Here is a 288,358-nt window from a genome sequence, read left to right as displayed (position 1 = left end):
AAAGAAGCCGAAGGATAAGCAGGCCGAGCCAAGCAAAAGGAGCAAGCCGCAAACACAACACTTCACCACTGGATAATAGGAAACCTTTTAAAATTACCTGTGTTCACTTACTCTTCTATATCTTTACATGAATAACGAAGAGCGCGTAGAGCCAGAAGAGCGACACCTCAGCACAACGCTCTTGGGCACATACTTTTTTTTATTTCCATTATAAATTACGATCTGTTAATATTAACAATAAGTAATTGGTGTTAGGGTTTGGAATTAAAATGTCCCCTCCCTCTAAAAGAGAACATTATTGTCTTTGGTGGTATTTAGTTACAATTTTACTAATACTTAGTTTTCTATTGTATAATTTTATATTATTATATTTTATTTTATATTACAGTACGAGCAAGATCTGTGGGTGTTTTGCGCTTTAGTCTTCTTGGTTTAAGTGCCATTTCCGGTATCAGTCTCATCTCATGGTTTTTGTGCTCTAATAGTCGCAAGATGTGCTTACTGCTGCTTCTTTTTACTGCTTCAGTGACAGTGGCTATGCCGAGGTCGCGGTGAATGTCGTCATTTTTTATGTACCAATTTGCGTTTGTGATTGTCTTTAGCATCTTAGATTGACTTCTCTGAATGATTTGTAGGTTTGATTTACTGGCAGTCCCCCAAATTTCTAGTCCGTAGGTCCATGTCGGTCTAATTATTGATTTGTATATCATTTGTTTATTAAGTAAGCTTAGGGTTGATTGTTTTCCTAGTAGCCAGTAGAGTTGTCGGAATTTGTTTTTCATCTCGTTTCTCTTGTTTAGTATGTGTTTTTTCCATGTGAGTTTTGAGTCAATCGTTATGCCTAAGTATTTTGCACTTGAGTGTATTTTTATGTCCCCGTTAATTTAGATTGGATATCTAGCAGATTTTCTCTTCGCGTATATTACATGTTGTGTTTTGTCTTTATTGACCTCAATGCCCCATTTTTCAAACCACTTTGTTGTAGCTGATAGCGTATCTTGCAGTGTTTTTGTTGCTGTTTCTTCATTGTGGTTAGCTGACATTAAAACTGTGTCGTCTGCAAATATATTGTAGCTATCATTGATCTTCGAGTAGTTGGCGTTGGTATATCTGCTGTGTATACTAAGTATAGTATGGGGCCCAGTATGCTTCCTTGAGGTACTCCAGCAGACGCCGTCAAGATAACAGAGCACTCACAAAAAAATAAAATTATCATTTGTGTAGCCACATTGCCTCTATTGAGATTAATAACTAATAACAGCCGTGTGCACTAGTGGCCACTCATATAAAGGCCAGCTAAAAATTAATATAAATTAATTGTATGATAGTTAAATTTTTAATGGTGCTTTCAAAGTTTTAATGGTGCTTTCTCCGGCATATTGTCCCCGCTCTGTGAACATTTTTTTCAAATAAATAGTCTATAGTAGCACACTTTTTGCCTGACATAGCGGCAGCTAAACGGAAACGGACTAAGAGAAAAGTTGGTGTATGCAACACCTGCGAGTGACGACGATTGTGTCGCTGGGGATGAGTACACAAATATATTTTCATTTTAAGTGCTTATACAATATTTTGTTCGTTTTTTTATTTTTGAAAATGTCATGCGATATTTGCACTCCTACCAAACATTTTCTCCACATATTGGACGGCTACGAACATACTCGTGTACAAAACAGGCAACGACAGACAATTCAGTATAAAACAATAAAATTTATCATCCAACCACAAGTCGCAAAATACTAAACAGAAACGTGACATTTGATATTTGGCTTGACAATGCTTCGGCGGCAGCGACGGCAGTGGCGTTAGCGGCAGCATCACACGTGCATCTGCATAAGTATTTCTCAGCAAGGTGGCATATATCAAGCCAATCAGACGTACAGCAAATTCCTATATTTTGTGCATATATGAGTGTGTGTGCATGTGTGTGGCTTATGTTTGGATGCATATATGAGATTTTCATATCTCCACACGCATGCACATCGGCACACAAACAGAGACAAACAATTTTTTTCTATTTATTTATGTTAAACATTTCGGAGTTGCAACTGTCATGATGTTACTAATATATGCACAGCACATTTACATATATGTTACAAATATACATTAGGGTGTTAAAAAAAATTATTTAAGCCATGACCCGAATTGTACAAAAATGAAATACAAAAAACCAAGGGAAGAAAAATGTTACTTTTTGTTAATAAATTTTTACTGCGAATCATAAACAGTACGGAATGTTGCAAAATAGAAAAAAATACAAATTCGTAGGCTTTTCTTTTTAAATGACAAATAGCAGTAATAATTACTTTCTTAAACATGCATAAGCGTTTTCATTAGTCTTTCATTTCTTGAAATTTATACAACATTTTGAAATAATCGGTGGGCAAAACGTAAGGTGAATTTGGTTGTAAAATGAGAAATCTTTATTTATTCTTGTAAATCAATTTCATCCCCTTCAAAATAATCTCCTCTCGATGAAATACACTTATGCCAACGATTTTTCCAATCCCCGAAACATGCCAAATAGTCCATTTCCGGTATAGCCATCAGCACCTTCTTCGATTCAGCTTTTATCTCCTCAATCGACTCGAAACGCGTTCCCCGGAGTGGTCTCTTGAGTTTTGGGAATAGCCAGAAGTAACACGGAGCCAAATCAGGCGAATACGGTGGTTGCGGAACGATATGCGTGGAGTTTTTGGCGAAATGGTCACGAAGAACGAGTGCAGAGTGGGACGGTGCATTATCGTGATGCAAAAACCAAGAGTTTTTGGCCCATAATTCTGGTCTTTTTAGGCGAATTGCTTCACGTAAACGACGCATAACGCTCAAATAATATTCCTTATTAACAGTTTGGCCAGGTGGAAAGAATTCATAGTGCACCACACCACGAAAATCGAAAAGAACTGTCATCATGACCTTTATTTTTGAACGACTTTGACGTGCTCTTTTCGGTCTGGCCTCGCCTTTAGCACGATATTCGCTTGATTGGTCGGTTGTTTCAGGGTCGTAAGCATAAATCCAAGTCTCATCTCCCGTAATGATGCATTTGAGCTTGTCCTGATAGTCTGAAAGCATTGTTTCACACACATCAATGCGACGACATTTTTCCAAGAAATTGAGAGTTTTCGGTACCAAACGAAATTTGACTTTTCGTCTGCCCAAATGGTCTTTCAAAATGGTTTTCACAGATCCTTCTGTTATTCCGATCATATCAGTAAGGTCTTTAACAGTCAACCGACGATTTTTGAGCACTAACTCCTTCACTTTATTGACGTGTTGGTCATCTGTTGACGTCGATGGTCGTCCGGAACGCTCCAAGTCATCAACACTTTCGCGACCGTCTTTGAAGTCTTTGTACCACTTATAAACATTTTTCTGCGACATAGTCGAATCACCAAATGCCGTCTGCAACATGCTAAACGTTTCCGCAGCCGAAATTTCATTCCGCAAACAAAATTTGATGGCACTTCTCTGCTCAATCAAATCAGACATTGTAAAATTCGAAAAATGCACTCTTGGTCGTTTGCTAAACACAAGCGTAAATATATTACTGATAATGACATTCACATGAAAGTTGGCCCAGATGTTATTAAGAGTGCTGCCAACTCATGAAAAATATAACTAGAGCGAAATTTTAATCCCGCGAAGTTTGACAAATAAATTCACCTTACTTTTTGCCCACAGTACTACGCATATTTTTCCATATGGGGTTATTTATTTCTTACTATTATTATTTTCTATGGTTCTTATGAGGACAAAATCGCTACGATATTTCCTCCGCGCAAGATTTTAATGCCTAGGATTGGAAGTCAGAGCTTCGTTCACTTTTAACTTTAGGTACCACGTGAAGCTGAGCTTGACTTTTGGGAGGATAGACTAGGTATTCACATTACTAACCACATTTTAAGTTATTAGTTAATGACCTGGAATGAATAAAACTAAGAGTTTATAAGCCTCTCGCAGAAGCTTGGACAATGGCAACATCTGATGAGGTGTCCCTTGGAGTGTTTGAGAGAAGGATTCGATACGGTACCAGCTGGTGGTAGCAGAGAAAGAGGAAGGTCTCCTATGCACTAGAAATATCAGGTGGAGAACACTTTGGTTTCACTTAGTGTATCCAACTGGCGCCGGTGAGCACAAAAACGATATGGCTAGCGGGCAAAATCACGTAAGCGGTTATCGCGCCACTGAAGATGAAGAAGAAGAGTCAATAAAAGAGCTGAAACTAACTAGAATGAAACTCCAAAGCCTTAGCTGTGCCACTAACCTTTAATTTGCAGTATGGTACTAAATTTTACACTCACTCCTTTTTCTTCAACTCTACGGTTTGCTTGTCTAAGAAAGCCTTGAAATAAAATACCAGTTTTTCAAAGAAAACCAAAAATCGGATATTTTCTTTGCGAAAAATTTAATTGTAATTTGAGCCAATTTGCAATGCTTTCGTAAGAAGCGAACCGCTCCCCAATGAGGGCTGACTGCATTGATCGAAGCAGATGGTAATCGAAAGGTGCAATGTCTGGAAAATACGGCGGGTAGGGCAAGATTTCCCAATTCAGTCCCTATGAATATTTCTGGACTGATTTAGCAACGTGTGGCCTGTCGTTCTCATGTAGCAAAATCAATTTGTCATGTCTAACGTCTCATTCCGACCGCTTTTCTTTGGGAACTCGATTCAAACGCATTAGCTGCAGTCGGTCACGATCGCCAATCATGGTTTCAGATGGTTTAAGGAGTTCATAACAGATGACACCCTTCTAATTCCACCAGATGCACAACATAACCTTTGAAGCGTGAATATTTTTTTTCGCTGTCGATGGACCAGGTTCACCGGGCAGGCTCCAACATTTTTGACGCTTAGGTTTATCATAACAGATCCATTTATATCGCCAGTGACGATGCGATGCAGAAAGCCTTTTCTTTTCTGCCGTTCAAGAAGCATCTCACACGTCACCAAACGTATATAGATATCAATCTCCTTCAATTGATGTGGCACCCAGTTACCTGCTTTCGGGACCCTTCCCATCGCATGAAAACATTTACCAACGGTTGATCTGACAACATCCAACTCTTTAAACATATCATCAAGGGTTCGAAAAGCGTCTTCATCCAATAATTTTTGTAGTTGAGTATCGAAGTTCGAATTTTTTCGGTGCTTCACGCTTCAAACAAATGCCAACTACTGCGATCGATACTTCGTGTATACACCTTCAAATCACCAGTATATTACTAGAGCGAACACAAAAATAGTATCTACAGCGACCGCTCTTTACGACGGCGGAAACTTATTCCCATACCCAATATGCAGTTTTGGACCACCCTAATATATGTATATGCATATCCTCGTCCAGTTTATGGGCGCATGTACATATAAAAATATATTGTTGTTATTCGTATAGTTGTTGTGCGTGTTGTTGTGTCGGTTTGCCTCATTTCAGATAACCGGTAACTTGTCTCTATTTATTTCATGCCACCTACCACAAAATTTAATAAATCCAGTTATGTCTTTCATAACTGAGACACGTACACTAAACTCACACACACACACACGCATATGCAGTCTTACAGATAACGAGCTCTAACGAGTAACAAACGTTTATACATTTGTAATTGCTAACACAAAATAGCCAACTCTGAACTGTCGGACACTCTGAACAGTTGGGACACAGCAGCGTTGAGCAGTTGGACAGCCGTAGAGCGTTGACTATTTGTTGTCAGTTGTATGCGTGCCGGTGTGGCATTTAAGTCCTCACACACACACATACGCACACACACATTTGAACATCTAACTGTATAGTGGTGTTGCATATCCTTTACATCACTCGTACGTTTGGTTGTCAAGCAATCCGGCCAATGTTGTCGCATATCCTATTCACTTACGTGTTGTATCCATTCATTGACCTGGAAAACTCAAAGTGAATACTTTTCTTTATTGTAAATGTTGGATAATTTGTGCGAGTGTGTTGATTTGTTGAGAGCCGCATGTCGTGATCGCTTCCAGATTGTTTTGCGGTGTTTGTGGTGTTTGCTTTAAAGGGCAACGGATCAAATATAATAATTGATGGAAATGGCTGTTTCTATTTTCTTTAATTAATTTTATCAAAGCAAACGATAATTTAGAGAAATGTGGGATGCACGGATTATTTTTGGTAAACATTTTCTCATTTTTTAAAAATTTCTCAGCTTGCCAACAGATTACCTGTACGCTTGGCTAACATCACTTTAACGTATTTTTGGACTCTTTTCGTTTGCTCAGCATTTTGTCAAACAAAAATTTGTTTGTCAAATGAAAATATTATTACAAAACTGTGGCGAACAATTTATTTTAAACTACCAATTCGAACTCAAAAACTTAAAGTGGCCTGTCAAGTTAGAGGTTAGTCGGGAAAACGGTCTTTGGATTATTTCTCTCTTGAATAAACTCGTCCAATTTTTAAAAACCATATCTGCAATTAAAATTCTTTAACCCGGCTTTGGTGGTGTGGAAAATAGTTAATTGGACGAGGTGATACTTTACGATGCAGTAACTAAAAGCATGACTAATTCTGTAAATTTATATGAATTCATTCACAAAATTTTCTTCTTTGTATTTTCGACTATAAAAGTCCCAGGCGTTACAACTGCAACGTTCGTAATTGGAGGAATGAGGCAAGAGAAAGACTTAATTGGAGCAGGATTGTTGATGAAGCTATAGTCCACCACAGACTGTAAAGCTAAGAGAGAGGGCGAGTTACAACTGCAAACGAAAAGCATAGTTTTATTCCGAGTTTTTTATAACACCTGCCATACTCGTATTTTCTTACAGTGCAGGCAAAGAAACCCATTTCTTACAATTGACATATTTGTGTAATGTTAACCTTTGCTGTATGCAGTTTTTTTTTTTTGGTTTCAGCATAGCACATCGACATTGGCGTAAAGACAATAGATGATATAAGTAAGATGAATTGATGAATAGCTGAATTTGCTAGCCAGGCATTGTATAAACGGCTGCTGTATAATCTTTGGTTTCCAAGTTTCCTCTAAGCAATAGTTATAAAGCCTTCATATATACCTAAATACAGTATGAGATTTGCTGCCATATATCGTAAATGCTTAGTTTCAGATATTTCAAAACTACTCTTTACGTTCCCTAGAAAATATATCTAGATTTGTTTTGATACTTCAAGCAGCAAAAAAAAGTGTTAAAGAGACTTTCTAATTGAATATTTCCTAAAGTCAAATCCTAAAGTCAGAATGTGTAACTTAGGAATCAGTAGTTATAAGTTGGGCAACATAGTGAAGGCAAAGTCGATGTTTTTAAATCAATGAAACATAAACATTTGATAAAAGAGTTAAACATTGTTTCCATGCAACACCGTCAAAAAAGAAATTATAAAAAATCAACGCGATTTTTTAGCTTCTTCTTACTTGCACCTTAATATACCAGAACTCAATGGGCCACACTACTGCGAACTAAAAATTTCTCTGAAGATGCCGATCAAAAAATTTAAAATTTTTATGGTAGTGTATTTTATTTTGTTTTTGTTTTTTTTTTTTTAAATATGACATTGGGTTTATGTATATGACTTTTGTAGTAAAATGAACTATATTTTCATAATTAAAATGAACTAGAAAAATCAAAGCAACTATCCTGGCTTAGTAATATAAGGCAATGGACCGGAATTGGCAATATAGGAATTTATTGAAGACTTCGAGAAATCGAGATATATAGCATAGAATTGTGATTAATATGAATTTAAGGCAGATCGACTCGCCGAGACCTGAAACATGGTAATCTGCAGCACCAGATTCCAGCATAAGAAAACACATCAAGCAACGTGGCTGTCTCCTTATGGAAAAATGCGAAACCAGATCTATTGTGTTGCGATGAAGGGAATACACGCTTCTAGTGTATTAGAGGCACGTACGATCCAAGTCGATGTTGGGTACCTTATTGCAGCCAAACTGCGCACACGCCTCTGTGCAGACATCAACGTACATCTGCCTATGCAAAGAATGTTCAACATCGAAAAGCTGCAATCACAACAGACAACCAGAAGATTCGCCACTCGACTCTCACTCCTGCTCTAAGAGAGTACTGCCCAACAAACCGTCATGCACGAGCAATGGAGCAACATTTCTCGTTCTCTACGTACCGCCGCCGAAGAAGAAATCGGATTTCGGCGAGCCCGAAAAAGCAATTGGTACGACGAGGAATGTCATGCTGCCGCAGAAAGAAAAGATGCCGCCTATAGAGCCACGCTGCGATCGGGCGCAACGCGAGCCATGTGGTATCGCTACAGACAGCTGAAAAAGGAAGAGAGACGTAATATCCGAAAGAAGAAACGAGAGGTCGAAATACGTGAGGGCGAGGAGCTTGAGATGCTGGCCAATAAGACCAACGCCCGAAAATTCTACCACAAAGTTCGGCGGCTTACATAAGGTTTTAAGACCGGGGCGCTTTCCTGTAAGAACAAAGACGGCGATCTGGTGACTGACGTACAGAACAATCTTAAATTATGGAGGGAACACTTCTCGAACCTGTTAAACAGTGACAGCTGTGCATGTCACAGAGAATGTGAAGATATCCCAATCTTTGACGACGGAATTGTCGTTCCGCTAGCCGATTGAAAAGCTTGAATAAAATATATTATTATTGAAAATAAAAGAGAGAATATTTTGTTTTTAATCTTAGACCCCAGAACGAATGTAATGCCACTACTTAACTCAGTGTTTCTAAAGTCAAAAATAATCAGTATTAAATAACTTTGTATCAATAAACAGAGAAACGCACTAGCCTTATTTTACAATAAAAAAAATTTTGAATTTATGGGGTCCAAAAAGTCAAACTCAAGGTGAAATTAAAACTCATTTCCAATTTTCATCAGATTCCATATTCACGTCTTCTTCACAACCAGCCATTCACATATATCGCCGCGCAAACATACTTTTACCAATAGCGCCAAACATCTATATATATAGGACCTATATTTTCAGGCACCGCCCATGCCATTATCAGTGCTATTAAGGCTACTATTAGAAATATGTAAGTTTTCATAAATTAAACGCTTCATTATTATGCGCATTAAATTTCACTTAAAATCATTTTTTACGGCACTACCTTTTCGTGGCTCCTGCAATCGCAATAACTTGCCGCCTAACCGCACGATGACCACTACCAGAGATGGGCACTAAAATATGCGAGTATTTACGTATGTATATGTGTATGTGTGAAACAAAAATGCGGCCGTACCTCCCTCCTCAAAAGCACGCAGCCGAAATTAAATTGACGGCAACTGCCATGGAAGCTGCGAATATCAGCGCCACTAAATAGGCGCCACGCGTTAGCTTGTAATGAGGTAAATGAGGCAGGTGGTGGTGGGTACGTAAGCAAAGCGTGGATGGAGCAGAACGCGTGCACTGGTGAGAGAATGATCGCTGTTGATTTATGTGCTGCCATAGCTGGTGCTGCATTACACCTTCCAGTCAGATACATAATTATAATATTTTTTATTAGCTTATCTGATCCTTGAACAACAAAATAACATAAATTTCAAGCGGTCCTTCGTTTTCCACTTTCTTCTACCAACTTTTTTATGGCCGCTTTTGCTATTTCATTCTTGGTGTCTAGTCTGTAATGTTAAGGAAAATAAATATGTAGTACCAATGCAAAAGATGGCAATACAACAACAAAGAAAGTAAGGTGTAATGCGCAGCTAATAGCCCTCAGTACTATAGAAGGCATTCTTTTTTTTGGAATGGAGGGTTGCCTTTTTGTTGCGAGCATATTTGTTGTTGCAGTAGCCTTATATTGTACTCATTATTATAATAAACAGTTATGTACAGGTGGGTCTGGCACGTGGACGCAATACATATAAATAGACTCACTTGTACATCTGTGCGTTATAGTAAAAATTCTTCTTCGCTTTGATAGTGAATGTACTAAATTTGACCGGGGAACCGCACAAACGACAGTTGCAGACAACTGTGGTTGGCCGTTTAAAAGGTTCTGCGAGACTCCCACAAACAGGTACTTTTAACATACAAATTTTTGCTTTCTTGTAATATGTTCATACATACACACAGTAATAGCAAAGGGCAGTTCCATTTTGAATGGATTTCCATGAGGTATCATTGTGCTGATTACCTAAAAGGCTTTCCTCTGAGAATTTCAAAGGAGTAGAATTTGAATTGTTTTAGATGTAATTATAAAAAAACAAATTCATTAGTTTGGAATTTTATCTTGAAAAATTTTCACATCTATTCATTCCAAAATTAATATGCTGAAGTAAAAATCCAATTAATGATTAAAAATCAATTGAAACAAACTTTATTTGTATTCGCGCTTGGATTTGCGTTCGTATTTTTGTTCATATTCAATATTAAAACGCCTTTGCCCAAATTCGAATTTGTATTTTTTTTTTATAAATATAGAGCACTCGCGGAAAGATGAACACCTCATATCATGACCACCGCTTAAGATGAACAAATTTCCTTTTACACTGACTACTCTAGAATATGAACAAAGTCAGAAAGCTCTAAAACGTGAACATCAAATAATTCAACACGAAGCGATTTTCTGGATAAAAGATAAACGTTGAGGGCCTCAGAGCTGCCCAAAATGGAGGAGACTTTCTACCGTTGGCTTACTCGAAAGCGAAATAAGAACAATCCAGCAAGTGGATTAATGCAATGCAGGAGAAGGCTTAAAAAATTTAACTTAAAAATCAAAGAAAACGAAAGTGGATTTAATGCCAGTAATGGGTGGCTGCTGCGCTTTAAAAAAAGATAGGGTGTTCGCTTACTTACAATAATTGGAGAAAAACTGTCTTCGCAGCTTCAGTTGACGGACTCATTAAGTGATCGATTTTTTTTTACTGATTATTACTCTTTATAGTTTTAGGTGTATTTCTGTGGAAGCCAATTGTAAAAATTTCCCATAGATACGAAGTTATGGTAGAAAATGTAACTGCCCGACGAGAGTTTGAGGTAGCTGTCCATCGTTTGAGGCACTTGAAAGTTTAAACTCCTTTTTATGAAACTACTTTTTCCGGCACGATCTGCATGATACAGCAACATACAATTTTTAATATTTTTTGATGCGGTTTTTTTTAAATATTCGAAAGTGAATACTCTGTAGTCTGTCGAGCCGGATTTTAGATATTTTTATTGAAAATTTTTATAAACATAATTTACATTTATGACGTAAAACGCATACTTTTTTAAACGCCGTAAATTCCAAAATTTTTCGAAATTCAAAAATCCGGCTAGATAGACTATAACCACAACTTTATGTTACAAGAATTTTTTTTTTACTTTTTACAGATCCATCGACATTTCAAGGAGAAATTATGCAGACCATGGAGCAACTGTTTTTTCATTGTACTTTGGGTCATGTAATTTTTTATATACTAACTTTTGTAAAGAAAATTTAAAATACATTTTTTTACAAAGTCTAAGTAGTAATAAACAATGTACAATTTTTTGTATATTTATTTCTATTGTCATCCCTTCTAAAAACAGTTTTTCTTTTAGCGCATTTTTGGCGCTGCTGGACGTATGTTAAAGCTTAAAGAAAACATTGACGAATTGAGATTGTGCAGTGATTAGTTGTATAATGCCGACTAGTCTGGTATGTTCTGGAAACGTTTGCCAGAAAGAACCTGTACGTTATCGTTTGAAAAAACTACTTCCTTCGTGAAAACAGAAAAGCAACGAATCACTTTCTTATTTTGCGCAAGCGAATCGGGAATGTATAAGCCGAGGCTGCCGGTAATAGGAAAGGCTAAAAAGCTACTTTGCTATAGCAATTTTAATTTTTTGACTGATTATAAAAGCTCCAAAACAGCCTGGAAGACTTCAAACATTAAGGATTGATTCGGTTCCATCATGCATTTGTTCCACAAGTAATAATGCATTTAAATTATTTACAATTGTTTCTAATGTTTAGATTGAAGTGTTCCTCGCAAATAAAAAGCTGCCGTTAAAATCGCTTATTTTAATAGAAAACGCCCCATCTCATCCAAGTGAATTGGAGTTGCAAACAAAAGATGGCAACTTCATGATCAGCAAATGTCACTCCCCTCATACATCCAATGGATCAAAATTACAAAAATGTATTACAGATATAATCTTTTAGTTTTGATAGCGTCACAAAAATCTGATTTACTTGTGACCATGAAAAATTTAACTCTGAACAACGCAATTTGTATATTGGATGCTGCCTGGAATGGAGTGAGCCTGGAGACTCTTAGGAAATTTATTGATTGTGGTTGCAGATCAAGAGATCCCGAAGATAATATTCCATTAAATATCCTAAAAGAAAATTGGAAAGGAGAAATTAATTCTTTGTTTTAGCGCTCAGGCGATCCAAGATGCAAAGGATCCTTAGGTTTTTTTTCAATCATGCATAGCTAACATATTTTTTGTTAATATCGAAAGAAATCAATATATTTTTGTTTGTAGACTGATTTTACACTATTAACTGTTCAAGATTGGAATGAAGATCGCTATTTAGATGACTTAACAGAGAGCACTGAAATTGAACCAGATGCAGCCACCGCTGGCGATGACGCTATCATTGAGTTTCCTGCAAATAGAATAAGTCCCAGCGATAAGATCGAAATTTTTAAGAAAATAAAGCGATTGAATGTGTTGGAAATGAAGATGTTGAACAGGTTGACGTAAATGTACTTCGGCGCTTAAGGGAGAAAGCTGTTTTCCAGTTAATGGGAAAGAAAAAGCAGCATAACAAAGATGCTGTAATTTGTGTTCACGAAAATATTTTTTGTTTTTCAACTTAATCTTCGGTCATTTGTTTCCTTCTAAAAGTCTGTTTTTATTGTAAAGCCGGGAAATAAAAAATAATAAAAATATGCAACAGTGGTTTCCATTAAATATCAATATTCGGAAATTTGAGCAGTTCGGAAACGTGAACACTTTTGGCTTCAATTAGTTCACCTTTTCGCGAGTGCACTATAGAAATATTAATATCCATACTCATACTCTTATTCATACTCATACTTATACTCATACTAATACTCATACTTATACTCATAATCATGCTCTAACCCATATTCATATTCATACTCATACCTATATTGATATTCATATTCATACTCACTCTCTTTTTCATGCTCGTACTCATACTCATAGCCACACTCTTACCCATATTCATATTCATACTCATACTCATAGTCATACTCTTACCCATATTCATATTCATACTCATACTTATAGTCATACTCATACCTAAATTCATATTTATACTCATACTCATTGTCATTCTCTTACCCATTTTCATATTCATACTCATACTCATGCTCATACTCCTACCCATATTGATATTCATATTCATACTCACACTCTTTCTCATGCTAATACTCTTTCTCATGCTCATACTCATTCTAATACTCATACTAATACTCATACTCATACTCATACCCATATTGATATTCATATTCGTACTCACTCTCTTTCTCATGCTCGTACTCATACTCATAGTCATACTCTTACCCATATTCATATTCATACTCATACTCATAGTCATACTCATACCTCAATTCATATTTATACTCATACTCATATCTATATCTTCGTCCAGCTTTTTCTTTCTTTAATACTGTAACGTTACCGCGATATTCCCAGCAAGCAATTATTGTCAACTCTTCCACTCTTTACCCACTTGTTAACAGCGCTTCAGCTTCATAGAAGGCGTTTAATAAGAAGATCCTCTCTGGGCATAAGCGTCTCTTCTCATTGTCTCTAATATATGGCATAGTTACATCGAGGTTTTAAGCATAAAGCTCTGTGGAATTGGAAAACATGGGATATATGGCCACCAGTCCAGAGCTGTAAGAAAGCTCAACTGATAGTAGTCTTGGATAGGAAGTTTGGCCGGAGACTTAAATCTGGTACCACGGCGAACAGGGGTCTTCGGAGACCTCCGACCTATTCTTGAGGTTGGCCCTTCGGGGAGTATCGTGGTGGTTGTGGTTTAACACCCAAATGCGAGTAGAGCCTTTTTGGCTCGATGTAGAGTTGCATTGCAACCGGGTGCCGGTCCCATAGTACGGCAGAAGTTTAGATAGTCCTCGAACCCCACCAAGGTAGTTAGTGTGTCCATTTCCCACTGCCAATGGGTACCGGTAAATGCATTTTACATTTTTGGGGCCCTGATCAGCGCATTGATTTGATCCGCTGTGCTTTCGAGCACCGTGATGTCGGACCGTCGTCGGTAGGTACCCTCGTTTAAGCCATCGGACGCTGTACAGATGGATATAACTCCGAAAGTATTCAATGTGATACCCACCGGTGAAGAAAAGGAAGACTTGCACTAGGTGAAAATTACTTAGTAGAAAAAGACTTGTATATCGTTGATGTTTCTAATAGCTCTTCGCCTACTTCTCATTGCTGCACCTACAACAGAAGTCATTAGAGATACACCTCATAAGTTTACCATGTCTTTCCATTGGGCAGTGTCCGGTGTTGATGCCAAATACTGTAGTAATGGAAGGCCGATCTAGAGTCATGTTGGACCTTGATCTGTGTTAATTTCTGCTAAATACCAGGCCTTCTGCTTGTTGTCTTACAAAAGGGCACTGCTCAAAGCTCTACTAGGACTATTCCTCCAAACTCCAATCAATCAGCAATCAGATCGGTGCGAAACAAATGAGTACTTTTTAAAGCTGTGACATGAACTTAAAATAGATCAGCTTTTCAGCAAACAATCACAAATCCCAGCCACTTGATTATATTGGAAGAAACTATTGCCAGCTTACTTTTAAATAAGTCGCACAATTTCATCGAAATCTGCGCCTACGAAAATGTCAAAGGTGTTATAATTCCGATGGTTTTACTATAAAAATAATCAATATTTTGTTTATGTAAACTTAAGTGAAATCTCTTCAAAAGAATTTTGTTCTAAGACAAGTAAAATTGTTTTGTATATTAAATTTTTCTTCCAACCATTAAAGCTACTAAAAGTTATAACCGCCGCAATTTACAAGTGGAACGCCCCAATGTATGCTTTAAAGTATTTGGCTTCATGTCTCTTATATGTATTTGTGTAGTTTCAAGTGTTTGGCTCTGTACTCACCGCTATGTTTGTTTATGATAATAGAATAAATGGAAAAACGAAAGGTCGACATTTATTATAACGCTTATCAGCAAAGGACATTTGTCCTCTACCATGAGCGCTATGTATGTATAAGTAAATAATGGTGCGTGTGTGAGTAAATGAGGAGGCTTAAAAGCCGCGCTCCCTCATATATTTCATAATTCAAGATTTTTATTATTGCTCGTTGGGGTGGCTTGCTGTTGTTTGCTGTGGTTTTTTACTGACACACAAATTCCTATGATACCACATAATTCCATTGTTGCTTTTGATGCTGTTGCTGCCGCATTCGTAAATTGTTTATGTTCATTTATGCGTGTTTCCGAGTCGTAAGAGGATACATAGATACAATTCGCTGTATTTATTCATGCATTCACTTGCTTTGTATGCCTTACCTGTGCCGCGGCTGCTTGACAAGAGATTTCGATTGGAAGGGCACAAAAGAACTAAGATGCTTATTACCAACAGCTTCTGCAGTTTAGTTACACTCTATTATGTAGATCTATGAGTGTGTGTGTGTGTGTGCAATTGTATACGTATGTACAAGGTGTGTTCTAAAAATTAGATGAAATTTTTAGTTTTTCTCAAAAAATATTCATTTGTTCATAAATTGCTATTTTATTTCCTTCAAACTAGTCCCCCTCAGATATATTACACTTCTGCTCAAAGCAGTTCTGATATGCACTTTTTGGTATGTCCTTGAGTTCTCTCAGCGACTTGTTTTTATCTGCTCAATCGTCGCAAAACTCCGACCTTCAAACGTCTCTTCAATCTTGGGAACAGGAAAAAGTCGAAGCGGGCTAAATCTGGTGAATACGGTGGCTGAGGCATGATAACACTGTAACACCAATAATCTCTCAATAGCAAAGATGAGTGAGCAGTTGCATTACCATGATGCAAAAGTTATGAATGTTTTCCACAAAATTCCGAGTAGTTTTTTGGTATTCGTTCACGCAAACGGCGTATAACTTCAAGATAATACTCTTTATTTACAGTATGACCTTGTGGTAAGAACTTCTGATGCACTACGCCATGGTAATCGAAGAAAACAGTGAGCCGAACCTTGACAATTTTTTGAAATTGGCGTACTTTTTTTGATCTTGGCTCTCCTGGACTCTTTCATTGGGACGAAAGGGCTTTGGTTTTGATGTCATAACCATATACGCGTGATTCCTCACCAGTTATGACCCTTTTAAGCAAATCTAGATCATCGCTGACGTCATTCAACAATTTCTGGGCGGCGCTCACCCGACGTTGTTTTTGGTAAAAATTCAGCAATTTTGGAATGAACTTCGTTACCCCACGCCACATGCTTCATGCCCAAAATTTTCGAAAAGATTGCCTGGCCAACCGATATGCCGAGATCCTCAGCAACTTCTCTAATTGTGATTCGACGATTCTCCATAATTATTTTCTTCACTTTCTCAACATTTTCATCGGTTGTTGATGTGCTATACCGTCCAGAGCGAGCGTCGTCATTCACATCTTCTCGACCTTCTGTGAAAATCTTATACCTGACATTTTTTGACTCAGAAATTTAAAAATTCACCTTAATTTTTGAACACACCTCGTATATTTGGCACTCTATTGCTTAAAAACTAAGCAGCAGTACATAAATGAAACTGAAAGTTGTCAAGATACTTAAAGCCATAACCAATTGAGTAATTTCAAAGATAAATTAAAAATTGAAGGACCAATTTTATACCTTCAGCAATCAAGCGATGTTCGGTTTTCGGATAGTACATACATAAACTGGATCAATTTGGTTTCGCTTTTTCCGAACAGGAGACAGCCGCGTACCTTGATGAATCTAATTGTGCAGGAATCTTAAGCTGTACACTACTATGTGAGACCCAGTGAACTCTTCAGGAGAATGGAAGAGCCTCAGCTCATTAGCGAATATTTCGTTGTATAGGATAAGTTTTCTGATAGAGTGAACAAAAACCACTTTTATTGCCCAACCTGGCACTAATTTTATATATCGGCAGGCACAACGCTCATAAGTGCTCATCGAAGAGTATTTGGTCACATTGTCCTTCTATTCCGTTAGAAGGTGGGCGAAAATGAGGGAGATGTTGAAGGATCGAGATATTGATTTGGACTATGGCAAGAAGCTCGTAGTAGAAGTGAGCAAAAGCAATTACTGGCGGAGCCTGACATCCACTACAAATCCGACACCGAAATTGCGCTGCTCGACGTCACAGCAACAATTAATAGAGACGTTTGCTCTTCAAATAAAAGGTTATAAGTTTAGAGGTATCGGTTAGGTTAAATTAAAATAAAACATCGAAAATGCAAATTGCTTTTATTTGTTTATTAATTTTAATTTATTTTTTAAATACCATAAATTAATTTTTTTAAAGATAATCCCTTTCCAATATTTGAACGCAACTGCGCCGTAAGTGGGCTATCTGTAAACATCAATTTTGAATGCCTCGCTGGAGGACTTCGGTCAGTAACTCGTTAATAACATTAGTAATGTTGGCTTCCAGTACCTCCATCTCAGCTGGTTTATCGACAAAGTTTTTAGGCTTTACATGAATGTCCTCCAAATAAAAATCAAAAGGTTGCGATACCACGCGATCTTGGTGGCTAGTCCACTGGTCCAAGACGAGAGATAAATTGCTCACCGAAACAAATCCATTCACGGGCTGTATAGTAAGTAGATGAGGTGGTATCTTATTGGAACCAAATGTTGTGGAGATCTTCTTCTTCTTGATTGGCACGATAATCGCTTACGCGATTTTGATCGAGTTTAACAAAGCGCGCTGGTCGTTTCCTTTTCGTGCTTACCGGCGCCAGTTGGAAACACCAAGTGAAATCAAGTCCTTCTCCACCTGATCATTGCAACGCAAAGGAGACCTTCTTCTTTCTCTGCTAGCATCAGCTGGCACCGTATTGAATACTTTCAGAACCGGAGCCTTTGTTCCATCACCTACAATACTCGCCGTCGCTAACGTGCAAAGGTGCAAAAATCTTCCGCAGAATCTCAAACCCTCCAAGCGACGCCGCATCGGATGTTGTCATCGTCCAAGCTTCTGCACCTTACGTTAGGACGGGCATGATGAGAGTCTTGTAGAGTGTTAGTTTTGTTCGTCCAGAGAGGACTTTACTGCTCAGTTGCCTACTTAGTCCAAAGTAGCACTTGTTGGCAAGAGAGATTCTACGTTGGATTTCCAGGCTGACATTATTATCCGTGTTAATGCTGATTCGTAAGTAAACGAAGTCTCTTACAACTTCAAAATCGGAGCTGTGAATAGTGACGTACTTGCGCCGACTATTAGCTTAATGATAGAAGGTACTTCGTTTTGTCCTCGTTCACCACGAGACCCAATAGGTGTGCTTCTTTATCCAGTTTGGAAAGGCAGAAATAATAGCGCGGTTGTTAATGCCGATGATATTGATATAAGCCAAATATGGTAATCTCTTCTCGTGTGGAGGTTTCGAGCTTCATCAGAAAGTCATTTATGATGACGCGAAGGCTTTCACCATTCATTATCATATGGCGCCAGCCTCGTCATTGAAGGGATATGAGCCGATGATTCCTCTAGCCTATAGGCTGTACAAAAAGGTATTTTCAATGCATCACTGTTTCTGCAAGGCCTTAAGACCGGACATACCAGGTGCATGCTCGCAAATTATAGATCTTATATGGGTTTCAGAGGGGTCATCAGAAGGAGATGTAAAGAGTTTCAGCCGAGGCTTTGTTGGTGTTTTCATTGGAATGTGGTTTTACGCGCCGAATCTCAAATCCAACGTACAATGTCAATCAGTGGGATATAAATTTTACAGCTACTCCCGGTGGGCGGACGCTGCTTACTTGACATAGGTATATATATACAACTGGCGCGTACACCCTTTTTGGTCCGAACTTTTCCTCCTATTTGTGGTGTCCGTCTTGATGTTGTTCTACAAATGGAGGGACCACCAGTTATAAGCCGACTCCGAACGGCAGATATTTTTATGAGGAGCTTTTTCATGGCAGAAATACACTCGGAGGTTTGCCATTGCCTGCCGAGGGGCGACCGCTATTAGAAAAATGTTTTTCTTTAATTTTGGTGTTTCACCGAGATTTGAACCTACGTTCTCTCTGTGAATTTCGAATGGTAGTCACGCACCATCTCATTCGGCTATGGCGGCCGCGGGGCCTTAAACAGAATACACCGGATTAGTGTGCCCCGTCTTTTTTATTGTAACAGATTTGTTACGCATTTCGCACATCATAGGCTCAAAATGTTGCTCAGGGTACCCGAATGGGGTCCGAAGCCCCCCAGTGCACCCCGCGCTTTCATTTTGCATTCAGTAAATTTCCTATCAAATCAACTTTTCATATAATAAAAGACTAATTCCTAACAGCCACACAATTCCATATGTATCAGGTCAGTCCATAAGTTCGTGCGTTGTTTCAAGGTGGTTTTAGAATTAATAAAAAATATGTTTAAAGTATTTATTAATCAATAATATATTTTCTTTCCTTATTTACAATGTCTTCTCAAACTTTAGGCAAATTTTTAATCCCCTGCCCAAAAAATTTGTTGTCCTTCGAGCCAAAATACGCTTCGAGATCCCTTTTTATAGCTTCTTTTGAGGAGTAGTTCTTGTTACTCATATGGGATTGAAGTCCACGGAAAAGGTTATAGTCACAAGGTGCAATATCCGGAGAGTATTGTGGATGCGGCATTAGCTCCCATCCGAGCTCGTTCAGCTTGCCTTATGTTTGCCTTGCGGTATGAGGTCTTGCGTTGTCGTGGTGAAACAAAACTTTGCGTCTATTCACTAAAGACGGTCGATACGGTCGCTTTTTTTTAAGTGCCTCATTCAGGTTTGTTAGCTGATGGGAATAATAATCAGCAGTTATCGTCTGGTTTGGCTCGAAAAGTTCATAATAAACAATGCCGGCCATATCCCACCAAATAGACAGGAGAATCTTCTTGTGGTGAAGGACATCTCTAGGGGTCCGTTCTGGTGTTTCATCTTTATCTAACCATTGGCGTTTGCGAATAGGATTATTGTAAAGGACCCATTTTTCATCACCAGTAACGATACGGTTCAAAAAACTTTCATTATCAAGCCGTTGCAGCAGCTGAGAACTCACATTCACTCTCTGCTGAAGATTGGTAACGAAAAGTCTATGCGTAACCCATTTTCCCAGCTTTGAAACCTTTCCCAACTGAACCAGGTGCCTGTGAACTGTTCCATGCGATGAATTTTACCTCTGAGCTATCATATCGACTGTGAAATTTGGCTTAGCTTCCGCGAGTTCGAGCAAGGCGTGGCGGTTAAAGACTTCAGGACGACCAGCGCGCGGGGCATCCTCCACGTCGCAGTTACCACTTCGGAATTTTGAAAACCACTTTTGCGCAGTCCATACACTCACGGTATCCTCTGCGTGAACAGTGTTTATTTCTGCAGCAGCAGTTGTTGCATTTTTACCACTTTTATAAAAAAATACAAAATAAGCCTCTTATGCGCGTTCGAGGATTCCATTTTATTTTTAACAACCCGCGCTTCTATCCGCGATTAAAATCACTTGTTGAATGCAAAATATATCAAAGGAAATATAAGTAGTTCCGTTATCGAACAAAAGCGAAATTATGGGTAAAATACTCACGAACTTATGGACTGACCTACATATGAACATATTTAAATGTAAGTTGTAGTTTCATTGTATTGTAAAACAAATATCTAAATGCGAGCGAGTGATTTACTTATATAAATTAATTTATAACCCAACTGAAACTTCTTGCTTTTACTCAACTCCTTGCTCAGCAGCAAATGTGTAGACAAAAACACCAAAAAACAAAAACTCACGAGTTACGACTTACGAGTATTTCCAACGCAAAACAACAACAAAACATATACCAAAGTAGTCACAGTTCCTGTGCCGCACGTCATACAATATGCAGCATAAGAAAGTTGCATGTTGCAGCATATAAGAGAAGCAGAGAAGAAGAAGAAGAACAGAAGAGCAGAAGCATAGAAGCAGAGAAGAGGACGAGTGGAGGCAATGTAATTATTTTTACAGGCTTCTTAACGCTGATTTAGAGTTTGGCTTTTTGTGCTACATGTACGCACGGCCAAGTTGATTCGGCTTTGGTTAGATTGTTGCTTTGTCTCTGTGTTGTAGTACAACACCTCGTAGCTTGCAATGCACACATACGAACACACATACATCTATATGTATGTAATTGGATGTACATTCGTTTATATGTATTTTACACGTAGATCCTTATTTATGGCGATATAAACAGAATGCAGTGTAAACTTTGTAATCCAAATTGTCTTCCGAGTTTGAGTTACGCCAAAGTTTTATATGAAGTACAAGCACTAACATTCACCCATACATACACATATGCATGCATACATACACACATGCATGCATACATGCACAGATACATATATGCATACATACATACAAACGCACATATATTGTGAGATTTGTGTATTAATGCATGCCAGCATGTGTGCGTGTATGTGTGAGTATGTGCAAGTAATGAAAAGTTTTCATAGCCACTTCGTAGTTGCGCTTTAAAGCGTGCCAAGAAAAACACTCACAAGCGCACATAGCAAGCAAATTGTAGTACAAAAGGTACCTGTGTAGATTTGTATGCAATTCGTAGCTTTAAATGAAGTTCAATGTTTACATTTTTACGATTTGTTCTCTATTTGTATGAATGTTTGTGTATTTGGTTAATTGCGGATACAGTTTGCGGGGTTAGCATATCAATTACGTATGAAATATGCTTGTACATACGAATATAGATGTGTATACATATGTATGCGTGTATGTATGTGTTTTTATCAAATAAATTACTACCAACTATTGGCTCCCATTTCGCATCGCTCAATGTTTGGGAGAATATTTACTAGAATATTGAGAAAATGTGGAAGGAGGCTTGCCACTGGAAGAATATTAGAAAAAATAAAAGTAAAACTAAAATAAAAAATAAAAACAAAAAACCACAAAAAAAAATTATTCTATACATTGTACATAAACAGTGAATCAAAGAAATTTTCCGTTTTTTTACTCCATTATTTACTGCTTCTGTTAGCAAGCTAATGAGCTGCAAACATTTCGTTGGGAAATTAATCTTGGAATTTTCATTTTCAATACATTTTTTTCAATAAATAAAACAAAAACTTATTTTGGGTGATAGAAATCTTTATTTTGATCTCTACGCGCTCCACTGCTTGTATGCGTGCACGCTGCAGCTGTTAAGTTGACAACTCTTAAATATGTCCCTATGATCAGAAAGTACCAGGAATTTTAAATAAAACAAAACAGAGTTAAATTTCAGGCAAATTTGTCTTATCTCCATATGACCCCTCTTTGTTTTTTTTTTTTTTTTTTTTTTTTTTGTGGTGGCAAAAAGCATTGAAAGCCAAAAAGTGTGAGACTTGTCTTTCGACTCACCCACTAAAACCCCAACCCAGTTCCGTTTCCCTCCCGCGGGACGACCGTTAGGTAATACTTCACTGGAGGGGGAGCGGCCTATATCTCTTCATGAAAATCTGCGCTGCTGTTTAGCGTGACGTATTTTGGTAATTACTATTCTTGCCATGTTACTGACAGCGGACCAATGTTCTTCTGAGTCAAGCATGGTATCTACTAGATTACTAACCGTTATTGGCTTCCCGACCCTATCACTCAAATCTACTCTTTCCAGCTCGAAACGAGGGCAGACAAAGAAAACATGCTTTGCATCTTCAACTAGACTGTCGCAAAAGGTGCAGTACGGGTCATCTTCGTGCTTAAATCTATGCAGATAAGCCTTAAAGCATACATGCCCACTAAGTACTTGGATCAGCTAGAAATCTATTTGTCATGCTTTCGATTTATCCATCTGGTGATATTCAGAATCGATCGATATGTCCATCGTCCGTTCATGGAGTTCCTCCATTCCTCATGCAAGTACGGATGCTTCGCTCCCGTTCAGTCCATCGGTTAGTCAGCTGTGCTGGATCCGCTCGATGTTTTTGATTTCGGCGAATTCGAGTGCAGTCAGCTTAACTGGTAGCATACCCGCGAGGACTAATACTGCATCCGCGGATACTGTGCGGAGGGCGCAGCATATCCTGAGGGCATATAACCGGTATACCGATTTAATGCCTTTCATGTATGTGCTGCAGCTTGTTTCTTCGACCCAGCCTAGAAGCCTGCTTAGGTCCTCTCGTATTCATCATAATACGTGTCAATGCAGTTACAGCCTTCGCTGCTTTATTGCAGGCGTATGTTAGGTGCTGCTGCAAGCTCAACCTGTGGTTAATCAATACCCCAAGATATTTGATGTACAGATAAGACTTCAGTGCGTGGTCACCTACTCTGAGATTTGCTGTTTCAACTATTTTCCTGCTACTGATCAGAACTGCCTCTGTTTTATGGTTTGTAAGGCTTAATCCACTATTGGGCAGCCAATCTTTTGTGATTTCGACCGCTTGGTTGCAAATCGCTTCAGCCTGGTTAAGGAATTTAGCAACGACTACGATTGCAATGTCATCAGCAAGCCCTATGATTTGGGATCCTGGCGTACTTTTCGATCATGGGGTATGATGTATGACGCTATTTGCAAAAATTAGAAATCTTTCGTTAGAGTGATTAATTTTGCGCCACCTAGTAATTCGTCTTTTGATTCATTTCTGTGATTAACTGCCCTTCGGTTTTTTTTTTTTTTGCCATGTTCACTCCACTCGGGAGCATAGGGCCTCAACAAGACTTCCATCGTACACGGTTATGAGCTGTAGTTTTTGCACCGTCCCATGAGATGTCGACATCTGCTAGTTCGCGCAACATCGACCTTCTCCAAGTGATTTTTGGTCAACCGCGACCTTTGTTCCCTTGCGGGTTCCAGTCAAGTGCCATCCTCGTGATGCTAACTGGTGGAATTCTCAGTGTGCGACCTACCCATCGCCACTTTCTGCGTTCGATTTGCCTAAAAATGGGTTCCTCGTCCGCTAATATTCACAGTTCTTCGTTACTGATGGTGTTTGGACATGGCGATGGTGTTTGACTGCAGATGATGCGAAGGCATTTGTTGATGAAGGAGTTTAGCCTCTGTCTGATGGTGTTAGAGACAAGCCATGTTTCGCATTCGTACAACAATACTGCCTTTACACATGAGGCAAATATTCGTAGTTTATTGCGCCTGGAGACTTGCGAACTCCCCCATACCGTATGCATTCGCCCGAATGCCTCTGCTTTGTTTAGCCTGCAGTCGACAACTTCATCTGCTCCACCATCTGCCGTAATGATGCCTTGCGTTATTGTAGTTAACTCTCATGGCCTTGTGGTCTTAGCGATGTTGACCTTCAGTCCGACAGTATGTGCCAGCGCGACTAGTTTGTCCGCCTTCGCTTGCATGTCGGATAGCTTGTGAGAGAGGAGGCAGATGTTATCGGCGAAGTCCAGATGTCTGGTGAAACTCTATACGATGCCTTTTTTGTAACAAGGACAATGGCGAAGAGAAGGGGCAACAGGGGCAACCTTACCTTACGCCTGCGTTGGTAGTGAATGGATCGCTGATATCGCCTTTGTGGAGCTCTGCCAGTTTGGAGCTCTTGTAGAGAGCTTTGATAAGGCGGATTATCTTGGCGGGAACTCCCTTTCTACTCAGTGCCAGCCATATTTCGTATCGTTTGATAGTATCGAACGCCTTCTTAAAGTCAATGGACAGCATGTAGAGTGGGGAGCGGTACTCAACTGATTGCTCTGCTATAATCCGAAGTGTGTTGGCTTGGTCAATACAGCTTCGGTGAGGGCGAAAACCAGCATGCTCGGCTCTTAAGGAGTGTTCGATATCTTCGAGCCTGCTTTGTATGATTACGGCTACAATTAACTGCCCTACCCTTTTAGAAATATTTTGGATTCTCCTCTTCTCATGGATTTCTTCCTCAGCCCCGGGACTGCTTACGCATTGATTCGAGTTAGAGATCCAAGACGGCTTGAGAACACATTCTCTTACTTAGGCCTGCGTCCAGGGCATTCCATTTTTTTTTCACCCATCATCATTTCCTCGATTATTCCTTTATGTACACCAATAGTTCGTTTCAGAGCTGTTTTATATCTCGCATTTGAGGAAGGTGTGCTCTGCATAATCGTATTCAGTATCTCCATAAATGCAATTTGGTAGGTTCAGCTTTCCCATTCGCCTCAAATACTTGCGAAAGAACCCATGTCCGGACAAAAAACTGTGTGAGTTAATAGTTAACCTCACTGGGCTTTCTTTCTACCCACTTTTTTAGATCTGGTATTAGTCTCACTGTCCATCTACCGCGCCGTTCAGAGTTCCATCTTGTCTACCAAAATGTAAGAGTTTGAATTCTGATGTCGGAGAAGCATAGTTCACTGCTTCTGATATTATTCTCTATGAAGAAATAACTCTGAGTGCGCAAGTGCGTTGCACACATTGCAAATTTTTTCACTGGCATTTCACCTTAGCGAATATGCCCATATTTCGCATCCGTATAAAGGAATCGAGCTCGTCGTATCTATTAAAAGTATTTTCGTTTTATCGCAGTTATTTCACAATTCATGATGCAATAAAATTTAATCTTTGAAAATGAAAAATAATGAAATGTCAAACTCAAACTAAGAGCATAATTGCTCAGCACAACGATAGTGATGAGAGTCGTTTTCTTCAAGTCCAGAAAGCATTCAAAAATGGTCAAAAGTTAATTTTAGAATATTAATATTTCATATGGGCAGTTACACATTGCATCAGTGGCGCCAGCAAGAGGAAGCAGGCGACCGCGGTAATAGCGTAGACATACGAAATTTAGCGAAGCCCTCAACCTTCTGTGCGATTCTTCAGCCAGAAAAAGGTGAGACACAGGTGGCGCCCAAGCAGTAAGAAGGCGTTGTTCCTAAGCAACGACAGGTGGGCATTCCAATTACTTAGGACTAGTGGCGGCAGGCTAATCACCTTCTTCTTCTTAATTTGCGCGATAACCGCTTATGCGATTTGTGCCGAGTTTAACAAAGCGCTCCAGTCGTTTCTTTCTCGTGCCAACCGGCGCCAGTTGGACACACCAAGTGAAACCAAGTCCTTCTCCACCTGATCTTTCTAACGCAGAGGAGGCCTTCCTTTATATATACTTTCAGAGCCGGAGCGTTTGTATCTATTCGGACAACATGACCTAGCCAGCGTAGCCCTTGTAGAGTGTTAGTTTTGCTCGTCGAGAGAGGACTTTACTGCTCAGTTGCTTATTTAGGATGGATGGTTCCATATGTAGAAGTCCACGCAAGTGGGGAAAGTTACTGATCGCCATTCACTTGGAAGTGGCCAGGACGATTCTTCTGCATATGGTTCAAGCAGCTCAAAACGTCCGGGATTAGTCCACGTATCCTTTGGGTAGCTTCCAAACACCCGTTCGGGAGTGAGCTAACGGATAGCTGGTTGTGCGCTGGGCTTGGGACTCGCCACGTACTAACTGATAAATGCATTGAAGCGAGTCTACTTTCTTCAGATCACAAAAACCGAAATTTGGCCATATCTCAGAATTAATTATATTTTTTTTATTTCATGACTTCATATTTGGATGCAGCATAAAATTTTCAATTAAATTGGTGCTGCTGATTCTGTGATTATTTTCTTATCGATAAGTGTGCATTAAGGATTCTATGTATTGTATAAACACCAGAGAGGTTCCATAAAATCAAATTTAGGAACTTCGAAATGCATTTTAGACTTATACCAAGACGATTTATTTGTTTGTAATAATAAGAAAAATCATACAAACGGTGGCGTTGGAAAAAAAAAAACAATGTCCCCAATATTTTTACCAAAGGCTTCTGCAGCAGCAGCAGCGGCAGTTATTTGCGCATTTCCTGCTTCCGTTACTTGATTTACGAAATGAAACTGACAGGCGTGTGGATTTTAAGCTCATACACATATGTGCATATAAATAAGTGTGTGCGTGTCAATGTATATGTGCGTTTGAATGTTTACCTCCTCACTTGAATTTTGCCATCATTTTATATGCACTGCCTGTCATGTCTAATACACACATTTTGCAAGTGTGCATACAGGCGCGCAACGAGTTTTTTTTTTGGTTGAGACAAACGGAAAATTAAAAAAAAATTCACTCAATGTTTGAAAACACAAAAAAATCACCAACAAGACAAAAAAAACATATTTTAACGAAAAGAAATTAAGTTCATATCATAATGGAATAAAAACAGAAAATTAGTCGCGTGAAAATAATAAAAAAACTATAATTTGATTTTGATATAGTCGTCTCTCTCTCTGCCGGTAGGTCAGTAGACACAACGCAAGGCGGTGTTCTCTCATCAATTCTCTTGATAACAATACAATGGCTTACTGGGAGAGCTGACTAGGATGGGCTGTAGGGTGATTGCCTACGCGGACGACGAGGCACTGATTGTTAAAGAAAAGTTTGTAGATACCCTGTACGATTTGATGCAGTGATATCTGAACGTAGTTGTTCTATGGGCAGTGGACTGTGGTTTGTCGGTGAATCCTCTTCAGGCCGAGCTCATCCTATTCACGAGGAAATATAAAATATCCTGAGCTCAACTCCCCTTCAATAGGGAGCGTTCCGTTGGTGCTTTCTGACAAGGTGAAGCAGCTAGGCATAATCCTTAACAGTAAGCTAAAGTGGAAGACTACCATTGAGGAGAGAGTAAGGAAGGCAACAATATCCATGTATGGATGCAAGGACGCAAAAAATTGGCATTGTCAAAAGATTGGGCCTCTCGCCTAGAGTTGTATTTTTTGTATATAATCCAATTTTGTTTATGGAGTCATTGCCTGGTGGAATTCACTGGAGAGGATGGCATCGGCTAAGCAGTTGGGGAGAGCTCAAAGGTCTGCACTCATTGGAATTAGTGGAGTGCTCCGAAGTACTCCTACTCTAGCATTTGATGCAACGTTAAATGTGGAAACATTGCGAGCAAAACTGCCGCTGCACCTACTGCGATCAGGCTAAGAGGTTCGGGCTTCAGGCTCGACCTCACTTACGGGCACACAAGTATCCTTAGAAACTTTGGGTTCATCCAAAGATAACGGGATTAGTCCAAGCGGAACTTTCTCCACCCATATTCCCTCAAGGAAGGAGTCGACCGGGTGCAACACTTGGGGGCAGGGCTTGGTTAACTCTTTCACGAATGGCTCAAAGTTTGACGGTAGGGCTGGAGGAGGATTATTCTGCAAAGAGCTCCCATGAAACTCAAATTCAGGTTACCGGATCACTACTGTGTGTTCCAGGCAGAGGTAGAGGCAATCAAAGAAGCAGCTGATTGGCTACTTAGTTGAGTAATAACTGTTACTCCGATAACTAAGCGACAATGAGGGCGCTGGGATCTGTTATGGTGCACTGAAAACTGGTCGGGGAATACCTGACTTCACTTTCGATTGCATCCGAATTCTTTGACATAAGACTGATCTAGGTTTCTGGTCACAGCGACATTCCGAGAAACTGTGAGGGGGTTGAGCTAGCCAGACTAGGGATATGTGATGAATTTCTTCAACAGAATAAAGGGGATAACACAGCCGCAAATTAGTCACCGTTCGTAATCCACAATAATAAAAAACGTTTTAGGCTAGTAGCAACGCGCACTCTTTTCGAACCGCAAAACTTATTGAACAACCTTATGTTTAGCGGCTGTAGGAAGTCAATAAAGTTTTCGCTGCTGGGCATATGCAGAAATATTCATAAATATGCATAGATGTGCATTAAAGCAGGAGGCGTAAACTACATTTTACGCTTTTAATTTAACTCTACCAACACCACTCGGTGTGTGGCATAAAGGGCACAACCAGAACAAAGACAATTTATGTAGAAGATTATGCAGTAAAATGGCTACGAGTGACAGATTTTGCCATAGCAGACGTTTTTGGCACGCATATTTGACCAGGCATCCGACAAGCGGCGTGACGCTTGAATGAACTTAGCCTGCTAAAAAACAAAAACACGCCTTAAGAATAAAAAAAAATGATAATGATAAAAAATAAAAAAAGGAAATACCTAAAAATATTTTGAAAATGTTCACAAAATTTTAAGCAGTCACGCTCCTTTTAAGCTGCAGCAAAGGTCTTAATCAATTTGTGAGCATTCAGCAGCTGTTTATGTCGTCAGCTAAAACGCAAACATATACACACACGCACAAATATACAGCATTGCGTGAAATATACGTTAAAGCGCCCAATTAAGCTATAAAATATCGAATATACTGCAAAGCATAAACCAGCAACGCACACAAGCACAATTACCCGGGCACACACACACACACACTTACGTATGTATACCAACTGCAACTGCTCATAAGTAGTAAAGTAGATTTCCCTATTTGCTCATATTTCTCGGTTGCAAACAAACACCTACGAAAACATATCTACACTATTGCCTACGTATTATTCCTGCTTATTCTTTTTGCTGTTGTTACTTCTTACACGCCTCGCCGCCCGTTCCAATCAACGTGATTTTCATTTGTACGCTGCCTTGCAGCTGCAGCATCAAAACGGTTGACGACACCCTGAATGCTCGTATTTTTTATATTTTAATTCAACACTCTTTGCTAGTGGCATGCAGCGCCTCTGTGTGCTAAATATGAGCATACTTACACACACACACACACACACACACGCGCATATAGAATAAACATCGCAAGTACTGAAGTTGGTTTGTTGTTGCACAAATGTTGGATGCTTGCAATACAAAACTTATTTGAAAATATATTTATGAAAATTGAAAAGAAAGGCAAAATCGAGCAAGCGATCATAAAATTTCGAATAAGAGTATTTACAATCCCCTTACTTGGTGTCACCCGATGTCATTGAAGTAAAGAGTTGCAACCATTTTCCGCTGGATGCCTTTGGTGAGTCATAGTTCAGAATGCAACGGCTCGAACTAAATATAAGGCGATTCAACCTTTAATACGCATCAGTCCTTGGTAAAAATGTGATTTAACTCGATATCAAAAAATCAAATCTAAGGTTGCAGACAGAGTGGGAGCGAGGCCGAAGGCAAATTGCTTGGTGGTGTTCATAGTGGAAAACGAACGAGTTGTAGGTTAAGTTAGGTTATACTGGCTGATTGAAGCAATGCAAAAACCGTCATGGTCCATAGCGATACCAGATCAGAGTCCTTTTTTAGCGAAAATATGCATCATTCAAGCTGCGCGTACAGTTCGCGAATTTCAGGAGTCGCTCTAGCTCCAGTTCGGGATACATTCAGGTCTTTCGAAACTGGGGGCACCCAGATAGCATAGTCTAGTTTTCAAGAGAGTGGGACAGTAGCATAGAATATGCTCAAGGGTTTCTCTTCTACACGGCTGCTCATTACATTTTCTGCAAGCATCGGTACGAGTTAGATTTAGCTTGCAAGCATGAGCTGCGACTAGGCAGTAGTGTGTTAGTACAGCAACTACACTTCCTTCTATCGAACGATATAACCGATTTAGTATACCTGTTCTCATATCCGCCTTAACACATGATCCGGGTAACCCTTTAATAGGCTGAACTAAGCCATCTGCATTTTACCTTTCTTAACCTTTGCTCCTATAGTTCTTTTTAAATATGCGCACAGGTTTGAGTACCTGACTTAGTCCATCCTCTACAAGTCGCGCACCTCCTTTAATTATTTATCCCTCTATGCCTTTATGCTCCGGAACCCAAGCACGCGATTACGAGCGAGGTTTTAGATTGCTTCCTTGCATTCATGGACAATTTTGGATGATTGTCAGTATTACTTGATCGCTTTTGTAGCCACTGATGCACGGGCATCGCCTGTCTGTTAGTTGGCTAAATGACAGTCTAGAGTATTGTTTACATGCACGCGGAAGCATTTTGCTGAGTAAACGCAAAAAAAGAAAATCAGTAATTGATTTGAAAAGTAAACGTATGATTGCATTATATTTGGCTGGAAAATAAATATTGTTCGTGAATTCGAGCACCTTAAAGTAAATAAAGTTTTTGTTTATCGCACTATGACTCGCTGCAATTTTTTGTTCGTTGCGAGAGAACTTCACTATTCAACTGTCTAACTCAAAGTAAGCAGTTGCTGGTTAAATTCTAGAGAAAACCCACGGACGACAAATCGGCACACACTACCTCTTTGTCCATTTCAAAATTGATTTCGATAGCACAAACAGGAACGGCCGCTAAGTCTGACTTTGGTGTCCCCGCCCCCCCCTGTAAAAAACGACATTAAGTGCTACGGTAAGCTTCGTCAGGATCGGAAAAGACCTTTCGAGAGTAAAACAAAGTGCCAGCTGTCAACGAACTAAGAGTATTCGCGTCATGGACAACACGTCACTGTTGCCAACCGCGAATTTAAAGTGGTGCAGGGCTTTGTTTATCTAAGTACCAGTGGTAACAGCCAGAATGATGTCAGCGCACAGTGCGGCCGATTCTCGAAAAGCTGGCCAAAACTCAAAAAATTAAGTAATTGATTCAAAATTTCTCACTCGGGGGTTGTCGGGGTCGCTGATTACGAATTTGATCTTAAAATTTTGAAAATCCACCCCCTTCCACCCCTATTGGCCACCCCCTCACGTGAAATAGCGTATATTCTAGAACATAATCAAGATGCATGTAAATGTATATGTTTTCGGGGTCGCTGATTAGCAAGTGGTAGCAGCTGAATCTTGTTTTATTCAGTAACCATTACTTTTTTGAGTAACCCTTAATAGGTTTCAAAGCAGCATATGACGGCGTTGTATTACTATACAGTTTGAAAACTCAAATTTTATAAAAAAAATTGCAAAAAATGTATCTACGTATTGCTGCAGCTAAAAATTTTGTGTCGAGGTATTGATATGTACTAAAGATTTCTCGTATTTTACTTACCTTCCGAAGATGATTCCATTTGGTTTTGTCCAATTTACTCCATTACAAAATCTTTCAAATGTGTACAACTTTCACTATTCATCGACAGTAATACGATGCTCAAACGAAGGCCACGTTGCGACTGAAAATACAGAGGATACTTAGGGTACAGGACGTTGCTATGAACGGTTTTCACTATTCAAGGCATTACTGTAGCCAACCCAAAGACAAAACAACTCTATCTAGAAACTTTTTTTTCGACTTTTGGCCAGCTTTTTGGGAATCGGCCGCACTGTGCAGCGTAGAGATTAAACGAAGGATAACACTTGCCCAAAGGTTTTACTTTGGGCTCACAGCGTTGTTCTCATTCATCTCCAAACCCAATCGCTATGCTTCTTTTTCTAGGTTAAAAAATGCAGAATTAACACTGCGATTGTTAAGGCCGGTGATATCAATATGGACGTATATATTTAGGAATACTCGATTTATTAATAAAATACTCGATTTAAAACAAAGCACATTTCAAGTGCAATAAATATAATAAAATAAGAAAATATTTATATAAATTGTTAAAAAAACGTGACCAGCTCAGGTCCACAAGCCTCTCCTGTGGCCAGTTTTGTCTTATCAAAAAATTGGTGCAAATGCTTGGAAAGGTGCAAATGCAGATTCGATTAAACTTGCCGTTCAAGCTCTCGGAGTTTCTGACGGTCTGGTGTTACGGCATACAACACTCTTCATATTCGCCAATTCTGGCCATATCCGGCAGATCGCCTGCTTCAAGCTGGTTTCACAGTGGGTGATATACTGGGTATCTCTTTTAACACACAGCAAAACATTCGTGGCCCTTACTTTGTGCTTCATGACCGCCAGTATCTTTGGACCATTACTGTTTTTCAGCTTTGTCAACAAAGTCAACTTTGTCAACTAAATTTCATCAGAAGGTTTTAGACGTCGATTTAGTTCAACCTTATGCAAATAGTTCTAAGTGGTTTTCTGGCTGATTCTCAGTGCCGGGTAGTAAAATAAGGGCACACATTTCAGTCCCACGCCTGTATTTCCTTGTTGTATTTATGTATTTTTTTTATCAAATTTTCGTTGATTAGTAGACCAGAGCGTGCCTCATCTGTGTACCCCATATTAGCAGAACGGAGTTATTGGGACCACTGTTTTGCGTATGTTTTCTATACTAAAGTGGGTAATTTTTTCCTGGCTGCTTCGATCTTTCACCTTCGTTGTTGTTTTATGGGAAATTCAACAAATTTTAATTGAAGTTTGCAACTATTTAATTAGAATAAACAAAATCGATTATGCGGCATTATGGCACTTTGAATTTCGGTATGAGAAAGTGCAAATTTGAAGTGGTTAAGAACCCGCGTTGATTTAAAAAAACGTTTCTGCTATCGGTGTTCTGTGGTTTCTTTCATATGAAAAATGTTGAGCATTCGCGATATGGAGGAAATGCATCAGGCGGCCATCAATAAAACAATGGCAAAAATCAGCGCAACCTTAGAGCCACTGGAAACTTGCACTTTATTGTCTCAAAATTGAATGGGCTATAAAACTGCATACTTGAGTTTTTTTTAAGTATAATTCAAAAGCGTGAAATTTTGACGAAAGTTTGTTAAGTTTGAAGCTTGGATTTATAAGGTTTTTGTAGTAGAAGAAACCATATTTTTATAAAAATTTATTAGAATGAAATAAGTGAGAAATAAGTCGTCAAAACTCGTCAATAAGTTTCTGTGTTGTAAAGGGTGGTTAAACTTTAAGGGCCGATGTTGAATGTAAACCACATCTAAACGTCAAGTTTTTTTCTGCATTTTATTTCACACTTTTTAATTTCAGACTAACTCAATTTGAATCATAGAAAGACACATAATCGAGCAACGCGTTACAGTTATTCAGACTTATTATGAAAACGGGCGTTCAAATCAAAATGCATATCGCGCCACTTCGTGAAGAAAATCATCTTCAGTGATGAAAAACATTTTCACCTCAGTGGATTCGTCAATAAGCAGAACAGCCGCATTTGGGCGAATGATAATCCAAGAGTGATTGCCGAAAAACCAATGCACCCACAAAAAGTGACTGTTTGGTGCGGTTTATGGGCCGGCGGCATCATTGGGCCGTATTTTTTCTATTTTTTCCAAAATGAGGTCGGTCAGGCAGTTATTGTAAATAGTGTTATGGCCTGAATTGGAAGATATGGATGTGGACGTTATGTGGTTTCAACATGACGGTGCCACTAGGCACACAGCTAACGAAACAATGCCTCTTTTGCGCGAAAAATTTAATGGCCGAATAATCTCACGTCACGGCGATGTCAATTGGCCGTCAAGATCATGTGATTTGACACCGCTGGACTTCTTTCTTTGGATTTATTTGAAATATAAGGTGTACGTCGATAAGCCACTAACAATTCCAGAGCTAAACGATGAGATAATTCGGCACATTAACGGCATAGAACCTCAATTATGCCTCAACGTCATCGAAAATTTGTACCATCGGATGGAGGTGTGCCGCCGAGGCCACGGTGGCCATTTGGGCGATATTTTGTTTTATGCGTAATTGAGCTATACCAATATTATCATAATAGAGAGAAATGACAATCATTTCCTAAGAAAAATTTTATTTTATTCAAAATCAACACCGGCCCTGGGTATACGAGTATTTTTAAATACATCAGCTATTCATTCTTATATGTAAAAATTAACAAAAAAAAAGTGCAATACGCTACGTTTATGCAATACGCAGCCGGTCTTGATGCGGCCGCTATTACAAGTGAAGAGCCAACAGGGGAGGTTTGCTGAAGTGGATAGGTGCATAAATTATTAATTTCCAAAAATCAGTTTGCAGTCTTTTTTCAATTTTATTTTTGTTTTTAGCTTTTTCTTCTTTTACGCCTCATTCTCCTAACTACAAACACAATCATAAATACACGAAATTTCCGCTACTTCTCCCAAACTCAACCACCAAATTAGGATTCGCATACACAGCATCAGCATTGGCAATTGCGTTCGTGTCCTTGTCATCGCCATAGTTACCGTATTTTCATTACGCTGCTAAAATGATCGAATTTCCTCACAGATAAGTCAAATTAATTAGCATTTCATGCGCTGCATTTGCATAAGGGTTCTTGAATCGAAAAAGCAGCGGTTTTGAAGCGCGATTTTATCACACAACAAAACACACACAAAAAAAACCTAAGCATCCTCTACTGCTTTTCTATTTCACAATCCAGTAGCATTTGCTTAATAAATAACTCAATGGTGAAAAAAGAAATGCTGCAGCTCGACTGGTGATAGGGTGATGCCACTACCGCAATTGGCAGCACGACGGACCGGTCGGTGTTGACCTGCTTTGCGCCCATTAAACTGGCTCTTGCATTAAATATTTGTAGAGATGTACGAGTTTTAGCAGCGGTGTAGTAGGGAAATGTGTACCTACTAATGTGTTTGTGTGCATGTGTAATAACGTAAATTTTATTCAACTTTTAACTTGTATTTCCTTTTGCGTTGCTTTGCCTCAGTTTTGCTCGAGCGCATTGGCTTTTACTTCGGTTGTGCCGCCCTTTGCTACGGTTAGCCAATTGCGAAATCATACGCCAGTTACCATGCACATTTACTTTTACTCATGTTGTTGTTGTTGTTGTATCCGTTGTTGTTGTTGGTGGTTCTCACAGGCACGGTTGTTGCCGCCACGTTTGGTAATTAACATAGCCGCGGCTAAAGCACTTTTTGCCTGTTCGGGTGAGGCTTCGAAACGTTTTTCCAACTCGCTGCTGCTAAACATTCATATCCGTTGCCCCAATTTACGCTGTGATGGTATAAAATGTGGAATGCTTGGTCATACCACCCATCTGCAGCAGCAATAATGAAGCGTTTTCTATTTGTGCTCTTCGCTTATAACATTTTTATTATATTCTCTTTTGTCTCAGCTTCTTCGCAGAAAGTGATACTGCCTAATTTAGGCTAACTATGTAATATGCCGCAGCTGCAAAGGGTACCTGTGCTGCTTACTGGCAGACAAGAATTGAATTTTATTTGATTTTGCCAGCGCTTGGTGATTCCGGAAATCTATTTCTTCTCAACAGAAACCATTTTCTTATAAGAACTTAAGTGAACTTGGTGCGCTTTTTTCAATTCTTGCTTTCATTGTAATGGTTTGGCTTTGATGTGGACATAGTAATCGTACTGGGCAAATATAGATAGTCGGTGACGTTATATGAAATGCTGAAAAAATTTGATGGCGTTGATTGTCTATCTCGTGCCTCGGTTCATGATTGGTTTACACGTTTCAGAGATGGTTGCGAGGACATAAATTACAATGAACATGCGGGCCGCCCAAAATCGGTAATCATCGAAAACTCCATCGAAATTGTTTGTAAATTTATAAAAAAAACCGAAATCATCGTTGAAATTCATGGAATCGGAGTTGAATATCTCCAAAACATCGATTTATCGCATTTTAACTGATCATTTGGGCTTACGAAAGGTCTGTGCACGTTTCATTCCGAGGACCAAAAATTGCTCAGAGTTCAATATACGAAAAACCTCATTAACAACAAAATGGTGCGGAAGCGCTAGTTGGTCTCTGGATGAATTGTAACATTGTAACTGAAAGTAGGCGCAAAAGTGCCCAATGGAAGGCATAAGACGAGCACCTACCCACCCAGAGGAGAGTATTTTGCATAAATAAACTACTCTCGTTTCACTTTGTATATACCTATGTCAAGGCGAATTGAATACCAAAGATGGCGTCTTCTCAAACCAGTTATACATTCCAATACAAAACATACAAATAAAACAAAAAAAAAGACAGAGAAGTTAAATATTGGGTATGGGAATAAGTTTCCGTTCTTTCTTAGCTGAAGTTACGAATTATTTGAAACAACTAAATAATACATGATATTAAGTGAGGTATGAGGACCGCTCTCCAATAAGGCCTAACTGGATTGATCGGAACAGATGGTAATCCGTTGGTGCAATGTCTGGCGAATACGGCGAAAGGAGCAAAATTTCCCAATGCAGTCCCTTTGAATATTTCTGGACCGATTTAGCAACGTGTGGCGTGGCGTTGTCATGTAGCAAAATTAGTTTGCCATGTCTACCGTCCCATTCCGGCCGCTTTTGTTTGAGAGCTCGACTCAAACGCATTAGCTGCAGTCGGTAATGATCTCCAGTGATATTTTCAGATGGTTTAAGTAGTTCATAATAGAAGACATCCTTCTCATCACACCAGATGCAAAACATAACTTTTGGAGCATGAATATTTTTTTTCGTTGTCGATGGACCAGGTTCACCGGGCAGGCTCCAACATTTTTGACGCTTAGGGCTATCATGATAGATCCATTTTTCTTCGCTAGTGACGATGCGATGCAGAAAACCTTTTCTTTTCTGCCGTTCAAGATGCATCTCACTCGTCCTCAAGAGTGTCTCGATTTCCCTCTCCTTAAATTGATGTGGGTCCCTGTTACCTGCGTTATGGACCGTTCCCATCGCGAGCGAACGTTTACCGACGGTTGATCTGTCAACATCCAACTCTTTAAACATATCGTCAAAGGCTCGACATGCGTCTTCATCCAAAAATTGTTGTAGCTGAATATCTTCGAATTTTTTCGGTGCCCCTGCGCGTTCTTTATTACTCACCTCGAAATTGCCAATTTGGATGCCTTGACACCATTCTTTACAAGTTGATCTTGTTTTTAACTGTGATCACATATACAAATTCAAATCACCAGTATATTACTAGATCGAACATAAAAATAGTATCAGCCGGGTTTGATTGAAAAGTAATGAGCCTTATTTTTTTTAAGCAGTTTTATTAAACCTTTTGGCTTATGCAACTAATATTCTTCAAAATAGGACCCTTGAGCGTCAATACACCGCTGGTAGCGGTCCTTCAACTGCAGGAAACATTTTTTAAACTCATCCGGCGGAATCGCGTTCAATTTGGCTGTCACAGTTTTTTGGATCGGCTCGATGGAGTCGAAACGCCTCCCCTTCAGCTCTCTTTTCAGGCGCAGGAACCAGAAGAAGTCCGGAGGGGGCAGGTCTGGGTTGTAGGTAGGGTGGGGAAGCACCGGAACCTCCATCTTGGCCAATGCAGAGGTGCAAAGGAAGGCGGTGTGCGTCGGCGCATTGTCGTGATGAAGGGTCGAATTGTTGACGAGGTCGGGCCGAAGCCGGACTTGAACGACCTGTGCCACCGTTTTACCTGGGCACTGGCCAGAGATTGATCACCGTAAGCCTCCTTGAGTAGCTCAATGGTTTCGGTACTCGTTTTGTTTAGCTCTACGCAAATTTTGATCGAGTAACGTTGCTCCAACGACCGCTGCATTTTCGCCACTGCAAAATCCTAACACACTTTTAAAACAGCTTTCACGCGCGGAGCGATGTTGACTGCACCGCTGTTGCCAGCGAACTGAGACCGGTTTCTAGTGGAAGGGGAAGGTCCAACGATCATTTTCCCCCACCAGCCGATTCGGTTGATCGCTTGGCAGACGCTCCGCGCGGGAAGGCTCATTACTTTTCAATCAAACCCTGTATATATAAATTCAGTGAACAGCTTGGGAATATTGTGATTTGTGACATTAAAACTAAACGGCTTTTCGGCGTTTCAATTATGGAAGAACAAATTAATATCAAGCCTTCAAATGCATTTTTTTTTTTGCGTTTTTATGCTGTCGCCTACTTTTCCTCTTCACAAAAAAGTAATTCCCTTTTATTTTGTTTGTCTATTTGTAGAGTCTGATGAAACAATGACTTCGGAAGGCAGAACTTTGTATTCTATGATCCTTGTCTATGTGTATGTATACATATGTACAAGTACAGGGTGTCCGGCAGAATTAGGTTTTGAATTTAAAGTTTCTTAATCACTAAGCGTATGAGCAGGGAGGGGATCGCGTTAGTTTCGCTACTCGTGTCAATTATTTAGTCACAACGTCGCAGTGGATGGGCGAACATTGCGCGTCTGCAATTTTAAGGCCAATGATTCATGTGCAACTGCTCGTTGTAGATTTTTTTCACGTCACAATATTCCACGTCTGCTTGATGTCCTAAGTGCACGTTTAAATCGTTCATGGGTGCGAAAGTCCCAGACAACAAAATCTGTGGCAAACAGCCCACGGTCGAGGTTTAGCCAAATATCGAGAACAAATTAAAATATTGAACTCGTCGCTACAAGTTTACATGATAATCTGAGTCGGTCCGTAAGCAAAAGTGGTTGCCCAGGGACTTCTAAAAGCTATTATGCATGAAATATTAAAGAAGGATCTTGGACTTAGCCTAATAATTGCAATTATCGTAATGAAAAAATCATTCAATGTCCGAAATGAATTTCTTGCATTTTCTTTTTCTCATAAAACGTATGACCTAAACTCGATTTTACCCGATGTTCAACTGAGCATCGTCTGAAAAAATTAACATATGAATAGACCTTCCAAAATGTCACGATATAAATCTATAGTCCGACCAGTTCTGTGCTACGTATCGGAGTCATAGACAGACTATAAGTGAAAAACACGAACTCTAAGTATTCGAGAGAAAAGTTTTGAGTCTAATCTTCGGTGCAGTCAAAGACAACAGCGAGTGGCATATAAGATGAAAGTCTAAGATGGCTAAGCTATACCATGAGAAGGGACCCCACGTGAGCTAGACAAAAAATAATTTAATAATAAGCGCTAAAACGCTTGCAACGAAAGAAAGGGACAGACCAAGATCAGAATGGATTGACGAATTAGAAGACGACATAGGGAAACTTAAGGTCAACAACTGGAAGGAATCAGCTAAGGTTCTGGTCAAATAGAGACATTTTATGCAGCAGGCCAAAGCTCACAGAGAGATGTAGCGCCAAATGATAATACTGATGATAATTTCTAGCAAAGCTTTTCCTAATTAAGTACACAAGCTTTTTTCTTAAAGGCATTTCGCCTTTATTGTTCGAAATTCTTATTGCGAAATATTGAAAATTTAGCGAGTGATAGTGGAATCTCCGGAGGCGAGTCGAAAAAAGTTGTCTTGTTGTGAAAATCATTACTCGCATCAGAATCATTGATACCTTGGTTAGGAGGTTTATTTCGATTTTTAAATTTTTTAGAATACAACTTGTAAGCTGAAAAACATTTCATTAAGTAAAAAAAATTAAAAATAAAAAAAACATTAGTGGTATCTGGTGAGTTATGTGAAGAAGTACTGCGCAAAATTTCAAAACGATTGGTTCAGTAGAGTCAAACAAATATAGAAACTCAGTCTGGAGCAATGGACACGTATATACCCATACGAGGGTCGTTTGAAAAGGCTGTACAAAAATGAAAAAATAATTAAGTTTTTGCTTTTATTTTTCGATATAATCTCCTTCCAGGCTTATACATTTCGTCCTACGCTATTCTAGTTTGTTGATAACTTCCGAATAAAAGGATATGATCTGATTATCCCAGCCCGAAAACTAGCCATTCGTTTCTGCAAACACCTACTCATTTGAATGAAATCTCTTTCAAGTCGGTCATTTCTTCAAATTGGAGAGCAAATAAGAGACCGAGGGATCTGAGGAAGCCAAGTCTGGGGAATAGTGGGGAATGTGAAATGAGTTCAAACCATATTCCCATTAATTTTTGCGACGACAACTGCTGAGGCGTGAGCTGGTGCGTTGTCGTGATAGAAAAGGAAAATCACTCGACTTCCTCGATTCAAACTGATGACAAACACAAACAAATAGACCGATCTGGATGGAACTTGGTGAGTGTTTTTCCAAAGATGCTACTGACTAAACATAACCTCGATACGTGCAAATCTCTCCACTCGCATTCCATCTAGGGAAGAATGGTCGACGGGCTACACTTGGAGCCAAGGCCTGCTGAACTTGCTCACAGATGGATCGGAGTTGAAAGGAAAGATTGGTGGAGGAGTATTTTCCGAAGAGCTCCCCATCAGATTCAAATTCAGGTTACTGCACCGCGGCAGTGTATTCCAAGCAGAGGTGGCCGCAGTCAAAGAAGCTGATGATTGGCTACTTAGTTGCGTAAAAACAGTTAAGAAAGTAAATATTTACTCCGACAGCCAAGCGGCAATTAGGGGCCTCTGGTCAGGGGATGCCTGGCTTCACTTTCGGTTGCATCCGAATTCTTTGACGTAAGGCTGATCTGGGCTCATGGTCACAGCGACATTGCGCGAAACTATGAGGCGGATGATGATTTGGATCTGGCCAGACTAAGGACATGTGAGATAATTTCCCTGCGAAGGTAAAGAATGAAATCCACTTGACTACCTGCAGTCTGTTCAGAGAGCTCTGTACAAGCGCATAAGCTTGAAAGGACGCGAAATACTTCTGGCGCTCGGGCGAGCTTCTGAGGTTGAAAAAATGTCAGCTTTCGAACTTCGTGCGTTTTTTCACAGGCCACTATACGGGAAGTATGCAGGCTGTGAGACTTGGAATTATCCCGAGTCCTTTTTTGCGTCGGATGTATGAAGGATTAGGTGGAATCATCTCAGTACCATCTCAGTTGCACTGCTCTCGCGGAGCTAAGATTTAGGCATCTGGGTTCCTATTTCTTTGCTACGTCTGCTGATATAGTAAGCCTTGTCATTAAAAATCTGATGAACTTCATCAGCAACATAAAGCGGTAGACGCAACCGCAGCACAGCCATCGTTCATAATCCATATACTCGTACTATAAACCTATACTTCTAACCACCACACCCCCATCTCTTTCCGTTCCATCGATCTTCTTTTACTTTACTTCCTTCAAAATACATCACATTACATGAGCAACCATTCTAACCTAACCTAACCTAACGGTGGAATCTCTAGGTACAGCTGGTATATTGATAGTCGGATAGTGACAAGGGAATTGATATGGTTTTCCTTGTCTTCCTTTGGGAACTTTTAGTCCCATGGACCTGACGGAATATATCCAGCAATGCTTAAAGAAGGAGGAGACAGGTTGATTGAGGTCCTGAAAAGGATCTTCACAGCATGTCTTGCATTTGGCTATATACCATCCCAATGGCGACGCGTAAGAGTAGTATTTATACCGAAACCAGGAAAATATGACTTTTGCCTAGCGAAAAGTTTTAGACCAATCAGTTTGACATCGTTTATGTTGAAAAGTCTGGAACGAGTGGTGGAGAAACATATTCGAGTGGGGGTATTGCCGAGAAGTCCACTTAGTAGAATTCAACACGCTTACCAGAGTGGAAAATCATGTGAAACAGCCTTACACGATTTTGTTAGCAAGATTGAAGCCGGGCTGGAAGCTGACGAATACAGAATGGGCGTGTTCGTGGATATTGATATTGGGCTTTTGATAATACCACTTTCGGCTCAATATGTTCTTCTGCCGAACAACAAGGAGTTAATCAAGTCATTATAAAATGGATATATTCAATGCTCCCTGAGAGTCTGCTAACAGCTGGTGGCAGCAGTGACGAACAAATCACAGTCAGGGCCACGCAAGGATGTCCCCAAGGGGGGGTTCTTTCTCCGCTGTTGTGGTGCTTCGTCGTAGACTCTCTTCTTGACAAAATCGATGACTGGTTCATGAGACTGGGTCTTTCCGTTAATCCGAACAAAACAACCATAGTCTTGTTTACGAGAAAACGGAAATTGGATGCACTCAGTCTTCCAACACTGAAAGGTGTGACACTAGGTCTTTCCAACGAAGTAAAATATCTAGGAGTAATCTTGGATAAGAAGCTGACTTGGAGACACACGTTTCACTGAAGGCGAATCGTGCATTGAAGATTTTTCAGCAATGCCGTAGAGTTTTTGGCAAAACCTGGGGTCTGAAACCTGCTGTGGTCCTATGGATATACACAGCACTTATCAGACCAATCATCACCTACGCTTCTGTAGTCTGGTGGCGACGGAGCATGGTTAAGTCCACAATCCGGGAACTATACAGGCTGCAAAGAAGTGTATGTTTATGCATCACGGGTGCCAGGAGTACAACCTCTGGTGATGCCCTAATTGCTATGCTTGATTTGCTGCCCATGGATCTTAAGATACAACAGGAAGCAATAAAAGTAATGTGTAGACTCCATAAATATGGTTTCTGGCACGAAGACGGAACTTCGGCACACAGAGAAATCCTTAAGTTGATATCTGCTAACCACTGTTTTTGGCACCTAAAGATAACCTGATACCCACAGTTTCATTTGGAAGGAAATTTGATGTCAGATTTCAAGCAATCCAGAATGGATGCAGGGAGGTTTGACGGATATTTCCTTTACCGATGGGTCCAAGAATGAAATAAAGTCTGGAGCCGGATGGTATTTAAACGATAGTAATAAGTATCACTATGCGATGGGGGGAATGGCAACTGTTTTCCAAACAGAAGTTTCCAACAGAAGTTTCCAGAGCCAATAATCGGAATCAGTTCGGCAGGAATCATAAAGTGGATCACCGATAATGCAGGCAATCTACATAAAGAGCGATGGTCCGGTCTGGAACGCTGCAGAACTGCAAAGTGTTTTGTGACAAGTCCGAACAGAAAACTGTCAAACTTTCTATTAAAACTTAGAAGGAAAGACATTCGTTTGATGGTCGGCATCATTACAGGACACAACCCATGGGGTCAGCATATGACCACCATTGGAATCATCGAGGACCCGGTATGCCTGTCATGCTTGGAGGAGGCGGATAGCTTGGAGGAGGCGGATATGAGTGTCCTGCCTTTGCTAGAGCACGGCTGCGAGTATTGGGTTCCGATGTCATGAGAATGAGTAATATTCGTTCTCTAAAACTGGCGCTCCTTGGCTCGACCTTTTCAAATTTCAACATAACCTACGTGCCATTTCTTTGACCTTGCACGGACTTTTCAAATGAGCCTTGTAATTTCGTCAATTTTGACCGATCGATTCACATAAAATTACTGAGATCCACTAAAAAAATAAAGAGTGTAAAAAAAGTTTGAGTACCATGAACTGCATTTTTTTATTATAAATATCAGAAACCTATCGCCTTCGATCAGCAATTACTTTTTGCAATGGCATTCAATATTCAACATACGCACCACAAATCTACAAATTAATTGGTGGGCAGAAAATTCAATGCATAATAGCAATTATTTACTTTTTTAATCATACAGGCAAATAACCTAAGATTGGATTGCACAAAAAAAAAAATGCAAAAATAAAAAAAAATAAATAAAAGTGGAAAAATAGTGAATGAAAGCGAATGGAAAACGAAATAAATTAAAGGAATAAAAAAGTGCAGGAATTAGGTTATACTGCACATTTACACCTGCAGCACAATCAACTGCAACAACACCAACGGCATCGATGCTTTTATGCATAGTTCACCTGCTGGACAATTCATGCATATATATGCATACACGCACACACACACACACACGTATTTACTTTACATACTTATACAATTCACGATGGACTTTGGTTAATCGCAATGAAATACAGTTCAAAGGATGGGCGCTCATTTTTCCGAAGACAAGTGTGTGCGCGTGTGTTTGGACATGAATGCCGCCTGGTCATGCACGAAAGTGTTTGCAAGTGTGGGCGAGCGTATTCAACTGTACTCGCATACATGCAAGCGAATCGCTTCAAACACTGGGGTGAACCGCATTGGTTGAGTCAGCTGCAAATAGTAGGAGCGCTAAAGGCACGGCATGGGCAGGCAGGCGATCGGTGGGTGACTGGGTATGTGGGTGGGGATCTAGTGATGGTGACTGAATGTCGATAATGATGTTGCTGCTGTTGTTGTCGTTACCAATGCAGCAGCCACTTGCCACGCTGATGATTGCGGTCTTATTACCATGCTGCAGCAAAGCAGCAGTAAAGAATAACAAAAAACAAAAATTACCACTAAATGTGGTGTGGATGATTGTACGCCGTATGTTTGTATGTTGTTGCGGGTTTTCGTGCATCAACTTATATGATATGATGGGTTTTGCGCAGTTTCCAAATGCTAATTTAATAAAAATTAGATTTTCTCATCCGACAAAGATGCGGCTGACCCCATTTGAGTGGAAAAGTGAACAGCAATCAGCGGGAAAAATTAATAAATAAAAGGATGCAGCGAATGGAATAAAGGGTTAATTGGTTGAGTCGAAATTGAATGGGGCAAAGTGAAAGCAAAAGCAAGGTAAACACTGAGATTTCCTTTCATCAGATATTGGCTGTATTTTATTTTGAATACCTTTAGCTGTTTATGAATTCAAATGAACGAAAAATTTATTGAGCGAGCATGTGAGTGGAAAATAAAAATAAACATACATATGTATGTTTGTGCCCAGCTGCGAGGGTGGCACATTTGCAAGCGCGCAAGGCTACCAATTTTTGTTTTCAGGGTAGAATTTGTGCGAAATGAAACCCAATTGAAACCAAACCAATGAAATGATTCAACTAACAAATAATGGTTCACAATGGCCTCTGAACAAAGCCTAAAGCCTAAACAGGCGACTAACGGCGGAGGAGCGTAAGGAGAAAAGACAGGAGGGAATAAATGAATTGCAAAATCGCTGAGACCTAGCGACAAAGGGGAGGTGGACGCAGAAACTCATCAGAAGCGCGCAGTCATGGGTTGAGAGAGGTTATGGTGACACGGATTACTTTCCCAACAGTTCCTGACGGGATATGGACGCTACAGAGAGTATCTTCAAATACTCGGCCACGAGGACGCAACAGACTGCTCGTTCTGCGGCAACGGCAGGGAGAACGCTGAATATATCTTCTTCTCCTGCCCGAGATACGCATCTGAAAAAACGTCCATTGAAGAAATGATAAGAGAAAGAATAACCCCAGGCAACATTTTAAATCACATGCTGCAATCGAAGTTGGTGTGGGCCAAGATGAAAGAATGGTCCGCATAGGTGTTACAGAAACTGCGGAAAAAAGAATGGGAACGCAGTAAACAAAGAAGATGAACATGTAATGAAGGGCAGACAGAGACAGAAACATATATGAAGAGCTATACTGGTCAGATTGGCCCTACGATGCAATGCTTAAACGGCGGTAACGCAGGGCAAACTAAAGCTACAGAGGTCGGAGTTAGGATTTAGTACGTAGGTGTACTGTTTCGCAAATCCAGTTTAGTAGGTAATACTAACTGTGCGTGGTCCCGCATGAGATGTACCTCTAGCGGTCAGTATGAATCGTGCATGCCGTCTATGTTGACGGTATCTATGTAAGATTCCCCCTTTGGAAAAAAAAGAAATGGAGCAAATAAAGACCTTCAGTCGCACGAAAACAAAAAAAAAATATATATAAGGCGGGTCATGTAAAATTTTCTTTTTGAATCGGCTTTAAAAAAAACTAATCAATATTTTTTCAAACTTTTTTTTTTTATTTTGAAGATTGAACATTGTCATTTATGAATGAAAAATAATATCGTTGAAATGATTACCACGACTGGCTTTACAGTAGGCCATTCGATCAACCCAATTTGTAAGCCTATTTTCGATTGTTTGGGCTGCAATTTCATGAAAGGCAACTTCGATTTCGTGTTTTAAAGCATCAATCGTCTCTGGATGGTTTGCATAGGATTTGTCCTTAACGGCTCCCTAGAAAAAATTGCCCAACGGGCTTAAATCACAGCTCCGAGGCGGCCAACTGATATCGAAATTTCGGCTGATTATTCGGTTTTCAAAAACGGTAGCCGAAAGTTCGAGTGTAACTTTGGCAGTGTGACAAGTTGCACCGTCCTGTTGAAACCAAATGTCGTCCATGTCATCCTCTTCAATTTTTGGAAACAACTCGTTGAGCATGTCACGGTAACGCTCGCCATTTACTGTAACCGCGGCTCCTCGCTCATTTTCGAAAAAAAATGGTCCGATGATGCCGCCAGACCAAAAACCGCTCCAAACAGTGACTCGTTGTGGATGCATTTGCTTCTCTACAGTAACGTGTGGATTTTCTGAACCCCAAATCCGAAAATTTTGCTTATTGACGTAGCCACCGATGTGAAAATCAGAAAAGAAGAAGAAGACTCACCACTTTGGAAATAGGTTTTCAATATTTCCCAATTTTGTTCAAGCGTAGGGCGTCCCATTTCGTAAATGTCAAATCTTTAAGTAAATTATGAACACATTGCACATGTCATTTGTGTTACCATTCTCAAAAAAATAGGTGGTTCAAAAAGCAGACACTATATGAATGATACTAAATGATTTTGACTCGACACTTTTGTACGATGCATTTTTCAAAAATTATATCCACCGTGAGAATTTGATGCGCACAATTAATTAGACATTTTTTTTAATAACTTTTTAACTAATTAGAGAAAAAAAAATTTTAAATGAAGGAAATCTTTAGTTTGACCTTTAGGGGCCCACTGCTTATATGTTTGTCTACTGCAGCAATCTAGTTCTCAAGTGTTAAATATAACTGACGTACGGCGACATTTGCAAATATTATAAATCTTTCGATGATTGATTTTGTGCCACCTTGTATGAGCTACCCCATTCAACCTCTCATCTGATGGACATTTCGGTCATAGTCATCAACAAAAAAAAAACACATTGTCCTTACCAATAATTAATTTAAAATATTAAAGGCGCCAGCGGATTGAGCGCATGCGCATGTGGTATCTACATATGTATGTATGTGTGTATATTAGGTGCACAACTTTGCTTCTCCGTTTTTCGATAAATAGCTGTACTGGCAAAAACAATGGTCAGAAAAGACATATCTACATAGCTTGGACATCTGTGAACATAGGTTATGTTAGGTTAGTCAGGTTGCTTGTTTAAGACAAGACACTCGGTGGCCCTAAGGCCCCGCGGCAGAAGCAGGACGCTTAAAGTACTACAGATCGACCGTCATTTAATTTACAAACTCATTGAGGAAATCACCGGTCTTTGAGTCTTCGGAGCACGTGCCGCGAAGCTTGAACTTCCATGCAACCCGCATTGCGGAAGATGTGGGGATCCTACAGAGACTTTAGAAAACTTTCTTTGCAAATGTCCGGGTCTGACAGCTAGGAGCTCGAGACTCCTTAGTGTGCCTTTCCGGGATAGACTGACACAGTTCTCCAGCCTAGATCCCCTTTCTCTCCTCCACTACATCAACAGCACTGATTGGCTTTCCTTCCTTTAGATTTTGTAAATTTCCGCCACCTGTAGTGTTCCCGTTTTACTATTGCCATCTAACCTACCTACTTATCTACCTAGAAATATGCGCTCACTTCAACATTGAACACAACTATAACAAGAGCAGTCTAGCTTTCCTACTAATACTCAAACAGCAATTAAGGTTCTCAACTCTGTTCAGCTGCTTACATCAAAAGTGGTTCTGTAATGTCTTGTTGAGTTGAATATTTTAGGCCAGAGCAAGCACGTACGTATCCGATGGGTTCCAGTGTACATAGGAATTATTGTACTTAGAACGAAATGACAGATAAATTAACTAGGAAAAGGGTGGACTTCCTATTTATGGACCTAAAGCCATTTTGTGGTCTAGCAAAAAGTAGCTTCTCAGCTCATATTCCGAAAATAGAGGAAAGAAAAGAAAATCATACTAAAGAAGAAGAAGAATATTGCCATAGAAAATCAACTGGGCTTATCGGAATCAAAATCAGTAATAGACAGCTTTAACGCAAACGATTTAAGAGCTGTATACTAGAATTAAATACAAATACTTTTGGAATCACCCCAGTGACTCTAAAACCAAGTATTGTAGATGGACTGTCATCTAGGTACATAAGTAGGGGAAATGATAGAAGTACTACTCGGAAAATTCCCAAGTAGCACGAAAGCGTCGTTTTGATACCATCATGAGACCTCCAACGGGCAGATATCCCCAGCCAGTCAGAGCTGTGGATATAATGGAGAAGATTGGTCCATGTTAGGTCGGCACACTACTCCAGGCTGTCGAAGAAAGGATCACCCAGTGACCTTAAACGTCTAGCTGCCAAACTCGGACATTTACAAGGAAAATGCTTCAACAATCTACTTCTCTCAAAGGTCCCCACAGCACCTGCATTGGGAATTAAATGGTAAACACAGCTTTTCCGCATGTGTGCCGATCGTCCAATGACCTGTAAACATAACTACAAGATTGGGAATTGATTGGCGTGGATTCCCCAGGACTTTCTGAGTCCTACGTCCATTGAACTGGGTCACAGGGTTTTCGGAATACCACATGAAGAAATAGAGCTTCATCTCTGCTGTGCTTTCATGAGAAGTACTATAAGTTGTGCAATTCTTTTTAACAACTGTCAGGGGGATGCCGATGACCGGTTAGAAGGTATCTGAGACCAATACAGTGCCCTTCCTCGCAAGCTCGTCAGAAATTTCATTTCCCTCCGCGTTTCTATGTCCTGAAACCCAGATCAAAGAAGTTTTACCTGCATGCCCAAGAGATTGGAACTTCTCTTAATAAAAGTTGACTAGTTTGGATTTGCACCATGCCGCCATGGGAGCCTTGATCACGGCTTCACTATGGGAACAAATTTTAATACTTTCGCTCCCATTTTGCATGTCTGGATCGAAAAATTATCATCTTGATTGGTTGTTCGGTAGAGGTGCTGATGGATGACACATCCCAGACTCAGTTAGCAAAAAAGGTGCTATTCGGGTATACCATTAGTAGAAACACTGCCACTTTTCAGTCAGAAACATAATTTGACTATGAATTTGCCTATGGCGTCTATTTTCTTTCCTGCGATTCCTTTCAAGTTAACTATAGAGAATTCTCCCAGTATTCCATGTCGTAGAGCACTCAGACTTGGGGGCTCACACTGATAGTGGAAGACTGTCTCCTTCGAATCTTCTTGATTGCAGCTTCTACATCTGTCCTTTTACGGCCACCTCGGCCTCCGATAGGTCAATTGTTCTTGGCTTTCTTAACAGCTCGCCAGTTCTGTGTTTGTTGTAATCCGGCCACGTTTTGTTCGCTATTTTGCGGGAATCAGTTTTGGTCCAACTGTCAACAGTCTGCTTCTGAAATTGCAAGAAAATTTTCTTTCTGTGGACCCTTCGGGAGTAGCCCCTTGCTACCACTTCGAACACTCTAGAGGAAGCCCCCGTCTTGCCAGCTCATCAGCTTTCTCATTTCCTTCTACGTTCCTAGGGACACGACCCAAATACGAATGATGTTTGCCGTGCGTGCCAAGGCATTTAATTCTTCTTTGCATTTTCTGACAATTTTTGAATTGGTTATTGGTGACTTTATGACTAAGATGGCCGCTTGACTATCTGAACAAATACATAGTTCCGATAGTCGTAGTGAATGATTTCTCATTATCCCGCAAGCTTCCCTCATCCCGAGAACTTCTGCTTAAAAGCTGCAATTCCAATTCCCCAGGCGAAAGAGCTTGGACGTTTTGAGGTCCTTCGACTATACACCCGCGCCGGCGCCGCAACCCATTTTGGATCCATAGGTATAAAGTGCGGTGGTATCTTCTTTGACTACTTAATCTAACTCCCTTTGCTTTCGCGTGAGAAGGTTAGGTTAGGTTGAAGCGGTTGTCCTGTGGGACACACTCAGGCTCATAGCCCATTATGATGCCGCGTGGGGAGCTTGTCCCTATCTCTCCTAAAATCAGTGTGTGTTTTTAAAAAATTTTAAAATATCTCTGATTTCTATAGTACTGAGGTCTTCTAGCTCATTAAAAAATTGTCTGCCCATAATAGTAAACCTGCCTGGATACAGCAGGGCAGTGGCACAGTAGGTGCGAGATTGTCTCTTCCTCGTCCTCATCTAGACAACTTCTACAGAAGTCATGTGTTTGCACACCCATCCTTTGGGCGTGTCTGCCTATTAGGCAGTGCCCCGTTATGACTGAGATCAATGTGCTAAGACTGTGTTTATTTTGGCTTAGCAGAGATTCTGTGCGTTTAGCATTTAGAGTCGGCCAAAGTTGATGGGCGATTTTGCAGGTTGCTTCATTTCGCCATCTTTCGTTTGCTTTCTTTACAATTTCTTCAAGGATGTTTAGCTTACATGTTTGTAAGGGTATCCCTATGTCATTATCTATGTGCTCGTCAGACAATTTAGTGCCGAGTCTTGCTAATTCATCGGCTCTACAGTTACCCTCAATGTCGCAATGGCCAGGAACCCATGTTACCTTTTGGTGAAATGACTCAGCCATCTCGTTAAGAGATGTGTGGCATTTCATGCCTACCTTGGAGGTTGTCGACTGTTTTGTGAGGGATTTTATCGCCGCTTGGCTATCAGAGAAAATGTAGATATCATTTCCGGATATCGCATCACACTGTATCAGTGTCGCGGCTTTTATTATTGCCATCAGTTCAGCCTGAAACGCACTACAGTAGTCGGGGAGCCGAAAACTGAAGGAGATCCCCAGATGTTCAGAATATACACCTCCGCCCACCCTGCCCTCGAGCTTTGAGCCATCTATGTAAACATGGATGGACTCGCCCTGTCTCACGTCGTCCCGTTCCCACTCTTCCCTTGAGGGTAGGAGGGTCGTAAACGATGTAATGGCAAGTATAGGCGGGAGTGCATAGTTCACCAGTCCGGGAAGCCCCAAAGTGCCAGCCAGGATTTTACCGTGGCCATAATCCGTGTTTGACCCCTTGTTTAGAGTGTTCAGCCTTATTGCCGCACTGCGTGCGTTATATATTGCCTGCAGATCTACCGGAAGGAGGTTTAGTGTCGCATATAATGCTTTCGATGGTGTGGTTGACATGGCGCCGGTTATCAGAACAGATGCTAGTCTTTGCACCTTGTCAAGTTTCTTGATGTTCACACCCTTCTGAAGGGCATCCCACCATATTACTATACCGTAGTAGAGAATTGGCCTAACCACTGCTGTGTAGATCCAATATATCATTCTGGGTTCCAATCCCCATTTCTTCCCAATGAGCCTTCCGCAGGAGTACATTGCGGTCATAGCTTTTCGTGCTCTGTCTGCGACTGTGAGCCCCCAATTTAGCTTCCTATCTAGTATAAGTCCTAGATACTTTGCCCTTTCTATTACTCTAAGTGGTTTCCCTCCTAGGAATATTTGTTGAAGAGTAGGTGTTTTGTGTTTCCTACTAAAAAGTATCAGATCCGTTTTTTCCGGATTTACCTATAGTCCTCGACTTTTACACCAAAGTGATAGTCTGTTGAGAGATCTTTGTTGGAGGTCACATATTGTTGGAAGGTGTTTCCCCGAGATTGCTATTACAATATCATCGGCATATGATATTATTTTACCTCCAATTTTTTCCAGTTCTTGTAGAAGATTGTTGAGAGTTAGGTTCCACAGAAGTGGAGAAATTACCCCACCTTGGGGTGTACCCTTGATCGGAAATTTTTTAACAAATGTGTCACCCAAATTTGCGTTTATCGTTCGCCCAGTTAGCATTCGTTCTATAAACGAGACTATTGCATTGCTTACTCCTATTTCCGTTAGCGAAGTGGTAATTGCTTCCGGATATATGTTATTGAAAGCACTCTCGATGTCTAGAAAGGCAGCGAGGGTAAATTCTTTGTAGTGAAGTGATTTCTCGACTGTGTGTACTAGCTCATGGAGCGCTGTTTCCACTGATTTGCCTTTGCTGTATGCATGTTGGGAAGGTGATAGTTTGTCGCTAATCCTTCTTTTGATATGCACATCTAGTAACCGCTCTAAAGATTTTAACAAAAAGGATGATAGGCTAATTGGCCTGAAGTCCTTCGGTTTCGTATGTGTGGTCTTCCCTCCTTTGGGAATGAATACCACTTTTACTTCTGCCCATTTCTTAGGGATATAGTTAAGACGTATCGCTACCTCAAAAATTAAGGCGAGTGTAGGTGCAATCATATCTTTTGTGTGTTGCAAATCAGCGGGAATGATTCCATCAGGTCCCGGTGATTTGTAAGGTTTGAAGCTGCCAATGGCAAATTTTATGTTGTCCTCCGTTATGAAATCTATTGGGGGATTCTCGTAGTGAACTATAGGGTGGGTTCTTCTGTCTTCGTTGCAGAGACAACCTGGAAAGTGCGTCTGCATTAGTAATTCTAGTGTTTCTTCACTGCTGGTTGTCCAGTTGCCATTCTCTTTTATGAGGTAGCTAGGGTTACTGGGACTTGTTGATACTACTTTCCGAAGTCTACTGGTCTCCGAAACGCTTTCTATCTTTTGACAGAAGTCTCTCCAAGACGCCGTTTTTGTTGCCCTTATGGCATACTTAAATCTACGCTGGCATTCTTTGTATCTGTCCCACGAGTTGGTTTTCCTCGCTTCGTTATACATAGTTCTGCATTCCCTTCTGAGTTTTGCTATATCAGTGGACCACCATGGAGGTTTCGGTTTTCCTCTTCTTGTTCTCTGAGGACATGCTGCTTTCGCAGCTTGTTGAAATGCTGAAGTCAGCTCATCAACCACTGAGTGGAGCTGTGGCTCGGAGTTAATTGTGTATGACGCTGCTGGGAGATTGCTGGATAACGTGGTTTCAACCATCCCCCAGTTTGTGCGTCTGCGGGTTATAACCGGCTTGAACTGTTTAGTTGGCAATGAAATGGTGTACGTTAAGTACCTATGATCTGAGAAGGAGTTGTCTGTAGACACTCTCCAATCCTTTAAAATTTGAGACCCTCGTTCATTGACACACGTGGTGTCTAGAACTTCACTTCTCGTAGTTGTTACAAAAGTAGGGGTATCACCTATGTTACTAATATAAAGATTGTTACACATAATGAATTCAAAGATGTACTCACCACGTGCGTTTGTGTCTGAACTGCCCCAGACATGATGATGTGCATTAGCATCTGCTCCCAATATGAATGCGGTGCCACGTCTCGTCGCGTGACACCAATGTCTGAGAAGGTCGACCCCTTCCTGGTAAGCTTATCGGCAACATCATTTCCCTCTATATTCCTGTGCCCGAGAACCCAGATAAGGGAAATGTTTACTGCACGTTTGAGACGTTTGAGTTCTTCCATACAGAAGTTCACTAGAAGAGAGCTGCAATACGGCGACGACAGGGCCTGCGATCAAGGCTTAACTATCGGAAAAAGTATTAATGTCTCCCTCCCAACAGCGATCCCTAAGCATTTTGCATATTTGCCGGATCGCGAAGAGCCCTGCGTGAAAAACGCTGCTCGTTTCCGGCAGTTTAAAGGAGACCGAAATGCTGGTAGATTTAGAGAAAACCCCCGCCCCCACTACAGATTCCATCTTGGATACGTCAGTGAAAACAGAGGTACCCATCAGAGAACTGCACCGGCTGAGTGTAAAACATTCATACGCTTCGCTTGAACAAAAAAACAGGCCTTTGCGTTCAAACGATCGAACTTGTTCAAATAAGTTATTGTCATTGTTTATTTCAGCTCAATCAAATCATGTGCTGCGTTTTAGCTCTCCGATGTTGTCACCAATCGTCTTCATAGCAGCCGTTTCGGGTATTTGCTCGTTCGGCTGTACATTCATTTTTTTGAGCAAGAATAAAAGGGCTATAGAGCCAAATGAGCCGGTTTGAACACGTATGATCCCGCATGAGTTTTTGCTTGAAACTAACGATAGGAAAGTAAAAGCAAAATTTTAAAGCAAAAACACTATATTTTCATATTTGTTTTTTTTCTTAAAACTTATAATAAAACATATAAAATCGTTTGACATTATTTTACAACGGCTGAAACCAACTAATCCTTTCAAATACGAAACGCAATTTACAGCGTACATTGTACGCCAACGCTCGTTTGCTCGAACATGTGCTTTTTACAATAATGACAATTACTTCTTTGAACAAGTTTGATCGTTTGAACGCAAAGGCCGATGCTAATTTCATTCAATGCTTCTTTTTGTTCAATGATTAGATTTGAGACGAAGACATTAGATCATACGTGTTGACTGAGCTGAACTACGCGTTCGCCTGCATGAGCTGACTGCATTTGACCAAATATTTTGGTTCAATTGACTGAATGTGAGCAAGAAATTTAGCGTATGAACAACTCAAGAAAACAGTGAGCCATGCAGGTCTCTGGTACCCATATCCGTGCCAACTCTCCCATCTTTCCATTCTTGCCTGCTCGGAAAGACAGCTCTAACGCAACCCTCAAAACCCAGTTTACGGATGCAGATATCAGTGCGAAGTACAGGAGTCCTACAGTCACCTTGTAGGACTAATACTAAAATTTCTTGAGGAAGTTGAACTCAGAGAAATTCTCTACATAACTGAAGGTGGCACAATAGATTTTTCAGGTCGCAGTGCTAAATCCTCTCATAATTGCAATCATAATTTGGAGCTCTACAGTCTGTTACATAACAGCGTGGTCACTGCTACACGTAGATAAAAAATCAAAGCGCCCTGTTTCTTTGTCTATGACACAGAGGGCACCTCAGACCTTCATGCTTTTTTTAAAAAGTCAGCTGTCTGTCAAATTTAGTCTTCAATTGAGTGGTTTTACAAATGAGTGCTGTTTATGCCTCTCGCTTTGAGGCAATTTTTCTATGTTTGCATGAAAAAGGACCCTGCTGCTTTGAAATATATGGGAAAGTCAAAGCAGTTCGTTAGCAAGTGGATACATCTCTATAAAAAGGTCGATAACGTTGATGATTTTCCTGATCACGGAAGTGCAAGCAAAGTCTCAAAAAAAGCCGAAAAAAAGATTATCGCATTGTTCTCGAAAGGTCCAACTTTCACTTTACGTGGGGCTGCTTTGAAATTGATAGCAAAAGGTGTTGACATATCTTATGGAACGATTCGCAGGCACTTGCTTGCCAATCAACTGAAATATCGCAGTACTTTGGAAAAACCGAGAATTTAAATGCCGAAAAAATGAATCAAATATATCAAAAGACTTTGTTACCATCTGCTAAGCAACGGTATATCAAGAAAAATGAAAGCTGGATCCTACAAGAGGACAACGATCCGAAACATCGGAGTCGAGCGTGTAACGAGTGGAAAGCGCAAAACGGAGTTGTCACTTCAGATTGGCCATCTCAGTCAACGGATGCAAATCCCATAGAAAATGTGTGGAGATTATACTTGCTACTGAGATATTTGCATTGAGTATTGATGACCAAATTATCAATAAGTCACTTATGCATCCTTAGCATGGTGGCCCAAGGTCAAGCAAAGAAAGGCAGCAAACGAATTAAACAAACTGCATCGCCTATGGCCGGGCTATGAAAACATATCCCACGGATGCATTGGGTGTGCTCCTGAACATACCACTGCTTCCAATCTTGATTGAAAGGGAAGCTCGTTCGAGTGCCTTAAAATTAAAAGGTATATCTGAACTTAAAAGTGGGGATATGAAAAGACATTTAAAGATCTTGGAAGACTTCCTACATAGTCCCATTCTTCATAGGGATGATATACTGTCACCCAAACCAATACTCTTCAGGAACTTCCAAGTTATAATTAATGAACGAACAGACTGGAGAACTAATTCTATCACTTTCAAACCTCTCTCTCAGCTATGGTTTACTGATGTGTCCAAATTGGAAAATGGTAGAACAGGGGCAGGAATCAATGGGCCTAAATTCAAAAAATCAATTCCGATGGGATTCTACCCAACAATATTCCAGGCAGAAATACATGCCGTTGAAATATGTGTGAGAGAATGCCTTAGCAGGAAAATGAGAGGTACTCACATCTACATACTTTCAGATAGCCAAGAGGCTCTAAAAGCCCTTCTATCAACCACTATCACCTCCAAATTGGTAAATGATTGCCTAAACCTTCTCAACACGTTAGGGAACCTCAACATAGTAACACTATGCTGGATTCCGCGACATGAAGGACATGAGGGAAATGAAATGGCTGATGACCTTGCAAAACAAAAAGCAAATATGCAACTTGCTGGTCCTGAGCTTTTCGGTGGACTCACAAAAGGCCACATTAATGAATTCCTCAGGAAATTGGAAGAAAGAAACTTTGCTGCACACTGGCTAAACTGTGCCGGTCAGCGTCAAGCCAAACTATTCCTAAGTCCCAACAAAGGAATATCTGACAAACTTCTCTCACTAAACAGAGTAGATCTGCGTCTTTCAACCGGATACCTTACAAGTCACTGCAGCCTGAGGTACCATCTAAACAATATTGGTCTATCTGAGACCTATGTCTGCCGCTTTTGCAAAATGGACATAGAAAGCTCAGAACTTGTGCTTTGTGAATGTCCTGCGTTGGGCAGATAGAGACTTCATCTCCTTGGTGGTATCGTAGTATCTCCACGCAATCTCTGGAACAACAAACACAAAATTGTGCTAAATTTTTTAATAAGCCTAAAACTCTAGGGTTACAAAATAGGCCTTTCACAATAGATCAGCTCTGGTCGCAGTGCGTAATGGTCTTCTGATAATAATAATAATCAATAAACTTGTGAGTTTTCGAAAAATGAATTGTTGTTATTATTTAGCAGTGACCACGCTCTTAAATAAGTAACAGACTGTATTTTATAATGCATTATTTTCAAAAGGCAAAATGGAGAGCAGCGCTTCAGCTCCATTTTTGACTTACCTGGTTTTTGCGCTTAACAAAATAAGAAACACCGAAAGCCACAGTTATTTTACAAAATTTTTTTGGTTTGCTTTTTATTTTCTTCATGTCAATATTTGATTTATATGTATATATATAATATATATATATTTATTTTGTTGGTCAATTGTTTGTTTGACTTACTTTAGTTTATTATATTTATTTATTTCATAATTTTTTGTTTTTGTATTTGTTGCATGTTTGTGTTTTATATGGGTTTGCTTATGGTAATACATTTTAATTTCTGTTTTGACTGCGTCGTACTTGTTGTTGTTTGCATTTTTGGTTTGTTTGCTTTACTAATTTTGTTTTCGGAGTATTTATTTACGAGCGCGCCGCAACTGTACGCAGCAAAAACATTCGTAACATGGAATTTTTCAATCCAATATATTTGCGAGCAGCGCATTTTGGTTTTGTTTTCTGTTGTTTGTTTCCTTTTTTACTCAGTATTTGGTATTCATAACTTTCTTATAACGCTGGTATGTCTATGTATAAGTGTGCTGGTGTATATGCTTGTATATATTTGTATATATATATGGGTATGTGTGGGTGTGTGATTTTGCTAACAGTTAATTTGCAGCAACTGCCTGCCAAGAGTTCTAGCTTTTTCGTTACAAACATATTTGGTTTTTTTCTTGTTTACAGTTATTTTTTTTTATTACTAAAATTTTATGTTAATTTATTTATCTTTTTCGAATTTAGTTGTATAACTCAGGGCGCGCGTGTGTGTGTGTGTGTGTGGTTTAGAGCGCACCAAAAATGGTTTTAACAAAATGTTTCAAAGGTTTCCCGTAATTTCATTATAATTATTATAATTTATTATTTATGTATATATTTTTTTTTTATTATTAATTCTTCACACACACTTGGCCAACAGATTTGGAATTTCATTTAGTAAATTTTCGCCAATTGTATAAATAATTTTGAGTTACTTGGATGTTTGTATATACTTTTTTTTTTGTTTTTGTTCTCATTTCTGTTTTACTTTTGCGAGTATTTCTACTTTTTAATTGCTATAAATATTTGATCAGTATTTTGCCTTACTTTCTTGTAAGCTTCCATTTGCTTGGTTATTTTTTTGCTTTTTGTTGATTTTTAATATTTTTCATTCGCTTTTAATTTTCATTTGCTATACATTCTTGCTGCGGTTAAAGGCTCAACCATTGCTTAAATACCTACAAAATATTTGCAATGCTGCAGTCAATAGGCTACCACTTCATTTATTGCATTGCTTACTCCTCCTTACCCCTTACCCTTCTTATCCTTTTTTGCTATAGTTGCTACTCAAACACATTCTACTATGTTTTCGTTATACTTCGCAGTTACATATTTTTTTGCTTTATGCTTTCCTGTTACATTTATGGATACTAAGTTGTTGGTTTTGTTGCTTCAGTTATTAACTTAATTCGTTTTTCTCTGTCTAGTTTTACATTTTATGCTATTTTCTTTATTTGGTTTTACGTATTGCTGTGTGCATTTTAGGCTGGGCCAATTTACTTTTTTGGATTGCATTCTGCAGGTGAGCTTGGGCAAAAGTGCAACAGACTTTAAGGCGAGCATATCCAATTCTGTGGCAAACAAGAAGCTAATATTAATAGACTAATAATGTAGAGTATTTGCCGCTAGAAAAGACAGAAGCTGAATGGCATAAAGAAATCATTTTTAATTAATTTAATTTATTTCATGAAAAACTTCGCTAAGCTCAAAGTGATTTGGAAGTAAAATCGGTTGCCTCCAGCAATCACTGCGCGGCCTTTCAAAATTGTCAAATTTCATTTTTCAAAAGTAAACTGAAGAAACAGAATTTGAATTTATTTGTATCCAGCAATCACAGCTCAACCTTTGAAAATTGTGAATTGCATGACAAACTTCGCTAAGCTCAAATTGATTTGGAAGTGAAATCGCTTCTCACCAGCAATCACAGCTCGGCCTTTGAAAATTGTGAAATTTCATGTCTCAAAAGTGAACTGAAGAACCAGAGTTTGAATTTATTTGTCACCATTTTCATTTTTCATTTTTCAAAAGTGAACTCGAGAGCCAGAGTTTGAGTGTCATTCCAAAAGTTGCTAAGTTCCCTGGCACTTGGACATTGAAAAATTTCTCATATCTGATGTCATACGACTACGTCATTTTCATTCAAAATTAATGAGCAGTTTTTATATTAAATTAAAAAGTTTTTGCGTTTCTTAAACAAATTTTTATACAAAATTAGTGCCAAATATTTTTTTATTAATATTTTTTGTTTTTCTTAATCAAACCTTTCATGCAAAATTTCTGGCAAATTTTTTTATTAATATACCTATGAAATGAGACTTTCAGCTATTAGTCCATAGATGTCGCTAGGAGTATTTTTAAACCTTCCCAAATGCCTTTTTCTTTTCGTCTGTCATCTGTCAACAATATTCAGTCGATTGTTTGTTACGTTTCATGCAACAATGCAGTTTTGCCGCTCTTAAAAATGTCGAATTTTGTGCCTTCAAACAACGATTTGCGGACATCGTTGATTTTCTCTAATCAATTGAAGAGAAACGCTTCTCAAGCTCATCAAATGCTTATAAAAGCTTATGGTGGACATGTTCTAAGTAGAGCGCAGTACTTCAGGTGGTTTGAAAAATTCCGAAGTGGTGATTTTAGCGTGGAGAACGAGGACCATGGCCGGCCACCGAAAAAGTTTGAGGACGCCGAATTGCAAGCATTGTTGGATGAAGATGATGGTCAAACGGTGGAAATGATGGCAGAGTAGTTGGGAGTGACCCTAAAAACCATTTACAAACGTTTGAAAGACATGGGCATGACTTTAAAGGTTGGAAGATGGGTGTGGCGCATGAACGGCCAATGTGACAATGCACCGCCACATCGAACAAGAGCGACCCGGGAATTGGTGGAGACGTACGATTGGGAACCGCTGGTGCATGCGGCTTAAACACCAGACTTGGCGCCTTCCGCTTATCATTTGTTTGCATCGATGGGCCACGCAGCGCTTCAATTCTCACGAAAAAGCCCAAAAATGGCTCGATGATTGGTTTGCGGCCAAAGAAGGCCAATTTTTTTTGGCGCGACATTCACAAACTGCCTGAGAGATGGCAAAAATGTGTCGCTAGCGATGGCTATTATTTTGAAGATTAAATTTCTAACCATTTTTTGTTAATAAACGTTTGAAATTGAAAAAAAAGTCTCATTTCATAGGTAAATTAATATTTTTTGGTGTTTCTTAAAAAAATTTTTGATGCCAAATTAGTGACATATTTTTTATATTAATACTTTTTGTTTTTTCTTAAACAAATTTTTTATGCCAAATTAGTGACAGATTCTTTATATTAATATTTTTTTGTTTTTCTTAATCAAATCTTTTATGCAAAATTAGTGACAGGTTTTTTTTTTAAATTAATATTTTTCTGTTTCGCAATCAAACTGATAATGGCAAATTCTACAAAAATTGCATAAATGCGAAGTAATCCAAACAATAGAATACCGTTATTAAAATTCATATTTCCCAAATCTCATTCATGAAGCAGTTACGAGAAATTGTATTGTTTTTCAGTTTAGCCTGAGCAAATTTAATTAAAGAATTTTCGTAATTACTTCAATTACAACTTTTAAACGAAAATCTTATCTCGAAATTCGAAATATTTTCAAAACTTAATGGCATGAATTAAAAATTATTAAATTTGATGACAACTGCCTTTTACTCTGGGCCAATAGCCCCAGCTGCCAGACTTCGATGCTACCTTTTTGCGTTGGATGCACTGAGAATGTGCGATTTGCATTCTCTTTTCAGCGAAAAACTGTTGAGATGCATACAAACTCTGTGAAGTTTGCAGAAAAGTTATGCCTTTCTCTATGCTTAAAAAGCTCTCTCTTGGTATTAAGTACAGTGGCCAATGTTGACTGAGTGCCTGCACACATTTTCAGTCATCCAAAATTCCATTTTCAAAGAAAATCTGATATTTTTCTTTGTTGAAAATAACAAATTATGTTTTTTGCAGCTTTTTGGCCTTTCTCATGTATGCAATTATTTTTAATTAAATTTCACCTACGAATTTTCATTTTCCATTTCCAAAGTACATTTAGTATTAAAAAAAAGTATGCTCAGTATACTTAAATTTTCATATGGCGCCTTGTTTTCCCTGCACTTTTGCTTAGCATTTCTGTATGACTTATTTTTGTTATACGACTTCGGAAATATGGCGTTCCCTTTGCGATCAGCCCGCCGTATTGCACATTTATTTTCATATACTTGTATTTTATTTTATATATAGTATGTGGTATAATGTGTGAAAGGCTGAAGCCCACCGTCAACCAACTGATTGGACCTTATCAGTGTGGCTTCAGACCTGGAAAGTCCACCATTGACCAAATATTCTCAATACGCCAAATCCTGGAAAAGACCCATGAAAGGAGAATCGACACACACCATCTTTTCGTCGACTTCAAAGCTGCATTCGACAGTACGGAAAGGAGTTACCTGTATGCCGCGATGTCTGAATTTGGTATCCCCGCAAAACTAATACGGCTATGTAAGATGACGTTGCTCAACACCAGCAGCGCCGTCAGAATTGGGAAGGACCTCTCCGAGCCGTTTGATACCAAACGAGGTTTCAGACAGGGTGACTCGCTGTCGTGTGACTTCTTTAACCTGATGTTGGAGAGCATCGTACGAGCCGCAGAACTTAATCGCTCAGGCACAATTTTTTATAAGAGCGTACAATTGCTGGCGTATGCCGATGATATTGACATCATCGGCCTTAACAACCGCGCTGTTAGTTCTGCCTTCTCCAAACTGGATAAAGAGGCAAAGCGAATGGGTTTGGTGGTGAACGAGGACAAAACGAAGTACCTCCTGTCTTCAAACAAACAGTCGGCGCACTCGCGTATCGGCACCCACGTCACTGTTGACAGTTATAATTTTGAGGTTGTAAAAGACTTCGTGTATTTAGGAACCAGCATTAACACCGATAACAATGTCAGCCTTGAAATCCAACGTAGAATCTCTCTTGCCAACAAGTGCTACTTTGGACTAAGTAGGCAATTGAGCAGTAAAGTCCTCTCTCGACGAACAAAACTAACACTCTACAAGACTCTCATCATGCCCGTCCTAACGTATGGCGCAGAAGCTTGGACGATGACAACATCCGATGAAGCGACGCTTGGAGTGTTCGAGAGAAAGATTCTGCGTAAGATTTTTGGACCTTTGCACGTTGGCAACGGCGAATATCGTAGACGATGGAACGATGAGCTGTATGAGCTTTACGACGACATAGACATAGCGCAGCGAATAAAGATCCAGCGGCTTCGTTGGCTGGGTCATGTCGTCCGAATGGATACAAACGCTCCGGCTTTGAAAGTATTCGATGCGGTACCAGCTGGTGGTAGCAGAGGAAGAGGAAGACCTCCTCTGCGTTGGAAAGATCAGGTGGAGAAGGACTTGGCTTCACTTGGTGTGTCCAATTGGCGCCGGTTAGCACGAGAGAGAAACGACTGGCGCGCTTTGTTAATCTCAGCCAAAATCGCGTAAGCGGTTATCGCGCCAATTAAGAAGATAGTATGTGGTATATACATATATTTGTATATTTATAGCTGCTTGATTTTGGTTTACTGCTCATCATTTTGATTTCAATATTTGCAATGCATACAATTTTTTTGATTCTTAAAATGTTGAACTTAATTTTCTTGTTTGGCTGCTTCTGAAAATTTAAATATTTATACATTTCGTCGAGCCTTGATTTTTAATTAAACTGGATACTTTTTTTGTAATGATGCCGTTACACTCGTCATGTCAATAAAATGTGCGAGTGACAAGTCTCGCCTTGAGCTTTCACTTTTCACAAATTTCGTGGCATTGTTTTTTAATGTTATTTGCTAAGCTTCCTGTAGTCACTAACAAAAAGCTTTCATTTAGTTTCGAAACTTTCTGTTGGATGAAAGCATCACTAGCACGCAGCTTTCACTTACTTTCGAAGCTTTTTGTATCTTGAAAGCATCACTAGCAAGCAGCTTTCACTTACTTTCGAGGCTTTTTGTATCTTGAAAGCATCATTAGCAAGCAGCTTTTATAAGCTTCAAAGAAACGCTGCGTTTTCAAGCAACAACTGCAGAATGTTCTGAAGAGCAAAAGCTGAACTTTTCTCGTAAGAAAAGCTTAGTGAAAGCTTTCATAGCAGAATTTTATATTATGTAGAACATTTTGTGTTGCTACCATTTGCTAGAATAATTCAAAAAATCGTTTTAATTGCTGTCATAGGTTCAATTCACAGTTCATACAACCTTAGCTGGCTTGTTTTCTCGTAGATGTTTTATACAAATTTTTAAAAACTTTTTCACGTCAAAAGCTCAATGTTTTCTCTAAAAACTAACTTGGCGCTTACACCCTCGTGTTTAGCCGAGCTCCTCCTCCTCTTTGGAGGGACCTACACTTTCAAACCGACTCCGATTGGGAGATATTTTTTATGAGTAGCTTTTTCATAGCAGAAATAAACTCGGAGGAAGAAAAAACTTTTTCTTCCTTTTGGTTTTTCACCGATATTCGAACCTAAGTTCTCTCTGAATTCCGAATGGTAGTCACGCACATATATTTTTTTCAGGCAAAGCTCGAATGGCTCTTAGTAAAAGTCTTTTTTTTTTTAATAATTGACAAAACCGCGCGCACCTCTTCAAAAATAGTGCTGAAATATATACATAAGTAAGTTGAGGCTAAACTCCGTTTGCAAGGTGAGTTGTAAAGAGCTTTATCTTAAGTGGGTGACGGAACATTTCGGTGTTCAAAGCAACGAATTCACTGATAAATTCCCGAATTCTTTGAAGCGTCCAATTTGACTGGAGTCAATTTTAAGCCCAGGCATAGCGGAACAGTCGGTTACATCAAGGCTTTCAAGGTTAAACCTATTGTTGTAGTAACATAAATATTCCACACACACATACGGGAAAAGGAGTGACAGTCCTTGGCCGAAGATAACTCCGAGTCGTTCCGGAAACATAGAACCGTCTATCGTGGGAACGGTAGTAGAGCTCGTGAGAGCCGCCGATGCAGAACCAACCACTGCAAAGCAACCAAGTGTTTCTTGAAAATGGCTGACAAAGTGGTAGCAAAATTTCTTCTCAGACAGAGAATTAGTGAGCAGGGAGGACAAAGAGTTTCTTCTCAAACAGAGCAAGAGTGACCTACTATATGAGCCCTGATAGGACTAACTATGGAGCACAGTATATGCTGAAGATGTACAGCGCTGTAGAACTGCAAAGTGTTTTGTGAGAAGCCCGAACACGAAATTGTTGAACTTTTTTTTAAAACTTGGTTGATGGCCGGCGGCCGCCGTAGCCGAATGGGTTGGTGCGTGATTTCCATTCGAAATTCACAGAGAGAACGTCGGTTCAAATCTCGGGGAAACACCAAAATTAATAAAAACATTTTTCTAATAGCGATCGCCCCTCGGCAGGCAATGGCAAACCTCCGAGTGTATTTCTGCCATGAAAAAGCTCCTCGTAAAAATATCTGCCGTTCGGAATCGGCTTGAAACTGTAGGTCCCTCCATTTGTGGAACAACATCAAGGCGCGCACCACAAATAGGAGGAGGAGCTCGGAAAAACACCCAAAAAGGGTGTACACGCCAATTATATATGTATATATGATGGCCGGCATTATTACAAGACACAATCCGTGAAGTCGGCGTATGACCACCACTGGAATCATTGAGCATCCGATTTGCCTGCCTTGCTTAGAGGTGGCCGATAGCACTGAGAATTTTATCTATGAGTGTCCTGCATTTGCTAGAGCAAGACTAATGGAATTTTAGGTTCCATTGTCATAAGAGCGAGTAAAATTCGTTCTTTCAAACTGGAGAATATTTTCAGATTTACCAAAGAATCTGGTGAGTTCTAAATGGACTAGCAAGACTAGCTATCTCTATGTCTCTATTCGATACTATCTTTTTCCTTCTGTTACTTTTCTCCTTTTCTCCTTTCCTCCTTGACTATCTGCCATTTCACTTTCCACAGCTTTAAATGCAATGCGCTTTTTAGCCTGAGTGTTTTGAGAATTACCAAATTTGTAGGTGCTTCTTGGCCCGACTTTTATAAATTTCAATTTCAAGGTTGATATTTCGCTGTGAATCTGTTTTTATTTTCATACTACTGTGTTTTTTTCTTTGCAGTTGTTGTTTACATCGATCTTGACTTTTTGGCGCAAAGCTGTTTTCATTGACATCTCAATTCAACTTTTCGTTGCCTTTTTGGTTTTTCTTTTCAAGCTTTTCTTGCAACATAGTTTCCGATGAGCGATTTTTCTAACTTTCTAATTACAATGCAGCTTTTCTTTCCCATTTTCTCGCACATTTTATTGTATGTACATCACCAGATTCTGTCTGCTCTGGTTGGTTTTGTGTTTGTTTCTTATACTCGTATCCATTAATATTTTTGATTGCTATTTTGATTTATTTTTGCTTGATTCTTTATAAACAAATATCCTTTTGGCTATTGCTTAGCATGGTTACTTAAATATTTTGCTTGCATCTTTTATTTAAATTATTTTCATTTTCATAAATTTCTCAGTAAACAAATACAGATACAAATACACATACATGTAGCTGGAATTTATATTTGATAATATTGGTTAGTTCATAACTTGTGGCTGTTTTGTGCTCTCCTCATAGTAAAATATGCATGTATGTATGTAATCTTTCTCAACCTACATATACATATGTACGTAAGTATGTAGTTGCTTAAATCGTAATACGTATCAAATATTGCTAATATATCTTTTGTGTTTTTTTGCTTTTTATATTTTTTGTTTTTTTGTTTTTGGTTGTTTGTAATGCGCCTCTCTCGGCACCCAGTTTTCACTACATTCATTACTCTACTTATGTATACACTTAGTGGTATATATATGTATGTATGTATGTATATATAATTGTGTTTATTTATATGTATATATGTATGTAATTATATTTGTTGCACTTGTTGTTTTTAGTATTTGTTGCTGTTGTGGTTGTGGTTGTTGTTGCTGCTGCTATTGCATTTAATACTCTTATATGATTGGTTTGGTTTTCATATTTGTTTTTCTTGCATTAATTTGCCCTCAACTTTTCTCCATTCTCCATTCTCCTTTCTGTAATGCTTACTCTCCACTATTCCTTGAAGGATTATCTGGGATTTTAGGGATTTGTTCTGCCATCAACCTACATACCTGTTACTGCTCTAGCACATTTCAGCTACTCGGCTATTCAATTAGACTAGCATTTCTATCAAACCTTAGTAAATTGACTAATGTATCTACATATGTATGTATGTAAATCAATATTTGTTTTTGTTTTTTTTAACACTATTTATTTATTTTACTTACATGCTATACTATGCATGTATACCTATATATGTATGTGTGTAAATGTGGAGTTATGCATATGCGGTTATGCTTATTTTGTGTCTGTATGTAAGTGTACCTGCACAAATATTTATTTTTGATGTAACTAAAACTAATCACTATGAACTTATATAAAATTGACTATATATGTATGTATGTATGTATGTATATAGCACTCAGCACATAATTAACTAATTGATTAAATAACAGCTTACAGCGTATGCAAGTACTTTGGAGTAATATATAATATAATATGTATGTATGTATGTAGTAGTTAGTATTTTAGTTGATTATGGAACACTTTCAGTTAACATGTGTATTCTCTGTAAAAGGAACGTCTGTTAGAGAGCCAATAGCTGGGAATTTTGGGGGGAAATTCTGTAAAAATATAATTAAACATAGGAAAAGAAACAGAGAAAAAAATATATGCGCTATAATTCAAGATATTCATAATAAGATAGAAATCGGCTTATTAACAGCGCTGTTAACTAACATTTTGCGAACTTAGCAGCGTGAATTCATGCAGGTTGCACGCTGAAATCAATCAGCGCTGTTAACTAACATTTTGAGTACTTAGCAGCGTGAATTAATGCAGGTTGCACGCTGAAATCAATCAGCGCTGTTAACTAACATTTTGCGAACTTAGCAGCGTGAATTAATGCAAGTTGCACTGAGAAATCAATCAACAGAGGGTGAAAGCTCAATTCTGTGTGTAAAATTATTATTTTTTTTTTTGCGTAGAATGTTATATGTACATCGGGCATGTGATAATAAAAATTACAATTTGAATGAAAGGGCGTTTATGATATTCAAGAAAGCTTGAAACTTCAAACAAAAATGTACAAAAAACTTGAAAATTAATTATTCATAAAAGCTTGAATTTTCACATATAGGGTCAACCACTCCTTACTTCAAACAGACACGATTTTTTACTAGCGTGAATTCTCTGCATGTTTTGCATTTTTTTTTGCATTACAATGAAATGAGTGGGCGCTTTTTTGCGGAGTTATCGTGCGAGTGGCTTATTATGATCACCATAAAGGTTAATTGGCAAACCAAATGGCTGAAATGTTTTCTATTAACGTACGGGTGCGGGATGCGCAACATTATAAATAGCGCAGAAAGCGAAAATCGGTTAGAGTTAAAACACCCCATGGAAAGGTCAATAGTAAATAGTAAATAGTAGAATTGACTAAAAACCGTAGCGCATTCTTACAATGTTAGGCGCAGAAGTCGAAGACCGCATGATGTGAAAGTAGGTCACGAAATAGTCCAAGTCAAGTACCAAAAAAAAATTCACTACTACCGCAAGCTTACGTTGACAAAGTACTTTCCTTTGCTCTAGCTCTCAGTTTCGCACTCAGTGGAATATTAGGATAATACTTGTTTTGCGATGCACAGTGCGGCCGATTCCCAAAAAGCTGACCAAAAGTCGAAAAAAAAAAGTTTCTAGATAGAGTTTTTTTGTCTTTGGGTTGGCTACAGTAATGCCTTGAGTAGTGAAAACCGTTCATAGCAACGTCCTGTACCCTAAGTATCCTCTGTATTTTCAGTCGCAACGTGGCCTTCGTTTGAGCATCGTATTACTGTCGATGAATAGTGAAAGTTGTACACATTTGAAAGATTTTGTAATGGAGTAAATTGAACAAAACCAAATGGAATCATCTTCGGAAGGTTAGTAAAATACGAGAAATCTTTAGTACACATCAATACCTCGACACAAAATTTTTAGCTGCAGCAATACGTAGATACATTTTTTGCAATTTTTTTTATAAAATTTGAGTTTTCTAACTGTATAGTATACAACGCCATCATATGCTGCTTTGAAACCTATTAAAGGTTACTCAAAAAAGTAATGGTTACTGAATAAAACAAGATTCAGCTGCTACCACTTGCTAATCAACGACCCCGAAAACATATAAATTTACATGCATCTTGATTATGTTCTAGAATATACGCTATTTCACGTGAGGGGGTGGCCAATAGGGGTGGAAGGGGGTGGATTTTCAAAATTTTAAGATCAAATTCGTAATCAGCGACCCCGACAACCCCCGAGTAAGAAATTTTGAATCAATTACTTAATTTTTTGAGTTTTGGCCAGCTTTTCGGGAATCGGCCGCACTGTGCGATGAGACAAAAATAGTGCCATAAAGCCGGTAACAGCCCCCCAAAACAGAAACATTATTCTCACAGTGAAATTTGGTAAGCTAAGTGTAATGGTGCGAAAGTGGGTTTCAAAAGACTTAGTGAAATGAAAATTATTGAAGGCAACGTGACAAAAAGTATCTATTTAGACATTTAACGTAACAATTTGTTACGAAGTGTGCAAAAAGTTGGGCTCACTGATCCAGAAAAAACCAAATAAATTTTTATTCTGATTATGCCCATATAATCATTCGAAGCTGACAAAAGATTCCGCAAGAATATGACGTAATTTAAACAAACTTCATGAATGTCCAGTAGGTCATGGGATGGAACGATGACCTGTATGAGCTTTACGATGACATAGACATAGGGCAGCGAATTAAAATGCTGCGGCTACGTTGACTGGGCCATGTCGGTCGAATAGATACAAACACTCCGACTCTGAAAGAATTGGATGCGGTACCAGCTGGTGGTAGCAGAGGAAGAGGAAGGCGTCCTCTGCGTTGGAATGATTTGGTTGGGAAGATTTCGCTTCACTTGGTGTTTCTAAGTGGCGCCAGTTAGCACGGGATGGAAACAACTGGCGCGCTTTGTTAAACTCGGCGAAAATCACTTAAGCGGTTATCGCGCCAATCAAGAAGAAGATGTCATGTACATTTATTTGAGATTTTATTTGGTGAAATGTGAAACGAATTTTGAGAGAGTGCCGAATATAACATTTTTCCCCTAATTGTTTTTTTTTTCTAAATCACTTTAAATAAAAAATTTTCTTTTTTTTATAAGTTTGTTTTGTTACAAAAATAAATATATAAATACTTTACCAAATTTTGAAAAAAATTTCTAGTTAAAAAAAATTTTCATGTTAAAAAAATTTTATATTTAGCTAAACGAAAGGAATAATCGAAATTTTTTTGGTGTATTTTTATTTTATTTTTATTCTAGTTTATTTATTTTTCCCCTGCTTTTGCATACATACGAGTGGAATATGTATAATTATTTGCTAAAATGCATACGGATACGTACGTACCTTCGCCGTTTCGTGTATGAGAACATCTGCATCGAGTAGGTTTGTGTGTAGATGAATGTAAATACGGATGTATGTATCTATATATGAATGCATGTATGGATATATATGTACATATACTTATGCACATGTACATTGCATATGCAAGAATATGTAGAATATGTAAGTCATCTAACATGCGTGGAGCACATTTGTGTGTCTGTTACTGTTGCTGTTAAGTACCAATGTTATACGCGTATGCTGTTAATTCAAGTGTATACACTAATACTTTTTATGTATATAATTACTATGTTTGTCTAATATTTATTTGTATGTTTATTTTATATAATTTTTAATATAATTAATATTTGCCATTTTTGTCATTTTAGTTTTTTTTTTTTAATATTTTTGTATTATTAATTTTTTTATTATTGTATTATTAATTTTATTATTATTAATTTTTTTTATATTTTTTTTTATTATTAAATTTTTTTTACTATTATTTTTTATATTTTTAATACATTTTTACGCCCATTTCACGCATTCTCCATAAATAATTGCAGCGTTTCTAGCGCATATTGTGTTCACATATGCCGCAAATATTTCATATTTAGCAAATTTTGCTTCATTTCACTGTGTTTCTGCAGCAAGTACTTAATATCCTGGCTGCATGCTTGCTCACTTATGTATATTTGAAATATATAATATATATTTTTTTCCATTATTTAATTTCTGTATTTCATTTGATTCACTGATATGTAGCGCAAACTTTAACAAACTTTTTTTTTATGCATTTTTGTAAACTAGAATGTACTTTTCTTCTGCTTAAAATTAGTCCTTTTTGCATTTCCTCAATATTTATAACTTTTTGTGTGTCAAACTTCCTTGTGTTTTTGCTTAATTTACGTTGTTTTGCTGCTTGGCTAATTCTACTACACTTTGTTTTTTTTCATCATATATATTATAATATAATTTTAATATACATATATATGAATGTATATATGTACATATATATATTTGCTGTTAAATAGTATATAGAATCTCCCTTTGGTTTTTTAACTTTTCATTGCAAAGTTTTTGCTTGCAATCAAAATTTTCTGCTAGCATTTTGCAGAAAAGCAAAGTTTCTATTGAATATTTTCATTGAGTTTGCTTATAACTCATATTTCTTGCACCTTTTCGCTCCGCTCATATCCAAAACATGCTATTTTTTGTTTTTGTGCTTTTGCTTTTGTTTTGGGAAAACTAATACATTTTCATATTATATATGTATGTGTGTATGTATGTATGTATTAAACAATACTTAACTAATTTCTTGCCTTGCTTGTCGCATAATGAAATTCTTATAAATCATTTAACAAAATTTCTTCAAGTCCTATTGAAGTCTTCTAGCAATTCGAGGACCTCAGTTTTTAGTTAATTTTCTGCCAGCATGCAAAATCACAAGATTCAGATTTTATGCCTACGCAATATAGACCGATCGCCAAATATAGTCTAACTTTCCGTTATTACATAATTATATATGTAATCTCCCTTTTCCTATTTTTTGGTAACGAAACAATTTTAATAACTTTTACATTTTTCTCTTTTGGCTGACTTGCACGCATTGGCTAATAGCACGTGTACGCGTATATATGGGTATATCTGTATGTGTGCGTGTCCTTTTCTCTAATATGTTTGCATGTGCATATATATGTGTGTATGTGTATATGTTATAGCACATACATATGTGAACATAGGCATGCTTGCTCTCGTATTTGTAGATAGCAGCATCTATTAGCCTCCTGTGGTTCTCTGCCTTGAATTGCCGCAAGTGCTCACTTAGCTTAGTGCTGCTTGTTGTTTGTACATATATACATATGTACGTTTGTAAGTGAGAGTGAACTTTTTTCCACTCACTACTATATTTTTGCTTAATTCGACTTGTGCTATACATATTTAAACTTACTACACTTTTTTTCTAATAATAATTTCTACTTCTTTTTAGCTACACACATACATTAATGTTTTTTGTTTTTGTTTTTGTATGTGTTTGTATGTAAGCATATAAACGTTTTCATAAGAACATTTATGTGTTATGTTTTTATTTTCTCACATACTACCATATATGTACATACAATGACACTACATACATAGACTCACATACAAACATTGTTCGTTTGATATTCTAACTTGCTCTCTGGTTTTCTTTATACTAATTAAACATAGTTATGATTTCTGTTTGTATGTATATATGTAGGTATTTATGTATGCAACTGTCTAGCATCTGCTATAAAACTTGAATGTGAACACAAGTTCTCTTAGTGAAATGATAATGTAAATCTGTAAATCATAATGCACATATGTTTGTATGCAGATAAAAGTAAGTGGTAGAAAGAAACAACAGTATTCGAGCATAAACAAAATTTTAAAATATTTTAAACCAATAAAAAAAAAAACAAAACATTGTAACTACTCTCCATTAAATCGAACTGTTTAATTAGGGAGCAGTGGCGTTAGCTCCCTGCTGGTTCCACTCATACTACTCCATTTTGCATGCGGTGTAGTGCAGAGGGAGAACCTGCAGTGAGACGTCGAACTACTCAGCAAGCATTCCACTCACAGTTCATGAACCGGTATTTGAAGTAAGAAGACATACTAGTACGAGAGTGACTACAATTGTACCAGTTGCAAATGAGCGGTTAGAGATGTATGCAAAACAAATATGCCTATATTATATTTTGCCTGTAATTTTTTCGTAACATTTTTAAATAATAAATATTAATATTCAATAATTTTAATTCAATATTCAATAACAGTATATTTAATATAATATTTTTTTCACAAATTTGCTTTCATATAATTTCGGAAAAAATAAAATTTTTAATTAAGTTATTTTTAAAAATAAGATCATAATAACAAATTTAAAGGTAACACATTTGAGGCAAGAAATTTAAATTTAACAAATTTAAAAGTAACAAATTTAAAGGTAACAAATTTAAAGGTAACAAATTTATGGTAACAAATTTAAATTTAACAAATTTAAGGTAACAAATTTTAATTTAACAAATTTTAAGTTAACAAATTTAAGGTAACAAATTTAAATTTAACAAACTTAAAGGTAACAAATTTAAGGTAACAAATTTAAAATTAACAAATTTAAAAGTAAGAAACAATTTTCTAATTCATAACCAAATACTTTTGAAACGTTCCTTTATCAATTTAAATTTTTCCCTATTCTTTCATATTCTCATATTTTCGCATATTTTCATGTATTTTCAATAAATGCCAATTTTTGCCAAAATTGGACACAGCATTTTTTTGTAACGCCATCTTAAAAATACCCGTTACTTGCATTGGAAAAGAAGAGAAGGTGAATAACTCAGTAGGCAAGGCGAGTTGAGTACTATAGGTGGCATCTTCCCAAAACAGTTACTTTATTTTCGCGATATTGACAAATCTGACGTCAGGTCCCTTATAGATATAAAACAAACAGAAGGAAGAGAAACTACTTGTTTGTGATTTGTGAGATTTAACTAAGCAAACTAATGAAAAGGAAGTGCCGCTTTCAAGCTGTGAAAGCACAAATCAATATAAAACCTCGAAATGCAGTTTTTTCTGCGTTTTTATGCGGAAAACGAGGTGACAAAAAAGTGTGTGTGTGTGTGTGTGTGTGTGCGTATAATTTCTTGTGTTTAGTAGTTTCCATTGCCTTGGCCTACTCATCCTCTTCATAAACAAGTAATTCCACTTTCTTTTGTTTATTTATTCATGCGCTCTGACGACACAGCGAATTCGGAAGGCATCTATCATTCTTGCTAAACAGCAAAACTAACTTCTAATTAGTTTAAGTCGATAGAATACAAGATTGCGCCTTCCGAATTCGCTGTGACGCCATGCCTCGAGCATAAACAAACAAAGGGCAGGAAAATTACTTGCTTGTGAAGGAGAAGAGTAGGCGTAAGCAATGTAAATTATATATTTAGCACAAGAAATTATACACAAGCACAAACAGTTTTCTGGCATGGCGTCATCGACATAAAAACTGCTTTTGGAAGTATTTTTTAAAATTCGTGCTTTCGTAATTTAGCATTAATTTGTTTAGTTTGAATGTCATAATTTCGGAAGGCGCCACCTTCTGTATTCCACATTGTTTGTTTTGTTTATTTGTTTTGTATTTTTAGGGTGGATGTCGCCAGTCTCAGCAAAATTGCGAAAAATATAGCAATGCTTTTCGGAAGGCACCACCTTTTGAATTATGTTCGCCTTGACATTTAGTAGGTTTGATTGCAGAGGAATTGCGCGAAGTAAACTTTTGCTCGCTTGAGTTCCCTCGCTACCCCCCTCTCCCTATCTTTCTCTCTTTCTCTCTCTGTTATATATTACATTTACTACAAATTTTAGAATAGTATTTAAAATTTACCATCACTTTCCCGGAGCGCTCCAAAGAACTTTCGGAATATTTGAGATGCGAAAATGTTTAGGCATTGCTCATCTGCATGGTAAAGTGGGCACTACGTTATTTTAATCAATCAAAATATCTCATTACCCCAATTGCTCTTATTGCACTCGAACTATTTATGGCAGACCGCACCGCATTGTTTTGTTTTTTTATACATATACATATATTTTATTATATTTTTAGTTTAGAGGATTATAATGCTAATTTCAAGCTAGCATTCCTTCACTGTACCAATAAATAAATAAATTAATTAATTTTTGAATAACTCTAAAGAAGAACTCTGAGCAAAATATATGTATAAATATATAGCAAAAATAAATTTTCAAATAATAATAAATAAACCCAATGACTTGTTTTTATGATTGAGAAATGTTCTTTGTTACAACAGAGCTTTATATGCACTGCTTTCTATTCTGTTATATTATGCTTTAGCAGCGCTTTTAGTTAACACTATGTAAGCAAGAATGATGGATTACAAGACTGCGACACACGCGAGATTATACTGTCAGGCTGTGACGTGAAAAGTGGCAAACAAGAAAGAGTACAATAACTTCGCTCCTTAAGAATAAAATAAATATGCAAAACAATACAACAATAAAAATAACACAAATGTCCGCTTATTCATCTGCTCAATAGCTGATTCTGTTAACTGAGATTCTGTTCGCTGAGAGCGGAATAGCGGTTCGCGCATGTCACCTCCTCCTGTCGCGTTTATTTCTGACTGTAACGTAACAAGTGGCAAACAAGAAAAATTACAATATATCCGCTCGTTAAAAGCAATAAATATGCAAAACAATACAACAATAAAAAGAAAACAAATATCCACTTCTTACGTCTGCTCAATAGCTGACTCTGTGCAATTCACTGAGAGCGGGATAGCGGTTCGCGCATGTCGCCTCCTTCTGCTTTCTCTCCACCATGGCATGTAAATATTTTTTCTTTTGTCCCTATCTGCCTGCCTGCATCTGTTATCTCTTTGTGCTTTCTATTATACAATACAAACTTTTGCTCTAAATATTACAATTTTACACATACTAATAACATATACATGTGTATGTATGTATGTATGTATAAAAGTACTTTGGTATATGTGATGTAGCGATACTCTGCCCGCTTACATTATTTATAACTAACATATTAAATTTGCTGCTAACCATTCATCTTCTGGCAACTGAAAAAAATAGAAAAATTAAAAACATAAATATTTAATAATATGCGCTTGATAATATTTTATAAAAATTTAAATATTTACGACATGTATTAAGCTTAACTCACGCAAGGACATTGTGTTATTAAAACAAAAAAAAAAATTTTGCAATTTATCTAAGAAGTAACATTTGATTTGCAATTTTGATGCTGAAGAGAATGTGAAGGTTTATAATTAATTTAATTATTTTCATTAATATTAATTTCAGTAAATATTTGCGCGGTTGGGTTGTAACTTCTCAAATATAGCATTTCGCCTTGAAGCTAAAGGTTAGCGCTTAAATTGCGCACACCCTGTGAAAATTAAATGCGCATTGTTTTATTAACTTTATTAACTTTTATGTAACGCAGAATTCCCCTATTTTTTTTTTGCACACTAAAACTTTTTTACTTTTCACAGATTCCAAAGCAGGTATAAAACAAATTTTTAAAACTATTGTAATTTCAAATAATTATAGCAAATTTTAAGAACTTTGATTTATCTCTCACAGAATTTTCCGTTGATTTGTGCTTACGGTGCATAAAAACTATATATGTACATATAGGGTATCCGTAAAGGGTCGGTCAAATTTACATACTCGGGCATCGCTTAGAGTGCATACATACACACATATATGGCGTCAAGCGCAAATACAGGGTTGCCCATATTCAACGGACCCATATGGCAACTCTGTATCTTTTGACAGAGACGTGAGATCGCTTAATGACATACCGCGTTGAAAGCGCCAGTCTAAGCAGATTTTTACCATAGAACAGTACACGTCACGCGAGCGCTCCCAAATTGTTGAAATTTACATTCAACAAAAGAAGTCAAAAGACGTTTTTCTTCGAAAATGAAGATGGTATTTATATAATCTGATAGACAAGTACGGTACTCCAATGCCTAATAAAAAAGTAATACAAATATTGCAAATCCTTCGGAGGAGCCGTCGAGCTACAGACCGATATGTCTAACCGACTCTGCGGGTAAGGTGCTCGAACGAATTTTATCCGATCGACTAGACGCGGAAGTCAGATCAAAGGGAGGCCTGTCCGAAAATCAATTCGGATTTAGAAAGGGGAAGTCAACGATAGATGCAGTATCTTCAGCAATCCAGCCAAAGAGTACTGCCTGATTATCACCCTAGACGTCTGAAATGCATTCAACTCTGCAAACTGGGCGAAAACCTTAGACGCCCTAGAGCAAATTGGGCTCTCCATGTACCTGAGGAGAATATTGCGCAGTTACTTCGATGGCCGAATTCTGTGGTACAGTACATCGAAGGCACGAAAAAAAGTTAAAATAACAAGTGGCATTCCACAGGGATCGGCTCTCGGGCCATTGCTGTGGAATATAATGTACGACGGGGTTTTCCGTGTCAGGATTCCAGAAAGAACCAATTGGCTTTGCCGACGACATTGCCGTTGTGGTACCGGCTAAAAATCTAGACGATATCCGCAATAATGCGATCCATGCGGTTTTCAGCGTGCAATCTTGGCTAGCCCAAAATAAGCTAGACCTAGCGCAGCAAAAGACCGAAGCAATCCTTATATCCAGCAGAAAAAAGCCAGAAGAGATCTCTTTTAAAATCGGAGACTTCAACATTACGACCACTCCCGCAATCAAATACTTGGGAATAATGATAGACTAAGGGCTGTCTTTCAAAGCTCACTTCGAGTACGCCAACAAAAAGCATCCACCACGTACGACGACCAAAGCAAAATCGCCGTCAGCTTCTGGCTAATGTCGTGAAAAGCCAAATGTTGTATGGTGCTCTAATCTGGGCGAATAAAACGGATCATGTATCATACGTTCGAGGTCTACAGTCTACCTACAGGTTGTGCGCACGACGCGTATGTAGCGCATTTAAAACGGTGTCCGACGATGCAGCCTTAGTTATATCTCGCATGTAACCGCTAGGCATATTAGCAATTGAAACTGCCCAAATAGCGAGAGCACAGCGACCTCTAAGTCCGTCTACTCGGGCCGCGTTACGAGATAATTGCACCGATGAGGGGCAAACTAGGTGGGACAACTCGGCCAAAGGACGCAAAGGGCGTTGGACGCACGGATGTATTCCCAACCTAAAGCTTTGGTTAAAGAGGCCACATAGAGAAGTGGACTTCTACCTGACCCAGTTTTTGATTGGACATGGATGCTTCGAAGCATATTTATATAGGTAGCTTTAACCACGACGACAATCCTTATTGCGACTACTGCGATGGAAACATTTTAGAGGACGTTCACCCCATATTCTTCACATCCTCGTGCTTCCATTCTGCAAAAAAAAGACTCTATAGAATTTTTGGAGAACCTCCTTCGCCGGAACTATTCGCACATCACATGCTCCGCTCGAAGGAACAGCGGAATGCGGCATGCGACTTAGTGGCCGAAATTATGAAACAGATGAGGCGACATAGCAACGGCAACTAATCGTCTTCCCTCCCTGCGAAGTAATGATTGACGGTTGTCCCGCGGCGAGAGGTGATGGGGAGAAACAGGCTCAGTCTGGTTTCAGAAGTCCACTTGAGGGTAGCGCGCTAACACAACGCTCTCGCTCTCTCTCTCTCTTAGCTTCACAGTGTGCGGTGGACAATAGCTTCATCAACAATCCTCCTCCAATTCAGTCTATCTCTTGCCTTATTTCTCCAATTACGAACGATCATCGTTTTTAAGTCTGCTTCTACGTCATCAAGCCATCTCTTTCTTGGTCGGCCTCTCTTTCTTAAAGACAGAGACAGAGACGTTTTTGGCTTCTTTCGTTGGGCATTCTTGTATTTATATAATGCCGGCCTTATTAGCAAACACAATTGCTACACCACTAGCAGATCAGTGAACTGCCGTTAGTGGTGGAAAATGTGCTCGCAACTGGCCAAAAGCTTACCACCTACAATACTTACATGTGAAATTTTATCAGTTTAGAAAAAAAAAATATTTTAGGTAAAATTTTTCTTAACACACTTCTAAGTGCGTTTTTTATGTATGCATAAAAAATATATGTTTTACAAACCTCCGCGCCGCTTCACAAAAATTCTCCAAACTTCCTGCTAGGCGTGTTTGAGCCTTAGTAAAAGGCTGTGCTTCAATAGCCAATTTCATTAGCCACTTGTCTTGTGTGAGTGAAGCTTAATACTTAATTTTACTCTTGACGCCGTCTCATATTTTTTTGCACTTCCGCAATGTTAAGTGTACGAAAATATATACAAATTGACGCAGCAATAATTTTGCGCTAATGGCCACTCACTCATTTTACCTTAAAGCTGCAATTACCATACAGAGGCGGACAAAATTCGAGTTAGCTAAAAAAATTAGTATACCAAAATTTTGTAAAATAGTTGAAAAGCAAAAGTAAAGTACAAATTGTGTCAGAAAGAAAATCTATTATTATTTCCGGGGTGCTAGTATTAGTATTATAAAAAAAACTATGCGAGCGCAGTGGAAGCTATTTAGTTAGTCAGAAGGTAAGGGAATTTATTTTACAAGGTAATGAATGTTACAGGGCATTGTTTTGGGCAGGGCTTAAATGGAAAATAAGCAAGTTTTTGTGCAGTGTAGATGAAATGAGATTATTTGCTGAAATTTTCATGTTTGTATTTTTTGAAAAAAAAAAAAAAATTTAAATCCAAAGAGCTTTTATGAAGTAATTATTGAAAATGGAATATTCTGCTCCATAGCTTGGACATTTTAATGACTGTAAGCGAAATTTTTTATTGAAAATATTTCTTGTTCAATATTTTGCTCCTCACTTTTACAGTTTTGATGAATGCGAGTGACATTATTTATTGTAGCACTTTTTATTACAAAATATTTTATTGAATACTCTGCACCTCACTTTTTAACTTTCCTCTCCTTCTCCTAACTTTTGAACTTTTATATTTTTTATTGAGGTTTGGAAGTTTTAATAACTTTTTTGGAGGTTTTAATAACAGCAAGCAAAAATGCGTATTGAAATTTTTTTTCAAAGAAAATGTTTTTATTGAAAATATTATTGAATATTCTGCTCCTCACTTTTGAAGTTTTAATGAATGCAAGCGCCATTTTTTATTCAAATATTTATATTTATAAGTCGATATTCGAAAATTCATTAATTGGATTTTTTTTTTTTTTTAATTTCCTTCATCACAAAAACTCCGCTACAAAAGAAAAAAAATTGCGCCTTTTACAGGTTCACGAAGATCTAACAACACCATTGACCATCTTTCGCCATGCACTTAGAATCACTTGTTGAAGACAAAGCTGCTCAAGCACAGTTGCCATAAAGTGGAGAAAGTTTAAAGCATCCAAAACTATATTTGCCCCTGCACGGATTCTTGCCTCATTTTTATACTAAAAATATTAGTCTTCAGATGGCGCTGACGGTGCAATATTTATAAAAATCCTATTTATGGTCCATTTCGGTTGTTTTAAAAAACTTTGGCTTGATAGGAAAGTTCGTTCCCATGTCAAGGGGCCCAATTATTTTGGCCATTGCCCTCATTTATTCTAAGAATAGGTTTATTTGTGAGCAAAATACCGCTTTGGCGAAGCGTTAGGAAAGTAGCAGTTTGCCAGTTTGAAAATCGATCGCAGGGTGCACTAATAAGCAGACTCATGGCATTTATGAGGATACGTTATGAGCATCCCCTTTTACAACTTGCAAAGACTGTTGAGTATAGTCGCAGCTATTATTTGAAAAATTAGGAGAAACAAATCTGAGGAAGATGTTTTTCAAAATAACAAACAAATTTTCTTTCCCGAAAGTATTGAAGAAAAATATAATTTTTTTTCCAAAAAAATATAATTTTTTTCCAATAAAAATATAATGTTGTATTTTTCCAAAAAAATATAATATTCTTCAAAAAAAAAGTCATTTGCTTGAAAACAGATTTGTTGAAAAAAAATTTGCTTGCCAAACGATATGCACTGAAAAAAAAATTTCGAAGAATTCTTTACAAAAAACTTTAACTTATTTCATTTTTAATTTATTTTTTATTTTTATTTTTATTTATTTAAAAAACCTTTTGCTTTCCAAATGAATGATTTTAAATGAAAGTATACAATTTTTTTCGAAAACTGTTGAACACAAAATATAATTTAAAAAAATTCCAAGAATTGTGAACAAAAAAATAAAACTTTTTTCGCAAATTTTGAACAGAAAATGTATTTTTTTCAAAGAAAATTTGTTTTCCAAAGATTTTCGGTATATATAGGACTATGAATAAGTTCGTGCGGTTTTACAACAGATGGCGTAACTTGATTATTATTCCATCGATCCACATTTCCAAACATTCATTGGAGAGCTACTGTCGTAAGGCACAAACGTCAGTATAAGTTTTTTATTTGAAGCGTAAACAACAATATTTTTACCACACTTGAAAATGTCGAATTTCGTGCCAAATAATGTGTTTTTGCGGGGAATTCTTCTTCATTATTTTAATATGAAGAAAAAAGCAGCCGAAAGTCATCGTATCTTGGTGGAAGTTTATGGTGAGCATGCTCTATCTGAGCGAACGTGCCAGAAGTGGTTTGCACGCTTTAAAAGTGGTGATTTTGGCTTGGAAGACGAAGAACGCGAGGGTGCGCCGCCAAAGTTCATGGATACCGAATTGGAGGAATTGCTCGATCAAGATCCGGCTCAAACGCAAGAAGAGGTTGCAAAAACTTTGGGAGTTGATCAATCAACCATTTCCAAACGTTTAAAAGCCATGGGAATGATCCGAAAGGTAGGCCATTGGGTGCCGTATGAATTGAAGCCAAGAGACGTTGAACGCCGTTTTATGGCATGCGAACAACTGCTTCAACGGCACAAAAGAAAGGGTTTTTTGCATCGAATTGTGACTGGCGATGAAAAGTGGGTCCATTACGACAATCCAAAACGTCGGGCAACGTATGGATACCCTGGCCATGCTTCAACATCGACGTCGGCGCAGAATATTCATGGCCTGAAGGTTATGCTGTGTATCTGGTGGGACCAGCTGGGTGTTGTGTATTATGAGCTACTGAAACCGAATGAAACGATTACGGGGGATGTCTACCGACGACAATTGATGCGTTTGAGCCGAGCACTGCGAGAAAAACGGCCGCAATACGCCGATAGACACGACAAAGTTATTTTGCAACATGACAATGCTCGGCCACATGTTGCACAAGTGGTCAAAACATACTTAGAAACGCTCAAATGGGATGTCCTACCCCACCCGCCGTATAGTCCAGACCTTGCGCCATCCGATTACTATCTCTTCCGATCGATGCAACATGGCCTGGCTGACCAGCACTTCCGTAATTACGATGAAGTCAAAAAATGGATCGATTCGTGGATTGCGGCAAAACCGACCGAATTTTTCACAAAGGGAATCCGTGAATTGCCAGAAAGATGGGAAAAAGTAGTAGTAAGCGATGGACAATATTTTGAATATTAAATTTGTAACCATTTTACGTCAATAAAGTTTCAAATTTCGAAAAAAAACCGCACGAACTTATTCATAGTCATATAATTTTTTCCAAAAATATTTTTTTCCCAAAATTCCAAGAGTTTTGAACAAAAAAATAAACTTTTTTCGCAAATTTTGAAGAGAAAATGTATTTTTTTTTCAAAGAAAATTTGTTTTCCAAAGATTTTCAGAATATGTAATTTTTTCCAAAAATATTTTTTTCCCAAAATTCCAAGAATTTTGAACAAAAATATATAACTTTTTTCGCAAATTTTGAACAGAATATGTATTTTTTCAAAGAAAATTTGAAGAATACATAATTTTTTCCATAAATATTTTTTTCCCATAAATGTTGAACACAAAATATTATTAAAAACATTTTTTTTTCAACAAAAATTTACAATTTTTTTTCTCATAAAAACTTGTTTTCCAAAAATTTTCAACACAAAATATAATCGTTTTCAAATAAAAATGTTTCCCCAAGAATTTTCAAAAAAAATAAATAATTTTTGTTCCAAAAAAATTTGTTTTCCAAAAATGTTAACACAAAATATAATTTAAAAAAATTTGTTTTGCAAGAATTTTGCACTAAAAGCTAATTTTTGTTGCAGACTAAAAGAATTGTTAAAAAAAATGTGTTTTGCAAAAATATTGAATACAAAATATAATTAAAAAATTCTTATACCAAAAACTTTGTGAAACAATATATATTTTTTTTAATTATTTTTTTTGCTTTTCTTTCTTTAAATTAAAAGTTGTTTACCAAAAATGTTAAACACAAATTATAATTTTTTTTTTTTTTAATTTTTTCCATGTATTTTGAGAAATTAATACAAATTATTTCAAATAAAAATCTTTTTGCAAAGATTTTGTACAAAAATATAATATTTTTCCAAAAAACAAATTTGAATAAAAAAAAGTGCGTGTAGCGTAGTACACGTAACAGAAACTTTCAAGGCAGACAAAGAAAGAGGGAGAGACCCGAGAGAGAATGAGAGATAGAGAGAGAGACCCGAGAGAGAATGAGAGAGAGAGAGAGAAAAAGAAAATATATCTAAATAAATTCACAACATTTGCAGCGAATACAAATAGAAGAAATTTACAAAAAACGGAGAAGGGTCGACCGGTGTAAGTAAACGCCGGACACAAACCGTGACAACAACGTGCACTACTCCGAGCGTTTATCACCCGCACAAACGCAGCGATTCCAGGACCGCAAGGCAATACTAATAAATTCGACACCGGAATGGATAGCACTTTATAGTACGCCCAAGCACTAGTCAGGAAACGGAAATAAGCGCCAAAGAGTAGGGACAAAAAAAACCCCAAAAAATTGGGACAAAAAAATGCCCCAAACAGTAGGCACCAAAAATTTATTTCCTACAAGTTTGCACCAACAAACAAGCGCCAAAAAGTAGGCAGTGTTATTTCTCACTAGAAATTAGCAACTACAAGAAAAAACTCAGGAAAAATAGTGTTAAGTGTATCTAAGATATATATATGGTATAGCTCTATTTCTCTCCTTTGGCTCTACATTACATCTTTTTTCTCTTTCGTGGAACGAAAATGCCCAAAACGTTGCATGGCCTTGAAATTTTACTCTCCATTCTCGCTCGTCCATCGACTTCTAAGAAGTTTCACTTCAAAAATTAGTTTTCCAAACGAGAAACAAAATACAATTTTTCCAAAAAAAAAATTCCAAAAATTTTAGTCTAAATATATAACTTTTTCAAAAGAAATATATTTTTTTTTAAATTTTCGTTCTTAAAAAATTAAAACAAAAATCTATAAAAATTTTAAAAATTACCTAAGAAAAAATCTTGAAATTATTAAATTTTTTCAAAATTTTCCCAGTCTACTTCTCATTATAATCAAGCCATAAATAAACCAATTTTTATCAGAATTAGCCGCAATGACCAAAATACTGGTATTAACCCTTGCCTCATAAAGGCAAGAGCTATAATTGTATGGGCCACTTGCGATTAAAGCTTTTCTCGTGCGTAAAACAATCTCGCTTTGATACGAGCTCTTCACTTTTGGCCAGAAAAAGTCAACACGTCTGATACGAGGTTCGAATTTTTGGCCAGAAAAAGTCATCACGTCTGATACGAAGTAGGATCAAGTCTCCCACTCGTTGTTTAGGGTTAACAAACATGTATTCGCTCTTTATAGATATGCTCGAGGGGGTACTGATTGGGATTTCCACAGACACAATTTTGTAACTGATCATCTTCCTGCATATTTTCTCAACGATACCCTTCCGGTGATCGTTTTATTCCCTTTTTTTGCTACAGTAAACACACGAAGCTGCATCGATAATTCTGTATACTAAACCACGCTGCAACACAGCTCTCAGCTTAGCTGTTGGAAGGGTCACATTCAAAATATCACTAAATATAATTGATGCTTCTCAATGCAGCTTTTAATCCCAGTATCAACATACTTAGTCATATTGAATTTCCTCGCATATTTGCCATTATTCTAAGCACTCTTGGGGCATCCTTGAATAGAGCCAAATACTCGATAATCATTTGTTTTTCCAAGTAATACACTCATACAGCTTCACATCTGCACATACATAGACAACGGTAAGTAGTTGGATTTATCATACTTGAGCTTAGGTTGCAAAATAAAGCGAAGCGGGTGTGCGTTGTTTAGATAATTTCGTGCTGCTGGTACTGAAATACCAACATGCAGCGATTGTGTGTCTTTGTATGTATGTGTGAACAAGTATGAGCGCTACTACGTGAATGGGCAGCAATTAATTAGGAAATGCGTTATTGTTGGTTTATTGATTTCCTTGAACACTAATTTCGCTATTTACACTTTCAATCCCTTTAAGTGGCTATTGCCGCAATTCGTTCATGGCCAAATTATAAACAAAATAGCTTTATTTTAATGTTAGCAGTGACACACAAATACCAACGTAAGAATTATGTAAGTGGGCACGGTATATGTATGTGTGGGGTATATACGTACAACAACAACAAATACTCACATATTTATGTACGAGGGTGGGGTAAAAAGTTTTCGGTGCGAGCAAAAAGTGTCACCGGAAGGACAGATTTTTACTTGTATGCGATAGAAATTTAGCTTGGTAACCAAGTTTCTGGTCGATTGCCGTATTAGTGTACGCTACTGAAAAAGAGGTCTGGGTTGCTTACGTAGAAAATGGAAAATCCAAGAAACGTGCGGCCATAAAATAGTTTTATTTGAAAGCTCTCATAATACTTCAAATCGGCACATAAATTAAATACTGAAAAGACGCTCTTCTACGCCATATTTGGCGGCCAAATATTGGGTTCTCGAATTTCAAAAAGGTCGTATACGCGCTGATGATGTCCCACATACAGAATGCTCCGTTGAAATCAAAACAGCCGGGACGATCGGAAAAAAATCATATAAAAAACTAAAAGACTGATAACTAAAATTCACTCAGAGAGCTGAGACTACTGGAATGTACCCAAATGAAATATGCTGCATTTCGCTTTACGCAAGGAGAAGCTCAGTGATAGGTGACTCCGCATTTGTTAATACTTGATCAAAAAACTTAATCAAAAATCTCGATCAATCGTCGGTCGTTCAACAAACTCTTCAAATTTAGACCTAAGTGAATGCTGTTTGTTTCTTAAGCTGAAAACTCAATACAATTTGACGACATGCCACCAATGCTGTATGAGCGCATTTTCAGTAATTTCACACGACGCATATCAACAATAAATAATATACAATTTTTTAAAATAAAAACACCAAAATGTATTCTTCGAGAGTTACCCTTCAGTATGATGTATGCCTCATTTGAATAAAAGTTCTGAAACATATTTAAAAAAAAAAATATGACAATCGTCCATTTTTTCGGGCTCACAACCCCTCAACCGGAATGAACTTCCGTGGCGGAATGAAAATTTCGTCCACCTAAGGAAGTAAAATGTAAATAAATCCGATGAAAGAGTTCAGGAAGTAGGTTTTTGGGGACCGCATTAGCCGGTTTGTGAGGACGGGTACCAGTCATGGTAAAAATTGCCCAGTTTACCCAAAGAACTTGTTAGCGTGGCAGTAAATTTCAACCACGATTTAATTGCTAAAGATAAATTTTTACTTTTATGGCGGAAACTCCGACTTAGGACGCTGTACTCGTCGTCTAAGTTTCTTAGAAAACCCATCCGGATCTTTAAAATGATTTGTGCATTTTTAATTCACATTTCTGTTGGTCAAATAACTTTAAGGGGGGAGCTTGCTTTATATGATTCAAAAAATCAGTTTTTTTTTGCATATCCACAAACGTGTCCTTAAAATTTCAGAAGCAAATTCAAAATATTTTCGGAGTTACAGAAGAAATTGTGAGCAAGTATCCAGCAGGTATACGAGCGACCGGATCGCTCGAAGTCCGATTTCTCGGTTTTTTATTTTTACGATTTTTCCTAATTGACGGGAAACATAGGGAAAAAGTTAAACGTCCTATCGAAAAGAGATAACATTGATTGTATTTGGAATTAAATTATCTTCTAGTTGAACCTAAAAAACCTTAAACAAGTTATGCTTAAGGGGTCAGTCTACTTTGGAGACTCGAAAAAAAGGCTATATTCGTGATTTTTTTTTTTAAAAAACTATAAATGATAGTAATATAAAATTTGTTTGATTTATTAAATAAAGTCTTAAAATTCAGAAATAAATTTTTTTTTATTCAATTTTATAGTATTTTTAGTAAAAAAATAGCAGTGAAGCGTAACGTCTCAAACATGGGTTGGTGAGGCAGCTCCATCAGAACTCAAGAACGGCTTGTCTGAAACAAAAAAATCAAAATGTTTCAGATTCAGTAAGATACTGGCTACAAAATGACTCTCGGATATTAGGTTTTAATGAAGACAAAAAAAATGGCTGATAAAAATGGAAAATTTTTGATAGAACGGTTTTTTTTTCGCATATTTAAAAAAAATATATAGTAAAAATTTAAAATTTCAAAACCCCCGAGCGTCAATTTGGTGCAAATTATGTCTAGAATAGGTGATCCAAATTTTATGAAAATCGGTTGATTAGTTTTTGAGATACAGTGGAGCTAGATTTTGAAAACGTTGTTTTCAGAAAAACGCGTTTAAAGTTCATCGATGCACGCTATACGCGCAGGTAGACGAAATAAGGTACTGATGTTCAGGTAAAAAAAAAATAGTTAGAGTGCTCGGATTTTCTTAAAATTTTTACACAATATTTCTGGATATATATACTTTCAAATTATGCAAAAAAAAAAAAAATGAAAAATTTTAAAGTGACAAAGTAGACTAACCCCTTAACCCATTTTTTAAACAATCTAAAGTGAATTTGTTTTTCCAAAAAAATGAATTTTTTTTAATATAATTAGCGAAAAATTGTTGAATTTCTCACTTTTTGTTTAATTTTCTTGGTTTAAATAGAAGCTATACTATACTAAAATAAAAATTTTTTTGCGTTTTTGGTTTCAGATGAAAATTACGACCTGCATCATTCCCGCCGCACGACACATACACACTCGAGGCGGCTCGGCAAAATGCTTGCACCAGGCATAACATGGCATATACTTTAATGAAAAAATTTCAGAAGACTGCTGAAATATATAGCAACAAAACCTGAAAGTTTCGCTTTAATCGAATATTTCTTTCCTTCCCAAAAAAATCCACGAAAAAATCGATTTTGTGAACCCTCTAAAGCAGGCTCCCACTTAAACGCAAAAAATTCAACAGAAAGGTGTTAAAAATGCTTTAAGCGCGTTGTAAGAAACAAACAAAAAAAACACGAATGATATTAGGTATGTAAATTTTAATTTGGTTAAAACATTAATGTAGTAGTAATCATGCTTTTCGACGTTTTCTCACTTTTGTTTAACATCAGCCCCTTGCCATACAACTAAAAAAACTTTTAAAAATTTTCTTAAATTTTTCTTAACTTCATGAAATAAATAAACCAATTAAATAATATTGTAAAAAATCTACTACTCCTTAATTTCTCGTGAATTTCATGAAAATGTTTCCTTAACATGATTGCGCTTTATATTTTTAATTTCTTAATTTGTGCTTTTGCAGAAAGTAAGTAACTTTTTCTCAGTTTTAGGCAAGTTAGTATTCAAGTATTTACTATTATTAAATTTAGTGTTTTTTTGTTTTTTTGTTTTTTTTTTTTTGCTTTTAGTCATACAGGCACTAGTGCAATATTAGTTTTAGATTACAAAAGGTTGTACGTGTGTGTGTGTGGTCGTATGTAGTTTAATATTGGCATACGTATTTACGTACATACATAGGAATGTACCATACATGTTTTGGAATGTAGCGAAATAATAAAAAAAAAATTATAATTATTAAGCAAAGAAAAATTGCATCAATGTAAGAATTTAGTTTTTTATTTCAGCTTTCTTGCGACTTTTATAATTTCTCTTGTGCAACTCATTTTTAAACAAATCTCAGTAGATCTGCTTGTATGTGTACCCAACTAACTACCACGTTCATATTTATAAGAAGAGAATTCTCTTCTGTTTTTTTTTTTATTTCAATTCCTGCGCCCAATAGCCGATTACATTCACTACATTTATGCGCCTACTATATTAGTAATTGTTGTACATATGCATATGGTGTGTTTGCGTGTGTGTGTGTGTGCATGTAGTTGTGTTTAGGTGAGTATTATTTTTAATATTTATCTTTCATGTACATATATTTCTCAATTTCTCAACAAAACTTTGCATTAGATCCATTACAAATACACTACATTAGGCGCTCTCACTCGCTTCGATGTGCTGTTATGCAATAATCTGCTTACATTTCGTCTCATGGTTTGCTGTCTGCCTTGTCGCACACCCATACTTTGCTCGCTGCATTCTCTGCTCTGCAGCTGCATTGCATTGTGCTTAGTGCTTGTTTTTTTTTTGTTGTGTCGCCAATCGGTATTGGTTCCTCTGTTTGTTCGTCAAGTTTCTACCATGTGCTGCTAATATTAATTACGTACACAAATCTAATGTTTTATTGCAACTATTCTACTTTTTTTGTTTTTGTTTTTTTTTTTGTTGTTTGCTGTTTTTGCTTTTTAACATAGTGCTGTTTTCGAACTACCAACTCGTCGTCCTTCATACGTTTTTTGTTATGTTTTGTTTTTTTGTTTTTGGCATTTTCACATAAGTACATACATATTTACATATGTATGTGTGCACTCCTATGTTAGTAATACCGTATATTTTTTCTTACTTTTTCAGCTAAATTTCATTGCCACTTGTCTTTATTTTAACGCAGCAAAATAATCGATATTTTTATAATTTCTACAGTACAATATCGTTTGGATTGTTTGTGTGTAAATTTTTCGTGTTCTATTTTTTTCTGTGTACACTAAGTGGCTAATTTTTACTGTGCTTTTTTTCTAATATATTTACACATTTATTTTAAATTTTTATTTTTTAGCATTTTCCCCAAACTACCACTATTTTTTACTGCAAATTTCATTTATATTAATTTTTTCTTCTTCGTTTTTTGTTTTTGATATTTTCATTTGACTTATTTCATAATGGATTTTATGCTATCTTATATGTGGGTTTACTGTGCCTGCAAAAGTAAAGGATAAACCTTAAAAAATAATATGAGGTGTTAGTAAAAATTGGAAAAAAGTAGTAGGAAAAAAGTTGTAGTAAAATAGTAATGAATAAAATTTTTGCAAAAAGGTGGCATAAAAAATGTAAGAGGTTCTCATACCCAAATGCATATTTACTAATATAAAATACAGCGTAAAAAATATGCAAAACTAGTATTATAAACATTTTCAAAAAGAGCAAAAAACACGTTTAAATTGAAAATAAGTAAATTTGATTTTTAAATAGTCTATTTGATGCAGATAACGCTGAAGAATTTTTCGAAATATTTTTCTTACAAAAATGATTGTTAAGACCCCAACTGTAAGGTTGAAATAGTAAACTTGCAAGGCATTGTCCTTTTTTTTTTTGTAATTTAATTAACACTACAATATGTATTTATAAGCATGCAATTTACATAAAAAAAAGTTCAACACTACTTAACAGACACTCAAAAACCATTGAAGTACAATAATATTGCTCGGCCGCTTTAAAAGAAGCAACAAACAGGTCACTCTGAAGGGCGAATTGAATTAGCTGTACTGTTGTCCTTACTCTATACAGAGTAAATTAAATTTTCGTTTTCTTTGAATTTCTTTTGCTAAATATTTCCATCCCAAACTTACTTACTTACTTACTTAGGTGGCCATAACAACCCGTTACCGAGTTACGGCCGACCTCACTAGCTCTCTCCAGGCGCCTTTGCACAGCGCGCGCCTTCTCCAATTCTATACACCAAGCGTGCATAGGGTTTCCTCCACCTGGTCTTTCCACCGGAGCTATGGACTTCCTCGGCGTCGGCTCCCTTGGACTTCGCCCTCGAACACCTTCTTTGCTGGAGCTTCTTCATCCATACGCACGACATGCCCTAGCCAACGTAGGCGTTGGATGGCGACGCGTTGAACTACGTCAATGTTGGCGTAGAGCTCATACAGCTCGTGGTTCATTCTTGAACGGTAGTCTTCCCCAACGCGTACAGGACCGAAGATCTTACGAAGAACTTTTCTCTCGAACACCACAAGAGCAGCTGCATCGCTTTGTGACACTACCCATGCCTCTGCGCCAGAAAGCAACATGGGTATGATGAGCGTCTTGTAAAGTGTTAGTTTGGTCATGCGAGAGAGGTCATCACGAAGTTCAAAAGGTTGCATGACAGTGGATCGCCTTGTCTGAAACCTCGAACGGTACTGAATGGCTCGGAGAGGTTATTTCCTACCTTGACGGAGCTGGTTGTGTTGCTCAACGTCATTCTGCAAAGCCGTATGAGCTTCGGTGGTATACGGAACTCAGACATGGTGGCGTACAGGCAATCCCTTATCGGGCTATCGAACGCAGCTTTATAGTCGACAAAGAAATTATGGGTGTCGTCTTGCTTTTCATGGGTCGTTTCCAGGATTTGACGTAATGTGAAAATCTGGTCGATGGTGGGCTTACCACTTCTGATAAGGCCCGCACTGATAAGGCCCGATCAGTGTGTTGGCAAACGGCTTAAGTCTTCCACACAGGACGCTAGACAGGACCTTGTAAGCGATGGTTAGAAAACTGATGCCCCGGTAGTTGCTGCAGATCGTCGGGTCACCCTTCTTCAGTACAGGACAAAGAACACTGAGATTCCAATCGTCAGACATGCTTTCTGTTAGCCATATTTTGCAGATGAGCTGATGCATGCTCCCTATTAGCACATCGCCGCCAGTCTTGAACAATTCAGCGGGCAAGCCGTCAGCGCCGGCCGCTTTGTTATTCTTGAGCCGCTGAATGGCAACTCTGACTTCGGGTAGACTAGGTGCAGAAGTGTTCCCTCCATATGCCCAGTGTGGACTGTGTATCCTTAACCAGATTTCCGTTTTTATCTCCGCAGGCTGATGCTCCGGTCTTGAAACATTGTGTCAGACGCTTGACTTGTTGATAGAATTTTCGAGCATCATTCCATCCCAAATTTCGTGACTTTCATTTTTTTTCCAACTCCTATAATTTTATTTTTCATTTTCTCGTCTGAATAAAAGTACGGAATAAATATAAAAAAGCTAATAATTCTATATTTCTGACCTAATTACGTAGGTAGGTAGGTATAGTGGTTGCGGATTGACACACCTAGGCCTGCTGTAGGTACATTGTGATACCATCAGGACTGTCTCCCCTTCTCACTATACACTATCCATCAACCAACCTGTGACCACACCTGTGGCTTTAATGAATATAACAATTCTCGTTAATTTAAAAAAAATCAACGATTTCAGAAATTTTAAATCAAGCCAGCTCTGTTCGCGCAAACACAACCGAAAAAAGCATAGGCACTCGCTCTCGCTCTAAGCAAGAGACTTCATTTCTTTTTGTTTTCTCTTGAGCGCATTGAGTTCAGCCATTCGTGTGGCGCTCTTTTAAGAGCATCGTGCAAGGAGCGATACGATTAACATTCGCAAAATGAGGCTCAGTAAGTGAGCAAATGACTGAAAAAGTCAATGCAAACGGTCTTCACATTAATTTGCCTCCCATATTAAAGGAAAGAATAATTTAAATTTATTTCCAATTATTTTGCTATTTTTTTATGTATCATTATTTACATATATTGTATATTTATTATTTGTCACGAGTTGAGCTTAATATCTAATAATGCGTTAAGCGTTATTGGGTTCATGCCAAGTGTTTCATAAATTGGATCCATTACTTCTCTAAACCCTTCACTGTCCAGGAACAGAAATGGTGTTCCATCGGTGGTGACAATTTTTAATATTTAAGAAACAATTGAGTTTTCACTCGGGTGATGCGTCACTTTTCTTTTTTTCACATTGTTGCACTTGGGTGTCCTCGTTACTGTCCCATTCTTTATAAATTTCCGCATGGTGTGTAGTTAAACGGTGTTTTAAATTTGTAGCATGAGTGCCTGACAATTTCAAACCGCATGCATCAGAAATTCATTTATTTTCTTGCGAATTAAATTTAAAAAATTGATGCACATTTTTATTCATATCTTTTCCCATTTTGCACCAAATATAATATTTAACCGCACGCACTCAACTCACGAACGCAAATACATAACATGTTCAGCCAAAGCAACACTCGCATACATACCAATGCATACGCAAAATACCTTCTTCTTCATTGCACTCAACCAAACGGTTGGGGAACAACCAGAACAAAGCAAAGCAAAACAAGAAACTAAAAACGGTAGCTCGCCTAGCGCGAGCGAGCTCGTTAAAGATCCATTGTAATCGGTTGCTCTCTGAGTCTTTTCTCAAAGTTTGAGTAAAAGGCACTTATTTGCCGACAACGAGAAACGGTCAACAGTTATTTGCGACCTCTGGTTTCAACTAATCCTGTCCATGTGTTGGATTGTCTACCGCGACTGCGACGGTAAAGTTGCTTTTGCAATAGCTCCATGAGGCTTCCTATGGTAAATTAATAAATAATAAATAATTTGTATTTCCTCGCTCGCATTCAAAAACTTCACTTTTGCCGATATTCCGAAAGAACAGTGAAATAGAAGCTTCAAAAACATAGAAATAGAAACAGAAGCTTCAAACAAACAAACCAGTTTAAAAGTGTTTTTCTACGAAGTTAAAAATGCTTAACTCAGGTAGGCCGGTTTTCTGCTTTGAATGAATGAATCATAATTAAAATAGCGCAGGAAGTCTAAAATAATGAAAGCGCCCAAAATCAATGGCCATCATTACAACTTCATTACCCTTGAACAACTACTTCATATCAATAAGTACTTCGTTAATAAAAATTTATGAAATATAATTAAAAAATAAATTATTAAAGTGTTGCAAACAGGCATTTTAAGGTAAAGTAACTGCAGTGCAAATGCTAAAAAGTGCTAATATTTTAATTTATGCAAAACGCCATGCAAAGTTAATAGCAAAGGTAAAATACAATATATAAAAATATTTTCAATCTCACAACTCCATCTTTTAATTGCATTAATTACGAGCACTAGCACAACACCAACAACAACAGCACGCTTTGTGATTGCTACTGCTATTGTTATTGTAATCATAAAATAGAACATCAATAGAAACCTACCTGTGGGCTCACTTGAAATTGCTGAATCGGATAGGCGACCACGCCGGCAGCTTGCGGTATGGCAGCACCAGGCACGCCCGTCGCCAACTGTTGAGCGGGAGATATTTGCGCTTGGGTAGCAACGCCTTGCCAAGTGGCGGGTATTTGTACGCCCATGCTGTAGAAATAAAAAAGGAGTAAACAGGCAAAGAAGTATGTTAATAAAAAACAGCAAATCATCACATTTTCATTACACTTAATAAGCATTTTATGCTCTGCTTTAATTTAAAAAATAGTTGCTATTCGCTGCTTCGCCCACCAAGCACCCCACGATAATAGTTATCGATCGAGAAGTTGGCACAAATGGGTGCTGTGCGCTTCCAGATTTGTGTGCTGGTGCGCAAATATACCAAAGAACGGGAGATGAGTGAACGGGACCTCGGATCTGTCACCAAACTTTTTCGCGTAGTGGGCAATGGCCGCGATGCTTTATCTCATTTCATTAAATTTTTTAAGTCTATGGCTGCAAAAGCTTGCAGACTATAAGAATAAAATGGCTTAAAGATAATATAAACTTAAAAGTAAATTATATTTGATCCTTGCTTAGATAGAAATAGAGTTACAGGAAGGCTGAAATCGCAAATGAAACTACTAAAAATTCTATTGATTTCATTTAGAGTCCTAGTAATGCCTAGTAATGGGGAATATTGAAATCCTTTGGGGAATATTAAAGCCTATCTACTTCGGTAAACCCGGACAGTCAATGATACCACAGCCACTGTCAGACTCATAGATCTCATAGCTAGCAAGAAAAACTGCCGTATTGATAAAATTCAACAAGATGAACGGAATACAAATGTAGCTGACTATTGAGCTTATTGCTCACGACGGCCTCCAGACGTAGTATTTCTAGGTTACGGACGATAACTGAGCTACGGTTGTGTTAACCGATTTATAATGCCGACAAAGTCAGATCAGTCAATCAGTCATCAGATCTTTAATATCAAGGCCTGCTATATCAGCGGTGAAAGCAAAATTAATAAAAACATTTTTCTAATAGCGGTCGCTCCTCGGCAGGCAATGGCAAACCTCCGAGTGTATTTCTGCCATGAAAAAGGTCCTCATAAAAATATCTGCCGTACGGAGTCGGCTTGAAACTGTAGGCCCCTCCATTTGTGGAACAACATCAAGACGCACACCACAAATAGGAGGAGGTGCTCGACCAAGCACCTAACAGAAGTGTACGCGCCAATTATTTATTTATTTTTTTTTTAGATGCTGGGATGAGTCCAACTCTTCCTTCATACATTCGACGCAAAAACGACTCAAAGTAATTCCAAGTCTCATGGCATGCATACCTCGCGGTTGGTGTCCTGCGAGGACACCCACGAAGAGCTGAGATTTCGACAACCTCAAAGCCTCCTCGAACACCGATATATGTAAGTACTGGGCAGTAAAGGAGGTCTCAGAGAAGCACAGCTTTATGATTAAGCGTCCATTAATGTTGCTGACTACCACCACTTCATATAGCAATCCAAGAGGAAGCAGCTACGCAAGCACTCATGCTACACATGAAAGCAAATCTCAAATGAGGCAACCTCACCAGTCACCTAAGTATCCTAAATAAGGTCAAAAACACCATAACCATGACTCAGGTTTCAGACCACATTGACCCAACCCTCTGTTTCACAAAAGGATACACAGTTACCTTTCCTGAGAGGAACGAGTGGAAAACAAACCCAAAATGGATGAATGATGATTCACAAAAATGGTACACTGATGGATCAAAACACTTTATGGTGTAGGAGCAGGAGTAGTGGGACCCAGAATCCACAAATCATTCACTCTCACCAGGGACACCACCATCTTCCGAGCGGAATTATACGCAATAATGGAAGCAGCAAACATCATGCAACATAGAAACCACAAGATAGTAAAGATTAGAATACTCTCGGACAGCCAATCAGTTCTAAAAGCCTTAGATAGCTATGTCTACAACTCAAAAACTCTCTTAGAATGCCACAAGGCACTCAATAACCTGGCATCCAAAAACAATGTTTCATTAATTTGGCCACCAGGACATGAGAGATATGACGGCAACGAAAAGGCAGACTTTCAAGCCAAAAAAAGGGCAGATGTAATATAAGTTTCATCGGACCAAGTCCCATGTTTGGATTTAACAAAAACAGCCTAAAACAAAAAGTAAAATAATGGGCCTCTATTAAATCAGCATTGGAACAACGTAGAGGGTCTTAGACACTCCAAAAAGTTCCTAAGTTTCAATGCTAAAAGAGCTGACATGGCCCTCACGTTAAACAAAAAGAGCATTCGCTCTCTCACAGGCGCCCTCACGGGTCACTTCACCTGCAACAAACACTTACATAAATTAGGCATAACTAACACTAGCACCTGCAGATTGTGCTTCGAAGATGAGGAGTCTATAGAACATCTCATCATCGAATGTCCGGGGATGACGCATAGAAGGAAAAAGTTTTTAAACAAGTTCATGCTTATAGATAAAGACCTACAATCACTCCCTCAGATAGAGCTGGTACAATTCATAAGCATACTTAACAGTCAATAGAGTGCACAATAGATCAATATGGTCGCAGTGCTAAAGGCCCATACCTTAACCCTTTACTACCATTAACCATTGATGTTGCTGAATAGTTACGTAACTGGTCACAAGCGTTTTTTTTTCACATATGCGGCTTGGTACCTCTACTGAAACCAATTGCAGGCTTTGTTTGAGGTTGAAAAGGCTTGCGGGCAAATTTTAGGTAATTAACCCGTCTCGACCAGTTGGAAACTGCAACACGAACGCCAAAGTATTAGTAATTACTCTTTCGAAAATATCTTTCTTGCAATATTAGTTATTCTGAATCTGCTTTGGGCAACGCAAGAGACATGAAAGGAATTACAAGCACAAAAAAATATTTTGGATCGCCCCATAAGCCCGTAAATACGATTTTGTGATATATTTCGATCGCAGCACTACCACGCAATCAGATGAATGATTAAATTTTTTTTATAAATTTGCTAAAATATTCCATATTTGTTTGCGAATTCCATTTCAATTTGTCGCACAAATTTACCACCACCTTTACTGCTTTTGTTGTAGAGTTTTAATTCCACTAGCCACTATTACATCCATCAACAAATTTTGGTGCATAAAAACTTCGGCGAACTTATTTTACTCATATTTTTATTAGTGTTGTTTTAGTTTGTTTTTGCTGTCCGCTGTACCGTCACCGTCGGCTGCGTATATGCAAAGTCTGATGTTGATGTTGTGAACGCAAACTGATGCAATCAACCAAAGTGTCAGAAAGAGTTACAACCACAATAACAGCGCCAAAAGCTGCTTACAAATATAGCAAAAACCAAAACTCAAAAATAAAAATCGTTTGTTTTCACAACAACAAATATTCACACAGTTTTCATCTTGCTATGAATGGGCGCGCCGTTGCACAGTGAAATAATTTCACAAAAGCGGAACGTAAAAAAATCTAATTGTTGCAGTCGCAAATGCTAATTTGCGCAGTTTTTGTAATTCCACAGTATTTCCAACTAATTATGAAATTATAGCAAAAAATTCCTCATAAATTAGGTGATGTGACCTAAAATATATGGTACTATAATTAATTTTCAAGCAACTATAATTTAATGCTGCCGTTTTTATTTCCATTATGCGAGTTTTCTAGTGCGTCCGTGCAAGGAAAACAATGAAAGTTTCACACATTGTTGGTGTTTCTTTGGCAAAGGTTTCTGTCGATTATTATGAAATTTGGTACATATATATATATTTTTCCACGGTGAAGGTTAGTATAATATGCTTATTGATTCCACTCGCCACCAGGTGGCGCTGCCGAAGGCCAAAACGAGGACCCGGGTAACCCTAGGATGTGTTTTTACATTGTGGGTATCAAATCAAAGCTACTGATGAGTGCTTTAATACAGAGTATTTTTTAGATCTCTGAGTTACCAGGGTCTCGAGATATAGCCGAAAAGGTGGACCAAGGTACCCTTGGATGTGTTTGTACAATATGGGTATCAGATGGAAGCTGTTGATGAAAGCTTTTAAGTGAAGTAATTTTTACTGCCCGTTTCCGGGATAAAGAAAGGAGGTGGAGCTGGAGATGGAAGAGGAAAAGGAATAGCTACAGGAAAAGGAAGAGGAAGACCACTTATTATTAAAAATTAAAAAAAATTCTAAAAAAATTTTAAAACGTTACATATACGCTTATTATATAAACGTTAATCTGAAGTCAGTTATAGTGAAAAATTCATTGTATCATTGCCGGGGTGATTGGTGATCGTTTCCTTAATTTTTTGCAGAAAGGTTATGCTAATATGAGATATTACCTATATCATTCATATATTTACGTATTACCTGTGTACTCACAAATATACGGTTGAAGCAAATACATGTCAGTTTTCTTACTTCGCCTGGAAAAGTTTATATAAATTTAAGAAGAGTAAATAGAACTTATTTTATATCAGACTTCACGCAAAAAAGTCATTGGCACCTGAACACATAGCTGGGTTAAAGCTGGGGGGAATATAACAGTTCTCTCTCCTTCTCCGCTTTTTCGCACACATAATTGTATGGGATGAGTGCACGATGGCACGTAAAAAGTCACTGGAAGCGCTTGATAGGACATTACGAGATTTACGTAGTAAAAATGAAATGTTTGGTCGTGCCTTAGTGCTGCTGGCAGGCGATTTTAGACAAACACTGCCTGTTATTCCCCGAGCAACTGTAGCAGATGAATTGGCTGCATGTTTGAAATCATCATATTTGTGGAGACATGTTCAAACACTCAAACTAACTACAAATGTACGTGTTCTAATGCAAAATGATCCATCAGCTGCTGAATTTTCACAGCAATTATTGGATATTGGAAATGGCAAAGTTCCTGCCGATAATTTAACTGGCTTAATAACTTTACAACCAAACTTTTGTCAAATAAGTCAAACGAAAGAACAGTTAGTTCAAAGTATTTTCCCAAATTTGCCTCAAAATTACAAAAATCTCGATTGGCTTAGTGAACGAGCCATCATGGCTGGCAAAAATAAAGATGTGAATGAAATGAATGCGGCTATTTTGGCTAACATACCAAGTCCAAAACAAACATATCGATCCGTTGACACTGTTACAAATCAAGATGATATTGTAAATTATCCCACTGAATTTTTGAATTCCCTTGATTTACCTGGATTACCGCCACACATGCTAAACTTGAAAATAGGAGCACCGATTATTATGTTGAGAAACATAAATCAACCACGACTATGTAATGGCACTCGATTAACAGTTAAAAGATTGATGAATAACGTCATTGAAGCAACAATTTTGAACGGAAAATACTCTGGGGAAGACGTTTTAATACCGCTAATACCAATGATACCATCCGATATGCCGTTTGAATTCAAACGTCTTCAATTTCCTGTTCGCCTTGCATTCGCTGTTACTATTAATAAGTCACAAGGCCAAACTTTATCAATTTCTGGTATTGATTTAGAATACCCATGTTTTTCTCATGGCCAACTTTATGTTTCATGCTCAAGAGTTGGTAAGCCATCGGTATTGTTCATTTATTCAACAACGCATGGAAAAACGAAGAGTATTGTATGTATACCAAAAAGCATTACAATAAAAAAAGTAATAAAGTAAATCACATCAAACGTTTTTTAATTGCTACTACTATTTAAAACTTCTTTCATTACTATTTACGCGCGAGAATTTTTATAAAAAACACACAGTATTTTTTGGCTTAATTTAATTAATTAATCTAGATTTTTTTAAAGACGACCAGCGGAACGGCGGGTTTTCGCTAGTTTTTTGATAAAAAGAACTTCAATTTTTTTAAAATTAATACTGTTTTTTATTTCAAATATATTTATATATAATTGGCGCGTACAAACTTTTTGGGTGTTTAGCCGAGCTCCACCTCCTATTTGTGATGTGCGTCTTGATGTTGTTCCACAAATGGAGGGACCTACAGTTTCGAGAATACTCCGAACGGCAGATATTTTTATGAGGAGCTTTTTCATGGCAGAAATACACTCGGAGGTTTGCCATTGCCTGCCGAGGAGCGACCGCTATTAGAAAAATGTTTTTCGTAATTTTGGTGTTTCACCGAGACTCGAACCTACGTTCTCTCTGTGAATTCCGAATGGTAGTCGCGCACCAACCCATTCGGCTACGGCGGCCGAGTTCCAGTTAGCCTAAAATATATACAATATGTGCCCAAAATTATGAAAGTGCTCTTGATAAAAATTAAAAAAAAATATATAAACACTAGCCGTTGCTACGCCAACAACTAAAATAAATTTGAGGGAAATAACTTTAAGGAAAAATCAGTACGCAAATATTCAAGTCATCCTAAACCATTTTATTCATTCTGTGTATTTTGAAAAAATTGTGACATTACGAAGTTTCGATACTTGTTGAAGTGCTGTGGGATACGCAATATTTCCTGGTTTTCCATCTGGTGCGTAGACGAATAAATCAGAAGGTTTTCCGACAGGTGACAAGCCACATAGAGCTATCCATATGAGAAGCATGGATTATCCAAATTTCATCCACGCACTTGTAACGTTTGTCCTTGTGCTTTGTTAATAGTCAGTGTGAAAGCGAGTCGCACCGGGAACTGTAAACGTTTGATTTCGAATGGCATATCTATCGGCACCGTTGGGATACGTGGCAACAGAACGTCTTCACCTTTGAATTTTCCAGTCAAAATTGTTGCCTCGATAACATTGTTCATCATTTTCTTGACTGAGAGTCTGGTTCCGTTGCAAAGTCGTGTGGAATTTATGTTTCGAAGAAGAATGATGGGTACGCCAATTTTCAATGTAAGAACGTGCCGCGGCATGCCTGGTAAATCAAGCGAATTCAAGAATTCAGTTGGATCTATGAACATGTCATATTCGTTTCCTCTGTGTAAAAATACATGGTCATACTAATTTTTACTACAATCGGTTGAACGGGGCAGAAGTTACTACTCTGCAACGCCACCTGGTGGCGAGTGATCTCATTGAGCATATTCCAAAAACCTTCTCCTTGGAAAAATACATACATATACCAATTTATATAATAATCGGTCTAGTAGTTTTTGAGTTCATCGATGACATACAGACAAACATTAATTTTTATATATAAGAAGATAAATTGAAAATGACATTAGAACCTCCTTAACGCCTTTCTGAACTATGAAATAAGGAAAATAACCAATATTTTGTTAAAAAATGGACCTACAAGAAAGTATTTAATACTGAATTGACCTTAAATTGCCATGCCCGCAAGAAGACGAATGCCAAAAATACGACTTACTGAAGGGGAAAACCGGGGCTTGAAATAATGAAGAAGATAAATTACGACTTACAGAAAGTCATGATGTTCTTTTACAAAACGCTGAATGAGCTAGGAATGGTCTTGCTAGGGCTAGAAAAAAAAAAAAAAATAAATCAAGAAAATATGGATTCTCATTTGATTTGCAAAAATCACTTTCGTATCCAAAACTTTCTGTTTCGTTAGCCGATTATAAGCTGCCCAAGAAAGGCGATTTGCGTGACTGCGGCAACTGGCGAGGAATAACCCACTTATAAAATTCTAGCCACGATCATACAAGACAGACTCCAATGTACGAGGTGTGTTCAAAAAGTATCGCGAATTTCGTGTATTTTCAAAAATTATTTATTTATTCATTAATATCTATTTAGTCCACTTCAAAGTAGTCCCCATGAGATATTATGCCAATGTTTTTTCCAATCTTCGAAGCACTTCAAAAAATCATCTAATCTTGTTCAGCTCCTCCTTCGATGCCGTCTTTATCTCGTCAGTCGTAGCGTAGCGTCCTCCTTTCATGGGTGTCTTGAGTTTCGGGAACAAGAAAAAGTCACAGCGGCCCAATCTGGGAAATACGGTGGCTGTGGTATAATCAGTGCGTTACTTTTGGTCAAAAAGTCGCGTACGAGCAACAATGTGTGAGCAGAGGCGTTATCGTGACACAAGAGCCAATTTTTGTTCTTCCACAAATCCGGGGTTTCTGGTGGATTGCTTCGCGCAAATTGCGCATAACTTGCAGGTAATATTCCTTATTGACCGTTTTACTCTGTGGCAAGAATTCATGATGCACAACGCCCCTGCAGTCGAAGAAAACGGTAAGCAAAATTTTTACATACGACCGAACTTGGCGCACTTTTTTCGGTCGCCAAGTTTCGTGCGGCAGCTTCCATTGAGATGATTGAGCTTTGGTTTCCACTTCATAACCACAAACCCACGATTCTTCACCAGTTATGACCGCCTGGAGCAAATTTGGGTTGTCGCGGACAGAGTTCAACATCTCATTAGCCATGTTCATGCAATGCTGCTTTTGGTCGTAATTGAGCAGTTTTGGTACGGATTTTGCCGCGACCGGTCTCATGGCCAAATCACTGAAAAAAATCGAATTGCACGAGCCAATCGATATGTCTAGGTCCTCAGCAACTTCTCTAATGGTGATTCGACGATTGGCCAATACCATTTTCTTCACTTCATCAATTTTTTCGTCTGTTGTTGAAGTGTTCGGGCGTCCGGCACGCTTTTCGTCGTTCACATCTTCTCGGCCTTCTGAGAACACAGTCGACATTCGGAATGCATTCGCGCACTTAATTTCGTTTTTTTACACAAAATTTGATACAGGTTCTTTGATCCATCTTTTTGAATAGGTAAAAATCGAAGACGAGCCGAAACACGTGCAAGCAAAGTAGCTGTCAACAATTGACTTAATATTCAAAATGGCCGAACTCGTCGGCATGAGTGAGAGACATGAGTACCAACATATCGCCCCAAAAAAAATCGATATGCGAATATACGAGTACGTAACCTGCGAAAATTCAAAGTTCGCCATAATTTTTTAATATACTTCGTATTGAACGACTACTCGTCCATTGTGAATTGCTTCCATCCAGCCAAGCATTTAACTCAAACTTCTACTGTCATCAACAAATTAGATTAAAACATGCGACTAACCAGATGCGGCTAGAATTGGCGAAGAGCAAATATGTTGTGTTGCATCAAGGCAAGGATAGAGCGCACACATTGCTTGCTATGCACCAGAAGCAATTAGATCTTAAATGACAAATGAAGTCGTTCCCGCCATACAGTCCATACTTGGTGCCAATCGAATATCATCTAACTTTCCAAGCATTTTAAAAATTTTTATGAAATCGTGAAAATTACCTGAACGAGTTTTTTTACCAGTGGAGACGAATACTTCTTCAATTTCGAAATTATCAAAAGTTAGCGGGCAGAAAGGCGCATAATTCATTTAAATTTCACAGCTCTAACCTTTTTGATATCAACTTCAGAATAAAATGAAAAATGATCAGAACTTTTTTCCAGATCTAATATCTCAATGCGACCAAAGTGGCCGAACTGGCTGGCTCCCATTCGGGAGTACGCGGGTTCGAGCCTCCGTGCGTGAGACGCAAATGATAGAACAAGTCTTTTATAATAGCGGTCGCCCGCCGGCAGGCAATAACACACCTTCGAGTGTATTTTTTCCATGAAAAAGCTCATCATAAAAAATATCTGGTCTTCGGAGTCGGCTTAAAACTGTATGTAGGTCCCTCCATTTGTGGAACAACATCAAGACGCACGTCACAAATTGGAGAAGGAATTGGGCCAGGAAGGCGCGTGATTCATTTAAATCTGATAATTCTGCAGTATTTTAATTTCAACGTAGAACTGTTCAGAACTTTTTACTATGGTTCATCTAATATTTCAATGGCACAGCTGGCAATCTTTAGGTGTTGGTAGTTTAATTGTGTTTTGTTGTTGTTATTGCAAGAGAAAATATTCGCCCGAAATTTCTTGGCGATACTGTTTCCGTGAATGCTGCATCCCATAATTCTGCAACATTACATATGCCCGTCCAATGCTTTATATTTCGTAACCACGAGAACTGCTTCCGGCCAACACTTCGTCTCCTTACAATTTTCATTCCAGTATTATTGCTTGCTGTACTTTACGATCTCGATAAACTCGTCGCAGAACCTCTAAGTTAGAAACCAGATCGGTCCGAGGAATATTCGAAATTCGCCTAAAAATCCACACTTCGAAGGCCTCGAGTCTGTTCATGTCAGGGACTTTGAGTGTCCATAGTTCCATGTCATATAAGAGCACAAAGCACACATAACACTTCGCAAAACGAATTTTAAGATTCATGTCGAAGTCAGGGCAACTTAAAATCTTTCTAAATTTGCAAAATGTTGATCTAGCCCTTTCTATTCTGATTTTATTTCGGCTGATGTGTCCCAATTTTCATTCAATTAATTAAAAAAAAAAAATTAATGAGTGATTAACGAGACTTATAAGCCTATACTCCTCGAACTTCTTTCCGTTGAATGTTTTCGGCAATGTAATGAAAGATTTTATTTATTTGTCGATATTTTCAGATCACATCTCTTCAGAATAAGTTTCCGATAACCTAGAGTCGACTGCGGTGGGAAAGTGAAAGTATTGTTCTTAAGCCATCGCTATTATCAACTTTTGTCTCTGGGGTGTATCATATCAAATTGTATACCATTTCTATGAATTGCTCTAGAGTACATACTTGAGACTTGTATTTTAGTTTGGTCAACGTTGCGTGCTTTAAATTTTTGGCTTGGCTTTGAAAGCTTTTAAAAGTCGTCAACTTTATCTTCGGCCGTTTTTACTATGAGCTGTAGATCGTAAATGCGCGCCTAAGTATTTCGGGTTCGAAAAGTTATCATTGCATAGTCTTTTTATCATCACAATTCGCTCGAGAGAGGTACTGGCGTTGTGTATATTTTGGTGCTCTAAAGCAAAGTAAGTTAAAGTGGCTTAAGTAGAGCTCGCTCTAAATTTTTATTTATTTATTTACATAAGAACTAATATAATTATAAATGATGAATCCTCTTAAGATAAGCGCTGGCTGCTAGGGCCCACGGCAATCTATCTCAATTAATCTTGACCTAAGGAAGTCAGAGGGTATGCGGTCATGTCCTGTCCAAATGTTGTTGACAATACCCGGGGTAAATTAAGATTGAAATGGATTTTCTTGGTACTCTTATGGAGATCCGTTCCTGAGGGTAGTCGCTATAGTGTCTGCTGATGATGCCAAAGTAAAGGAACCCTTAGTATTAGAAAGCGCAGGTGGCGAAGTATTTGGGTTTACTTATTGTTTTTAGCTGGCACTAGTCACAATACGGGAAAGAAACGACTGATCCGCTTTCTTCAATTCAGCGATAATCGCTCGAGTCAGTACTATTCCTATCAAGAAGAATAATAACATCAGGTTGACTATATTTCAACCGATGCATTGAGTGCAGATTTTCGCAGAAAGAAGTGATTGGAAAACTGAAGTCATTCTAAGAGAAACGCAGAAATAGATATTGGCATAAGATCTGAGGTCTGATTACAACTACTCTCAGCAAGAAAAGCTTAAGAACTTTAAGATCTATTTAGTGTTCTGCTGCCGATATTTTTGCAATTGAAATTGTGGGCATTACGGACGTCTGCTTCTCAAAAAAGCCTTATTTAAATAGTAGAGTGCGCTCAAAGTGGCTTGATATCCACAATAGGGACAAAACCATCGTAAAAGTCGAGTGTGCGAAGCTCTAAAACAGAATATACCATGAGAAGTCGGAATACTAATGTAACACTGAGCCATTGCTTTTCTGGCCGACGGCTTTAGCAGTCTAGATTACAACTTCTGCTGGAGCTGTAGTGATGAAGACGAAGAGATGGGATTTCAAAATTTCGAATGATCTGCATTTCCAGCAAGAAAATGTTCATACCGGGCTTTTGGAGCCGACGAGAGATAACCTAGATAAAGCGATCTTTTAACCATCAAAGAGCTCCTGATGCTTCGGTTTTATATTTGTAATTTCTCGTAATTTTAGATTTACACTTTCGAAGGCAAACTTGACCTTATAACGAAAATTTAAATTAAACAAATTTACTGCAATTTATGAATTTTTGGAACCCTCCAAAGCAAGTCGCGATTAATGAATCAAACCTTGCTAATTTATTACTTTCACAGTTACACTGTGCAAAGTTTCGTGGTACCATTAACTACATTTTCGAACATTTCATTGTTCTATGCTCATAAAAAAAAAAACGGAAGAATCTGGCCACCCAGTCACATAGGCGTATGAATACTGAGAAGCCGAAGTACAAATATTTATGATAAACTAGCATACGAACGGGTGTGTGAGAGTGCAGAGCAGCCGATGGACAGCGCGCAGAGTGAATGTCGGATGACCGTTGGCGGCAAGCGGAAGACGGAAGACGGAAAGCGCTGGCTGCGCAACTTTTGCAATTAGCAAATGAATTCAGTCAACCGTCATTCCGTCATAATTCAACGCTATCCACCTCTGCACCGCGAACCTATTCAATATTACCATAATCCTCATGCCAACGAGTATAGAATTTACCATAGCGACAGAAAGCTGCAGCAGTGCTGATGTGCATTATGGGCGCGTCGTTCGGCGGTTGTTTTTCCAATTGTATTCGTTGTTGGCATTTGGCGATTGGCAATTGGCGAGAATTTGAATTTTGTGATTTCGCATTAATTGGCTATACATTACAGTCAAATTCGTGCAATTTGAAGCAATCGAACTGGTGCTCTGGTGCTCATACAACATTGGAGAATCGCATTCATTCAGACATGCGAAAATTTCTAATCGATTGATGCGAGCCTCAATTGAAGGCTGCTCTTGTATGGCGTAGTATTTTTAAATGCAAAATTAACCAAATTGCAAATAAAGCGCTGCAGCACAACGAGCAGTTCACAAGCGATTTTGAGTTAATTGCAAATTTTTGTCTTGCATACATTACGGCGCTTTGCCCACCATATGCGGCTTATCGCAAAAGCAATGCACACAGCAATGAGTTCACCTACTGCAGCCACCTATTCAGTGAAAATAGACTATCGATTGAATAAAATCCACCTGTCAGGCGTTACGTGCTCGTATGCTGTCGCCCTCTACAACCCCATCCGCCCATTATTCTTACGCCGCAACGCACTCAACGATTATCGCCTTCAATTATGTTAATAGCTGCTGTGTCGCGCGACGCTCACTTGCACGATTATATGCGCTTTGAATTGGCTTATATGCATACAAATGCATGGATGTGTATATGTATGCGATTGCATGTATATGCCACTATGCATGTATTTGTGTGTATGGACATATGTACGTAGGTATGTATAATAAATGCACTTACCCCATATATCCTTGCTGATAGCCACCATACTGTCCGAAGTGATATCCCTGAATGCCTTGCAAGAATTGATTCTGCACCGCGGCTGCGGAGGCGGCAGCAGCCGGTGTTACGGCCGCTGTGGTCGACGAAGCGGAATACGTTGGCGTTGGTGAATACCAGCAACCGGTGGCGGCCAGCTGTTGCCCATAGGCGGCTGCAGCAGCTGCGGCTGCCCCAACACTGTACGGGAAACCGGCTGCAGCAGCTGCTGCGGGATTAAGCGCCTGACTGGCGATTGTCTGTGCATTATTCGGATCACCGCTCTCCTTGCCCCACGAACACTTAACAGGTTGCGCATTGATTTCCGTATTGTGTACGCCGACAATGGCATGTGTGGCGGCTTCCTTGGTTGAAAAGCTGTGTGGGTGGCATAGCAGAGAACGTAGCAAAATGTTCGATGACGGGAATAGCAGCAGCGGCAGCAACCAACAGCCAATAGGTAACAGCAATAACAACGCGCAGCAGCATGAAAGGGTAAAGTACAAAAACAAATTAATGAATTAATGTGTTCGCTAGCAAGAAGGAGCGAAAATTATAGAAGTCATATTGTGCGGACAAGACACAATTTGCAAACTTGGTGTGGATGAGCACGGCATATGGGATTGGAAATGTGTGGCCGTACGATGCTTGCCCAGCAGTGAAACCTACTGTCTCTGAACCACCTTACGACCGATTGGATTGGGAGCGGAGGCAGTTCGTGGTTCAACTTTTTTTAATACTAACAGCTGATGTTTTTAATATAACAGTGCCCTACGATATTAATAAATAAATTACGGCCTCCACATTTGGCTTACAGCAGTTAATAAATTAATGCGTAGTGGAAAAAAAATTCTAGTCCAATTTGTGACGACAATCAATGGTTGTAAGCGACTCATCAAATAAAATTAAAGAATAAAAAACTAACGTGAAAAAGGTAAAAAATAAGAGTTCAAATTTAAAAAATAACGTAAAAAATAAGAATAAAAGATTTAAAAATGTAAAAATACATATTCAAAAATTAACGTAAAAAATAATAAATAATAATAATAAATTACATATAAAAAATTAAAGCAAAAATTAAAAAATTAGCGTAAGAAAATAAGAATTAAAAGTGGAAAATTTAGTTAGAAAAAAAATATTAAAAATTGAAATATTTACGTGAAAAAAATAGAAAATAAAAATTAAAAAAAATTTACGTAAAATATAAAAATTCATATTAAAAAATTAATGTATAAAAATAAGAACTAAAAAATTAACGTAAAAAACAAGAATTTAAATTTAAGAAATTAAAGCAAAAATTAAAAAATTAACGTAGCAGAATAAGAACTAAAAACGTAAAAAATAACATAATAATAATTAAATTTTAATTACAATTTAAATTAAAAAATTTACGTAAGCAAATTAAAACTAAAATTAAGATTAAAATTAAAATTAAAATTAAAATTAAAATTAAAATTAAAATTAGAATTTAATAAAAGCGGTCTTTCTCGTTTTAAGTCTTCTTGAGCAATGACAATTCGCTTTATTCATAGAATTCATATTAACGTACGCTTTATGTTACTAAAGCAGGTATGTTGTTATTACATGTTTCCTTATTCTAGTATTTTCCAACATATGCTACTAAGCAGGTATGTTATTATTACATGGTTGCTTATTCAAGTATATTTCAACAGAATTAAAATTAAAATTAAAATTAAAATAAAAATAAAAATTAATATTAAAATTAAAATTAAAATGAAGATTAGAATTAAAATTAAAACTAAAATTAAAACTAAGATTTAAATAAAAATAAAAATTAAAAATTTGATGTAAAAAAAAATTAAAATTAAATTACGAAAAAAAGAACTAAATTAAAAAATAGATATTAAAAAGTTAAGGTAAAAGAATAAGAATTAAAAAATTTACGTAAACAAGTAAGAATTAAAAGTAAAAACTTAAAGTAAAAAAACTAGACTTAAAAGTAAAAAAAGATTAGGTAAAAATTAAGAATTAAAATAAAAAAATAATATAAAGTAAATATAAAAAATAAGAATACAAAAAATTCTCGTTTCAAAAATATTTTATTACAAATTAAAATAAAACTCATTAAAATAAAACATCAAATCATTTAAAGTCGAAGGCTACAAGGTCAAACTTGAAGTAGCCTTCGACTTTAAATGATTTGATTTGTTAAAGTTGTTATTTAAAGTTTTTCCTCTGAAACTAGTTTCAAATTTAAAACAAATTTAAATCCAAATTACTAAACTTTTCAAAATTTTACCTGCGTCATACATCTTAACTTGTCTTCATCACTCATAACAAAATTAGCTCCATTTGTAACAGAGATAACACAATTTTTTTTTATTGTTTTCGCCCTTTTTCATTACTAATGAACATTAAACCAAGGGTAGTATCATTGAAATATATAAATTTTTGCGCGAGTATCAGCCGTACGGACGGACCATGGCTAAATCGACTCCTCTCATCATTCTGAACATTTTGGTATATATATAAGTAGTATACATATGTCTATATCCTTCTCGATTCTTTTATACTTTTACAAAAACCATTTTCTTAACAAAATTATAATGCGCTTGAGCCCCAGTAAGCGGCTAGAAAAACAAACAGAATAGCAAAATGTGCATATGCTTAATATATAACTCAAAGTGGTAATTTTGCAACTAGTCTAATTCTAGTTCCTCACGGACCAGTGTAATTTCTTCCGTTAAACATTTATGAGTTCATGAGCTGGAATGTTTGCTAAGTAGTCTGGTTTTTCACTGCAGAGTGTTTGCTGCAAATGTATGTATGTGTGTAGATGTGCATGTATGTGTGTTATGTTTGCCATTTATCTTAGTGTTGTTTGGGGGAGGGGGTACTGCAGCGTAGCGTTACTAATACTAACCGCACAAATGCGTAGCCCTTATCCTTAAAGACGCGTATCTCTTGTATCGAACCGTATGGCGAAAAGGTCTTCTGTAGGATTTCCTCGCTGAGCGCAGTTAAGGCGCTGTTGACACCACCCACATAAACGGTGCAATTTGAGGGGCTGCTTTGAATGTAGACCTCGTCGAATGTCAATGGTTTGATGTTCTCTGTAAAAAATAAAAGATAAATTATGTGGTGAATATGGGTTATAGTTATTAGAAAAAGCAGAAAGTTGTATGTTTTTTAAATGATTTACACATCAAATAAACTACATATATTTTCTTTAAAGCGAAAATAGTAGAATAGGATACTATTTGCATTTTGAAAGGATTCTTTGCCACTGAAAGTTCAGGTCACTTCTTAGATGCTTTTCAAAAAATACAGTTCACTTAACTTAGGACCACAACAAATAAGTAACTTACAGAGAACAACATAATTTCATGGAAAAAAATTAATATAAAATATTAAAACAAAAATTGAAAGGCTACATATTAAATATAATAAAATACTTTAATTTTTTTGTAACAATTTATATGTTTGCTAAATTATGAGTAAAATCAACTAAACAACGCTCCCCGTCATGTTTCGTCGCGAGATGAATATTATTATGCATTTTTGATTGGGCAAATCCTGGAGTCTGAAGCCTGCCGTGGTGTGATGGATATACACAGCACTTACCAGACCAATCATCGCTTATGTCTCTTTAGTTTGGTGGCGACCGACTATGGTTTAGTTCACACTTCGGGAACCATACAGGGTGGAGAGAAGTGTATGTTTATGCATTACGGGTACAATGAGTACAACCTCCGGCGATGCCCTAAATGCTATGCTTGATTTGCTCCCCCTGGATCTTAAGAGACAACAGGAAGCAATAAAAGCAATGTGTAGACTCCATAAATATGGTTTCTGGCACGAAGACAGAACTTCGGGGCACAAAGAAATCTCTAAGATATTATTTGAACAATAACCACTGTTTTTGGGGCATAAGTACGACCTTATCCCCATGTTTTAATTTGGAAGAAATTTTGATGTTACGCAATGGAGTAATCCAGAGTGCATTCAAAGAAGTTTGATGATGGGTCCAAGAATGAAATAGGTTCTGAAGCCGGATGGTACTTAAACGATAGTAATAAGTATCATTACGCTATGGAAGGAATGGCAATTGTTTCCCAAACGGATGTTTTTGCCATTCTGAAAGTAGCAGACTGGGTAATTGAGAGAAAATGGAACAGGAAACAGATTAGAGTCTTTAGTGACAGTCAGGCTGCACTGAAGGTGCTGGAAAACGCAAAGTGCTAAACCTCAAAGATTGTTCAAGAATGTAAGAAGAAGCTTAATTCTGTTGCAAGATAGAATAAGCTGGTACTTATGTATAGGGGTTCCACGACACTGCGGTGTTCAAGGGAATGAAATTGCCGATGAATTGGCCATAGCCAATAAACGGAATCCTTTCGGCAGGAGTCATAAACTGGATCACCGATTATGCAGGCAATATACATAAAGAGCGATGATCCGGTCTAGAACGCTGCAGAAGTGCAAAGTATTTTATGACAAGCCCAAACACAAAATTGTCGAACTTTCTTCTAAAACCTCGAAGAAAAGACGTTTGGTTGACAGTTGGTATTATTACAGGACGCAATCCATGGAGTCAACATGTTACCACCATTGAAATCATTGAGCACACATTTTGCCTGTCTTGCTTAAAAATGACCGATAGTACTGAGAATTTTATCTATGAGTGTCCTGTATTTGCTAGAGCAAGGTTGCGAATTTTAGGTTCTGATGTCATGAGGATGACTGAAATTCGTTCTCTCAAACTGGAGGATATTTTCAGATTTGCCAAAGAATCTGGAAAATTCTCACAGCACTAGCAGTCTCTGTCTCTGTCTCTGTCTCTGTCTCTGTCTCTGTCTCTGTCTCTGTCTCTGTCTCTGTCTCTGTCTCTGTCTCTGTCTCTGTCTCTGTCTCTGTCTCTGTCTCTGTCTCTGTCTCTGTCTCTGTCTCTGTCTCTGTCTCTGTCTCTGTCTCTGTCTCTGTCTCTGTCTCTGTCTCTGTCTCTGTCTCTGTCTCTGTCTCTGTCTCTGTCTCTGTCTCTGTCTCTGGCTCTGTCTCTGTCTCTGTCTCCGTCTCTGTCTCTGTCTCTGTCTCTGTCTCTGTCTCTGTCTCTGTCTTTGTCTTTGTCTCTGTCTCTGTCTCTGTCTCTGTCTCTGTCTCTGTCTCTGTCTCTGTCTCTGTCTCTGTCTCTGTCTCTGTCTCTGTCTCTGTCTCTGTCTCTGTCTCTGTCTCTGTCTCTGTCTCTGTCTCTGTCTCTGTCTCTGTCTCTGTCTCTGTCTCTGTCTCTGTCTCTGTCTCTGTCTCTGTCTCTGTCTCTGTCTCTGTCTCTGTCTCTGTCTCTGTCTCTGTCTCTGTCTCTGTCTCTGTCTCTGTCTCTGTCTCCGTCTCTGTCTCTGTCTCCGTCTCTGTCTCCGTCTCCGTCTCTGTCTCTGTCTCTGTCTCTGTCTCTCTCTCTGTCTCTGTCTCTGTCGCTGTCTCTGTCTCTGCCTGTGTCTCTGTCTCAGTCTCAGTCTCTACTATTTTATTTCCCAGAGCTTTAAATACAATGGGCTTCTTGGCCTGAGTATTTTAGGAGTTACCAAATCCCTCGGTGCTTTTTGGCACGGCTTTTCAAATAAAAAAAATAATATAATAATAATAAATAATATAACGAATCCGATGGAGAATATCTAAAGGCAAAATACGGAAATTGTTCTTGAATCGGTTCAAGCTTATCTTAGTATCATACTTATAAATTTGGTGAGACGTGTTTTAGACGATCTAGTCATATTCAATAAATGCTGCAGGATTTTGGTTTTCTGAAAGATTTTGGTTTTATACTCATTTCGTCTCAGGCTACAGGGTTTTGTCGTCATTTCGTCGCAAACAACAGGATTTTGATTCAACAGCAGGATTGTGGCTTCCTTATCGCAGAATCGCCGCTTCTCTGGACAACATTGGTGTAACGAGGCAAGATTTAAATTATTTTTAGTACCCATTGTAGCACCCAAGCTCACAAAATTATATGTGCTTACACTTATTCCAGACTATAATCGCATATTTTATAAGAATGTGAATCTGATTAAGGAATCGAAAGGAGCGCCATAAGTAAAGCCGAATGTGGATAGCTCGCACACAGCACGCCCCAGAGGATTGCTGTTGTTATCAGAGCAATTGGTAGACAGACCTCCTAAATATTAATGTTTTTAGCAGTAATTCCTTTCACTTGTACTGATTTATTTGTAAAAGATGTTTACTTCACCTTTAAAATGAAAAATTCTGTACTTAAGAGGGTGCCTAATACTTTTGGCCAAGGCTGTATGGTATATATAAAATACTTAACTCGCTCCACCCGGAGTGAGTAGGGCTCGAAATAAAGGGAAAGGAAGTTTAATCAATGGGAGTATATTTAGGCTTGGGACCATAATAATGGCATTGGATGAATGAATAAATATTAATTGTTCGAAAAGTATATTAAAAATTAAAATATCTGCTTAGCAAATGCAAAACTAAAATCTGCTCAATTATGCATTGAGACGCTGGAGATTTGAAAAACAACTGTTTATTAAAAGTTCAGCAATTTTCTCCCAGCATAATTATATGCATCGCTTTTTGCTGCCGTTCATTCAAAGCTTACCAGCGTACCGGCACCAGTATTAATGCAATTTCGATTACCACATCATCAAATATGCTGAAAGCAGTACACAGCTACTTACATACAAGCAAAAATATATAAATATTGTACTTAGAACAGATATATGGAAATAGATACCCTCGTTTGGAACTTTTATAAAACTTCAATTTACATTAAAAATTCATTGCTATGGAAGCAGGTACGTATGCACACATGCGCACATACATACATACATACATACAGACACATGGATATGTACACATTTGTATGCATGTTAATGTGCTAGCCGTTGCTTGTACGGAAACGGACTAATTAGCCTTTTTCAGGTTAAAATAAAATTTGCACTATTTAAAAAAATAATGTCAACATCGCGTGTTTATGACTCAATGTGCATTTTTGTTGTACTTTATAAATATTCTATTACACGTATTCATAAGTGCCGAATGTGAATGTGTTCGTATGCACTGGCATGTTTGTGTGTGTTAGTGTTCAGTTTTGTATTTATAATGCAGTAGCGGTTCAGCAGCTAGGCGGGTTGGGGAGTTTCAGGATTATAAAAGCGTGAAATAATGGGTGATATATAGTTATTAGCCGAAAAAAGCGAATTTTCCAGAATTTTTTCAAAGAAAACATTTAAATTTATTGATCTAAAAATTTTTAGAAATATTATGTTACCTTTTAACTGTATTTTATGACTTAGTATTAGTAAAAATATTTATTTTGAAAGGAGCTACAGCTAATCTCCGGGAGCTCCTCTCAAAAAAGAGGTTTTGCGGTAATAGTTTGAAAAGCACTTTCAAGCACTCTGGAACGCCATTTTAAATTTGCGTGTATCTTCGAAAATGTCTACTAAAACTTGGAAGGAAAGACTTTCGAATGATGGTCGGTATCATTACAGGACACAACCCGGGGGGTCAGCATATGACCACTATAGGAATCATTGGGGACCCAATGTGCCTTTCGTGCTTGGAGAAGGCGGATAGCACTGAGCACTTTCTCTGTGAGTGTCCCGCCTTTGCTAGAGCACGGCTACGAGTTTTGGGTTCTGATGTCATGAGAATGAGTAATATTCGTTCTCTAAAACTAGAAGATATCTACAAATTTGCCAAAGAATCTGGAAAATTCTCAAAGGACTAACGATCTCTATCTCTGCCTCTATTCTTTCCTATCACTTTCTCTGAAACCTTTCCCCTTCCCTCCTTGACTATCTACCCTCTTTCCAGAGCTTTAAATAAAATCAAAAAATAAATAATTGGCGCGTACAGTTCTGTTAGGTGTTTGGCCGAGCTCCTCCTCCTATTGGTGGTGTGCGTCTTGATGTTGTTCCACAAATGGAGGGACCTACAATTTCAAGCCGACTCCGAACGGCAGATATTTTTATGAGGAGCCTTTTCATGGCAGAAATACACTCGGAGGTTGGCCATTGACCACTATTAGAAAAATGTTTTTCTTCATTTTGGTGTTTCACCGAGATTCGAACCGCCTTTAGTAAATACAGAAGGAAATTATTCAGCATTTTTCCAGCACATTCCTTAACCGATCCTAGAAGCCAACTTTTTTAATAAAAAATTCATATTTTTATAAAAATATTCCATAAATGCTGTAAATTCACTGAACCGCACCTGTATTTTTGGTGAAAACTTTCTTCTCGCACACACAACCAATCGGCGAAACACTGCCTTGCTTTGACTTTCGCCTCATTGTAATGGCAAATGCTAGTTGTAGGTACAATAATTACATTGCAACAACAACAAAACATAACATGCATAAACAAAAGCAAAAACCACAACAATTGCCAGCAACAATAACGACGGCGCTTAAGAATGGAATTACTTCAAAGCATGCAACAGGAATTTTTTCGTGAAACTCATTTCCTCGCCCCAGCCAAGCTGAGCTAGCCAATTCAACTCGTGGGCGATGTGGCAATGTGGCCACCACCACACGCTGCAGAAATCTCATGACAAGCGCTCGTAGACGCTGCAGCGTGCCAATGTACTCGTGCATAGCAAATGAATACAAAAAAATATACGAAAAGAAACAACAACAACAACAAAAACGGTTATATAGTAAGTATGTATGTACGTGTGTATGTCTTCATAAAAATACCTTCATAACAAGGCTAAAATTTATTTGACGCTATTGTCGTGGCGCAAAGGTAAACATCATAAAAGGTAATAACACACACACACGCACACACATACATACAAATAGTGGATACTTTTGCACGAAGCGCAGGCATTGTGTGCAATGTAATGCTTGAATTGTTATTGTTGGTTTTGTTAATTCTGATGCAGTTGCCACCTTTATAAGCAATAATTTGCACCGCTACGCCCGCTCTGCAGCGCCCCACTCATTTCACCTCATCTCACCTCACTTCGCCGTCAACCACAAACAACAATTAAACTAAAACATTGCACGGCACAACAACAATTAAAACATTTGCCACACTTTTAGTGAGTTAATGGCTGTAGTGTTGTTGTTTTTTGTTACACGCCGCTGGCAACAACATAATGCCCTAATTTATACATAATTTTTTGTACGCCTCACTTTGACGGCCCAACTTCTAGCTGAGTAGCTATCACAAACGCTATTCTAGGGGAGAAGTCTGCTCGTTTTTTCTCGCTCCGTCCACCTCCGTAACTCCGGCCGCCTACCCTTTGCCGTGACAACCGTTGCACCTCAGGCAATTTTAAATACTTGTAATTAATTTTTCAAAATATAATTACAATAATGACAACCAACTCAAACCCGCAGACTAGCAACAAATACATGGATACTATCACAGCAAGACCCGCTACGAAGTAAGTAATTCTAATTGGCAGGGGTTTTCGTAGCGTTCGATGGTACTGCTAGGCATGTATGGGTGAGTGCTTGGCTGAATTTTTTCTGCGGTCATGGCAGTCGCCATCTGCTACACTCAACTACCACTCACCTGCGGCGATATTACATTATTGTGCCATATGTCTCGTGCCAGCCGCAAAAGGGGTCACGTATGGTGACAATAGGCAGCGCATGTCAGTGCTACCTGTATAGTCACACAAGCAAGGGCCGCCTAATAAAACTACGATCGAAAGTGCTCAGCAATCGATGAGGACCCTTACTACGAGGGGTGCCTTTTATATTACGGGATTTGGCAACCCTGGTTTTGCAATCTGGCAACTGACAGCTGTATCGCAAAGTTTGACATTTTTTGGCTTTTACGTACTCAGAACGTTTTGAAATACCAGCTCTATTTGTGTTGTTTACAGTAACTTAAAAGATTCATCTTAGGCATTAGTGGGACCAGCATACATTCAATATTGCATAAACATTTGACTGTCAAAAAAATTTGTTCGCGTTGGATCCCACACAATTTGTGAATCGCTCAAACAAAGGCTCGTGTCGATTGGTCGAAGGAAATGCTCAAAAAATACGATCGCGGGCCTTCGAAACACGTCTATGAGCCCGAAAGTAAACAGCAGTCGACTGTAAGGGTGTTTCAAGATGAGCCAAATCCAACAAAAGTTTGCCTGTTTTTTCGGAAAAACTGGGCATGTCGCAACCGTACCACTAGAACAACGCAGAACAGTAAATTCTGAGTGGTACACAACCATTTCTTTGCCAGTTGTCTTCCAAGAAATTAGGAAAACCAATCGCCAAAGACGGATCACTCTTCACCAGGACAATGCGAGCTCTCACACATCGGCTCAAAAAACTGCATTTTTGAGCACCCAAAACATCGAATTAATGGGTCATCCGCCGTATAGTCCGCGATTGCAGTTGTTGTTGGTGTTCTTCTGCTTTCGGCAGTCAAATCCCTCTCTCGCTACTGTAGTGTTGCCTAGCTTTGGATATAAAAATGCACTAAAATTCCCATTTAAGGAAAATAAAATACCAAATTTTTATTGAATCACTTAAAGAACTTTGTATGCATGACAAATTGTTTTTAAAATGTGCGCTTTTTAAATAAACGTGTTATGATTATGTACAATTTAATTCGTGAGTTTTTTTGTTAAGCGAAACTCTTTTGTTAAGTGAACGACTTTTTTGCTATATTTGAGGTTATGTAACTAGATAAACTACTCTTTTTGTAAAAATGTCCTTATGGTTTCTTTAGTATTTTCTGGTATTTTTTGCTTACTTTTATTATGAATACACCTCTTAATGCCCAATGTTCCACTAAGGATTCATGACCGGGAGAAACGATTACACCTCTATGGTTGTAATTCGCATTCAGTAAATTCAAACGCCTTTTAAAATGTGTAAAAAGGTTTTTAATGGTCAGAGGAGTTTGATGGATATTTGATATAAGAAGATTTAATATTCTTGCGAAACCTTAAAAGGAACAAAAAATTTAATTTGCACTTTCAAAATATCAATTTTTTTAAGAATCAATAAATTTTCATTAGGACTAAAATCTTCTCAGAGTGACCTTTTTTAACCTCCTTTTGTTTAATAATACAGTTTTTTTTAACTTACAGTTTCGGTAGCTTTGAATTAAGAAAACAAAACAATCACGAAACTTAAAAATTTTCACATTTTGGGTATAAAAAAGCACTAAATTTATTGCGAAGAGCAAATGGTTGGTAACACTGCACAACTCGGCAAACGTGACGTCACTATCATTCTTGAGTCCATATTTCCGCACCATACAAATGAATGGATATGATGAGAGCTTTAGAGAGCGCGCTTTGCTTTTCAACTGCAACGGGAATTGTCAGCAGTTTATTCTTCGTGCTGCTTTCGTTCAAATACAGGGTGGCTGATGAATTTTGCTGCATTAAGAAACTCAAATAACTTTTTTTTTAGTGTATGGAATTCATTTATTTTTTTTTTTCAAGTTGAAGGTCATTAAATTTTATTAAATGTAGCTTAACTAGTTTTAAAAATAATTGAATTTAAATGCCCCCCATGCTCGTTGACACAAGTGCGGCATCTTAGTAAAAAGTTGTTCATTGCTGCTTTGAGAGTTGCGACAGGAATAGCCGCAATTGTTGCCCGAATGGATTGTTTTAGTTCATCCAAATTTGTTGGCTTTGTTTTATAAACTTCTTGTTTACATAAACCCCGCAAGAAAAAGTCAGGTGCAGTAAGGTCAGGCGACCTGGAGGGTCAACGAAATTCGGAGTTTCTTGAAATCAGTTTATTGGGAAATTTTCGTCGCAACTCTGTCATAACAGTCTGGGCTATGTGAGACGTTGCCCCATCTTGTTGAAACCACACAGAGTTGAAAGGAATTCTCTTTCGGCGTAGTTCTGGATAGAAAAATTCTTTCAGCATTTTCAAATAACGGTCTCCAGTAACCGTAACGGTGTGACCATTTTCTTCAAAAAAATAAGGCCCGACAATACAGCGTGAAGAAACCGCACACCACACTGTCACGCGAAGAGGATACAATTCCGTCTCGTGGAGTATCTGTGGGTTAGAAGTACTCCATATTCGACAATTTTGTTTGCTCACATTGCCGTTTAAATCGAAATGGGCCTCATCAGACATGAAAAGGCAGTTTAACATGTTTTGGTCTTCTTCCACCATTTGCAGGATCTTCTGGCAAAATTCCAAGCGAATCGGCAAGTCTGCTGCATTCAGTTTGTTAACCATTTGAATTTTGTAGGGAAATAAGTCTAAATCTTTGTGCATTATTGTTTGCAAAGACTGTCGGCTGACACCAAGTTGAGCAGATAAGCTTCTTGTTGAAACCCTTGGATTGCTTTGTATAGCTGCAGCTACAGCAGCGATCGTTTCCTCCGTCCGAACTGGTGGGTTTCGATGATAAGGCCTTCTTGCGACTGTTGCTTGCTCAGCAAAGTTATTCACCAGTCTCATTATGGTCCATCTGCTTGGGGGATCGCCGCCAAACATCCGCCTGTACTCTCTCTGTACCAAAACTACGGACTCCAGTGCGTGATAGCGGCGGACTATCCAAATTCTTGTTTGCGTGTCCCAGTTATCCATTTTAATAAATTTTAAAGATCAATCTGCAAATTAAAACAAAAATGGAACAGATAACTTAAAAAGAAAAAAAGTTATTCAATGTTTTTTTGGTAGCGGCTTTCATCAGCCACTCTGTATAAATATTATTTTGTGTATGTGGATGGTTTGTGAAGTGAAAACGAAGTTCTCGCTCCTACGGCTCAGTGTCGAAAGAACCTGACCGGAAATTATTTCGTTATTAGTTCGCCTCTTGGCAGGCAATGGCAAGTCTTCGAGTGAATTTTTGCCATGGAAAAGCTCCTCATAAAAATATCTGCCGTTCGGAGTCGGCTTGAAACTGTAGGTCCCTCCATTTGTGAAACAACATCAAGACGCACGCCAAAAATAGGAGGAGAAACTCGGCCAAACACCCAAAAAGGCTGTAAGCGCCAATTATATATATAAATATAAATGGTGAATGTGAACTACACCTAAACGTCAACGACACCGTTGGACTTCTTTCTTTGGAGTTATTTGAAAGAAAAGGTGCACGTCGATAAGCCAGCAACAATTCAAGAGCTAAAGGATGAGATAATTCGGCACATTAATGGCATAGAACCTCAATTATGCCTCAGCGTCATCGAAACTTTAGGCCCTTGGGTTTAGGTGTGCCCCCGAGGTTGCTGCGGCCATTTGGCCGATATTTTATTCCATGCGTAATTGAGCTATATCAATATTATCATAATAAAGAGAAATGACAATAATTTCTTAAAAAAATTGTACTATATTCAAAAACAACACCGGCCCTTAAAAATTAACCTCCCTTTATATACACATTTATATTCATTCGTATAACTTTTTTCATTAATATTTTTATTAAATTTTTTTTATTTATCCAAATGCATGCTGTGCCTCAATTCCTACCGTAATCTCGAAAAGAACATTAGCCAACTACAAACTCAAATAATATTTAGAATATTAAGGGAATAATATAAAATATGCAATATTATGAATGTACGCTTATGCACGCTAACGTCGGTCCATCTTTATATCAGTTTTAGCGCGTTGATAATTTATATGCAACCCCCATCAAGCAAACACTCATCGCTCTAATACTCATCGCATATTCACAACTTGGGTATTGCACCCCCACTGGTTTTAGCTTCAATTGTCGTTGAACAGCATGTGGCAAGTGGCGTGTGGCACTAACGAAGAGTAAGGAGGACACACGTAAATATTTAATGGTGACTTTTAGAGTTAGTTCCGGTAAGATACTTACTTACGATGCTATGAAGCAAAATGGTTTTGTTTTTGTACTTAGCAATTGTTGTTGCGCATATTACGAGTGCTGTTTCATAAATTTCAAACTTATCCATTTTGTTGAATAGCGCAAGCTTTATCGTCAGCGCCATTATTTTTATCATCATGATAGCCAACTGGGGCACCAGCAGCAGCAGTAGCAGCAAAAATAGTGAAAGCAGCAAATCATCAATACCAATAATATTCCATGAATGCACGAGTAAGCTCCACTACATCCAATAGCAAACAGAGTGAAGCAGTAGTACGAGTATCATCACTTCTACTGTGAATTCAATTTTCATTTTACTCCCCAGTTAAAGCAGAGGATTTTTTTTTTTAATTTTTCACAATTCATACATTGTAGATTTTTCGTATTTTTATTATTTTCTATTTAGGTGCTTTTTACTTTGCTGTTGCCTGCTGCTAGCTACAGGCTGCCTGCTGCTGCAATAGTTTCCGGTATAAACTCGAACGGAAATTCAATTTAACTTCCTTTCAATAATAGCATTTTAATGCTTACAACTATGTTGCAGCATGCAGCTCTTGTGCTCATAACAGGTATTGAGAAAGGTCAACCTCTCTTCTAGTGTCGCTCATGGTGCTATATACAACCATTCTGTATTATTATTATTGTTGTTGGTACTATGTATGTAAGAGCTTAGAGTTGGTGACGGTGCTGTTGTTGAGTACATTCACTCGGCACTTTACGATTGATAATGCATTGTTCTTGTAGTGTATTTGGTTTTTATCCATTACTGTTGTATTGTGCTGCCGGACACTGCTCGTAAATCGGAATCGTTGACGTTTTTCGTCGACTTCACTTCCCAGGTGCGCTCAGATCAGCTCAGCTGCATTAGCTTCGCTTACATTTACTACTTTTTTTACGACCAATGAGCGATGAGCTAATTAAATATGAATATCTGTAAATGTGTTCGTATAAATATGTGAGCAGTATGCTCAGCAGGTTTAAGAATGATATAAAGTGCTTTGAGAGGAAATATTTATAAAGCAATGATGAAGGATGAAATAAAAGTGATATGTGCGTGGGAGGAGTAGGTATTTATGTGTGTTATTATGTATGCATTTGGTGGTCTTTGGAGGTGTACAGCCGAGGCCGCGACGGCCATTTGGCCGATATTTTGTTCCATAGGTAATTGAGCCATACCAATATTATCATAATAAAGAGAAATGACCCAAAAAATTTCCCAAAAAAATTGTATTTTTTGCAAAATCAACACAGACCCTGGAAACTTAACCACGCTTTATATATAATATTTGGAAATGCAATATATTTAATTAGTACAAAATCTGGTTGATGGCTTTGAAATGCCAAACATTATTTGCGTAAAAATATGGAAATAACTTATACATGAAGCAACCCTGCCAATATCTTTTAAGGTAGAGAGTCAAAACCTCTCTCATTGCTTTTATGTAATAAACCCTCACTAGATCTACCGTTATCGAGTCTCGACATTTAACTATTGATAGGCCAAGCAATGCTATAGCAAAGGCATGAGCTTTCTTCTCAGATGACACGTCAAAGGGCTCACGCGCATTTGCGGTATTAATTATTAGGTATTAGATTAATTAGATGAATTAAATAAAGTTAATTTGTTCTTTAACGTAAGCGATTCTCTGATTCGGTTTAAAGGGTTTTCCAATAACAGGTGTTATTTTGAATAGCCCGCTATTTCGATAGATGTCACTTTTGAAGCTGTCATTTATTGACATTCGACAAGTGGAAACTACGCTATTAATAAAAGTGGAACAATATATGCTCAAAACAACGCATTGAAATTATTAAAATTTACTAAAAAAAAGGTGAAAATTTGGCATAGACGGTTCGTAGAACGCGAAGATTTTTGGGTCATCGTGAAGCACCTTGTCGGACCGCAATACAGAAATTGGTGAACAAATTCGAGCTGTTGGGAGAAGTTAGTGATGTGAAGCATAAAACCCGTTCACGTCGCTCAAGAACAGCCGAAAATATTGTTGTTGTAGCCGAAAGTGTTGAAGAATACCTAGATTTGTCCATTTCTCGTCGTTCTTTGGAATTACGCATTCCACACACGTCATTACACCGTATTTTGCATAAAGATTTGGGTTTTAAAGCTTACAAAGTCCACTTAACACAAGAACTCAAGACGACCAACGTCGTGTCTTTGCTGATTGGGTCGTTCAAATGCATGAAAATGATCCGGAATTCCATCGAAAAATCATCTTGAGTGATGAGGCCCATTTCCACCTCGGTGGCTTCTCCAACAAGCAAACTTGTCAGATCTAGGGCTCAGAAAATCCAAGAGTTATTGTTGAAAAGCCTCTCTATCCTCAACGTTTGACTGTTTGGTGCGGTTTATGGGCCGGCGGAGACATTGGACCTTACTTTATCGAAAATGAAGCTGTAGCAACAGTTACGGTGAATGGATTGCGCTTTCGGGGTGATTAAAGATTTTTTTTAGCCAGAATTGGATGGTATTGATCTGGGCAAGGTGTTTTTTAACAAGATGCCACACAAGCAACGAGACCATTCCAGTTAAAACTGCAGTAACACCTCTTGTTGGAAAACCCTTTAATTAGTCATGCTACATATATGTCATGTGCTCACGACGGCATAATACGGTATAATATTACCGCAACATCTTCTTTGCTCAGATGCAAAAGAAACCTCGATAGCGTATAACATACATATATACATACGCCCATGTGAGAAGAACCCGAAACATGCCACACATACCATTCGTATGATGGCACTGAGACATTGGAAGACGAGCCTATAGCATGAAGCTGGCTACAAATATGGTGGACCCACACGTGGGTGAATAGTATTGGTCTATTTAATGGACACCGTTCTGGACCTTCCCGAAGTAATGCAAGGTAGTTCCGGGAAAGGAGTCTCCCCAGAAGAGGAGGAGGGATTGTTTTAGTGGGCTACACCATTCGACGCAGTTGACAACGGTCGCTGTAAGTGCGAAGGCATTTTAAACCCTCCTCACCCACCACAAAAAAAAAATATATATTTATATACATATATGTCATGTCTATTGATCTAGTTGCTCATTTCTATTATTCAAATGTAAATATAAAAATAAATATTTGTAACGAAATTGGATGTTTTCACCAAAAATATGCCGTCCATTCTATTAAAATAAATAAATCATTGGCGCGTACACTTCTGTTAGGTTTTTGATCGAGCTCCTTCTCCTATTTGCGGTGTGCACCTTCCTGTTGTTCAGGAAATATTTCCTTCCTCTCAAGTAAAGGTCATAGATTTCGCGTCGAGTAGTTTCTTCCAGTTCTCACAGTTTTTCAATCGATATTGTTTATGGTTTGTGCTTTAGGAGTATTTTTCGAAAGTAACTTTTTCGGAGAGTTGGTAAAAATACGTATCTCAGTTTTTAAGCAACATTAGGTGATAGATTGTTTAGTAAAATCTGGTGAAAAGCCATTGGAAAACCTGCGAAAAATTCAGGTGGTGATGAAACCTAGATTTTGAAGATTCGCGAGATACATAAGTATCAGTAGTGGCTGGAAAAAATCAGGTTGTCTAAGAAGAAAATGTGAATCGTTTCTGTACATTTCTACTTTGGTGGGCATGCATCTTCTATGTGTGGCCGGAAGTCAGCCGAGAACGCCTGAGTCTTGCGCCACGGCAGCGCGCTGGTCTATCTCTCTCGTTTATTGCGCAAGAGTTTCTTTTTGCGAAAAAGGCGTTCCAATATATTTCCCCCATAGCCGCGACATACCGCTATGACTTTTTCTTATTGAAGATGCAGCTCAAGCGAACTCACAATGGCGGTGGTTAAAGTACTGTTGCTAAGTCGGTTTACTACGGAATATTACCGGAGGTGCTTCTGGTCAAGAGAACAATGTTCAAAACCTTGTATGCAGGTTGGGGGAGACTATTGTGTGGGTTGATAATAAAAATTTGCTTGTGATTAGATTGCCAGTTTTTTACTGGCTTAGTTCACTGAACTTAGTACCCACACCTCGCATATCTCCGAAGCTTCCATAAACTTATTTGTCTGTTTTGATTATTCCGCAATGTTAACCACTTTGAAAGAACTTAAGAAAACCAATTTTATAACCGCATTGAGAAGAGATTTATTAAAATCCCAAGCGCCGAATTATACGCCTAAGTATTTCAATGGCATAAAATATCACAAAAAAAAAGTTATAAAATCAAAACAAAACGGAAAAGTTTTCGCACGCGCAACTTAAATATAATAAAAGAACAACATTGCAAACACGAAAACAAATAAACAGCCTAAACACGCATACACGCATACAACATCCTGTGTGTGTGTGTGTGTGCGTTTGAGGAAAGTTAGCAGCCACTTTGAGTCCCATTTAATTAGGCGCACTTGTGTAATGAAGTTGCCATGACCAGCGACTTACGAGAAGTGGTGGCTTTTTTGGCTTTTGTTTCTCCACAACAGCTGCCTTCTCATTTACTTCATCGGCTTGTTGTTGCGCCTAATATAATGCCATGCACTCAAAAATTGTGAACCTAATTGTGCGCAACCTTGCGAAAAGTTTGATTTATTATACTGAATGGCAGAAAATTTTCGTGTGCCACCAAGCAAACTGAACTGCCGCCCGCCAACTCAACTCAACTCAACTCAACTGGTAAGTAACAAGCAGATAACATTGAAACAAAAATAAGAACATGCACACACACACATATATACATGCGTACATACATACATACAAGGAATAAGAGAAAACGCCACAGCTCCATTCAAGTGCGTCGTTGGTGTTGGCAATGACGACGCTGGCGTCAAAAGAAGTCGGAAGTCAAATAGTTGTCGGAGCAAATTTGTCATTGAAATATTTCGCAGGTTAATTAAGTTATTATAAAAGCAGGTAAGTGCTGGCGATTGCCGAGTTGCAGGAGGAGCATAGGTAATGAGGTTGCTTGCTTATTGGAATTTCTTAGGCGCTTACACGCTCGTTTGATTGTTTGAGTGAGGGCTTTGTGAGCGCTTTGTGAGTGTTGTGCATGGTTGGTGGGTGTGCAAGTGTGCGTGTCAGAGGTTATCTCTGGGCTGGCAATTTACGAAGCATAATAAAGCGTTGAAAAAGCTGCCTTTATATAGTAATGCGACTGTTGTAGTAGTAGTTGTAGTAGTTGTTGTTGTTGTTGTTTTGACATGAAAGACATTCATGAAAATTTACGAGTACACTTGACGTTTGGCGACTTTGCAGTGCGGCAGAGAAGCATAAAATTCAACAACAACAACAACAACACCAACAACAAAAATGAGATCGCGGCACTCAATATAAATTCAAAGGATGGAATTTTTATGAGTAAGTCGGTGTAAAAACGGAAAGGGGTATGAGAAAAAAGCATAATAAGCAGCCGAAAGGCAATGAAAAATAAAAGCAAATAGTAAAAGACGTAGTCTACTGCCCATAAAACTTTGTTGAAAAATCGGCGAAATTCAAGAACGAACAATCCATAAGGCACACATACAAGAGTGAGAGTGCCCCAGAGTTTAAGCTAATAAATTGCGTTTGCAGGTAACGGGTGGTTTTTAGCTGCATAAGAACTATCGATATCGATAACTACAGGGTTGCCCATATTCAACGGACCCATCTGGCAACCCTGTATCTTTTGACATAGACGTCAGATCGCTTAATGACATACCGCGTTGGAAGCGTCAGTCTAAGCAGATTTTTACCATGGAACAGTACACGACACGCGAGCGCTCCCAAATTGTTGAAATTTATATTCAACAAAAGAAGTCAAAAGAAGAAGAAGAAGAACAAAATCAACATGTCCGTGAGGCTCATTTCTTATTGAATGGGACGGTAAACAAGCAAAATTGCCGTATTTACGCTACTGCAAATCCTCTCGAAATTCAAGAGGTACCTCTTTACTACGAAAAAGTCACTGTTTGGTGCGGCGTTAGTGCGCAAACGATTTTTGGGCCGTTTTTCTTCGAAAATGAAGATGCTCAAGCTGTTACCGTCAATCAGGAGCGTCATCGCGATATCATAACCACTTTTGTGATGCCAATTATTCGCGTATAAGGCGTATGAGGCAGTTCTGGTTTCAACAAGACGGCACTCGACCCCACACAGCTCGCCCCACAATCGATTTTTTGAAGAAATTGTTTCCTCGTCGTTTGATGTCGAAAAATGGCGATTTTGACTGGCCACCGCGTTCGCCCGATTTAACGCCACCTGACTTCTTCTTGTGGGGATATTTCAAATCAGAGGTTTATATTAATAAGCCAAAGACCATAGAAGAGCTCAAGAGTAACATCCGTGAGGAAATAGCCGCTATTCCAGGCGAAATGTTAGCTAAAACTATGGAAAATGCTGCAAAACGGGCACAATACGTCGTACAGGCTCAAGGCGGCCATTTGAGAGATATCATATTCAAAAAGTGATGTCAACAAATCTACTTGAACCAAGTAAAAGGATTGTTATCGTCAACATCAAAAAAATTGTGTTTTTCTTTGATTTAAAAAAAAAAAACTTATGGGTCCGTCGAATATGGGTAACCCAGTATGATTTCACAGCTGAGAATGGCAAACTATCTTCACATCTATGTTCAGTAATCTGGGCATCATGAATCGTTTAATGCCACAGCAACGCTTTCCAATTGTGGAAATTTTCTTTGCAAAACCAAGAAAAAAAAAAGATACCGTGAATTTTTTTTTTGCCACAGATTAATCAGTTGATGTTAATTCTATTTGGTTCCAAAAAGAAGGTGCAACTTGCCATACAGCGCACGTAACAATCGATTTATTTCAATACTCAAGCCACCACTGATGGCATACAACCAGATTTATTGTTAAGAGTATTAAAAAAAGTGTACAGATCCAATGAACGATGTAAGTCGTAGGCGCTGCGGACATATGCTGGATATTATAATAAAAAAAATGCAATAGAATTATTTACCAAATTGTTAAAAAAATTATTCATTCCAAAAATATTTATCTTTTGTTTTATCACTTTAAGTTATTAAGCCCTTAAAAAACACCCAATATACTTATATACATAGATGAGGGTTGGTAAATTTTTTTTTCAACGTCGTTCTTATCATATTTATATTCTATATAAATTTACTAGGAAAAAAGTCGAGTGGAGTGTATTTCTAAAATTAATTTCGAGGACTTCAAATTTCAAAAGAAACTCTCTTTAATGAATAGGATAGAAATGAGTGGAGCTGCTACGACTTCATATTCAGGAAGACTTCAGAGAGTGCGATCTAAAGCCTAGCGGATAATTACGGGAACTCCATGGTTTATAAAGAACGCCAACATTCACATAGACATTTGCATACCTCGAATAGCCGATGGAATAGTCCGATTGAGCAAAAAATATCTACAAAAGCTAGAAGACCATCCCTATAAATCAGCCTGAAGTCTACTTCTAAATGAAAGTCACACACGAGTGAGAAAAAAAGTACATCTACAAGCCTGCAGAATCCTAATTAGATATCTCATCTCGCATGAGGGCCCGTCCACGTAGGCAACAGAATCTCGGCTATTCCGGCGTTCAGTATGGCCTTATTGCTATGAGAGATAAAAAAAGTCTCACAGGAGACTGAACACTAGGCCTGGATTGGATGGAATTCAACTAGATCCACAAAAACAAAAAAATTACAATAAAAAAATTCACATGCAATCAGGATAACGAAAGCTTTAAGGGAGACTGGGAACTAAACCTTTCTGCCTCCCAGCTACGAAGAATCGGAGATTGAAAACACGTCTTTTCTGGAGATTTGTAAGCTTAATTCTTAGTTTCTTATACAAGAAAAATTCATTAAGGAAATTGAAAAAAAAAATTATACTTGGGAATTTTTTGGTATAAATAATTAATTTTTGGTATCGACTTTTTATTTGAGGAATCCCAAGATGGCATTACAAAGCAAATTATATGGAGTTTTTGTATACTGTATTTAGGAAAAGTGGCTGCTCTAATTTTTTTATACTTATATACATAAAAGTCAAATTATTACTTTAAAAAATTTTATTTATTCATAAAAAATGAAAAAAAAAATTAAAAAAAATGTATTCATACATTTTTTTTTGTGCATTAAAAAAATATTATAATTTTTTTTCATAAAAATATCTTTCTTTCATAAAAATAACTTTTCATAAAGCAAACCCTTTTTTAATTGTAATTTAATTCAATCACTTAAATTTAATGCGTAAACAATTTTTTATTAAATTTAAAAATTTTTGTTTTGTTCATAAAAAATACTACTATTTTTATTCAGAAAAAAATAGTACTATTTTTTATCAAACAAAAATTCTACTATTTTTATTCATAAAAAATATTACTATTTTTTTAATAAAAAAAAGTTTTCATAAAAAACAACCTCTTCACAAAACACACCTTTTGTTATTTGAAATTTAATTTAATTATTTTAATTTAATTCGTAAAAAATATTTTTATTATATTTAAAAAAAATGTTTTTTCATAATATTTTTTTTATTTATAAAAAAATATTACAATTTTTTTCACAAAAAAATATTACCATTTTTATTCATAAAAACTATTACTATTTTTATTCATAAAAAGTTATTAATATTTTTGTTCATAAAAAAACCGTTTTTTTTTTTCATAAAACAAACTTCTTCATAAACATCTTTTTTTTAATTGGAATTTAATTTAATTACTTTAACTTAATTCGTAAAAAATATTTCTATTAAATTTTTAATAAAATTTTTTCCTCATAAAAATTTTTTTATTCATGAAAAAATATTACAATTTTTATTCAAAAAACATATTACCACACACTTTTTATTCATAAGAAATATTACCATTTTTATTCATAAAAACTATTACTATATCTTTCATAAAAAAACGTTTTTTTCATAAAACAAAAAGTTTTCATAAAAAACAAACCTTTTCACAAAAAAAAAAAACATTTTCATAAAAAACACCTTTTTTTATTTGTAATTTAATTTAATTACTTTAATTTAATTAGTAAAAATTTCTATTTTTATTAAATTTTTTTATCAAATTAAAAAAAAAATTTTTTATTCATAAATTTTTTTTAATCATAAAAAAATATTACTATTTTTTCATAAAAAAAACGTTCTTTTTCTTAAAATTTTTTTTTCCAAAAAAAAAACGTGTTTTTAATTGTAATTTAATTTAATTACTTTAATTTAATTCGTAAAAAATAGTTTAATAAAATTTTCAATAAAATTTTTTTCTTCATAAATTTTTTCTTTTATTCATAGAACAATTTTTATTCGTAAAAAATATTACAAGTTTTAATAAAAATTTTTTACGAAAATATTATTTTTGCAATAAAATTTAGAAAATATTTAAAATTTTATTGTATTCTGACTAATCTCGCCGCTGTTTAATCTTCCGTGATCCGCATGGATTTGTTTCTAATCGTTCAACAGTTGCTAACTTAGCTGATTTTAGTGAATACTGCAGTACGTATTTTGCAGGAGGATTTCAGGTTGACTGTACACATACATAGATTTTTCAAAAGCTTTCAACGCGGCATCTCATTCTAGCTTAATCAGCAAATTGGCTTGCTTTGGATTTTATTCGGGTTTCCTTCAATGGGTTAAATCCAATCCCTTTAACAGGCGACGTGTTGTCATACCTCTCTTTGTTACTTCTGCGGGTTCCTCAGGTAAGTATCATATTATAGGCCAATTACTATTTGTTCTGCTTATTCTGACGTAGGTAATTGCTTTTCTGAGGCTAATTTTTTGCTCTAAGCAGTTAGTTTGAAAATTGTTTCTTTCATCAAAGACCTGAACGACAAGCAAGCATAAAGCAATCTGGGCATTGATAATTTGCATCTCTAAGAATCACTTTTCTTTTAATATTAAAAAAACGCTTTAACATCACTTTTGCTAATATTCAGAATGTTTTGTTGGTGATGATGTTTGCTGATGATGGAACAACATCAAGACGCACGGCACAAATAGGAGGAGGAGCTCGGCCAAACACCCAAAAAGGGTGTACGCGCCAATTATATTTATTTATTTGTTGATGAAACAAAAAAAAGTTCGCATTATTTTTTCATCGAATTTCACATTTAATAGTTAGTTACGTGGTGCAAATTTTTAGGGAATCTTAATCAACACTAGGCTTTGTTAGGCGGAACTGTGCACAGTTCTTTAATCCGTCGACACTTAAACTTTCGAACGTTCCATTATGGAAAATGCTACATTCGTTTGTGAATCATCCATCATTCCATCATTCAGAAGATCTTCCTTAAGGTTGCCTTAGTAATAAACTTTTGATTCGCCTATAGTGTGGAAGAAACTCGTATTTTCATAGACTAAATTTTTATGAATGAAGACTTCAAAACTGCCAGAAATGCAGTCGAAGAAAATCGTTGCACCCAATTATAATTGATGCTTATACCACTTTTTAACTGTTTGACCAAAATTCTGCTCCAATTAGTGGAGTGCATCTTGCTTTTGTTGAGGAACTCACAGACTAGTGCCTATTTTTTTGGAATATTTTCACATTACAGAGATATGCCACTGACAACTGAGTGGCAATCGCTATTAAAAACAACCTTTCCCTGATTTTATGTTTCATGTCACAGTGGGTGCCGAAATCGGTCCAACCAAATAGTAGTCGCGCACAAACCCACTAAGCAACCCACGGCTGCTTGGCAAAAATATAGAAAATTTTCAACATATAGAGCCGGTAGGCACGGCAATAATATAAAAACAGTTTGTCCCTACATAAATGTGTGTATATTTGCGTTTGTGTGTGTGTCGGTTTATACACAGGCATCGAAATTTAACGCCACTTTGCATTTAAGTGCAACGTTTACACACGAAATTGGTCGTAAACTGAAACTAACGATTTTTTTTCTTTCTTGTTTTCAGATATACAATATTTATTTACTTTTCTTTTATTTTTCTTTTACGCCTCGTCTGTAACAAAGCTCTGCTAGGAGGCGACATATCATAAAATCTGGTTGGCGCAGTTGTAATATGAAGCAGGACGCAAGTGCCAACATAAAATGGCTCAAAGAGGTAAGCTAAACGGGAAAGATATAAATGCAATAAATAAAGAGTAATTGAGTAAAGCGTAGTGAAAGTGTTTAAAGGTAAACGAAACCAAAACAAAACTACTGCAACAAAAAGAGAGCGTAGCACTTTTCATGGCAGCGCCCAAAACTATGCAACGTAGGGGTAATAAAAAGAGCAAATGTGTAATAAAAATGCAGGGCTTGACAAATTTGCTGACAGTAACGGTATAGCTGCGTATATTATCCATTTATCTGCATCACGCACGCTAAAACAAAAAGAGTCAGAAGACGAAAATCAAAAATTTGTAGGAAGAGAGAAAACTGATTATGCCAGGGTTATGCTAATTTTAAAAAAAAAATATTTTTTTTCAATATAAAAGATTAAGGGTACCCGGTGGTCTAGAGGACGAAAATTTCACCTATTTTCACGATTTTGTTTGCCATTAAAAATTTAAAAAACGATGTTTCAACTTTTTGGGCTTATTAGTACGTTTATTGAGCATACAAAAAATTTTTTTTTCGAGACTTCTACTCTTCTGAAACACAAAATTCAAGAAGATTCTTAATCAGAAAGGGTGCACTTATGGTCGGAACTAGAACAAATGGAAAAAATGAAAAATTGACAAAACAACGCACTTTTGAATAAAAGTTCGTAAGACCGGGTTTTTTTCACTAGTTTTTTAGTTTAAAAAATTGGAAATTATTTAAATAAAATTATGATTCTAGTTCCGACGATAGCGATACATGTTGTGAACAACATTTCCAAATTTCAAGTGATTCGGTATTTTTTTTGTTTTCATCCCCGCCGTGCCGAAAAAAGTCGTTTCGAGATAAATGAGTTTAAATTTTTTAGGTACAGGAGTGCGCGGACCGCTCTCTACCTAGTTAATTGGCTGTAGACGCTATAATATTGGGAACTTCCGCATGAAGATTTCAGACTATATTCTCAAGATGCTCATGTTTGACCAAAAGTCTGATAACACCAACACTCTAAATCCAGAAAGTGGCTTAGATGGACCGATGTTGGAACCTTCATGCCGTAATTCCTCCTCCTCGTCCGAAATATCTGCTTCTCCGCCCATCAAATAGGAGATACTCACTGCTATAAAATCTCTGAAAAGCAACTAGGCGGCCGGCTGCCACGGTCTTCCAGCAGATGTTTCTAAGGCTTGCCCAGAGCAGACTACAAATCTTCTTCAACCTATTTTTAACGCTATCTGGGATGAAGAAAAGCTAACCGATGTTTGCTTACCAGGCATCCTGGTCAAAGAAAGGTATCCTGGTACCAAGGAAAGGTGACCTGGTACCAAGGAAAGGTGAGCTGGTACCAAGGAAAGGTGACCTGGTATCAAGGAAAGGTGACCTGGTACCAACGAAAGATGACCTGGTACCAAGGAAAGGTGACCTGGTACCAAGGAAAGATGACCTGGTACCAAGGAAAGGTGACCTGGTACCAAGGAAAGGTGAGCTGGTACCAAGGAAAGGTGACCTGGTAACAAGGAAAGTTGACCTGGTACCGAGGAAAGGTGACCTGGTACCAAGGAAAAGTGACCTGGTACCAAGGAAAGGTGAGCTGGTACCAAGGAAAGATGATCTGCTACCAAGGAAGGGTGACCTGTCGCTCTGCAAAAATTATAGGGGAATACTGCTGCTGTCAATAGCGTCAAAGATTCTATCCAGTGTGCTGTTCAGTCGCATGAAAATCACCATAGACAACACTTTGGGGAAACAGCAAACAGGCTTTAAAATCAACCAATCGATCAAATTAGCACTCTGCGTATCATTCCAGAACAAGCGCAAGACTAGCAGACAACCCGCCAACTAACGTTTGTAGACTACAGCACAGCTTCTCGTAACAGCATATGGGATGTGCTACACTCTCGGAATATCCCAATGAAATTGATTACGCTCTTTTGCGCTCACAACTTTAAATGCCGAATTTTGCATAATAATAACTTGTGCAAAAGTGTATACCCACCAGTATTGCAGTACGACAAGGCTGTCTTTTATCTCCGTTGGTATTTCTGATTGTGATTGATGATATCTTGAAGCTACATCGAAGGGAAAATTAGAGGTATTCATTGGAACTGATCGCTTACGCCGATGATATCTGCCTCTTATCCGTCAATTACTCCGATATGCAAACCAAAATGGACAACTTATTCTCAACATCACTAAGGGCAAGTTTGAAAATAAAACACGAAAAAACCAAGGCGATGTAGATCTAGGCGGTCTAGACGTAATGGTTCGTTTTCTTTGTAGCGTAGATACTTTTTTATACTTATGCAGCATCATAGCCACTGAAGATAGTGCTAAGTTAGATGCTACTGCCAGAATAAGTAAAGCAAACGGCGCGTGCGCACAACTTCGCTCCATATGGTCATCGATGGTCTTCAGCGTGCACACAAAACTCCAAATTTTCAAGTCAAATGTTTTGTCAGTCCCCTTGTACGAGTATGGCTCAGAAACCTGGCTTGCAAACATCTAGATTTTGAACAAAGCAGCGCAAAAGATGTTTGCGCAGGATATTTAAGATATGGTTCTCCAGTGCCATAAGCAATGCCGAGCTGTCCGTGATTTGCAAAACTCAACCGATAGCTGACTTGATGAAGCTATGAAAGTGAAGGTGAATTGGGCATACGCTTCGCAAGGATGCAAGTGAAATTTGTTGGCAAGCTCTGGACTAGAACCCACAAGGTGTTCGCAAGGTTGATCGCCCAAAAATGTCATGAACAAGAACGGTTCAGAAGTAAGTCGAAGAGTCTGGAAAGACGTGGATGGAAATTAAGCTGCAGACTACGAACAGAACAAGATGGAGATGTTTTAACGAGCCCTTATGCTCCAATGGGAGAATGAGAAATTGATGATGGTGATGATAACAGCTATGATTCCAGTGAAGATTTCACTACCGAAAAGAGCTACAGTTATGTACTTACATATACATATAAATGAAATATAAAATAAAGCTTATATTTATATTCTGTACACTTGTATAAAGATTTTGTCTGCGGAGGTCCCCAGTGAAATTTTATGGCAAATAATTTTCAAGAACATTTCAAAACTCTAGCGATCTTCAAAATGCCATTTTAATCGGACTTTCCAAACAAGGGACTAAAACTATCCTTTCATGCGAAGGTCAATGGACTAGAATATTCTGAAAAATTATTCCTCGGACAATTTTATTATAAATATCTTAACCACATATTTCTCCCCGATATGTATTTAACTACTTTTTTCATTTATTCTAAAAACACTTAAGAGGTCTCGGTGGTCTAGAATTAAAAAAAAAAAACGATTTTGGTTTTATATTTCGAATGGATAGGCTTTTAAGAAAATACTGTCAAATCTTTGAAGAGATATTCCCAGTATTTTCGATTCCACAGCCGTTTTAGCATGCAGAGTCAGATTCGTCACTCCGCCAGTCTCAAGATTTTAAACTCAACCTCAAAACTCTTTTTACGACTTGATGTTATCAAAAAACAAAAAAAAATACTATTCATCCGAATCGTCTGAAATTTAATATATTGTTCACAACAACAAGGGCTATCTCCCGTACTAGAATCATATTATTATTTCATTATTTCTTTTTCTTTTGATTAAGTAGGTAGGTAGGGTAGATGGCAAGAGAACCACAGGTACACATCAAGTAGCACTTACTTACATAATGTGGACCACTACCTGCGAAAAAGAGGGAAAAGGAAGAGAAAACCATCTACAGCCGCCCAGTGATGTTCATGTGGTGGAGAAAAGAAAGGGGATCTAGGCAGGAGAATTTCCTCAAGCCATCCCCAAAGGGCACGCTAAGGACTCTCAAGCGCCTAGCCGCCAGAGCCGGACATTTGCAGGGCAAGTGCTCAACAGTCTCTTTCACTTCAATAGGGGTTGTACGGAAGTCCAAGCTTCTCCGCATGAGTACCGAGCACCAATGTGACTAGTGAACACAGCAATGAGTTTGGAATTCCCGTCACCTTAGGCGTTCTGTTTCTATCGTATTGAGGCCATGGTGTTTTTGAAATAGCCCACGATGAGAGCGACCTTCATCTATCTTGCGCTTTTTTGAGAAAGAAATTGTGCAGTTTGCCTTTAACAACGGTCAAGGGGTCATTGATGTCTGAGATGTCTGGAACAACTGAAACCGGTTCTGTCGACCTCTTCCTGACAAGCTCATTGGCAATTTCATTTCCCTCTATATTCTGTGCCCAGGAACCCAGATAAGGGAAATGCTTCCTGCACGGTCTATTGACTATTGGAAGAAGTATTAATGTCGCAATCACAACAGCGATCCCGAAGCATTTTGCGTGTTTGCAGAATCGCGAAGAGCTCTGCTTGAAAAACGCTGCACGTTTCCGGCAGTTTAAGGGAGGCTAAAATTTTGGCTGACTTAGAGAAAACCCCCATTTTTTTAACTGAAAAAAACCCCGAATTTTAGAGTTTCAAATTCACAAGGTCGATTCAAGACCTCAAAGATCGAATTCGTGAGGCTATCGAGGGCTTAGGGCAACCACTTTGCAATTCGGTTCTTGAAAATTTTATGAAGAGGATATTGTCGTGTAAGTGTGGTGGTCATTTGACCGATGTTATTTTCCACAATTAACGGCATACCTTCCTCTTTGTAATGAAACAAACATCCGATCATTTGTATTAAAAAATAGCATTTTTCTTTGAATATCAAAATAACACCTCTTATTGGAAAACCGTTTAGTATGGGACAAGTCACACTGATTAATCATTTTTTTGGCATTTGTGTTTCAGATAAATAGAAGAGCCAAAATGTACAACACCGTCTAGGTTCACTTTTTCGGAAGGGTTAACTTCAGCGCAAATTTTGAAATTATTAAAACTAATTTTTTTTTCATTTTTGTATGTAAAAGAAAAAGATTAAAATTAAAAAAAAAAATCCTGAAAATATCCTAAATTTTCGTGTGTATAATTAATTTCACTGTGTATATTAAGGGCAATGTTTTGCTAAATGTTTTTGTTTTTAATTTTGAGTTATGATTGTGGAATTAAAAGCTAATTTTGAGCATGCCAACGTTATACTCCTTCCTCACCTTGACGGGTATTTGTATTGTCCATAGATTATAAAGTATAGTAAAGGGTGGTTAAGTTTGAAGGGCCGGTATTAATTTTGAATAGAATACAACTTTTTTCGAAATTATTCCCATTTCTCTTTATTATGATAATATTAATATGACTCAATTACGCGTAGGACAAAATATCGTCCAAGCGGCCTCCGCAGCCTCGGCGGCACACCTCCAAAGACCACTAAATGCAAATAGTTCCTTATCTAAAGTGTGGTTAAGTTTTAAGGGCCGGTGTTGATTTTGAATAAAATACATTTTTTTTAAGAAATTATTGTTGTTTCTCTTTATTATGATAATATTGGTATAGCTCAACTACGAGTAAAACAAAATATCGGCCAAATGGCTGCCGCGACTTCGACGGCACACCTCCATCCGATAGTCCAAATTTTCGATGACGCTGAGGCATAATTGAGGTTCTATGTCGCTAATGTGCCGAATTGTCCCATCCTTTAGCTCTTGAATTGTTGCTGGATTATCGATGTACACCTTTTCTTTCAAATAACTTCAAAGAAAGAAGTCCAACGGTGTTGTTGACGTTTAGGTGTAGTTCACATTCAACATCGGCCCTTGAAATTTAACCACCCTTTATAATTCATAGAAGTTTAAAATACGCCATTTTTAATTTTTGAAAACTAGCTTGGAATTTACAATTAGTGACCCCGAGATCCATCAGATACTTTGTTTCAAACGCATCTGTTGAAGTCTTGATTTATTATTCTTTTTTTATCTATTTCCTTTATCTACTTCCCGCTATAAATTCGAAACTATCGATTAAGCAACGCGCCGCGTACTTTGCATCATTTGTCGAATTTACTACTACTTCCGAACTATTGAAATGGGAGTACTACTTGAAACAGGCGACACTTCCTTGGATAGGGCTATGTAAAATTCACCAGCTGCATATATCGAAAAAATAAGTAATCCAAGGAATTCATGGTTTCAAATCCAACAGAAATGAGCCAATTCGATACAAGTGGATTCCTCCACAGGTAAATTGTTGAAATTTCTTACATTCACCTACTAGAGTTTCACTCTATTCACATGACAAATAACCCCCAACTGGCATTCAAAATGTGACAAAGTTTTTTCGATACTTAGATACTTTATATGTATGTAGATATGTACACATTAGATATGCATGCCAGCGCGACCAATCAATTCAGAGTAGACATTAAATGCCACCTTGTACCAACCAAAAAGCAATAAAATAAATGTGAAATAGTTCCGCCGAACAGAGGAGCAGTAACACGCAAACTAAAGACTAATTGACAATCATCACCTTGCGACGCGTTGAAATAACCATTTCATATGAAATATTTCCACATGGAATGGCAGATATTCATATGAAATATCTCAAATAAAAAACCAAATAAAAAACTGTGTTGAAACATAATGAGCAGTTAAGCAGGGAGCACAAGCAATAAATGATGGCCCAATTCAGAAGCAAAGGATAGTCGCGCTCGCCTTGTACTCGTAAGTGAGGATAAAGAGACAACTGTTGGAGTACGCATACAAAAATTCAGGGCAATAATACGCAAATGATTTGAGTGGGTGGGGTACGATGAGGCAGTTGTGAAAAAAAAGTGAATCAAAATTATGTTGTTAATCAAAGCTAATATGCATATTTGCATGTTTTAACATAATTTCGTTTTGTTTTGTTTTGCTTCTGTTTTGTTTATGTTTTTCTTCGGAACTCAGGAAGGCTTATTAAATATGTGCATATGTTATGTGTCTACGCACTAACAAATGCGAATAAAGCAAAAAACTTATATGGCAAGCGAAATAAGTATTTGCGTACAGTGGCTTCAAGCCAAAGTGGGACAGCGTGGCGGACATTTTTTTCTCGCCCAAAGCATATTTGTACTGGCGGAAGGAGCTAAAAGGGCGAAATAGTTTTTTAATGTAATGAAGAAAAAAACCGATCCTACATTTTTATCTCACACAAAATAAGGAATCACATATTTACGAGTATATACATACATACAGCGGTCAAAAAACCATTCGACATTAAAGTAATTTTTTAAAATTGATTTCAAAATGCTAGTATTCTTTAAAAATGCTGAAGTTTCTGATTGTGATGCGAGGGGTGCCTTTTATATGCCGGGATTAGAGAACAAAAACAAATTTTAATCATCGAAAATCACTTTATTGTTTTTCAAAATATTCTCCATGAAGATCTATACACTTTTGCATGCGTTTGAACCAATTGTCGAAGCACTTTTGCCACTCTGAATGAGGTACCTCCGAAACATGCATTCTGAATGCCGCAACCGCTTCTTCAGGTGTCGAAAAAGTTGACCTCTCAGTTTGTTTTTACGTACGGGAATAAAAAGAAGTCATTCGGTGCCAAGTCAGGACTATACGGCGGATGACCCATTAATTCGATGTTTCGGGTGCTCAAAAATGCAGTTGCTTGAGCCGATGTGTGAGAGCTCGCATTGTCCTGGTGAAGAGTGATCCGTCTTTGGCGATTGGTTTTCCTAATTTCTTGGAAGACAACTGGCAAACAAATGGTTGTGTACCACTCAGAATTTACTGTTCTGCGTTGTTCTAGTGGTACGGTTGCGACATGTCCAGTTTTTACGAAAAAACAGGCAAACTTTTGTTGGATTTGGCTCATCTTGAAACACCCTTACAGTCGACTGCTGTTTACTTTCGGGCTCATAGACGTGTTTCGAAGGCCCGCGATCGTATTTTTTGAGCATTTCCTTCGACCAATCGACACGAGCCTTTTTTTGAGCGATTGACAAATTGTGTGGGATCCAACGCGAACAAATTTTTTTGACAGTCAAATGTTTATGCAATATTGAATGTATGCTGGTCCTACTAATGCCAAAGATTGCCTCAATCTCACGATAGGTCACATGACGATCTTGCAATATCAGTTCGGGCACAGCATCAATGGTTTTCGGAACAACAACTGATTTTGGACGACCTTCACGAAATTCGTCTTGGAGTGAACTACGACCACGATTGAATTCACCATACCATCGATAAACACTGGTCCTTGATGGAGCTTCACCGCCAAAAAACGTTGTGTGGTAAGTATTTCAGAATATACCGTTATAAAATTAACCAATATTTCACATTTTAACACTCAGTCATATTTTTGGATAAGACCGCACAGATTCCAAAGCAAACAAGTATTCGGCAACCGTTGTTTTTCTTTTATAGTGAATATATATTTTGTATTATTTTTTATTTTTGTTGGTAAAAATACCGTTAGAATTCTTGTTTATTACTTACAAGCATTTTTTACTCATTTTTGTAAAAGTGTTCCCGAAGATGGGACGTAAAAGCAAAGAAACTTCTCTAGATGTAAGAAATTTAATAATACATCAATTTAGGAAAGACCGAAAAAAGCATAGCAGAAATTGTTCAGAAACCAAGAACTACTTTTCTTTATATCATAAAATTCAAGACAGAAAACACTGTAATAAACAAGGAAAGGACTGGTCGACCTCGCAAGCTTACGGAAATAGATGAACGGCGAATCGTGCGGGAAGTGAGAAAAGATACGAAAAGTAATGCCAAAATTCACTGAGGCGCACATGGACGTATCTGTTACTTCCCAAACACTAAGAAATGTGCTAAGAAACCATGACTTCCATGCGCGATCAGCCAGAAAGAAACCACACATTTCAAAGAAAAATAGAAAGATAAGATTCGACTTTGCGAAGGAACACGTAAATAAGCCCATTGAGTTTTGTATGGATGTAATTTTTGCCGACGAAAGTAAATACAACCTTTTTGGATGTGATGGCAAAGTTCTGGTGTATCGTAGGCCTAACACAGAATTGGAAGAAAAAAATGTCATACCAACGGTGAAACGTGGTGAAGGTGGTGTTATGGTATGGGGATTAGGCCGGGTCGATTTGTGGGGCAAAAAAATCGCCCATTGCTCTGTGAAAATCATATTCTAGGGATCAAAATAAGAAACTTTGCCGAAGGAACCATACCTCTAAAACGAATTCTGATGTCCCCCAATTTGGGTTGAACTTTTTAGTATCTTTTCTATAACTCACTTAAATTAATTTTTTCATTTACATATGTTCTGACTAAATAAATTTCTTAAGAGAAAAAATAGATATTATTATAAATAAGTAAATAAAAATAAAGAAAAAAACATAGCCATTTAGCTGATTTTTTCATGTAAAGGCCGTAAATGGTGATATTTTTAAATTGGGGGCATCAGAATTCGTTTTAGAGGTATGGTTCCTTCGGCAAAGTTTCTTATTTTGATCCCTAGAATACGATTTTCACAGAGCAATGAGCGATTTTTTAATCGAACCGCCCTTATGGGGATTCTTGGCGGCACCAGATGATGGCAATTTAGCATTTATTGATCTGATCATGGACCACCGAAAATATATTGATCTCCTAAAGCAAAATTTACAGCCAACCGCAGAAAAATTGGGTCTGTCAAATAGATTTAAATTCTATCAGGACAATGACCCCAAACATAGCGCGATTAATACTAAGCTTTGGCTGCTCCATAATTGCCCAAAAATAAAAAAAACCCCGCCACAGTCCCCAGATTTTAACTCAATTGAACACCTTTGGAGTCATTTGGAAAAAGAAATCCGAAATCGCAAGTTCTCACACAAGAATCAGATAAAAGTCATCCTGCAGGAGGATTAAAATATTTAGTGCTTACAGCGGTCTTTAGGTTAACATTTGATATTTTTTGTGCACATTCTTTTCTTGGAATTGTAAATTCAATAATTGTCGGTGCACAATAAACTATTAGTTGCGCAACTAATTAAGTTCCCGCTGTTTGCCAATAGATGCCGCCAGCAGTGTGTGCTAGTCGACTCTAACATAACCTAAACGTCATAAACCAAGTTTTTAGATATGGCAAACAAACTGCTTCGAAACATTAGTGATTTTGTTTTGGTTTTGTGAAAATGTCTGATTTTGTGCCGAATAATCGCCATTTGCGGGAAGTTTTGATTTTCCTCTTTCATTCGAGACATCGAGAGCTACAAAAAGTTTATGCAGATGCCGCTTTAAGTGAAACAATGTGCCGAGATTGGTTCAGTCGCTTCAAAGACGATCATTTTAATGTCCGCGATCGTCCGTGTGAAGGAAGGCCAAAAACCTTTGAAGACGCTGAATTGGAGGCATTGCTCAATGAGGATCCGTGTCAAACGTAAGAAGAGCTTGCTTCAGTATCAGGAGTTTCCCGCCAACCCATTTCCAAGCAATTGCATGCTTCGGGAATGATTCAGAAACAGGGGACTTGAGCTCGTTATGAGATAAAACCAAGGGATGTTGAACGTTGTTTTTTCGCCTGGGAACAACTGTTCCAGCGGCAAAAAAGGAAGGGTTTTCTTCATCGCATCGTGACGGTTGATGAGAAATGGATTCATTACAGCAATCCAAAGAAAAGAAAGTCATGGGACTGCCCGGTCATGCTTCTACGTCGTCGCCTCGGCCGAATATTCACGCTGCGAAGGTTATGCTATGTATTTGGTGAGAGCAAGTTGGTGTTATTTATTATGAACTGCTTAAAACCAAGCGAAACAATCACTGAAGATCGACTTCAATTGATGCGAATGAGCCGAGCACTGCGCAAGAAGCGGCCGCAGTACGCGGAGAGGCATGAAAAAGTGATTCTACAGCATGACAATGCTCGGCCTCACGTTGCAAAACCGTTGGCCGTTAAAACCTACCTGGAAACACTGAAATGGGAAATCCTACCCCACCCGCCATATTCTCCAGATATTGCGCCGTCCGATTATCACCTGTTCCGATCGATGGCACATGGTCTAGCTGACCAGCAGTTCCACTCATATGAAGGCATCAATAAATGGCTTGATCCGCGGATAGCCTCAAAAGATGAACCGTTTTACCGCGACGGCATGCGAGACCTACCAGAAAGATGGGGAAAAGTAATAGCCAGCGATGGGCAATACTTTCAATGATTCACTTGTGACCATTTTTTCAGAATAAAGTTGTAAAAAAACAGCGAGAACTTAGTTGCGCACCTAATAGATAGTTTACTATTTTTTATCTGTTCTATTCAGCTGTGGGGGTATTAACAATGGAGGTCAACGAAAAAAAATCGGAACATTTTACAGTTTTTCTTTGATAAAGGCGAAAATTCGAAAATGCAAGCCAGGCCGCTGGGCATTTAGGCATTTTGGGTTTTAAAGAAAATGTCGATAAAATCGCAGAAATAACTAAAGTTGACCGGCTTGTTAGTAGTCGTAGCATCGCCCAGGAGCTAAAGATCGACCATAAAACGGTTTGGAACCGTTTCGCAAAAGTTTTACACAAAAGGTATTATTTTCTTTGACTGTTCGTAGTTTTCTTTCTTTTCTTCATATCCAAATTTTTTCAATTATGTCACACTTTGGTTAGGAATGCTAAATAGTCATACATAATTCACGGAAAGAACACGGCACTAAATACATCCATACATACATATATGAGCAGTAGACTAATTCATAACTTTTTGAACAACTGGGTGTGCTAGAATCTCTATTTTTCAGGGAGCTCTAACGTAGAGCCCTTAATTTATATCTTTTGTCTGCCAATAAATTGTTCCTCGGTGCGCTAATTCACTGCCTTCGTTACGGCGTGTTGGTCATTACAGCTAACGGTAATCACAAAAATGGTAATGGCAATTAAAGCAATCAAACTAACAATAATTTTTATCAAACCAAAAAGCGTGAACGGTAGTAAAATAAAATTACTTTATCACTCATGTACACATACACTCACACACATACATGAATAGAAGTGTAAATTCTCGTAAGCAATATTTTATAGCTTTCCCTACCCAGCAACTATTTTCAGTTATTTACATTTGAGTTGTCGTCCAAGCATAAAATATGAGTGCCCCTACAGCTGGAACCAACACATTGAAAATCTGATAAAGAAGGCCAGTATAGCTTTATAGTCCTGCAAATCTACGTTCGCAATAAAATATGAACTCAAGCCACGGATCGTTCTTTGGATGTAAAACGTAGTGCTTCTGCCAATTTTAACGTATGGATACCTGGTTTGGTGGGAAACTCTTCGGAAGGGCTATACTATCACTAAAATGGGGAATGTGCAAAGAACTGCTTGGATCAGTATCACCGGCGTATGCAGAACTTGTCTCAGTGCTATTTTGAATGTCATTTTGCACTTACGTCCCATCGACTTTCATGTTATTTCCATAGCTGCTCAAAGTGCAGTCAGCTTAAAGACGATTAACCTATGGAGGCGACCTCTCAAGGGACATGGTAGCAGTTTAAGGCAGTTAACACCGCGTTTCTCTGAGCTTCGGACAGATCTCTCTATCTGCAAACTGGAGTTTGAGGGTCGTTGCAGAGCAAACTTTCCAAGTAGGCTGGACTGGATCCAGGAGAAAATTTGTACCGAGGCTGGTGCCTCTGTTCTCACTGACGGCTCCATGATGGAATCGGGAGTCAAAGCAGGTATTTTCTTTAAATCAACCAACTTATTTATTTCTTCAAAACAGTCGAATATAGAGAGTTTTTTCAGGCAGTCTTTGTGATTCATGCAGGCATGCAGAATCCTCAGGAAATGCTGAAGCGAGGTGATATTAACATTTTTTCTGATAGCCAAACTGCAATCAATGCTCTGACGATGCAGAAGAAAACCAAATCTGTAAGGAGGAACTCAAATCTCTTGGATGTGCTGGTAAGATTTATCTGATCTGGGTTCCAGAACATAGGCACGTAGAGGGAAATGAATTTGCTGATGAGCTTGCCAGAAAGGGGTCGACTGTATAGCTCTCAAACGTCTCCTACCTGATCAAGTAAGTTGTTAAAGTGGAAATCATATCTCAGGAAAGCGCAAAACAACTGCAGGTCCATTTCTTCATGTGTATATATACCATTGGCGCGTACACCCCTTCTGGGTGTTTGGCCGAGCTCCTCCTCCTATTTGTGCCGTGCGTATTGATGTTGTTCCACAAATGGAGGGACCTACAGTTTGAAGCCGACTCCGAACCGCAGATATTTTTTATGAGCAGCTTTTTCATGGCAGAAATACACTCGGAGGTTGGCCATTGCCTACCGATGGAGGGGCGACCGCTATTAGAGAAATGTTTTTCCTAATTTTGGTGCTTCACCGAGATTCGAACCTACGTTCTCCCTGAATTCCGAATGGTAGTCAGGCACCAACCTACCCGGCTACAGCTTCATGTGCTATTTATAAAAACCCTTTGGCCTCAGGTACAAAAGACGGAGTTCTCAGAAAGTTCTGGCGACTCCACGCCATTCACGCCGGGTTGGCAGCTGGTCGATTAATGTGACTGGGTGCTCTTTTTTCGACAGCTTGAGCTCGAAACTAGATCCCATCAACCATCTTTGTTACATCAACAACTCTGGCTCTTGTATCAAAACGGCACTTTAGTGCTCATTTGGGGGTGTCAGACGGCTACTTCAACCATTTCACTTACCTACCTACAGCTAAAGTGACCATTCTCGGTAACTCCCCAAGAGCATTTTCGATAAAAAAGTAAACCCACAATGTCATTTGTGGAGAAGAAAGAGTCGAAATGGGCAACCGGCATAGTTTCCAAAGGATGTCATCTAAATTCTCACAAATGGACGTAGAAAAAAATAATCTTGATATCCCTGAGGGTCAGTTCAGATGTATGAGATATCAGCCAATTTAACCTGATATACTTTTAAGGGGTTTTATTCGAAGCAGCTAATTTCTTCGTACATTTATCACCAGTTTAAGGCTCGCATAGAATACCTCGCCAGGATATTTAGAACTAGTATTTATACGTACGGAGACAGTTCGGATGTTTACTGCAGGTATTGTTTTGTATGCTATATGGATACTCGTGGATATGAGTAAGTAGAATGTGTGTATGTGTTGGTAGAGAGTTAAACCCTTCAAATACAAAGGCTGAAGTACAGTAGCAGACACGTGTACCAGCAGCCAGTTCAAGCAGCTACATAAAAAATGTGCAAATATAACAAAAAGAAAGAAGAAAGGACAAAAGAAAAAGTAGGTGAAAAAGTCATCAAATATTTACAGTAAGGTGACTGTTTTTACATACAGAGATTTACAAATACACAAATACGCGCATGAAAAAAATGCATATAGCCGGAAATTACATACAGTTAGATAATAGAAGACCTCAATAAGCAAACGATAATGTGGAAAATTATTTCATATGTACATAAGTGAATGTATATTTAATTCAGAAATATTGGCATGACAAAAGCTGAATTGCTAGGTAACTGATATCCTTTTTATTTTGTTTACAGGTGTCGTGATTGCCAGCTCGATTTTGGCAGAAAAAAGAAACCTTTGAAATTCTCAAATAAGAAATGAAAAGCAGCACTTGACGGATTTTCAGTTATATTTGAAAATGACACGGCAAGGCACAAAGGAATGTCAGCGAAGGAAATGGAAGAGGTTAATCGAAGATTCTGCAGTATTGTGTTAAAATTATGGAGAAGAAGCAGAACTAAGTGGTAGTAATGATGATGATTTCGATAAAAATTTTGTGTCAAATGATAATGCAAATCAAGTTACAAGTTTTTTATCGTTTTCATTACATTATTTCGATTTGCGCTCTGTGAAAAAATTAAAAGAAACGTCAAAATATTCTTGTATGAAAATTTTTGACGTGATAATTTATTTATTCGATTTAGCCGGCTGCACGCAGGAAAAAATGTGTCGTTACCTTGTTCATTTGTCGTTACCTTGCTCATTTATCGTTACCTTGCTCATTTGTCGTTACCTTGCTCATTTGTCGTTACCTTGCTCATTGCCGTTACCTTGAATGAACTGCAAGCGAAAGCACGGAACGAACGACAAAGCAAACGAACGGCAACGTTCGACATCTTGCTCTCTCCTACTTAAGTGAGCGTATATATGTATGTATATGTGCATATGTACATATATTAATTCACGTATTTGTATTTGCATATGCCTTCTTATTGATTATAATTAATTTGATTTACTTGAAGAATTTAAAATAAAACCAAGTTTGTTAATAATACCTGTTGTTTTAATGTTATTATTATTAATTTTTTTATTATATATGAAGGAAAAAATTTATGGTAATATTTACCATATACCTTATAAGATATGTTGTATACTAATATATGTATATAAACATGCATATACATATACAATTTCGCGCAATTTTCAAAAAGAACAAATCTATATGTAAAGATGCATACAAGTCATATGGACATATCAAATATACGAATCTATTCCGTACGCAAGCAAATGTAAGCTAATGTGCTTGAACTGCAAGCGAGAGCGCGGAACGAACGACAAAGAGCACAATCGGCCACCGCGTTCGGCAACGTTCGACATCTGGCTCTGTCCTACTTGAGTGAGCATATATATGTATGTATATGCGCATATGTTGGTATATAAATTCACATACTTGTATTTGCATATGCCTTCTTCCTGTGTGCATGGTAATGAACCATTTCTCTGTTGAGAATAGGACGATGATAGAAAAAGTAGGAAATGAAAGGGAGTGTTTCGAGTGTAAAGTGTCCTGAAAAAGGCAAATCGATGATGATGCCTCTTAGTGTTGTTGACTTATTAACGTCTGATGCACAATCGAAATTGAAGATATCTTTTATGAATTTGATAAATGTTTCGTCATTTTTCACGTTTGTGTAAATGTAACTTGACCTATTCCATTGCAATTCCATTTACCTCCTCCTCTATATCCATACAAAATATCTATCAAACAAATAAAATTAAAATTTTGTTTTGAAAATTGCAACCATTCCATCAATATTTTCTTATGACGTTGTCACGTTAAGCTATCGTCAGTAAACCGACTTTACAGACAACCTCTTTTTTCTTTTTTTTAATTATTGGAGATATTTGCTCAAGAGCCTCCTCTTAATTTTCGAAGTGCTATTTCGGTGGAGGTTCTGTTATGGTTTGGGGTGCATTAACATCGAAAGCAACTCCTGTTATACAGCTTACATCATCGCGAATGAATAGTGGGGACTACAAAAACGTTTTGTAAAACAGTCTCATTCCTTTTATTCAGAATAATTGCGAAGTGCCCTTCGTTTTTCAGCAAGACAACACCCGAATCCACGTAAGCAGGGAAGGAAGGCAGTATCTGACCAATTGTCCCATAGAAACTATGGACTGGCCGGCATGTTTTCCGGATCGAAACCCAATAGAAAACATTTGAGGTATAATAGTCAGAGGAGTTTACGCCAACAATCGCCATTTTGACAACACCAACGAGCTTAAAGCGGCAATAAAGGCAAAATGGGCTTCTCTAGATGTAAATAAAAACTTAAAAAAGTTAGCAGAATCGATGAAAAAAAGTTTACTTTGTGTCGCTAAAGCAAATGGTACTTCAATAGAATACTAAAATATTCTAGACGAAATTCGAAAAAAGTATATGTACTTTTGTTAAACGATCACTTTAATTAAACAGTGTCTTATTATTTTGAAACGTCTGGAAATACATTTTTGTTAAACATTTTCTTTATGTATTAAAAAAAGTTACGTAAATTGAATTAAAATTATTGTATTTTTCTGTGTTTATTTGAAAAACTGTACTTGCTTTTATGATATTTTGAAAAACAGCTTTTCAGGGTCTTATATTTAGTTACAAAATCACAATCAAAGCCTACTTTTTTCCGAACAGTTTTTCGGTTTGTGTTGTAGCTTTAACGGGGGGAAAGTTGTTTGGGGGGGTGTGCGGATGTTTTTCGTAGTTTGTTAAGGTGGTGTCAACTAATATATTGACTTAAACAATTAACGAACAATTCTATCCGAAAAATGTGGTTAAATATTTTAAAAGAGAACAACTGACCACTTTATTTGTGAACTACTGTAAGCATCTATTTATAAATTAATTAATATTTATGACTAATATTTCTTATCAAAGAAAAAGAGCTTATTTGAAGTATTTTTATTTCAAGCTTACTAAACAGAAATGCCACCACAGTTTGCCACTCTCGGCTGTCAAACCACAGTTAGCGATATTGATAGTTCTCATGCAGCTAAAGAAAACACCCGATATAATTAACGCTAATATTGGGTAGTCGAAAAAGCCTTTTTGTATTTCTAATCAAACTTCAACTCATTTTTTTTTTTTATATTTATAATGAACTTTATTAAACCAAATATGTATATTACCATTTTGGTCGACCACCTTTTGCCATTTTTCTTCTAGAGACACTATTTCATCAGTGTAAAACTTTTGTGGTTTCTCGGCGAAAAACTGCTACAAGTAATTTCACAGGCTTCTCTTGAAGCCAACTTTACTCCATTAAAGGAGTCCTGCATTGACCGAAACAAATGGTAGTCCGATGGTGCAAGGTCACGGCTATACGTTGGATGCATCAAAACTTCCCAGCCAATCTCTTCCAGTTTTTGCCGAGTCATCAAAGATGTGTGTGGCCTAGCGTTGTCCTGATGGAAGACGACGCCCTTTCTGCTGCTCAGTTCTGGCCGTTTTTTTTTCAATTGCTTGCTTCAATCTCATCAGTTGTTGACAGTAAAGTGTAGAATCAATCGTTCGAGCAGGCTGGAGCAGCTCATGGTGGATGATTCCTTTCCTATCCCACCAAACACACGGCATAACTTTTCGAGGCGTCAATTCTGGCTTTGAGACCATTTGTTGAGCTTCACCACTATTGTAACATGATCTTTTTCGCACCTTATTGTCGTATTTGATCCACTTTTCGTCTCCTGTTACCATTCGCTTCAGAAATGGTTCAATTTCATTTCGTTTCAGCAAAGAATCGCAGATGTTAATTCGGTACATTAAATTTTTCACAGACAATTCATGTGGTACCCAAACATCGAGCTTCTTTTTGTAAGCCTTTTTTAAATGGTTCAAAACCGTTTGTTGATGAATGTTTAGTGCCTTGGCGATGTCATGGCAGCTTATGTGACGGTCCTGGTCAATTTTTCCATAATTTCATCGACTTTTTCAACGATCGAAATTTCCAGAACGGAAGCGAGCGAACTATTGTTGTGCTACACGAACTGATACAGCATCGTCTCCGTAAACTTCACAAATTTCATTGGTGGCTTGCGTGGCATTCTTCCCTTTTTTATACAAAAATTTCAAAATATAGCGAATTTCTTCATTATTTTCACTCACTTTTGAACAGCTTTAACTGTTTTTCAACTTCTCCGAATTTAATTTTTTTTTGGTTAAATGAAGCTTAAAATGTCACCTTTCTAACACCATATGATATGACACAATGTGATTGGTAGCACTGGAGATAGATGACTCCAACGACATCTATTGACAAAATACGAAAAGACTTTTTCGACTACCCATTATTAAATGCTTTGATTTATCTTATTTAATATTCCCTACTTTACGCCGCAAGCACTTCCACATACCAGATAAGTTAACGGAGTAGCCTAAAAGGCGACTTATGCCTTGAGACTGAAGAGAAATAGTGGACTTACGCTGAATTTAAAATGAGTCGAATTCCCCACAGGGACATACATTTATATGGATTTATATTTACATGCATTTTTTTTTTTTTTAAAGAATACCAGATAAGGTTTTTTTGTTTGGCGCACTCACTCACCTTTACTCGCTGGCGGTTTTCGTGTGGCCCAATTCGTTCGAATCGAACGCGAGCCGAGCCATTGTCCATTCATAGCTGTGATGGCGCTTTCAGCCTCCTGTTGTGCAGCGAAAATGAGAGAAGTACGAATGAAATTCAAATTATTAGTAGAGGTTAAATGTGTGTATGTAAGTATGTAAATATGTAAGTATGTAAATATGTAAGTATGTAAGTATGTAATATATATATAGGAAAATATGTTGAGTTAGTGACTGAGTGGCTGAGTGTGACTCAGGGAAAATTGTGAGCCATGCTTTTTAATTAAGATGAAAGAGTTGCGAAAAGTTTTCGGGCTAAATTAATAACTAATGAATTGGAGTCAACAATTATTTAAGGCAAATAAAACGTAAAAGTACTCACCGATTTTTTGACAAATGACACAAATCCATAACCCTTTGATTTTAATGTTTGTGGATCGCGTACAACGCGACAATCACTGCAAAGGAAGACAAACACAAGAGAAGGGGTGTGTAAATATTATTTTGGATAGAAACTTTTGGGGTTGGCAAAATAACACAGAAATGCTAATGGGAATGTAGATAGTTCTATTGTACTGTGAAACTGGTTTTCGTGCAGGGGTAGCTTTTTTAATTAAAATAAATTAGTAATATCGCCCCGCCAACTTATTTGTAGTATCTCTATGTATGGACGAGCAGTAGTGCGAATACACAGACTAAACGAGTTGTATGGCGTTGAATTGGCGTTGCATTAATACTGTTGGGAGTTACGTGGTGAAACTTTTTAATAAAGTAAAATATTAAAGTGTCAAACATGAAGCGAGTCTGCCATTAAGCGTCGACCGCATCTCACAGCGCCCATCCCACCTTGCATCTTCGCCCATTCGCCGCCGCTGGCTACTCTTGAGTAATACTGCCAAGAAATATTTGCTTTGTTTTATTTGTATGCTTGCGCGAATGAATATTTATTTGTCTACCGACATTTGTTTGCTACTATGTAAATAAGCAAAAAAGAAATAGGAGAAGAAGAGAAATTAACAAAAACAAAAAAAAAAATAACAGCAAAACAAAAAGTGAAACATTTATTTGGATTGACGGCAGTGTGGCAAAGTGATATCACGGGCAGAAATTGTGGAATTGTGTCTCTGATGGCACATCACACTCCACGCCCCCCGCACTCGCCCGACCATCGCACAGCAGAACTTTAACATTTATGCAAATTTTAATAAAAGTTAATTTATATAATATTTTTGCAGAAGTTAGAGGGGCGAGGTGTTGCTTATGCTAAGCAGCGTCAAAGGTGTGAGTTGAGTGCTTTTCGCGCTTATGTTGTGGCCTTCACATACACCCCAGAGAGCAAAGAGGCAACACAAACCACATACATACAAATCGTTCATACGCTCACGTACAACAGATGCCTGGATTTTTCCAATGTTATTAGCGAATGTGGAGCAAAACGCAGCAGCGCTTCAAGCGATAGAGGGGCGGGGTAGAAAGCTCATTAAATAAAGTTGTCAAGGTATATTAAAATGCTGCACGTCGACGGGCAAGCGGTGGTGGGCATAAATAAAAGTTAAATAAATATATTTATTTTATGTTCGCTCTACAGTTTCTGATTTCCTTTTATGTTTGTTAATTAATTTAATTATTATTTTCCTTTTAATTTTCCAGTTTATATTATTTCCGTTTTGATATTTCTTTTTAATTACTTTCTTTTATCTTTCCGTTTGGAACTTTGACTATGCAATCCAATCCGCTCTGCCATTTTTGATTTCTTTTTATGTTTGTGAATTAATTTAATTAGTTTTTTGCCTTCAATTTCGTAAACACACATCTTTGGGTAGGTCATTTATTATTATTTTCTTTTATTTCTTTCTCGTTTTCCCGCTTTTTGTGCTTTGGAGCTTTTTGTACCTAATCCGAACCACTTTGTGGTGTTATTAATTCGTTTTTTTTAATCTGGCATTTAAATTTTTATTAGACAAACCAGCGTTAATGGGGATGATGAGGATATTTGAGGGCATGACGGTCTAATTTATAATTAATACGGAAGTTGTGTGTATGCTCATACGAGTAGAAACAAAGTCAGTAACTTAGTTATCCGCCATATGATATGATATTCTTCTTCTTGTTCTTGATTGGGGCAATAGCCGCTTACCCAATTTCGGCGAGTCTACCAAAGCGAGCCAGTCGTTTCTTTCTCAAGCTAATTGGCGCCAATTGGGCATACGAAGTGAAACCAAGTCCTTCAGAGGAGGCCTTCATCTTCCTCTGCTACCACCAGCTGGTACCGCATCGAATACTTTCGGAGCCGGAGCGTTTGTATCTATTCGGACGACATGACGACATTATTCGCTGCGCTATGTCTGTGTCGCCTTAAACTGCTTTCGCCTGTGTCACCTATAGCTCCCGTTCCATCGCTTACGACACTCGCCGTTATGATATTCAGGGTTGCCAATATTCGACGGAGACATCTGGCAACTCTGTATCTTTTGACAGAGACGTCAGATCGCTTAATAACATACCGCGTTTGAAGCGTCAGTTTAAGCAAATTTTTACCATGGAACAGTACACGCCACACGAGCGCTCCCAAATTGTTGAAATTTACATTCAACTAAAGAAGTCAATTGTGAAAACTCAACGAGCGTATAAAAAATTAAATGATGTGAAAAGTGCGCCTTCGAAAAACACCATAAAAAGTTTGTGCGAAAGGTTCTTGACTGGTGATGGTCTTTCCAAAAAGGCCAAATCAAAACCGACCAAGGCGATCGGATGATAATATTGCTGTTGTACGGGCCAGTGTTGAGACGTCGCCAAGGACATCCCAAAATCCACTTTACAACGAATTATCCGCATTGATTTGCATTTATTCCCGTATAAGATTCAATTTACGCAAATATTGTTGCAGGCGGAGAGGCCGCGTCGATTGGAATGGGCCCAAAGAGTCATCGAGTCCGTCGAATATGGGCAACCCTGTACTACCTCCATCAAAAGGGTCCCGGAACAACCGCCAGGTAACGTTTTAAAGCAACTGATTTCAGTTATGTATTTTTCTTTTTATTTTGTTAGATGTGGCATCTTAATTAACATTCCTGCCATCGCCATTATCGCCTTTGCTTGACATTTGTAAAAGTTAAGGCCGTCTGGATTTAATCTACCTCTGCGTGTGTTTTAAATTTTTTTTTACAGTTTTAAAAGTGATTTTGAATTAAAATTTGCGCTAAAAATTATTGCAATGGTGGGAAAACTTAACTTAGAAATGTTGAAAAACTGTTTCAGTAACGTTGAAAACTGTTAAAGAAAACTGCCGTTTATGAGTGGCATGAAAACTTCAGAAGAGATCATGAGTCCATCATAGATGACGAACGTAGCGGCAGGCTGAGATATTGAACATTGCTTATGGATCCATTTAGGACATTTCTGTTAATGATTTGGGCTTGCGTTGTGGCTGCAAAATTGGTCACAAAGGAAATCAATTTTGCATGAAGCAAAAGAAGACCGCCTTGACATCACCAAAGTCATGATTTCAAAGGCTGAATTCTACCCAACATTCATCAGACTCAACTAAGAACGACCAGCTATCCAGATATAAGGCGAGTGAGGGAGAGCTTCGAATAAACCATAAGACCAAGGAAACCACGTAATTTTTAGTCAGAAGAAAAGGCGTTACTCATGGTTTTTATGGATTACAACGGTATTGTTAACCAAGAACCAAGATCAGACAGTTAATAGGGACTATTATTTGGGCGTTATGAGACGTTTATGTGAGACAATTCGCAAATCGCCAGAAAAAAAGGATTCGTAAGAAAACAAGTCGTAGATTTTGCAACATGAGAACGCACCGTCGCACAGTGCCATGATTATATGTGTATTTTTTTACGAATAACGAAAAGAATGCCGTCCAACAGCCATCGAGTTCACTTGGTATGTCTCGCTGCAGTGTTTTTTTTCGTTTGATCTTTAGAACGATAAAAACTGTCTTGAAGAATAGTGTGCATGGTAATAACTGATAAGTTAGGACTCTCTGTTAAAAATCCAACCTTTATTCGTGCTCCTCCGGTACAAATTTCCCCACTTTTTTCACATTTTTTCTGCAATAGCAGTAACGCGTAAGACTGTGCGAGAGTTATATTTAATAGCCTGCCTCCCTGCTTCTTTTAAATTTACTTAACTACTTTTGAATTGTATGAGTAGATAGTGATGGTGCCAAATCGTGATAAATAGTCACCATTTCAACGACAATGTTTTTTTTTACCCTTAATTACCGAGCTGTGTTCGATTTTCTTCAACATAGTCGCGCTAGTCATTACGATCTACTTTCACCGAGGGTTACTCGATAACTGGAGACCAAAATTATGAGAAATTTTATATTTAAACCATCAAGTAATATAACTGTTTATTGCACTTAATAAATTACTCACTTTACTATTAAATAACTTCGATACCGAGAATTCATTGTACGCCTCTCGCAGTAAATACAGAATATTATTTACATTTAATCAATTTTCCCCATTCTTCCCCTTCTATTTTTTTTCTCTACCTTCTCCATCTACATCTCACTCCTATTTATGACAGCTAACCAACTCAAACATCAGCAAACCGCTCAAATATTATATATTTTTGCTACATTTCCACGCAATCTTCTTTGCTACACAAAACCTCTAAGCAAATACAGTCACACTCTTATTATTACATATATCGTTTTTGCCTCTGCCATTCAGCCTTTCGGCAAACACTTCACATGGTGTCACTTTCGCGTCTTCCTGTTAGGCCGTCAAGTCAACAACAACGAGCGAGCAGCTCTTTGCAGTTAAGCACTGAAGTATTTAGTAGAGGATTTTTAGGCGCGCAGTTACCGTTCATATGCATTTTGTGTATGTTGGTGATGTGCTTCTCGCCTGCTGCCTGTTAACAGCACTACTAACTATTCTTCCAGGCAAAGCAAGGTGTCGCTTATGTTAACCACTTTGTTTGCTTTTGTAGTTATTGTAGCTGTTGTTGTTGTTGGAGAAGTGTCTCGTCTGTCTGTTGTCGACAGGCAAATCTGCGTTAAATATTCGACAAATAAGCGTAAGTCAAGCGATTGCTAAAGGTTGACAGTAGAAATAGCCAGATTTTGTGGATAAATATTTATGTATTATAAATGTATGAACGGAGGATGCAGTACACAAATATACTTACACATATAAATATATGGGACGAAGTGGTGAGTGTTTGATTTAGTATTGAAGTGATTTGGATCAACTGGAATTTTCGCGAATTTCGCATAGAATTTGTGGGCTGTGATATACGTTGTTATGTGTGCGAGTAAACATAATTTATAAATTAAGTAAAAGCCTGCTCCTCTGTCTTCACTGACGGTTGCAAGATGGAATCGAGAGTCGGAGCAGGGTTTTTCTCAAAATCCCAGTTTATCTATCTCCTTTAAACTGCCGAACACTGTTAGTGTTTTTCAAGTAGAAGTCTTTACGATTCTGCAGGCATGCAAAAGGCTTAGGGAACATGGGAGCGAGCGAGATATTAACATTTTCTCCCATAGTCAAGCTGTGATTAAGGCTCTGGCAAAGCCATGGTGTAGAACGAAATTAGTAAACTCCTGTAAGGAGGACATCAAATCTCTTGGTTGTGCAGGGTTTACCGGTTACTGGACGATCGGCACACACGCGGAAAAGCTAAGGTTATCATTTGACCCTCCTTGCAGAAGCTGTGCGACCCATCAGAGAAGGAGACTGTTGAGCACTTTCTCTGTAAATGTCCGGGTTTGCCAGCTAGACGACTAAGATCACTGGGCGCCCCTTTCTTCGACAGCCTGGAGCAGTGCGCCAACCTAAATCCAATCAATCTCCTCCATTATGTCAACAGCTCTGGTTGCTTTGGAGGTTTCATAATGGTATCAAAACGGCGCTTTAGTGCTATTTCAGGAGTGCCAGACCGGCTCTTCAACCATTTCACCTACCTAAAAGCTGGCTACTTTTAATCTTAGTCGATTGGTGGAACTTCAGTTCGTATCTGCAGCATCAAAATATTTATCTATTAAATAGGATGAGGTTTGAGGAGAAGCTGTACTCAATTCTGTTAATATTGAAGCTGGAGCATTTTTAAAATATTTTTATCCCATTTCATGTGCTAAATGGAAGAACTGTAATGTTGTGGTTGTTCTTGTAGTAGCAAAAACATTCTCTATACGTATACCGGGATGCTGCTGAAGTGACAGTGCTTGGCTGGATCTAAATTCGGATAGTTACGGTTACGCAGAACCGACTGTTGCGGCAACGTAAAAGACACTGTAGCATTTGATGTTACTTTTGAATTTCAGACGGATTTTATATGAACCTGTTTTTATCGCAGAAAACATCCATGGCTGCCAGAGGCCACTGCTATAACATAGAAAAAGTTTATATCATTTGATGTTCCATATCCACAGTGGAAATCGAACTTAGATCAGCCAGATGGTGGTCGCACACATGCCTTCTCGGCTAAACACTCTATAATTTGAGGTTAGGCTTTATGAAAGAGGTACTTTGCTTTATTTTTGCTCTTCGCCGTGCCATTACTTTATAATTTTTAAAGCATTTCAATTCATCCAGTTGAAGGAATCACATGAAATCGAGTTACTTTGTTCAAAACTTCGTTCAAGATATCGAGCAACATAATAAATTGTTTATTTGAAAATCTAATCTCTCTTCGAAACTAAGTGCAAGTAGATAAGGTAAGCTGCCAAAAATGGCCAAACAAATTGACTTAAAGGCAGAAAGAAACCCAATTACCAATTCGTCGGCCTCTTTTCAATGCTGTTATTATAAACATGTCTGCTTTCTAATTTTAGAAAACTGGCTGATAACAGATTCCCTGATGTATCTATAAGTACATTCACTGGGCTCTGACGAAAGTGTGCGGCGACTCGTGTTTATAAATTGGGCGCGTTGAATTCGTAACAATCGTCAAAACACACTTATCAAAAGTCAGTAGCTCCACAATCAGGAGCAGGAAGTGAGCGGGTCAAACTCAGAAACAGACACTCGCAAAACACGAGACGCTGAGCTGTTCGCCTTTTGTGATAACATGTACAGAGTACGATTGAGTAAAGGCAGCAGTTTGCCAAGATAAAAAATCAAAAAACAAGACGGCCAGAGTCGCCACCTGAGCGCATGAAACTTGGTAGCGGTTGCCACATAAATTCAGTTGTCGTCACCACTTTGCTTGTGTTAAACGTGTCACTCTCAGTTGAGATATTGAAGGGCATATAGCTCCTGTTCAAAGGAAGGTCATTCTCAAATTTGCTATATGTGAAAAAATACCAGGGGCAGACAAAAGGTTTAAATACTCTTGGCCTAAATATCTAAATGCAGAGCAGTTTAGCAAATGATTGAAGATGTGGACTAGTCACACAACACAAATCAAAAGGCACTAAAGAGCGTGAAAAATACTTTTTTTATCCTGTTAATGATATGGAGTGATTTTTTACCCATCTAGGGTGGAATATTATGGGCACTAGCAGTTTGCTTTTTTTTATTATTGGCCTAACATTGCATTTAAAACATAAAAATGAGGGAGACGTTTCTCAAATTGTAAAATAAGAGTGAGTAGAAGTACACTATGACTAATAGAAGCGTGACTGGCAAAATTAAAGCTAAGAGTTTCATTATAAAAAATTTAAATGCTGTTAAAAGGATTCTTTGCAATACGCGTTGTGCAATTTGTAAGTGTTGGGAGAAATTTAGAAAGCTTACATGGATTTTACAAAATGAGTTCCGCGTATGAAAAACGATTTGAAGCAATGTTCCATGTGCACACCCTAAAGGTCCAAAAATGCCACAAGCATCTGCAACAAAATATACTCAGAAGTTGAAGACATTCGTAAAGAAATGATTGCAATGGAATGCCGAAGTTCAAAACGATGACGACTACCCCGGAAGAGGCCCAAAAAATTACCTCTCTAAAGCGAGACAAAATATCTTTAATTTATTTCTGACAAAGCAGAGCATGTCGGTGTGTGAAGCCGAAGCAGTTTTACGGAAAAGTGATGTTAATGTATCCAAAGGCAAGATGCGAAGAAGTTTACGTGTAGAATACCTCAAATTCCAGGGCATATTGCAACCATTCACTGCTCTCATTATCGCACATTGAAAAGAGACTTACATGGGCTAAGGCAAATTCAGAATGGAATGGTGTTCACGGATGAGTCTCCCTTTTGTGCTAATAGTTGCATACGTCGACCCTGGTGTACTGCTGATAGGCGACAACTTCAACGAGCTTTTAGGCATCCAGTTTAGGTTTATGTTCGGCGCTGCTTTTCCCAACAAGGACTTGGCTGTTTATTTGTGTTTAATGTTACTATTTGAATGCAGTTTTTAATTCGTCCACCGCAAAGATGCTTAGAATAACTAGCCAACCCTTGGTTTTACAAGAAGACAACGATCCCAAGCCAAGCCAAGTATCGAAGCTGTAGATGTGTAGAGCGAAAAGAGCAAACGGGGACTGAAATGTTGGATTGGCCTTCACAGTCGCCCGATGACAGCCCTATTGAAAATTTGTATGCAATGACTAAGTAAAAACTCAAGGTAAAACAAATATGGGCGGCTTTGCTGATTTGTAACCAATTACCTCCACTACTAGCACAGAAATTAATACAAAGTCTGGCTCAAAAATATGCAGTCATTATAGTTAGTGGTTAAGTTAGATTAAGTTAGTTTGACCTGGCTGGCTGAAAGCCATCACATAGAGCTATTGGTCCTTAGTGGTACCAGATGGAGCTTTACTCTTACGTTTCCTTGTAGTAGGCTTCTTGTAATAAGCCTGCGTCTTTTGAGAATCTAAGTAAGCTCTGAAGCTTATAGAAGGTGTTCTAGAGTTTCTCTCTCTCCCAGTTCATTGCAAAATCAGCAGCTATCATTGTTTGCAATTCCCATCTTGTATGCGTGTGCCGCTAACAAATTGTAGCCTGCCAGTATACCTACGATAGTTCTGCTTTCCTTTCTAGACAGGGCTAGTACGAATCTGGCGTATTTATCTGCTTTTTGTGTACAGAATGATTTTCGCAGTTTTACAAGTGGCTAGATTATTCCACCTCCTGGGTATCCGTGCTTTCATGTCCGCAGCGATGTCAATGTCGACCGTATTTAAAGGTTTCAGTATGTCGTTTTCTTGTTCGAATTGTATGTAAACAGCGCTTCAATCAATCAAGATAATCTCATCTACAATTTTGTTTCCTGCAATGTCCGTATGTCCGGATACCCAATCGATGTCAACGTATATATTTATGTTGGAGTTGCTCGATGTCCTTGCTAGTGCTATTTCTGCGGCCTTTCCTACCGCAAAGAATTCTGCTTGAAAAATACTGCATTGGTCAGGGAGCTTATTTGGCCGCCTGATGTTCAGCTCTACGCAATTAATCCCTGTATTGGAGTTAGGTTTCATACCTCTACTTCCTTTCTTTCTACGTTAACAGGGTAGCTCCTATTTCTGGCAGCTCTTTGAGTCCTTTGGCTACAATAAGACCGTAGCCGGAAGCTTTATTTGTGTTCAGATTTTTAATGGCAGATTTCACTTCAAATTTAGAGAATTTACGTATGGGTGAACCCATTTCGATAGCTTTGTATTAGTATAGAATTTATGTCTTCTAGGGTACCGGGTGAAGAGGCCATTGAGTGTGGGGTAAATACTTTTTTTAAGTACCGGGCAAATGTCGGTGCTCTTTCGGAGTCGCTTTTAGTCCATTCATTATTTTCCATTAGAAGGGCAGGTATCTGGAGTATAGGTCTTTTTATATTTCTAGCAGCTTTCCAGAGCGAATACTCAGAATCTGCTGTGGCGTTAAGACTTCTGAGGTGGCGATTAAATTGTGTGCTTCGTTCATTAACAAGAGCTTCTTTAAGCTACCTTGTGAGTGTTTTTAAGTTTTTTTTTGTCTGTCGGGTGTCTAGTTTGCTGCCACTTTTTTCTTGCAATCTGTTTTTCCCGTAGTTTTCTTTTAATGCTGGGAGAAATTTGTTGTGCCTTTTTTGGAAAAGAGATTGACGTAGTCGAATTCCAAGCTGTTTGATGTAAGCAGTTTCAGTTTTTAGTGGAAGTTTTTAAGCACTTGGTAACTTAAATCTTACAACTGATGTAAAAAACTTTTGTAACACCTATGGGCTACTAGCTTTAATAATTTAATTTTTTAAATTTAATATTTAAAATATTTAAGTTTAATATTAAAAATATTTCAATTTAATAATTTTGCCGCATTCTGTTCCTTTTCAAGACTGGCCCGTTGTTATTGGAATTCATACATCTCTTTTTCTTGTAGTTAAAGTTTTTTTGTATTCCTTATTTCAAAAGAAAATATTTATTATATGAAAATATTTCAATACTTACGAAATTTCACCAAATGGCGTAAAAGCTTCGCGTAATTGTTGGGTCTCGATTTCTGAGCTCAAATCGCCCACAAAAATATGAAATTGTTCTGAAATTAAAAAAAAGGGATACGAAAAATCAGTAAGAAATTTACAAAATATTCTCTTAAAATCTAACTTAAAGTTACGCACAAAAATATTTGTATTAAAGCAACGAATTAAATATGCCGAAGCAAAGCAAAAGGACAAATTCAACATCCATCACCCCCATAAATGATATAAGTAATAGAGGGGAAAACTTTTGGCATAAATTTTACACAAATATAGAGCAATTTGCATAAAACAATCTTCGACTGTAAATTGGAGACAACGAAAAGTTGTAAAAAGGCAAAAAGTAGAAAATTCGAGTCAAAGACGTTCATGAAGGGTGAGCATACAAACACATTCATAGTTTTAACAGCTGTGGTATACATACATACATACATACGTGCGTACATCCATATATACATACATACATACATACAAACATACATACATACATACATACATACATACATACATACATATATACATGCATGCATACACACATACACGCATACATGCACACATACAGCTTATGCGCCAACACGTGGGCGTGTCTAGTCTCACGTATAAATGGCTGGCTGGGTGTTCTTTACGAGTATTCGCCGCCGCTCGAAAGAAAGATGAGAAATTTTATTGAATTAATGTAAATCGCCTTAAAATGGCAACCAATAATTTTTCTTTGCCCTTTTTCTTGCCTGCTGCTATACATATGCATACACATACACACGCATAATATACAACTGGCATTTTCATTTTCAACATTTTTTTCTCTTTCTTCAGAATAATTTCTTCGAGGAGTTGGCGCTTACAAAATAAATGTTAAAGCATTTGCCACAATAAAAGGGAAAGAAATGAAAGAATCAGTGAGAAGAAAAAATTACAGGCAATCATTGACCAGACGTAATAAAAGCGAATAAAGGAAGAACAAAATAAAAAAAAAACGAATGAGATAAAAAAGGGTTAAGTGTAGTAAACATTTATTTATATTTTTTTCATTTTTTTTGCACTAAATGGACTGGTTACTGCAACAGCTGGCAAAGGAAAAGTAACAAAAAACACCCAATTGACATTATTTTGAACTACTTTCAATCTCATTACTTAGTTTTGCATGACAAAAAAAATTATATTGTATTTTCTGATTCGCAATCACATTGCAATCGAGTTGATTTTTCCAACTGACATTACAATAAAATTATGAAAAATTCGAATGTAAGTAAAAAACGAAGGTCGTCCTTGAAGTTTTTTTTTTCCAGAAAAAGGAAATAAATAAATCTACTCAAATGATTGCTAATTTTTGAATGGTTAATATAACTGCGAAAGTTCTGATTAAGGCTTCATATTTATGGGCTTTTTGTAGCTTATTTATATTTCAAATAAAACAAACTGAAGGCTTATTTATTTATTACTAACCAATTAATTAATTCACTTGCAATATTAAAGGGCCCTGGTGGTCCAGAATTTTCAAAAAATGAATTTTTTCTAATGAAATATCAATATTTCAAATGTATATGACTGTAAGTATATACTGCCCAATTTTTGGAAGGATATAACCAGTATTTTCATCTACCGCCGTTTTAGCAGGAAGAGTCAGATTCGTCACACGGCTGCTTCAATGGAAAATATCCACTCTAAAAACTTTAAACTCAATTATCTCACAAATACTTTTTTCGGTCTGGTGTTGTCAAACACAAAAAAAACTATTCGTATTGTTTGGATTAAAAAGCTGAAAAAAAAACCAATTTTTAGAGTGTCAAATTCAAAACCGCGCCATTTTGTAAATTTTTTTATTCTAGTACAAACATACTGATTAATATTTCTTTTTGGTTTTTCTGTTTCAGATAAATAGAAGAGCCAAAATGGACAACACAGTCCAGGTCCAACTTGTGTTGATTTTTGACAATTTTTTCTGCTGACGGTGTTGGGTGTTTTCTTTCATATAAAGGAAAAATGAACGTTAAATGGAGAAAATGCATAAGACTGCGTTCGACAAAAAATTCTCAAAATTCGGTGTGGCTTTCGATCCACTTGAAACTTACTTTTTGTTACACTCAAATTTAATGATCTATAAAACTGCATACTCAAAATTTTTCTAAAAATTACAAAAATGTTTGAAATTTTGTTGAAAATTTGCTGAAGTTTTACAAATTCATATTGTACAAAGCTCGAAAATTTGCTTCATACGATAGTTGTTGTAGTAGGAACTTTATTAAAAGAAAATAATATTAAGTGCGCAACTAAGTTCCCGCTGCTAGTCGATTCTAACATAACCAAAACTTCATAAACCAAGCTTAAACATACGAAAAAAAACTGACTCGACACATCAGTGATTTTGTTTTGGTATCTCATACTTTTGGTTTTGTGAAAATGTCTGATTTTGTGCCGAATAATCGTCATTTGCGGGAAGTGTTGCTTTTTCTCTTTCATTCGACAAAAACGGCGGCTGAAGCGCATTGAGAGCTACAAAAAGTTTATGCAGATGCTTTAAGTAAAACAACGTGCCGAGATTGGTTTCGTCGCAATGTTGACGATCGTCCGCGTGAAGGAAGGCCAAAAACCTTTGAAGACGCTAAATTGGAGGCATTGCTCAATGAGGATCCGTGTAAAACGCAAGAAGAGCTTGCTTCAGTATCAGGAGTTTCCCGCCAACCCATTTCCAAGCAATTGCATGCTTCGGGAATGATTCAGAAACAGGGGACTTGAGCTCGTTATGAGATAAAACCAAGGGATGTTGAACGTCGTTTTTTCGCCTGTGAACAACGGGTCAGCGGCAAAAAAGGAAGGGTTGTCTTCATCGCATCGGACCAAGTAGGTGTTATTTATTATGAACTCTTAAAACCAATCGAAATCATCACTGGGGATCAGCCACTATGCGAGAAGCGGCATGAAAAAGTGATTCTAGGTGATAGATTCCCAATATTCTCAAATATCAATACTTTTGAAATGAATTACACACATACATACATAAATAGTTTTCTTGGTACAGTTGTCTGAAATTCCCAACCGGGTTACAAATTATTTAATAAAAGTGCGCGCTGCTTGAATCTATGAGCAGATTCTCAGATTCAACAAAGTTAGCCTAAGGTATTTCGATTTCTTTTGAAAACTAGCGAATTGCTTTGTTTTAGGTTTCATATTTCTGTGACATTTAAGACCCCATTTAGAGGATTACCAGTGTTTTTATGGCCTTTTAGAAAGAAATAAGCAACTATTTAAAAATTTTACCAAAATAACTTAAAATTTATTTTAAATTAGTTCTCCATTTCGTCATATATCAGGCTTATTAAATATCGATTTTCAAATGCCTTTCACTTTTAATAAAAAAAATATAAAAAAATTTTCGAACTTCTGAAATTTCGGGAGTTATGGAACACGGAGCCTTTTATCGATAACAGCCCGAAAAACTCATGAGCCAATAGATTTTATTTTGATTATCTTCTACAGAAATTGGGTTTTTCAGTAGTAAGAGCGCTTCAACTTTTGAACTTTTTTGAATAAAACACTAACGGTTTGACTTTTTTAACTAATTTTTTTTTATTATCGAGTTTGAACATATACATTTAAGTATGAAATTCGATTTATTTTGCATGACCACCGCATGCACGTTTTACGAAGTCCAATCGTTGAACCCAATTTTCGACTACTCTTTTGCATAAATCGGCCGAAATTCGAGCAATTTCGCGTTCAATATTGGCTCTGAGCTCACAAATCGTCGCTGGCTTGTTACTGTAGACCAATGACTTCACATAACCCCAAAACGGGATGGCTTGTTAAATGGACCGTAAAATGGCCGTAATGCTCTTAAAGTAGCAGCAACAGATCGATTATTTTCATAAACAATTTGCACGATTTGCAATCGTTGCTCAAGTGTGTAGCGTTCCATGATGAAATGTATACTAATGAAGTTTACAAATGACAAGCGAAAAATAAAAAATTATCGCATAGGTTATGAAAAGCCTTTTACAAAACTACTGTACGTAAGGCTAGGCAGTGTTGCCTAATCTGTAAAAACATCTCACATAGAGCTCTGAAGTCCGTTGTGTTACCAGTGCCGTGTATTTCGAGCCGAAGTTATTATTTTATGTTATTCCTATGCAATTCTTAATGCACCTCTGCGCGAGTTTTTATAAAGCGTTAAGCCTTTTGTCAGCATTGTCCTTTAATAATGAAAAATATACCCCTAGCATTCGCTTCGTTGCAAGTGTTACGCGCATCGCTCTGGACTTATCTTATTTTGGCTGCGTGATACGGCGTAAGACAGTGTCCCGTCAGTACTCCAACCAATATTTTGCAGGCTTTTCTAGTTCCTTTTACAATAAAGTTTGCATTTTCGTATTTCCAGTCCTTAGCACAATTTTGGTAGTTTTGTATGAGGTAGAGTGTTCCCATATCGACTGCTTTTCCAAAGCTGGTTCCTCTTTCAGTTCCGCTTTCAGAAAGGATAGTAATAGTATATGTCTGAAGTTCTCAATTTCGACATGTGGCTTGGTTTGTCCCAGTATTAAGAGAGGTTTAGATTTCAGCTTCAAATCTATTACAGTAATTAGGGAGTCTAAAGGCCTTTGGGAGATCAAACTGCGGACAAAAGACAGCCAATTCTACTCCTTTTGCCATTTTCGAACCATCTGTAAAAAAATTCTATGAATGGTAAGTGAGTTCTAGACCTTTCTGCCATTTATTTGGGTCTATAATGACGCTATCTTTTTGGCAAATTGAACTTGTGGATTTACGTAGTCTAACATTTCGTTTGAATTTAGAATGTCGCTGTGACCAGTAAGCCTCTGTGAGAATTATCCTGACATCTTCAGTCTTAGAGCAGATCTTTTCGCTGAGTCTCTAGACTGCTATACTAAAGATAAAAGAGCTTATATGTATAGTATGGTAAATTTTATTATTCGAGCAAAAACAAAAACAAAAATGCACAACAAATTCCGTTCATTGTGATAAACCTTTGAACATTAACCGCTGTTTTGTTTGTATGTATAAAAAATGTTTCTAAAGTACAATCAAAGTAGCGCTAACACATTCTCATTCTCAGATAATTAGTTCTTTATTAGAAGTACAATATAATAAATTTTAAGACAAACATTTTGTTAAGAAATGGTTTTGTTTTACGAAGTTGAAAGAAAGTTGCCACAATGTGTCTCCAAGTTTTCAACTAATCCTTCTACCAAAGAGAGCTGCAGAAGCAATTTACAACACATATTTAACCTTATTCTTTAAGTACTTATTTAATAACGATAAAAGTATTTTTTTTTTTTTAAATTTTACTTCTTCACTCCAGCCAGCTAAGTAAAGTCTTTCGTTAATCACAAAGCCTATTTTCTTTGCCACAAATAGCATACGACTGTAACACAAAATCTGATTTACTTTCATCCTTTTCATTCTTGTCTCTTCGTTAATACCATACTTTTTTCGTACATATATAATACGAGGGTGTTTGAGTGGATCACCGATAAATGGAAAAGCATCTTTGAAAAGCGAGCATCCTATTTTTCTGACTGTTCCTGGGACAGACACAATGTTTTCATCGAACTTGTTTGCAGTTGGGGGTCTGCACAGCCTGTATTTTAGCGTGCCACCTCTGTGCGTAGCTGTGGCTTTATTGTGCTACTGCGGGCTACATGGGACCTTCTTTCTCTCACATGCGTGAAATTAGTTATGGACCAAAACAATATGGAAAAAATATTCAAACATCAAAATCGCATCTCAACTTCTGCGATCAAGTGAAGCTACATCTTCAGGACCGTCAGGTACTACATACGTCTTAAACAAGAGAGCAGAGAACAGAGCGGAGAGAAAAAATACCAAAATACCAGATAAATCTGGATCGGCGCTGACAGAAACTACAATACGTCAAGTGGTAAGGGAAAGGTAACTGGGCTCAAAAAATGCTTCAATATCCAAGAACACTACCTCAAGCCCAAACACGAGTACTGTACGGGCTCCTGTGTCAAATACCCGCCTGGAAAGGTCAGAAAAATTACTGGCACCAATTGGTATTGCTCAAAGAAAGTTTAACGCCAGAGGGCGCGAAGAAGATGCTAAGCCTCGCCAAATGTTCGCCAGAGTTGAGGAAACGCGGCTCTACTGAAATTAGCTCAGCTCAAGACAGCCTTGCCATAAAAAGAAGAGCACAACGTGCAAGTAGGGACACTGTACCTGAAGCTTCGAGTGCGAAAATTCTACACCAAAAGATGCTCAGAGAACCAACTTAAACACCAGGAAATCCGGTGTTAGCTACGCTGCCATTTTTAGGGGCTTAAGATTGACACTTGAGGAGCAGGGAAAAGTTGAGAACTTCTCGTAGAGGAAATATACAAGTATGAGGGATGCAAATCAGAACTTAAATTTGAAGGTATACAGTTTGGGCTATGTCTACTACTAGTCGATTGTGAAGTCAAGCAAGCTATCAACTGGCTGTGTGGAACACCGCTAAAACTGTTCTGCTGGGAAGATCCAGAATCAGGCACATGTAGCGGGAGTAATATACTGGGTATACACTTAGTGACGGTTTAACTACCGCGAGCACTTGACGTGGAAACAAAGAAGCTTCTGAACCTTACCATCATCTAGAACAGGCGGCTGCGTGCATAATTGTAGAGAGAGAGAGAGGCAGCACTGAGCAGGGACTGGAAAACTTTGAATAATAACTATTATTATTATTATTTATTGTTCGACTTTTTTAAAATAAACATTACATTTCATTTTTAATCATTAAAATTAGAACGTACGACAGTGCCACTAGGTCGTTTGTCGGAAGAAAAAAGAATAATACCTATGACCAGTTAATTAAAGCAATTAAGTAGAGCAACTACAGGATATCCTGTAAATTCACTACAATTCCTGCTGACTTACACAAAGGTCGCGGTAATGGAAAAGCCGTGACTAAAGCGACGTCGACGTCACAGAAGTTGTGAAATACTCAGTTATGTAAATAAGCAACCAGCATTTGAGCCGACGTCAACACAGGGATCCAAATACCACATGACGTAGCGGCAAAGGTAGCTGAAGAAGTAGGCGTAAGCAAAGTGACTGTGGACGTCTCACTGCTAACGCACGAAAGTAACAGAATCGGCAACGTGTGCTAAATCCTCTCAATAATAATTATAATTATTCGGGAATGGAATGAATTGTTCGTAACGAAGCCGAAAGAAACCAAAATGAACAAAGGGGTACCATGGCAAAAATTTTCTTTGTGGTGTGAAGCGCGCGGTGCCATTCTCACCTCTTCCTCCTCTTAATTGGCGAGATAACCGCTTACTCGATATTGGACGAGTTTAGCAAAGCACGTCAGTCGTTTGCTACTGCTAACCAGCGCCAGTTGGACACACCAAGGGAAGCCAAGTCCTTTTTCCCCGATCTCTCCAACGCAAAGGAGGTCTTCCTGTTCCTCTGCTAGCACCAGCTGGTACGCATCGAATACTTTCAGTGCTGGAGCGTTGATATCCATTCGGACGACATGATCCAGCCAACGTAGCGGGATCTTTATTCACTGCGCTATGTCTATGTTGTCGTAAAGCTCATATAGCTCATCGTTCCATCGCCTGTGATATGCGCCGTTACCAACGTGCAAAGTTGCAAAAATATTCCGGCGAATCTTCCTCTCGAACACTCCAAGCGTCGCTTCATCGGATGTTGCCATCGTCCAAGCTTCTGCGCCATACGTTAGGACGAGCATGATGAGAGCCTTGTAGAGTGTTAGTTTTGTTCGTTGAAAGAGGTATATACTACTGAATTGCCTACTTAGTCTAAAGTAGCACTTGTTGGCAAAAGAAATTCTTCGCTGGATTTCAAGGCTGATATTGTTATAGGTGTTTATGCCATTCCCACCGCTTACCTTAAAAACTGAGAACTTCATGCTTTGCAGAGCAATTCCATTTACGGCGGAATCAAACAAATAGACGGGATAAAATGTTCACTTCCACTGGCACAGAACACAAACGCGAATTTCAAACTGCTCTTGGATTCTGCTAATCTTCAGATTTAACCTTATGCGACCTTTTTCTCTTTCCAAATATGAAAAAATGGCTCGCTGGTATGAGATTAGAATCTATGAAGATATATTTTTAGGCTTCGAGAAATCGCAATATTCGGAAGGTATCCAAAAAGTGAGAAACACGGCATGAAATGTAGTTAGAGAAAAACTTCGGAGCTTCATGAATTTAACAGAAGCAGTCTAGTTGCAGATACTTGAAAAATAGGAAACTTTTCATGAATTTTAATGTATTTCTTCTTACGCATAAGGCTTCTTAAATACAGTGCCAACTCCTTTAGAGGAGTCAAAGTTAACAAATAAAATTTATTTCAATTTCCAGCGGCTCATTGACCACCCCTCGTACTTATGAACACACATTCATAGTACCCACTTTTTTCCCCCATTTAGATTTTAATATTATATTGAAAATCAACAGCGCTTATTTAGTCGTTTATGTTCGCACAAATATGGAGTATGCCATGCATACCTTTGAATATATTTCGCTTTATTTCCATTTACATCCAAAATTACCGGAAACGTTAATTTGTGCACGCGTTCTTGCTATAAAAACGAGAAGATATTTAGTAGCGCATGACGACTACGAACCAAAAAAAAATATATTGTATATAATACTAGCTAGCAAATGTATCTACACATGCATGGAACACTCAATTGGAGTATGTATGTGGATACGCTTGCTTACGAGTCTAACCCACTTCCTGTTGCGGCAGGGTGGCAGAGTTAATAAACGCTCACAATTCCAGAACTACGCAAAACGTGCAAGTGTAGTAACAAGTTTCATGTCTGTATGTATGCGCTATAGTTTATGGTTATATGAGCGTGTATGCCTGGCATGACTGCATGACTAAACGCCATAGGGATGCCAGTGAGAAGCGTACGAAGCGCAAAGCCATGTGAAGGCGGTGCAAACTGGCAAAAGGAGAGGTACGAGTAGGAACGTGTGTAGGATTTTCGCAGTCATTCCCCAACTGAATAGTGCTAATTATTTCGGGTAATATTTTAGTTTAGTGTATGTGTCTGAAAATTTATGTGTATGGTATATGTGTGTGTGAAGGCACGTATACAAGTTGAACTCTGAGGCAGTCTCGAAAGCGTATATGTAGTTATGTAAGGGCCAGTGTGTAACTAGTGTCGAAGTATGCTATTGTAGAAGACGTAAAGACTAACCCAGGCGCTTATAGCAGCGCACCCCGACTAGAATTACAGTGAGGCATGCCGAAGAATCAGTTAGGCCCGAATTAGGCAGGCCTTACTGAGGCACGCCTCACTATTACCTTACCAGCCCACGTTAGGCAAGGCAAAGATTGGCATGCCAGAACAATACCAAATTTGGTTGTGGTGACGAAAATCTGTGGCAGTGTCTCACTTAAGCATAAATTGGAATCCCTAACTGATTTGTAGAAGGGCATCCGGAGTATTACCGAAGTTCGGTTTTTCGAACCTGCGCCTAATGAGGCAGATATGTGGCGATACCTTTCGGGACTTGGGCCTAGTTTGGCGGCCTTATGAGGCGCAAATTTGGAATGCGGTCTGCCTTATTTGCGCCTAATGACCGCCTTACCAAAATTTCTAGTCGGGACAGTGGCAATTTTTCTAGCAAATTTTGTTCAAAAATTTTAGATTGGTCTTAATAGTTTTTTTTTCCTTAAATGCTCGTAAATGATTTTGAAAGAGTTTGTCTAGGCCAGAATTTGTATTTTTTTATTTTATTATAATAGGTCTATTTATAAGTTCGTGCGGTTTTACAACAGATGGCGTAACTTGATTATTATTCCATCGATCCACATTTCCAAACATTCATTGGAGAGCTACTGTCGTAAGGCACAAACGTCAGTATAAGTTTTTTATTTGAAGCGTAAACAACAATATTTTTACCACACTTGAAAATGTCGAATTTCGTGCCAAATAATGTGTTTTTGCGGGGAATTCTTCTTCATTATTTTAATATGAAGAAAAAAGCAGCCGAAAGTCATCGTATCTTGGTGGAAGTTTATGGTGAGCATGCTCTATCTGAGCGAACGTGCCAGAAGTGGTTTGCACGCTTTAAAAGTGGTGATTTTGGCTTGGAAGACGAAGAACGCGAGGGTGCGCCGCCAAAGTTCATGGATACCGAATTGGAGGAATTGCTCGATCAAGATCCGGCTCAAACGCAAGAAGAGGTTGCAAAAACTTTGGGAGTTGATCAATCAACCATTTCCAAACGTTTAAAAGCCATGGGAATGATCCGAAAGGTAGGCCATTGGGTGCCGTATGAATTGAAGCCAAGAGACGTTGAACGCCGTTTTATGGCATGCGAACAACTGCTTCAACGGCACAAAAGAAAGGGTTTTTTGCATCGAATTGTGACTGGCGATGAAAAGTGGGTCCATTACGACAATCCAAAACGTCGGGCAACGTATGGATACCCTGGCCAGGCTTCAACATCGACGTCGGCGCAGAATATTCATGGCCTGAAGGTTATGCTGTGTATCTGGTGGGACCAGCTGGGTGTTGTGTATTATGAGCTACTGAAACCGAATGAAACGATTACGGGGGATGTCTACCGACGACAATTGATGCGTTTGAGCCGAGCACTGCGAGAAAAACGGCCGCAATACGCCGATAGACACGACAAAGTTATTTTGCAACATGACAATGCTCGGCCACATGTTGCACAAGTGGTCAAAACATACTTAGAAACGCTCAAATGGGATGTCCTACCCCACCCGCCGTATAGTCCAGGCCTTGCGCCATCCGATTACTATCTCTTCCGATCGATGCAACATGGCCTGGCTGACCAGCACTTCCGTAATTACGATGAAGTCAAAAAATGGATCGATTCGTGGATTGCGGCAAAACCGACCGAATTTTTCACAAAGGGAATCCGTGAATTGCCAGAAAGATGGGAAAAAGTAGTAGTAAGCGATGGACAATATTTTGAATATTAAATTTGTAACCATTTTACGTCAATAAAGTTTCAAATTTCGAAAAAAAAACCGCACGAACTTATTCATAGTCCTATTATTATATAAAAACACACCCTTAAATTTGAGTATTTCTATGAAAAATTTAGAAAACTTAAAAAATAAAAAATTGTATGCATTCACATTCGTTTTTGAATTTTTTTATTGCAGCTCTAATCAGTGGTAATCGCCAGAGCTAGTACGCAAATTTCCAACCGCCCATACGGAGTGAAATCATCGCCTAACTACTTAAAAACTTGAAAGTTAATTTTTTCACAATTTACAATTATTATTATTATTATTAATATTAGAAGGCCATTACGCACTGCGACCAGAGCTGATCTATTGTGAAAGGCCTATTTTTGTAACCGTAGAGTTTTAGGCTTTTTAAAAATTTTAGCACAATTTTGGGTTTGTTGTTCAAAAGGTTGCATGGATGATGATTAAGTCTCTGTCTGCCAACGCAGGACATTCACAAAGCACATTTTCTGAGCTTTCTATGTCCATTTCGCAAAAGTGGTCTCAGATGGACCAATATTATTTAGATGATACCTTAGGCTGCAGTAATCTGTAAGATATCCTGTTAAAAGACGCAGATCTACTCTGTTTAGTGAGAGAAGCTTGTCAGATATTCCTTCGGTGGGACCTAGGAATAGTTTGGCTTGACGCTGACCGGCACAGTTTAGCCATTGTGCAGCAAAGTTTCTTTCTTCCAATTTCCTAAGGAATTCATTAATGTGGCCTTTTGTGAGTCCACAGAAAGGCTCAGGACCAGTAAGTTGCATATTTCCGTTTTGTTTTGCAGGGCCATCTGCCATTTCATTTCCCTCGTGTGCTTCATGTCCCGGAATCCAGTCTAGTGTTACTATGTTGAGGTTTCCTAACGTGTTGGCAAGGTTTAGGCAATCATTTATCAATTTAGAGGTGATAGTTTTTGATAGAAGGGTTTTTAGAGCCGCTTGGTTATCTGAAAGTATGTAGATGTGAGTACCTCTCATTTTCCTGCTAAGGCATTCTCTCACACATATTTCGATGGCACGTATTTCTGCTTGGAATATTGTTGGGTAGAATCCCATCGGAATAGATTTTTTGAATTTAGGCCCATTGATTTCTGGCCCTGTTCTACCATTTTCCAATTTGGACCCATCAGTAAACTATAGCTGGGAGCCAGGTTTGAAAGTAATAGAATTAGTTCTTCAGTCTGTGCGTTCATTAATTATAACCTGGAAGTTCCAGGGTTTGGGGTATATCATCCCTATGAAGAATGGGACTATGCAGGATGTCTTCCAAGACCTTTAAATGTCCTTTCATATCTCCACTTTTAAGTTCAGATATACCTTTTAATCTTAAGGCACTCGAGCGAGCTTCCCTTTCAATCAAGATTGGAGAAGCGGTGTTATGTTCAGGAGCAGACCCAATACATCAGTGGGACATGTTTTCATAGCCCCTTTAATACCGACCCATACCAGGCGGTGCAGTTTGTTTAATTCGTTTGCTGCTTTTCTTTGCTTGACCTTGGGCCACCATACTCAGGATACATACTTGACTATGGGTTTCACAACTGTGGTGAATGTAAATTTAGAATATTCAGCAAAAAACATAAAAAAAAAATATATATACCTACGTTTTTGGAGTTGCTGAATCCGAATTCGATTGTAGGTTAAATTTAATTTTTACACAACATTAACTTATTATATATCTACAAAATCATCTATAGCGGCAGGCTAATCACCTACTCTGCCTGAAATCAAAATAGATTAACGAAACCAATGCAAGACTGAGTCTTATCGAGACACTTTGCTCCCAAGAGGAGTGAACAAGGAAAAATAAAATAAAATAAAATCATTCAATAAAGTTTCGAGCTGGAATAGTTCCTTATGCAAATGTTCCTTATTCCTATTGACCGTAACGGTATTAATTGTAGCCTACAGAGAAGAAATGATTTTATGAGGTTGCTTATTGGTTTCACGCTGAGCTACGTCCCATACGCAGTAATCCAAGGATTAAAGTCTGGGGGACCAGAAGTTCGGTGGACATGCAAATTTTCAACCATTAAATCTTGTGTCTCCCGCGCTTTGTGTGAAGTAGCAGAGTCTTACTGAAAGATATATGGGCTGTCACCGCATACACTAGAAATACAGGGTTTCCCTGCAGTTTCCAGGAGCTTCAGTAGGATTGGAACATAGCCATCTGCCATTCTGCTCTTTTTTGCGAAATCAACTTCATGCGAAAATATGGGCAAATGCATTATTGAGAGCAGACTGCTTTTAGACAAAAAGTTTCGTGTCTGAGGTATTGGTAACAAATTCATGATTCTTTTGTAAATAACTTGCGGATATGCAGTGCAAGTCAGTGATTCCCAGTATCACCTCTAAACTGCTTACTTCTGCGCCAGTCTGCAAGTAGTGCCATTTATAGTAGATTGCAAGTGTATGTATGTATTTATGTACCAGAGCAACTCTGCACACATGTCTTTAGATAGGTAAATATACTTGTATGTATTTTTTTATATGTCCATAAAAGCTCTCCTGCTTTTTTCGCACGCAGCGACATGCAACAAGGACAAACTCTAAAGAAGGACGAGAATTCATTTAGAGAAATGTGTGGCAAAGAAGATTCACTGTAGCGCATTTTACGCACCAGGTAATGCGTACAAGTGTAAGTTTGCATTTGTATTTGTATACTACTATAATATCGCGTCTTTTATGTGTATGTCATAAGCTAAGAAAGCCGCATGTGGTTGCAGTGCAGCAGTAAAATAGACGCAGTTGCAATTGAAAGGCGGAACAGTCGAAGAAATAAGCGAAATAATAAATAGTAGTTTCACGCAAGGTGCACGCAAACACACTTACACCCGCCGATGCACATCAAAGTAGTTATGTATTTGTGTGTATAAGGAAATGCGTAAGGCATCCTGGCACACGCAATGAATTCGCAACGAATTTCTGTCCTTGCGCCACACGACTCGATTGCTGCCATTTAGAGGAATTCATGCAAGTTTTACTCGCAGCCAGCTAGTAAGGTGCTGAAATACATTTGTACAGAGATACATAACATACATACACACATACATATATATATATGCAGTTATTTGCATGTGAAATAATGAAGCGCTTGAAAGCAACAATCGTATTACCACAGGCACGCAAAACTTACGGTATGGATGCATTAGGAATTTCAATTTTTTCGATTTCTATTATTTCGGGATTTTCGGTATCCCGACATTATAATATCGGGATTTCAGGACTTGAGTATTTATTATTTTGCAACAATTTAAATCCAAAAAATTGGGGCAATATTGCTCATAATATAATATAGGTATGTATAATACAAAAATGAGATTTAAAAATAATTTTTTATTTGAAGCAAACATTTCTCCATTTTTAGATTAGATTAGATTAAATTTGTGGGGGATTGAACAAAACCAAGCACTTAGTCAGAAAGACCATTGTACTACACCCGGATAGATTACAGTGGAAGGAATAGAGACAGGATAGATGCAAAATGGATGGTAAGATGGAAAAATTGGTTTGAGGTCTCGCTTCCGTAAATGCTTTGCCCTCATTGATTAATCTTAAGCGATCCGGAAGGAGAAGATTATGAACTTTATCCATACTCAGTACTCAGTGCTCCGCAATTCAACAGTCTCAGTCTAATTCTAAAAAACTCCGAAATGCTCTGCAGTGTCCTCATAATGAATGATACCCATGTCTTGTGATTTCAGCCACCAATACTCTCAGGTCCTTCTTATTAAGTTCTAGGTAAAAGATAGCTCGTTTCCTGCTTGGTTCTTACACAAAGCACTTGGCTACTCTACAGGAGTCCAACTCAGGCCGACGTCTTTTACGGATAGACCTAATGAAGTCGTCAGTACATAATTGAACCGACGCAGAATTGACTCCTAGAAAGGGTTCATGGCTTAGCGGTAGCTCGTAGAGTCTTCATTAGCCAGGTTATTAGCCAACTCGTTCCCAGTGATGCCGCAGTGCCAGTTTATCAGCCAATTTGTTCCCTGTAATACAGCAGTGTCCAGGCACCTAAATAAGACACACTTTTGTAACACTATTCAGTTTTGTCTTACATTCACCGACCAATTTCGAAGAGCAGCGTGGGTTAGCAACGGCTCTTAGTGCAGCTTGGCTTTCACTACAAATTCCAATACTACTACCCCGCCACTTTTTCTCAATTAGCGAGCATGCTACATTCAAGATGGCATAAACTTCCGTTAAGAATGCCATAGCCATCTGTTCTGTAGCGTACGTTGGCCTACTTAGTGCCTTCATCTAAGTACCATCCAGATCGCTATTTGGGATCGAAAGGTCCTGCTTCCAACCGAAGCCAACGTAAGTCACCCGATCGTCGGCTGGCATCGAGAACAGTGTGCACCGCTCCGACAACTGGTGGCAACTCTGACAGTGGTCAATGTTTTTTTCGTTTCCCCAGACTCCGTTTGACTTGAGCCTGCACGCTGCCTTCATTGCTTCCTTCCGGATTTGAAGATCTAGAGGTTGCAAGTTCAGGATGGCATTAAGGGCATCGCCAGATGTCGTACTCATAGCACCCATGGTACCCAAGCACACACTTCTCTGTAGTCTGTTTAGGAGTTTTAATCTGGAATTAACCATTGTAGCCTTCCACCAGATTACGAAGGGGTATGTGATAATGTGTCTCATCAGGGTGATGTAGAGTCAATGTACTATCGTCAGTCCATGGGGTCTAGGGTCTTGCCAAGGTTCTCTTATAGTGCCAGAACACTTTACTGTTCGAGAGATCTTCTACTCGACGTGCGATTTCCAGGTCAACTTACAATCTAGGATTACCCTTAAGTATTTGACCTCAGAAGACAGTTGCAGTGTTGCTCCTTTCAAGGTAGATATTAAGAAACCTTCCGTATTGCGTTTCCTAGTGAAAAGTACCAAGGTACTCCATCTATGATAAGCAGTCTCTTGCTTAGCATAGAGTGAGTCCATCTTCTTGACCATATGTTCCAGATTTCTAAGCATAAACGATGTAATAAAAGTATGATAATTAAATTAGTATAAAAGATATCTGATAAGGTAATTTAAGATTTGTCGAAAAAAGCTGATTTCAAACAAACTGGAATAGTGAAAAAATATATTCTGCGATTGGAAGAAGTTATTATACGAGGTGGCGCAAAATTAATCACCCTATGGGATGATTTCAAATTTTTGCAAATGGCGTTTTTCATCAATCATATTTCACATTTATGAACTAGACAGGTACTAACTAAAGATTTCTATAACCTAAAATACTTTTTTTACTTAATAAGAGAATAATTTAAAAACAAATCTGGATGATTAATTTTGCGCCACCGTGTATTTTTTAATCTCGTGCAATTTAAGTGGAATAAGCGGAAAATTACCTTAAAAAATATTAATTTATGCTCAAATGAAAAATTATGTAAGTCGATGTACAGTTGTGGTCAAAATAATAGGGATGCGAGTACCCCACATAGTTTGATATTTTTATTTTTTCTCCTTGTCTTCTTTGTGCCGTATACTCCTTCAAATACTGTTGAATGGATAGCGTTCAATAAAAACAACTAATTTCGAAAGGAAACACTTAGAAAGAAGTTGAAGATATTGTGGGCTGTTCACCGACAATGGTGAATATAAATCCCAACCTGAAACAAGTACACGAACGTCCCACACTGACTGCTAAATCAATTAATTGCGTGGTTAGAAGTGCAAAGAATAACCCTTTCGCACCTGCTACTAAAATTTAAAGTGAACTGGAACTGGTGGCAAACGTGGAAACTACATATTCGTAAAAGTGCCATTACTAATTAAAGGGCATTTGGCACAAAGGTTAAAGTTTGCAAATAAGTACTTCGATTGGTCCACCGACAAATAAAGAAATATTTTATGGACAGATGAATCCAAAATCGTGCTGTGTGGTACAAGAGGATCTCAGCAATACGTCAGACGATCTGGTAATTTCGAGTACCACCCGAAATGCCCAACCAAAACTATTAGATAAACGTGGAGGATCAAGTATTATGATTCGGGCATGTTTTTCATTTTATAGTGCAGAAACGATATACTGGATAAAAGAAATTGTGGATCGTACTGTGTAGATTCAACTATGGAGAAAAGCATGCTACCATATGCTCGCCACTAAGAAATGCCACTGCTTTGGGTCTTCCAACAGCACAATGACCCAAAACATACAAGCAAGTTGGCGCAGCAATGGTTTTAGAGAAATAGGGTTGAGGTTATGAAAACACATTTTCCAGACATCAGTCGAATAGAGAATATGTCGTGCGTCATGAAAGAAGCAGGCGGATACTCATCCTACAAATAATAATCAGTTTTTGAAATGAGTAGAGCGATAGGAAAATCGATGCCTATGTGAAAATCTCGTTAATTCGATGTGGTAAACCATTGTACTATGTGGGATATTTTGTGGTATATATGTGTATCAACCGTCCTACAAAACATACTACACCATATTTTTTCTTACAATAATAAAACGAAATAATTCATTTATTTTGCATGTAAATAATACAAAAAATTAGTAATTTTATAAAGAATCAAACAATTAGTAATCAAATACATAGATGGTAATTCAAAGCAATGTAATAATTTTAAATAAAATTATGTATGAAATGATGCAAAGCAAAACTTGCACAAGGGAACTTGGCACTCCTTACATATTGTTTTTGTACGTGTCTGTTTTTTTTGTTTGCTGCAACTAATACAACGCCGTCGTGTATCGCCTTCAATAGGTAGATGTTTCTGTCCTGTAACCCGACGTACTGGTCCTGGCTATACCGACCTAGGAACAGCTGTGACTTTGGAGCCTTCATCTATGAGTGTCTCTACTAAGGTCACAAAAAAAAATTTGAAAAGCATTTTTCCCCTTCTAAGTTCATTATAAAATGATCCAAGCGTTTATGGCTGCCATCATAAGAAAGCGGTAAAAAACCTTCTTCCACCATTTATCCGACTTCCGATCATATTCGTAAAGTCCACTCATTTGATCAGCTAAATCGACACCTCCCATAACACAGGCCGACAAAATTTAACCAACATTCAGACCCAGAAACCAGACTATATATTTCCGAAGGTTTATGATGCGCTGAATCCAAATCTGGCCTCAGAATTGCTCTATTAGTTTGAGTTTTCGAGATATCCTAACCTAAAAGTGCAAAAAACCCCATTTTTGCCCATATTTGAGGTTATGTAGCCTTGCAGATGTTTTCTTTCACCAAAATTAAAGGATGGCATCTTTAAATACAATCCTTCTTTTTTCAAATGGCGTTTTGTTTGCTCAAATATCATTTTTTTTCGCAGAGATATCGCATTTTGAAATTTTCATGTTTCGAAATTTTCCTACACCTGAAAATCGATTAAGATAACATAGACATGATATAGTCGCTTACTAATTTTCTTGAATTGAGTCTTATTTTTCTTAAAATTTTGTCTCACACCATAAGTGTGCTGACTCACCACATCCCTACACTATCTAACCTTTGGGTACCGAGTCACACACAGCCCTAACCCCTAGAAACCACCCCTATCATACCGCGAGTAGGCTAACCCACATAACCGCAAGCAGGCTTTCCCACAAACTCCAAATTTACATACTATTAATCCATATATTTCAGGCCCTCAAACCCAAGAAAATTAGTAAGCGACTATATCATGTCTATGTTATCTTAATCGATTTTCAGGTGTAGGAAAATTTCGAAACATGAAAATTTCAAAATGCGATATCTCTGCGATAAAAAATGATATTTGAGCAAACAAAACGCCATTTGAAAAAAGAAGGATTGTATTTAAAGATGACATCCTTTAATTTTGGTGAAAGAAAACATCTGCAAGGCTACATAACCTCAAATATGGGCAAAAATGGGGTTTTTTGCACTTTTAGGTTAGGATATCTCGAAAACTCAAATTAATAGAGCAATTCTGAGGCCAGATTTGGATTCAGCGCATCATAAACCTTCGGAAATATATAGTCTGGTTTCTGGGTTTGAATGTTGGTTAAATTTTGTCGGCCTAGTTCCATTAAACACGAAAGATACGATTATCGTAAAAACTCAAACTAATAAATTAATTTTAGTTATCAATCCGAATTTTGCATGGACAGAGAAGCAGATATTAGTTTAAATTATTTCGGATACTTTTCCTTGTAGACTAGTGTAATTTGACGATAAAATTGAATTGCGTTTGGACATGGCACTTGGACTTTTTTCCCTGTTTTTAAAGTTTTTGTAACAAACGTCGAGCCGGGTTCGTGGCAATTACTTATTACCAAAACCTCCTTCGTGTCCTGCCATTTTACGCATAAAAGACCAGATGATGTTCTTTTGAATACTGCTTCTCCTCGCTCAAGTTTCTTACTTGTAAACTCGAGAAAGTTTTTTCTGTTACGCATTGTAGTACCAACGGCTGGATAAGGTAAAATATTTAACAGATTAACTGTTGTAAAAAGGCGATCCAAACATAAAGTAACATAATTTTCTGCGACTGAGCTGATGAGTTTAGTTACTACTCTTTGTCCAAGGGTTTCCGAGTGTTCTTCAAGGTATTTTCCACAATAAATATTGAAATCGTACGTGTAACCTGTTACAGCGTCGCACCTAAGCCACATTTTCATACCTCTTTTCACCGCTTTTAGGGGCATGCATTGCTTCAGTGAGCTACAGCCCTTGAATTTTTCATCGACTCGTCTATACTTTGGAAGCTGCTGTCTTGTCTACACTTTTGGAAAGTTTTTTTTAGACATTCTACCAAATCGTCTAGGTAATAAGTCTTACTACAGTCTAATGGTTTTTCCGGGCATGCGATATACATCTTAGATGTGATAAATAAGAATCGATCCCTAGCAATTACTTCTTGAATAGATTTATTACCCAGAGATTTAGGAAGGGACCAATAATCTTTCACGTAACGAAGTCGATTATAGCACATAATGAACATGCATCCAACAATTACTTTTATTTCGCCAGCATTAGTTCTAGTCAGTTTTTTTTTTCTTGCTGATTGCTCACTTTCAACTTTCACTACTTGCTGTGCGAGGTATATCTGATGAAATTTTGCAATTATGGGAAGCGAACTGCAACGCTTAGGAACAAAATCTTCCGGAGACTTCCAGTCAAAATTTTCATCGTGTGACAGTCACAGTCACAGTCTAATATGTTTGTATCGAATTCATTTATATTCCCTATATCCTCGTTTATGTTGTCATTATCTAAGCCTTCCGCACTAGAAGAGCTTGACTTATAGTTTTCGCTTGGAACAAAGTTATCAGAGCTTCTGGATGAAAAGTCTTCTGAATCGCTGCAACTTTCATCTTCCTCCTCTAACAACTTACGTATATCGTCCTGGTTCATATTACTGACTAAATCCTGTGTGGAATCTATTGGAAAATAAGTTGTATTCACCGGACTACTGGTACTAATATGTACCACTTAAGAAGACTACTGGTACACATAGGTATCACATGTAGAATTTGCTTTTATTAACATTTTCTTACCTAAAAATATAGTTTTATTTATATTTTCTGAGATTTATTTTATGTTTTTTTTTCACGAAAATTTTATTATAATAGTATTTTTCTGACCATGGATATGCAAAAGTTCATAGGAAATTTTATTTTAATAACGTTAAATTTAATTATTTTTCAAAGTGTACTTTCATGATTTTATTGCTAACAGTCATAATAACTTAAAATAAAAACAACAAGAATATTTAGGAAAAAGAAAGCTTACTTCTTCTTCATTTCTTTCCCACTGTGTGGGCACTACTATTACTTTGACAGCAGCTGTATGTAATTTTCTACAATAGAGGCTCAAATGTTTCCGTATGACTTTTACCATTGAAAAGAAAAGAAAAACTAACCTCTTCATGCTGCTTCTTTTACTATAAAAATGCATTTTTCTGTCTTGATTTCATATGCCGCACAAGAAATTGCAAACTTCGAAAATCCCGAAAATTCCGGGATTGCCATCTCTACTACGTATATATATATATATATGTATGTGTGTGTGTCAGCATATTTGCATACCCCAACAATAACATTCAATTTTACAAGTACGCATATTAATATTTATGCAGATGCAGATAAGTTTGTGTGTGTGTGTGTACGTATGGACACATAAGCCAACTCAGCTTAAGCCAACATGCAACTGCGTCGATGTGCATGTTTTTTAAAATGAATTTGCAACTTTATATTCTTGCATTATATCCTATTTACATACAAACTGAATAAGAAGTGGTAGGACTTGTAATTTACTTGCAAATAAATTGCAGGTAAAATTATTTGCAACAAAGAAGTAACTAATAAAGTTAGCCAGGAAGGAAGGAAGGACTTTTCACTTGCTTTGTACAACATTTATGGGAAGTGCAGCGTGGATAAAGTTAATTGGGGCTTATGCAACCACATTTTAATAGTAAAACCAAAAAGAAGTGAGTCAATAAATTACAAAATAAATAAAAAAATATTTATAGAAGAGATTTGGCAATTTTTACACAATGACAATTATTGATGAAAACTTTCGTCAGTTCTTTCGCAAAATCATAAAACACATCTCTGATATTCGCCATTTCCCCACTCGTTATCTCTATTTGCATGCCAAAGCAACAACAAAGTTATCGAGTACTTTTCGCCGCTCCGAATATCAAATTAAGTGGGGCAATAAATAATCTCATAGTACATTAAATCAAGATTTTTTGATTGTAATAGAAAAGTTATTGACTAAAGTGTGTAAATTCACTTTTTATAAAAATACTATTATAATCTTGAATAATTTTTTAAATAGGATCTGAGTGATTTTCAATCCTTTTTTGATTCAATTGTTACCAAACAAATTATTTAACTTAAAATTAAAAAAAAAATGTACGTGTTTTTTAAAGGCTTAAAGTTTCTGAAATTCATACGTGAAAAACTTTTCTGAGTGCGGTGCAAATACAAATGAATTAATAATTCTTCAATTTTTATGAAAAATAATCTTTCCAAAAGCTTGATTTGTGCCAAATAGCTGCAGTTAATTAATAATTTTTTTTTAATTTAATTTTACTATGCGGAAAAAAACGTATTCCAATTTATTGAATAAGGTGCAGAGATCAGCGGAATTAGCCATATGTGGCGTCATAAAAACCACGCCATCCATGGCTTTGGATATCATTTTGCATCTGCTACCCTTAGATCTCTTCTGCAAATACTCAGCGGCCTGTTCCGCTTTAAGGCTCAGAGCGAGCTCACAATCGAAGACTGTCAGAGATGGACATTCAGCCATCCTAGACTCTTATACGGATATACCCAGTGATTGTGATTATCACCCTCCCGTTCTCTGCTTCGATAGGAGTTTCCTAATGAAAATTCCTTCTAGACTGGAATGACTTGAAGAAGATCCAACACCCAACATACCCGTTAAGATTTACATGGACGAATCTAACTGTAGGGCTGACCAACTTGCAAAAGCTTCTCGCAACTTGGAAGCTTCTTATTAAGAATGCCCTAATCAGTTCTGTAAATCAAAGATGGATTAGTGTCAATACCTTTGGAATTCCCAGGCAAACATGGCCAAGGCTAAATCTACGTCTGTCGAAGAATATTATAAAACTGAGTAGACTTCATATTAGCACCTTAGTAGGGGTCCTCACAGGACATTGTCTCATAGGAAATCATTCAAGGAGATTAGGCGTTTACACGCATGATTTCTGTTGTAGCTGCAGAAATGAGGAGGAGTTGGAAACAATTCAACACCTTTTTTGCACATGCCCGGCTCTAGACAGAAGCAGGAACCGATATTCAAGATCCTATTTCTTAATAAATATAGATAATCTATACACTTTAGGTATCAATAACCTTTTACGCTTTGTCAAAAGCTCAGGATGATATTAAACCAGAGAAAGGGAAATGTAGTCCGGGCCCTGCGGCTCACAACGGACCCATTTCGTGGTCTAAGTGGCATCGTTGTCTCTATGTGCGATGCGGCTGCCAAACCTAAAAATTTGGTATCTAATTTCATTGTACTATATGAATCAGCACTGGAACTTCTTCTTTAAACTATGAGATCCCTTTTAAACCATTCTGCGGCTTTCATACACGAGCCTAAATCTGTTAGTTTTAAATGCGCCCTCATATATTGAGAATGCAGTACCAAGAGTGCGAAGCCTCCTTCTGGCTATGCCTTCACACTCACATAAGAGGTGTCTGATTGTTTCCTCATCTTCCGCGTTAAGTAAGACAAAAATCGTAGTATGAAAGACCCAACATTCTGGCGTGGTTGCCTATTAAACAGTGACCACCTAATACATTTATTTTGCTTCTTATAGCTTCCTGATTAAATCTCAACAGGCTTTTTCAGCGATTGCAGTTCCATTTTGTCATTCCTGGTTGCTTAGTTCGCATGTTGTGAGGTTGTTCCAAATCGTATAATATTTACCTCGTTTCCCCGTCTAAATATTAGTAATTTTCAAATGACTATGGGTATAGTTTTATCCAATTGGATATCAAGTTCATCTACTTTGCAGTTTCCTGCTATACTGTTGTGGCCTGGCATCCAGATAAAGTTTTCTTTATAGCAGATTTTCCAATAACAGGTATTATTTTGGAATGGATCGCGCTATCGAGAGATGATTAACGATTTTTTATGGCCGAAATTGGATGGTACTGATCTAGGCAATGTTTATTTTCCACAAGTGCCACACAAGCAACGAAACCATTGATCTTTTACGGGAAAAGTTTTCGGACTATGTTATCTCTCGAAGAGGTGATCGCAATTGGTCACCGAGATCTTATGATTTAACACCTTGTGACCTTTTTCTCTGGGGCCACATGAAAGAGAAGGTATACGCCAACAGCCCAGGGTCGATTCAAGACCTCAAAAATGGAATTTGTGTGGCTATCGCGAACATAGGGCAGCCACTTTGCAATATGGTTATGAAAAATTTCATTAAAAAAGATATTGTCTTGTAAGCGTGGTCGTGGTGGTCATTTGCCTGATGTTATTTTCCACTATTAACGGCATACCTTCCTTCTTATAATGAAATAAACATCCGATCATTTATTTAAAAAAATAACATTTTTCTTTAAATATCAAAATAACACCTCTTATTGGAAAACACAGATACGTCCTTTAGAAGTTTAAAATATTCCATGACTTTTTTCAATGAGTGTTTTCTGGATTATAGCGCTTGTGTAGCTGATTGACTGTCTGAGTAAATGAAGATTTTTCGATTTTTGATTGCTGTAAGTCTCTCTTTTATAGCCCTGACCTCGTTTGAAATACGTTGCAATGATCAGGTTATTGGTTTACACCTCCTTTAACAGAGGCATTTGGAATCATACCTTCAGTATGGTTTTGATCTAGAATTCCTATAATAATGCGGTCTTCGCAATCTCCACAAGGAATTTTTTGGGCGTCACGCCTATGATTTTGGAATTTTTGCAGTAGGTATATTTTCCTCCAGGGATCGTTGCCTTTTTTGCGGTAGGTTGGATTGGCTTAAAGTCGGGGTGTGTTTGATAATTTTATTCGACGAAATGTTTATTGAAGGGGGTTTGGACCCTCCTTGGTTGCTTTAAAATGTAAAATCCAGTTCCTCGAAACTATGTTTTTGAGGTCGATGATCACTAAACAATAATTTCTGGAGCTCGATGAGAGTATAAGAAACTAATACTTGATGAATAGATTATTCTTTCTTGGTAAAAATTTCGATTGTCCCACACAATAAATTATGATTGTTTTCCATGAAAATTTAGTTATTTATAAGCTTTTAGAAGTCCTCATTTTTTTTAATTTTCACGAGAGACCCTCAACTAATTACTAGATTTACTAATCATTTTGTTTGCTTCATTAAGTTTATACAAACCACAAAATTGTTGTAAAACCAGCAAGAAGCACTACTACAAAGATGGTTAAAGTCTGTTATTATGTTTTAATTTTGTAAACTTTCTGAGTTCAAGCGTAAGCATTATAAAATATCCCTGCTTGTTATTTTATTCGCTTAATAAAATGATTTAAATATCAGTCGAATATTTTTTTAATACTCATTTGTTTACGCCTCTGATTCTACTCTGAATCCCTTCAACAATTTCGTGGATTGAAGATTTTCAAACCTTTTGAACAAATCTTTAGAATTTCGCCTAATCACATTTAAATTTTCCATTTCGAAGATAATTACTTTAACGGAAAAGTAACGCATCTTTATTTTGAACAACCAACCTAAATAATAAGCTCTTTCATCTCTTAACGGCTGTCGTAATCACTGAACTTCATCGGACTGCAGGCAATCATCCCCAAACAGTTGAATATATGTGTATTACAATTGTCTGCCTTGTGGTACATAGGGTGTTACTTTAAGAACGCTCAAGCTTTAGAGATGACGAAAAGCTCTAACTTCTTTTATCTAACTTTCTGTTATCATCGTCCCACAACGGCCATCATTGACAGTGCTCCTCATAAAAAAACATCTGCCGTTCGGAGTCGGCTTGAAACTGTAGGTCCCTCCATTTGTGGAACAACATCAAGACGCACACCACAAATAGAAGGAGAGCGGTACGCGCCAAATATATATATATATACTAGCTTTAACCCGCGGCCCCGCTCGCGTAGGAGTAGTTTTGAGGGATTTTCGATATGCATATAAAAGAATTACAAACATAGAAAATAGTTTTTTATTAATATAATAACCACAATATTACAATACCCGGCATCCGTTGCTATGCCTCGTTGAATAAAATCAAAACATCCAATCAGAAAAATATCAAGCAAAATTATTTTTATTAATTTTCTATTTTTTTGAACTTTGCATTTGGGTCATAGTTCCGGATTATGAAGTCTAGAGTGTGCTATAAATAGTGGGAAATAGGAAAAACTAAGATTTTTTAGACTAAATTTAAGCAAATATTCGATTATTAGTGACGAATGAGAGTGGTGGCGCGGCCTGGGGGCTGTGGGAAGGGAGTTCCATCATAAAAACATGCCTATAACCTTCATTGGGTGAAAATGTGAATGTATAAAAATTTTTACGTCATTTGGTGTTGTCGTTTCGTAGTGATGCGCGGTCAACAGACATTCACCTTTATAGTATATATATAGGCATCTGATAAATCTTCCATGGATTCCATTCTGGCATATTTTGCTCGTCTACAGCGCCACCTCACTACAAGTCAGTCTCAGCACGGAAACTGTTTTCTTTTGCATCTTTGGCGAACAGTGCACTGATTTTCATAATAAACATTAGTTTGGGAAAAAAGATGAAAAAGATCACGGCAAGCGATAGAGTGCATTTTTGTCATGGAAAAGCTTCTCTGTGCCCCTCAGAATTGCTTTAAGCTGGAAAGGGGCCCCGCATTGGTGAGATAACATCCGGTTGCACACCAGAAATTTATTTGAAGCACGGCTAAGCGACTGATAAAAGAAGTACGCTCCAATTAGGGGCCGTAGTTTTTGCGCAAATGGTTTATAAGTGCTTTATGGTCGATCTTTATCGCCTGGGCGATGCTATGACTACTAACATTCCGGTTAACTTCGATTGCTTCTGTGATTTTATCGACATTTTCGACGACCGACCTGCCTGTGCAAGACCAAACCATAGCTGTTACAGGATAGGTACCATAAACACCATTCGCAACTTCAGCGGCCTGGCTTGCATTTTCGCGTTTATCAAAGAAAAACTGTAAAATGACTGATTTTTTTCTTTTTTTTCACCCTGTAACTCACAACTGAATGGAATAAAAAAATATAAAACGATTTTTTTAGTGTAAAATGCGTAAACTTTAAATTGTTTCATCAATACTTTACTAGATATCAATCCCTACAGCCAGCTACCAAAAAATTAATGGATTTCTCTTTCAACAAATAAATTTTAATTATTTTAAGGCATTATTGAATGGTGCATCATTGCAGAGTTAAGTGCTAATCCAAATAAAGTACCCCCGCCAAATTTGATAGCTGCAGTTTTACCGAGATGGCCGAGATCGAGCGCACCTATTGAAAAACCCTTCACTGCTGACTACACAAGTTTACCTGCCTTCGTTAGTATGTATGTATGTATGAATGTAAGTATGTGTGCAGACTGCGTGAATCGCTTGCGAACAACGTCTGTAACAACAGCAACAGCAACAGCAACAACAATAACATTAACTACAACTTAACCTAAATTTTTAAATATTCTCATTCCCCAACCATTGAACGGCACAACGTTAAATTGCTCCATTACTACCGAACACCATAACCTTCGCCGCTCCATTCACACAAATTCGAAACGGCAGTTCACCGCGCTCATTAGCAGACTACGCATATTATTGTTTGTTGGTGTCTTTCCTGCTGCTGCTGCTTGTTCTTCCACTGCTGCTGGTGTTAATGAAAAACGCCGCACATTTAGGTCTCGCTTATTGCCGTTCGTTACAAATTTGCGTTGTATTGCCTTGCGAGGGGGATGAATGTGGTGGGGATAGGTGATGAAGCTCTTGGGTGCAGTGCTGACTATCTACTGGTGGGCTTGATTTCGAGTAGAAACTTCAGCATAGGGCGAGTACCTGAATTGACTTTGCTTTTGCCTTTGCACGCGCGGTCACAAATGAGACTCATTATTGTAAATCAATCGACCTACACAAATTTCGTAACTGCGGCTTTTATTGCTTCCGCAGCCACAATTTCAATTTCCCTTTTTTGCGCAACTCTACGCAATTTTACGCAATTTTAAGGCAAGCGTACATATGAAACATAACACACACGCATACAGTGGCACATATAACATTTATCTACATAAGAAATGAATAATCACACACACGCACACGAGCGCATAGCCTGTGATTACATAATTGACTTGGTGGAGAATGCAAACTCGTTGCCGCAACCACATTCACCATAACTGCTGCCATTACCAATAAGCAACAACAATAATAACAACATATTATAAGCAGCAACAATTATAAAGCCACCAGCTGTATGAATCAGCTACATACCTGCCTTTGCGCTAGCACAAAGTGAAGCCTACTTCCTTGCTTTCTCACTCCCTTCTTGCCTTCTTGCTTTTCCGTGACTTTAACATCGCTGATGCTTCTTCTCAAAGCGCTGTTTTGTTTTTTTCATTATTTGTTCTCTGCTCTGTTCGTGTCGGCTTTTAACGACATCATCGCTTTGTCTGCGATTGCCAATGAAAAATTCATGGTTGCGCCACGATAGTGGCTTTGGCATCAGAAGCGCTTCAACCTCGCCAATTGGATGCTTCTGCATTTCCAATGTGCCACTAAAGCAATGTACGTGCACACACACACATACATGTGGAGGCTCCCTTGGCGTCTTCTTTAGCTATCTGCTCAACCAGAGTCGCCGTACAGCATAAGAATTAATGATAACAACGCTACTAATTAAAGCCAAATAGCGAATGCGACAGGCAGTCGCAAAGAGGCAAGAATGGAGGAAGAACTAAAGAGGAACAGCAATAAGAAGATGGGTGGGAAAAAATTTAAGAGCAGAAGAGTGCAAATGCTGCACAATGAAAATTGTAGTAATTTTGTAATTTTAGTGCCCTTTCGGAAATTTCATCAGATAGCGTGGCCTTTTGAGACACTGTGAAAGATAATCTTTCAAGAGTTGTTTGAAATTTGTCCTGCAAAGGCTTATACCCTGGGCACATTCAGAAATTGTAAACAATTTGAGAACTAAGGAGAGTGCAGATACCGAGAATTGAGTGAGCGTTAGATTAGATTTGTGGGGGTTGGACAAGTACAAGCACTTAGTCAGAAAAACCATTGTACTATACCCGAATAGATTACAGCAGAAAGAATAGAGAGACAGGACAGATAAAAAATGGATGGTAAGATGAAAAGAATGGTTTGAGGTATCCCCTCTGCAAATATTTTGGATTCATTGTTGGATCTAAAGAAATACGGAAGACGTGGAGTATGAACTTTATCCATACTCAGTACATCGCAATCCAGCAGTCTCAGTCTGATTCTAGAAAACGCCGAAGAGCAACAGATAAAATAATATGCAAAGTCCTCCTTCTCAGGACAGGATAGCAATATTGGGTCGTCAATGATTCCCATGGTAGCCATATGCTGATTACAGGCTTTGTGCTTTGCGTACTCTCAGGTTCTTCCTATTAAGTTTTAGGAGAAAGCTCACTACTTTCTTGTTTAGTTCTTACACAAATTACTTGGCTACTCTGCAGGAGCCAAAATGAGACCGACGTTTTACCTAGAAAGGGTTCAGGGCGTAGTAGTAGCAGGTAGATCCTTCATTAGCGAAGATTAATTAAGCTTCTAAGTGAGCTCCTTCACGGCTTCATTTAGTTGGGTCTTAGGTTAGGTTAGGTAGTGATGGTTGCCCAGAGAGTAGGGCCCACTTGGACGAAAAAGTTTGGCTCATTCTTTGTGATACCATTGCAAGAGGGTGAAGGAAAAAAGGGGAGAAAGGGAAGGGATGGGGAGTGGTGAGTGTTTGTGGACTACGAACGGTGACTAGTCTGCGGTTGTGTTAACCTCTTTATGCTGCTGATGAAGTTCATCAGATTTTTGTTATCAACACCTGCTATATTAGCAGGCGCAGAAAAGAAGTGAAAACCAAGATGCTTGAATCTTAGTCCCGCGAAGGCTGGGCAGCTAAGGAGCAGGTGCTGAGATGATTCCACCTCATCCTCCATACAGCTGACGCAAAAAGGACTCGAAGTAATTCCGAGTCTTACGGCATGAATACCTCGCGGACAGTGCCCCGTGAGGATGCCCACGAAATTTGAGAGATAACATTTTGTCATCCCCAGGATATCCCTCGAACGCCTCCTATCCAAACGTGGCCAGAAGGACTTCGCGACCCTACACGTTCGTGCACTTTCCCAGCGCTCGCTGAGTTGGTGCAGAGCCCATCCTTCCAGGAGTAGAGCGCAGGTTGTCAAGGGGATCCCGATCCTCTCCTTTCGTGGGCACACTACCTCACAGGTCCCTTGTCTGGCCAACTCGTTGGCTTCGCAGTTTCCTGCAATGTCACTGTGACCAGGTACCCAAATTATCTTTATGTCGAAAATTCTGATGCAATCGAGAGTGAGACCAGGCATTCCCTGACCAGCTTCGAATGCACCATAATAGAGCCTAGGGCCCTAATAGCCGCTTGGCTATCGGAGTAAATATTTACCTTCTTAACAGTTATTACGCAAGTAAGTAGCCAGTCAGCTGCTTCTTTAATTGCGGACACCTCTTCTTGAAACACACTGCAGTGAGCCGGTAGCCTGAATTTGAGTTTGATGGGGAGCTCTTTGCAGAATACTCCTCCTCCAACCCTACCATCCAGCTTCGAGCCATACGTGAGCAGGTTAACGAGGCCCTGTCCCCAAGTGTTGCCCCCGGTCCACTCCTACCTTGGTGGAATATGGGTGGAGAAAGTTCCCCAGCCTACCCAGAGCTTTAGTGATTGCCTCCGGGAGAACGTTATTAAAAGCCCCCTCAATGTCGAGGAAGGCACCAACTGCGAGTTCTTTCTGATATAGAGATTCCTCAATATCTTTAACAATTGTGTGCAGAGCAGATTCCACTGATCTGCCTTTACAGTAAGCATGTTGGGTATGCGACAAACGTCCCCGAGGAATTTCGCTTCTTATGTGTAGGTCAATCAACCTCTCAAGGGTTTTCAGCAAGAAAGATGAGAGACTGATTGACCTAAAATCCTTAGGGGAGACATGTGTGCTCTTGCCAGCCTTGGGTATGAACACAACCCTCACAGCCCTCCAAGATTCCGGTATATAGCTCCTGGCTATGCAGCTCGCGTAGATAGGGCTCAGCCAGCGGCATGACACCACTGCAGATTTCTGCAGTTGGGCAGGTATGATGCCATCAGGACCAGGTGACTTGAAGGGCCCGAAGGAGCCAATGGCCCAGGCCAAGCGGTGCTCATCCAGCAGCCAGCCCCGGTTCTGAAGACAGATTGGTGTACTTCTCAAGCTGGTGCTGCTAGAGAATCTTACTGTGATCGGCCGCCGTAGCCGAAAAGGTTGGAGCATGCCTATCATTCGGAAGAGTGTAGGTTCGAATCTCGGTGCATGAAACACCAAAATTATACAAACAATTTTCCCTAATGGTAGTCACCCTGAGGCAGGCAATGGAAAGCCATCGATTGTATTTCTACCATGAAAAACCTCCTCATAAAAATAACTGCCGTTCGGAGTCGGCTTATAACTGCCGGCCCCTCCATTTGCGGAAAACATCAATATGTACGCCACAAATAAGACGAGGGCCTCGGCCAAAGATCCAATACAGAATGTAAGTGCCAACTATATACATATAAAAGGTGATCAGATTGGAGGTACTTTTCCAAAAGGGTCTTTTTGGCAGATCACACGTGACTACTGTCATACTAAATACAGAATTTTTCTTTAGTATTTATTGACATTTCGCCACGGAAAACCTTACTTTTCAACATTGTTTACAAATTGTATTGTACAATGTACGATTGTCCAAATCGTAGAAATGTATTACGAAAATCGACGCTCTGTGGGAAGTGCTCACGCGCTCAGACCAATTTATGGTCCACAATTTTGTTAAGCGATGAGGCCCATTTTTGGCTTTATAGCTAAGTCCATAAACAAAATTGCCGTGTTTGTGCTGAAGAGTAACGCGAAGCCATTTGATAACAGCTTTTTAAAACAATCATTTGGTGCCACCTATGGGCGAGAGGCATCATCTGCCCATATTTCTTTAAGAATGAGGCTGGTGCCAATGTAATAGTGAAAAGCGTATGCTATCGCGCCTTCATAAACGACTTCTTAATGCCAGAAATTGAAGCCCGTGATTTCCACAACATTTGGTTCCAACAAGACGGCGATTGCGGTCACTTGCCATACAGTCAGTGAAGCAACGGATTTACTGCATCCTCGTTTCGGTGAACAATTTATCTCTTGCCTCGGACTAGAGGATTGACCACCAAAATCATTGGTATGTAAAGTTTAAGTGCTTTGATTGAGGCACTTGAAGCCAACATTACTAAAGATATTCACGAGATATCGACCAAAGTCCACCAAAATTTTTTTCAAAATTAGTGTTTACGGATGGCCGAATTACGGCGTAGTTGCAGCCAACATTTCAAAGGGATTATTTTTGAAAAATAAATGTCAGAAATGGTTTAATGCCCCATCAAATTAAATTTTCGTTTTTTTTTTTAATTAATCACCCTTTACTATTGCACAGTCTATTATATAGTTGTAGCGTATTTCCTTTATAACATAAGTTGTTTAGTCGAGGTTCAAATAAATTTTTCGTGAGCATCCCGATGTTCTCTTACAATGCGGGGTCCCCTTCCAGCTTTATGACCACTCTGAGTGGCACAAACTTTTCATGAGAGGATTTTCCTTGACTGAAAAGCTCTCTGTGATTTGCCGCTACCTGCCTGGGGGTGGCCACTATTGAACAAAAATAACGTTTTCTATAATTTGATTTTCGGGGCTTCGAATACGAATTCACAAATAGTAAACCCAGTTGACCACTGATACCATTCAAAACTTTGTACCAAAAACAGATTGAGTCTTGCGCTGCATAGCATTTTGCGCCGCTTGTTCAGCTGGAAAATGATATAGCGATTAAATATATGTAGATCTATGGCGCACTCCAATAGCTGTGGTCTTAAAATTTGGCCTACTAAAAAAAATCTATACCATGAATTCCAGCAGCTCATAAGCCATTTTCGAAATTTTGTGGATCGAACGGTTATGGCACCTCCATAATGGCTTCGGGATTTTCCCCACCTCAAGCACGACTTTTTTTCTTATTTGCATAGCCATTGAACCAAAAATGAGTTTTAGCGCTTAGTAGAACTTTTTCGTAGACTTTTGAAATAAAGTTCCACGATTTTCCAGTTCTCTTCTTGTTTGGGTATGCTTATCAAGAAGAGTTAGGAATTATTGGGCTCTGACGAGCTTTCATTTATAGATTTGATTCATCTACCCAGGCAGCAAATCAAATCTCTCTATTAGAGGGCATGAAAAGCACAATTCGTGGCAAAAGTATGGCCTCAAGTGCTTAGAACAGTAATCGAATATTGGGGCGCCAAGCCAAAACTATTTTCACAAGTGCTTACATTCACACAACTACATGCAAAAAAGTAGTTAATTTATATTTTTATATATATTAATATAATGTATGTTTGCATATATATGTGTGTGTATGTGTGTATAGAATAGATATGTATATATATATATATATAAATATGTACACACATATATTCACCTGTGTTCAAAGTCTCCTTTGGCGGCAATTTCCGCCCGATTTGTGGCGCTCATACGACACGGTTGCATTGCGTTCATTGTAATGAGTTAATTTAGTTTTGCTGCAGTGGCGCCTCAAACCGATTTTCACACTCAAAGCTGCGCCAATGCCCCAGTTGTATAGTCACGCTGAGGTTTTACGCACCAAAAACTTTAGTTAGCCAGTGTGTATGCGCGTACATACATACATACATACATACCGTCGGACATGCACACATACATACATACCTTCGGACAAGCATACACACATACATACAAACATGCCTTCGGACATGCATACATACATTCATACACACAAACATAGATGTTAGCGCATACATATGTACATTTATGTAGCTTTGCGCTCGTTTGGTATTGCATACTTTGCGGCAACCTGGCTACAATTTTACTACCCCGTTGAATTCAGTTGCCTGAATCGCATTCACTTCCACTCCCGACCACTTTCATTTCCGCTGCTTATAGCTGTAGGATATAAATTAATCATAAATTCAGTTGCCGCAACTTTTTTCCTAAGCGCTCCAACCTGACGCAATTTTATGCTTCCTTTGTGGATGCAACAGCGTATACTTTGTGGAGAGTATACGAGACATACAGAGCAGCGAATGCAAATAAAATATTTCATGAATATGTACGAGTATGTGTGTTCATGTTTAAACATAACTGTCTACATATTTATGTGTAGCTATGCGAGCAGTTATACAAGAAACATTTTTATACAAATAGAGTTGTAGAGTTGTGGCGACGTGCCACCAGCGACTAATGCTGGGGGAATTATTTGTGAAAAAGGACAGAGAAGAAAATAAGTAGTTCATTCAATGGAAAATGTTATTTTCTAAATATTTGACATTCAATTTTTGTAAAAGGAATAAGTTAAGATTTTTAACTTAGAATTTTTGTATTAGAAAAAGGTTTGAGGAAATGATATACACCTTTGACTTCCACATGACGAAGAGATAAAATGATAAAAATATCTAAAAAGAGTACATAAAGCCCATTAAGTGGTCTTAGTTAAATGGAGAGGAGGAATAATTATTCATATTTTATTCGCACTTTTTTAAATAAGCTATTTCTCATTACGCACAGGAGTATTCACTCTAGACGTAGGGTTATAGGCATTACCAATTGCTTAAGGATTTTTGAGTACGAAAACTTATTGAATTAAAGGCGACATGGAAAAATCGTTAAAGTTATTTAAAGCACTGACTATCTAGCAACGTGTCTAAGCACGCATACCTTAACAAGAACTACAATAAATATATTCTCGGATAACCAGGCGGCCATTAAGTCAATGAATGGGTCTATACTACGATCAAAGGTTGCACAGGAATGCCGGGCAGCCCTATATGATATTAGTGTCGTATTCAAGGTAGCCTTATTTGGGTTCCGGGGCACAAAGACATTGACGGAAATTCTAAAGCTGATGAGCTAGCCAGAAAAGGTAGGGGAGGGGGCCCAGTTGTGACGCAGGCCCAGTTGTGACGCAGCTAAATATTTTTGACATGCGGTATGAAAATGACAGTTTGAGCCCTGCCAATCATGTTCGTTTGACGTTCAGCAGTTTTTGTGCAGACACCAACGTTAGTAGTCGCATTGTGTATACACGCACCAAACATCGTGTTGAAAATCGTGCGAAAAAGTTGTTTTGATTTTTTTCAAAGTACCAAAATTTTGTGAAATTAACAGTGAAAAGGCGAGTGTAATGCATCAAAATATTGTATTTGCCGTATATTTTGTGATTCTATATGGATTTATGTGATTATGTGGTGTCTATAAAAAACTTGCTTGTCATACACAAAATAGCATCGTGACCCGGTTGTGACTCAGCGGGTGGCCCAGTTATGACGCACCTTTTTTTTGCACTATGATCATATAGAACTGCCGAATTCCTACATTTTTGTTCTTGTTTAAAAAAAACCAACTGCCAACTCGATCAATTGCAACGTATGCAAGCGTCCAGTTCATTTGAAGTGCGCCAACATGCAGGCAAGTTATTTCACTTGCAAACACTGCGAAAGTGACGTGGACGACGACTAGGAATATTTAGATGACGATGATGAATAAAAATCGTTGTCATTTATGGCCATTGAAGGACATTTTCTTTTGTATTTTTCATTATTTTTGCCATTGAAAGCCTTCAAAATAAATAAATCATTAAATCACAACAATTGGTGTGACATTCCTTTCATATTTTCTCATTTCCAGTAAATTTCTTGAGGTGCGTCACAACTGGGCCACTTTTTTTTTGCCCTAAAAAAAGTTATCCTGAAAAAATTTGTTCCAAAATTTTTTGAGTAACTCAAATAAACATACTTTCTTTGGAGAAAAGTTGCGTTTGGTTAATAGTTAAATGCTAAACTTCTTCATTTTTCAATTTGCGGAACTGAGGAAAAAATTTTAATTTTTTTCAAAACCCGCGTCACAACTGGGCCCCCTCCCCTACTACTCTTCAACTGCTTAGTAATAGAAATACCATTAGGATACCTATGGCCACGAGCAAATTAATAATCAAAAATAAAATTATTCAAGAAGACAATAGGTCATGAAGAGATGAGGACGCATAAGTAACAGCAACGTAGGCGCATAAATAAGAAGAAGACAAAGGAATTGCTTAGCCATTCAAGAGAGGATATGTCAAAATGTCAAAGGTCGTGGCTTGCACCATATAATCGATCATTGATAATAATTGGCAAGTATTCCTTGAGACTAGGAATTTTCTCCTATGAATTATGCTGAAGTTGTAGAGATGAGGAAGAGGAAGAAACAGTTGAGCACTTGCTTTGCAATTGTCCAGCAATTGCTAAACGCAGAGCAGGTTTTTTAGACAGATGCTTTCTCAATTTTCTTACAGCACTATCACGTGTGGTGATGAGGCCAATCCCACGCTTCATAAGAGCCACAAATTGGCTCCACAAAGAAAAATAAATCTGGTTCTCGTGTCGCACAAATGGATAACCATGAACCTCTAAGGTCCAAGTGAGTTGGTAGTGCAGGCCGACTACCACCATAACCTAAGTTAACCTAGCTATGATTTAGTTTAAGTAATTTTTATGAGACTGCCTCACATTTCGAGTTATAATGGCTAAACCGAAACCCGTTTTTCAAACATTTCAAACATTTAAAGCGTAAATTGTTCCTGATCTCAGAATTATAAAGGGGTTTTCAATAACAGATGTTATTTTGAATGGGATTGCGCGTGAGGCTATCGAGGGCGGTGGCTGCCCATTTCATGAGAGAGAGAGTGATAAAGAATATATATCTAAATAACTTCACAGCATTTGCAGAGAATACAAGTAGACAAAAGTTAGAAATAAATTCCCTTCATCCCTCGACATATTGATAACTCGTACTTTTACGATAGATAGTTGCATTGTGTGCGGACAAGCCACTGATAATACGACCCGTGTGCGGAGACCCTACTTGCGGTAATTCCTAAACATTCTTCAAATTGAATCTGCTTTGTGAATACCTAGCAGCGACGTTGAAATAAAATTTGCTTCGGCATAAGTGTCTTGCTTTTACCTAATAGCACTGCTTACATACTATTCACAATAGAGCAAGCGCATCCAACTTTGCACTAAACATCAATCGGATTTTTTTTACAGACGTACAAGGAGACGAATTTGTTTCTTTTTCGTAATATTTGAAGGTAAATTAGTTAAAAAAATGCTTAATTTACCAATTATCGAGGGAAAAAAGAAATACTGTAAGCAACGACTATGGATCTGAGCTTGGTCGAAATAATTAAAACCAAAAAGATTGCTCGACCATCAGCAGTTAAGAAATTGTATGTTTGTCGAAATATATTTCTCTGTATTCAAGTCTGAGCAATCTGAAATCCTTTGGTTAACGCTTTTCATTCATTGCAGCAACAATTCGGAAAACCCACGTAAAGGGTGAGCATTGCGAAAAATCTTAAATAAGTCGATATTTAAACAGAGCATTGACTGATGGCCATAATAAAATAATACAAAATATAAACTGTCAAATATCAGACGGTCAACAGCAAATAACCAACTGAAAATGGATGGATTTATGACGGTAAATTACTATAAAATATTATATGTAAGGTATAGCTCTCTTCTTCCTTTCCCTCTACTTTATATCTTTTTTCTTTCTCGCGGAACGAAAATGCCCAAAACGTTGCATGGCCTTGAAATTTTACTCGCCATTCTCTCGCTCGTACATCGACGCGTGAGAAGTTCACTTCAAAAACACTTTTGACGTAATAACGTCTTATAATTCGATTTAACAGGCTGCACGCACGAAAAAATGTGTCGTTACCTTTCTCATTAGTGTTACCTTGCTCATTGCCGTTACCTTGCTCATTTGTCGTTACCTTGCTCATTGCCGTTACCTTGAATGAATTGCAAGCGAAAGCGCGGAACGAACGACAAAGCAAATAAAGCAAACGAAGGGCAACGTTCGACATCTTGCTCTCTCCTACTTAAGTGAGCGTATATGTGTATGTATATGCGCATATGTACATATATAAATTCACGTATTTGTATTTGCATATGCCTTCTTATTGATTATTATTAATTTGATTTACTTGAAGAATTTAAAATAAAACCAAGTTTGTTTTTTTTTGACGTGATAACGTCTTATAATTCTATGTAGCCGGCACCAAAAAATGCGTCGTTATCTTGCACATGCGTCGTTACCTTGCTTGAACAGCATGTTATGTTATGTTATGTTATGTTATGTTATGTTATGTTATGTTATGTTATGTTATGTTATGTTATGTTATGTTATGTTATGTTATGTTAAAGTATATTATGTTATGTTAATGTTAACTCATTCTCTATATCTGTACAAAATATCTATCAAACAAATAAAATTAAAATTTTCTTTTGAAAAATGCAACCATTCAATCAGTATTTTCTTATGACGTTATCCCGTTAAACTATCGTCAGTAAACCGACTTTACAGACAACCTCTTTTTCTTTTACTAACCTTTAAACTCTTTTTTAATAGTTAACAAGGGACTGTCCCAACAAAAATTTAGTGCTACAACTTTTGTTAGACCACCTTAATGTATACGTATGTATATCTATACTTTTGTGTACACTTACAAATATGCGAGTAGTTCCTCTGCAAATATGCAAATGTTTAAGCCATCAGCACCGCAAACCCAGGTATAGCCGTTTTCTAGTCTAAAGTGTGTCAGCGCAATTTTGCCAGCGTTTGTTTTTCAAAACTTATTTATACATTCGCACAAAAATACCTTTGCCACATTGTAACTTTAGCCGCCAAAGCTGGTGCACATGGTGATTAACACGCACACATACACATGCCCGTCCACAACTCGTATTTACCCAGCCGTGCTGTGCTGTTAAACTAAGCCGACCGTGCTCATACACACACACACACTTACACTACTCATTAAAGTACTCAGCGCAGTACTACAAAGCAACAAACGCTGCTGTATAAATGTGTGTGCATTTATTTACATATACATTTATATACGTTTTTTGAAGTAGTAGTGAGTAGAGTAGTTGGCAAGTGCGTTTGCTTTATGCTTTCCTTCTGCCCAACCGCAGTGTAAGTTTTAATTTCATCCTTTTTCTCTTCCTGTTGGCATCCTGTCTACTATGAATGAGTAGCTGAGTACTTCACTTTATTACTAACGCGTGCTTCCAAGCAACTAACTCCCAAGCTATCAAGTTGCATTTGGACTTGTTGTTGCCTTTTCAATTCGTCAACATCCCCAACATGTGCCCCTTACTATGTGCGGCATGTATCTGCTCGTATTTACGTATTTGCTTACGCCACTTGTGCGCTTATTTATGTTTTAACATATTTATATGCATGAATGTGTTTACAAAGGTAGTTCTTCTTAGTAACTTAGTTACTTATGCAGATTTGCGACGTGTAATAGTATATCCTCATGGGTGTGTACGTGTGCGTGTGTAGCCTGTAGTAGTTTGTTAGTTGCGGCAGTTTCCGCCACCACTTGCAGGCTGTCTTAAGAAATTGAATGTGTGCTTAATTACTTAAATAGTTTAAACTATGCGAAAAAGGACGAAATAAATACTGGTTGCTAAGGAGAAAAATATAAAAGGTGTGCTGTGCATACTTCCATTTACATGTGCGAGTATATTAGCGTATAGCGCAAATGAATCTTTTCTAAGGCCGCATTTATTGCTACTTTATATTTTGCATAAAATTTAATAGTCAGCGTACATGCAGGAAACTATGTATGTATGTATAAAATATATGTATCTACCCATGTACTTACGTAACTACTAAAGGGTGCGAGCAAGTGCTTACTCCTTCCAGCTACTGAGTATCTGTGTATGTACAAGGTGCTCAGGATTGAAGGATCTTTTTTCTGCAGATCACGCGTGACGCTTTGTCAAACTAAATTTTGGGTTGGGGAATAAGTTCGTAGCGTTTTTATATTTTCCTATTACAACGATTTGCTTGCTGCTTGGCAAATGGTAAGTATTCATTCGACAGAACACTTTCTGCTCTACAAAACTATATTATGTAATTATATTTTTGAGTTATTTCAACTTGTATTAGTTTTGAGGCTTAGAAATGAAATGGCCAGGAGGCATAAATCAATATTTTCGACAGCTGCTCTTCTTTGCTTTTCATCGAGGTCAAAGAGCTGTCCAAGCAGCACGGGACATTTGCGACGTGCATGGGGAAGGTGTCATTGGCGAGTGTACAGCACGGAAATAGTTCGCAAAGTTCAAAAATGGCGACTGTGACCTCGATGACACGTCCCGCAGCGGAAGATGAAGAGTGCCTCACAACACTTTTGAAGGAGAACGGTCACCTTACCAGTCGTGAATTGGCAAAAAAAAATCAAATGCGATTTTAATGACATTTACCGGAAAATTGGGAACCTGGTTGTCTCAAGAGCTCAACGAAAAAAAAAAACAAAAGTCGCCTTCAAATGGCTTTTCAGCATCTCGCCCGCCATCGGGAAACTCATGGCCACAAACAGCGTTTTTCGTCAAGGGAGATGAGAAATGGTACCTATACATTAATATGAAGCAAAGAAAGGCATAGGTTGCTCCTGGAGATGCGCCAAAGCTGAGAGTCAAACCAGAACTTCATCCAAAAAAGATCTGATACGAGTTTAGTGGTACTGGGAGGGTATGGTGCACTGGAAAATGCTCGAAAAGAATGCCACGGTCAACAGGGAGCTCTATATTACCCAGCCACATAGCGTGGATGAGGCTATTCGACTGAAGGGACCTGATTGTCATAGTCAAACAGTGCTCCTTCACAACTACGGCAAGCCCCATGTTGCACGAGTCGTCAAAGCCGCACTCCAAAAGCTCCAATGGGACGTCCTTCAGCATTCGCCGTATTCTCCGGACCGTGCACCGGCCGATTACGATGTTTTTCACTCCCTGTCAAACCATATGAAAGGCGTTGCCTTCGATATCAAAGAGGTCCTTAAAAACTGGCTCAACAGATTCTTTAACACCAGGCCAGGGGTTTTTTGGCGGAACGGCATCAACAAATTAGTTGAAAGGCACCAAAAGTTGTAAATAGCAGCGGCGAGTATATAATTGATTAAGTTACTCATTGTGTTTTATTTAAATTATTGTTTTTTGATTAAATAAAAGTCTTAGGTGAAAACGCTACGAACTTATTCCCCAACTTATACTTTGCTGTATTTGAGTACGGCATTTGTGCCCCATTTATTTATATGGGAAGGTATTTTTTTGTTTTTGTTATATGAAAAGTTCGCCTGTTGGTTTGTTTCATTGAGTTGAATATGCCATTTCTTTGTCCAATTGTAAATGTTATTTATGGCGATTTGCAATAGAGACGTCGATTCGCTTGCAGCTTTGCCTACTGAAAGTATTGCTGTATCATCAGCGAATGTTGCCCCCACAAAGTTTTGACTGCATGACAGGTCAGATGTGAATAGTAAATACAGGAGGCCCAGTAAATGCGGGAGAGGAACAAGCACACATCCTTCAGAAACTCCAGCCTTTATTACTTAGAGGTCTGAATACGCATCTTCGTGCTTGACTCTGAAGTAACGATCGGGTAAATAGGATCGTAACACGCGGTAGTACTGCGTACACTGATTTGCCTGATTTCTTGAACATCATGACTTCTGCCATTTTCCAATAAATTGAAAAGTAATTTAGCTTAAATGAGGATTTGATTATACACGTTAAGTGCTCAATAGCCTTCTTTGGCAGCTGCTTTAAATTTTCGCATTTTTTGGGTCATAACGAAGCTCATTTTTGGATCCATGGGTACGTAAATAAGCAGAATTGTCGATTTGGGAGCGAAGATCAGCCAGAAGAATTTCAAGAGCTACTAATGTATTCAGAAAAGGTCACAGTTTGGTGCGATTTGTGGGCTGAAGGTATCATTGGACCGTACTTCTTCAAAGATGCTGCGAATCGTAACGTAACTGTGAATGGTGAGCGCTACCGTGAAATGATATCCAACTTTTTTTTGCCCAAAATGCAAGAGCTTGACTTGCGTGACATGTGGCTCTAGCAAGACGGTGCCACATGCCACACAGCACGCGTAACAATGGACTTGTTGAGAGGTGAGTTCGTTGAACATTTTATTTGACGTTCGGGACCTGTCAATTGGCCACCCACATCGTGTGATATATCGCCTTTAGATTATTTTTTGTGGGGCTATGTTAAAGCTTCTGTCTATTCAGACAAGCCTGCTTCAATTAACGCATTGGAAGACAACATTAAAGCATTTATATGTGAGATACCGGCCGAAACATTGGAAAAAGTATGCCAAAATTGGACTAAGCGGATGGACCATTTGAAGCGCAGCCGCGGTCAACATTTGCATGAAATAATCTTCAAACATTAAATTATATGGACTGTACTATCGATTTAAATAAAAATTTCGAGCATTTTTCTGAATTTTACGTGTGTTTTTTTGAAAAACTTTCCTATATCTCTTAAAAAATCCCCCCTTACATCTGTCTATCGCTCCTGCCGCGGATTTTGGAAAATTTAAGTTTGAAGTATTTTTAAAAAATTTGAAAAGGTAAAAAAAGAGGGTAACAATTTTTTTTTTTTTTTCAAGTTGACGTCATTTTGTGAATTTTTTTCTGTGATTTGGCGTAATCTGATAGCGATATCCTGACTAATGAAGAATTTTTTTAATTTGTTTGTGTTAGATCACTGCAAGGGTTGGAATCATGTCAACCATGGAGTACCGTTTTTTATGTAGCTCTCACTCCGCCGGCCTGTAATTCCACAATTTTTTATTATTTTTTTATTTCTTTATACTTTTCCAATATTAATAAAAACCATAAATGGATAATAAAAATTTTTTGGTCTTTTGTTTTTTTAGCTTAGTTTTAAAAATACCTAAAATTCAGACGTCTAGACCAGAATACCCCCTTAACATCGCCAGTTGAGAGTTGCACTTGCACTTTCGAAGAAAATAACTCACTTTACTAGTTATTCATGCGAAAAAATTATATACAAATCACTAAGCGTGCAAGCACATATACATATGCAATGAAATACTTAAGTGTTTGTGTGTTCTCTCTATAAATCACTTAATTACTGTACATTTACAGGCGTCTGAAGTGTTTCTTTCATTTCGGCTTTTTAATTACTTTGTATGCACACTCACCATTCACAAATGTAGGTGCATTTAAAACAATGTCAGTTAACAGTATATACAAATACATACATACATATATGTATATTTCCAGCAGATATGTGTGTGTATGTATTTTATAAATCGCATGTAATTACAATACAATACGTACGTATGTATGTGTGTTTGTCTGCTGATTGCGCTTTAATGGCTTTTAGATAAAATGTAATAAGTTTACAGGCTAAATAAAACGGTAAATTGCTGTAATCCATTCGATTTGGTATTGCTTAGCCAAGTGAAAATTTGTACAAATCATTTATCATTAAATACTAAGCGCATACCAAATTTTACGCTTCAATTGCTCTTATCTTCTAATTGGGCAAAAATAATACGAGCACAGGGAATGGAATGGGTTGAAAAATTAGATTTTATAAATAATTTTAAAGCAAGTAAGAACTTTAATTGACTAAGAAAGGTACGAAAAAAGTTACTAAAAACCTTCAATTTTACATAAATATTAATATTAGGTTGGGGAAAAAGAAATGTCGTATTTGTGATCGAAATTTGACGCTTAATTTAACGTACTTAGAATTATCCGATTCAAGTCAAATATGCCTCGTTTTGTTCTCAAACTTGTTGCCATTTAGAAGACAACTTCATTATCCCCCCTTTACAAAACCCTCCCTCCCTTTTTTGAAAAAAACTCAGACAACCAGTTTTCGCAAGCCTCTTTTAGGGCCAACTTGGTATCAGCAATGGCGTTTCGCATAGACCGGAAGAGATGATAGTCACTTGGTGCAGGGTCCGGACAATATGGTGGGTGCGATAGGACATCCCATCCGAGCTCTCGTAGCTTCTGGCGGGTCATCAAAGATGTGTGAGGACGAGCGTTGTCCTGGTGGAACACAACATTATTCCTATTGACCAATTCTGGCCGCTTCTGGTCAATCGCCTGCTTCAAACGGTCAAGTTGCTCATAGTAGAGGACCGAATTAAGGGTCTGGCCATAGTTGAGCAGCTCATAGTGGATAATTCCCTTCCAATCCCACCAAACACACAGCAAAACCTTTTTGGCGGTCAATCCGGGCTTGGCGATGGTTTGGGCCGGCTCGCCGCTTCTCGACCACGATCTTTTTCACTTGGCGTTGTCGTACGTGATCCACTTTTCATCGCCAGTCACTATCCGCTTCAAAAATGGGTCAAGTTCGTTCCGTTTTAGCAGAGAATCGCAAGCGTTGATTCGGTCCAAGAGATTTTTTTGCGTCAACAGGTGTGGCACCCAAACATCCAGGTTTTTGTGGAATCCAATTTTCTGCAAATGGTTCCAAACGGTTTTGTGGTCTACACCTAGTTCCTGACTAAGCGGGCGAATGCTCATATGTCGGTCTCTTTGGATAATTTCAACGATTTTATCAGTCTCTACGATGATTGGCCTACCAGTACAGGGTGCATCCTCGACATCTACTACACCAGAACGAAATCGATCGAACAACGCTGTGCTGTGCGAATCGTTACAGTATCAGGCCCATAAACTTCACAAGTTTTTGCCGCCGCCTTCGTTGCACTTTTACCTCTACGGTAGTAAAAACGTAAAATATGACGAATTTCTTGCTTGGTGGACTCCATCTTTGACGCGATATAACTTAAGACTGAAACGTACGATCACAACACTGTCAAAGAGATACTTGTAGTAGAGATTGTCGTCTTCAAATCGCCGTTTAGTGTGACCCGCTGCAATAAGTACAACGCCAGATATGTTTAAATGTCGCGCTTAATTGACAAAATACGACATTACTTTTTCCCCAACGCAATACATTAATACATTAAGTTGGAAATAAAAATAATAACATGTTAACTATTTATTTACAAATTTTAAATTAACATATCGGTCAATAAATCCCGGGCCTGGATAAGAAAATAACATTTTTTTTTATATTCTTCTTTATTCATTAATATAGTCCCCTTTGGCGATGATACAATCGCTCCAACGAGTTTGTAGCTTTTCTATGCCTGTTTTGTAGAACGATTTATCTTTGCCCTCAAAATACGCTTCAGTTTTAGCGATTACTGCCTCATTTGATTGAAATTTAATTCCCCGGAGCATTTTTTTGAGGTCTGAAACAGCCAGTAGTCGCTGAGGGCTAGATCTGGACTATACGGTGGGTGAGCGAAGCAAGTGCCCCTGAAAGTGAAGGTGGATTGGGCATGCGCTTCGCAAAGACACAAATGCAATCTGTCGTCAAGCACTGGATTGGAATCCACAAGGTGCTCGCAAAGTTGGCCCTCCAAAAATATCTTGGAGGCGAACTGTCCAGAAGTAAGTTGAAACGTCAGGAAAAACTTTGAGCGAAATCAAGCTCCTTGCAAAAAATAGAATCAGATGGAGATGTTTTAGTGAGTCTCTATAACCCAGTGGGAGAAACAAGAACAAATAATGATGATTGTGCGCTGTGTTTCTATACTTTTTCTAATTGTAATCCATTTTTAATCATATTTTCATTTATTTGCATCTTCATTACTTTAATAGTTTTTTTCTCTATATTTTTTGTCTAAGCTTCTCACTCTCACTAATTTTCGATATATTTACAAATTATCTGTGTAAGCGAATACAAAATCACAATGTTCTATCAAATTTTTTGAGTGCTGTAACGCAAAATCAAGCTTATTACTGGCATACATCAGTGAGCCATAGACCACAGCCATACATTACTGGCTTTTTGGTGTGCGTATTTCACGAACTATTCCATAAATAATACATCAACACACATACACGAAGTTCTGTATGTGTGAACAATTGAACGACACACTTCATGGGAGCTGCCAAAAATGCCTCTGTACAAACTCAGCCAACCATACGATTGACCAACTAAAATGACCAAAAATGGAAACCCACAAATTTATCGTTTGCCCTCAAGTTAAAACATGCAAACGCCACAATCGGAGTGTCCTTCGTTCATGATACATATGCATACATATACAAACATACATACATATATATATATACATAGATGCATACATACATATGAAATGTGTGCGTTAGTTTAGTGAGGTGTATCATTACACTGTCGATACCTTTCAGTCGCCAATCCCTTTCCCCCCAAAGCATATCACAACTGACTTTTGGTCGCCTTTGGTGCACAGTTTGGGTGGTTTCATCATCTCATCTCATCTATCAGTCCGGCTGCGGTCAGCGCAACTTTCGTAATTTTTCACATTCGATGACTGGGAAATGAAGAGCATCCGCATTGGCATACATTTGGGATAGTGCGAAAATTCATGGGTGTGTGTGTGTGTGTGCGTGAGATGCGAAGATACGCATCAGTTAGCCGGTAAATGCCACACACTTTCGTTTTGTGTGCACAACTAACGACATTCGCACCAAAAATCACATATACACATACACATGCACTTGCTCAAATAAATATTTGCGATTGCCTGTGCATATGTAGATTTGTGCTTTTCACTCTCTTACAAAATTAACCCGGCAGTGAAATCTACTAGTTCTGAACATCAAGGTATGTTTGCTGTGCCGCAAAAGTAGCTTGTTTTCAATCGCTTTTTAATACTACGACTCTGCTTCAGTAGCGTACCAGTCCAGCGTTTTTATTACTAGTTCATAATAGGTCAAACAAAGTTTTAGTCTAAAAACCAATTTTTGTGTCAAAAACCAATAGTTATGGACCGATTGAACAATTATATTTAAATCGAAAATTCAACTTTTCCAAAATATTTTAGAATTAAATCGAATATAGCACAAAATTGTATATGATATTTAAACAGCAAAGAATATTTTTTTTAATTTTTCAAACTTGTTGTTGTAAGTATTGTATATACTCAACAGACGAGTACAGCAATAAAAGTAACTCTGGCATTTATGGATTTTCATACCGCCATTGAAAATATGGTTCAAAAAAATATATACCTAAAACTAAAAAAAAGTTGACAAAAGCCGTCAAAGCTTCTCATTTTAGTAGGCTTGAATGCGTCCAAACTGACATTGTCTGTTATGCTCTGCATTCCTTGCATTTCACTGATCCAATTCCTTCCAGTAAAGGTCGATGCTCGCTCATTAACCTAAAATCAGTAGGGAGTAGAATGACTATTCTCTCTCTCACTTTCGTTTTCCATTTGATAAGGGAGGCGATTGACTCCCCATTCTTGTTGTTGTTGTCCCCATCCTTACTCAAGAAAATTAATTTAAATACTCCTCAGTGAAGCTTACGAAATAATGATTTGTTCTGATTGGTGATGATTAGAACGAATTATGTTTCCAAGACTCCGATTTCTACAATTTCGAGCGAATTTAATTCGATTTCAAATCCTATTGGCCGTCGATTTTATTGCATAAGGAACTACTAATGAATTGTTTAACTTGATTCTGAGTATTCTTTAATATTTTTTTTCTGTAAACTGTAAGAAATATTGATTTTATTTTTCGTTCAATTTATAAATATATACCTATATATAATTGGCGGGTACACCCTTTTTGGGTGTTTGGCCGAGGTCCTCTTCATATTTGTGGTGTGCGTCTTGATGTTGCTCCACAAATGGAGGGACCTCCAGTTTTAAGCCGACTTTTTCATGGCAGAAATACACTCGAATGTTTTCCATTGCCTGCCGAGGGGCGATCGCTATTAGAAAAATGTTTTTTATGTTTAATTTTGGTGGTTCACCGAGATTTGAACCGACGTTCTCTCTGTGAATTCCGAATGGTAGTCACGCACCAACCCATTAGACTCCGCCGGCCGCCGTTCAAATTAAATAAGTAAATTATAAGTTTAATTTATTTTTGATTGAATTGTTTAGCTTTAATTTGGTTTTCATGGTCTGTTATTTTTTTTAGATTTAAAAAAAATATATAAATATGTATAAGGAAAAAATAAAAAAATTAAAACAAAAATTAAAAAAATTAAAAAAATAAATAAAGGAAAATAAAAAAAAAATAAAGAAATTAAAAAAATAAAGAAAAAAAAATTATTTTTTCTGGACCAGAAACTAAGGTGGCACAAGAATGTAGAGGACGGGTGAACGAAGTTACTGTAGCTGGTGGCAAAAAGCCTGAGGAGAAAGGCAGAGTCGTTTTAGTTTCCTGTTTCTAAAGTCAAAAGTTTAATTTATTTTTGATTAAAATGGTTAGCATTAATCTGTTTCTCACAGTAAGATAATAAGAAATACTGCATTTCTAGATTATTAATAAATAAATAAAAAAATAAAACTAGCATCAGTTGAAAGAGCAATAGTTCCACTGTAATAGGGGCTTTTTTATTTGATATTATTTATTAGCATTATTTATTTTATAATAATACTATTGTATTTTATTTATAATATTATTTTATTTATTAATAGGACTATGAATAAGTTCGTGCGGTTTTTTTCGAAATTTGAAACTTTATTGACGTAAAATGGTTACAAATTTAATATTCAAAATATTGTCCATCGCTTACTACTACTTTTTCCCATCTTTCTGGCAATTCACGGATTCCCTTTGTGAAAAATTCGGTCGGTTTTGCCACAATCCACGAATCGATCCATTTTTTGACTTCATCGTAATTACGGAAGTGCTGGTCAGCCAGGCCATGTTGCATCGATCGGAAGAGATAGTAATCGGATGGCGCAAGGTCTGGACTATACGGCGGGTGGGGTAGGACATCCCATTTGAGCGTTTCTAAGTATGTTTTGACCACTTGTGCAACATGTGGCCGAGCATTGTCATGTTGCAAAATAACTTTGTCGTGTCTATCGGCGTATTGCGGCCGTTTTTCTCGCAGTGCTCGGCTCAAACGCATAAATTGTCGTCGGTAGACATCCCCCGTAATCGTTTCATTCGGTTTCAGTAGCTCATAATACACAACACCCAGCTGGTCCCACCAGATACACAGCATAACCTTCAGGCCATGAATATTCTGCGCCGACGTCGATGTTGAAGCATGGCCAGGGTATCCATACGTTGCCCGACGTTTTGGATTGTCGTAATGGACCCACTTTTCATCGCCAGTCACAATTCGATGCAAAAAACCCTTTCTTTTGTGCCGTTGAAGCAGTTGTTCGCATGCCATAAAACGGCGTTCAACGTCTCTTGGCTTCAATTCATACGGCACCCAATGGCCTACCTTTCGGATCATTCCCATGGCTTTTAAACGTTTGGAAATGGTTGATTGATCAACTCCCAAAGTTTTTGCAACCTCTTCTTGCGTTTGAGCCGGATCTTGATCGAGCAATTCCTCCAATTCGGTATCCATGAACTTTGGCGGCGCACCCTCGCGTTCTTCGTCTTCCAAGCCAAAATCACCACTTTTAAAGCGTGCAAACCACTTCTGGCACGTTCGCTCAGATAGAGCATGCTCACCATAAACTTCCACCAAGATACGATGACTTTCGGCTGCTTTTTTCTTCATATTAAAATAATGAAGAAGAATTCCCCGCAAAAACACATTATTTGGCACGAAATTCGACATTTTCAAGTGTGGTAAAAATATTGTTGTTTACGCTTCAAATAAAAAACTTATACTGACGTTTGTGCCTTACGACAGTAGCTCTCCAATGAATGTTTGGAAATGTGGATCGATGGAATAATAATCAAGTTACGCCATCTGTTGTAAAACCGCACGAACTTATAAATAGACCTATTATTATAACATAACGTGCTTTTATGAGATACAAATAAGGATTTACACGGAAGGTACTGGGGAAAATTTCACCTAGTCAAATATGCTCGGCGATTTTTAATTGACATCTTACGTTCATCATTTTGAGCCTTCAGATTTAAAGAATATGCCCTCAAAAATCGAAAGAATTTAAAAACCTTAATTTTTGAACCCATCTTCCGAGCTTAGAAACTTAGCTGATTTTAGATTTGGCACTCGCTTTGAAAATTTATCAAAACCAAGTTTAAAAATCTGCTTGGACCAAGAAAAGAAAACAAACTCAGTGGGTAATATAAACCGAATAAAAGTCTCCATTACTGGAATCCTTCCTAAATTTAAATTTTTTTTGTATCTTTTATACTTTTTAAAATGACTTAGATTATGAACTCTAATAAATCTCATTGTCCCGAAAACTTGCTAAGTAGAATTTCCAGTACTGCTCTAAAATACATAAAGTCCCTTCAATTCGGCACTGCTTTGCTCGCTATCTCTGGGCTCTGCTAGCTTGTCAAAAAATTTTCATATGACAGCAGCAAGAAAATTATCGAGCAAGCGTTGAAGCTGTCTTTGCTATTTGACAAGTAGAAGATACGTCATTAATAAAAATGGAACGATACATGATTAAACAACGCATTCAAATTATTAAAATTCACTATAAAAATGGTGAACATTTGACAGAGACGGTTGGTAAAATTCGAACATTTTTGAGCCATCGTGAAGTCCGCAATACAGAAATTGATGAAAAAATTCGAGCTGTTGGGGCAATTTAGTCATGTGAAGAATAAAACCCGTGCACGTCGCTCAAGAACAGCCGAAAATATTGCTGTTGTAGCCGAAAGTGTTGAAGAAAACCCAGGCTTATCCATTTCTCGTCGTTCTTTAGAATTAGGCATTCCACAAATGTCATTACACCGTAGTTTGCATAAAGATTTGGGTATTCAGGCTTTTAAAGTCCAGTTAACACAAGAACTCAAGCCGGCCGATCATCAACAACGTCGTTAAAATTCATGAAAATTATCCGGAATTCCATCGAAAATCATCTTGAGTGATGAAGCCCAATTCTACCTCGGTGGCTTCGACAACAAGCAAAATTGCCCGATCGGGGGCTCAGAAAATCAAAGAGTTATTGTTGAGAAGCCTCTCTATCCTCAACGTGTGACTTTTTGGACCTTACTTTTTCGAAAATGAAGCTGGAGCAACAGTTACGGTGAATGGATTGCGCTATCGAGATATGATTAACGATTTTCTATGGCCGGAATTGGATGGTATCGATCTAGGCAACGTTTATTTTCAACAAAACGGTGCTACGTGCCACACAAGCAATGAAACCATTGATCTTTTACGGGAATAACACCTCTTATTGGAAAACCCGTAAAATCTTCATTTTGTTGACTTTTGTACTAAAACTGTCGCGCCCATTTCTATAGGTTTATCGCCTTAGACAAAAATTGTTCGGAGCAAACATTTTACTGGGTCGTAGTCGACAAAAAAAAAAAACGTTCATTTATGGAAAATCAGGTTTTTTGTCAATTTGCTTTCTTGAAATTTGTGCTTCCACTTAATATAAATTTATTTAAAAAAATTAAATATATCGATTTTTTTTTATTCTGAAATTCTAAAATTATACGAATAAATATGTAAGTGTTCAAGAATATTTGTTCTACATACAAATATAAGTGGCCTTCTAGCTCAATTCAATGTTCAACGGCCAACTGGTACAATTCTAGTCACTCTGGAACTAGTATGACTACTTCCATCAAATACCAGTTCAAGAGCTAAAATGTTTGCTGCTTAGTTTAGCTTCTCACTGCAGGGGAGCTACCGGGAATTTTGTGTATTCCCCCTATGCTTTGATATGAGAGCTTACCGAGTATTGTTGGTTTTATTGTTGGAGTGTTTACCGCTATCGATAGCACCACAACCAAGCCTTTTCAAGTGCTCTGGATTTTGTTGAGGCGCACAAGCACAAATACTACACCGTCCCTAACACGCACACATGCACGCTGCAAGGCAATAAAAGACGTCACATATCGGCAATCGACATCTGTATTGACCACGTCTGGTCCACTCGGTTTTTTCTCTCTTGTTTGTGTGGATTTTCACTGTGCCACGCATCCAAACGAAATGTGCTGTGTGGAGGGGACAAAGAATATACCAACTGCTGTGCTGGATTTACGACCATTTCTGCTGCATGAAATGCTTTCCGCCCATCGCACTTTTACATTCACTCACTACATCCAAGTGCTCCTCGCTTCTTTGTGGCGATCACCTAGAGGACATCTCTTGGCATTTGGTCATTTTTTCCTTGGAGTCAGCAAAATACCAAAATACGCATTGGCACACTAGGACAGGATGCCATAAACATTCGAACACATGTACTTGTACACTCACACATTCACACAATTGGGACTTCGGATCATCAACAATTTATTTGTATTCACATCAAATAGCAAATATGAATTTGTCTGCCGCAGCATGGGCGTACATATTTTATTGGTAATATACTTGTACGTGTGTATGTGTGTGTGTGCATATATGTATTGAAATGTTAATAATCCACTGAGATGTACGCATACTTGTGCACGAGGCGAAAGCACCTTGGGGGTAGGGAATATGCCATTTGTTGTTGTTTTACAAATAACTGCTACTGTAGCGAACCTTTCAATTGTGTAGCTTACGTCGTATGGAATTCTTAAGAAGCATTCGATTCAACTCTACTCACTTCGATGTTGGCCAAGCAAAAAAGAGGCGGGCAAAAAAGGATATTTAGATGGGAATTTGTATGAGGCTGACTTATGACTTTGAACGGTTTGTCGTTGTTAAGGAATTTTTGTTATTTTGATTGGCCTTTTATTTGGGGCAAATATGCATAGAATTATGTTTGTTTGTACGCCTGTTTGCATGCTCACAAAGTGATGACTTCAGTAGAATTTAGTTGGGTTGGGTTTGGTGGGATGAGTTTCCTTTTTCCCTTACCGTCCTTTTAAGCTTTGGCCTTTTAGGCATCTCACACTTATTAAGCATATAAATTTGGGAAAGTTAATGGTTTCTGCTTCTTCTCTTTCTTATACGATTTGCCTTCTGTGGGTATTTATCCGTTCGATTTACGGAGTCAATTATAAAATTTTGCCTTTTCGCCAGCGCAGATCTTTATGGTAAAATCAAAATATGAATGCTGATTATTAAAGACGTACGTACGTGCAGATATAAATAGGTGTGGGTAATTTGGCAAAAAGGTGAGATAGGCTGTAAGTAGTTCACGAACTAGTTACAATTGCACTACTTGATAGCGCAAAATGAAAATTGTAAATGGTTCCAATAGAATGACCTTTCGCCTGACTGATTTGGCGTCGCAAAAAATACAAAAAGTTGAGTTAGAGCTGAAAAAGAGGGAGAACTTGGCGGCAATAACTGCAGAAACCATAAGTGAAGCTTAAGCTCTGAAAAATAGTCACTACTTACAGCTCGAGCAGAAAGCGTGCGAAGGTCTTGCGGCTCAGCAGACATTTCGGGACACGCCAACGTAGGCACACTTTCTAGGCTCTACAGATTAGACCACAGGGACTTAGGAAGCAAATCATGTTCTTGTACCGGTAAAGGACGGATAAGGTAAGTTGATTGGGATATCAAATAATTTAATAAATAAAATACATCCGGTAAGGATTTCGGGATGATTGTTTCAAATGGAAAGACTAGTCGGATCAAATGCCAATCATTCTTCGGCTTGGGGGAAAAATAAATAATTTAGAAAAATTTAACTGGAGGATTTAAATAAAATGCTAAATGACTTTAACTGAAGAACGCTGGAAATACGAAATTTACAAAAAGGTATAGAGGCTTCTTCGATAAGGAAGTAAGCAAAGTCAAAAACCGTAGCAAAAAATTAAAGATTTGATACATTCGAATCTCGCTATAGACTTAGTTTAAGCGAAATGGGCTGCACCGGCGCATTTTAGTGCTGACCTCGTTTATGGGTCTCGGGATCATTAGATTAGATTAAATTATACTAGATTTGTGGGCGGTTGGACAAGTCCAAGCACTCTGTCATGGAGACCACTGTACTATACCCAGATAGATTACAGTAGAAAGAATAAAGAGACAGGACAAATAAAAAATGGATGGTAAGATGGAAAAATTGGTTTGAGGTCTCGCTTTCGCGAATATTTTCGATTCATTGTTGAATCTTAAGAAATACGGAAGAGGTGGAGTGTGAACTTTATTCAAACTCAGTATATCGCAACCCAACAGTCTAAGTCTGATTATAGAAAACGCCGGACAGGTAAAGAGAAAGTACTGTGCAGTGTCCTCTTTCACAAGACAAAGTAGCAATATTGAGTCGTCAATGCTTCCTATGATAGCCATATGCTGATTACAGGCGTTGTGCCCTGTGATTTCACTCAACAGTACTCTCAGATTCTTCTTATTAAGTTTTAGGAGAAAGGTAGCTAATTTCCTGTTTGGTTCTTACACAGAGCCCTTGGCTACTCTGCAGGAGTCCAACTCAGACCAACGTCTTGTATGGGTAGGCCTGCATAATTGTCACCTAGAAAAGGTTCAGCGCTTAGTGGTAGCCCGCAGAGTCTTATGTCGCCTGTTTATCAGCCAGTTCATTCCCTGTAGTACCAAAATGTCCAGGCACTAATATAAAACAAACTTTTGTGTGTTTTGCAACACTGTTCAGTTCGGTCTTACATGCACCCTTTAATTTCGAAGAGCAATGTAGATTAGCAAGGGTGTTTAAAGCAGCTTGCCTGTCACTATAAATTGCTAGTATACATTTCGGAATCATACTCAAATATACGAGCCCCATCGTCCGCTGAGAAAGGCGGCCTGAAGATCAATGTGCAGAATACCAAAGTCACAGGAAATAGAGAAAATTTCTTGTATGATGGTATCGATATCCAAGATGTATAATCTTTATGCTATTGAGCGATGATATCCAAAGCCGAATAAAGAAAGTTGTGACGGCATTTGGCGCCTTGCAAGCAATTTGGAACGCATAACACATTTCACGGCGCAAAAAACTGCGAATTATGGTTGTGAAACGTGGAATGCGACGTTAACTGACATAAGCTCATCACAAGTTTTTGTAAACAGATGCCTTCGAAATATTCGCAAAATGTTCTGGGCAAATAATATCTCGTCTGCTGACTTATGGCCCAAAGAAACTAATACTATTAGAGATCCGAAAGAGAAAATGGGGCTAGATTGGTCATGTTCTACGCAGAGGAAATGATGACATAACAAGGGCCACCATTGACTGGAACCGGCAAGAAAAGCCAAAAACGTGGAAGACCAGATAATACCTGGAGACGACCGCGCCATGCAGCTTAGCTGTAATAAAGTTAAGAGATTGGCGCAAAACAGACCCGAGTGGAAGAAATTTTTTGTGGCCCTATATTCCACACTGGAACTCTAGGAGTTTATGATGATGATCTTTACTAGTTACCCGACTCAGCTGTCATCACTCTGACTGCAGAGCACTAAATCCAGAAATCAAAAATATTGGATTGGCTTGTAAACAATGTGAAGCACGCATTTTCACAATACCACAAATTTGTATTTTAATACTTTTACATGTAACTTCAATTATTTAGGCTTAATTATATTAAAATTTTATACATTTTTACATTTTCCCGCATAGAGGCTACCATTTAGCGTATTTTATCCGAAAACTGTCGTGTCTTTGGAATTCATGCAATTTTAAAAGTCGAGTGTAATTTAATTTATTTCAATTACAGTTAGATTAAATTACGTTTAGTCTTTTTGTTTACATGACAACATAAATATTCAAAAGCCTGCCAGGTTTGCTTGCATCCAACTGTCCTTGCAGTAGGAAGACATTTTTCCTGCTCTCCTTTTGTTCTTTTCTTGTAACCTCCTGCACAACACCAACAACATTAACTTGGTTAGCAAATGCAGACAAATCAGTAAAATTATTTCTAATGAGCATTTAATTGCATTCATTTACATTTTGTTTGCCGTATTCCTACCGCTGACGCGCCAAGCGTCGAACGCCTGCAACTTCAACTCAACTAAGAAAGCAAAGAAAAGTGAAAAAGTAGTAGAAACTAAGCCATATTGAGAGTCAAGCGAATTGAATGCTGAACCAACTTTAGTTGCAACGCAGGAGTCACATAATTAAACGAGTCGGCAGGGCAGACTAGGAAATCATATTAACGCCATGCTACATACAATTGCACGCACACACACATACATATATACAAAATGCAGATACTGCTAAAATGCGAAAACCAGTAACAAAAGCGAATTAAGATGGGCGAAGACAATAAAAGTGGGAAATGTGAAATGGAGGCGGCAAAAAGGGTCGATATGGCGCAGCTGAATGAGGGGCACAGTTTGGAAAATAAGCTTCAACGCGCCTCATTGCCAAGTGCCGGCTAGAAATAGAAAATGCATTACAACAACAACAACAACAACAACAAAACAGTGCTTTGCAACAGAGCCATCAATGCAGTGATAGCAGCCAGTGTAAACGATCATAAAAGTAGCAGGAGCAGTAGTGGCGCCAATTGACGTACATGGCTGCGGTGGCAGGCAACACACAACAAAAATAACAACTCGCCGTAGTATTTCGATTCACTTTCGCACACAATGCCGAATTAAAATTGCAAATGCATTTTCATTTGAATTTGAAATTTGCGCGCCAAAGCCAAGCAAACACTAGCACACATGCATGCACCCATACTCGTACACCCACACACACAAACAAACACACACATACACCTTGGCAGACTCATGTCGATACAGACGTTTGAGCTGGCATGACTGCCAGGCAGATGTGTACGCAAGTATACGTAGATGTGTATATGGCATGCATGTGTGTGTGTGTGTGTGTGTGGTATCCTCTAAATACCTAGTCGTGCTATTGAAGCGTTGTATGCGGCACAGATTCACGCTTTGGTAATGGTATTTTAGTAATATTCACCTCTGTGGCCCACTTGGGTACACTCCATTGCTTTTTACAAAACTATTAGAGCAACAACAACAGCAACAAAGAACCAGAGTAAATGCCAATGGCTTACGGCATAGACAAAGTCTTTAGCACTTATGCGCGCACATTTTAATGAAATCTTCAAAATAACAATAATGTGGCAAGTTAGGGAATAGAGACTGGCGACATGGGGTGTAGGTAGTTGAACCCTATCACTAAGGGGCGCACTCAGCAATCACGCGCTTTCCCAGTGTAGCTTATGATTTTTGGCTACTTCGTGGCTTTCTGTGGCCTCCATGTTTTTCTCTTTCAGTTTTATCAACTGCGTTAAGTCTACTTTAAATAAAGTTTTGTAATTTTTTCAACATCATCAGCTTTAGCTTCGTCCACAATCCTCTTCCAATCTGCACGATTCAGAGCAATAGGCTTCCAGCTCCTAATTCATAGCTTTTTCAGGTCAGCTACGACTTGGTCAAGTCTGGTGTTGAATTGAATTTGAATTTGAAAAGGTCGAGCCAAGGAGCACCAGGAGATTTGGTGGCTCCTAAAACACTCAGGCTAAAAAAAAAGCCCATTGTATTTAAAGCTCTGGAAAGGGGGTAGATAGTCAAGGAGGGAGGGAGAAAAGTATCAGAGAAAGAGATAGGAAAGAATAGAGACAGAGATAGAGATAGTTAGTCCTGTGAGAATTTTCCAGATTCTTTGACAAATTTGTAAATATCCTCCAGTTTTAGAGAACGAATAATACTCATTCTCATGACATCGGAACCCAATACTCGTAGTCGCGCTCTAGCAAAGGCAGGACATTCACAGAGAAAGTACTCAGTGCTATCCGCCTCCTCCAAGCACGACAGGCATACCGGGTCCTCGATGATTCCAATGGTGGTCATATGCTGACCCCATGGGTTGTGTCCTGTAATGATGCCGACCATCAACCGAATGTCTTTCCTTCTAAGTTTTAGTAGAAAGTTTGACAGTTTTCTGTTCGGACTTGTCACAAAACACTTTGCAGTTCTGCAGCGTTCTAGACCGGAGTCTGGTGTTAAGTGTGAACGTCCTCAGGCCCACGTCGTTAGAGAGTTTGTTGTTAAAAAGAATTTTTGAGGGCGGAAGCCTTTCGGATTTAATGTATTTAACGTCCTCTACACTCCGGCATAAGATCAGCAACTCATCGTTGTAGCGTTCTTGGTATGTTCCACCGTTGCAGCGCATGGGCCCTAACACCCTTCGGAACACTTTTCGCTCGAACATTCTTAAGCTTATTTCGTATTTGCTTGTCATTGTCCAGCACTCACAGCCGTACGACAGCACGGACAGTTTTTTATAATATGTATATGTATCTCTTATGCTGCCTCGATATGGACCGGAGCCAAAAGGTCCAGCATACAATACGCAGCACAGGTACTTCGCCAAAGTGCAATAAGGGTGACTTGTGGATACAGAACGATCTCAAGAGACGCAATAAGCGTTATCGTGGGCAAACAACCAGCTGACATTCCGGTATTGCTGACATTCGAATTGAGCCACCTCTATGGCAGGCGACGAGCCAAGCCATTATTAGTGCGGAGTGACTGCATTCGATAGAAGAATAGCAAAGCAGATGTGATTCATCAATTAACGGACGCTGGATCTCAAATATTAGCAAATTGGTGACCAGCAAACACGAAGACACAATCTCACTCAAATACTGAGTGGCCACGGTGGGTTTTTGGATACCTCCATCAGTGTAATCTGAAGAACACCTCGTTCTGCTCAAACTGCAACAACGCGATTGAAAGTGTGGAACACGCATTTTTCTACTGCGATCGTTTCAGAGAGGAGCACTCATTCATATTTGAAGCACTTTCGGGGTGGACAGCTGTGCTGGTAAAATTTAATCATCAAGAAGATTGCATCGATTATTTGCTGAAATGTAGCAAAAATTTTGCACCAACGTTAGTGCAATACCTTCAACGCACATGCAGTGAGAAAATCAACAGAGATCGACTAGAGATTGAGAGCCTACGAACTGACGACAAATCACAGACACCTAAGCCAAGTACTCGCGACGGCACCAGGCCTCGACGTGTCGGTAATACTTACGACATCTTTTCCGATGTTCCATTTGCAGCAAAATTACTTATGAAGTGAGAACAATGGATACTATCGATAGCATATAACCTTCATAGGCCCTGGACACAGGTACCTGTTGTGCCAATTGACATAAATGCGGCTCCAACTAGATCAAATGTTATCACCATCACAGGGTGGAAGGAGGATTGTTGTAGTGTTAATAGGGGCATGCTCCGCATACAGGGTTGCCAATATTCAACGGACCCATCTGGCAATCCTGCATCTTTTGACAGAGACGTCAGATCGCTTAGTGAATGCCGCGTTGGAAGCGTCAGTCCAAGCAGATTTTTACCATGGAACAGTACACACCACGGGAGCGCTCCCAAATTGTTGAAATTTACATTAAACAAAAGAAGTTAATTGTGAAAACTCAACGTGCGTACAAAAAATTGAATAATGTGAAAAGTGCGCCTTCTAAGAACACCATTAAACGTTTGTACGAAAGTTTTTCGTCTGGTGATGCTCTTTCTAATCCAAAGAGGCCAAATCAAAACCAACCAAGGCGATCGGACGAGAATATTGCTCTTGTACGGGCCAGTGTTGAGACGTCGCCAAGGACATCCCAAAATCGCCGTTCTCAGCAGTTGGGCATTGCTCGAACCACTTTACAACGAATTATCCACATTGATTTGCATTTAGTCCCGTATAAGATTCAATTGAGGCAAAGATTGTTGCCTGCGGACAAGCCTCGTCGATCGGAATGGGCCCAACGAGTCATCGAAATCCGTCGGGTCCGTCGAATATGGGCAACCCTGTATTACTTTTGCGACGTCACCTTTGCTGATGTTTCTGACATTTTGTTTTTAAGCTCCTTACAAAAAAAAAATCATATGTATTTGCATCCTCCTAATGGCTACAAATTTTATCGTCACAAGCTGTCATCGCATACGTAGCTACTTCCGTTGACTTTTCAATAGCTTCTGCTTACCAACTTCCATTGCCTGTAAGCTTCGCTCATAAAAAGTCTGGTAATAGGAATAAGAACAAGGAGAATCGACGGGTGACGGATGATAAGAATGTGCGTCATCATACTGGTAGCCCAACTGGGTGCAGGCGCTACATCTCAGTTCGTCAGCAACAGTAACTTTAACTTCGTAAACTGACTGCTTCCTTTCAACATTTACTGCTTTTTATCGCACCACACCTCACTTTCACTTCCCTGAATTACTTCTCAATGCCCTTATTGAGCTGCTAAACCACCACAGTTGCAAGTGTTAATGTTGATTACCTCGGCCTTATATGCATGCACGCGCACAACAACTACAACACCAAGACTAACAATAATATATACAGCGACACTAAAGTAGTGTCATTGAAACATCAACAATGATAGTGGCAGGCTAAAAAAAAAATGCCGTCAGCAGCTATAAAAGCCAACCCAGCTGTTTCTGTAATTTGGAGTCAAAGTGTTACATTTGCGAGATTTAACGGAAACATAAAGTTGCTGGGGCTGCATACTCGCCCACATGCACGCACAATCTACTCTCATATTGTCCCATATATGGTACGTATGTGTGTGTTTCGCAGGTATGCATGTGCTTGTGTGAGAGCTCTTCACATCCTTGTGAGTTCGTCGCAGGTTAGCAACCTGACATTTGACTGAACTACTGAAGACCGAGAACGAAAGCTGTCGAGATTTTGAACCATTGACGTGCGGTGATGTAGTTGTGGTTGAAAAATACACGCACACATGAACACCATTTAATTTTTAGTGTGCCATAGAGATAGCCTAAACACGCCACGTACTTTGGTGGTTGCTTTTGTTGATGGTTACTTTGTTACTACGGTTTGGTTGATCACCTGCGCTTTGGTTACTGCAAATGCTTGTGTAGCGTGGGACACATAGTTACTATTGTTGTTGTTGGGTTCAACCAACTCATCAACACACACACTGATTGCTCACTTTTCACCTTCGCTAGTGCTTTGTAATGATATATAACAGATTAAATGAAAATTTTATTGTTTGCCTCTTGAGTGAGCACAAAATCCTTCAACCTCCTTCCGTTCGTTCTTGAATCGATTTACTATATATACATACACATTAGGGCGGGTCGATTTAAAAATCGCTCATTGCTCTGTGAAAACCGTATTCTAGGGATCAAAATAAGAAACTTTTCCGAAGGAACCATACCTCTAAAACGAATTCTGATGTCCTCCAATTTGGGTCGAACGAAAAATCCCACTTTGACACATTTAGAGTGCACCAATCGAGTCCCAATGTATGACCGACCCCCACTAACTTTGAACGGCCGATCCACCCATGCCAGTGGCACACCCCCTGGAACTCCCCTGGGGGGTTCCCCATACAATCATTTCAAAATATCACCATTTTTGGCCTTTACATGAGAAAAGAAACTAAAAAGTTCGACCCAAATTGGGGGACATCAGAATTCGTTTTAGAGGTATGGTTCCTTCGGCAAAGTTTCTAATTTTGATCCCTAGAATATGATTTTCATAGAGCAATCGGCGATTTTTTTGCCTCCCCACAAATCGACCCGGCCTAATTTAAAATATATGTATATCTTCATACCTCCACATGAGGTGTGCTGGTTGTCAGCGTTGGCGACCATGGCGCTATGACTCTTAAAACCTGTCAGCTTAATATTGGCCTTACAGTGAATGTTGTTGTTTATGCTGCTAGTGTTGCCTCATGAAATGGAATTCACAGCTCCACTTGAATTTTCCTTCATAATATCGCTCCGTCTGCATTGTAGCAGCTTGTTTTTTCTTCTTAAAATTGTGTTGTTGGTCTGCTGCACTATACTACAATTATCACTCGCCCCATTGTCACTCTAAAATATATCTATGCGCCTACCCCTTTTATGGCCTTGCTTATCATGCCGAGGCTGTTTGCACTCTTACCACTCGTATCTTATGTCCTTTGCTCCACTCACCTCTTTGGCCACTCAGCCAGTCAGTCAGTCAGTCAATTCTATTTTTATAGTGTTGCTATTTTGCTACCTTCTGTTGTTATTTTCTCCGACTGTTTGCTTTGCTGTTCTATGCCAACTACCATTTACATACAAATGAATACACAAGCGCACACATACACACACATATTCGTGTGTATGTTTGCTTTCTATCTCAATACTGGCAACGTACAAAACAATGACTCATTAAGACTCATCTAAATTCTAATGAGATTCAGTAACCATTAAAAAGGGTTTCGTTTCAGCTTTGCTGATTTGGCCTTTTTTGCCTTGTTTTGCCTCCGCTCTGCTACTAAAATTGTTGTTATTTTTCTACTATTATTATTGCATACATACATATTTACATGTATATAATGTATGACGCTTTTATTATATTTTGCTGTATTGCTAGCATACTCATGTACGTACATACATACATACATACGTAGTTATTTGCTTCCCACACCGTTGCTGCTTTATCGCTGCCTCATGACAACCTTCACCCAGCTTACTTTACTAAATTCTATGAAAATGATTCTTGAAAGGACTTTAATTTTTATGCGAATTTAATATCTCAGAAATGTATGTGAAATATGTGTGTGTGTGTGTGGGTGCTTGCAACCAAAGGGGGCTGTAAGCGCTCAAATAGTTTAGCTCATTGGTCATTTTACAATCATTGTTCAAAAAATATAGTCCAAGAAATATAAAATATTGCGGCCCAAAACCTGCAAATTGTAAAGTTTGCATGCATTCGCTTCTAAGAAAGGAAATATTGCCAATGATGAGTTTAAAACAAATTATGCATTAATTCTTTGCTGTACTCAGTCGCTGGGCTGCCAGTTGCGACCTCAGAGTCAACTCTGATAAAACGAAACTGATGCTATTTACCAAAAAATATAAGTCTCCACATTTTTGAAGTTAAGTATTTAAGAGTGATAAATACTTGGCTGCGAACTCCATTGGAAGCTACATATTGAAAATCGGGTGAACAAGACCAGCATAGCTTTCTACCCCTGCAAGCCACAGGTCATTCTTTAGATGTACAACGTAGAATTTCTGCCAATCTTAACCTGCCTGGTTTGGGGTAAAGCTCCTCAGAAAGGCTACAAAACCACTGAGCTTGGAAAAGTGCAAAGAACTGCTTATATTGGCATCACCGGAACATGTAGAACTTCTCCCAGTGCTATCCTGAATGCCGTTTTGCACTTACTTCCCATTGACTTTCACGTTAATTCCATCGCTGCTCAAAGTGCAATCAGAATAAAGAAGATTGGAGATTTCGAGGGAATTTCCCAAGGGACATGGTAGCATTTTTCTGCAGTTAACACTACATTTATCTGAACTAGGGGCACGGTTTCATGGGAGGATGGCTCCATGTGTAGAAGTCCACGCAAGTGGGGAAAGTTACTGATCGCCATTCACTTGGAAGAGGCCAGGACGATTCTTCTGCATATGGTTAAAGCAGCTCACAACGTCCGGAATTAGCCCACGTACCCTCTGGGTAGCTTCCGAACACCCGTTCGGCAGTGAGCTAACGTGAGAAGGCGAAGCATTCCAGGATACCTGGTTGTGCGCTGGGTTTGGGACCCGCCACTTAAAAATCCCTCCCAATAAAAAGAACTGTAAAGCCTCGGATGACCAAAATCGCGAAAGTGGTTATCGCGCCAATTAAGAAGAAGAAGAAGAGGGACACGCCTCTCTATCCACAAACTGGAGTTTGAGGGTCGTGCCAGGGCAATCTTTCCAAGTCGGCAGAATTAAAACTAGAAGAAAATTTGTACCGATGCTGGTAGCTCTGTCTTCAGTGACAGCTTCAATATAGAATCGGAACAATGCAGTGGTGGCAGTGGTTTTCTCTAAATCAGCCAATTTATCTATTTACTTTAAACTGCCACTAGCAGAGGGTGTTTTTCAGGCAGAGATCTTTGCGATCCTGCAGATATGCAAAATCTTAGGTAACTATGGAGCGAAGGAGATATTAACATTTTTTTTGATAGTCAAGCCGCTATCAAGGCTCTCACGACGCCATGGTGTAGATCCAAACTAGATAGCTCCTGTAGGGAGCAGATCAAAGCTCTTGGATGTGCCGGTAACATTTCTCTGATCTGGGTTCCTGGGCATAGGAACATATGGAATGGCTGATGAGCTTGTCAGGAAGGGGTCAACTGAATTGGTTTCACAGGTATCTCATTCGGCTATTGGCATCCCTCTGACTGTTGTAAAAGGGGAACTGCGGAACTTATTTCTCAGAAGAGCACAGATTAGACAGAGTTCCATTTTTTCGTGTGGTCTTTCGAAAATCCTTTGACTCCAGTACAATAGACGCAGGATGCAGATAGTGTTGGGCACTCCACGCCATTCAATTTCAAAACTTGTAGCTTTGTTTATCGATCATTGGACGATCGGCACTCACGCAGAAAGGCTGGATTTATCATTTATTCGCTATAGCAGAGGTTGTGCGGACTTTTCAGAGAAAGCTACTATTGAGCACTTCCTCTGTAAATGGCCAAGCTGGGCAGCCGGCGATTAAGGTCACTGGGTGCTACTTTCTGTGATAGCCTAGGGCAGTGCTCCTACCTAAATCCTACCAACCTTCTCCACAACATCAACAGATCTGACTGGCTGTAGGTCTCTGCCTTTTGAAGATCTCATAATGATTTCAAAACATTGCTTTAGTGCTTTTTGGGAAGTACCAGGCTGCTACTTCAACCATTTCACCTACCTGGGAAGCAAGTTTAAGCTGATAGCTTCGATTGCCAACGATTTCTGAAATACTAAGTGGTGAAGTTCATTATTGTAGTTCACTGTTTATACAAGGTGGCGCAAAATTAATCACCCTATAGGAAGATTTATAGTTTTTAAAATTGTATGGAAACTGCGGCCGCCGTAGCCGAATGGGTTGGTGCGTGATTACCATTCGGAATTCACAGTGAGAACGTAGGTTCAAATCTCGGTGAAATACCAAAATTAAAGAAAAACATTTTTCTAATAGCGGTCACCCCTAGGTAGGCAAACCTCCGAGTGTATTTCTGCCATGAAAAAGCTCCTCATAAAAATATCTGCCGTTCGGAGCTCGGCCAAACACCTAACAGAAGTGTACCCGCCAATTATTTATTATTTTTATGGAAACTGTTATTCTCGAAATAACCTCTTCTATTTCCCGAAATTTCATTCTTTTTCTAAAATTTCATGAATTCAACGACGAATTTCGTCAGCGGAGTAAAGTTTTCTTTAAAAAATGTTCGTAATCCGTACCATTCAAGCAATCAGTCAAAGATAATAGGCCAATCAATTAATTGTAAATTATTCCCGTCAACACACAGTCGCTAAATCTTCTGTGACGCTTTTTACTTATTTGTACCTGCCTAAATAACAAAACATTTTATGTACTGCTGCAAGTAGCGGAGTCGGCGAGAGCATACGAACTTGTGAATACCCAATCACTGATGTAACTGCCGCTTAGCAATGAAAAAAATATATTCAAATTTAAGTGTTTTTTCGTTTGTTCCATTTTATTGTTGTTTTTTCTTTTATTTATTTTCTTTTTCTCTAATTTTTCTTTTGATGCCTGTCTTTTTCTACTTGCACCCCTAAGTACATTAAATGCATTAAAGCAGTCCCCGGGGTGTACAAGCGCTGATGTTGTGCTGTAAATTAGCGGTGACATTTACTCGAGTGCACGCAATAAGTCATGTACTCGTCCATGTGTTAGTGTACGTATATTGGTGTGAGGATGCCCCGCGCGCTGGTCGTCCTGCAGTCTTTAACTCCGACGCCTCGTGGAAGCTGAGCCAAATTTGGCAGTCGATTAAATTAATCGCTTAGAACAGTTCACACGCACCTGGTTTAGTTGGAAAAGGTTTCAAAGCTGGGAAATGGGTTCCGCATAGACTTTCCGTCGCCAACCTTCAGCAGAGAGTGAATGTCTGTTCTCAGCTGCTGCAACGGCTTGAAAATGAAAGTTTTTTGAACCGTATCGTTATTGGTGATGAAAAATGGGTCCTTTACAATAATCTTGTTCGCAAACGCCATTGGTGAGATAAAGATAGATGGCTGTAGTGATCGTTATCTCGTAAAGTATCGATCTAGCAATTTCAAGTTTATGCTCGTGGTCAAGGTGACATTGTACACTAAAAAATTCTTTTGCTGTTTTTTATTTTTAAGCCATTCAATTGAGAGTTACAGGGTGTTATCAATAGAAGTCAACAAAGAGAAAATTGGGTACCTTTTACATTTTTTCTTTGGTAAAGGCGAAAATGTAAGCCAGACGCGGAAATTGTTAGTGCTGTTTATGGTGCCGATCCTCTAGAAGGTAATTGCGTACAATTTTGGTTTGTCGATTTCGTTCAGACATTTTTGATGTTAAAGAAAATGTCGATAAAGTCCAAATTGTCGATAATATCACAGAAATAATTGAAGTTGACCGCCATGCTAGTAGCCGTAGCTAAAGATCGACCATTAAACAATTTTAAACTATTTTCGCAAAACAACAGGCAAAAACAATGGATTTATTTTTTCCTCCAAATAATACTTTAAAATTAAGAAAAAGTTTTCTTCTAATAGCGGTCGCCCCTCGGCAGGCAATGGCAAATCTCCGAGTGTATTTCTACCATGAAAAAGCTCCTCATAAAAAAAAACAATACCTGCCCTTCAGAGTCGGCTTGAAACTGTAGGTCCCTCCATTTGTGGAACAACATCAAGACGCACACCACAAATAGGAGGAGGAGCTCGGCCAAACACCCCAAATTTTACTAAGCAGCAAGCGTTGATTATGTTTCTCGCAATACCTCTATGTAATTACGTTTAACACGTATCAGTCCCCTGTGTCAATTTGACCACAACAGTAGAATATATTTTTTTATTCTGTATTTATTTTTCCGTGCATTTTGATTTGTTCTCCATAGATATACAGATATCCATTGTAGAGAAATACAAGTCGAAACACTTTTCTTCTTCAAATTTTTTTGACAGGCACCCTAGGTGTGAGTTTGATAGGCACCTTGGAGTGCCATAAACACCAGAACCGACCCCTAGAGTTGGCCTTCACCCCAAGAAGATTCTTCTGTCTATTTGATGGGATATGGCCGGTATTGTTTATTATGAACTTCTGGAACCAAACCAGACGATAACTGCTGATTATTATATTGTATTATGAAATATTGAAAACCTATTTCCAAAGTGGTGAGTCTTCTTCTTCTTTTCTGAAGAAGCTCATTTTGACATCGGTGGCTACGTCAGTAAGCAAAATTGTCGGATTTGGGGCTCAGAAAATCCACACGTTACTCTAGAGAAGCAAATGCATCCGCAAGGAGTCACGTGCGGCTTTTGCTCTGGCGGCATCAGCGGACCCTTTTTTTCGAAAATGAGCGAGGAGCCGCGGTTATAGTAAATGGCGAGCGTTACCGTGACATGCTCAACGAGTTGTTTCAAAAAATTTAAGAGGATGACATGGACGACACTTGGTTTCAACAGGACGGTGCAACTTGTCACACTGCCAAAGTTACACTCTAACTATTGGCTACCGTTTTGAATTCCGATATCAATTGGCCGCCTCGGAGCTGTGATTTAACCCAGTTGGACTATTTTTTGTGGGGAGCCGTTAAGGACAATTGCTATGCGAACCATGGAGAGACGATTGCTGCTTTAAAACACGAAATCGAAGTTGCCATTCATGAAATTGGAGCCCAAACAATCGAAAATGTGCTTAAAAATTGGGTTGATCGAATGGCCTACTGTAAAGCCAGTCATGAGAGTCATTTGAACGATATTATTTTTCATTCATAAATGAAAATGTTCAATCTTCAAAATAAAAAAAAAAGTTTAAAAAAATATTGATTTTTTTTATAGCCGATTCAAAAAGCAAATTTTACATGGCCCACCCTGTACTATCTGGGACATCAGCGTTCTTAGATACATTCATATATACATTTGAGTACGCGTTAGAACAAAGCTTATTGTGTTTTTTTTTTTACTTTTTTTGTTTTTTTCACATGCATAAAGTTGGCGTTGGTGGCGCCAACACAACCACAATGTCACCAGTGCGGACATCGGGCAACAATGATGGGAAAATGGAAATTTTGCGTACCTATAAGTGCATACACACACATACACGTACACACACACACATACAAATATGTATATCTATATTCGAACGAAATTAAAGGAAAATAGCGTTAGTGCACCAAAAACAACAAGCAGAGCATGAATGAAAGTAACTACTGCAACAAAAACAATGAATGCAAAAAACCAAAAAAAAACCTCCTGGAAGTATGTAAGTATGTAAATACCATTCAGTTAGTCGAAAGCGGCTAAAAAGTGGCCAATGCGTGTGCAGTGCCATACCATGTGGGTGTGTAAACTGAGTAGTTTATTACTCTCGCTGGTATGTGCGTGTGTGTGAGTTTGCAAATTCGTATATAGCACGCAGTGAAAAGTTAAAATACTCAGCAAACTTTCTAGTTCATGTTCTGGTATTTGGTGAAAAAAGTCATGCTAACTAGTTCCAGAGTGACTGAAGTAGCACTAGTTGCAAAACGTCCAATTAGAGGTGTATGCAAAGCAAATATTTTTGTTTTAAAAAAATCAAAATACGAGTAGGATTAAGCAAATATAAATTTTGTAAGAGTTAATCGATTCCTCTTTCTTTGTCTTTTATGGACTAGTTCATTAACTGGTATAAGACGAACTTACTAGTTCTTTAGCTGATGCACTGCTAATGTAGTGGTGGATAATAGACAATTCGTAGGATGGAAAACCACCAGTTGCTAGCATCGAAAAAAGATAAAAGACCATCAGACTGCAGCTGTAAAGCAAGGCGTAATGCAGAGCCCTAAAATTTGACTACAGGGTTCGCAACTATTTATAAAAACTAAGACTAGTTTAACGCTTACATGTGTATATATGATTTTAACATTGTAACTTGTTGTTGCTTTCACGCCTTTGTATGTAAAATTGTGGGCGAATGCCTCTGAATTGGCCATCGATCGAAAGTTCGAATTTTATCTCTAGTAAATGTTTCGATTCTTTGCACTTTTATTACTTGGTATTTCTGTCACTCAGGAAGGTTGACCTCATATGTATTTTCTCTGCACTTGCAGTCGTGTTTTACCATACTTTTGACCTTAAATATAGCTTGCAATATTACACGGATTCTGCCCTTAACATAATTTTCCCAAGATGTCAAAAGGTTACTTACTTAGCAAAATTTGTTATAGTAAAAAAAAAAAAAAATAATGAAAAATATAAAAAAAAATATGGAACATGAAAACCTACTAAAAGCGCGTGCCTGTATGATATAATAGAGTGGGCGCTGGCCACCTCCATAGGGCAGGTCCGCATCGCTCCCGTAATGCACACGCATGTTAAGTGCTGAAGCTTAGTTTTTGTTAGGGTAAAAACTCTCGAACCTGCATCGCGCTGTTATTACAATGCCAACCGCGAATCTCTGACAGCGGATTCCATTGCTTGTAGGCAAGTGAAGCAGGCCGTCTACTACTAGGCCCCACAGGAGGAATCTATCCATGTGCAGATGAGTTCCTGCACGTTTTTCTTCTCTAGTGCGCAACATAACCCTGAATGAGAGGCGTGTTGAAAGCGCCCTCGATAACGAGGAAGGTACTGAGTTAACTGCATTTACCCACCTTTTTTTTAGTCTGCCTTTAGTTAGCTTCCTATACGGTTTTTTCTTAGAGGGTCGTTCTGGTGCTCTTTGCTCTGGCATTTTTTCTATAAGTCCAAGCCAACGTACTTGTGGGGCTTTCATGTATTTTATGTTGATTTGCTCTTGAATGGGGTCCTCACTTCAGAGTCTTATTAAGTACGATATGTGCCATCTTCCACCTTCCACTCTGATTGAGCCATATATTAGTTTGGGGAAAAATAATTCCATTATTATTTTTTTTTTCACTTACTTTTTTCATTTTTTTTTCATTTATTTATTTCTTTTTTTTCATTTATTTATTCCTTTTTTTCATTTATTTATTTCAGTTTTTTCTTTCATTTATTAGATGGGTGCAGTGATCGATGTCTCGTAAAGTATCTATCAAAGAAGTTAAAGTTTGCGCTCCTTGTCAATGTGACATTTCATACTAAAAAATTCTTTTCCTGTTTTTTTATTTGTTCCATTGAATTTTGAGTTACAGGGTGTTAACAGTGGAAGTGAACATAGAGAAAATTCAGTAAATTTTAGAATGTTTCTTTGATAAACGTAAAAATACAAATCAAGCCGCTGAAATTGAGTATGCCGTTTATGATGCCGATACTGTCACAGCTAATTTCGTTCGAATTTTGGTTCCATCGATTCTGTTGAAGCATTTTTAATGTTTAGGAAAATCTTGGTAATGTCAAAAATGTCAATAAAATCACAGAAATAATCAAAGTTGAACGGCATATTAGTAGTGGTAGCATCGCTCAGAAGCCAAAGAACGCCCACAGACAACAGTTTAAACAATTTAATTTTTACGAGTTAATTTTCCCCCAATATAAAAGTAAACCATCTGGTTTAGCGAAGCTTTAAAATGCAAAAAAACTGCTTACAAATCAGAGCAATCAGTGCGCAGTTATTACATTACATACATATTTCGGGACTTTAGTTTGTAAGTTGTACCGATTAAGCAAGAATTTATGTTAAAAGTAAAAATAAAGCAATGCACCCATTTCAATTTAAAATTTCACTCATTCTCGTGTCACCCTGTGGCTAGCAGCCATATTTTTTGCTGCCCCAAAGGAGCCCTTTGTTTCTCCCTGGAGTCATAGGAAATAATAATAATAAAATTGACCAAGAAATACACAGGCGTGCAATGGCTTTGACTCTGAACCAACAATTTATTTTACCAGTTCACATTTTCACTTCAGTGTATGTGCCCTCATACCTTCACTTTGGCACTAATTTAGTTTATTTCAATTTATTTAGCTTACACATTTAAATCTGAGCAAAAAACAAAAAAAAAAAAACTATAGCATCTGCACGGAATCCCTCGTCGATCGTTGCATACGTTTGGTTGCGTTATTTCGTAAGTCCCTCTCTTGAGTTGGTTCGGATTCATGCTTTGGTTGTGCAACTTTTTTTTGTATCAATTCTCGTTTTTGTTTTTATTCTTGCAACTATACCCTTGGCAGTGTGTTCCCACAGCATAGAACTACGCAAGAAATTCGGGACAAAAGCCAAGTTGCGCACAGTCCAGTTGAGTCCGTTGGTGTTAGTGGTGGCAGGCAAGTGCATTGTGTAGCACAGCTTGAATGGCATTTGTTGTAACAACAAAGAACGCACATGAGCGTATACATACACATGTAACTGCCACATGTAGGTATGTATATGTGCGAATATATGCGTGTGAGTTTGTGTCGTAGCTGCTGTGGCTCAGCCATATTTGAACGACAATCGCAACCATGGGAATGTGAAAGTACAACTGAGTGAATGAAAGAAGGACTCAATGACTCAATGGCTGAATGAGTGAATGAATTGTTAAGCGTTTGTGCATATATGTTTATGTATGCGTGGGCATGTGAGTGTGTGTGTGTGTGGGTAACTATAAATGACTACATGAATGAAATGTTGAAAAGCGACCAAAGCGCCATCGTGGCGAAGGCTGCTAAATATTGCAGTAAATATTTGTAGGTATGCGCGTAGCTACATAGCTACACACACATGCACATTTATATACACATTTAACGCTCGCAGTTGTATGCGTATGCTTATGTGAAGCTTTGTTGCACATTTGCGGCGGCTACTGCTGCTGCATGCTGTGTTGCACAACTGCAGTTTAGGTGGCCAAATAAGCCACTGCTGTTACTTATGAACTTTAGTTTGCTTGATTTTTGTAGCCTTGAGTATTTTCCAATTCTTCTTTTACTTTTACTTTACCTTTAAACATTTATGGTACATTTTTCTATTTTTGGGATTTTTATTTTTTGCCATTTTTTATATGGCCATCTAATTTCGACTGGCCTTTCAAATAGTTTTCCTATAAATACACACAGCGCGCGGGTACATATGTCCGTCAGTGACATGAAACATACGTACCTCTATATGTATGTACGTGGACACAGCGGTTTATTAGGTAGGTATATTTGAATGCATTGCTAAACACATTAAGGAGGCTCAATCCCAAAAAAAAAAAAAGTTATAATTTTCGTAGCTTCACAGCTTAAGGGATTTTTACATACTTTCTGTAACTACAGTCTAAAAATTACACAAATTTGACTATTTTTCAATGTTAATACTTATAGAAGAAAAAAAAGTGCTTACTATTTTCGCTAAATTCCGTTAGTGTGTTAGTGTTCTTATCTCAATATCAGCAGAAATTTGCACGGGATCTTACTGCAGAATGATTTAGCAGTAACATTACGCTTCAGAAACAGTTTTTCAGAGTAATAGGTAAAAAAACTATTACTATAGCGTCCCACAATGGAGGTGAAAAAATGAAGATATTTTGATGCAATTTTCAATACTACCACGAAAGCGATAAAAAGTCAGAGCAGGTGATAAAAAATATGTATGCTGCTTACGGACCCAATTATACCGATAGATCTGCATACCAAGAGTGTGGCAACCATGAGTGCACTTAGATTAAATGAAGCGGCTCGGTGGAAGGAAAAAAGTGATGGTCAAAATAGGTAGGTTGAAGTAACAGTCTGGCACTCCTCAAGTAGCACTGAAGCGCCGTTTTGATACCACTATGAGACACTTACTAGTATATTATTGCGCCAAACTAAGTATACCTCGGAGAGGACTGATTAAATCAGCTCGACGGTAACATTCGGCATTCTCTTTCCATCTCACGAGAAGGAGGGACTCTCACTTAATAACTTCGACGCTAAAGTCTATACAGATGGCTCTAAAATGGATTATGGTGTTGGAGCAGGTATATATCCTCATAGACTTGAAATTGAAAACTCTGCACGTCTTCCTATTGCCTGCAGTGTCTCACAGGCGGATATACTGACAAATGAGGAAGCTTGTACGTTACTAATCGCAGATTTCGCTTTTAAGAACTATATCGCTAACCTTCCGATAGCCAAGCTGCAATGCAAACACTGGATTCAGCTACTACAAACTCTAAACTCGTGGAATAAAACATACATAGCCGTACTACCTTGAGTGTAAACCATAAAGTTACCTCAATCTGGGTCCCGTTGTAATGAAAAAGCAGATGAACTGGCAAGAGGGAGCTCTGCCATGAATACTGTGCTTGCAGAATCAGTATTCACACCACTGAATGCAATCAAGGAAGCAATTTCCTCAAAATACCTCCGAATTGTGGATTGTAGATGGTGGGATTAGACAACATGCAAAGTTATGACCCACCTACAAACTCAAATAAACGTCATCAGTGGTAAACATGAAACGACGGGGCAGTTGGCGGTTCACTGCAGCCATAACTTGCTTTTGGACTGTCAGGAAGAAGCAGCCAAAGTGGGCATCCCTCACAACACATACTGTCACAGTTGTAATGAGCCGGAGAAAAAAGAAACAGTCGTCCATTTCCTCTGTGAATGCGCTGCCTTATGGAAAGAGAGAATGTCAGCCCTTGGCAAACCACTGCTCGAGAGTATCGAGCAACTATCTGGCAACCTAATAAAGTTCTTAAACCTCACAGACTGGATATAGTTATGCTGTAAATAACCATTGAAAAAGCTGGTAATGGGGATGCGGCAACAAAGTGGTGTGGAAGCGCTAGTTTGATTCTATATGATAAACATGAAACGATGGGGCACCACCAACCAACGGACCCAATAGATTATTGAAGACAACAGTAAAAAGTTGATTCTGTGCTGGTTCATATCTCTAAAAACGTCGATAAAATCATTTACATCGTAGCCCTCAGCTGGTACGTGATAATTTTTTTTCACTATTTGGAATCATTTGCATAAAAAGCGTTACAATAAGGCTACTTTCACCAATTTAGTAAAGTGCAAAAATTTACAACTTCCTACTTCAGCCAATAACGGGTGTTCTTTTAAGAACTTGAGAACTTCAAACGATAATGGACGTGGCAGTTGGTCTCTAAGCCAACTTCTTAGTTCGTTGCCGGTCCAAAGTGATATAAAATGATAATACAAAACAGAAACATTATTGCAAAGAATTTGTTTCCTTATTATAATTTGGTGAATAACTTCATGATATTTTTTTTTGTTTGGAAATAATTTATTTTCTTATTATAATTTGGTAAATATTTTCATGATATTTGTTTTTCGAACATGATATCCGGCATGGCTGGGGCGCTTTGTTGAACTCGACCAGAATCGCGTATGCGGCTATCGCGCCAATAAAAAGAAGATATATCCCACACATGTCCACCGCAGTCACGACTTATATGATCCATTCGAATTTTTGGCTACTTTTTCCAATAAATCTGGACGAATGGCATCAACAGGGACTTGAATATTGCAATGAATCGAATTTTAGTTGCGCGAATCACCGTAACGGCAGGTCTTTCCTCTTTTTGAAAGAAATTAGTACAAATGATGCCACCAGTGCTTTGTGAACTTCGCGAATAGATTTTTTTTTTTTTCAAAGTACTGTAAATTCAAACAATTTATAAGCATTTATTCTGTTATTAAATGATTCAAGATGGCTTGCCTAACTTTACTGAATAGAAATGCCAATATAGTTTCATATTCGCAGCTGTTAAAGCATAATTATCTGTATTGATAGTTCTCATGCGCCTGAAAAACACACGATATAATTAGTTCTTATATAAAATACTCTAACTTGTCTTGTTTAATATTCCCTATTTAATTATTTATTTATTTTGTTTAATCCCGCGTGCACCTCGACATGCCAGATTAGTTAACGGACTAGCCTGTAGAGCAACTTATGCAGTGAGCTAGCAGGGCAATAGTGCACTTAAAGTGCATTTAAAGTCAGTTGAATTCTCGATAGGGGCATGCATATTTAGAGATATACAGGGTGAACGATATGAAGTGTTACCAACTTCACACGGCTTGTATCTGTAAAACAGCTCATGACATCAACGTCAAAATTGTTCTAATGACAGCTCAATATATTATTTATAAGCGATCAAAAGCATTTGCGTCTCAGTTTTGTTGAATTATTTTTTCTCTAATAGAATTCAAACGTAAAAGTGTGATTGCATTATATTTGGCTGGCAAACCACAACCAGCCATTGTTCGTGAGCTCAGTCACCTCAAAGTGAATAAAATGTTTGTGTATCGCACTATAAGGCGTTACAATGATACAGGTAGCATTGCAAAACGCTATGGAGGTGGACCAAAAAAAACCCCAACAACGCCAGAAATGGTTCGGAAAATCAAAGCTCGACTTGAACGAAATCCACGTAGAAGTGGAAGAAAAATGGCCAAAGAACTGAAAATATCGCATGACAGCATTCGACGCGTATTGAAAAATGAGCTCAAGGTCAAGGCTTACAAGTTCCAAAAAGCACACGATCTTTCACCCCAGCAAAAAAGGTTCGGTGCGAAAGAGCAAAGGAGTTGTTTGTTGCGCTTGCACGAACGTGGCGAATTTCCTAACATTGTATTTTCTGATGAAGAAAATGTCCCAATTGAGCAGTTCATAACACTCAAAACGATCATGTTTACTTGACCGAACGCTCATACGAGAATTTGAGCCTACGTATGGCCACTCGAAGCAATTTCCCATCGCAAGTAATACGGTGGGCTGCAGTGACCGCTGATGGACGCTCTTCAATCGTTTTTATCGAGCCTGATGTCAAAGTGAGTGCGACTTATTGTCGCAAAAATGTTGTAGAAGCTGCTTTAGAGTCATGGACACGCAAACATTTCGGTCGTAGACCATGGGCGTTCCAACAGGACTCGGCACCGTCTCAGAAAGCTCGTGTGAACCAAGAATGGTTAAAAAATCTTGTTCCACACTTCATTTCGTTCACACAATGGCTTTCGAATTCGCCAGACGCAAATCCGATGGACTATTCCATCTGGTCCATTTTGGAGAGCAAGGTGAGGACTAAAAAATATGCCAGTATGGATGCGCTGAAAAAAGCGATTATACGAGAATAGCCAAAAATACCTCAAGATCACATTCGTGACCGTTTGAAGGCTATAGTCAAGGCAAAAGGTGGTCATATCGAGCTAAAGTGAATATATGTTAAAATTGTAATCATTTTTGAACAATTTTGCCTTTGAAATGAATAAAAACTAATTTCACACAAAAAAGTTATGGTGTTTTGAATAGGTAGCACTTCGTATCGTTCGCCCTGCATATTTGTATAACTTTTTCAGTCAAACAGAGTACCAGACATTTTTTGGGCACTCACTCACCATTACTCGCACGTGGTTTTCGTGTGGCCCAATTCGTTCGAATCGAACGCCAGCCAAGCCATTGTCCATTCCTTATTATTAGTTATTTTTCTATATTCGTCTAAGTCACTCTTATTTTAGCCCAAAGTGTCTTTTTCGATCAGTTAACGCACTTACTGCATTTCAGCTTCACCGAATTCAATTCTAGTTTTTAAAAAGTAAAAAATTTTAGTGAGTGATGCGCTACTTTATATGGACCATATTGATCAACATCAGTGATAAAAAGTGCTCCAAAATATTTTCGCAACCCAGCCTAATGCACATTCATACATATTTACATATATGCAGTGCACAAACTTCCATTTTTGGTGTATGATTCTTTAAAATTTTTTAGTTCAAATTTGTTTTTCCATTGCTTTCGGATTTTTATTTCTTTTTTTTGTTTTCTCTGTGTGCTTTTGTATTTTTTTTCTTTTGTTTTGCCTCCCTGGCTTTTCATTAGCTCACCCCAACTCTTTTATTTTTAGTTTTAGTGATTTTCCCATTTTTCACACAGCAAACAATTTTTATATTTCCGAGCACGATTTTGCTGTCACAGATTCATATCTTCAATTGGCTGTGTGCACATCCACGTACAAACATTGCCACCATAAGTACACACCCACTACCACTAAAATAGTCATATCAAGTTGTGTGTACCTTAACTATCGCTTTGCTGCACTTTGGATATTTCTGTGTCCCGATACACATACACACATACATATACCACACATGGTTGTTCGTTTCATGTACATTTTCAGCATTTTCTATATCTTTTCTATCCTCTATAGAGTGTAAACTATACACAAACTATGTTGGCAAATTGCAATTTTTAGTTGTCGAGCAGCGCATGCATTGAATGCCATAGAGAGCGAAAAGCGTGCAAGAGTGTGTGAGAGATAATATTAGTTAGTTGGTAGAGGGTTTGACATTGAGATATTTCGCCAGTTAGAGAGAGAAAGAGAGAGAGAGAAAGAGGAATTGCCTGCGTTTGTCGGGTGGAAATGGTCATTAGCAGGCGTTGCTCTAGCAAAGCTATTGAGGCCAGTAGTTGCACCTCAGCACCGCAAACTGAAACTATTGAATGAACGGAACACATGTCTATTTGTGCTTTTGTGGCAGGTGTGGGCGTTTGTCTGTTTACCTTTGTTTTGTGTTTTTTGCTTTTCTTTTTTACTTTTCTACCTTAATGGCTCACTATGCATTTATGACGACCGAAAATATTGCTTGGAAAATAGAAGTGTATGACTATTGGAGAAAGTATTATGAGTGTGTATAGTATGTGGATGTATGTGTGCATGTATGCATGTATGTATGTATGTATACTAATTATTTTATGAAAAGTTCGAAAGCCATTCAAAACAACCTAATCTGATTCGAGTATATATTTTTGTACTCTATTCACTTTTTTTATAAGTCTTTCAGTGTTGAGGCACTTTTATGAAGAAACCTAACACAAGTTTTAGGTCTAATGAAGTTAAGGAAAATGTTATGAGAGAAATTCCCCATACACCTCTAAAATCGTTTTTCTTTTTTGTTCTCAAAATGGATTTTTAATGACAATTTCGCCCACTTAAGGTTAATTAGTATTAGATAATTCATAAACCTGGTAAACTTATTTTACCACAGAAAGAAATACAGCTCAGTAAATTAGGACAAACACTAATATCCACTAGATTTACGTGCATTGATTATACGTTCTGTCAAAACAGTATCGGGAATTATTCATTTAAAAAGCGTGCGTTACATATACAAGTATGTCCAAATTTTTTTTTTACCTGAATGTGGGTACAACTGTCCTCTATAGTGTCGCAGAGCTTGAACGTGATCTGTGAATTTGCTTGTTTTTGGCATTTAATTATATCAGTCAACCACAGGTGTGCTCTGCGATTTTCACTATGGATAAAAATATCGAACAAAGAATTTCTCTTAAATTTTGTGTTTGAATGGGATTTCGTAGGCCGAATCGTTGAAAATGTTGTAGAAAGCCTATGGTGAGTGTGTCGTATCAAAAACATGGATCTAAGAGTGGTATACGACTTTTGCAAAGGTCCGAGAAGCCGTGGAAGATTTGCCCTGATCTGGTCGCCCATCAACATCTTCAACGGATGAAAACGGATGAACGATAAGATCAAGGAAATGGTGCTGGAAAACCATCATTTAAGATTGAAGGGGGTTGCTCGTGAGCTTAGCGTGTCTCACAAATCAATTTGCCACATTTTACCATACACCATCAATTGCTCCTGAGACACGTGGCTGCTCGACTCGTTTTAAAAAAGTTGAATTTATTTCAAAAAATGCATTGGAAGAAGGTGGCTGAAGACATGTTTTAGCAAATGAATTCGATCCACCCATAACCCAATTCCAGCGCATCATAACAGGTGATGAGATGTGGGTATATGAGTTTGACATGCAAACCAGTCAACAAGCGACTGAATGGCACGATCCACATGAGCCGAAGCCCAGAAAACCACGTCAAAGTTGGCCAAAAGTGAAAATCATGCTACGCGTTTTCTATGGTTATCTCGATGATGTGCACTCGGAATTCATTCCCAATGATTCTAAAGTAAATAAAGAATATTATTTGGAAGTTATGCGACATTTGAGAGCAAATATGCGTAGGAAACGGCCAAATTTTTTATAAGACATCTCATGGATCTTGCACCATGATAACGCACCGTCGCACAAGGCTCATATTTTGAAGACTTTTTTGACTAAAAATTCAACAATTATCATCGAACAACAACCGTATTCACCAGATTCAACGCCGTGTGACTTTGTACTTTTTTCAAAACTTAAATTGCCACTCCGTGGACGCCATCGATAGAGACCATTCAGGAGAACTCGCTGAAAGAGCTGAAGAAGATCTCTTCAAACGCTAATAAAAAGTGCTTTGATGACTGAATTACTTGTTGGAATATGTGTATTGCTTCGAATGCAGCCTCTTTTGAAGACGGCAAAATAAATTTTGATGATTAGACAATTATTTTGCGTTTTATTGCACAGTTCCCGGTACTTTTGGGCAGAATGTATACCTTTTTTTACTGAAGTGAGTCAATTTGAGAGTTATGGATTCAAGGTTGTAAGGAAAGAGCCGGTTAATTCAAATGGTGGTGAAAGGAAGAGGATTATATACAGAATTCCAGCGAAAAACTCCAAAGCCAAAGATTTAAAACTGTGCTAGAAATTTGTTCCAAAAAGGATGGCAATGAAACCTACTTCGCGTAATTAGTTCTGTAAGTTGAATAAGACGTTTGAGTATTTTATTGTATTTAATTCTAGGAAAATCAAAATCTGTTAGCATGCACATCATAATATCTATGCTAGTCTATGTATGTACATATGTATGTATGTTTATAAGTAAGCGAATGTTACTCATTTATTTGGTTGCCTTGACTTTACAAAAGGCTTTCTGCCCCACTTTTATTTTTCCCACTACCATTCACTGTTGCTTAGTAGCAGATAAGGTTTCATATTTGTGGTATCGTTGAAAACTTTTATGGTTTATGATTCCCAACACTCAAGGAACATTGTTGGTAAGTAAGGGGACAAAATTTAATATTTCCAAGCCTCTCAAGGCAATGTTAAGCACAAATGCATAGACATACTGCATTCATGAATATATGTGGAAATATGAAGATATATGTTTGTGTATGAATGCAGCAGCTCAAATTTGCCTTATAGTCTCCACAAGTGCTCGCCCCCCATTTCTTATCTACTTATGGAAAAATTTGTCTGACTGCCAAGTAGCTCAGCAGGGCTAACAATGAGAAGAGTTGCCAAAAGGCCAAGTAAGAGTAGGTAAATATGTATATATATGCATATGTATGTATATGTATAAGAAACAGTTATATCAGATGAGATATTTTTAAAGTCTTGCATGAAATATTGAGACATATTTACACGTATTGCCGACCACTTTCACAAGAAGTCAATTGTACGTAAGTTGCGCAATTTGAAGCTACTGAATATTCAAAGCCTCGTCACTCTTTCATGCGATGTCATTATCCATTTTCTAACATGGCTTTTCCACTTTCGCTCATTTCATCTTACTTTCTCATTACAGCAACGCAGCTGATGTAAATGCTTTGATAAGCACACAAGAAATGTTTTGTAACGAATGAAATACAAGCAAGTGCTTATTTATGTATATATGTACATATATATATGTGCGTGTGCACCACAAACATGAGTACGAATTGAATTTTATTAAATGCACACAATACCACTTAAGCTGTTTTGGCATTTCGTTATAGGCCAAGAAAAATGAAAAGTAGAAAAAAAACTTAACAAATTAAAAAGGAGAAAAATTTGGCAGAAACCCAAAACCCGCAGTACACTCGCACACATTCGCACATGTAATGGCTTTTTCAAAAAGTTTATACGTACGTGCCCCAGGCAATACTTATGCTGTCGCGTCAGTCAGCTCATTTCTCATTTCGAATTCGTTTGGTCAGACTGCGTCAACTTCGTCGGCACCTCTCACCCGCTAACGCTAACATTTGGCCTTTGTTCTTTGTCCTTGACTAACCACAATGAGCCGAAACTATTTGCAAATGAAGCAAAAGTTCATTTAAATAGTTTTGTGTTGCTGCTGCTATTGTTGCGGTTGGTGCTGCTTTGCGCGTATTTAGCAGAAATTATTGCGAAAACGTGTTGGAAATGCTACTAAAACTCTGCTCAGTTTTGCTATTATTATTTGTTTGTTTTTGTGATGATGATTGAGTAATTTTTCTGCAATTTTTTTGGCGCCATTTTTAGCGAAAATGCGGGAAATTTATGAGACTCTCTATATAGCATGCGAATATGTGTACATTAATACAGGAGGTATGGGGCGTATGAGTGACCAAGTATGTAATACGAATTTTTTTTCGCCATGGCGTATGAGTGATTTTATGTATTCTTCAAATTGTAACTAACAGTTCAAAACAATTTAGTTATATAAGCAGAATACGTACAAGCTGAGACTTTGGAGGCACGTGATCATGTTTGCGCCTTAAATACCAACAGCAGGTTCTAGGTTCGATTTCCCATGCGAACGAAAAATATGTTTTAGTGAACTTTTTTTTCTAAAATCATCGCCAGAGAACGGACAAACTTCGAGTGGATTTCGACTATAAAAGTGTTCAGCATATATTTCTGCCAAGAATGGATATATTTATATGAAGCGATAGTATAATTATTATTACTAGCTGAGTTCCACTGCCAGAAGGGCCTTCGTCAAATTTGCCGCTTTGCCGAAGTACAATGAAATTAAATTTTTTTTTATTTGAAATGCAAAACTTTTTTGGCGTTTGATGTAGCTCGTATATATACTAATCTTAAAAGAAATGGAACAACTGGCATTTCAGGATAATCTTTAGCGCCCGCTTCTCTGTTTGAACAAGATAGGACTTATTCTGGCCAAATAAATAGACAAACAAATGGCCCACAGTAAGAAAATTAGTAACAGCTTAAAGAAGTGCAAAATTTGTTTTTATTGGAATTTCTGATAATGAACAAATAGACGCCGCCAATAAATTTGATACTCTATACCAATAATAACCGTGCCTGTTATCCAAAAATCTGACAAAAGCAGGTAAATCAAATCAATTCTCAAATCAAATAAAAAACCGCATAATTTTGTTTTTTAATTTTTTTATATTTTTTGTTTTATTTTTATTTGCCGAAATTACTTTTTTCTGAAGCGTAAGCTAAAATATTTGGTTTCAAGTTTACTTTACAAAATTTATATTTCTTTAAAAGGCCAAAGAAGTGGTAAAGTAGTAAAAGTATTTTTTAGTTTATCTGATAAGCAAAAAATACAGTTAGCGTTGCAGCTAGCTTTTCTGATAAATTGAAGAGACGTGAATGTAAGTGACGTAATTTCAAGCTGAAACGTGAGCTTAGTTTGTGAAGTGAGATTTCGACCGCGCTTACACTTTTTTTATCTGGTTCAGTTTTTACCGTTTCATCATATTTTGTTCCTTTTCGCTTTGTATTTTTCTTTTATTAATTTATTACGCATTGACTTTTTTTCTATTGTAGTTTTTTCTTTTTTTCAATAACTAAGGCCTTTACTTTTTTTTCTTTTTGTTTGTCTTTTATTTTTTTATTATTTTAACTCTTTTCTTTCTCACTTTCTTCGAAGTTTTTTTCACTCCAGTATTCTTCTCTTTTATTTATATTTTTTATTTATATTTTCATATTTTTTCTTTAATCATTGTTGAGCTCCATTATCTGCTTTTGCTTTTGTTTTTCATAATCTGAGTCTGAGCCTACGGCGGATGTCGTATAAATAGTGTGTGACTACCATTCGGAAGACGAAGCTTCTACATTCCGTGAAACACCAAAATGAAGAAAAGGTTTTTTCTAATAAAAATTGCGCCTTGGCAAGCAATGGCAAACCTCCGAGTCTATTTCTGCCATGAAAAAGCTCCAGATAAAAACTATCTGCTTTTCGGAGCAGGCTTAAAACTGTAGGCCTCTCCATTTGTGGAACAACATCAAGACGCACACCACAAATACGAGGAGGAGCTCGATTTAACACCCAAAAATGATGTAACCGCCAATTATATATGTACAGGGTTTGATTGAAAAGTAATGAGCCTTATTTTTTTTAAGCAGTTCTATTAAACCTTTTGGCTTATATAACTAATATTCTTCAAAATAGGACCCTTGAGCGTCAATACATCGCTGGTGGCGGTCATTCCACTGCAGGAAACATTTTTTAAACTCATCCGCCGGAATCGCGTTCAATTCGGCTGTCACAGTTTTTTGGATCGCCTCCATGGAGTCGAAACGCCTCCCCTTCAGCTTTCTTTTCAGGCGCGGGAACAAGAAGAATTCCGGAGTGGACAGATCTGGGCTGTAAGGAAGGTGGGGAAGCACCGGAACCCCCATCTTGGCCAATGTAGAGGTGCAGAGGAAGGTGGTGTGCGCTGGCGCATTGTCGTGATGAAGGGTTCAATTGTTGACGAGGTCGCGCCGAACCCGGGCGTTGCGGTTTTTCAGCCGAAGGAGCACTTCTTTGTAAAATGCCGGTCAATGTTCAAAAATTCACAAACCCGGTTCACATCTTTGTCTGTTTGAGTCGTCGAAGGCCTTCCAGATCGCTGTTCGTCTTCTACGTCCTCCCGGCCTTCCTTGAGCGACTTGTGCCTCCGTTTTACCTGGGCACTGGTCCCCGTAAGCCTCCTTAAGTAGCCCAATGGTTTCGGTACTCGTTTTGTTTGGCTTTAAGCAAAATGTGATCGAGTAACGTTGCTCCAACGATCGCTGCATTTTCCCCACTGAAAAATCCTAACACACTTTTAAAACAGCTTTCACGCGCGGAGCGATGTTGACTGCACCGTTGTTGCCAGCGAACTGGGACCGGTTTCTAGTGGAAGGGGAAAGTCCAACGATCATTTTCCCCCACCAGCCGATTCCGTTGATCGCTTGGCAGACGCTCGGCGCGGGAAGGCTTATTATTTTTTAATCAAACCCTGTATATAATCTAAGTCTGTATTTTCTTTACTTTTTTTATTAACTTTTCGTTCTACTTATTTTTCTACTTCTACTTCTACTTCTTCTTCTACTTCTACTTCTACTTCTACATCTACTTCTACTTTTACGTCTACCTTACTCTTACTTTCTTCTACTTCTACTTCTACTTCTACTTCTACTTCTACTTCTACTTCTACTTCTACTTCTACTTCTACTTCTACTTCTACTTCTACATCTACTTCTACTTCTACGTCTACCTTACTCTTACTTTCTTCTACTTCTACTTCTACTTCTACGTCTACTTCTACTTCTACGTCTACCTTACTCTTACTTTCTTCTACTTCTACTTCTACTTCTACTTCTACTTCTACTTCTACTTCTACTTCTATTCCTACTTCTACTTCTACTCCTACTTCTACTTTCTTCTACTTCTATTTCTGCTTCTGGTTCTACTTTTCCTTTAACTTCTGCTTCCACTTTTACTTTCATTTATAATTCTCTTTCTCTTCATGTTTCTTCTAATGCTGCTGCCTCTTAAAATATTACCTTACTCCTCTTATTTATTTTTTCGTTTTCGCTTCCCTCTTTCCATTTCTTCTGCTTTGTCTCTAAGAGAAATTTTTCTAAATATTTAAATTCTTAATTTCCTTCTAAGTTATGATTAAATTTAGCCTCATAAAAAAATTATGTTTTACTCGAATGGCAGCAGCCCAAAAGCCTTAAAGCCGCAAGCATCAGGATATTTCTACCCTGCTGTCAGTCTTAAATTCCGCTGCTGCTGCCACAAATAATGCGCACACAAATGGTGGTCTTAATAGGTATCAGCGTGGTATTATGTTGTTGTTTTGTGGCTACAACTGTGCCAATCAGTAGGCTGCATTTTTTTATAGTTTTCTTTTGCAATTCTTTTGGCTATTCTTTTGCTTGGACGGCGGCTTTTTACTTAAAGTATTTAATAGGTGATTTCTTTGCTCATACATATATACAAACAGTATATGTATATATATATATTTTTTTATATAATATACATATTAGATATATATCTACATATCTTGAGTTTTCTTACTCGAAAGAGAAAATTATAGATTTTTTTTTATATTTCAAATTTCGATACTTTAATGATTTTCGTTTATGAAAATACGTGTTTTTTATGCATTTTGGCATAAACATATTCGAGTTTCATAATATTGGCTTACTTTGATGATTTCCCATCTTTACTCAATAGTGAGAGACTCTCTACCTTTCCAAAGTCAGCCATAAATGTTATACCTAAGCAGTTTATTATTGCACTACTGTTTGTGTTAACATTGTAGTTGTTAGTCGATTTGCTTTTGCCTAGTGTTGGTTTCTTTTCTCTAAAAAATCCAGAAAAAAATACTCATTCATTCATTCATTCATTTGATTTCTATTTGTGCGCCAACGCATTGATGTTGCCCCCAATTTTTTTACTATTATTTGCGCTTTCTCACTAGCTGACTATGTTGGCATGTCATTAGGTGCCGGCTGTAATAATATTATCTGCTCAACGTTAATTTTTCTCAACACCAACGCCAGCAACAGCAGCCATACGAGTGCAAAAAATCTAAACAAGAAGAAGTGATGAAGGAGCGAGAAAAAACATTTAAAAGCAGCAACTTTGCCAAGAACAAATGGAAAATTAATAGATGAAATACAAGCAGAATAAACAAAAGGAAAATGAAATGAGGTAATAAGAATAAGAACAAAACCATGTGGAGTAAGTAAAGAAATTCAATTAGTACTTAATATAATATTGAAATTGAGGCAACCCGAGACGCCGTAGCTATAAAAGTAACAATAAAACCACCAGTAACAAAGGAATATTGGAACTGTGCTCTGCTAATGGTCCTACATATGCTAATATTGGGTATGGAAATAAGAGGTATCGCTGCTGATACTATTTTTATTTTTTTTTCGCTTCAGTACTGTACTGGTGATTTGAAGTCTGGTCTCGGTGTGGTCTGGTAAGGTCTCGATCGCAGTAGTTGACATTCGTTTGAAGAGTAAAGATCTTTTTTACTTGAAGTCAAAAATGGCCCGAAAAAACAGTATTTGCGGGAAGTCATGCTCCATTATTACATCTTAAAGAAAAACGCAGCTGAAATGTGTCGTATAATGTCAACACATTAATGCATATTTTTATATATGACTGCAGGTCTGACTTTAAACTAAGTGCGTCGCTGGCGCATTAAAATATGTACCGTGCCGCGATATTACCTAAAATCTGCATAAAATTACTTGAGACATAAATTTACTAAATTTTTATTTATTTACTTATTAGAATTAATACGAAATTAAAACGTATACGAGATCGAGCAGCCAGGACTAAGTAAATCAAAGTAGTTTAGTTACAATCTTAAAAAAAAAAAACTATTTAAAGCAGTTACATTGATGACAAAACTGTAGGACAGTCAACTTTCTTGACCGAAATGCTTCTTCTTGATACTTTCCAAGTTGCGTCAATCGTTTAAAAAATGGTCAGCAGATGGGTTATTGCCGCAAAATGGGCACTGGTGTAGCCCGTACTTCCTGCAACGAGGTGTTGGTGTGTGAGTTTGGAATGTCCTATTCTGAGTCGGGCGTACTGGCTTGATAAATATCGGGGTGCATTGCTTTGGTAGAGAGCAACTGAATGGAGTATATCAATGCTTAAGTTGCCAGAATAGAAGTCAATTTAATAAAGTCAACATGCTTTTTTATAGGTCTACGTAAACCATTTTCTGAATAAACTGGATACAACAGGCTTGTTCATGGCATAAGTCGGGCTATTTTGTCAGCTCGCTCATTACCTCGGATGCCTTTATTGTTCGCTCCTCACATATTATTGATATTTTTGAAGTTACGCATATTTTCATTACATGCCTAGGAGTAAATTTATTCGACTACAAGTCACACAATTTTAGAAAGATTTAGTTAAAATTTATGAATAATGGAGTTTTCTGATTAATGAATTTTCTATTAATGGGTGAAATTTTAAAAGTTATTACAAGTACATAAACTGGTTTCTATGCGATAAAATAACTCTTTATCTTCAAAATTTTATTAAGGGTATTAGGAAATTTTCATCTCAGCATATTCTGGAAATCATGTTCACTATGCACAGAGAATTTTGTACAGTCTCAACGTTGTTCGATAGCTGCATTTTCAAAATTGGCTTGCATCTTTTTAAATTCTAGGTATAATTTTATAGTAGTAATTGTTGTAGTAAATTTAAATTAAAGTATAGTAAATTTAAACTAAAAGAATAATATGACCTCTATAGAAAAAGATTCCGTACATCACATGTATGTATGAGTATATTAAGGCGCTTCAAGTTGTTTCCAACAGTTAAAACAACATTCATATATCTGTGTATATCCTCATTTGGCTGGGTCGATTTGTGGGGAGGCAAAAAAATCGCCCACTACTCTGTGAAAATCATATTCTAGGGATCAAAATAAGAAACTTTGCCAAAGGAACCATACCTCTAAAACGAATTCTGATGTCCCCCAATTTGGGTCGAACTTTTTAGTTTCTTTTCTCATGTAAAGGCCAAAAATGGTGATATTTTGAAATGATTGTATGGGGAACCCCCCAGGGGAGTTTCAGGGGGTGTGCCACTGGCATGGGTGGATCGGCCGTCCAAAGTTAGTGGGGGTCGGTCATACATTTGGACTCGATTGGAGCACTCTAAAAGGGTCAAAGTGGGATTTTTCGTTCGACCCAAATTGGGGGACATCAGAATTCGTTTAGAGGTATGGTTCCTTCGGCAAAGTTTCTTATTTTGATCACTAGAATACGATTTTCACAGAGCAATGAGCGATTTTTAAATCGACCCGCCCTAATCCTCATACATATTTCATCATTAGCAGAAGGCTTTACTTCACAAAACAGAGCTTGAAGAAAGCAGATAAGTCGAAGGGTCCGGCTTTCATTAAATCCGGTCATAATCCATTTTCCTTAGATGATTCAAAAACAATGTATCTTGTAGAGTAGCAGCCTTCATCAAAAATTTGCAATAAAGACATCCTTTAAAGTGCTCAACTATACAAATAGCGTAGGACCTAAATGATCCTCGAAAATGTTTGCCACAGCACATCCTTCAAAGCGCCTCGTTGTGTGAAGATAGCCTACGACTGAAATGATCTCACTTGCAGGGTAGACATAAAACATGTGTTTTAAATAGGTTAATAACAATGCATTTATAACAAATTTTCATTCAAAAAGCAGTTTCAAATAATTTAAAAGTTAAAAAATTCTTTCCGGCCTCAGAAATATTCACGCATTGTAAAGGGGTTTCCAATAAGAGGTGTTCTTCCCGTAAAAGATCAATGGTTTCGTTGCTTGTGTGGCACGTAGCGCCGTCTTGTTGAAAATAAACGTTGTTCAGATCAATACCATCCACTTCCGGCCATAAAAAAATCGTTAATCAGCTCTCAACAGCGCAATCCATTCACCATAACTGTTGCTCCAGCTTCATTTTCGAAAAAGTAAGGTGCAGTGACTCCGCTGGACCATAAACCGCACCAAACAGTCACACGTTGAGGATAGAGAGGCTTTCCAACAATAACTCTTAGATTTTCTGAGCCCCAGATCCGATAATTTTACTTGTTGACGAAGCCAACGAGGTGGAAATGGGTCTCGTCACTCAAGATGATTTTTCGATGGTATTCCGGATCAGTTTCATGCATGCATTGGGTCGTTCAACCAATCTGTAAACACATGACGTTGTCGATGATCGGCCGGCTTGAGTTCTTGTGTTAACTGGACTTTATAAGCCTTAAGCAAAATACGGTATAATGACGTTTTTGGAACTCCTAATTCCAAAGAACGACGAGGAATGGACAAACTTGGAACCTGGTCAAACAACACTTTCGGCTACAACAGCAATATTTTCGAGTTTAGGTTGTTTTTGAGCGACGTGCACGGGTTTTATGCTTCACATCATTAACTTGTGCCAACAGCTCGAATTTTTTCACCAATTTCTGTATTGCGGTCCCCCAAGGTGCTTCACGATGGCCCAAAAATGCTCGAGTTTTACGAACCGTCTCTGCCAAATTTTCAACATTTTTATAGTGAATTTTAATAATTTCACTGCTTTGTTTAAGGGTGTTTCGTTCCATTTTTATTAATGGCGTAGCGTCTACTTGTCAAATATCAAAAAATGACAGCTTCAAAAGTGACATCTACCTCAATAGCGGGCTATTCAAAATAAGACCTGTTATTGGAAACCTTTTACAAGGCTGGCTTGCACAAATTTCACGAAAAGTTGTAAAAGCTTATTTATCATTTCGTTGTCTGAGATGAGCAAAGCAGATCTAGATGCTTGGCATCGCAGTAAGTAGGGAGTAGCGTTTATTAAATATGATTTATAAATTGGGCAGTGGCACCACAGTAAACATTCAAAAATGGACCAATTTATTATTGTTATAAATGTTGTGTATCGCTTCGACTGACGTCATGCTATCAGTTAAAATGAGGAATTTTTCTTTATTGCGCTGTGTGCGAACTCCTTTCCTTTTTATATGGCCTTTGCTTCGGTTGTGAACACCGAGCAGTGCTCAGGTAACTGGCCTCCAGAAAAAAATTATTATTTTTTTTTACAACAATAAAGTGAGAAAAAAGATACGGTCCCTATTCGCGTGTGCTGCTATCAGGGATTTATTCTAGTTTTTATCACCAGCTGTTATTTCATAGCAAATTTTGTGGATTTGATCCAAATCAGACCACAATTCTTCAAAATATCTTGAATGGATCACTTCCTAAGTTGAAAATTTTATGTACGAGTACATACTTTTAAAATCGTTAAAGTCAAGATTACTCATTTTTTCTCTATTGCATGAAACAGGCAACTTTAATTTTATTCTGTTTTTCTTTATAACTCTGAAATCTACGCAATTCGCAGGTTTACGGCATCTTCGGTGCGTTAGCCAAGATTTTTATGATCCAATGATGGACATCAATCACATTTCGGCTATCTCTGTAAGTCAGCAATAAATCTTGAGAGCAAAAAATGGCAAAATTTTTTTTTTGCGTTCTACAATTTGCTGCCTGTAACAATTTCCGCCCAATGCATTAGCCCCTAGCACCGTTAGAGCAAATCCAGCCCACGCTGCGTACTTATAAATCTGGCTGTAAGTAGGTAAATATGTTTGTAATGCGGGAATGTGACTTCCTTACAGTAAATAGCCAATCAATGGTTTACTGCATAAATTAAATGGAACGCGTGTAAGTGTGTGGTAAGTAAGGCGTGAGCTGCTCTGTGGCACACACTTAACTAAATCAAAGAACTTGCCAATCATTCAATATGAATACACAAAAAACACACGAACACATTTTCCTATATTTTGTAAATTAGAGCAACACAATTTAATATACTTCTGGTTTCACAAAATTTTTCCATATTTGTTGCGCGCTGGTAAGACTGGGCATTCACTACTCACAAAGGAAGTTGTAAGCGAAGAAATTTTCTAATAATTTCGGAGAATTTGCTTCCTTATTTGCTTGCGTAAAAATATTTTTTTTTCGTTCATGCTGTTGGCTTATGTGGTATTTATTTTTAATTCTATATGAAACATTTTATGCACCAATTCATATTTATTCATGAAATTTTTGAATAGTCAAAGTTTTTTTTTTTTTTGTTTTTGTTGCTTTTTCTTTTTCTTTTTGGTCTCTAAATCAACACATTGCTTTGCTTCCTAAAAATAAGTAGTAATGAATACATCTTTTTCGGTTTTAACTCCGATTACTTGCACAGAAAAAAAAGCATGCGGTCTTGCTGCTTTCATATGAAGTGAATTACTCAGTGATTTATGTTCGTAATCGGGAAATTTACGCAAAACGAATAATTGAAAAATCTCTATTTATTAAATATATGTAAATGTACGTGTGTGCGTATGCGAACTGTGCAAATATAAAGTGAATATTTCCTGAGGTGAGTATTTATAGGAAAAATCTTCATAATATTTTGCGATTTTTTTAAGGGACGAATGTTTTGAAATATATTTGATTGAACTACAGAAAGTTGAAGAGTCATACAATACTTTATCTATACTCATATATATATATATGTATATTATATTATATTACATATTATATATATATATGTATATAATTGGCGCTTACGCCCTGTTTTTGGGTGTTTAACTGAACTCCTCGTCCCACTTCATGTTGTTCCTCAAATGGAGAAACCTACAGTTTTTAGGATGTATGATAGTTACACACAAACCCATTCCACTACGGCAACCGAATGCAGTATTTTACAAATACAACACCTCACTCTTTGGAAAACTGGTTCATGATTTGATTCTCTACTAATCTACTGTAACGAATTTAGCTTTATTTGCAAATTTTATCATAAAACAATTTGAAATAAACCAACACTGTGATGTTATATTCCCCGACTTTTCGAAAGCGGTGGACAGAGGGAGCCAAAGTATTCTAAAGCGTGGTTAAGTTTTAAGGGCCGGTATTGATTTTGATTGAAGTGCAATTTTTTTAAGAAATTATTGTAATTTCTCTCTATTATGACAATATTGGTATAGCTCAATTACATATAAAATAAAATATTGGCCAAATAGCCGCCGTGGCCTCGGCGGCACACCTCCATCCGATGGTCCAAATTTTCGATGACACTGCGGCATAATTGAGGTTTTATGCCGTTAATGTGCCGAATTATCTCATCCTTCAGCTCTTGAATTAATGCTGGCTTATCGACGTGCACCTTTTCTTTCAAATAACCCCAAAGAAAGAAGTCCAACGGTGTCAAAACACATGATTTTGGCGGCCAATTGACATCGCCGCGACGTGAGATTATTCGGCCATCAAACTTTTCGCGCAAAAGAGCCATTGTTTCGTTAGCTGTGTGACAAGTGGCAACGTCCTGTTGAAACCACATATCATCCACATCTATTTTTTTCAATTCGGGCCATAAAAAGTTCGTTATCATCTCACGATAGCGAACACTATTCACAGTAACTGCCTGACCGGCCTCATTTTGGAAAAAATACGGCTCAATGATGCCGCCGACCCATAAACCGCACCAAACAGTCACTCTTTGTGGGTGCATTGGTTTTTCGGCAATCACTCCTGGATTATCATTCGCCCAAATGCGGCAATTCTACTTACTGAAGAATCCACTGAAAATAATTTTCTTCGAAAGAGCGCGATATGGATTTTGATTTGAACGCCCGTTTTCATAATAAGCCTGAATAACTTTAACACGTTGCTCGATTATGTATCTTTCCATGATTGAAATTGAGTTAATCTGAAATTGAAAAACGTCAAATGCAGAAAAGCTTGAACTTTAGGTGTGGTTTACATTCAACATCTGCCCTTAAAATTTAACCACACTTTACCTAAAAAGCTGCTGTTAGCTTACTTAAGTGACTTGCATCTTATCTTACTGATTCCGCTCATAAAAAATATAATCTCTGAAGTCGTCAAAGTTACTTCAGGTGAGCCTCAAGTTTGTCACCTCGAGCCGCTATTGTTCTTAATCTTTGTTAATATTCCAGACGTTTTTTGACATTGCGTTGTCTGATGTATGCAGATGTCTTGAAAATTTACAGTTGTATAGAGAATGTAGGTGACCGCATGAGACTTCAAGAGGACTCAGAAAGATTGGAAGCTTGGTGTGATGTTGACTCGTAACGTTGGTAAATGCCTTGTCTTTGAGTAGACGCAAAGTTGCGATTGATTTCGTTTACAGATTGGGCACTACCATACTCACAAAAATGTATGCAAAGAAAGACTTGGAGGTCATATTTACATCGAAAAAATGCCTTTTTCGAAAGCAAAACGAAAAAAATGTTTACTAAAACTTTCAAAGACGCAAAAAATTGTATTACATAGGTTCCGCGTGGCCACCATCCTACCTCCGGAATGGTTTATTGCCGAGTGTCTTGTAAAGGTAATAGGACTATGAATAAGTTCGTGCGGTTTTACAACAGATGGCGTAACTTGATTATTATTCCATCGATCCACATTTCCAAACATTCATTGGAGAGCTACTGTCGTAAGGCACAAACGTCAGTATAAGTTTTTTATTTGAAGCGTAAACAACAATATTTTTACCACACTTGAAAATGTCGAATTTCGTGCCAAATAATGTGTTTTTGCGGGGAATTCTTCTTCATTATTTTAATATGAAGAAAAAAGCAGCCGAAAGTCATCGTATCTTGGTGGAAGTTTATGGTGAGCATGCTCTATCTGAGCGAACGTGCCAGAAGTGGTTTGCACGCTTTAAAAGTGGTGATTTTGGCTTGGAAGACGAAGAACGCGAGGGTGCGCCGCCAAAGTTCATGGATACCGAATTGGAGGAATTGCTCGATCAAGATCCGGCTCAAACGCAAGAAGAGGTTGCAAAAACTTTGGGAGTTGATCAATCAACCATTTCCAAACGTTTAAAAGCCATGGGAATGATCCGAAAGGTAGGCCATTGGGTGCCGTATGAATTGAAGCCAAGAGACGTTGAACGCCGTTTTATGGCATGCGAACAACTGCTTCAACGGCACAAAAGAAAGGGTTTTTTGCATCGAATTGTGACTGGCGATGAAAAGTGGGTCCATTACGACAATCCAAAACGTCGGGCAATGTATGGATACCCTGGCCATGCTTCAACATCGACGTCGGCGCAGAATATTCATGGCCTGAAGGTTATGCTGTGTATCTGGTGGGACCAGCTGGGTGTTGTGTATTATGAGCTACTGAAACCGAATGAAACGATTACGGGGGATGTCTACCGACGACAATTGATGCGTTTGAGCCGAGCACTGCGAGAAAAACGGCCGCAATACGCCGATAGACACGACAAAGTTATTTTGCAACATGACAATGCTCGGCCACATGTTGCACAAGTGGTCAAAACATACTTAGAAACGCTCAAATGGGATGTCCTACCCCACCCGCCGTATAGTCCAGACCTTGCGCCATCCGATTACTATCTCTTCCGATCGATGCAACATGGCCTGGCTGACCAGCACTTCCGTAATTACGATGAAGTCAAAAAATGGATCGATTCGTGGATTGCGGCAAAACCGACCGAATTTTTCACAAAGGGAATCCGTGAATTGCCAGAAAGATGGGAAAAAGTAGTAGTAAGCGATGGACAATATTTTGAATATTAAATTTGTAACCATTTTACGTCAATAAAGTTTCAAATTTCGAAAAAAAACCGCACGAACCTATTCATAGTCCTATTATAACATCTCTTCATTTCTGCGAAAAAGGGATTAAGATCATGACGAAATGGTACTAGAAGGATATCTTAGAAGATGTGGTGAAACAATTGGAAAGCATTGAATCTTCCAGCAAGATTCCACTCCAGCCCATAAGGCAAAAACCACCCAGCAGTGGCTAAAGAGCAATATTCCTGGTTTCATAACCGCGGAAGATTGACCACCTGGAAGACTAGAACTGAATACATTGGACTACATTTTGGGATCAGAAGTGGAGAATATGGTCTGTCGAAGAGCTCACAGTAATTCGTAGAGTTTCAAATAAGCTTTGGTTCGTGCAGCGACGTCAATATCCATGAAACCGTGTGTGCTGCAATAGCTGAATGGGTTAGTCGTTTGAAGGCTTTTGTAGAGACAAATAATGATCTTTTCGAATGAAAATCTAAAATTTTTGTTTTTAACATTTTCATGATTAAATAGGCATAACTTCATTAAAAAAGTATTATAATTTCATATCTATAACGGAATTAAATTGTAACATAACTAATGGCAGGATCTCAGCAACTCTTATTAGATCCGAGTAAGCGCTACCTAGTCAGTACCAAAACACCGATTCATGAAGTAGAACACTTACGGAACTCTTCGACTTCTACTGCAGGGGTTCGGAAAGATGATTTTCACTTCTTTTGAATAAACGCACAGTTTGGGCTACACAACATTTAAATTGGATAAAAGTTTGGAAGTATTCAAATATTATGATTAATTTCGTTTCGCAGAGAGAGATGAAAAGGATCACTATAGAGACCACCCTGTATAAACACATACCCAGCTTTAAATAATTTTTTAATATTATATCAACCAATGATTAAGTCTTGGTGTAGCGCTGATTATAAGTAATAATATTGTCATTATTATTTCCATATCGTAATCCTTAAATAAACAAAAAACAAACAATGTGTGCCTGCAAATTCGTTAATTTGCTTAGTTCAATATTAAATTGAGGTGGGCTTTGTTTTCTAAATACTAAATGCTTACTCCTGACTGCAGAATATATATGACACTTAAAAATATATACATATTATATAATTAAAAATGTAAAATAATAATAAAGAGAAGAAAGCGTTAATACCTACAATTAAAAGAGGTATAATTCAAAAAAGAAAAGAAAAATTAATAAAAAAAAAATATATGTAAAAATTAATAAAAAAATTATAAAAACATTTTGCCTCCTTGTTTTTCAGCAATATTTTCGATCTCAACATAAACACAAACATATTTTGAATTGAGCCGTTCAATGCACACATCGATTAACTCCACTTTTTGAAAAATCTTAAATTTAAGTGTAAAGCCCTTGGTATAGTCATAACTTTTTATATTTACAATAACATTCTTGAATAATAAATATTAGCACCGTTAAATGGCAAATTTTTTTGGCAACTGATTAATAAGTACTTTATTTCAGAAGCCATTTCGACTAACTCCACAGTCTAGTATAAATCGTTCCAGTAACGCCGCATCTGTTCTGGCCGTGCATCGACGCTATTTGTTTTTAAACAGCCGACGATGCTCTCTCCCTCTCAATAATATTCGTAACAAAATATCATCGGTAAACACATAAAAAGAAGCACAACGCAAGCGGTAGTTAGTATAGCAGTGATCTCGTATGCTGAATGTTACTGTATACTGCTTAGTCTTTCCAACATTACTTCCAGATTTTTTTTGAAAAAATAAATATAATACCGTTCTAATCAAGATGAGTGAGACTAATAATGTGAGTGAAGAAAGCAGTGATGATTCTTCAATACGATTTATCAACAGAAATTCTGGGTTAAGAAGACGTTTATCGTTTTCCTCGGATTCATCGGATTGCAATAGTACAAACCCAGCAAACACATTGATTGGGGGAAAAAGAAGTCGTAAGTGGACACAGCTATTTGCCCAATGACTCAAATTTTGCCATTGCGAAAGAAAATCACAACATTTTTTCACCAAATGATTGGTACCATTTAACCAAAACATGTAAAAAGAGAGCGCCGTTTCATCTAATTCAAATGACTCACCAAGATTTTTTGTCAACGAAACCTTTAGAACAGTCTATCATTAACAGAAAAGTAAACGTCACAGGGCTTTCAGTAAATTGGCTTAAAATACGCTGGATAAAGTTAGAAAGGTCCAAACCCTATCTCATACAATTCAAATGTTACTATAATGATGATAAAGAATTTCAATCCATTAATATAAGAAAATCTTTAGTGCGTAGACCGCAAAGTTTGAAAAATATAGATCAGCCTTTATTATATCCCAAAGGTAGAACTGTGACAAAGGAAAACTGGAGAGACATGATGGACCTGCTAAAATTCATTCCTCCTGTTAAACACGATTACTAGTTATAAGTCAACCGGTCAACAAATCGAAATGACGAATTCTCGCATACAGCTGAAGAAGAAGACATCATTTATAATATTGCTGAATCATCCCAAAGAATAATGCCGCTAACATAAAGCTGATGTAAAAAAATTACGAAAATTATTTTATAACCCAACTTCCAACATTCATTTTTATGGAAAAGCTGTGATAAAAATGTATAATGACTAACTTTTTCTGTAATGAAAACTTAAAAATGAAAAGACTAAACTTAACTTTATTACTTTCTTCAGTTGCCAAATCGATTAACTCCATCAGTCACATAAAAACTGTAACATTACTGACGATTGTTTGTTGGCTATTTTTTCTTATTAATTGTAAATATCGTTAGATGAAAGCTATATCTGCAATTATCCATTCCACATTATGTATTTGAATTCATATTACCAGAGGAGTTTTTAAAAACAAGATACATTGTATCATCGCGTTTCTCAACTTTTCGTTTTATGAAGTTAATCGATGTGTGCACTGAGCGGCTCAATTATTTCAAATACATTTTATTTCCTGCTGGGTTGCCCCAAATTGTTACTACTGCCAAAATCCACGCAGAGAATAAGAAATAGTGCCATCAAGCAGTTAGGCAACATCGAGAAGCATTGATGGTGGTAGTGACAATGGCAAAATTTAATTTGCTACGCAAATAAATGTCACTCATGCGCCATATGTGCACTCGAGAGTAAACAGTGACTTGCCACAGTGGCGACAGCAGCCATGCTTGCACAACCACACACTCCAGCATACAAACTTGAAATACTAGTAAAATACATATGCATACATACTTACATAAGTAACATAAAATATAAGAATAATACATTTGTATACATATGCATACATACATACATACATACATACATAAATCTCATATCAGCACTTTTCAAGATAACATTTAGTATTTCCCTGTGTTTGTGTAACTTTTGCCAAACGCAGTCGCGAGGTGGTGGCGAGTAAGCACAGAAATGCATCCGTAAATAAAACTTAATTCATAAGTTTTGACACGGGTAACAAAGATTAACGAATACTTAGAGAAAGAAATAAAGGAGAAAAAGCTGAAATGCAAAAGCGAAAGGGTGTATAAAGGGGCTATGAATTGTTGCATTATTAATTTGTATTTTTTTTTCTTTTTTTTCTTTTTAGTGTGAAGAGCATAAGATGCAATCTTTCGGAAGCTGAATGTTTTTCGCTTTTGAGAAAAAAAAACACATTTGGTTGATCCCCTAGTCTAATCTGCAGAAAACTGCAGGGACAGCTAATTGTTTTAATTCTATAAGTCAAACTCATTTACGGCGGCCGCCGTAGCTGAATGCCTTAGTGCGTGCCTTCCATTTGGTAGTGCCCGAGTGTCGATATTCTGAGCATGAAAAAAATGATAGTAAAGGTTTTTCTAATTTTCCGTATTGTATATAATTCGGATTGTATATCTGCCTTGAAAAGGCTCGTCATGAAAACCATCTGCCGTTCGGAGGCGGAGCTCGGGCAAACACCCAGTAATCGATGTAAGCACTAGTTACATTTTGATATGTAGGTGTATAGAAGATTTAGTAGCTTCTGCTGTTGCGTTTAAGCCAATTTTCAATGACCCAATGGTAGCTAATATTTTATAAATCGTCACAAATAAGCGCCTACGCTGACGCCATAGTCATTCTTTGCGAGAAATACGAAGGCTCTTCAGAATGTTTTTATGCGGCTAGTGCAAGCTACAAGATCAGCGGGCCTCTAGATAAAATAAAAAAAAGATGAAATACATCAGAATCGGAAGTTAAATTTTAGGTTTTGCAAGAGTTTAAATACTTAGGCGTAGCACGCAGCTTAAACAAGGATGCGTCTTTTTCTACACAAGACCACATTCAGGCTGCTAACAGAGCAAGCTTTAGCCACATCAAACTCATGAAGCCTTCATTGATATCAAGGGAACAAAAGCTCCAGATGTACACAACTATAATAAGACCGGTTTTCACCCATGACTATAAAACATGGGTCCTTAAAGTTACTGACGTGAATTTATTGATGAGATTTGAAAGAAAAATTAACAGAAAAATATTCGGTATTATATAGGGTTTTTCAATAGGTGCGCTTCAACTTTTTTCCGATAGGGAGGGCGAACGACGCAATATTTTTTATTTTTCGCTTGTCATTTGTAAACTTCATTAGTATACATTTCATCATGGAACGCTACACACTTGAGCAACGATTGCAAATCGTGCAAATTTTTTATGAAAATAATCGTTCTTTTGCTGCTACTTTAAGAGCATTACGGCCATTTTACGGTCCATTTAACAAGCCGTCCCGTTTTGGGGTTATGTGAAGTCATTGGTATACAGTAACAAGCCGGCAACGATTTGTGAGCTCAGAGCCAATATTGAACGCGAAATTGCTGGAATTTCGGCCGATTTATGCAAAAGAGTGGTCGAAAATTGGGTTCAAAGATTGGACTTCGTAAAACGTGCACACGGTGGTCATGCAAAAGAAATCGAATTTCATACTTAAATGTATATGTTCAAACTCGATAATAAAATTAGTTAAAAAAGTCAAACCGTTTGTGTTTTATTCAAAAAAGTTCAAAAGTTGAAGCGCTCTTACTGAAAAACCCTATATGACTAGAAGTCGGTACATACCGCATACGGTACATCCGCGAGCTCAGTGTTTTAATCGCGGGACGAAATGTTACAAGGTTTTATAAAGTCGCAAAAATTACGGTCGTATGGACTCTTCCTAAGAATGAGCAGCGAAAGAGCGACCACACAAGTTTTTGAGGCAAGTCCTGAAGGCGCAAGTAAGGGAGGCAGGCCAAGGCGACGATAGTTGCAAGACGTAGAAGACGACATACGTAAGATGGGAATCTCACAACATAGAGCTGCAGCGGGCTGTTGAGAAGAATGGAGGCATATTGTAGAGGAGGCGTATTGGCGTATTGCAATGGGCCACCCCAGCCTGTAATGCCAATATGATAATGACGGCGTAGCTTAGTGTGCTTGTGTGAGGCTTACTCGCAGAAAGTGTAAAACTAAGTATGTGCTACAAACATCGAAGTGGAAATATTGCAACTAAAGGCATATTTTTAATCATTGATATGATGTAGTGGCCGAGATTTGACCAAATTAAAAAAGAATAAATGGAATCAGCGTAATTTTTTTTTGTTTGTTTTTTCTTTACTTTTAGGCACCATGAAAGCAAGAACGGGTATGAACAGAATAATTTAGCTGCGATATCCATCTGAACAGATAAAACGAAAGGCAATGCAAAATTTCATAAATTAAAATATTCAAGTAGATGTTCAAGTGCTATGACACAGTCAAATGGAATGCACTATTTTTGCGTGTTACATTACACAATTTTGCAAACATATGTCCCAGCATTTTGGCCACAACTGACAAATTAAGTTCGGAAGAGAAGTGCCACGACCTTTTTCCTGCTTGCCTCACACTTTAGATTTTAGTAAAGTGTTACGGTCCAAGCCAAATTTCCTTCTTATACCTATCACTTTTCGCATTTTGTTGGATGTTAGAAAAACACAAATTTAACACGGAGATATTACCCCCCAATTTCTATTCACCCGCTCTCGATACATCGGAGTTGATACTTATGTAATGGGAGGTAGAATTTTAGCATGCACTGTATTTATTAGATAGCATCACGAAAATAGCACAGGACTGAAACCAGCAAGGGAGCAGAGGTCGCGGTTGGTATTGGGCAAGTTAGAAAATGCCAACTTCACATGAGGCGACGCCAAAACAACATCCCAAAACAAAAGGCTACGATGGAAGAGTCTTTCCGAGGCTCTATGCCGCCAAGTGGAGTGAAGAAGGAAAAAATAAATAATAATAACAATAATAAAAGTTTAAGTTTATATAATTTAGTTCAACACAGCCCATAACTCCATTTGGGATAAGCTTAAGGTTTGCGCTAACAAAACTCAATAGTTCAGAATTTTAATAGGACTATGAATAAGTTCGTGCGGTTTTTTTTCGAAATTTGAAACTTTATTGACGTAAAATGGTTACAAATTTAATATTCAAAATATTGTCCATCGCTTACTACTACTTTTTCCCATCTTTCTGGCAATTCACGGATTCCCTTTGTGAAAAATTCGGTCGGTTTTGCCGCAATCCACGAATCGATCCATTTTTTGACTTCATCGTAATTACGGAAGTGCTGGTCAGCCAGGCCATGTTGCATCGATCGGAAGAGATAGTAATCGGATGGCGCAAGGTCTGGACTATACGGCGGGTGGGGTAGGACATCCCATTTGAGCGTTTCTAAGTATGTTTTGACCACTTGTGCAACATGTGGCCGAGCATTGTCATGTTGCAAAATAACTTTGTCGTGTCTATCGGCGTATTGCGGCCGTTTTTCTCGCAGTGCTCGGCTCAAACGCATCAATTGTCGTCGGTAGACATCCCCCGTAATCGTTTCATTCGGTTTCAGTAGCTCATAATACACAACACCCAGCTGGTCCCACCAGATACACAGCATAACCTTCAGGCCATGAATATTCTGCGCCGACGTCGATGTTGAAGCATGGCCAGGGTATCCATACGTTGCCCGACGTTTTGGATTGTCGTAATGGACCCACTTTTCATCGCCAGTCACAATTCGATGCAAAAAACCCTTTCTTTTGTGCCGTTGAAGCAGTTGTTCGCATGCCATAAAACGGCGTTCAACGTCTCTTGGCTTCAATTCATACGGCACCCAATGGCCTACCTTTCGGATCATTCCCATGGCTTTTAAACGTTTGGAAATGGTTGATTGATCAACTCCCAAAGTTTTTGCAACCTCTTCTTGCGTTTGAGCCGGATCTTGATCGAGCAATTCCTCCAATTCGGTATCCATGAACTTTGGCGGCGCACCCTCGCGTTCTTCGTCTTCCAAGCCAAAATCACCACTTTTAAAGCGTGCAAACCACTTCTGGCACGTTCGCTCAGATAGAGCATGCTCACCATAAACTTCCACCAAGATACGATGACTTTCGGCTGCTTTTTTCTTCATATTAAAATAATGAAGAAGAATTCCCCGCAAAAACACATTATTTGGCACGAAATTCGACATTTTCAAGTGTGGTAAAAATATTGTTGTTTACGCTTCAAATAAAAAACTTATACTGACGTTTGTGCCTTACGACAGTAGCTCTCCAATGAATGTTTGGAAATGTGGATCGATGGAATAATAATCAAGTTACGCCATCTGTTGTAAAACCGAAACGAACTTATTCATAGTCCTATTAGTTTTAAGCTAATCGTTAAAAGAGTAAATAATATATTTATATATATTATACAATATATACCTATAGATCTGGAAGCCGCGGTAGACAATTGGGTGGGTGCCTGACTACCATGCGGAAGTGCCCAAGTTTGAGTCTCTGGGCTTGAAGCACCAAGTGAGAGAAGAAGTTTCTTTAATTAGCGGTCGCTCCTCGACAGGCAATCGTAATCCTCCGAGCGTATTTCTGCCATGGAATAGCTTCTCATGAGAAAAAACTATCTGCCGTTCGGAGCGGCTTAAAACTGTAGATCCCTTCATTTATAGAAAACATCAAGGCAAACATCACAAATGGTAAGAGGAGCTCGGGTGTAAGCGCCAATTATACATATATAAATAATATATATTATACATGTAAATGTATGTGTGACCTCGTTTGTGCCTCATTCAAAAGTTTCATGCGATTTTTAAAAATTTTTAAACTAATATTAAAAAAAGTTATATAAAAAACTCTGGGACCAATATAAGCTATATTAACTTTGACGCTTTGTAACAAGAGATTTCTGGACTATAACTTTGTTCTGCAAAAGTGGCGCATTCGCGGTATACTTTCAGAAATTTACTCGCCTTGCTACTTGCTGTCCCAAAAATTGTTCCGTTAGTGTTATTTGTATCAGACAAGTAATCAAATTGGCTCATGGAAGCAGCGCAGGATTAAATTAAGTAAAAATTAAAAATGTAAATAAAATAATTTATTAAAATTAAAAGGAATATTTCATCCAATTTGTAAATATTAAAGCAAAATTTTGTTCAATTTTATGCAAATAAAATGAGAGAAAATAAAATATCCCAGGCAGTCAACTCTCAACTCTCTTCCATTTTGAATACAATTCATATTTTCCGTTTGATTATGATCACAACAAAGCGTAGAGTAGAATGGGGTAAGATAGGTCATTTTTTTTTGGAGAGCTCTTGCAACGGTGTTTTTGCATTGATTTTGAAAAATAAGCAAGATTTTGAAAGGTTATTTATCTGCTAACATTTTGGTTATACTGACTTATGTTTGGCTAAATATTTTAGAAGCTGCATTCAATAAGATATTTTCAAAATCGGGGGGCACGATAGGTCACTATATGTGAGGGGAAAAGAACAATGTACATGGCTTGGAAATTAACGTTTTAACCTTTATTTATAGAGTGTGAACACTGCACATGTTATAAAAGTTAGAAATTTTTCTTTAATTCATCACGCAAGCACGTAATGTTTCGAACGGAATTTTAAATTGTTTAGAGGCTGATCGAACACTAGCGCCATCTCGGACTTCCGCGATTGCGTTTTTTACGTCCTCTTCACCTCGTTTCGGCGTTTTTCGCACATAATTACGCACCATTTTGCTGCAAAAACAATTAAAATTTATTTTATTCCATTAAAAGTAGTGACCTATAATGCCCCCAGACGGCTGACCTATAGTGCCCCCAAGCACATGTTTTATGTTAGTGTCGATATTTTTCTAAAAAACAAAAATATCAAAAAAATGACACATTATTCGTGTTCAGCATTATTTTCTACGTAAAATAAAACTCACCTGAAAAATATTTACATACATTAAATGCACTGCACCGTAGAATAAAAAAAATGCTATGTCGGAGAAAAGCTCACGAAAAACTAAACGACGCCAGAACTAGGATAACTAATCAATGGTGACGGCCGAAATGACAGTCGCGAACGTTGTTCCCCACCACGTATTCAATTCACATAAGACGAGTGATCTCTGCAAAAACGGTGCGACGAAAACCCCACCTACCTATTGTGCCCCCATACCTATCTTACCCCATTCTACTCTAATAATAAAAGTTAACGGCAAAAACCATTTCTATAAAAATACGGAAAAGAACGAAAATAGTGAGAGCAGAAATACTTCGATACCAAAATAGTAAAATTGGAAGGAAGTAAACAAAAGTGCTTAAAATAAGAAACGCAGCTCAACATCCCTACCCACAAGGCACTTATATATACCCTATATTAGGGTGCCCGGCGAAAAAGCTAAACCAATTTTAGAAAAAGAAGTGGAACAGAACAGAGGGAGAAAGGAAGAGGCGGCTTTGGATTAGCGGAGGGTGACGACCAAATGGGGGCTAATTATCGGGTACTTTTTCCCCCGGGCCCGGAGTTTTCAGAGGGGCCCGGACTCGAGGGTAATTCCAAGAAATTTCCTGCTTGAAAAAATATAGCAAATAATACTTCTACCAGAGTTCCGTCACAGACTTTTTTTGGTGTAACATTTTACGCTACTGGTTTATAAGGTAATTAATAATTATAGTGATGATTAGATTAAATTTAGATAGTTGTAGGTATTTTAAATGAAGACCAATTTTGAAACGTAGTTATTCTTTAAAGCAATTTGTCCTTACGTTGTTAAAGAATTAAATGTAGAGATAGCAATAATACTTTTTATAGACTAGAAATTTTTGATTTTTCACTGGGTATGTTATTATATAAATAATTTTTTAAATTCGTTCTTGAAGAGTGTGTACAAGGCGAATTTTACTGGAAATTCGGAATGTTGTATGCCTTCGTTCGACTTGTTGAATGCCATCACAGCTAAAAACTTGGATACTCTGTTCCCAAACATCTGCATTGCTTTGCGAATATTCTGCACCCTGCCAGTATCGGTTGCCGGCGCCGAAAGATCATTCAGCGCTATATCAAGGATCAAAGACTACCATCGTTCTTGTTCAACTCAGAGTCGAGTAACAGGATTGGCAACTTTGTATTTGGAATCTGAGTTAGCAAGGAAACTCGACTTCGATGATATTATAAGAGCTTTTGCCTCAGCTAAAGCAAGAAAAGCAAAATTCTAAGCATCGTGGCAGTCATTTTCAAATATTTGTAAGGCTCACAAAATGAATAAAAAATTTTAAATTTTTTCAGCTGCGTTTTTTATTTCAGATCTGCTGAAGAGTTTTCTGAAATTCATTTTAATCAATATTTCATAATTAATTCTATCAAAAATTTAATCGATGAGTTTTGCAATGTTTAAATGTTATATCACTATAACGTAATACACATTTTGATAAATAAAAAAAGTTTGAAGGGGCCCGCATCTCAAGTTTTCCCCGGGGCCCGAATACTCTCTCCACGGCCCTGAATATCAAAGTATTCGGATGCAGTCGAGAGAGAAATCACTAGCTTCGAACGCACAAACAATGAGCCTAAAGCATTAATTGGCACCTGGCGATCGGAGTAGATATTTATCTCGCTTACAGTAGTTGCAGAGGAAAGCAACTAATCCGCTACTTCTTTGATTGCGGCTGCCTTTGCTTGAAACATACTATTGGTTCAGAATCCTGTATTCGAGCTTCTCGCAGAATACTTCACCACCAACCCCTCCGTCCAACTTCGAGCCACTCGTAAACATGTTTGCCAAGCCCTGCTTCCAAATGTTGCACACTTTGTTTCCAAATATATTCCCACAGAATGGAAAAAGTACCGCTCGAGGGTGTGCATTGACCAAGCCCCATTGGCATGAAATGAAAGTATCTAAAATACCAAAGTATCTGTAACTTAAGTCTAAAGTGCTAATAAAATTAGTTTTAAAAAATTTTGTTATTAAAGCTTAACAGATTTGCGCGCAAGTGCTTACATATTTACGAATCAAAATAATAAGATTAATGCGCCTTAAAATATACAAAGTTTTATAATTCCTATGAAAAGATCGGATCTACAAATTAATTCAGACATGCACAATGCACGTGCGTTAATTGAGCCCTACGCATATTTAACGGCAAGTCAATTTGCCAGTTTTTCGAGTGTCAATAAGAGGCATACCACTAATGACTTGGCAAAGGACAAATCGTTTAATGAACTGGGAGCTATGACTAGAAATACAAATGTTTGGAAATCTTTTGCTGAATCCTTAAGCTCCTAAAGGGGTATGGAATAAATAAATAATAAATAATAGTTGAATATTTTTTGCGTACACCTCTAGTTGGTCATTTTGCAACTAGTACGATTGTAGGCACTTACGAACAAGTAAGATTTTTTTCAACAAATACCAGCTTATGAACCAGAATTTTTTACAGAGTAGTCTAGTTTTTCGCTAGAAAGGCATAAGTGCGTTAATTTAGTTGTATGCTGTTGGAAATGTGTGCCAATTCTACCCACGCGCCAGCTTAAATCCAAGTCGTCACACATACAAACGCATCCAGTACATAGAGCGAGTGTGGGTGTGTGTGTAAGTGTCTAAGAAGTAAATAAAAATCCATATGCATTTATTCCTATGTACTAATGTATGTATGTACATACGTTAGAGAGCCCGTACTTGAGACATTCCCTAGAACTTTAACCCTAAAATGTGCCACCAGCTGAGCGCCTGCCTTCCCATTTTTCTCCCGCTAATCTAGTACATATATTCCCACATTCTTGCTACTTTGTGTTGTAATAGCTGCATTTTGTTGTTGTTTGGTCTATCGTATTTAGCGTTACATCGTCATCGTTACACATCGGCGTTGGTGTGCGTTCGTGTTCGTGATTGCAACTTCGTTGTTGCCAGCTTCCGTTTGCCGCTACATCCACTGTCGAAGAGTTTTCATTCTATTTATACTGGTTTTTTTTTTTGGTTTTTGTTATTGTTAGTTGTTATAAACGCCCACCTACCACCATTGCCGGCAAGTGAATGGAAACACACACACACACACACACACACATATATATACCCACACAAATGCATAAAGTAAACACTTAATGTCGTCGAAGCGAGTTGCTTGAAAGCCTGTATGCCTCAATACCTTCAAAGGCTGATAGTTGACTGGTAGTTGTAGCTGTGGTACTGTGGCCAGAAAGGCTGCAGCCCGTGAGTGCAACAACGTTGCGCTCGAAACCACTAGTAGCAACAACTCGCAGAAATTGAATGCATTATTGTTGCCGCATTTTGTTGCTGCCAGTTCATTGCTACTGGTGGTGGTGGTTGGTGGTGCGTCGCTTGCTTGCCTATTTGCTCGTTTCTTCGCCGTACTCGCTTGCAACACGAGTCAGCGATTCGCTTTCTATGTCTCGTTGCAAGTACTGACTGCCTTTGTTGTTATTTACTCGAATATTACAAAATACATCTTGTGGCTAGATGTGGCTGTAAAACATTTGTTGCTGTAATTTTGTAATAGAAAAATTTTTGTACAACTTGAAATGTCTTATTTTTGCTTTTTTTAATGCCCCATTCCGGCTATTTGTAGTAACTTTATATTTTATTATCAAATCAACTTTGTAATATTTTATCTACTTTATTTTTGAACTTTTCACTTTCTCTCTTGACGACCATTCGCCCATTCCATTCAGTCGTGTCAATACTCGAGGCAAATAGCACCCGCATATTTTCTAAGGTGTTCAAGCGACATTGTTGCAATATGCACTTGCAATTGTAATTTCTATTCGCTTATTTTTGGCTCTCCCTCTTTTTACTACTACATGCATATGTGCGTATAGATGTGTGTATGCGTGCGCTTCATTGTCTGGGCTCTACACAGCTGGGGTGGAAAATGTGGCCTCGTTTTCTACGTTTTTCCTCTTTTTTTTGCTTTCGTTGTGGTCTACAATAAATTTAGCCTGCAGCAGAAAGGGATAAAGCGATAACAAGCTATTAAAATTGAATTATAGTGCCGGCCTGCTTTTGCTGCCGGTATTTCGTGGAGTGTGGGTGTGATTCTACGCGGATTAAATGTGCCACAAGTTGTTGATTGGAAAAAAGAAAAAAGGTAGTCGAATTTTAGTTTGTTTCAAACTTGGTGGAACTTGTAAGTGGAAACCTAAATAAGTGACTCTGAGAAACTCAAAATTATAAAAAATATCTGATTTTTTAAAATTGATAAATTTGTTTATGAAGAGCATAACTTCGATTCTGCCTTATTTTAATGGATGGTTTCAATAATCTCACTCCATTCGAAGAAAACTGCGCTCTGGCTCATTGAATGCTTGGCAGTACTTACGCTGTGAGTTGTTCAATAAGTTTTGCGGTTCGACAAGAGAGTTACTAGTCTAAGTAAATTTTTCTTTTTCGCTACATAAACACACGAATGCAAGTGAAGTTTCATTTCAATCTGTCAATTCATCGACATATCACAGTATTTTTGGAAGATTTCATAGCAAAGGAAATTTATGAACGAATCCTCAAAGCATATAAGAGGTTTTCGCCATCAAGTAGCATAGACAAAGATGGGTTGCCGGATTTTAAACATGGTCGTTCAAGACTTGCAGACGATTCACGTCAAGGACGTCCAAAAACAGCAACAGCAACAACACCAGAAATCGAAGAAAAAATACAGAATATCGTATGGAAAAACCATTGAGTGACTGAAAGAGATTTAGTATAAACCCTAGGCAGCTCATTGGACAGTTCAGGCATTTTTTTGACTGAAGTATTGGGTTTTAGAAAGCTGTGTGAAGTGCACAGTGGGTGCCTCAATCCATACAATGGAACGAAAACACATTTGAATGCCACTTTCTCAGCAACATTTGGAGCGTTTTCGAAAGGACAAAGTGGATTTTGTGCGTCGAATCATCGCTATGAATGAGACTTGAGTCTATCACAATGATCCTATAGTATATCAAAAGAAGAGGCTAAAGGGTATGATCGGTGTGAACTTGGTTCTACGGCTCCGTAACGACTTCGTGTCCAGAAATCGGCCAAGAAAGATGGCAGCATCAGTTTTTTGGAATGCGAAAGAAATTTTGTTTGTGGATTACTTGCGAACCTGTTAGTCGAAAAATTCTGAACATTATTGTATCCTTTAGACCAGCCGAAAGAACAAATTCGTGCAAAATAACCAGTTTGCAGAAGCAAAAAACTGTTTTTCATCAGGACAATGCACCGAGAAATAAGAGCATTTTTACAAAGGCTAAAATCTATAAATTAAAGTTCGAATTGTTCTATTATTCACCTAATTCACCAGATTTGGTCCCTAGCGACTTCCACCTGTTTCCAAACTTAAAAAAATTCTTGCGTGAAAAGCGTTTTTCATCAAATGATGAGTTCACAGCAGCTCTGGAAGCGTATTTTGCAGCCCTTCTAGATTCTCACTTCAGGAATGGAATTCATAAATTGGAATCTCGTTGGTACAAATGTATTGAGGGGTGTTTAGGGTGACTCTACTGAATAATAAAATGAAGTTCAAACCATAAAATTATGCTTTTCTTATCGAACCGGAAAACTCATTGAAGAACGAGTATATGGGTGCATATATGTATATAAACTTTATCAATTCCTTTCGTTCCGTTAAAGATCAGATTATAGAAAAAAACGCAAAATCATTGATCAATTTTGAAATATCTCAAAATAATTCAGAAGCGTGGACAATGGGTAATTAACGAATTGAAGCGAACTTGAGAGATGCTGAAAGATGATTTTTTATCTGTGAGTAGTTGCTTGAAAGGCAAAAATTGTACGGATTTCTACTTCTGCTTTGAGGTTCGCTTCGCGTTTTCCAGGCTCTTCAGTGCAGTCTGACCTATATGATTCACCGTATAATCCAAATCGGGCGTCATGGGATTATCCTCTCAAGTATATGCAAAATTTGTTTGAGCAAATGAGCACGGAGTCAATTCCCGTTCTGTGTAAGCGTGAAGTGAAACAAAGTTCTCATTTTCACTTTGTATTTTCACAATCGATTATTTTGCGATTCGCGTTTGTGCCATAACAAAAGTGTTCCGTTTTCACTGTAGCCATGAAACCTTTAGAAATGAGTTATTCAAATTTCAAGTGACATTTGCTTTGAAGCTCAAGTAAATTTGAAGTAACTATTTCACAAATAATTATTTTGCTTGATTTGGAGCAAAGATGTCGGGATGAAGAAAGGTAAGATAACATTTTTTTTTTAATTTAATCTTATTTTGAAAATAATTTAATATTTATAGAAATTTGTTGATAGTGCTGAGACGCTCACTTTGTGATGGAAAAACTCCACCAACGATGCGGTTTATTTAGAGTACTTTGAGGAAGCTGAAGTTCATGTTAGTACCCCTGCAAATACTCGAATTTCAAATCGTGATATTTTGAATATTGCAAAAAAAAATTTTTGCAAATAGTGGAAGATGCTTTTACCAACAACATTCCATTATAGATGCTTTCCATTTCAATTCAACCGGGCTATTCGGGACATGTTCTTCGATTTCCATGTAACTCAAATAAAAATTTTTTTACAAGATTTATCTGCAATTTTGTTTTTCGACTCAAAATCGATTTTTTTTTAATAAATATAAGACAATTTTTTTTTAATGCTCATAACTTAGTCAATAAATGAACCGATTTTAATGATTCTGGGTTCAAAATGATCGTCATTACTTGCACGAGCGACTTCATGTAGAAACAATAGCAAAAAAGTTGTTGAAATTTTTTTATTTTACAAAAGAAAAAAAAATTCGAAATTTTTTCGAAATTCAATATTTCAAAGAGTGTATTTTTTTTTAACTTTCTCCAAATCAAGACGACACCTCAAACTTCAATTGAGCTGAATGCCCAGTAGCTAAAATGAGTTGTTTTTGAGTGAATTTTTGAGTAAAAAACCTGTTTCGCACTTTTTGTTTTTTGCAAAATAAAAAATTTTCAACTACTGAAGTCCCTCGCTGTAAATAGATGCTTACAGTAGCTCCCAGACAAAGTCGTCCCGTGTTCTCTTTAACAATATTTACTACATTTTTCGTGTACATTTTTTTTTTGTTAATTGCTTGAGTCAATATAAATATAAACCAGAGTAATTTTAATTTAATTTACGCAATGAATAAAAAGCTAGAATAAAATGGCAATAATTAATTAAAAAAAAAACACAGCGAAATTTAACAACTTAAAACTCAAGTCGCAAACACAAGGAGATCAATGCTTCGACTTGATATTGACCTGCTTTTGACTTCTATAAAGTAGAGTTCATTATACAACAACAAACATATAAATCCTAGTTTAAAAATTTGTGCAAGCTTCAAATTTTTATCAAATTCTTCAATTTTTTAAACAAAATTTTTAAAATATTTTCGCATATATATTATATTACGTTGGGGAATAATTTCGTAACGTTTTTACCGAAGACTTTATTTTAAAGAGAAAAACAATCATCAGCGTATATATTCGCTGATGCTGTTTACAACCTCTTATCTCCTCTTGACCAAATTGTTGATACCGTTCCGCCAAAAAAACGCCTGGTCTGGTGTCAAAGAAGTTGTTGAGCTAGTTTTTAAGGACCTCTTTGTTATCGATATTAACGCCCTTCAAATGGTTTGATAGAGAGCAGAAAAGATGGTAATCAGTCGGTGCAAAGTTCGCAGAATACAGCGAATGCTGAAGGACCTCCCATTCGACTTTGACGAGTTGTGCAACATAGGATCTGGCGTAGTCGTGAAGGAGTACTGTTTGACTATGACGATCAGGTTTTTACAGTCGAATATCCTTACTCACGCGGTGTAGCTGTGCAATGTAGAGCTCCTTGTTGTCCGTGGCATTCTTTTCGAGCACTTTCCAGTGCACCATGACCTCCCAGTTCCACCAAACACATATCCAGATTTTCTTTGGATGAATATCCGGCTTAACTCTCGGCTTTGACGTATCTGCTGTAGCCTCCCACTCCTTTCTTTGCTTCATATTACTATGTATGGGCACCATCTCCCGTGATATTTCAGCACAAAAAGTGCTGTTTCTGGCCGCGTGTTGCTCGATAGCGGGCGAGATGCTGAAAAGCAATTTGGCGGAGACCTTCTTTGTTTTTTTCGTTGAGCCGTGAGGCACTCAGGCTCCCAATTTTTCGGTAAATCCCATTGCATGAAGGGGATTTAGAATCGTTTTATAATCGAAATTGATTTTTTATGCCAACTTACGACTGGTTTGGCTTCCGTTTCTGATTTGAGATATTCTTCATCGAGCTCAGAAAGCCTTCCGCTGCGTGACGTGTCATTGACGTCAAAGTCACCATTTTTGAACTTTGCACACCATTTTCGTGCTGTAGACTTGCCTATGACACCTGCCCCATGCACGTCACAAATGTCCCCGGCTGTGTCGACAGCTTTTTGACCCCGATGAAAAGCAAAGAAGAGCAGTTGTCGAAAATGCTAATTTTTGCCTCCTAAGTATTTCATTTCTAAGCCTCAAAATTAATAAAAAATTAAATAACTCAAAAATAAAGTTAACACAGTTGCGTAGAGCAGAAAGAGTCCTATCGAATAAACACTTACTGTTGCGGGTAGAATCCTGTATGCAGTTACAAATCTTCAATTGAAAAGTTACAATTTTTCTCACAATTTATTTTACAAAAATGTTCCCTTTATATACATATTTCTTTTGAATCAAAACCTACTTATATTCACAGAAAATTATAACAAATAACAAATGTTGAAAAACATTAAAGTATTTTAAACTAATACTAAATTGGACTCAACACTTACCCTTTGCCAAACAGCAAAAAAATCGTTGTAAAATAAGAGAAAATATAAAAATGCCATGAACTTATTCCCCAACCGAAGATCTTTGTAGCCACGCAACTATACTCTCACTTGCACCCTTGCCACGGACCTCCTCCTTTTTTTATCAGTGAAAAGAAAATTATCATATGAAAATATTTTAACGTTTCCATTCATTTTGGCACGGAACATGAAACGAGCCCCTGGTCTAGTTTTTTTCTAATAAGGTGGGCAAAGACTTCTTCTATCACGGAATTATGAAATTTTCTTCAAATCAAAACAAGTTTAGTATACTAAATTGTGGTGTTTTTGAATACGCAAAAAGTTGAAAATTCTATACTTAACTGAATTAGCATCTACTGACAATTTGAGTCATATGAGGATATCAGGCCATGAAGTATTATTCTGCGCTATCGGTCACAATATGTACAACCCCCTGTGGAGGCCTTATTTTGAAGTTATACACCAAAACATCTTAAAGTCATTGAATATCAAATACATAATTTCGATTAATTAAAATTAAATTCTATGCCTCGCAACTTTGCCAAAAAAGTATTCTCGCACCGTCTTCGATATTTGGTTGTGCGCCTTTTACTGATTACAAGGTCACTCTGTTGAACAACCAACCAACCGTTCAGATAATTTCAATCTACCACGCACTCACTCCCAAAAAGTGCAGCAAAATTTTGCGAAAAGTTTTAAAAATATTAACCAAAAAAAAAGCAAAAACAAAATGTAACAGCGCAATTGAAAATTCGTTTGGCACAGATAAGTAATTTAGCCATTTGCTAGATAATTTTACACAGCCACAAAAAACGTACACCCACGCATACTTTGAAGTTCGTATTAAATATACACTTAGTGAAAAGCACAAAACACAACAATAACAACATGGCCATAGACACTGATGCATTGATATGTTTGCTTGCTTTTGCGCTTAAAAAGTTTGCAAAAGTGTGCTTGGTTCGCGAACTTTGCCGCCATTTATTTTAGCAACGCCGACCTGCATCTGGCTGTGTGCGTGTGTGTGTGTGTGTGTGTGTAAAGGCACATATGTGTCTGTTTGTTGTGGCATAAGCCGGAAAGCAGGAAGCCTATTATAAATTAATTTTTGCTTGCTGTTGCCGATTACACCGGCACTGACTGCCAGACAGATAGACGGATAGATAGAGAGAAGCGGAAAGCCGGCAATAGCTGCATGCTTGTATATTTTTTTTTCTTTTTCAGCCAACAGTATCCGCTGCGTCATGCCTGGAATGTGCATATGTAACAAGAAAAACTCATGATTATATGAATTTCTGATTTAGCACCGCTGCTGCTGCTACTGCTGCTGTTGCTATGTCCCTATAACTTTGCGCGCATGTGTGGGTGTAGTAGCTATTAATTTCCTGATACCCACGTACACTTGTGTTCATACATAGTTGCTTGTTGCTTGTTGCTGGTTGCCTTAATGGCGCTAGTTGCCTTCGTGGTTCATATAATATGATTGTTGTTGTTGTTGAGTTATTACAACGGCTGTTACGATTTTTCAACGGAAAAGCAAGCATCGAGCAGCTAAAACAAAAAAAGAGAAACATTTGTTCCATCTCAATTTAGCGGTAACAACAGGCAACACTTTGCATCAGCTCCACTACAGGCTCATCGCTGTCGAGTAGGCGCCTAAAACTTTTGCCTGTTAACGGTTCATATTTTATTAATTCTGCTAGTGTGTGTAGGTGCGCGTGAAATTTTCCAAACAACAACAAAGCATGCATGCATGAGTAATTATATTTACTTACATTCTCACTTGTAACTGCACATACACACACATATATATACGTATTACACATGAGATAAATACAGCTGTGTTCACAATAATAGCAGCGTTGAATTATTTATTTATTTTTATAATTTTTTTTATTTTTTTTTTAGTTTTTATAGAAATATAATTTACACTAAGTGGAAGACTAGCCCAACATGGCTACATGATGACTCGCAAAAACTGCATACAGATGGATTCAAAACGCTCCAGGGGGTAGTAGCAGGAATAGGGGGGCCTAGAGCACGCAAATCTTTAACACTGAGAACAAATTCCCGAATTGTCCATGCGGAACTTTTCGCCATAATGGCAGCAATGGAAATCGTATCCTAAAGAGGGTTCGCCAAAATAAAAATTAAAATACTTTCGGACAGCGTCAACGTGAATACCTTCCGGCGACGGTCTGACACCACGGTGCTCAAAAACACAACGGATCAAGTCAGTGCGTTGATCAGCGCCCCAAAAACGCTAAAAGCATTTGCGATACCAATTGGCAGTGGTGAATGGACACACTAATCACTTTTGTAGAGTTCGAGGCCTATTTAAACCGCTGCTTCACTACAGGTGCGGCACCCGGTTGCAACACAATCCGACATCGAGTCAGAAAGGCTCTACCTGTATTTGGATGTTAAGCCAAAACCATAACGATACTCCCTGAGGGGCCGTCCTCAGGAACAGCTTCGAGAGCTCCTGTTACCCATAATACCAGATTTAAGTCTCCGGTCAGACTTTGTAGCCAAGACTACTACCCGTTGAGCTTCCAAACAGCACTAGACTATTGGCCATATCCCAAATCTCACCAGAGCACACACAAGCTGAAACTAATCAACTGAATGCCTTAAAATTTCTTCGCCGTCTGAATACTTAACGCGCTTATTGACCTAACTACTCGACATTCCGACAGGTGGAGGCTGCACCACACATATCATACCGTCAATCGGTGCAAGTAGTCCCCGCATTCGCAAGATTTCTAATGTCTGAGTACATAATACTTTTGGACAACCAATCAGTCCGCAAAGCCTTAAAGAGATTTACGTTTAATTCAAAAGTCCTCACAGAGTAAGTCCAATCCGTTCAACAAACTGCCGACTCTGAATTAGGTCTCCCTGAATTGGGTACCAGGAGATGAGGGATACGAAGAAAATGTTAAGGTAGACTTTTATGCCAAAAAAAACAGTGTAGTGACCATTTAATGATCCAACCCAAATTTTTCGGCTTTAACAAAAATAGCCTAAAACAGGAAACCAAAAAATGTCCCAAATAAAAACCAAGGAACACTGGAACTGTAGAAGCTGCCTTAGTCACTCCAAAAAGGTCTTGAACTTTGATGAAAAGCACAGCAAAATCTGCTCTAGTCTTAGATAAAAAAAGTGCCCTAGATTACTCGATGGAGCACTTAACATATGAGCTGAAAAGTCCACGAGCCTAGCGTCGCTCACTCAAAGCACAAGAACTCACGAACTAATGAATTAATGAATAGAATATTATGAAATTTGAACAAGTGTTTTTTTAAGATGAATACTAACTTAAAAAGAGTGGAATGCAACAAAGTTTCGTCTGCAATAAAGATTACAATAAAATAAGATTGTACAAAATCGTTGGAAAACTCGATCACCAATTATGAAGCATTAGGCCACAGGAGACACCGAATCCTGGGCTCGTACTTACTAGTGGATGAAGACGTAAGCAGCTGGTTCGATTGCTGGCTCGCAATTGTAAAATTAAGCACTTAGGGGCGCACAGTATGTTGTTGTTGAAGCAGTACCACAGTATGTAGATGAATCCGGTCGCATAGGCCGTAGCCTAACCTCTACAACCATTACCATTATTCTAAAGGGTGGTTAAATTTCAAGGGCCGATGTTGAATGTGAACCACACCTAAACATTAACGACACCGTTGGACTTCTTTCGCGAGGCCGCGGCGGCCATTTGGCCGATATTTTGTTTTATTCGTAATTGAAACACAAAAATTATTATCATATCAAAGACAAATGACAATAATTTCTTAAAAAAATTTTATTTTATTCAAAATCAACACCGGCCCTTGAAACTTAACCACAATAAAAGCATATAAGTCAAAATCTCAAACTTTATACAAAATTCTAATATATTCAACAAATTTTCATTAAAATTTAAGATTACATAGGCAGATTTTCTTATATTTTTTTATGGCAGTTTGATAGTCCAATCAATGTTGGAAGAATAAAGTGAGTGTTTCAGGTGGCTCTAAAATTGCGGTGATTATCAAAAACTTTTTTTCTTGACTGTATTACGCATTTTCCGGATTTAAAAAAAAATTAGTGCTTCGTTATACATAAAGTGTAAGTTAGAAGTAGCTCAAAAACTGCGTTGATTTTTAATCATTTTTCTTGCTGGCGATTTTATCATCTTTTCATAAAAAAATTGTATACATGAGACTGCATAATATCAACAACAAAAAAAATTATCACAAATTAGCACGAATTATGAGCTAATGTCCGACCGACTATCGCAAATTCTTCTGTCATTGATCAGAAAAGACTGCAAACAGCTGGTTGGACTGATGACGGGCCACTTTGTGTGAGCGAAGCACTTGGAAAAGGTAGGCCTCCTCGGACAGTGTACTCTGCCCAGCTAGTGAGTAGAAGGTTGAGATGGCGGACCACTTCCTGTGCGTCGGCCCTGCCTTCTCTCGAATCAGGCTTGAGGTCTTTAGCGCTGATGTGTTAAGAAGCAACCACCTTGGCTCCTTGGCACCACAAGATCTACTCAGATTTCTTCGGAGGTCGAGTAGATTTAAAGAAAATTAAAAGGGAATCCGAGTAATGCTGTACTTGCTAGTTGCCCCACAAAATAAAGAGCTAATTTAAATTGGTACATTATTATACCAAAACTTAATAGTGTACAAAACTGCTTGCCCAAATTTTTTCAACAATTCTAATAAAAAAATTTAAAATTTTTACGACATTTTTTTTTTTCTTAATTTTCTATAATACAAAGTGTGAAGACTTAAATTATAATGTAGTGTGAGCTATATTTCAATAAAAAAAAATTAAATAAAAAATAAGTAATAAAAACCTTGCAATATGTCGCGCTGCTATTAATGTGAACACCACTGTACATATATTCTATACATATTACCGTATATATGTAATTATCTGCGCAATGTATTCCGTAATAAATATTTTCCATAGTATTTATGCCGCATGCTGTGTGGCACTGCATATTTCAAATTATTATTATAAACGCGTAGGAAAATATGTTAAAGCAATTTTTTAGACAGTTTTTTATCAGTGATTTTCTGTTTATTCTAACTGCTACAAACAAGCACATGTACACGCATACATACACACAAATATAGTCAGGATAATTTATTTATTTTTAAAGGTGCTGATGTGGGTGAGTGTTGTTGGTTTTTTGCTTATTAGCTATGGAAATACAAGCAGCTGCTCACCAGAGGTGTATAATGAATATTACTGATTACACTGGTATACAAATAAAGGGTGTTTCATAAGACCCGCCTAGATTTTGTTTGAAATAAAGCAAGAAACAAATTTTGAGTTTTTCAGGTTTCATTATTTTTTTTAAAAATATTGCTCTTAGCCATTATATGTGAAAAATAACATCATTTAAATGCTCACCGTGGGCACATCTACAAGCTGTCATACTCGTACGAATATTAAAATACTCAAAGACTCGCTCACACTTAATCGCTCTGAGTTTAATAATCTCGAACCGAATGTTGTGTCTCAGCTCCGAAATATTTGTTCGCTAATTCACATGAACTTTACTATTCAAAAAAATTCCGCAAAAAGTAGTCTAGTGGAGTTACATCGCATGATGTAGTTGGCCAGTTTATGTCACCATTACGCGGTATTAATCCAGCGGGAAACTCCGGTCGCAATAATGAAATGTTTGGCCATGAAATGTAAATAAAAATCGTTGTAGTTATCTATTCCTTCAAACTCAGGCCACAAAAAATCTTTGATCAGCCTAAAACCCACAACAAACAGTACATTTTAGTGGAGGAAATGACTCTTCTAAAACTACTCGAGGGTTTTCTTCTCGCCAGATGTGGCATTTCTATGAGTTGACAATTCCATCCAGTATGGAAAGGGATTCATCAATAAAAATGATTTTGAAAAACCAGCATCATTTGCAAAGAACCAACTCACAAAATTTCCGCGTTGATAATGATCTACTGGCTTGAATTCTTGTGTTAATTGAATTTTGTAAAGATGCAAACGCAAATTTTTATAAAGGGTGGTTAAATTTCAAGGGCCGATGTTGAATGTAAACCACATCTAAACGTCAAGCTTTTTCTGCATTTTATTTGACACTTCTCAATTTCAGACTAATTCAATTTGAATCATGTAAAGATACACAAACAAGCAACGCGTTAAAGTTATTCAGGCTTATTATGAAAACGGGCGTTCAAATCAAAATGCATATCGCGCACTTCGTGAAGAAAATCATCTTCAGTAATGAAGCACATTTTCACCTCAGTGGATTTGTCAATAGCAGAATTGCCGCATTTGAGCAAATCATAATAAGCGAGTAATTGCCGAAAAACCAATGTACCCACAAATAGTGACTGTTTGGTGCGGTTTATGGGCCGGCGGCATCATTGGGCCATATTTTTTCCAAAATGAGGCCGGTCAGGCAGTTACTGTGAAAAGTGTTCCCTATCGTGAGATTATAACGAACTTTTTATGGCCCGAATTGGAAGATATGGATGTGGACAATACATGGTTTCAACAGGACGGTGCCACTTGTCACACAGCTAACGAGACAATGGGTCTTTTGCGCGAAAAATTTGATTGGCGAATAATCTCACGTCGCGGCGATGTCAATTGGCCGCCAAGATCATGTGATTTGACACCGTTGGACTTCTTTCTTTGGGGTTGTTTGAAATAAAAGGTGTACGTCGATAAGCCAGCAACAATTCAAGAGCTAAAGGATGAGATAATTCGGCACATTAACGGCATAAAACCTCAGCGTCATCGAAAACTTGGACCATCTCATGGAGGTGTGCCGCGGCGGCCATTTGGCCAATATTTTGTTTTATTCGTAATTGCGCCATACCAATATTATCATAATAAAGAGAACTGATAATTTCTTAAAAAATTGTATTTTATTTAAAATCAACACCGGCCCATAAAACTTAACCACCCTTTATAAAACCCTCCAAATAGTAAATTCCTGAATGCCTAATTGTTGACAACGTCGAGATCTCGGCGTGGAAGTATGTTCAGCAACACTTTGCGCCACAGCAGCAATACTCTCAACAGATCATTCAATCTCCAACAGATGTGGCAGTCCTTTTTCTATTGTCAACAGAACCTGAAACAGTTTCCAGAAATTTTTTCACCAACCTTTGAATTGTCGACTTATATGGACAATTATTTCTACCAAAAAATTACGAGTTTTTCGATATGTTGCTCTTAAAGATCGACCATTTTCATAAAACTTACTTAATTAGCTGGCTACTACAACCGATGAACGGTCTTGGCCGCTATTGCGTCAAACGCCTCTGCATTGCGCGTGTTGACGCCAGTTAGAAACACCAAAGGCGGTCAGGTCGTCGTCGACTTGGTACTACCAACGTAGATGAAAACGTCATTTTTTGCGAATTCCACCAGTCCATTTCGAAAGGAGCCTCTTCTTTGCTGGAACATTATTGTCCATTCGCTCAACGTCACCTAGCCAGCGCCGCCGCTGAGTTTTAATGTACTTCACTACGTAGATGTAGGCGTACAGCTTGTATAGCGCGTGGTTCCGTACTATTCGATATGCATCATTCACGCAAATCGGAGCATGGGACGTGCGAAGAATTTTTCTCTCGAAATCTGCTAATAACCGTCCATCGGTGCTCGCCAATGTCCAGGACTTAGCATTTCATTTTCTTAATAAATTTTAATAATTCTAACGGGCTGTTCTATCTATTGTAAATATCCATAGTTAAAATTGAAAATCTTTCTACTTGACAAATATTAAAGATGACATAAAAAAGGCGCTGTCTAAGAATTATTCACTACCGACATCATGCAGCCACTAAAAAGTGGTGCTTCTTTACGAAATCATGCTTCAGAGTAGTTTCAAGTCGCTGAATGTGAAAACTAGTTTAATAACTTTTTCTTTTTTTCAGAGATACAAGCAAGGTTGCTAGGTATTTTTATAGCTTTTGCCAAAAGAAATCCCAGAGAAGCAAACATAACTAATCTTTGCTGATTATCGAAAAGCTATAGAAGCTATGCTCCGTTCCTTTCTGCTGAAATACCCTTCGTGTCAATTAGAATACTCCCATTTGAGTTACACTGTGCAACAAATTCAGGTTAGCAAAAATTAGGTCCATTCTGAGAGTGGCGGGTGAAAATAGAGGCGAAATTAGAAGACCCGTATTGCGCCGTTTTTTTATGTTAGTTCGAATTTTTTTTTAATCGGCCTTCGAAGTTCGAAATCGGAGCAAAATTGTTTATATGGTTTTTTGGCTATAACTCGTCGACTAATTGATATTTTTTCAATCTGTAAAAGCTAAATTATTGCCAGAGACCTGTGCAACAATTACAATTTTTGAAAAAAATTGATTTCGAAAATTTTTGTGATACTTATGAAACAATATACTGAAAATCGGCATTTGACTGCAAACTTCGAAGGCCGATTAAAAAAAAAATCGAACTAACATAAAAAAACGGCGCGATACGGGTCTTCTAATTTCGCCTCTATTTTCACCCGCCACTCTCAGAATGGACCTAATTTTTGCTAGCCTGAATTTGTTCCACAGTGTTATTTTAAAGTTGATAAACTTTGTAAAAAATATTTAAAAACATTGAAATGAATGGCCATTTTATTACAAAAATTTCAGGTTTGAAAATGCCCAAATCGAAGGTGAAAATGTTTCAGTTGTAAGATATTAAATAAAAGTGACCAATTTAAATGTTTGCCTCCTTCGCTCTTTCAGTTGAAAATCGGCATAATACTTCTTCATTTTTGCTCGTCTTACCGGTTGAATATATTTGCATATACTTCTATCTACCGGCAGGCCGTGAAACTCGTTGAAAGGAGAAGGATAGTAAGCGAACTTTTTCCAAATTAAGATATACTTTCAGAAGTTTTCTTACAGCGATCACTGTAGCCAATTGTGTGACGGCCATTCGGTGCATGCGTGACCAAAATAGACTTTAAAATGAATTGAAATTAGATGAAATGGAACGGAATAATTAGGCGCTAAAGTGAAAAAATAGAGAGCTAATTTTTTTATTTTTGTTTTCATGTTTATATCTGCAATGCAGGCCGTTTCATTCTGTCTGCATGCGAAATCTTACCAAGGCTGCTACATTTTTGAAAGTATTTAAGAAAATATATTTTTGTTTATATGTGTAAAAAAATTCAAAATTCTTGGCTCAAAACTATTTTAAATTTGTGAAAATATTATTTTCTCCACAAAAAAGTTGTATTATAATGAATTTAAAATAGTTTCATAAAATCTCTTTTACTAAAGAAGAAGAAATGTCACAGAAACACAGCAACAACAAGCTGAAAAAAATAAAAATTAATGTACAAACAAATCTACTTCATAACTGCACAAAATTTGTCAGCGAGGCGACAGCCGTGACGACAGTAAATATGATAAAAGCTACAACTACATTCAAGAACTAAAGTAAAATCATTGAAATAACAGCAAAGAAAAAAAAAACGCGCTGCCAGAATGACAGTGATATTTATAGCTGTAACCACAGCCACATTGCGAACGTTGACAACGGTTAGCTACAGCAACACCAATAAAATAACAAAAACACAATTTGTGCAACACCACAAAAGCAATTGCGAAAGGGAAAAGAAAGGAAAGCGTACACAAAACAAACGAAATGCATTTCACAATTTTATGGTTACAACAGCAGCAACCACATCAGATCCAACTCTAAACACCACGATCAACAAACCATAGTCACCAAGCCATCCACCAAGCACCAGCATAGCCAGGCATTTAGCCAGCCACCAGCTATGTACGGCCACAAATAATGGCAGAGTAGAAATGACGTGCGATGGTCACAGCAGCATACAGTAGGAACAACTACAAGTATAACAGTAATACTTATAAATAACAAAAAACCAACAAACCAATTTTAAATTTCTACACCATCACAAGACCCCTCGGCTAGTACAAGAGCACTTGAATTACATGTAAGAGAAAAAAACGGAATTAAAACGGTAAACAAAATGAAAATAATGCAAAAAAAAATTAAGGGAATAAGTAAGTAAAGTACAACGCTTGGCCATGTTCATTTCCTGTTATGTGCCCATAATGCCAGAGGGTAGCGAGACTAAGGCTAACCGATGAACAGAAGTTGTGTTGGCAGCCGCTCCTGGACGGTGCAACGATCGCATGTTGGCGATGAATGTTGCTGATGCTGATGCTGATGCTGATGCTGAATATAAGAACGCTGATGGTGGTCAGCAGAAGAGGCCAAGCGCAAGCAAATGAATGAAGAGTTATTGCCTATGCATAGAGGTAAGAGAGAAAGGGTCAAGGAAACTTTCAGTGTATACGAAGAAGGGCATACATACATACCATTCCTGCTTTTATATTTATGGTAGATATATACGACTTTTTTTTTCAGAAAAAAAATTCTTTGAAAATTCGCAAGATAGGTGCAATCGATTTTCGAATTTTCGATTTTTATTTATGTTGGTACGTATGCAGATATCTAACATATTTATGACGACATTACCAGCCAGTTCGCATGCATATATGTATATATTTTTTTAGTATTAAAAATATGAAAGTTACACCTATTTTGGTGTTTTTGGAGATTTTTTTTCTATGAAAGGAAAATGATACAACAAAAAAACAAAAAGAAATTTTTGGACAAACACAACACCGACCACCTTGCCTCAGCAGCTGTATTCAACGAACTTGGTTTTTTGCGACCTTTTCTTAACACAAAAACTAGAAAGTCCCATGATAGAACGGAGATGACTATGGAGATAAAAGCCGCATGGCTGGAAGAGCTCAAGTTGATGCTAAAAAGTGCAAAACGGGAGTGCTTTCAGGATTGAAAAAAAAAGGATGGTGGAAGTTTGAAGAAAATAAGTCATCCATATTAGCATAAATCTTTTAGGTGTCTTTGCGTTCATATTTAAAAATAGATGTTCTTTATAAATTTGTCTGTGCATCTACTTTTTCTACAAATAGAAAGACTCGATCAAAGTACTTAGCAATCCCTCGTCATTTCAATACTGATAACATTTAGTAATTGCGTGGCTTATTGGTTAATGTGACGGGGGTGATAAGTAAACACCTACCAAAGAAAAAAAATAACGTTTAAAAAACAGTGAGGTATCAATCGTCAAAATATGTGTGACCTGTTCGTGTGTAGACGTGATTTTTACTGCGCTCCGCGTTTTTAATTTTTCTCACTCTACGATGGTCATCTAATTTATCAATTTTTATATTTTAGCGTGCTCGAGATAGTGAGTCTTTGAATTGATAATTATTTAAAATTCCTTACACTTGCATTTATGTATAAAATGTCTTGTGTGTGCGGAATAAAGGTTGAACGCAACCAAGCTAAAGTAGAGTGCGGAAAATGTAAAGAACTTGTTCATTTGGATTATGTTGGTGTTTTGCCAACTGAATTGGAATTCCTACTCAGCTCGGGCAATAAGTTTTTTTGTAAAAACTGTACGACCGCTCACCGAAAATCTATTCCCTCTCCTACTCCTTCCGTTGGTGGAGAGGCATCAAAAGTCATAATATCTACTAACTCACCAACTGCCGCTAAGGTTGATTAGAGTTGCAGTGTTCCGCCGGTTCAACTAATGCCTAATGAGTCTCAACGGCTAAGTGATAAAGAAATGGAAAGTATTTCACCAATTTGCCTACTAACCGTCCTTAATGAGATCGCTTCTCTTAAAGCTGAGTATGCCCAGGTGATGACTGTTATTAGTGCTCTTCGATCAGACAAACAGCTTTTGATTGAAAAAACTGAAGCACTGCACTTAGAATTAAGAGCCATGCATAATAATAGCTTCGAAGGTCTCACTTCCGCTCTTGCCTTGCTTACTACCGAGGTTAACGAACTCCGTGGTTGTATGCGTGCATGTGATTGTCAGGCGAAGAAAGCTAAAAGGGCCAAAATTAAAACAAAACATCAAACCAACTCTCCTACATCTGCTGTAAATGCTGCTGCTGTGTTAAGAGAGGCCAAGATAGCGGCAGAGCCATTAAGAGGATTATCAGCCACTGCTAGTGTAGTGACTTCTGCACCCACTGCTACGCTCAGTTATGCTGCTGCTGCCGCTGCTAATATCAACATTTCAACTCCGCCTACTCTCTCTGCTGCTTCAATTAATGCTGATTCTGATGCTGCTCACATCAACATGTCGACTGCGGGAGCCAAACAAAGCACTGTTCCCGTACCTGGCGAACAAATGCATACTCAAACTTCGTGGACAACTATTCAAGGGCGAAGGCGTAAAAATAATAAAAGCTCTCGGGATATAGTTATTGGTCTCAATTCAAGTACTGAGCTTGACCATCTTCGATAATCATACTCAATAATCAATCATCAATAATGATAAGCAATCATTATCATCAATCATTATCATCAATCATCATCATGAATTACAATACTAATAATCAGCAGCAATCACTAATCGTCGCCAATCATCATCATCAATCATTAGCATAAATCATTAGCACCAATCATCATCATCAATTATTTAGTAATCATCATCAATCATAAATCATCATGAATCATCATTTTCAATCATTATTTGTCAACCGTTATTGTCTGTTATTATCACCATTAATCACAAATCATCATCATCAGTCACAAGTCATCATTATCAATCATTATCGTCAATTATTAATAATCATCATCAATCATCATCGTCAATTATGAATAATCATCATCAATCATTAATTTTTATCAATCACTATTGTTAACATTAATTATCTTCATCAACCAATTTTTTCCAATCATCACCATCATTATAATCAATAATAATTAATCATTATCGAAAATCATCATCATCAAGTACTTATCATCATCAATTATCATCTCCAATCATAATCACCAATCAGTACGGAAATTATCATCGTGAATCATTAACATCAATTATTAATAATCATCGTCAATCACCATCATCAACCATTAATCATCTTTATGATAAATCATCATCTCCACCATCGTGGTCAATCATCATCAATTAATATCATTAATCTACATCTTCCATTATCACCATCCTCAATTATTAATCCTTATAGTCAATCATCATCAACAATCATAACTGATCGTCATGATTAGCAATCCTTGTCTTCAATCAACAACATCAAATTGTTCTCTCGACATTTTTCAATTGCTTAAATTATTCCAGGTACTAAACAGATAGTGCTTGGAATCTGGGACTATCTACTTCCATATGTTGGACGAGTAAGTAAGTATATTGAAATAATTTGTTCTTAAAATAGTGTGCCCTTTCGAATAGCTAAAAAGACGTATCAGTTTTTAAAATAATTTGTAGAATAGTTTTCAATTTTTTTTTACTATGGGAAATAGCAAACACTTTAACTATAAGAAAAAAAAAAAATCGAGGCCTTGAACTAAGACATAGGTACATAAAAGTGAAAGTGAACATTTTTTTCCAATAATTTTTAAAATCGAATATATTAAACTGTTACGTTTGAGACATCATATCAAATGATCAAATTAATCATAAATGTCACGTGTATCTAAGACATATATTTCCCGTATTCCTGTATATACAAAATAGGGTTAAAGTTAATGAAAGCCGAAAATTCAAGCACGACAAATACTGCGCAGTTATTAAACTCTTTGCCTTGTGAAAAATACGAAATATGCTGAAACAAATTTCTTCGAAATATTATCGACTCATACGATTTTTGACCTTCACAGCGAGAATATCAAAATAATTTTGCAACGAAAACATGCAATAGTTCAGATGTCGTTTCCACTGACCTTTCTTTCTCCTCATATTTACATAACAAGAAGAGTTATGTGGAAGAAGATTTTCGAAGAACTGTGAGATTAAAGCGGCCGTAGGAAGAAAAATTACAAAAAAAGAAAAATTCAGTTGCTTAAAAGCACTTCTTGCACAACATTGAAGGTATATTTCGTTTGAAGGAGATTGCATTGAAAAATAAAAATAAAAAAAAACGCACGTTTCATTCGTTAAATACTTCAGGGCGCAAACTTATCAGCCGCTTCTACTCTGTATATTATGTATATGTAAGTATGTATGTATGGAATTACTCGTATCTTCCTTTGACAAGTACACTCATGAAAACACCAGCCTCTTCCTAGCTTTTTCTGCCACTTCCAAACATTTTGAATTGTAGCTGCCCACACTAGCCATTGCTAGATTTGCTTTCAATTTTTACTATCCATCTCTCCCACACGCGCTTGAACCCATGTATACACGCAATCAATACGAATATATGCTCGCATGTGTCAATGGCATATTGATAGCAAAGGGGATGTCATTAACTTGACCTCGCTTTTCGGCAGCTCTTCGCTGGCCATGCATTTGAAGGTATTAGAAAAGTTAGTTTTGTTAAGTAAAAGTTTGCAAACTGCCACATAATCGTGGAGTGCGCTCATATTTCACTTATTATTATAATTTGAATGTCAAATTCGCAATATGATGCAAAATAAAAGAAATTAGTTTTAGAAAGGTTTGAATATTTTGTACCGAAGGGAAGGCAAATTTACAAAGTAAATGATTTATTTGGGAAGTTCAATGTATCATCAATTTATTTGAAGGCGAAAATTAAAAAAAAAATAATGTTGCTAAATACAAGCTGAGCTCGCAAGTAACAGAATTGGTTTAGCCTAGCGAAATGGTGATTTTTATTTCATAAACTAAAAAACAATTCAACAAACTATGCAACATTGTTTCTGTCATAAAAAAATAAATTTAATTGTTTTCAAAAGATTTTTGTATGCGAAGTTACAATAAAGTCTTAGAAATTCAATGCCACATCACAATTTAAAGAAAACCTCCTTCAAAAAGACAAAGAGAAATTCGCTGAAATTTAAAAGTTACTGTAAACTGAAGCTAATACTTCGCACGGTTTCATTTATTTAGTCAGCCGGCTTTAAGCGGTAAAAATCCACTTTTTTCCCTCCAATAAATTCGTAATGGAACCCGCAATAGAAATTATACATACACCATAACCAGTTTTGACTACTCATCTTTGGTTCTTTCAATTTTCATTAATTTTTTGTAAAAACATATTTCATTCTACTACAAATACCATCGAAATTGAAATTTGAAAGCGTCGAGCCAAGGAGCACCAGGAGATTCGGTGGCTCCTAAAACACTCAGGCTAAAAAGCCCATTGCGTTTAAAGCTCTGGAAAGAAGGTAGATAGTCATAGGAAAGAATAGAGACAGAGATAGAGATAGTTAGTCCTATGAGAGTTTTCCAGATTCTTTACAAATCTGTAAATATCCTCTAGTTTACCATACAAACCAAAGTTTAAAACTTTTCTCAAGATTTATAAAAATTCGAAAATTTTTTAGCAAAACTTCGAACGATTTAACCAGCATTTCTAAAAACGTTTGGGCATTTCTGAACCTGTTAAATTTTAGTAAATAAAATACAAGCTTGAAGCAACTCAAAACTGTTCCTAATTTTTGTTAACTTTTCCTCTAACGGAATTGTGCAGTTTCTCTATATAGGTAAACAAAGTGCCGCACAATCGTCATTTTGTAGATTTTTTTTAATTCTGATTAAATTGTTTAAAATTTTGATGTAAATTTCTCGTGTTCTAATAAATTTTGTAAAAGATTTTGAACTTTGGTTTAAATTACATTTGCTACAAACTTAAACTGCTTACAAACTTGCTTACAAACTTAAACCTATATTTCTATAAAACTGCCGCTACCAGTTAAGTAGTGACTCCCACTACCTGTCGTTGCTTAGGAACAACGCCTTCTAACTGTTTAGAGCGGCATCTGTGTTTCACATTTTTCTGTCAGAAGGATCACACAGATGGTTGAGGACTTCGGTAAATTTTGGTGTGTCTGCGCTATTGCCGCGATTACACACTTCCTTTTACTGGCGCCAACGATGCAATGTGTAACTGTGTATATTTCTTTCTTTTTCTGTATTAGCAGCCACAAGGCAAGTAATGCGTTGACTTCTGTGCGGTTTGTGTGGGAGTAAGAACTGAAAGAATAAGGTTTTTGGGGTTGAGGAATGATTTTTTTAGAAACTAGAAAAGTAGGTAAGTTTGGAAAAGTGCAAGGACTTTAAGTGGGATTCGAACCCACGACCTAAGGGATGGCAGGCTAGTACACTTACACTAGACTACCAAGGCCGTGGACTATATATGTACTTATATATCTATCAGAATATACACTTAGAATTAAAGAAGCTAGCCGAATGGGTTGGTGCGTGATTACCATTCCAAATTCACGGAGATGTCGAATCTTGGTGAAACCAAAATTAATAAAAACATTTTTCTAATAGCGCTGGCCCCTCGGCAGGCAATGGCAAACCTCCGAGTGTATTTCTGCCATGAAAAAGCTCCTCATAAAAAATATCTGCCGTTCGGAGTCGGCTTGAAATTGTAGATCCCTCCATTTGTGGAACAACATCAAGAGGCACACCTCAAATAGGAGGAGGAGCTCGGCCAAACACCCAAAAACGGGTACGCGCCAATTGTATATATATATATATATATATGTATATATTAAAGAAGCACATTCAACAGCGCAAGTGAGTGTAAGGTAGTTATGGTGCTTACCTGAAAACTTTAAAGCTCTTTTTCGAAGCTTTTCATTTTTACGATTTTTCTGAGTTATTCCCTGCGGTATTAAATTTTCTTCTATTTGAGTTAAATTCTT

At 37.8% G+C, this 288,358-nt stretch overlaps 1 protein-coding gene and 1 long non-coding RNA gene across 2 annotated transcripts; one reads left to right on the top strand and one right to left on the bottom strand.

The window, feature by feature from the left end:
* Positions 1 to 87,859: 87,859 nt before the first annotated feature.
* Positions 87,860 to 282,054, bottom strand: LOC128855052 (cytotoxic granule associated RNA binding protein TIA1). The gene is made up of 9 exons (XM_054089640.1): positions 282,048 to 282,054; positions 281,815 to 281,979; positions 160,323 to 160,410; positions 150,370 to 150,445; positions 149,971 to 150,067; positions 109,496 to 109,685; positions 106,594 to 106,989; positions 93,375 to 93,531; positions 87,860 to 89,349 (listed from the first exon to the last, which is right to left on the bottom strand). Exons 1-9 carry the CDS (start codon positions 282,052 to 282,054, stop codon positions 89,320 to 89,322), a joined length of 1,206 nt encoding a protein of 401 aa, XP_053945615.1. The 3' UTR covers positions 87,860 to 89,319.
* On the top strand, positions 143,572 to 146,386 carry LOC128855418 (uncharacterized). The gene is made up of 3 exons (XR_008453717.1): positions 143,572 to 143,871; positions 143,939 to 144,215; positions 145,684 to 146,386. It is a non-coding gene; the product is annotated as an uncharacterized LOC128855418 (long non-coding RNA).
* Positions 282,055 to 288,358: the final 6,304 nt, after the last annotated feature.

Source organism: Anastrepha ludens, chromosome 2 (genome assembly GCF_028408465.1).
Source record: "Anastrepha ludens isolate Willacy chromosome 2, idAnaLude1.1, whole genome shotgun sequence".
Taxonomy (NCBI): Eukaryota; Metazoa; Arthropoda; class Insecta; order Diptera; family Tephritidae; genus Anastrepha; species Anastrepha ludens.
Note: the sequence above shows the minus strand (reverse complement) of the source record. Positions and strands in the feature narration are given on the sequence as shown.

Excerpts from the sequence above, each read along its gene's own strand:
- LOC128855052 (XM_054089640.1), bottom strand. Across the intron at positions 109,686-149,970 it reads AAAACCGCCAGCGAGTAAAG|AGAACATCAAACCATTGACA; the intron begins GTGAGTGAGTGC and ends TATTTTTTACAG. Across the intron at positions 93,532-106,593 it reads TATCAGCAAGGATATATGGG|CATGGGCGTACAAATACCCG; the intron begins GTAAGTGCATTT and ends TTATTTCTACAG.